This window comes from Hyperoodon ampullatus (genome assembly GCF_949752795.1).
Source record: "Hyperoodon ampullatus genome assembly, chromosome: 7".
Lineage (NCBI taxonomy): Eukaryota > Metazoa > Chordata > Mammalia > Artiodactyla > Ziphiidae > Hyperoodon > Hyperoodon ampullatus.
Genome location: NC_136920.1, coordinates 60,739,657 through 61,028,014, shown reverse-complemented (window position 1 = coordinate 61,028,014; position 288,358 = coordinate 60,739,657). Strand labels below are relative to the sequence as shown.

Here is a 288,358-nt window from a genome sequence, read left to right as displayed (position 1 = left end):
TTACTGGGTGCCTTCTGAGTACTAGGCACCCTGCTTAGCACTAGATATACATTGTTTCTTTTCATCCTCACTACAACAACTCTATGAGGTAGGCGCTATAGCCTGTATATTTCCATTTTACAGAAGAGGCAAGTGAGGCTCAGGGAGGTTAACATTTGCTCAAGGTCACAGGCTAATAGCTGGCAGAGTTGGGATTTGAAACTAATCTAAAGGGTTGCGAGTCTCCGGCACCTCTCTCCTGGGGCACCTAAGGAAGAATCTGGACCAGGAGTGCCTGCGGGGTGAAGAAGGGGGAGCTCACTCTGGAACATCGGGCCCCTGTCAGGGAGCAGAGGGGAAAGGGGTCAGCTACCCCAGCGGGCACAGCAGCAGTTTCTGGACAGACACCAGGATCCCCACAGCCCGGGGCCGGGCCCCGCGGAGGCCAGACCGCGTGGCCGAGCTCCCCCAAGTGGGGCTGCCCGGCAGTCCAGCACACCCAGATATCTCCATACTCACCCAGGCCGTGGCGGCGAGGAGGCCGCGCCGGCGCAGTCCGGGAGCAGGGAGCACCCGGGGGAAGCCCAGGCCGGGCCCGGGGGGCGAGCGGTGGGGGACGGGTCGGAGCGGGAACGGCGGGGGCGGGGGCGGGGCCGGCGCGCTTGGGGCGGAACTTGGGAAGGAAATAGCACCCAGATCCTCTGCTGGCCCCTCCCCGCTTCTGAGGCCCGGGACCCCGGGCTGTCCCCCTTAATCTGGCGTCCCCTCATGCCATGTCGATCCAGCACTGGTCAGCCCCACTCATTCCAGCTGCATGGGGGCAGCCGGAAGAGCACTGGACACCTGGGTCTGACACATTGGATCAGCCACCTTGTCACTTACCTCTCGGCTGCGTTCCATCACCTGTTGAAAGAACATAAAATTAATTCAACAGGACCTCGAATTCTCTCATTTCCTGACCCCAGTCTCTACCCACCTCCCACCCCAATCTAGACGAAATTATCCAGTTTCGCACTTCTGAAACATTAAACCAGTTTGGCCCCAGCCTCGGCGCCCCTTCCCCAAACTTTGCTCCCCAGAGCCCAATCGGGGCATTTCAGCAAAGGGAAGAGCGCATCACAGGGAGCGAGATCCCATGGGGCCCACCCGAGAAACTCTGGGCCACAGCTATTCCCACCTTTGATCAGGAGAGGGCGCCCTGTCCCACCTGTCGAAATGCAGAGAGCGGATCTCCTGCCCCCCAACCCCACCCCAGTCCTGGTCTCTCTTCACCGTGAGAGGGCTGATCCCCAGAAACTAGCCCCCAGCCAGGTTCCTTCCCCACCCTGACTGACCCCTTAAAGGAATCTGAGGGGGGACTCTCTGCTACCTTTGTAAAGATCATCCTACTTCAACGGGGAAAAAGAATGAAGGGACCAGTAATCCCTCCTACAGTTACAATGTGGGATTGTCAGAGCACCTGCAGCAGGTGGAGGACATCTGACCTAGACACCGTTACCATCATATTTTTCCCATTTAAATCCCCACAGTAATAATTAGCACATTTTGAGCACCCCCGGTGTCCCAGGCACTTTTCTACTTTTTTATATTATCCCATTTAATCCTGATAAAAGCCCTATGAGGTAGATACTATTAATATCTCCATTTCACCAATGGAAAACAGAGAAGATGAGTTACCGACTCACACAGCTAGTAAGTGTCAGAAACCAGGATTCGAGTCTGGCACCTGAGGTCATCCCCTTAATCACCATATACTGTTAATTCGGGAAAACAAACGCCCAAATTTGATTAACTTGCCAGAGCCCTTTTGCATGCATCCACTCTTGTTCATTTACTCAGGCTAGGCCCCCTCTGTGACAGGCCCTGGGTTGGGCAATGGTGGGGGACCCAGAGATATCATGCTCACTCCTGGGGGTCCAAGTCTACAGGGAAGGTGTCTTATTCTAAAAAAATAGTTTTCTTGACTTGAATTCTGCCACTCCACCCCACCCCACCCCGGCCTTTAAAGTCCCAGGGCAAATGAACAATTAGTAAAACTGATTGTTACTGAAAGAACCACTCCCATTTAGTTTTGATAACTGGATTTAGGTTTTCTTCCTTGGGGCTTCACGTGATGCTCTTTGTCTAGCTCCAACCCACACATGACTGCTCCTGGCCCCTGTTGCCAGTCTTAACCCCTTGTCTGTTCCTTTGGCTCTAAGTACCATTGCCTGAGGCTGGGTCTCTTCTCCCTGCCCATAGACTACTCCCCAGTGCCTGAAACTTGAGGTGCTCTAACTGGCCTTTAATTCTCTGGTGATTTGGGCACTTCCCCACCATACAGTCCTGAGTCTGTTTCCTCATCTGTAAAATGGTTTTAGGAATATCCACATTATAGTGTTGTTGTGAGAACTAGATGAGGTAATAGAGCAGTGTGCCAGGTTGATGACAACTAGATGTGTCAGCAACAGTCTGAATTTGTCCTGATTGAGCCTTTTCTGAACTGTCTGACCTCAGCTGTCACTGACCCTCTCTGAATCTGTTTCCTCCACTGTCAGTTTGAAAGACTATCACCTACTTGATTTATATGAGGAAAAGTGGAAGAAAAAGATGAGTTCTTACTACGTGCCAGGGACTATATATGCATTCTCTTATTTGATCCTCTTAATAATCTGATGAGGTAGGTTTGATGAAAGCCATTTTACAGATAAAAAAATTGAACAAGCATCTAAGCATCTAGGCTCGACCTTATTCAGGAGGCTCTCAGTGTTTGCTGAACTGGCATTTGTCCATTGTCCAAGTAGCTGCTGCTGCTGCTGCTGTTGAAGCCTTTCAGTGTCTCCTCCCTCCTGGTTGGTTAGCCTGGTGCCTGGACATACCCCAGAGAGGCCTGTGCCTGAAACAGCACCACCATCTTCAAGCTTTAGCCACAATCACTGCTCCACTCCCCTTTCCACATACACATACCAGATATCCCAAGCTGACTGAGCATTTGTTTTCAGGGATGTTCCAGCCCCCAGGAGCACAGGGCGGTGTAGAGGTGGGGAGCAGAAGAGGGGAAGTGAATGTGGGATATAGTTGTCAAGGAAAGCTTCCTGTAGGAGATCTCCTTCACTGCCCTCCTATCTCTCCATCATTCTCCCCATTAGCCACATTGGCTCTTCTTACAACACAGATCTGATCATGTCCCACCCTTGTGGCAAAGTAGTAAATCTTCATGGCTTTTAGCATCAACGGCAAATTCCTTAGTGTGGTGTTCAATGTCTTTCATAATGTGGCCGTCCTCTACTCCAGCAACCACTTGTTTTACATTCTAACTACACTCACCTCTTCCATGGAGCTTTGTTTAACTTCCTCCTTATCTCTCCCTACCCCCCATGATCTGCCCACCTTCCCACTCCTCAGGCAGCCTTGGATGGCCTTCCATCACACCCTTATTAGGGCTCTAACCACAATGAGGCAAAATAATCTGTTGCCTGTTTCCCCGACCTTCCTGGGAGCTCATGTAAGGACAGAACCTCCACCTGTTACGTTTATTTCTGAACCTCTCAGCTTAGCCCAGGCATGAGCATACAGTAAGAGTCCAGAAAATATTTGCTAGATTGATTTAATTGAACTGGATTTTGAAGGATGGGGAGGACTTAGATATATCAAGAAGAGATTTAGGAACTGCAAGAAAGGCCTTTGAAGAATGACCGCTGGGAATAGAGGGTGGAGGCAGAGGGTGCATGGATCGGGGTGGGGGTGGGAGGTAGGTAAAGTGACAGAGACAGAAACAGTGCTAAAAGCATCCAATTTCAGGCCAAACGCTGCCCTGCCTCCTGGGCAGCCTTAGGAAAGTCTTCCTGGGTTGAGGAGGAGTGTTCTTTTTTTCTTGCCAGAGATCTTTTTCATGGCAGAGACATCAAATAGTAATTACATCTTCATTGTTCTATAGAACATTCTTTAGCTTCCCTATCACTTCTTTTTTAATTAATTAATTTATCTATTTTTGGCCGTGTTGGGTCTTCCTTGCTGAGAGCGGGCTTTTTCTAGTTGCAGCGAGCATTGCGGTGTGCGGGCTTCTCATTGCAGTGGCTTCTCTTGTTGTGGAGCACGGGCTCCAGTAGTTGTGGCTCACGGGCTCTAGAGCGCAGGCTTGGTAGTGGTGGCACACGGGCTTAGTCACTCCGTGGCACGTGGGATCTTCCCAGACCAGGGCTCGAACCCACCCGTGTCCCCTGCATTGGCAGGCGGATTCTTAACTACTGCGCCACCAGTAAAGCCCCTCCCCTATCACTTCTAGGACGAAGTCCCAGTTTGCACCCGTGGATACACTGAGCTCTTTCCTGGTCCCACATCTCTGTTCTCCCTGTTCATCTGGCATGGAATGCATCTTTTCCTTGTCTCAGCAAACTCTACCCTTCCTATAAAGGTATAGATTAGCATGACACTTTAGTGAGTTAGGCATGCATGTAGCAATTTCTAGGGCTATCACTAAAATAATAGAAAAAGAATTTAATTTGCAAACTGATGCAGGAAGAAAAATGAAATAATCCAAAAGTATGCAAGAAAAGAGATTTAAATGGCCAATAAGCACGTGAAAAGATGGTCAACATCATTAGTCACCAGGGAAACGTATAAAAAAAACCACAGTGAGATGCCACTTCACACCCCCTAGCATGGCTATAATTTAAAAAGAAAGAAAAAAGAAAATAACAAGTGTTGGCAAAGATGTGGCTGGCAGGAATGTAAAATTGTACAGCCACTTTGGAAAACAGTTTGGCAGTTCCTCAAGAAGCTAAATATAGAGTTACTATATGACCCTGCAAATCCACTCCTAGGTATAAACACAAGAGAATTGAAAACACATGTAAACAAAAAACTTTTACATGAATGTCCATAGCAGTACTATTCATAGTGGAATAATGGAATAATCATTATTCATGATGAAACAACTCAAATGCCATCCAACTCATGACTGTATAAACAAAATATGGTATATTCATAAAATGGAATATTATTCTCCTATAAAAATGGGTGAAACTTTGAAACATTATGCTAAGTGAAAGAAGTCAGACACAAAGGCCATGTATTTTATGATTCCATTTATATGAAATGTCCAGAATAGGCAAATCCATTGAGACAGAAAGTGTACTAGTAAATTGCTAGGAGCTGGGGGGAAGGGGGAGATGGGGAACGATTGCTAATGGGTCTGGGGTTTCTTTTGGGATTATGAAAATGTTCTGGAATTATATAGTGGTGGTAGTTGCACAACCTTGTGAATATACTAAAAACCTCTGAATTGTACACTTCAAATGGGTGAATGTTATATTATGCAAATTATATCTCAATTTAAAAAAAAAAATCCGGCAAAGAGCTGGGCCTCAGTAAATGGCAGTTATTTTTACCAAAAAAACCAAAAATTTTTTTTAAAAGCACAGAAACAGAACATCTGGGGCAAATAGAAAGTCTAAAATGTTAGATAAAATCCTAAATATACCAGTAAATTCGTTAAATGCAATTGACTAAATGCTCTAGTTAAAAGTCAGATATTCACACAAGATTTATATAAATCTAATTATATGTCATTTATAAACATCACCCTTCCTTATCAAGTTATAGGAAAAGAAGAAGGAAATCAACATTTACTGCATGTTTACCATGTGCCAAACAGGGGCCCAGTCCTTTGCAAATTCCATGATCTTATTTGACCTTCACAAGCACCTTATGAAACAGAAATTATTGTGCCCAATTTATAGACAATGAAACTGGTGCACAGAACAATTAAATAATTTGTGCAAGGTCTAAAAAGTAGCAGATCTTGGACTTGAACTTAGATCTGTTTGAATCTAACTCTGCTGCTCTTTCCAATGTACCATATAAGAAATTTAGAATCATCTCTCTGGAAGGAAGTCTCTTGTTCTTTTATAATTCTGCAGTCCTTACAGGTCTCTATCCTCCCTGGGCATCAATCCTTCAGAGCTGCATAGAGTGAGTTCTCAGGGCATGTATGTGTGAGAGAGACTGGAAGCTTCCAGGACAAAAATGGACTTTACTTAGCTCTGTCTCTCTTGGCCAGGGCAGAGTGTTGAGCGGTGGACATCTCTGGGCCCCTAATGCCCAGGACAGAGCTTGGCTCAGCAAGCTTTTGAGAACATACACCAAATTCCTTGGCTTTAGAGGGGAAGAAGGCAGATGATGACAATCAAAAGGGGTGTTATGGGCTTCCCTGGTGGCACAGTGGTTGAGAGTCCGACTGCCGATGCAGGGGACACAGGTTCGTGCCCCAGTCCGGGAAGATCCCACATGCCGCGGAGCGGCTAGGCCCGTGAGCCATGGCCGCTGAGCCTGCGCGTCTGGAGCCTGCGCGTCTGGAGCCTGTGCTCCGCAACGGGAGAGTCCGCAACAGTGAGAGGCCCACATACCGCAAAAAAAAAAAAAAAAAGGGGGTGTTATGAGAATTAGGCAGAGTAAGAGTATGTGGGCCTAGGAAGCCCTGGTCCACAAAGAAGTCCTTCCTGGGGCAGAAGTTCCTGGGAATAATGAGCTTGTAGGCCACATGCCTACCAGAGTACCTAACAAGAGGTCCTTCTACTTAGAAATCACCATGATCACAGGAAATTCCTCCCTGGAGCACTCCTTGTCCAGTGTCTCTCCCTCCAGTCTTCCAATAAATATACACTACTTAAGGGACCCAGCTCCTGCACACCTGCTAGTACTCTGGACTGAATACACTCACTCACACAAGACATAATTCTGAGCTCCTTTTCTGTGTCAGAATCCATGTCTTAGAATATTTAGAATGGGAATTCCTTAATATTTTTAAAGAATACAAATAGTATCTATCATTTATTGAGGGTACCTGTGTACCAGTTACCATATGCCTCAGCTCATTTAATTCTCACAACTCTGTGAGGCAAGTACAATTATTATCCCCATTTTACAGACATGGAAACTGAGGTTCAGAGGGGTTAAGAAATTTGCCCAAAGTTCATACAGTTAATACATGGTTGGGCTCAGATTTAAACCCAGGGTTCTCTGACTCAAAAGTCCCATACTTCTTTTCTATTTAAGAAAATAATTCACTCATTCATGCATCAAACATTTAATGTACACCTATGCTGTGTGGCTGGCCTTAGGGACATCAGAAGAAATAAGCAGAGGAGAGGCTTAAACAGATCTGGGGTTGAGGATTGGAAGGTGAGAAATCAAAGGTTCAGGAGGGCAGTGAGGAAGCTACTGTAACTCTCCAGGGAGACCTAATGACTTTCTGATGCTGAGCATAGGCAAGGGAGGGTGGAGGGAAGGGAGTGATGTTTGGATGGAGTAGCTGGGGAAAGGTGTCTGGAGTCAGATGTTTAGCTTTACTATTTGACCATCCATATATTTATTTTTTTCTTCCTTCAAGCATCTACTGAACATCTACAATGCACTAGGTTTCTTCCATCCATTATCTTATTTTACCTTTACTACCAGATCACTCCACTTTTTTTTTTTAACATCTTTATTGGAGTATAATTGCTTTACAATGGTGTGTTCACTTTTTGACTATCTCTAATCCCTTGCCACCACTGAAAACCCAGAGTGATTTAAGTTTATCCATGTTTTGGGCAGGGCCCATTTCAATTTTGTAGATATGTCCCAGGAGGAGGGGGTGGTAGAGTGGCAATCCTAATAGGTTTTGCTTTCTGAACACAGTCCCTGCTATTTTGTGTGGGACCCACAGTCACTAGATCTAGTTTCTAGAACATGCTCAACCCACCCCCTTGAGATATCAGGCTTCTGCTCTGGGCTAGGCCTTGAGGGAAAGGAACACCAACTTGAAAATGAAGCTCTGGCCTCCAAGAGCCCGGCACCAGAAGATAGGAAAGTAAATAACAGAATACAAAGTAACAAGGCTGTAACAGAGGCCTGCCCAAGTATTACTCCAACTAGCTGTGAGAGATCCCAGAGAAGGGGGAACATTTCAACTAGACTTTAAGAATAAGTAGGGGTTCCTAAAGTGCAGGTGGGAAAGAAGTTCCAAGAATTGTCATTTGTACCAAACTCTAAGCTGAGCCATTCACTTAAGGCACCTCTAATGTTCCTAACGTCCATTCTAGGGATTCAGAGAGGGAAAGGTTGTGTTGGGGCTGGCATGGGTCAGGAGACAAGGAGGCCAGGTTTTGGGGCCTCGGAGCAGCTGCAGGTGAGCTACGCGCAGATAGACCTCCTAGGAGGTCCCTCCAGCTCCGCACGTGGTCTGGCCAGGAAGTAAAGGCAAGACGACGGGGGAGCTTTCCCGTCATAGCCCGCGGACTGGGGAAAAGGAAGGGTAGAATAGTTACCATGCCATCCTGGAGCTTCACTCTGATTGGCCCGAGCATCAGCAACCCGAGTCTCTCCGCTCCAAAGAAGGGGGCGGAGCCTCAGCATAGCGTCATCACTCTTGTTCCACCCCCCGCCCGATGTAGCCACTCACCAGCCTACGTCTAGGGGCTCTTGTGACGTCACGACTATCTCCCAGCCAACCGCGGCGGCGAGGGGCGGTACTTCATGTCCCTCCCACTGCCCCTCCCGCTTCCTCCCCCTAATTCCTTCCGTCCCTCCTCTTCCCCCTCGCCCGTCTCCCAAAGACAGCCCTCACGTTCGGTTTCAAAAGACTCTAGGTCCAATAAATAACAGGGCGGGCCTAGAGTGGCGGCGGTGTCTGCCAATGCGCAGACAGCGAGGGCGGAGCGCCCGCAGCGAGCCTCTGACGCCAGGCGGCGTGTGACGCAGTCTGGCCCTCTGTGCGCTGCGCCCGAAGCGGCGGTCGGTAGCTGAGGTGGTGGCGGCCGCGACGGTTTCGTGGCGGCCGCGACGGTTTCGCGGCGGCCGCGCGCTGCTCTCTGAGCGGCGGGTGGCAGACGGGCCTAGGCCCTCACTCCTGACACTTCCCGTCCCCCACCGCATCGCGGTAAGTCGGTAGCCGGGGTGGTGGCGGCCGGGGACCGGCAGGCTCCTCCTTCTCTCAGGGCGGGCGGGTTCGCGGGGAGTCCCAGGCCCTCTCCGCGCCCCAGTCTCGCGCCGGGGCGCGCACCTTCTGCCCTGAGGCAGGGGGCGGGGCCCGCGACCCTGCGGCCCCAAGGCCCAGCTTTTCGGGCTCTGGGAAGGAGTCGTTATCGGTGGGATCTGGGCCCGGGGTCTCGCGTTGCAGCCTACGTTGTGGGGCGTCCCTCTAGCTGGTTGTACTCATTCATTTGCCCGGCGGTGGTTAGGTGGGCCGGCCCTTTGCGGGGGCAGTGCCTTGAGACCCTGAGTACGGTTTTCCCAGCACTTCTCTGACCATCGTGCGGGATGGGCTTTATTTGCCTTGGCTTCTCCAAGGGGAAATTTGTAGCCCCAGGGGAGGGTGAGTGGGTCGGGAGTTTGTTACCTTTTTAAAACAGTATCTGAGAATTAAGGTCGGTTTAATGGAGTGAAAGCTTATTTTCTGTTCTCCCACGTGTTCCACGTAAAGCTAGACAAGGTGAGGTTTTTGGATTACTATCGCCATAAGGACCTTAGAAATTAAGCCAGTCCCCCTACTCTACATTAAATGCAAGTTTTTTTAGGTGGAGAAACCGAGGCCCAGAGAAGAAACAGGATTAGCCAGTGCTACATGTGACTCAGTGTAGAAATTTTTCTACTACACTGCCCTCCCTGGGTGTTCCAGCTTCCCATTACTGAGGATTCCCTTTGGAAGAGTGGAGGCGTTAAGGTAGGGACATTGGATAGTTAGGAGCAGACCTAGTCTTCAATAGCGTTTCCGATTTAGTTACCACCATCTCTGTTCGTGATAAGGCAGACGCTTCATTAGTTCAACTAGGCCATGAGAACTAAACTTATAAGTTGGTTAAAGAATGTTAGTTATGTTATGTATTGGAAATGAATCGATAAAACTACATGTCATTGGCTAGTTTCCTGTCCCAGGTCTGAAATTTTTATTTGTGGCAGCTGCTGGGGACTCAGAAGAAAGAGTCCAGTTAACGAACTACAGCAATATAGCAGTAGAAAACCAGAAATATGGACAAGACTTAGAAAGGTACACAACAGTCATTTTGTATTTCTTGTACCTCGGAACTCAGAGCTCCTCTCTTACTGAGTTCGAAAATTGTAGTAGAATGAAATGAGAAAATTAAACTATTTTGGGAGAAGAAGCTAACTGGAAGAAAGAAAGAAAAGAGCAGTGATCATCCCCTGTGACAGTCTTATAAATTCAGAAGGAAACACTTGTTGACTGAGTGACAGATGGTGTGTTTGGAACTTGATCGAAGAAGTTAGGAGATTTAAAAAACAAACCAGAAGTTGGACAGGAAGGAGGTACTGGGAAATAATTTGATAAGGTTATTTTTTGACTCTTCATTGAGATTTGATGAAGGCCACTTTGGTCTGTTCACATAAGTCAGATTGTCACTTTCCTCTTGTTTAGATGACAAAGCAAAAACTGAAAAATGTGTGTAAGAGCAGAAGAGAACTGTAGTCTTAATACTAAGAGGTGAACAGGGTATGTATTCTGTGACATGTTTTCTTCTGGGAAGCCTTTCCTGGCGTTTTTTCCCCTGCAAGCTTCCATAACACTTATTTGATACTTCTATTTATAGCACAAATCATTTTGTATTTTAGCTGTGTCTTTTTATTAGACTGGTAAAAAAATTTTTAACTTTGTATTCAGTTTTCTTGGCACAGAGTAGGCCCGCAGTAAGTGTGCTTGCCTGAATGGATAAACAAATATGGAGGAGTTAAGCCTAAAAATAGTCTATAAAGAGGCTGGGTATTTGTGTACTCCTGAAATACGGGGCCCAGATAAGAGGACCCACACCATTCGTATGATACACGGTACTTTGGTACCTGACTTATTCATGTCCACTTGCTCCTGGATAACTAAGAACAAGCACAACTTTTAGGGAACCAAGTTCATAGCTTGGAAAAAATCAGTAATATTACTTTATTGTGATGCAGTACGCGGGCCTCTCACTGTTGTGGCGTCTCCCGCTGCGGAGCACAGGCTCCGGACGCGCAGGCTCAGCGGCCATGGCTCACGGGCCCAGCCGCTCCGCGGCATGTGGAATCTTCCCGGAACGGGGCACGAACCCATGTCCCCTGCATCGGCAGGTGGACTCTCAACCAGTGCGCCACCAGGGAAGCCCTATTGTGATTTTTTATAGTAGCAATTAACCTTAGGAAGAAAGGGGTAGTAGTACTGATATTTAATTTCCAGTAAATAAAGAGCACATCTGTAATTATGCAATTTGTCCAAAGCTTAGGAGATTAAGAAATCTAGAGATTTGCCAGTAGGTATTAGAGACAAAGTATGTAAACAACGTTTCTTAAGAACTTGGTGCATTCTGTGTGTTTGGAATTGAACCTAAGTATTTTGCATTTGTGTATTGTAGTATTTTACCCATAAGGTACTCATAACACCCCCTCCCTAAGTTGTAACAACCAAGAATGTCTCCAAACATTGTCACATGTTACCTGGGAGGCAAAACTGCCCCTGAGTAAGACCACTGCTCTAGAGAAAACGTTGCCAGTATTTCAGTAAAAAAAAAATCTTACCTTTATCATGTCTGGTCTATGCTTGTGGAGTCCGCTAATAAGTTGCATCTGGTTAAAATTGTTCTCGAAAACCCTTAAATTGTCAGAATCTGGTATGGGAAGCTGAAAAGCTAAGAGTCCTAGAGTCACTTTCTTTAGTTTCTCCTTTCATTTCTGTGGTAATCTCCGTTTCTCTGGGATAGGAGAAATCAAAGTCCTGTTTGAAAGGAGATAGGTCGTTGGGTAAATAGAGCAATATTTATTTGTTTTTGTGGAAGAGGGCAAAAAAGAGCTTGTAGTTGAATTGATATAATTAAATGTGATGCTCTGTGATTCCGTTATCTTTCCATTTCACTGATACACGACCTGCCACATGAATCGGAGGTCTTGTCCCATTGTACTGACTGAGAATTTAATGAACACTGAGAATTATTTGCCACATTTTAAGAGTTTGTACTTAATTCAGTGTAATGCGAAACAATTGTAATTTTTTAGTAGAGAAATAAAAATGATTTCTTAAAGCATAGGTCTAATTAGCTAAGTCTGGTACTAAGAGTTAGTTTAAGCTGGGAGGTAGTAGGGTAAATTGGAAAGTGTGAAACTGGAGTCAGACGATTAGAAGGAGGCTCTAGCAATGGTCTAGTAGTTCTCAAAGTTTGAGGTCTTGGGACTCCTTTATGCTTTTAAGAATTATTACACACTCCGAACAGCTAGAAACTGAAACTAATATTTAAAAGATTTATTGATTTAAAAAATACTCTTATGAAAAGTTACTAAAAAATTTAGTGACAACAGTGGCATCGTTTTACATTTTTGCAAATCTTTTTAATGTCTGGCTTAATAGAAGACCACTGAATTTGTGGATCTTTTGCATTCAGATGGTTGGTATGTTGTTTTAGTTGAAGTATGTGAAGAAATCCAGCCTCATACAGATATATAGTATTTGGGAAAAGGAGTGTTTTAATAACCTCTTCAAATAATTGTAGATTTCTCCTTTGACAGTACACTCAAACCTTTTTAAAGGTTTTTTGCAACATGGAATCTGAAACCATATCGTTGAACTTTTGTACAATGTTAACGTTAAAATTCATTGGTCTGTCTTGCACTTTGAATGGGTGTTTGTTTACCTGTGCATGACTTTATGACATTATATATTGGTTATTAGGAATCATTGGTGTACTGAGTTACGCAGCTCTTCCAAATGTTGACAGATTTACAGTTGCTAATATTTCCACCCATTTCATCAGATAAATCTTTTAAGAATTGGGAAGTTGACAAGCTCATAGTGGTGTACACAAGTTTTCAAGATTCCAATTTTCTCTTCAAATCTAAGTAACCATAGTTTGTCATTTATTCTTTGAAATAAAAATGGTGTTCCATTTAAAAAAACAGTTGGTTCAGCTTTCTACTCAAAAGTAATCACCGAAGTGTTTTTCCTTGGGACAGCCATTCTATTTCAATATGTAGAAGTACTTTTGAGTACTTCCCACTTCGTCCCCCAAAATAATCACACAGAGTATTGAAAAGATGTGAACTGAAATGTCGAGCGTTAATACAATCAATAATTTTTACTGCTCCATCAAGGACATTTAAGTGAAAGTGGATTTTTGTGTGTGCTATAATTGGGTGGCAGTGAAGAATCCAGTGACTATACAGTTTGGGGCCATTGTCTTGTTTCATGCTCAGGTTCTAGGTGTGGAGGTCAGCACAGTTTTTTTTTTTTTTTAAAGACAAATAATGTCAGGATTATTATGAAAATAGTTTTGACTTCTTGGGCCCTCGAACAAGGTCTTGGGGACTTCTAGGAGCCTTTGGACCACACTTTGAGAACCACTAATCTAGGGCAGTGATTTTTCACACTGGTTCATACAGCTGTAAGCTTCTTTGAAAGGGTCAGCTGATGGGGTTCTACTGTGCCCCCACCCCTCTTTACTTCAGCCAGGGCAGCTTTTGTGCTTATGTCTGTTTTATGGACTGGGTTCCATAGCTAACTATTTGAAAACCACTGATCAAGGGGAAAATAATCGAATGCCTGAATTAATCTGTTCAGGAAGGGAACAGTTCATCCTCCTTCAGTACGTGTTGGAGTCACTCATCATCACACCTTTGTCTAGACTTCCATGTGCTTCTTTTACACAAAGATTACTAGTATCTGCCCACCGAACCCTTCTTGCTGGAATAAACTTCTTAAGAAATAGGCAAATGGTTTTGTAACTTAAAAAGGTGAGTAGTTGGGAATGAGGCTAGAGATGTGAAATGAGCAGAAGTGAATGAATGATCCAGAGTGACCCAGTATATTGTGTGGGGAGGTAATTGTTTTCATTGTTTGCAGTGGTGCTTTACAGTTGTGTTAAGTGGTCAGTAGATGACACTGAAGTATTGGGAAATAAGTCATATTATGTATGGAGTTCTAGCTAGGCATTGATCAATCAAGGTTTAGAGTGGGGGAAAATTATTACATTTTTCTAATTAAAAATATTGTAAAACTAAACACAAACCTGCTTTTGAGGAACTCTAGTTTGAGGCAACTTTGTCCTCCTAACAGTCCTTTGGTGTAGGCTGTATAATCCCTATTGTTCAGATGTATCAACAGAAATTGAGATCTGAGGTTGAATATCATGACTTAACTACAATTACACAGTAGCAAGTAGCAGCGGTTTTTTACTCCTCTTTTACCTTTTTATTTTGAATTAATTTTAGATTTACAGAGAACTGCAAACATACTAAGTGGCGGAGAGTTTTTAATATAGATTTGTCTCTAAAGCTAATGTATTCTTCACTACTTCAGTTTGTAAAATGAGTGTTATGTTAAGGGGATGAAAAAATGCTACTCAGCACTATGAGGAAGGAGCTGTATTAGACACTGTGGATGATTTCAAGTTAATTTTACACACGAATGGGGGAAATAAAATCAAGATGCTTTTTACCAAGGCAGCAAACAACTCATACACTCAAGTGGCAGGTCTAACAGCAAATATATTGCATAACTAAAAACAGCTGGGAGGCATTAGTTTACGTAATAGGGGTTGGAGAGGGGGAGGGGAAGGGGAAGTATTTTTATACTGATAAGAGTCTGAAGGGTCTAATCTGGGACAGTCATGTGAAGCAGGTGAGGCCTGAGTAGCAATTTTTAGAAAGAAAAGGGAACATAGTATTTAGAGAGAAGAATGAATGTTCTAACAAGGGGAATGGCTTGATCTGGGGATCAATCATAGGAAGGATACTGTAAAACAAGTGGATAGTTTTGCTGGGCTATATTATTAGGTGATTAAGATTAGGCCAGGGCTTCCCTGGTGGCGCAGTGGTTGAGAGTCCGCCTGCCGATGCAGGGGACGTGGGTTCGTGCACCGGTCCGGGAGGATCCCACATGCCACGGAGCAGCTGGGCCTGTGAACCATGGCTGCTGAGCCTGCGTGTCCGGAGCCTGTGCTCCGCAACAGGAGAGGCCACAACAGTGAGAGGCCTGCGTACAGAAAAAAAAAAAAAAAAAAAAAAAAAGTAGGCCAATCTCTTTTACCTGGAATTCTCCCCAACTCCCATCCCTCCTCTCTCATCCAAGGCAAAAATTAGTATTTTTCTATTCAGTTTATCTGTGATTATATTTCCTGTCTTTTTAAGTACTTTTGTGAAGATTAGATGAGAGACTATATGAAAAAGTACTTTGTAAACTGGAAAGTAGTATACTAGTCCATTTGTCTAACAGATATTTAGTGTTTTTGCTCTTTACTGAGTTTGATACAAAGGAACTCAGTGAAGTGGAAAGAAAAAATTACTTCCCATTTGTGTAACTTTCTGTTGTCAGAGAGCAGCAAGCTTGCTTAGTCATTCAGATAGCACTTAAAGTTGGCAGTTGACTGGGTGTTACCATGTTTCAGGGCCTGTCCACCACTTTTCTGGAAGAAAACAGTTTTGTCATTATGCCCAGAGTTCACAAAGCTCACGAAAATTGGACATCAGTTTATTGAGCTTTAGTTGAGACAGTGGGAGAATACTGGGCTACTGTTAACCTGTTATTAAGGCTACCTCTTTCTTATATCTGACAGTCTGAATTATTAATTAGAAGATTGAGCATAGAGAACAGTCAATTTAAGGACATAGTCTCTTTCTGTATAGCACTATTTCATTTTTATTTTTTCTTTCTAAATATGTCTTTTTTTAATTTTAAGGGGAAATTGAATAAATTGAAATGGTTGAAAGACACTGTTCTTTGGGGCTGCATTGGGTCTTTGTTGCTGTGCCTGGGCTTTCTCTAGTTGCAGGGAGCCGGGGCTACTCTTCGTTAAGGTGCACGGGCTTCTCATTGTTGCAGAGCACGGGCTCTAGGCGTGTGGGCTTCAGTAGTTGCTTGTGGTGCACAGGCTCAGTAGTTGTGGTGCACGGGCTTAGTTGCTCCGCGGCATGCGGGATCTTCCCAGACCAGGGCTCGAACCCGTGTCCCCTGCATTGGCAGGTGGATTCTTAACTGCTGCGCCACCAGGGATGTCCCTCTAAATATGTCTTATACCAAAAAAAAATTGCAACGAGTGTAAGTCAGTCCATCCATAGAGGAAGTGGTTAATCTTTGTAGGAAAGTTCTTAGAGGCCATGGTGATACCTTATAAATTGTTAGTCCATAAGAGAGATTACCTTCCTGGTGACTAGAACTCCCATGTTTGCCAGAGAAGTGTCTCTTTCTCCTGATAGTGCTGGATCAATACTGCCAAATTTTGGTCTTATAGGTTCCCTATTTGTAATGAATGTAAAGTCATTTCCCTTTAGTTGTCAGTGTTCTTTCTTAAGGAGGACTGGACTCTAGACTCTAGGAGCATAGCTTCTGGAGTAAATAATAACTTTGTGATCTTGGGCAAGTTATTTCTGTCTCAATTTCCCCATTTGTAAAATAGGGATAAGAATAACTACCTCATTGGATTTTGGGGAGGTTTATAAGAGAATGCATTAAAAAGCACTTAGGACTTCCCTGGTGGCGCAGTGATTAAGAATCCGCCTGCCAGAATAAAGACACAGACATAGAGAATGAACTTGAGGACACTGGGAGGGGGAAGGGTAAGCTGGGATGAAGTGAGAGAGTGGCATGAACATATATACACTACCAACTGTAAAATAGATAGCTAGTGGGAAGCAGCTGCATAGCACAGGGATATCAGCTTGGTGCTTTGTGTCCACCTAGAGGGGTGGGATAGGGAGGGTGGGAGGGAGGGAGACGCAAGAGGGAGGAGATATGGGGATATATGTGTATGTATAGCTGATTTACTTTGTTATACAGCAGAAACTAACACACCATTGTAAAGCAGTTATACTCCAATAAAGATGTTAATTTAAAAAAGAAAAAAAAAGAGGGCTTCCCTGGTGGCACAGTGGTTGAGGATCTGCCTGCCGATGCAGGGGACACGGGTTCGAGCCCTGGTCTGGGAAGATCCCACATGCCGCGGAGCAACTAGGCCCGTGAGCCACAACTACTGAGCCTGCGCGTCTGGAGCCTGTGTTCCGCAACGAGAGGCCGCGACAGTGAGAGGCCCGCGCACCGCGATGAAGAGTGGCCCCCGCTTGCCACAACTAGAGAAAGCCCTCGCACAGAAACGAAGACCCAACACAGCAAAAATTAATTAATTAATTAATTAATTAAAAAAAAAGAATCTGCCTGCAAATGCAGGGCGCAGGGGTTCAATCCTGGTCCGGGAAGATCCCACATGCCGCGGAGCAACTGAGCCCGTGCGCACAACTACTGAGCCTGCACTCTAGAGCCTGCGAGCCCCAAGTACTGAGTCCGCATGCCTAGAACCTGTGCTCTGCAACAAGAGAAGCCACTGCAGTGAGAAGCCTGTGCACCGCAACGAAGAGTGGCCCCTGCTCGCCACAGCTAGAGAAAGCCCGCTCACAGCAACAAAGACCCAACGCAGCCAAAAATAAATGAATAAAATTTTTTTTAAAAAGCACTTAGAACAGCCCTTGGGACACAGTAGGAACTCAAATGTTAGCTAGTATTATTTACTCTAGGAGGGTTTCAGTTTGGGCCAGGTTAATGTATTTGAAAGGATGAAGACTTGAATATGTGCTATTCCTTTAAACTTGAATGAATTTAGAAGTTCCACACATTTCAGTCTCTAGGATTACTTCTTTCTCTTTTTTGAATAGATTTTTTAATGGAAATAGAGAGTTAGTGCAAATATCTGCATCCTCTAGATCTCTTGTTATTGTTAATAGAAGAAGTAAACATTACAGAAAAGTTTGGGTCCTCTGAATCTCTGCCCCATGCCTCATTTCCCTTCCTCTCCCCAGAGGCAACCACCTTCATCTATTTTACTAACTAGTCTCCCTCTTTTACTTTTACTATGTATATATGTATCCATAAATAACAGTGTATTACCTTTTCTATTTTACAGAAAGAATCTGCCAAATATATCTTTTTCAACTTCCTTTTTTTCATTAAACATCTTTTACTTGAAATAATTCTCATAGGGTAACTTTGTTCAAATGTTCTGTTGGTGTCTTACTCTTGATACACCATATTCTGGGTACATACTTAGCAGAATGCTCTGATTCACTCCTTTAACTGGGTAATTTAATGTTAATGACATCACTACATAATAAACTGTTAAGTACATTTATTATATGTTTATCATATGAGGGAAACTGGGCTTGGTGTTGAGATACAAGGCCAGATAGGAGAGGTACACAAATAAACCATTCTTACCTGTGTACCTTTCTTATGCTTTCCCTCTCTTCTCTTTCTAATCCCTTAAGGCCTAGTTCGCATTCTAAATCATCAGGAATTTTTCCTCACAGTTCTCGCCCATTTTCCTACCTAATTTTGACTTCTTATTTCTTGGCACTTACATGCTCTTTGAGTTCTTAATGTGTGGGTTCTTTCTCTGATTATATCAGAAGTTACAAACTCAAAACCTGTTGGGGCCAGGCAGCTGATGGAGATGAATGATATTGGGTGGGTATTGTGGCACATTAGAGAGTATGGCTATGACCAAAAGAGACAGTTCTTACTAAGCTCCAGACTCTTACTGCCATGAATTGATTATAGTCCTAGTCTGCTTAATCATTTTTCTGACATATCCCTATTTTAAATGTTATCAGCTAGATTGACTCTATATATATATACACATACACATAAACATTTCAAAATACATATGTATGTGTATAATATACCGTGTGTGTGTGTGTATGTATGTGTGTATGTATATATAACAGGCCAAAGAAGTGTCTGCTGGTTGTATCCAGCCATTTTGTGATCTCTTCCCTTTAGCAACTTCTGAATTAAATGATAAATACTATCAAGAATCTTTGCTTTCATGGCTTCCTTTTGTTGTGAGAATTAATCTAGCATAATTTTAAGTTAGAAGGTATTTCTAAAGTAACTTGTTCATGGGACTTCCTTGGTGGTCCAGCAGTTAAGACTCCACACTCCCAGTGCAGGGGGCCCCCGGTTTGATCCCTGGTCAAAGAACTAGATCCCGCATGCTGCAACTAAGACCCGGTGCAGCCAAATAAATAAATATTTTTTTTAAAAAATAAAGTAACTTGATCATTTAGACTGTGTTTTAAAGGCACGTTCATGATGATTATCATTAATTTAGAAAATGAGTACATCTGTGTTTCAGACCCATTATTAGGTTTTGGGATAGTAAACAAATGGTACTATTCCTACCTTAGAGGAGTTCATTACGTATTGAGGGGATCATCGGGGGAGGTTGAGAGGTTGAGAGGTTGACTTCCTTGGGAAGCAGACACTGACTTGGAGATAATCCTGCATGAGTTTTATTAGAGAGTGAGCTTGGGATCACCACCTGTGGGAGAGAATGAAGCAGAAATGAGCTGAGGAAGACATTGAATTGTGATAGTATCTTAATGAAGGCCTCAGCCAATCCATGGAGAGTATGAAGCTAGGATCACCCTTCAGAGTTACCCTAAGGTGGAGCAAAGGCGCCTGGCTTTTGGATATGGTCTATCCTCCGGAGATGATCTGACCTTGGGTGAGGCAGCTCTCAGCAGGGGCAGTTCTGAAGAGGGCCGACAGTTGAGGGCGGTCTTTTGGTAGTACTTCTCAGCAGCTGGGACAACAAATCCTTGAGTCCCAAAGGGAGATCTGTGTAGTTGGTGTCCACTCTAGAGTCAAGATAGATATGTGTAAACAAATCATAATGTGCCATGGAAGCCCAAAGGCATGACTAATTGCTAAAGGGAGTTCGAGAAGGCTTATAGAGGAGATGTCATTTGAACTAGGTTTTGAAGAATGAATTGGTACCTTGTTTGGTAAGGGCAGGGGTGGGGCATTTTTCATGAGTCACTGACATGTCGTAGCATATTCAGGAAATTGATTTGTTTGAAGAGCAAAGGGTTTAATGTATTAGCCATTCTTTAATTTCTAACGATCATGATAAAAATAATGAGGCTGTTTCCAAAATCTTGGTTTGCTTCCATGATGATAGTTTTTTAAGAAACACTTAGAATCCCAGTGTGATCAGGCTTGAGGCTAAATCAGGCTCATCCTTGCCAGAACCAAAAAGATAGGCTGAGCTTGAGTGAGAAGCTTTTTTTCCAGGAGTCTAAATTGGATTTGGTCCCTGTATTGTCCTTGTTCTTGGGTCTGGAAAGGTGAATTTCCTTAATATACGGCACATGTTCTTGCTTGTTTCTTAGTATCTTCCATCCAAGGATTGAAGGTGTCCATGGGAAGTCAGAGGTTAAACTGGGGATCTACCACTTATCACTTCTTTGACCTTGGGGAAGCTTGCTGAACACCTGATCCTGTTTCCTCAACTGTAAAATACAGGTGGTGATGCATAATACCATCCTTTTAGGGTTGTTGAGATAATATATAAGGGCTTGTAAACTGTGAAGTGTTTCTCAGGATATTTTATTACTACTTAAAATCCTTTGTGGAATATATGTGTGATACTAGGTTTTTATGTTAGGATAAGACTATTTAAAATCAAATTTTGGTTGTTAGAAGTTGTGGATTTGGTCTGTAGAACCTAGTGCCACTGAAACCCTAATTAACACTAAAATCTTCTATATGAGGACAAATTTCATAGAGAAAAACTATTAACTAGGCTTTTGAATCCTGACATGCCAGCTGTATGGAAGATGTCAGATTTACACGAATAGATTGCTATTTGTGGGGTCGAATAAGAAAACAAATGGCAGATTTAGCATGATAACAATATTACAACTCAGTTTTTACCTTACTGGTGACAGGTCAAAAAATTTAGTCAGCAGATAAAGTGGATTTAGTAGGGGCTGTGACCCAAGACTGCAGTGTGAGAGAGAGTACAATCAAAATGAGTTGGTCCAGACATCTTACCCCTAGCATAACTGTCAATTCTGAATGAACTGTTGAAAAGCAAAACAATAGTACTTCCAAGAATATTTCCCCTGGAAGGGAGAGTCACCAGTTAATATGGTAAAGGTCCAGTCTGTCACTTTGTGACACCTGGTAAATTGGGAAGGCAGGAAACTTCAAGCAGGTCTCATTACTGAAAGAGAAATGATGATTACCTGAAGTATAGCCTCCAGTTCGAAGGGAATGCATTAGAGTCACTTGAGGAGCCTTTCAAAATGCAAATGTCTACATCCCAATCCTGGACATTTTGGTTTCTGACTTCTGGAATTGGACCTAGAGGCTTGTACTTTGAAAAGTTTGCCATATAATTCTGATGTGGCCCTCTTGAACCACTGGTTTCAGTGAGCTTTGTTTAATTGAAGGAGTTATTAAATTCCTGGATGTTAGGATAAAGAACTAAGTGCTGGAATTTTTTTTCTAGGGGAACACAGGGCAGAATGTTGCTTTCTATAAAAAGCATTTCTTATTTCACCTTTTTCCCAACGTTGCACAAAATGTTTTGGATGTTAGAATACCAAAGTGCTAATGGGACACTGGAACATTGTGGGTGAGGCACACCTCAACATGTTATTGATACGTTTAATTCTATTATATGAATGAGGCATATGATTTTACTAGAAGAAAAAAACTACTTCATTATGTATAAATAATAAAAAAGCCATCATGCCTGTTCTAAAATCCAAACAAGCATGATTGACTGTTTTCTGAGTTTTCATATTTAAAGTAGTTTACTCATTATTTTCTTGTCTGCTGGCAGGTAAGTGGTAGCAGATGTCCTAAGTTTAAGGAAAATTTATAGAGGGGGAAAGTGTTTACTTTTTTAGTTAACTATACCTTTACCTTGTTTTCATTCAGATCTAGGTGGGGGAAATCAAACTTCATTTTTGTACTTGTTGGAACTTTGGTCCGATTCATTAAGTGTGACTGGATGTGTAGTTTGGATACTGGAGAGGACTCATTCATATGCAGTGGGGGTTTTGACCAAAGGTTTTCTGTAATATTCCCAGAAGAAGTAGAAGATAGATAAGCAGGGGACCATAGAGAGTAGTGTTAAGAAGTAATCTCAAAAAGAATGTCGGGGCACCAGAATCTCTGGGATTTAGAGATGGGAGGAGGAGATGTGTATAGTTTGAAGAACAATATTACATCATTTTATATACAAACAAATGGGGGAAAAACTTTACAATGGAAACTGTTGAAACTAAAGCCTGACAAAAATTTTAGCTTCTCAGGTGGTTGGGATAAGAGAATATCCTTGTAATTTTTAATGGGTATTCTACATAACTTACTACGTGGGACATACCAAAATCTGGTACAGTAGACCTGAAATCTTTATTAAAGGGAGGCTTAGGTTTTTAAAAAAGGTCGAAAAACATTGTTTTAAAGGGATGGTTGTTGATGGGATATGAAGTTTAACTTCACATTATGATACTAATTCAATTCAGCTCAATTTTACGAAGTCCGTTTTATCATATAGAGTTTTAGGGTATTGAATGAGAGTGAATGTTATGCTATAGTTTGAATAGGCCTAACTAAATTTGTAGAATGATACATTTTTCTGGAAAAAATTCCATTGCATTCTGTGGTCTTTAAAAAGTGATAATCTTTTTCTTCTTTCCAGCTTTCTGAAGATTTTGAAGATGTTTAATAAGTCATTTGGAACACCCTTTGGGGGTGGCACCGGTGGCTTTGGCACAGCTTCAACATTTGGGCAGAGTAAGTTTTAAAAAATAACAAATGAGGGAGAAAAATCTTAAGCTATTGTTAAGAATAAATCCACTCCAGTAGTTTTAGATAGGAATTAATTTATGCTTTGGTCTTTATAATAACTTTGAAAAATGACCAGGATATGATCTTGTTAAAATTTTCTAAAAAAAGAGAAATAAGTTCTGAGTTTTCATGGTTTTCTGATCATCAGTAGAAGGTATTTATTGTTATTAATTGGTTCTTTTGGCAGAGATTTATAATTTTGTTACTAATTTTCAGACCAGGAAATCCTTTTTTAAATATTGAAGTCTAAAATGCAATTATTGGGACTTTCCTGGTGGCCCAGTGGTAAAGAATCCGCCTTACACTGCAGGGGACACGGGTTCAATCCCTGGTCAGGGAACAAAGATCCCACATGCCGCGGGGCAGCTAGGCCCGCGTGCCACGACTACTGAGCTTTCTACGCCTCAACTAGAGAGGCTGTGTGCCACAAGCTACAGAGCCCACATGCTCTGGAACCTGCACGCCACAACTAGAGAGAAGCCCATTTGCGACAGTGAAGAGCCCACGAGCTGCAGCGATGATCCCGCGTGCCGCAACTGAGACCCAACACAGCCAAAAATAAATAAATAAATCTTTTAAAAAATAAAATGCAATTATTGAGGGACATCCCTGGCAGTCCAGTGGTTAAGATGCCCTGCTTCCACCGCAAGGGGCCCGGGTTGGATCCCTGGTCGAGGAACTAAGATCCCTCATGCTGCGTGGCCAAAAAAATAAAATAAAATAAAATGCAGTTACTGAATAACTGCTCTGAGATTTGCTCTGTGAATAAGAAACAACGGTTAAAATGTCAGAGTCCCTAATTCCCACCAGCCCTCGAGACCCATTTCCCCTTCCACTCCACATGGCACTAGTTGCCTATAGCACCCTTATTCACTCACTTTTAAACTTTTTGTTAAAAATTCATACTTAAACACAAAAACACAAGGAATGGCATAATGAACTCTCATGTACTTATTTCCCAGCTTCAGCTATCAGCATTTTCCCGATATTGTTTTTATCCCTCTCTCACTTTTTTTTTTTTTTTTTTTTTTTTTGCGGTACGTGGGCCTCTCACCTTTGTGGCCTCTCCCGTTGCAGAGCACAGGCTCCAGACGCGCAGGCTCAGCGGCCATGGCTCACAGGCCTAGCCGCTCTGCGGCATGTGGGATCTTCCCGGACCGGGTCACGAACCCGTGTCCCCTGCATCGGCAGGCAGACTCTCAACCACTGCGCCACCAGGGAAGCCCTATCCCTCTCTTTTTAAGTGGCGCATCTGAACAGTTTTTTAATGGAAATCCCAGGAACCTTAATTCATGAAGGTTTTTAAAAAGCATAACTACCAAACCTCAATCATTCCTAACAAAAATATTAGAGAAAATTTTTACAAGTGTCTCCTGACCTTTTCTTAAACTATTTTATATATCTAGGTTCTTGATTTTTAACCAAGAGTGCCCACCAGGTGGATTCTTAACCAATGGACCACCAGGGAAGTCCAGAGTCACTTTTTTTAAATTTTTATTTATTTTTGGCTGAGTTGGGTCTTTGTAGCTGCGCGTGGGCTTTCTCTAGTAGCAGTGAGCGGGGGCTACTCTTTGTTGCTGTGTGTGGGCTTCTCAATGCGGTGGCTTCTCTTGTTGCGGAGCACGGGCTCTAGGTGCGCGGGCTTCAGTAGTTGCGGCACACAGGCTCAGTAGTTGTGGCTCATGGGCTCTAGAGCGCAGCCTCCGTAGTTGTGGTGCATGGGCTTAGTTGCTTTGCTACATATGGGATCTTCCCAGTCCGGGGATCGAACCCATGTCTCCTGAATTGGCAGGCGGATTATCAACCATTGCGCCACCAGGGAAGCCCCCAGAGTCACTTAAAAAAATTTTTTTTTAATTGAAATATACTTGATTTACAATGTTGTGTTAGTTTCTGGTGTACAGCAGCATGATTCAGTTATACATACATATATTTTTTCAGATTCTTTTCCATCATAGTTTATTTTATAAGATACTGACTACATTAATAGTTCCCTGTGCTATACAGTAGGACCTTGTTGTTTATCTCAGAGTCACTCTTGGAGGTTTTTTCCCGAAATACATATATCCCATCATAGAACTATGGAATTAGAATTTCTGGGATTGGAAGTTGAACATGTGTATTTTGAAAACTTCCCAGGTCATTCTGATGTGCTCCTCTAATTAAGGACCATTCATCCCAGAGACTGTGGAGTGTACGGTGTCTGGAGAAAATTTTAACAGTTTTTTATTTCTGTTTTTTTTTTTTTTTTTTTTGATTTTTGGCTGTGTTGGGTCTTCGTTGCTGTGCGTGGGCTTTCTCTAGTTGCGGTGAGTGGGGGCTACTCTTTGTTGCGGTGCGCAGGCTTCTCATTGCGGTGGCTTCTCTTGTTGCAGATCACGGGCTCTAGGCACATGGGCTTCCTTAGTTGTGACTCGTGGGCACTAGAGTGCAGGCTCAGTAGTTGTGGCGCACGGATTTAGTTGCTCGGTGGCATGTGGGATCTTCCTGGACCAGGGCTCGAACCCATGTTCCCTGCATTGGCAGGCGGATTCTTAACCACTGTGCCACCAGGAAACCCAAATTTTGATTATTTTTGTCTGTAGTTCATAGTAGCTTGGCACTCTTCTTTTTTTAAACCTGTCAAGATCTTTAACTTATTGAAAAGTTATAAGCTTTTTAACTTTAAGTTTCCTTACTTTACCCAGGAAAATGAATAAAGTGTGGCTTAATATCAGCTCTGTTATAAGTAGTCTGATGGAATTTTGAAAAAATAGTTTTTGGATTAGACCAGTGGTCCTGTTCAAATGCAGAATGTTAAGAAATATTAAAATCCTCTTTTTTTGGGCCACCTGGTTTAGATTTTATTCTGACCCTGGATTTTGCTTTATCAGATACTGGTTTTGGCACTACTAGTGGAGGGGCATTTGGAACATCTGCATTTGGTTCTAGCAACAATACCGGAGGCCTGTTTGGAAATTCACAGACCAAACCAGGTAGGGGCTTTATTTGGAATACAGTTGGTTTATTCATAGCTGGTATAGGGCTTCACTTAGTGACTCCAGTCTGTTTAACCCATTTTTTCCCCTCTCTATCTCTCCAGGAGGCTTATTTGGTACCAATTCATTTAGCCAGCCAGCTACCTCCACAAGCGGTGGCTTTGGGTTTGGCACATCAACAGGAACATCAAACAGCTTGTTTGGAACTGCAAACACAGGGACCAGTCTCTTCTCATCCCAAAACAATGCCTTTGCACAAAATAAACCAACAGGCTTTGGGAGTAAGTAGTAAATCATTGGATTTCTACATCTAACAATTTGATTTGCTTATTGAATGTGTTCTGTCTTCTTCTTTTCCCTGTGTTCACCCACCTCCTTTTCTCACCACATAGCAAAAACATGGGGAGAGGAAAACTTCAAAATGGTATTGAAAAGTTTAATAGGCTGGAAGGGAAGGGGTACATCTCTTCAAGAATGGAAGTCTGAGGGGCACTGGTATTTAAGGAATATGCAGAGGAAGAGGTACCTGATATAGAATGACCAGAGAATAAGATGAAAAGCCAGGTCAGAGTACTGTCATAGGTGTCAAGAAGGGAGAATTTCAAGGAGAAATATGTGTAGTTAACTGTAGTATACTGCAGGGGCACCTTCCTGCCTTTGTTTCGCTTTTGGTTTGAAGAGACTGAAGCAGGAATGGTAAGTACTGGATGTGACATGGTTACTCCTCCATTCCTTAGCCATGGCAGGTGTTTTTAATTGATGGCTTCTTTCTCTTTAAGTCTAAATGTGGCCCAGGGATACTTCACCACACAGTTCTTTGAGGCAGAAACACTGCTAGTTGCACAGGTGTGCCCTGTGAGTTGATGCCATTCCCAGCACTAGTATGGTAGAATAAGTGTTAGCCAGCTATCAGTATTTTACAAAGGGAAAGTTGTTTGAGGCGATGTTGAAATATTTAACCATGACGATATAAGATGCAATCTAAAATAGTAATTCAAAAGAGATATGCCTATTTACTTTATATATTAGGACATGTTTTTAGAAAAGAAATAGTTTGACTGCCAGTGAGAAATCACATTCCTCTTAACTTGGTATTAGGATGTCACTTAATATTAAATATTGGCAAATAACTTTGTATTGCTTACTGCTATTTCTGGTACCATATGTGTAATTTCTTTAGAAGTAGTATCTTATATTTTGAAAAATACATTCCTTAGATAACAGTTAAATTCTCTGTTATGTAATTTTTTTTAACTCAGTTATTTGGGAAAGTAGATTTATTTCTATAAATGACCAACATGCCTACTAATTTTTCTAAATTACTTTTCTGGGTGAAATTTTATATTAACCTATGTGTGGTTACCCTAATGGGACCATTTGTTTGTTTTAAACTTTTTGGTTATATGTGGGTGTTTGTAATAATATATGTAAATAAAATATACTGTGACTCTTGTTCAGGTCTGTTGTGGTAAGGCATTGTCAGAAAGACAAGTTCATTGAGCATCTGGTCCTACCAAGAGAAATAAGATAAAATATTTAATGAAACAGAATACTATTTCTTCTAACTTGTTGTCTAAGTATGCCCAAGGACTTTACAGACACTTAGCTGACTAAAGATTCAGATTTTGTTTCACTTCGAAGTTGTGAGCCTAGAACTTTGTGTGTCTGTATGAAATATCTGTTTGAAGGTACTTGCTAGGGAGATTTGAAAGATAGAAAACCTGAGGATTTGGAAGTAATGCTGCTCTAATGCCACAGGCCAATTCCAAGATAGCTTACAGATTGTTAAATTCCTTACTGTTACCATCCCATTTTTGTTTCTAATTTATAGATTTTGGAACAAGTACCAGCAGCGGGGGACTTTTTGGAACTACAAATACCACCTCTAATCCTTTTGGTAGCACATCTGGCTCCCTCTTTGGGCCAAGTAGTTTTACAGCTGCTCCTACTGGGACTACTATTAAGTTTAACGTAAGTATTGTCTTTCGATCTTTGTGGAATACTTTTGTCTCCTGTATGTTTTTTTGTAGGAGGAATCATAAAATTTCTTCTCTTTCCAGTTATGCATAGCTTAGTCTCACTCTTCCTGAAATATGTGTTAAGAACAATATCTGGGAATAGTTGTATAGTAGACAGGAAGAGTCATGAAACATAAATCTAGATTATAATTTATATTTGAATTATGCTCAGACCAATTAAATTTGTATTTACAAGGTTGATTACAGTAGTAGTTGATTACAGTTCCCTGATGGCTTAGTGGTTAGGATTCCAGGCTTTCACTGTCGTGGCCCGGGTTCAGTCCCTGCTCAGGGAACTGAGATTCCACAAGCCTTGCGGTGCAGCCAGAAAAAAAGAAGTATCAGGTTGAGCTTGTATTTACTGTGTTCATAACTGGCCTCTGAATCGTCGACCATTCTTTACAGAAGTAAAGAAGGAATGATGGGGCAAACTGTAAAAATCATTGAAAATAGGGCCTCCTTAAGGAGCTGTATGGAATAACTCATCAGTTTCTGTGTGCCAATTAGAAATAAAACTTTTGTTGGTGAAATGGCAAAATGAAGCAAATGAGTTTTGTGTTTTCTTCAGCTTTTTTGAGAGAAGTTGGATAGAGGGTTAGAATGAAAGATTTTGTTTATGAAAATACATGGAATACCACTTGATGTAAGATACTACTTGATGTGATTGTTTTGGAGATACTTAGGATAGGCTGGCAGTGCAGTTAGTCTAATGGAAATCTCTGGCAAAAATAGGGATTGGCAAAACTTGTTAAAATTCGTCCAGAAAATGAAGAATTTCTTAGGCAGGGTGGTGAATTCATAATACTGAATTTAGAATCCTGAATTTAAAATAAAGTTAAATATAAATGATAGAGAAAAATACTGTGTGTTGTCTCTTGGAAAGTACAGTAATTGAGAAAACTAAAAATACAAGTAGGAATCTTTAGTTACTAGTGCCTTTTGCCTCATAAGCTTATAGGGGGAAAAACCAGGCTTCCATATTTCGTAAATGCAACAACAGTCACAAAGCAGACACTTCAGAGCAGAGTAGGAATTAGAACTCAGAAATAGAGGTTTAAATGTATATATTGGGTAAATTGGATAAAGCTTCCCTTATGCATATATTATTAAGTGTATTTTAGTAGATAATTGGATAGCTTGGTTATGGGATTAATCCCTGGGTTTTTGATAACTTTCTGAGATTGACTTTTGCAGATAACCTTGATACAGGGAGAGATCAGGAATGCAGTGTATTTAATCAAGCACTCTTAAAACTGTCCCGTTAAGTAAAGAACCTAGGGAACTGGTTATAGAGTTCGGTCGTTGAAGAATTGTGTCTGGGAGAGTAGGGTTATAAAGCTTGAACTTAAACGTTTTCTTTAGACTTTCAGATTTTCCTTTATCTTCCTTTGCAGCCTCCAACTGGTGCAGATACTATGGTTAAAGCTGGAGTTAGCACTAACATCAGTACCAAGCACCAGTGTATTACTGCTATGAAAGAATATGAAAGCAAGTCCCTAGAGGTCAGTAAAATGCATTGCAGAGTATCACCCTAACCTTTTGATTCTATTGGGAAGCAGCTTTTTAAAATGTTTTTGATTATTTTTTAGAATTTATGTAAAAAATTAAGATTAACCCAATTATTTTTTTTATTAATATATTATTTATAGATATTTGTTGTAGGCAAGGATGATATTCAGCTTGTATGTACGGGTATAGTTTTACTAATAGTCTATTCTGATTGGCTGTTGCTCATACTACACTGGGCAGTGTGTGCACATGCATGTGTTTTTAGTAAACTCATGCAAAGTCATAAGTGTGCAACACAATAAGTAAATCATTATCAGCATCCCTGATGTCCCCTTTGGGCCCTGCCCCCAAAGTCACAATCCTCCCCTTCCAAAGGTAACCACTATCCTGACTGCCCATGTTTTGCCCATTTTTGAATTTTACATAGATGGGATCTTATATTACATACTCTTAAATTTGTCTTTCAACATTGTGATGTTTATCCATGTTGTTGTGTGAAGTTATAGGTTGTTCATTATCGTTGCTGGGTGATAGTTCGTTGTACATTTTGACTGTCATCTCTGGTTGTTGCTGTTGCTTCTTTTACATCCCAAACTGTGCTTGCTTCTTTGGAGTATACAGAAACACCCTTACTTGTGAGACAAAACTGTTAAACTTTATCTCTTCTTTTCCTAAGTTTTCTGAATTCCTCAGAATCGTCCATCTTTTAATCAGCTAATCTTTACATTTGGGGTGGGAGTAGACAAGATTATTGTCTAAATGAAAGTATTATTGTCTATAGAAGAAAATTGAAATTAAGATATGGTTGGTCCTTTGGCCTGTAGTTTTATGGTAATTATGGTATGGATTTTAATGTCCATTATACACTGTTGAAAATGTTTTTCTGTAATGATAGTAAGTTAACCATTCCATAGTTTTCTGTTTTTTTAATCATGGTTCCTATGTGAACATAGAAATTGAATACTAAATTCATGTATTTAGCCTCCTAAATAATTTTTTTGGCTGCATATTAATTTGGAATATGTTTTCACTTACTCTAGGAACTTCGTTTAGAGGATTATCAGGCCAGCCGGAAAGGCCCGCAGAACCAGGTGGGAGCAGGTACCACGACTGGCTTGTTTGGGTCTTCTCCAGCCACCTCCAGTGCAACAGGACTCTTCAGTTCTTCCACTACAAATTCAGGCTTTGCCTATGGTCAGAACAAAACAGGCTTTGGAACTAGTAAGCACTTGACATCATATTGGGCCATATTGAGGAGGGACAGACAACTGAAAGTAAAACATAACTGTCATTTTTGTGCTTAAGTGCTCTGGAGAAAAATGATTCAGGGGTGCTAGAGGAATAGGAAATGCCTGGTATGTTTGCAGGGGGTGGGGAGAAATATAGTATTAAGTGCAGATGATTAAGAAGGGCTTCACTGATAGGTGGTGTTTGATCAGTGACCTGTCTGAAGAAGGTGAAGCATAAAGCTGTACAGATTTCTGGGGGAAGAATATTCCAGTTGGAGGAAACTAGAAGTCTAGAAATCCTGAGTTTTTGCCAAAGGGGAGAGGACAAGGGGAAGTACTGGAGGATATAGGGGAATATATTTTGTAGACCTTTGTGGGCCAGTGTCAAGATCTGAATTTTTATTTGAGTCAGGAAGCCATTAGAAGGTTTAGATAAGTCATGTGATTATGAATAAAGGATCATTCTGAAGGCTGCTGTATTAAGAGTAGAGTGTATGGGGGCAAGGGTGGAAACAAATCAGGTAGAAAAGCTGTTGCCCTATCCACATGAGAGATGATGTGGCTTGCAGAGAATGGTGCTATGGTATGGTAAAAGTGTCAGATTCTGGAGCCAGTTTGAATGTAGAACCGATGAGATTTATTGATGGATTGATTTATGTGGGATGTGAAAGAGGGGAGTCTAAGATGATTACTAAATTACTTTATAAAAGTGTTATTTTTGCAAAAGTAATATACATATATGATTTAAAATTCATGAGATACAAAAACGTACATATCCAAAGGTCTTTTCTTTTTTTCCCCCTTAGCCACCAGTTTGCTTCTGTAGAAACAAGCAAAAGTTACATTTTGGGGGGTAACCTTCTATAGAGTTACATACACAAATACACAAATGAATACACGTTTAAGTGGCATTTACATTCTTTTCAGTTTTGGTATTCTGTGATTTAGTTTAGCCATTATTAAGTATTGTTATTGTGTCACACCCTATGCTGGATATATCGCTATAAAGAGAAAGCCCCTGTTCTGAAGAAAAACTTAGTCTAACAAGGTTAAAAATACACACATAGACTTTAAGTGTAGTGTCTTTAAGACTTTAAGTGTCTAAAAATAGACCAAAAGCTGTGGGGTCACAAAGGAAGATTACTTTGCCCAGCCCAGGTTCTTGGGGTCAGAGTATTTTTTATTTTTATTTTTTTGTGGTACGTGGGCCTCTCACTGTTTGCGGCCTCTCCCGTTGTGGAGCACAGGCTCCGGACACGCAGGCCCAGCGGCCATGGCTCACGGGCCTAGCCGCTCTGCGGCATGTGGGATCCTCCCGGAACGGGGCACGAACCTGTGTCCCCTGCATCGGCAGGCGGACTCTCAACCACTGCGCCACCAGGGAAGCCCGGGTCAGTATTTTTGTAGAAAGTAGAGTCTGAACCAAATCTGGAGTTATGTGAAGAAAGGTGGAAAATGAAGTGGTTATCCAGTTTGAGGAATGAATGAATGTAGGGTAATTTAGATATATAATCAGTAACGTAGACTATTGAAGTAACTAGATAATGTGAGGTTTGGCGTTTCCCCCTGCCATTTATTTTTCCTTTTCTTTTCCTGAAAGGTACAACTGGATTTGGAACAAATCCAGGTGGTCTTTTTGGCCAACAGAATCAGCAGGCTACCAGCCTCTTCAGCAAACCATTTGCCCAGGCCATAACCACCCAGACCACTGGCTTTTCCTTTGGTAATACCAACACATTAGGGCAGCCAAGCACCAACACCATGGTAAGGAAACAAGTCTTATTTGTAGAGCTAAGTAATGAGGCTTCTAATCATGTCAAATTAACAAGTTCTGTCTCTACTGCAGTTCTTAAGGGTTGACGGTATGTGTAGTAAAGGGAAGAGAGCAAAATCTTTGAATAGTTAAGACATAGATTCTAGTCCAGACTCTACTCTGTATTTAATGAGAGGCTATTGAACAAGTCACTTATCCTTTCTGGGCATATTTTCTCATCACTAATTGCTGCTTAGTGTGCTAGAATTGGCCGTCCTGAAGCTATACCTTAGGACATTGACTCCAGGCATTCTACAGAATATAGAAGAAAATATTTATAAACTACTGGCTCTATTTCAGAAGGTTCTTTCAGCTCATTCCCTTAAGTGGAGTCAGGCAAAGAAGTTTAGTTCATTAAAATAAATAAGAGAGAACTAAAACTTAGAGCCATGTTGCATAATTGCTACTTCTGTCCAGATAGTAGACGAGAAAGTCCTTATAGTCATTAGCAGTTTATTTCTAGGGACTCTTTTAGGGAAGTATAAAATTAAAGGTTAATTTGAGGTATGATTTATTGATTAGAATCCTTGGGATATACCTGGTTTTAAAATTAGAGATACTTTGCCTGATTTAAAAAAAAAAAGTACAGGTAGACACAAAAATCTTCAAAATACTGGCAAACTGAATTCAACAACATATAAAAAGGATTATACACTGTGACCAAGTGGGATTTATCCTAGGAAGGTTGGTTCAACATATTTTCATATTAATGTAATAAACCATAAAGTAGAATAAAGTACAAAAGCCATATTGTCACCTCAGTAGGTAGAGAAAAGACATTTGACAACCTTTCATAATAAAAACACTCAAAAAGGAATAGAAGGGAACTCAGAATAGCCAAAACAGTCTTGAAAGAAAAGAAAGCTGGGGTGATGAAGACAGTGTAATACTGGCATAAGGCTAGACATATAAAATCAGAGGACTAGAATTGAGAGTCCAGAAACAAGTCCTCATGGTTAATTGATTTTCAACAAGAGTACTAAAACAGTTCACTATGGAGGGAATCTTTCAACAAAGAGTGCTGGGATAATGGTTTTCCACATGCAAAAGCACGAGGTTGGACCTTTTCTTTATACAATTGTGGTAACTATAAAAGTTAGCTTAAAATGGATCAAATGTAAGAGCGAAAACTATAAAACTCATAGAAGAAAAGGAGTTAGGCAATGATCTGTTAGATAGTACACCAAAAGCAAAAGCAGCAAAAGGGAAAAGTAGATTGGGCTTCTTCAAAGTTAAAAACTTTGATGGGTCAAAGGAAATACCATCAAGAAAGCAAAAAGAATACCTGCAAATGGGAGAAAATATTTTCAAGTCATGTATCTCACAAAGGACTTATGTCCAAACAATTAAGAACTCTTATAATTCAATAATAAGACAGCCCATTAAAAAGTGGGCTAAAGACTTGAATAGACATTTTTCTAAAGAAGATAAATGACTAATAAGCACATGAAAAGGTACTCAATATCAGTAGGCATCAGGGAAACTGCATTTCAAAACCACAGTGAGATATCACTTCATATCCACACTAGGAAGGCTATAAACAAAAAGAGAGACAATGATAATGAATGTTTTCAAGAATTTGGAGAAATTGGAACCCTCATGCATTGCTGTTTGGAATATAAAATAGTGCAGCCACTTTGGAAAAATTTGGCGATGCCTCAAAATGCTAAATGTAGAGTTAACATATGACCCAGCAGTTGCACACCTTGGTATTTCCCCCAAGAGAAATGAAAACACAAGAACTTGTATACAACTGATCATAATAACTAAAAGGTGGAAACAACCCAAATGTTCATCAGTGATGAAGGGATAAACAAATGCAGTATATCCATACAGTGGACTATTATTCAGCCGTTAAAATGGAATGAAGTACTGATAAATGCTACAACATGGAGGGACCTTTTAAACATGCTAAGTGAAAGAAGCCATTCACAAAAGACCACGTTTTGTATGATTCCATTCATATGAAATGTTCAGAATGGACAAATCTATGGAAACAGAAAGTAGATTAGTGGTTGGTTGCCTAGGAATGAGGAGTGACTGCTAATGGGTCCAGGGTTTCTTTTTAGAGTGATCAAAATTTTCTGAATTTAGAGTGGGGATGGTTGCATAGCACTGAACATAGAAAAAACCCACTGAATAGTCCACTTTAAATAGGTAAACTTTATGGTATGTGAATTATATCTCAATAAAGCTGTTTAAAACACTACGTTGAATTCTCAATTCAGCTGTAGCCCATTAATGCAATATTTTTCTTTTGTTGACTAATGCATAAAAAAATCTTTAAACATTGGATGATACAAACTTTGCTTATTTGAAATTGTGAGTTTCTCATAACAAATGAAGACTTAACATTACACTACTGCCTTTGTCCAGATTAACTTGATTATTTTCAGCCGATTATTTTCAGTTATTTGATTCAAAGTCCATTCCCCAGCTCAGTATTAATACGTTCTTTTGGCATAACTCTGAAAATGAAGCACCCTGTCATGGCATTTTGTTTTCTGTGTGGCAACCCTGTTATCTCTTAGAGCACAAGAGTTAGTATACTAAGTCTTTATAGCTGTCCAGGACTGTGTTGTTCATCAGGCTTAGATACAGATAACGAATTTCTGGTCCTGCCACTTAGGGGCTGTGACATCTTGGGCAAGTTTTTAACTGCTCTGAGCCTTATTTTCTTTTGGAAAAGGGCCCTGCTTTTCAGGGTTGTTGTGAAGAAAAGAAATGTTCTATGTATTTAGCATAATGTCTGTCACATAAACTTAAAAAAATGGCAACTATTATTAATAATCTAAGACTTTTAAAGACAACTGACTATTGTAGGTTTTCTTGTAATCTAGATTACCTTTTACAGGGTTTATTTGGAGTAACACAAGCCTCACAGCCGGGAGGTCTTTTTGGGACAGCTACAAACACCAGCACTGGGACAGCATTTGGAACAGGAACAGGTCTCTTTGGGCAGACCAGTACTGGATTTGGTGCTGTTGGTTCGGTAGGTTTTTGCAGTTAACTATAACTTGAAGATGTGTATAAATCTGTTAAAGGAATTTCTAAGAAAAATCTGTCTTTTGGGGAATTCCCTGGTGGTCCAGTGGTTAATACCCAGTGCTTTCACTGCCATGGGCCTGGGTTCAATCCCTGGTCAGGGAACTAAGATCCAACAAGCCACGCAACGCAGCCAAAAAAATAAATTAATTAATTAAAAAAAAAAAAAAAAGGAATGCTGAATTTTTAAAAAAATGAAAGAAAAGTCTGTCTTCAAGTATTTTTTTGGGTTATAGTGTATGATTTGATACTGATAGTAACTGAAAGCTATTTGGTAACTTAAAAATAGGCAACTTATAATAGGTTTATTTTCAAAAAGTAAGTTCTTTTTAAAACTTGTTTGTTTCAATACTTGTGTGGAGTTTACTTCTTTTAGTAAAATTTCACTCCCGTTAAATTGTTGAGTTTAAGTTGAGGTGCTTTTGCTCTTAAAATCAGGGGTTTTTTTTTTTTTCTTTTTTAAATAAATAAATATTTTTTTACTTATGGCTGCGTTGGGCTTTCGCCGCTGTGCGTGGTCTTTCTCTAGTTGCGAGGAGAGGGGGCTACTCTTCGTTGTGGTGCACAGGCTTCTCACTGTGGTGACTTCTCTTGTTGCGGAGCACGGGCTCTAGGCATGTGGGCTTCAGTAGTTGTGGCACGCAGGCTTCAGTAGTTGTGGCTCGTGGGCTCTAGAGCTCAGGCTCAGTAGTTGTGGCGCACGGGCTTTGTTGCTTCGTGGCATGTAGGATCTTCCTGGCCCAGGGCTCAAACCCAGGTCCCCTGCACTGGCAGGCAGATTCTTAACCACTGCACCACCAGGGAAGCCCCAAATCAGGTAATTTTAAATTCCTATTTCTAACTTCTATTTTGGGTGATAAATTGGTATCATATTTGTTAATTAAATATTTTTGGTGGTGATCAAGTTGTTAAAATTGTTGGTATTCTGAAGGTCTTCATGCCACTGGAGGCTTAACTGAATTTTTTTCCTTGTTAAGTCATTTAAGTAAAAAATTACTATATAGGAATACACTTGACCTAAAAAACAATAGTAAATACCACTTAGAGAAACTATATGTCTGTATTATGTACCCATTATAACAAGCTTTGAACTTCAGTTTAAAAAAAAAAAGGAAAAGTCACCAAATCATGTGGTTGTTTTCATGGAGATTGAAATCTATTATTTCTTATTTGAGGTGAGAAATTGAGAAAATTAATGCTTCAGAAAGTTATTTTTTAACAACTTTATTGGGATATAATCCATTTGCCATGCAATTCACCCTTTTAAAGTTTAAAATTCAGTGGTTTTTAGCATATTCACAGATAGTGCAGCTATCACCATAGTCAATTTTAGAACATATTTGTCACCCTAAAAAGAAACGTCATCCCCATTAATAGTCACTTCTCATTTCCCCCAAGTCACTTCAGGCCTGCTGTCTATGGATTTACCTATTCTGGACATTTCATATAAATGGAGTCACATCTTTTGTGACTGACTTCTTTTACTGAGCATAATGTTTTGAAGTTTCATCCATGTTGTAGCATGTTTAAACTTTTTACTGTAACTCTTTCTACTGGCACATTAAATACATGATAACGTTTCTGTTACCAGGTAAAAAATATTTGATTGCCTTGTTGTTGTTGTTTTTTCTTTGTCTCACTGAAATATTATGTTTGATGAGGGGTTACCATTAACTTCTCAAGCCAGGAGCATTCTGTCTTGTTAATCTTGCTCAGATTAGTATGTTTTTCTGATACTTATTCATCCTTCTTTATACCTTTTTTATAAAAATTATGACATCTTCTCTCCCTTACCACACACTCAATCCAGTGTACCTAAGGTAACCTCTGTTTCCTGTTTGGAGTGTATCTTTATACTACTTAATATTTTCCTGTGTTGTGTTCTTTTTAGACCCTGTTTGGCAATAACAAGCTTACTACATTTGGAACCAGCACAACCAGTGCTCCTTCGTTTGGTACAACCAGTGGCGGGCTCTTTGGTAACAAACCAACCCTGACTTTAGGAACCAATACAAACACTTCCAATTTTGGTACATATAAAAAGCAGGTTTGACTCTCTTAAAGTTATACTGACTATACCACACATTCTCCTGATTCATATTATTGGGAATATTTTAAAATTCTCAGGTAAGCTGTGGCTTGATATGAGGTTCCAGAGGGAAAGGGAAATCAAGGACTTGGGTTGAGATGCCTGGAAGAGATGTATGTAAATTGCCTTAACTAATTTATATTCTCTTGACTCCCTGCTTTGGATAAAATGGGGCATTCAGCACATGCAGTAGCAGTACTGTGCAGAATGTTGGTTCTCTAATGGAGGTAGATTTTTTTCAAAATAAGGAATCATTTTCTTTGGATTACCTCACCAATAATTGAGAAACAATAAGTAAAACACATTTGCTTTAGATAACACATTCTGTTAGGCCAGGTTTCAAGCAGGGAAGTAGTAAACAGGTGAGATTAGATGATTCTTTTTTTTAACTTTCCGTTGTTGTTTTGTGTTTTGTTGTTTTTTTGAGATTTAATGATTCTCAGTGGAAGTTGAAGCCTCTGATTTGGGGGATTGTTCATTAGTTTTCCTATAGCTGTGTGTATTTTTGAATACATGTTCATTGGAAGAAATTTGGGAAATATATGTAAGATTGAATAACAGAAAAACAAACCTTATACTACTTTTCAGAGATATGCTGGAAAATTTTAAATTCGTTTAATAGAAACATTATTTCTATTATTTTAACTGTCTTTTATAGCTACCTAATTAAGTTTTCAAACAAATTCAACATATTTTGAGATAAACTTTTCATATATATGAAAAGTTCATTTCATTACCAAGGGAAATAGTGGTTGAAATATTCGTTTTAAGGATTTCATGCGCCAGATGCAACATTAGGCTCTGGATATCTAGTGGGAGATGAGTACAAACATATGGTCATTTGCCATAAGTCAGCAGTTACAGTTTTTCAGTGAGGTTTTTTTTAAAATAAATTTATTTATTTAATTTATTTTTGGCTGAGTTGGGTCTTTGTTGCTGCACACGGGCTTTCTCTAACTGTGGCGAGCAGGGGCTACTCTTCCTTGCGGTGCGTGGGCTTCTCATTGTGGTGGCTTCTCTTGTTGTGGAGCATGGGCTCTAGGCCTGCGGGCTTCAGTAGTTGAGGCTCACGGGCTCTAGAGCGCAGGCTCAGTAGTTGTGGCACACGGGCTTAGTTGCTCCGTGGCATGTGGGATCTTCCTGGACCAGGGCTCGAACCCGTGTCCCCTGCATTGGCAGGTGGATTCTTAACTGCTGCGCCACCAGAGAAGCCCTTCAGTGAGTTTTTTAATGATCGTGTACTGGAGAAAGAGGCTACATTAAGCATCCATTGGAAAGTATATGTGTTCATGGAAATATGAACTATGTGAAGGAGAGAGATAGGTCCTTGTCAGGTACCAATTCCTAAATTAATGTTTTGATTTGAGTTTTATAACCCCTTTTGTTGGGTTGTTCATTCACTCCTAGTAATGATTATCATTCTACCTATAATTCTTTTTGGCTGTACTTGATGAAAGAATGGTTTTGAGGCAGTGGACTTGGTTAGCATGAATATCAAATTTTGTGTATTTGTTTCTTATCTATTAAGTAAGATGGGAAAGATACTTAAGGGTTAAATCAGTGTTTTTCAGCCTTTTTTTTTTTTTAATCAGTCACTCCCTCTTTCCCAGAGAGACTTTGTAGACCTTTTTCCTCTTAAAAATTATCTTCTCACCCCATGAGATTTTAATACCACATATATACTGTGTCTGTTTATGTACCGTGGACCTTTGGAAGGCCATAAACAATCTTATATCTCTTTTTTCTGCCCCTTAGGAAGTAATTTTACTCCCTTTGAAAATGCATGTAGGGCTTCCCTGGTGGCGCAGTGGTTGAGAGTCCGCCTGCCAATGCAGGGGTCACAGGTTCGTGCCCCGGTCCAGGAAGATCCCACATGCCGCGGAGCGGCTGGGCCCGTGAGCCTGTGCTCCGCAACGGGAGAGGCCACAACAGTGAGAGGCCTGCGTACCACAAAAAAAAAAAAAAAAGAAAGAAAAAAGGAAATGCATGTTTTTTGATAGCATACTTCACGTTCAGAATTAAATATATTTTCTATCTGACAAGGTGTTTATGTAGGCTATTGATTTGAAAATGAAAACTCTCATCTTTATTTGATAGGTCTCACTACTTATGTGCTGAATTTGAATTGTCTTTTTTTTTTAAATCCTAATGTTGACCTAGTACCTGGCATAGACTAGGTGCTCACTAAAAGTTTATTAATGAATAAGTGGGGCCCTGAGAGGAAAGATTCCCTGTACGAGTAGGGATTGCAGGGTGGCAAGTTTTGTTTTACTCTTGGGTGAGCTTGTCATTCCATTACCACCCCAGAGGGATCCAGATCTAACTAAGACTTTCTTTGATGTTCCTTTTGTCTTGGGAAGCTGTCAACTTTGCTGTTGTGGGCAGAGATGATCTTCTGATTTGGAAATGAGTCATATAACAAATCTGGAAATGGAATAAGGTTACACAAAGATTTGTAGTATCATATCATTGTTGGTTGCACGTTATCCAGTATGGGATTGTTTCGTTATGATGGTGATTAATCCACAGAGTGAAAAGGTTCATCTACAATTGATGTTGCCATATCCTTAAGTCATTCTTTAGAGTCATCAGTTAATTTTCTTAGTAATTATTCCTAACAGGGACTAGTTTAAGGTTAAGTGAATGAATAGAATTGTTTCAGGAGAGAAATTACAAGCAGGATGTCAACACTTGTGAGGAGCAGTTTAAAGAGGTGGAAGATCTTTTGGGTATTGATAAGATGGTACTTGGTAATAAATTATTGGTTCCTCATGCTACATGGTTAAGGGGAGAGTTGAGCTCTTTGTGTACATAGACATCTGATATTTTAAGCGTTTTTTTTTTAAATTGAGATATAATTGACATGTAACATTATATTTCAGATGTATTGGGTGGGCCAAAAAGTTCGTTTTTCGTAAGATGGCTCTAATAGCACTTAGTTGTCTTTAACTTCATTTAAAACAATTTTGTTAGATTGTATGTGACAGCATGCATTTGAAAAAAGACTTATCAAAATTGGTGAATTTTTGTGTAGCAATTTTAATATTGAAGATGGAAGAACACAACATTTTTGGCATATTATGCTTTATTATTTCAAGAAAGGTAAAAACGCAACTGAAACGCACAAAAAAATTTGTGCAGTGTATGGAGAAGGTGCTGTGACTGATCAGTGTGTCAAAAGTGGTTCGTGAAGTTTCATGCTGGAGATTTCTCACTGGACAATGCTCCACGGTTGGGTAGACCAGTTGAAGTTGATAGCAATCAAATTGAAACAATAATTGAGAACAGTAAACATTAAACCACGCGGGAGATAGCTGACATCCTCAAAATACCAAAATCGAGCTCTGAAAATCACTTACACCAGCTTGGTTATGTTCATCGCTTTGATGTTTGAGTTCCACATAAGTTAAATGAAAAAAACCTTCTTGACCATATTTCCACATGCGATTCTCTACTGAAATGTAATGAAAACATTGCGTTTTTAAAACAAATTGTGATGGGCGATGAAAAGTGGATACTGTACAACAATGTGGAACGGAAGAGATCCTGGGGCAAGCGAAATGAACCACCACCAACCACACCAAAGGCCGGTCTTTATCCAGAGAAGGTGATGTTGTACATATGGTGGGATTGGAAGGGAGTCCTCTATTATGAGCTCCTTCCGGAAAACCAAACAGTCAATTCCAATAAGCACTGCTCCCAGTTAGACCATCTGAAAGCCGCACTTGACAAGTGTCCAGAATTAGTCAACAGAAAATGCATCATCTTCCATCACGATAACGCAAGACCACATGTTTCTTTGATGACCAAGCAAAAACTGTTAAAGCTTGGCTGGGAAGTTCTGATTCATCTGCCGTATTCACCAGACATTGTACCTTCAGATTTCCATTTATTTCGGTCTCTACAAAATTCTCTTAATGGAAAAAAAATTCAATTCCCTGGAAGACTGTAAAAGGCACCTGGAACAGTTCTTTGCTCAAAAAGATAAAAAGTTTTGGGAAGATAGAATTATGAAGTTGGCTGAAAAATGTCAGAAGGTAGCAGAACAAAAGGGTGAATATGTTGTTCAGTAAAGTTCTTGGTAAAAATGAAAAATATGTCTTTTTTTTGTACTTAAAAAACTGAAGGGGGGCTTCCCTGGTGGTGCTGTGGTTGAGAGTCCGCCTGCTGATGCAGGGGACACGGGTTCGTGCCCCGGTCCGGGAAGATCCCACATGCCGCAGAGCGGCTGGGCCTGTGAGCCATGGCCGCTGAGCCTGCGCGTCCGGAGCCTGTGCTCTGCAACAGGAGAGGCCACAACAGTGAGAGGCCCACGTACCACAAAAAAAAACTGAAGGCACTTTTTGGCCCACCCAGTACAATGTAATGGTCCAATATTTGATATATTGTGAGATGATTACCACAATAAGTCTAAGTAACATCTGTCATAATATATAGATAGAAAATTTTTTTTCTTGCTTACCCCTATGTTTCCTTCTAGGAGTTTTATGATTTCAGATCTTATATTCAAGTCTTTAATCCATTTTGTTTATGTTGTAAGATAATGGTCCAGTTTTATTCTTTTACATGTGGTTGTCCAGTTTTCCCAAACACCATTTATTGAAGAGACTGTCCATTCTGCATTGTATATTCTTGGCTCCTTTGTCATAAATTATTGACTGTTAATCAATTAATTGTTCTTAATTTTACTTTAAAGTTGTTTTGAAATAACAGAGTTGATAAACTTTTGTCAGTAAGAATCTGTGGAAATGTGTGGTATAAACAGTGTAAGTTGGGACTTACTTCCCTCCTGTGGGTTTGAGGTAGTTCACTAGTATCTTGTTTTCTGCTGTTTATGGGGTTGGAAGATCCTTTTTGGTTAAATTTTAACTCAGAAAGACAACATCTCCAAGTACATTTTCTGGGTTTTTTGTTTTTTGGTTTTATTTTCTTTAAAGGAAATTGATTGTGCTTGAGTGGGCAGTACTCCCTTTTTGTGGCATAGCTGTTAGGAGAATTGAAGAAAAGACTTAATGCATGAATTAAATGTATTGAAAGTAAGTCAGGTTACTTGCTTGGATTTTTAAATGACATTAGAAATATGTTTTCAAACTGTTTAATTCTTTAACTTTTGTTCTTGACATTTTTCATTCAGATATAAATTCAAAGATTGGCATGACAAAGTATAATCTTAGTTGGTGACACTGACATATATTCCAAGACACTTCCTTTATTCTGTTATGTTGAACTTGTTCACCTCCATGATACCTTTTTAAAAGACTTCAGGTGTACCACAAACAGGATTTGCTGGCCAGTGATTGGGGTTTTTTTCCTCTTATCAAAAGAGATTAATGATATGTTCATTATCATTTGTTGATATTTAGCTCCAAAAGGAGTACAGAAACTGCACACATCTGAACAAAAGAGAAATAATAGCAGTAATGTGATGTGTAGGTGTCTTTGTGGGGAGACTTGTGGATTTTAGAGGGGAATCACAGGGTTTTCTCTAAATTTTGGGTCATAGTGAAAAAGGATGGTTTGTTCAACTCTCCATCATCTCCGATAATGAAACAATTCAATTCAAGAAAGGTTATTCATAGATTATCTTCTCTTTTTAATGTCAACTAGCTGAGTCCTCGAATGCTCCTGTGAGCTGATTGAGTCTGACTCCATTAAAGCTCCTCATGTGTGATCAGCCACACATTACTATTCATACAAGGTCCATCTGTTCAAAACAAAAGCTGCTATAAAGATTTTTATAGGTAATCTCTTAGCAAGAACCTTTAGGTTCAGTGAAGTGTCTTTGTTGACTGTCTTATTTTTTAGTGAAAGTTTGGGGGGATTAATTTTTCTTCTACTAATTAAACATGAAACATAGAATGGAGGCTTTGAGTCTTACGAAGGGAATGTTCCCCAAGCTCAAGCACAATCACTTTGCTTTAATATTGGGTATTATCCTATATTGAATTGATATTTCAAGTCTAAAATTAATTGAGTAAATAGGAAGACTGTGAGATCTGTTTATATTTACTTAAACTTAAAAATTAAATTAGCCTACCATTTAGGATTTCTAAATATCAAAAAATGAAGGGATGCAAAACTTAGGGTCAGACTGCTTTGTTTTAAATTCCCTTGTACAGGACATTGAGAGTTGTGTTAATGTACAGTCCACTCATTCTTTTGTCCTTCTAGGGTTTGGCACAAATACCAGTGGGAATAGTATTTTTGGAAGTAAACCAGGACCTGGAACTCTGGGAGCCGGGCTTGGTGCAGGATTTGGAACAGGTAAGGAACTGTACCATAAGATTTAGGAAGTGATACAACTAAATCTAATTGCTGCAACTTAAGACCTCTGTTTGATCATATACATGGAAATAAGAGGCCTAGATTTTCATTTTCACAAATGGATTTAGAAAACATTCCCGTATGCTTTACCAGATTTTAAAACCTGGCACATTTATCTTAGAGGCTGTCTGTTCCTTTTGTACAAAATGTTTGTCCTCTGATTGTTCTGGTCTACCTGGGATTTTCAATACTTAATGTGTTATGTCAGAAGATACACATATTTTGAATTTTGGTCAGTCTTGCCAATTTTTAATTTCCCTTCCAAAAAGAATGCCAGTTTGCTTTTTTGCTCATATTTTATAAAAGTGCTCATTTTTTCATACCCTTTCCATATTGCTGGGCTTCTTCATCTTTGTGTGCCTGACAGTGGAAGTTGGTATGTTCTGATTTACACTTCACTGATTACCAGTGAAGGATACCCTTGTGTATGTTTACTGGACATTTGAATCTTTCAGTTCTCTATTCATAATCATTGTTGATCATTGTCTCTTTATTTTTGAGAACGCTTTATATATTGTGGATATTAACTCTTTTGGGTTGTATGGTAAACTGCTTGAGCCTTTGAGCTTACTCAAATTCTACTGCATATATTTTGCAAGAAATAAAAACTAAAAAGCTGTAGTTTTTTGTACGATGTGATCCTTACACTTAAGCAGAATATAACATCTGACATCATGTTCTCTTCTAATCCCAGAAGGAAAATTAACTTTGGTGTGGTCTTTTTCAAGGTAGTTTGATGCTAGACAGCTTATGAACCATAAACCTAAGCTGGGATAAGATGCTGCTCTAATGTCTGTTACCAGATATTTCCACTCAATCTTTGTTTATCATTTAATTTTATGATATCTTAATGTACAAGTTTTTTTTTTATGTGGTCAGAGTTGTCATTCTCTTCTCTTTGGCTTCTGGGCCTTGCAGATTATGATTAGCAATGCTTTATTCTGTAGTCTAAGATTATAAAGTGGTCTATAACTTTTTTCCTCATGCTGTTTTCTTCTGTTCCACAATAATGTAATACCTCAACCTCTTTATTTATTTGAATATATTCGGTTTTCCTTGAACAGCTGTACCTCACAGACAATGAATCTCATTTTCACTGCTGTTACATAATCCTCATTCATGCTTTGCCCATATAAACTAAAAGCCAAATACAATTAATAAAGAATTTTACACCCCCACCTTAGCAGCAATAGATCATGTAGGGAAACGAGAATTGTGAATCACTGAGTACACACTATTGAAATTCTTTGGTGGTCATGTCTGTTAAAGCAGACTTTTGGCTCTGAGAGGAATGTGTCTGGAGACTATCAGATATAAATACCCACATTAATGAATTCTGCATTTCATGGTATCACAATTAGGATAACATTGTAGCTTTGGACTGTGTTTTTAGGGGGTCATTAGCTAAGAGGGTATTCCTACGTAGCTAGGTTCTTGGTTTGAATGATAGAGATTCAAACTCATACCTCAACAGAAGTACATTTGCATGTAACATAGGCCTTTGGGTACTTCATGAGTAGTAGACTGTAGAAACCTTAAGTGTACAAATACATAAATTTTTTGTACACCTAGATTTAAGTGACCAATCTTAGTGTAAAATGTTTTATATTATCCTTTGGTGTATGATTAAATCATGGGTGCATCAGTTTCTTGTTTCACAGGTATTAACTGTCAGCACTATCAATAGCATGCCATTTTCTTGGTAGTTACTTAGTAACAATACTAAGAAGTTTTAGTTCTTAAAATTTTCCCTGAAGTCATAAGTTTAAGGGTACATCTAGTAAAGTTTGTTACACTAAGATATACACAGAAAAATCTACCCAAAGCTAATAGGTACCATAGATAAAATTAAATTCTAACATTTATTAGAAAATCTCAATGAGGTATAACCATTTTTATTTATTCTTTGAGCATCCTTGGAGTTTTTAGGACCACTGTTACCATGGTGCCACCAGTATATCTTCCTTATGATTCCTACAACTACCTGTAAATATAACACAATTCATAAATTGACATTATTATACATAAGAATGTCCCTCAACTTGTGTAAGTCCTTTCACTCAGTATAAAAAGCCATTTGTGCATAATATAAGACCGATCTGGATAAAATATATGTTTTTATTATTTTGTAGGTTATGAAATATAGTGATTTTTAGACTGTTTCATGATTCTTCTTTCAGGGCTAATGCAAATACACACCCATCCAGAACAGAAATTTTTATCCATTTTATATATTCAGGTTTCATCTAAGCCTTTGTTTAGGGGTAAGGAAGTTTTGTTCTCTGGGGGCAAAAGAAGAATCCTGAAATTTTTACTGTAAACTGTGTCCTTTAAGGGAGTAATATAGGGACTTCCCTGGGGGTGCAGTGGTTAAGAATCCGCCTGCCAACACAGGGGACACGGGTTCGAGCCCTGGTCCAGGAAGATCCCACATGCCACGGAGCAGCTAAGCCCGTGCGCCACAATTATGGAGCCTGCGCTCTAGAGCCCACGAACCACAACTACTGAGCCTACGTGTCACAACTACTGAAGGCTGCGTGCCTAGAGCCTGTGCTCCATGACAAGAGGAGCCACTGCAATGAGAAGCCCATGCACCACAACGAAGAGTAGCCCCCACTTGCCACAACTAGAGAAAGCCCGCGCGCAGCAATGAAGACCCATGCAGCCAAAAATAAATAAACATTTTTTTTAAAAGGGAGTAATATAATTTTAGTTTTTCTTGGAATTTTCACCAGTTTCTAATGGGTTGGAACTTTAAAAGAAGTCTTATTCCCTGTTTCAAACCTGGTTTTTTTAAGGTGAAATAATCCCATTGCTATATTGTTATCTTATTATTATTAGTGAGCGTTGGACGGTTAAGGAATGCTTTGTTCATTTAGGAGTCACCCTCATTAATTTATATTGTATGCATTCTCTGAGTGTAAACTTGCTATCCTTTTTTTTGGGTTGCAATCTCAAGACAGTTTCCATTCGATATTTTTGACCTCCAAGTATTATATGTTTGAAGTGATTTTCCTGGTAAACCATATCTCTGTCAAGAAGCATTGGTATGTTAAAAAGAACTTCAGATCTTCCAAATTGCCATTAACTTTTTCTTTGGGGTGGGGGGAGGGATGGAAAAATGTTTTTAATTTATGCCAATAACTTATCCTAAAAAAACTAAATTCTTCCCACTTTACACTTTAAAAATCATTGCCAACAACACAGTCCATAAGCAAGATTCATTAAGCTTTAAAACATTACAGGTTTCTTCAGCGGCCTTCTCCCTGGTGAAGATAAGTTCTTATTCCATCCACAGATTTAGGCTGAAACTTGAATCTGTTTAGTAACCTCATCACAAGGCATTCAGCTTTTTATAAAAAAAAAAAAAAATTGTCGGAAATAGTTTTCATGAGACGGTATACTTGAAAGTGTTACTTTTTGCTCTTCAAAGAAGATATATTGGATTTGGTTTTCTATAACCTGCATGTTAGTCAAAAAGGTGACGTTTTAATTGGTTCAGTTGAGTATTTTGATTTGCAGATGTTGAAATTTAAGGAGAATTGACAATTTAAAATTCTTTAGAAATCTGTTTTACTATAGAGTAGCAATTAAGAGCCCTGGTTGTATTGTCAGATGCATCGAGGTGTGAACTCTGGTTTCACCACTTACTACGTTTGTGACATTGAGCTAATTATTAAACCCTCCATTTTCTCTTCTGTAAAATAGGGACAATAGTTCCTGCTTCAGGCTTGTGAAGTTTAAATGAGATGATAGTAGTTAACATTTAATGAATGTTAGTATCTACCAGACCTCTTCAGTGCTTAATATGTGTTTATTTTAATCGTAGGATAAATATCTAAGCTATGTATTATTATCTCATGTTATAGTTGAGGAAACTGAAGCACAGAGAGGTTAAGTATTTTGCCTATGATATATATGATGTACTCAACAGTTCTTGGCATATAGTTAGCATTTACTGTATTAGATTTTTTGTTGAAATGAGGTTATTATGAAGTTTCCAAATGTATTACATTTTTAAGTAACTGACCTCTCTGGAGTAACATCCAAAGGATCTTCTGTGGCGCTTTTTCTTTCCTCTTGTCTCCATAGCTCTTGGTGCTGGACAAGCATCTTTATTTGGGAACAACCAACCTAAGATTGGAGGGCCTCTTGGTACAGGAGCCTTTGGGGCCCCTGGATTTAATACTACAACAGCCACTTTGGGCTTCGGAGCCCCCCAGGCCCCAGTAGGTAAGTGTCAGTCACTTTAGAAGCCTTTACTCAGTTTATTTCTTGCTAATACTTAAACTCGCTGACTTGATTTTCCACCCCACCCTATCCCGTCCCTACCAAAGCGGTATATACACACAGGTCATCAAACAATCATGTAGTACAGAAGGGCTTGTAATAGGTCCTGGCCTTCCCTGTTTCCCCACTCCTAGGTTCACTCCCCCAAAGAAACCACTTTTGTTACAGCTTTTAATTCATGTGGCATGTAAGTTTATATCTCTAAATGATGTGCTTATATTGCTGTGTTTTGCTTAAGTCTACATATATCAATATTTAACTTGTTAATGGTAGATGAGAATTTAGCTCAGTTATCACCTCTGTTTTGTATTCACTTCTCCCAATATATCTGTTTACTAAATTCCCTAAGTTTAGGGGTTTTTTTTGTTGTTGTTGTAGCTGGATTTGAGACTTTTTTAAAAAATTATTTATTTGGTTGTGCAAGGTCTTAGTTGCGGCTCGTGGGCTCCTTAGTTGCGGCTTGCCAGCTCCTTAGTTGTGGCATGCAAACTCTTAGTTGCAGCATGCATGTGAGATCTAGTTTCCTGACAAGGGATCGAACCCAGGACCCCTGCATTGGGAGCGCAGAGTCTTATCCACTGCGCCACCAGGGAAGTCCCCCACAAGTTTAGTTTTATCTGTTAAAGTGTTTTTCATACTTCATTCATTTGAATACCCCTTCCTAGTTTTTGTTATATCTGCCTGCCACCTTTGTTATTATTTCTAATTTAAAATTAACTTACTTTGTAACTTAAATATCTATCTTTTTTTTAAAGAAAATTATGTTTTACCAAAAATAAAAAACTGATGTCACCTGGCAGATATAGAGTAACTGAGATGGATGAATGGAAGGAGAGAAGGAAGGAGTGAGTCTCTGTACCATTAAATTCATCTCCTGTACTATCATGATCCATGTTTCACATTTTGAGAAGCCATGCAAATTTCCATGTCCTTACATACTTTGCAAATTTAAGCCATGTCCTTACATACTTTTTCTTACTCTGTCAACTAGGAGATAGTATTTCTTGAGTCCCCTTGGTCAAGTGAGGCTAATAGTGCTCTTCCTTACCCTTCTTTTTCTCTCATTTCTTTGCCCTTTTTATATTTTTGTATTGATAAAGTTGAAAAGTACTCTCTCCTAATAATTACTGTCTTCTTCCTTTGGGGAAAGAAAAATTTAAGTTTCAAATGAGCATAGCATTTTATTATAACTGTGAAAATATTGCTGCTTAATCAAGTAATCTTTTCTCATACAGCATTTTCTTTCGCCTGGAACTTCTAATTATTTTTTTCCCTTGCATTACATTACCTGCCCTTATCACCTTCTTAACACTAGTCCAAATTCTTAAGGGTAGTATTAGAATTCTTTTACCCTGGATACCTCATTCTTTGATCTCTCTGTCCTCCTGCGGCAGTGTGAACTCTGATTACTCCCTAGGTCTTCAGCATTGCTCTAGTATATTCCCTTCAAGTCTACTCAGTGGAGACTGCTATGTCCTGGATATAGGGTTTTCCTCTTTATCTATTTCCTAAATTTTCTGGAATGTGTCTTCAAGTAACATGGATATGAAAGGTAAACTTTGACTACTTACAGTTCTGAAAACATCTTCATTTGTTCCACACACTTTAATGTTATGGAATCTGGTGTGAAAATATTTCACCCTCAGAACTTTTTTTTTTTTTTTGCGGTACACGGGGCTCTCACTGTTGTGGCCTCTCCCGTTGCGGAGCACAGGCTCCGGACGCACAGGCTCAGCGGCCATGGCTCACAGGCCCAGCCGCTCCGCGGCATGTGGGATCTTCCCGGACCGGGGCACGAACCCGTGTCCCATGCATCGGCAGGCTGACTCTCAACCACTGCGCCACCAGGGAAGCCCCACCCTCAGAACTTTGACGATACTTCTTAGATTAACCATTTCTGATAAGAAGTCTAATGCCTTTCTGATTTTTTTTTTTTTTTGCGGTACGCGGGCCTCTCACTGTTGTGGCCTCTCCCGCTGCGGAGCACACGCAGGCTCAGCGGCCATGGCTCACGGGCCCAGCCACTCCACGGCATGTGGGATCTTCCCGGACTGGGGCACGAACCCGTGTTCCCTGCATTGGCAGGCGGACTCTCAACCACTGCGCCACCAGGGAAGCCCGCCTTTCTGATTCTTGAGACTTGTTCCCCCTAGGCCCACAACCATTTAGGATTGTCCCTTTGTTCTGAAATTTCAGTGATTTGCTTAGATCCTTTCTGTCTTTTTTCTTTTTTGGCCACGCCACGAGGCATGCGGCATCTTAGTTCCCTGACCAGGGATTGAACCCTGGGCCCCAGCAGTGAGAGCGCCGAGTCCTAACCACTGGACCACCAGGGAATTCCTAGACCTTTACTGTCTTAACATTTGATTTTTTTCACCCATGTTTCTACTTTCTGGAAGTTTTTTTTAAATTGTCTTCTGAATCATCCTTTTGGATTTTTTTTAATTGTCTTTCTCATTCTCTGGAAGTTCCTTTTTTTAAGCATCCAGTTCTTAGATGCAGTTTTTTTCTTGAAACTCTGAATTTAATTGGCATTAAAAATTTTTTTAGAATTCTTCTGTTCCTTAAATTTTCAGGATTATTTTTGTTTTGATCCTATTCTTTAATACTCAGTGATGCTTTCCAGTCATATTTAAGAATAAAATAATAAAAATCTCACTGGCAACTTGTGTATCTGGGTAGAGCTTTTTCGTCAGTAGATTTCATTTGATAAGTAGTCCAGGAACCAGCTGTTAGCCAAGGGTCTTCTAAATGTTAGAATATCACATTCTTAGCTCTGGGCTGGTACAGGTCCCCTTGTTGCCCTTGTTAACTTGATTTCATCAGAGGAACTCTATCTGATATTTTGACTTATCTGTTGAGCATCAGGGATTAGGAGGATGACAGGGTATAGTAGTAGTTGTGTATATATGCTTTGCCTTGGTTCTTCTCTCCTTCCACAGTCTCAGTTCATCAAATTTAGTCTTCTTGAATCTCTCAGCTTTCTGTGCTTCAGGCAGATAGTCCCCCCTTTTGGCTGTAATCCCCTTTGAGTGTACTCCAAGATATGGTTTACTCTCTCCTGCTTGTCCATTTCTTTCTTCTAGGCATTTGTTATATTTTCTCATCTGTTCATTTACTACCTTCCTATTCTTTGTCATTGTGGGCTGTGTAGATATTTTAATTTGTTTTATCCATAGATTTTAATTAGGTCTTTGGAGCTAGCAGAGGTGAATTAGAACTCTAATTTCTCTGTGAAAATTAGAATCAGTTTTATCATAAAATTATATTCAAATTTTGTTTTCCTTAGTTTTGATTTTAGTAGGAGGTAGCATAAATACCATAACCTGCTATTTACATAGATAGCTTTTGAATGGTTTTTAATAATCCATCTTTTCCCAAAGCCAGTTAAAAGGTCCTGACAAGAATTTGATATTACAGTTATATACAGTAGTGTTTCTGCTCATTTAAATGTAGTTGTATTGATTTAGAATGTACATCTTTGCATCACAGGGTCTTAGTTATAAGGTGCTTTAGAGCTTGTGGGAGTCCATTACTTAAAAGCCTCAGCTATGGTGGCTTCCTTACAGGTTAGTCCAGTCCATTGTTTTGTTCAGGTTGTTTAGAAACCAAAACCTGCCTTTATAGAATTTCCACCCAGTAGTTCTACTTCTACATCCTAAAGCTAAGCAAAATCAGTCTCCTACAATTTCTTTGTGGTAACCTATTGCCTTTCTTTCAGATAAAGTATCAGTTTCTTCTGGTCTCAAAAGACTTGATTTTTATACCTTTTTTCTATCTCTTTAATCATTTGGTCATGATACGGTTTTTCAGTATGTTTTCAAATTATTTTGACCAGAACTGAATATTAACACCAGTAAATGATAGCTTAACTAGCGCTTATGCTTGCTTATTCTCTTATTTTTCCTAACTTATCAGCTCTCTTTTCTGTATTTTATTTGAAATAATTCAGTTAACAGAGAAGATTTCATATTTAAACATACAGAAATAAAGACATTCTCACACACTTTCCTAATTATGTATGTTTGAATTTGTTGAGGGAATTTTTATTTGAGCATACCCAGGAGGGGTGACCTATACTTGTTATATGGTGGGATCAGCTAGTGCTGGTCAGTGTTTTTTTTTAATTAATTAATTTATTTTAAAATATTTATTTGGCTGTGTTGGATCTTAGTTGCAGCTCACGGGATCTTTCGTTGCTGCGCGTGGGCTTCTCTCTAGTTGTGGCGTGCGGGTTTTTCTCTCTCTAGTTGTGGTGTGTGGGCTCCAGGGCACGTGGGCTCTGTGGTTTGCGGCACGCAGGCTCTCTCGTTGAGGCACGCGAGCTCAGTACTTGTGGAGCGCAGGCTTAGTTGCCCTGCGGCATGTGGGATCTTGGTTCCCCAACCAGGGAGTGAACCTGTGTCCCCTGCATTAGAAGGCGGATTCTTTACCACTGGACCACCAGGGAAGTCCCTGATCAGTGTTTTTTTAGTGTATAATTGGCTGTCAGGTAACAAACCGACTAGTGAATATCAGAGTTCATTAAGAATATCCAGGGATTTTTTAGTCTTATTGAATAGTCCACAGAACAACATTATGTTATTGGGTGGCTACTTTTCTGTATTTTTTTCTCACCAGTAGTCTTAAATTGGATTTAGGAACTTTCTGAATACAGATGCTTTACTATATGATCATTAAATTGACATCTCCTCTGGGTTTCACAATCCTGAGCAAATTTGTACCCTCTCCTAAAATATCAACATACAGTGTTTTAGTATTTAGTGAATACATCCAGTTTTAAGAATGCTTAATTTGACTATGGTGGATCTACCCCTTTTCATTAATTTTATTTTAATTGTCTGTTTTGGGTTTGTTGTTGATGCTGCTATTGTCTCTCCACTCCCCCACCCCCCACTCTGCTCCATTGTATTAAATTTTTCAAAATTTTTTGTTTGTGGCACTTCTTTTCCATAGATTATCTTATTATATTTTGGCTTTAGCCTTATTTTAAATGTTTATAAAGGAAAACGTATTTTTATTTCTAAAGTAACTTGTGTGATTTGATTTTTTTTATCAGTATTTTTTGAAATATTTATCTTCTGAAGAGATTTCTTCATCAATCAGGGTATAGTGCAGATTTTTTTGTTGCTGTTTTCTTTTTACCGTGTACAATTGTAGATCATTGTTCCTGTCTGATGACGTTTGTTCTTACACTTTTTTTTTTCTATTTCTTTATTTTTTTGGCTGTGTTGGGTTTTCGTTGCTGTGCACAGGCTTTCTCTGGTTGCAGCGAGCGGGGGCTACTCTTTGCTGTGCGCGGGTTTCTCATTGCGGTGGCTTCTGTTGTTGCGGAGCACAGGCTCTAAGTGCGCAGGCTTCAGTAGTCGCAGCACACAGACTCAGTAGTTGTGGCTTGCGGGCTCTAGAGTGCAGGCTCAGTAGTTGTGGCTCACGGGCTTAGTTGCTCCGCGGCATGTGGGATCTTCCCGGACCAGGGCTCAAACCCGTGTCCCTTGCATTGGCAGGCGGATTCTTAACCACTGCGCCACCAGGGAAGCCCTGTTCTTACACTTTGAAAGAAAATGGGGTGATCTTTTTTTCCTTTCAATTTTTACTTAAATGTAATATGAATATCAAATGCAAATAGTAAATATAAGGATGCCTTAACAGCCATTTTCATTTTCATTTGCTACCCTCTTCCTCTATATTCTCAGTATACTTAATATTTTTTATTCTGGAATTTTTTACTTATTAAATTAAATCAAAGATACTTTGTTATTTCCATATTGTCATTTTTAACAACTACTTAATCCACCATGTTGATGAATCATGATTTTTACAACTGTTAATGTTGGACATAGGTTGTTTCCAAGTCTTGACCATTACAGATAATAATGGTGTTCAGTGAACACTTACAAATATGTCTTTATTTTCTTTCTAGTTTAATTAAGTCCTTGGGTTAGATTTTCATGATTAAAATTATTAGGTTAAAAAATATAAAAACATTACTTGCTCTGTGTACTGTCATATTGTTTGTTTTAGACATATTAAACCAATTTGCAGCATCTCTAGAAGTCAGACTGATCCCTTTTTATATAGCTACGCCATTGATAGATAATGAATTAGATACAAAATTTCTTCAAGGTTGTTTAGGTTTACATTCCTTTGATTATTGGCAATAATGAACACCTAAGTAAAATTTTGTGTGTGTTGTCTCTTATGAAATGCTCCACATATCTTTGACCTTTTAGATTATTTGATTGTTGATTTCCTTCACAGTTTGCTCCTTTGCTCTCAACCAGTAATGCCACTGAGTGAGTCTGAACATTTTGAAGAGAATCTCAAGTTCTCTTGATTTAAGGCACTGGATCCTTGGACTGACATCTTGCTTTTTCTTTTCTTTTTTTAAAAAGCTTTGACAGATCCAAATGCTTCTGCTGCCCAGCAGGCTGTTCTCCAACAGCACATCAATAGTCTGACATACTCACCTTTTGGGGACTCTCCTCTCTTCCGGAATCCCATGTCAGACCCTAAGAAGAAAGAAGAGGTAAGTTTAAGGATGTTTCTATAAAATCTGTTCTCAGAGTAGGAGAAACTTAGGTGTAATTAAACTTCTAAGACACATTATTTATGCTTTTCACTAGGCCAGGGGATAAATTATTTTTATATCTGGAAGGCAGCATGACAGTGAAATAAGTGTTGAACTGGAAGTGAAGGCTGAGACTTTTCAACAGCCCTGATATGAGGCAGATATTATACTCATTTTATAGTTGAGCAAACTAAGGCTCACAGAGGCTGATTTCTCTAACATCATAATGTCTTAAGTGGCAAATCAAATTTTTTTTCTCCTGATTTCTACATAGCTTTGTCTTAATCTCTTAGGTTCTAGAAATGATCTTCTGTTCACTGTGTTGTGGCATTAAAAGTAGTCTTTGGTTGGTTTAATCCTGTTTTACCACTTACAGTCTGTGAGATATTGGGCATCTCCTTTTGCCTCTCTGAATGTGTTTCATCTGTAAAATGGGAATAGCAATTCTGTTCAGTGTTGAGAAATAGAATAAGTTGCTCAGTATACAGAAATAATTATTTAGCCATTTATGTCTGACTAGTTACTGTGTTCAGCACTGAGGATACCTAATAAAAGTAAACAAGAATTTATTCTCTAAGAGCTTGCTATCCAGTGAGGAAGATCAGACCTGTACATGCTTAAATTTACTCAGCTTTAGTATAATATATGCAGTAATAGAGAGATGAGCCTATCAACTGATGAATGGATAAACACAATGTTGTATGTCTATATAATGGAATATCATTCAGCCATAAAAAGGAATGAAGTGATGATACATGCTACAACATGGATGAATCTTGAAAACATGCTAAGTCAAAGAAGCCAAACGCAAAGGCCACATGATTCTATTTATATAAAATGTGTAAAATAGGCAAATCCATAGAGACAGAAAGTACATGCTTGCCAAGAGATAGAGGGGACTTCCCTGGCGGTCCAGTGGCTAAGACTCCGCACTCCCAGTGCTGGGGGGCCCGGGTTTGATCCCTGGTCAGGGAACTAGATCCCACATGCCGCAGCTAAAGATTCCACATGCTTCAACTAAAAAGGTCCCACATGCCACAACTAGGATCTGACACAGCCAAATAAATAAACAATAAAATAAATGAATGTTTAAAAAAGAGAGAGAGAGAGAGAAAGAGAGGAATTGGGAGGCACAGTATTTCTTTTTGGAATGAGGGAAATGTTCTGGAATTTAGTGGTTGTGGTTGTACAGCCTTGTAAATATACTAAAACTTAACTGAATTAAATGCATTAAAATGGTGAATTTTATGTTAGTGAATTTTATCTTAATAAAAATTTAAAAATATCACAGAGGGAAGAGCATAGATTCTTGGGTGAGTTTGATAAAGGTTTTCAGAAGAGGTAAGGTTTAACTTGTTTTGAGAACATATGTAGAAGTTGGTAGATCTAGGTCAAGACATTCCAAGCAAAGGCACAGAATTGTGAAAGATAACAAAAGAGATTTGGGAAGGTATGTTGATACTGAAGTGTAAACAGTCTGCATTGTGAAGAGAAGAATAAACTGTGATAGGTTTTATATTTTAGATATTGTTGTTTCAAGTGGTTATATAATCCCATGTATACTGTTTAGGAAAACAAATGTATAACATCCTGAAGATGCTATGGAGACATAGTAAAGGTGCCATCAAAACCAACCTGAAGACTAATTAATTTAGTTGTATGTCTCCTCCACTAACTTGTAATACCCTCAAAAATCAGGGAGAGTAATTGTATTATTATTATTATTTTAAATTTCTTTCTTTCTTTTTCTTTTCTTTCTTTTCTTTCCTTCCTTCCTTCCGTCCTTCTGTCCTTCCTTCCTTCCTTTCTTTCCTTTCTTTCGTTTCTTTCATTTCTTTCTTCGTTGCTGCACACCAGCTTTCTGTAGTTGCAGCGAGTGGGGGCTACTCTTTGTTGTGTTGCGTGGTCTTCTCATTGCAGTGGCTTCTCTTGTTGCAAAGCATGGTCTCTAGGCACGTGGGCTTCAGTAGTTGTGGCATGTGGGCTCAGTAGTTGTGGCTTGCAGGCTCTAGAGTGCAGGCTCAGTAGTTGTGGCACACGGGCTTAGTTGCTCCGCGGCATGTGGTATCTTCCTGGGCCAGGGCTCGAACCCATGTCCCCTGCATTGGCAGATGGATCCTTAACCGTTATGCCACCAGGGAAGTCCCAATTGTATTATTTTTATTCTTAGTGTTTGACTCATGGTAATTATCAGCGTTTATTAAATGGTGGATAAATGCAAGCTAATATCTATCCATTTTTTCATAGTGATGTAGATTGCATAAAAGTTGAATATTTATGGCTGTGTCTCAGTTTTTCTTGAAGGATAAGATTTTTGGTTTAATTGAAAAATAATTAGGCTTAGAATTATTTTGGTATTATATTTTCTTAAAATTGAATGTAAATATTGTCTTTGTTTTAGAAAGCAAAACAACTGCAGGCTATTCTCTTTTGTAAGATGAAGAGAAATGCACAAGGTATATTCATATGTTAGTACATTTCGATTTACAATATACTTCAGATGCAGATACTTCAGATGCAGTATCTCAATTATATTTTGAAACAAGTCAGACAAACCCATTGAAATGGGGGCTGGGGAGATGAATGAAAATCAATTATAGAGAAATAAAGACAGTTACATTAGCATTCACACTTACATACGAAGTTGGGTGGGAAATCCTTGTGTTCTGGGAGCCAAGACTCCAAGAGAGATCTAGCAGGTGAATGGCAGAGATGAGGTGTGAACTCTGGTCTTCTGATTTTTAAGGCCAGTATCATATTTGAGTTAAACTAGAACTTTCCTTGATTTTTTTGTTTTTCAGAGATTGAAACCAACAAATCCAGCAGCCCAGAAGGCTCTCACGACACCTACGCATTATAAACTGACACCCCGCCCTGCCACCAGAGTCCGACCGAAGGCTTTACAAACAACAGGCACAGCCAAGTCACATCTCTTTGATGGGCTAGATGACGATGAACCATCCTTAGCCAATGGAGCATTCATGCCCAAGTGAGTTTCTGTTAAATTAGATGTAAAATATTAATATAAACTAAGTATAAAACTGTTTACTTAAATGTGCTACAAATGTTATATATACATTTTTTTTCTTAATGTGATAAATATAGAATGTCACGAAGAAGAATAAAAATAACTCGATCACTCCGAGGGATAATCATAGTTAACATAACATGTTTTGGTTAACATCCTTCAAGTTTTGCATATATCATGTTATTTGGTTTTGTTTTTGATAAGCTAGTGCTAGTGCTTACATTATTTTAAGCAGAAGACACTGTTTTCTTACAACTCAAATTGGCCAAACTAGTTAAGAAAAAATATATATACGTATACACACATTTGTTTTCATTCCTATACATATAGATATTAATAAAATAATAAGTAATTACATTGAAAATAAATTCAGAAAAGTATGTTGAAGAGTTGTTGGTAAACATTGAAAATTATACTTAAAGTATGCAAACATGCCTTATTAGAGTGTTAATATATATACATGGGGGAAAAAAACTGAAGAAAAATACATACCAAAGTGTCAACAGTAGTTAACTTCTGGAGATATAATTTCAGGGCATTTCATTTCTCAGTTGTTTATTTTTCTAGATGCATTGCTAAACACACACAGAGGCTTTTTTTAAATACCGAATACTTTTCTAATCAGAAAGGAAAGCTTTTTTTTTTTTTTTTTTTTTTTTAAAGCTTTGGGGGAAAAAGTAGGAATTCATCTCTTACAGTTCTTAGTCTATGAATGTTATAAAGTGTAAAAAATTATCACTCCTTTTTTTCTCTTAAAAGTATGGTGGGCAGCTGCTTCAGAAAAGATGGAAAGTCCGATTTTATACATTTCTTTTTTTTTTTTTTTTTTTTCTTTGCGGTACGCGGGCCTCTGTCTGTTGTGGCCTCTCCCGTTACGGAGCACAGGCTCCAGACGTGCAGGCTCAGCGGCCATGGCTCACGGGCCCAGCCACTCCACGGCATGTGGGATCTTCCCAGACCGGGGCACGAACCCGTGTCCCCTGCATCGGCAGGCAGACTCTCAACCACTGCGCCACCAGGGAAGCCCCCGATTTTATGCATTTCTTTAGAACATCACTGGATTATTTTGAAGGCAGGGACTGCGTATTATTCATGTTTATGTCCCCAGCATTTAGCAAATTGTTCAGCTTAGAGTCACCCTTTTTAGTCCAGTCATCAGATCAACAACTTTCAGGGCAATTTCACCAGGTCTTAGGATCTACAAATATGATATACAAATAGAGAGGATTGGAGTGGGAAAGCACACGTTTTGCTGTTAATATGGTATCCCCTTCCTGGCTTCTACTATGTGGTGTTGCTCTCAACAGTCTTTACTCGATGTATCAGAAGTACACGGGTTACCTGTCACTTTTCCTTGATTTACTTTCCTGGAAATGTGGCTTCCAGGAACCCACCACTTTTTTAGTTTTGTTCCTACCTTACTGGTTGCTCCTTCTGTCTCCCTTGCTGGTTCCTCTTCTTCCTGGCCTCTTAAAATTGGAGTGCCCCTAAGCTCAGTTCTTGATCACATTATCTTTACTCACTCCCAAAGTGATTTAATTTAATTCAAGACTTCTTGATCATCTGTAGTCTAATTCTCAAACTTTTATCTCCAGCCTGGACCTCTCTCACAAACTCCAGACTCTTATATCCAATATCCAGCCCTACTCAGCATCTCCACTTGCATGTCTAATAGACATTTATTTCAAAATTAACATGTCCAGAACTGAACTGATCTTCCACCTTAAAGCTGTTCCACCCAAAGCCTTTCCTGTTGCAGATAATTGCGTTTCTATCACTCTAGTTGCTCAGGCCAAAAATTTTGGAATCGTCATTGACTTTTTTCATACATCCCATATCTAAGCCATCAGCAAATCTTTGTTCTACCTTTAAAAATTATCCAGAATCTGACCAATTCTTACCACCTTCACTGCTACTAATTACCTTGACCCAAGGCACCATCATCTCTTGACTGAATTACTGCAGTATCTGCTAACTGATCTCTTTGCTTTTACCTTTGTTCCTTTGCATTCTGTTCAGAATACAGCTAACAGTGATTCTTTTGAAGTGTAAGTCAGACCATGTCACTGTCTGTCCAAAACTCAATTGTGGTTCGTACTTCACCCAGTAAAAGCTGAATTCCTTACAATGGCACATGAGGCCCTATAAGATCTGATGTTCCATTACCTCTGTAAACACATCTACTACTGTCTTCACTGTCTACTCCACTATAATCTCCTTGCTGCTGTTAGGACAAGAAAGGCATGCTATCGCCTTTGGATCGTTGCTCCAATTGTTCTCTTTGCCTAAAACACTTCTCCCCATAAATCCTAATAGCTAACTGTCTTACTCTTTACGCAAATGTCACATCGGTGAATACTACTCTGGCCACCCTATTTTAAATTTTACCCGTCTTTTCTCTTGTCAGAACTCCCCATGTTCTTTTACTTATTTTTTTCTGCCAGTTATGCCAGCATCATTTGTTAAACAAACTGCACCTTTCCCAAGGGAATTTAAATGTGACCCTTGATGTATTAAGTCAGATTCTCTATTCAAGTTATATGCTTGTTCGTTTGCTTGTTCGTTTATTCTTTTTTTAAGTTTTAAATAACTTATTGAAATATAGTTGATTACAATGTTGTGGGGGGTTTTGTTATTTTGGCTGCGTTGGGTCTTCGTTGCTGTGCGTGGGCTTTCTCTAGTTGCGGCGTGCGGGGGCTACTCTTCGTTGTGGTGCGCGGGCTTCTCATTGCGGTGGCTTCTCTTGTTGTGGAGCACAGGTTGTAGGCACGTGGGCTTCAGTATTGTGGCTCGCGGGCTCAGTAGTTGTGGCTCGCAGGCTCTAGAGCACAGGCTGAGTAGTTGTGGCACACGGGCTTAGTTGCTGTGAACAAGACACATTCCTCTGTCACAAACTATGGGGGAAGAGAGATGTTGACAAAATAATCACAAGTGACAGGAGAAGTAGAGATTGCCACTGTAGGAGAGACAGAATGATGAAGGAAAGCTCTGAGGATGTGTTGTTTAAACTGAAGAGGGATAGGGAGGACTGTCAGGCAGAGAGAGTATTTTGATATGTTTCTGGTTTTAAATACACATATATTTTTTTCAAGTGGATATAAATTTATTTTCCAGTTTTTTTTTTCAATGTTTGTTTCAAACATGACTTGACCAATTGGTGTTCTGTCTTGTATTTATCAAGATAGTCTCTCCCCCCACCACACCATTTATATAAAATACTGGAAAGTGCAAGTTGTTTCCTGGACATGAGGGAGAGAGAGGTCTTGGAGGGATAGAAAGGAGAGATTACAAGGTGTATGAGGAGACTTCTGGATATTTATGGCTATGTTGTTTTTCTTGATTGTGATGATGGTTTCACTGGCGTATACACATGTTGAAGCTTATGGAATTGTACAATTTAATATGTGCTGTTTACTATATGTCAATTCTGAACTAATAAATAAATGTAGCAAGGTTGTGGGAAACAAGTTCAATACAAGTTCAAACAAGTAACTCTTATTCCTATATCGCTATATTCCTATAAGCCAAGTGAGGGCAGTGACGTAAATATGGCGAAATATACATGAATCTGTCACTTGTTTTTACTTATGAAATATTTCATTGTTGAAATAAACCTGGTGTTCAAAGTCACATAGTTTTGCTTTCACAAATTGTACGACACTTTTCTGTTCTTTGGCTTCTTGTGTCTGTCCTTTGTACCTGTCTCACCTTGATATTTCTGATTCCAGTCCTCTTCACATTTGCCTCACGCTGTTTTTATGTTTCATATTTAGTTCCTTGTTTTTTACTTGTACGTTCTTCATGTGAAACATTTGATTAAACCATCTTCTCTCCCCCCCCCCCCACCCCTGTTGCTGTGTTTCCATCCATTGCAGCTAATATTTTCTGTGATCACCAGGTTGTTCGCTCTTTGGCCAGAAGGAACCCTTTCATGTTGGCTCCTAAGCCCTCTCCATAGATCCTGATAGTGTTTGGTAACTTACTTTCTTTTAAACTTTTTTTCCGGGCTTCCCTGGTGGCGCAGTGGTTGAGAGTCCGCCTGCCGATGCAGGGGACACGGGTTCGAGCCCTGGTCTGGGAAGATCCCACATGCCGCGGAGCGGTTAGGCCCGTGAGCCATGGCCGCTGAGTCTGCGCTTCCGGAGCCTGTGCTCCGCAACGGGAAAGGCCACAACAGTGAGAGGCCCACGTACCACAAAAAAAAAACACTTTTTCCCCTAATTTATTTATTTATTTATTTATTTTTGGCTGCGTTGGATCTTCGTTTCTGCGCGAGGGCTTTTTCTCTAGTTGCAGCAAGCGGGGGCCACTCTTCATCGCGGCGCACAGGCCTCTCACTATCGCGGCCTCTCTTGTTGCGGAGCACAGGCTCCAGACGCGTAGGCTCAGTAGTTGTGGCGCATGGGCATAGTTGCTCCGCGGCATGTGGGATCCTCCTGGACCAGGGCTCAAACCTGTGTCCCCTGCATTAGCAGGCAGATTCTCAACCACTGCGCCACCAGGGAAACCCAACTTACTTTCTTTTAGAGTTCACCATGTAAAATTTTGTCCGGGACTTTTTTGCCTGCTGTGTTCCTGATTTAGATTGGCTTGGATGTTCCTGTCTTATAATTTCCTTATCCAGTTTTGGTATAAAAATTAGGCTGACCTCACAAATTGTATCATTCCCTCTATTCTCTGGAAGACTTTGTGTAAGATAGGCCTTTTTCCCCCCCTTCCATTAGATGTTGGATACTGGTGAAGATACGAGTCTGAAGTGTTATTTGTAGTAAGGTGTTTTGTTTTAATTATTGACTTTAAAGTTATAGGACATCCGCTTTTTCATTCTTTTGAGTCACTTTTGACAAGTTATGTTCTTATAATATTAATTTCAGCTCATTAAAATTCCAAACTTACTGGCATAAAGTTGTTTAAAAATATCCTTACTGTCTTCTTCATTTTAGTAGAATCTGTAGGGATGTCTGTGTTTTCACTCCTGACATGTGGGTATTTTTTTTTTTTTTTTTTTTTTTTTTTTTTTTTTTTTTTTTTTCATGTGGGTATTTTGTGCCTTCTCATTTTAGCAATGTGGTCAGGGATCTACCAGTTTTATTGACCACTTCAAAGAACTAACTTCTGGCATTATTGATGCTCTCGAGTCTGATTCCTCTTTCATTAATTTTTAATTTTATTTATCATTTTCACTAATATTTATTTTTAGTCCCTTCTCCCCTCTTTTTTTAAAAAAATTTTTATTTATTTTATTTTTGGCTGCATTGGGTCTTTGTTGCCTGCACGCAGGCTTTTCTCTAGTTGTGGCGAGCGGGGGCTACTCTTGGTTGTGCTGCGCAGGCTTCTCATTGCGGTGGCTTCTCTTGTTGTGGAGCATGGGCTCTAGGTGCGCGGGCTCAGTAGTTGTGGCTCACCGGCTCTAGAACTCAGGCTCAGTAGTTGTGGTGCACAGGCTTAGTTGCTCCGCAAATGTAGGATCTTCATGGACCAGGGCTCCAACCCGTGTCCCCTGCATTGGCAGACGGATTCTTAACCACTGTGCCACCAGGGAGGTCCATTCCCCCCTCTTTATATGGTATTTAATTTTCTGTCCTTTGTCTAAATGGATGCTTAGCTTTTATTTTCAACTTTCCTTCTTTTCAAATATTAATATATGCATTTAGAGATGTAAATTTTCCTTTTAGTTCAGCTCTATTTGTACTCTACAAGTTTTGATATGGAGTACTCTTAATGTTCAAAAAATAACTATATGATAAATGCTTTCTGATTTTCATGGGGATTTTTGAGCCTGGGGTTATTCAAGAATATAAATTCCTAACATGGAGATTTTTAAGTTATCTCTTTGTTACTGATTTCTAGCTTATGTGCAAAAGAAAAAAGTACTTCAGGTGATTTCAGTTTTTTGAAACTTGTGGCTTCCTTTAATAGTCCAACATATGGTTAGTTTTCATAAACATTCCATATGTATTTGAAAAGAATATTTATTCCATAATTGTTGGGTTTGGGGATATTAAATTATACTAAGCTTGCTAATCATTTAGGTCTTCTACATACATAGTGATTTATTTGGTTTGGATATTTCAGTTACCTTATTTCCTTAACCTCCAAATCACAAAAACATATATGAACACATCTGCAGTTTTCCTAAATTTATCTATTTTAATATTTAACAGCTTTTACAAATGTGTGCCTGAATTACTTGTGTTTTTTTTTACTTACTAATTTTTATTGTAGTAAAATATACATAAAAATGGTTAAAATGGTAAAATTTATGTTACATACAATTACAGTTCAGTGGTGTTAAGTATATTTACAATATTGTGTAGCTATCACCACCAGTATCTCCAGAACTTCATCATCCCAAACAGAAACTCTGTACCTGCCATGCGATAATTCCCTATTTTCTTCTTCCCCCAGAAGAAGAAACCTGTTAACCTTTTAACCATTACTTTCTGTCTGTAAAAATTTGCCTATTTTAGATACCTCATATACAGAGAATCATACAGAATTTATTCTCTTTCATTTCTGGATTATTTTACTTGGCATAATATTTTATTTGTTTAAATTACTTTTATTGGAGTACAGTTGCTTTACAATGTTGTGTTAGTTTCTGCTGTACAGCAAAATGAATCAGCCATACATATACACATATCCCCTCCCTTTTGGACTTCCTTCCCATTCATGTCACCACAGTGCATTAAGTAGAGTTCCCTGTGCTATACAGTATGTTCTCATTAGTTGGCATAATATTTTAGAGGTTCATTAAGTTGTAGCATGTATCAGAACTTCATTTCTTTTTTTTTCTTTTTTTTTTTTTTTTTTTTTTTTGCGGTACGCGGGCCTCTCACTGTTGTGGCCTCTCCCGTTGTGGAGCACAGGCTCCAGATGCACAGGCTCAGCGGCCATGGCTCACAGGCCTAGCCGCTCCGCGGCATGTGGGATCTTCCCTGACCGGGGTATGAACCCGTGTCCCCTGCATCGGCAGGCGGATTCTCAACCACTGTGCCACCAGGGAAGCCCAGAACTTCATTTCTTTTTAAGGCTGAATAATATTCCACTGTATGGTTAACCCACATTTTGTTTATCCATTCCATCTATTGATGGACTTTTAGGTTGTTTCCACCTTTTAGCTATGTGAATACTGCTGCTATAAATGTTGGTGTACAAGTATCAGAGTCCCAGTTTCAATTCCTTTGAGTATATATCCAGGACTGGAATTGTTTGCTCATACATTGATTCTATACTTAACCTTTTAAAGAACTGACAAACTGTTCAGGCTACCTGAAAAAGAATTCAGAGTAATGATAGTAAAGATGATCCCAAAACCTTGGAAATGGAATGGAGAAAATACAAGAAATGTTTAACAAGGACCTAGAAGAACTAAAGAGCAAACAAACCATCATGAACAACACAATAAATGAAATTTAAAATTCTCTAGAAGGAATCAATAGCAGAATAAATGAGGCAGAAGAACGGATAAGTGACCTGGAAGATAAAATAGTGGAAATAACTACCTCAGAGCAAAATAAAGAAAAACGAATGAAAAGAATTGAGGACAGTCTCAGAGACCTCCGGGACAACATTAAACACACCAACGTTCGAATTATAGGGGTCCCAGAAGAGGAAGAGAAAAAGAAAGGGACTGAGAAAATATTTGAAGAGATTATAGTTGAAAACTTCCCTAATATGGGAAAGGAAATAGTTAATCAAGTCCAGGAAGCGCAGAGTCCCATACAGGATAAATCCAAGGAGAAACACACCAAGACACATATTCATCAAACTATCAAAAATTAAATACAAAGAAAACATGCTAAAAGCAGCAAGGGAAAAACAACAAATAACATACAAGGGAACTCCCATAAGGTTAACAGCTGATTTCTCAGCAGAAACTCTACAAGCCAGAAGGGAGTGGCGTGATATACTTAAAGTGATGAAAGGGAAAAACCCTACAACCAAGAATACTCTACCCAGCAAGAATCTCATTCAGACTTGACGGAGAAATTAAAACCTTTACAGACAAGTAAAAGCTAAGAGAATTCAGCACCACCAAACCAGCTTTACAACAAATGCTAAAGGAACTTCTCTAGGCAGGAAACACAAGAGAAGGAAAAGACCTACAATAACAAACCCAAAACAATTAAGAGGGGCTTCCCTGGTGGCGCAGTGGTTGAGAGTCCGCCTGCTGATGCAGGGGACACGGGTTCATGCCCCGGTCCGGGAAGATCCCACATGCTGCGGAGCGGCTAGGCCCGTGAGCCATGGCCGCTAAGCCTGTGCATCTGGAGCCTGTGCTCCGCAACGGGAGAGGCCACAACAGTGAGAGGCCCGTGTACCGCAAAAAAAAAAGAAACAGTTAAGAAAATGGTAATAGGAACATACATATCGATAACTACCTTAAGCGTAAATAGATTAAATACTCCAACCAAAAGGCATAGATTGGCTGAATAGATACAAAGACAAGACCTGTATATATGCTGTCTGCAAGAGACCCACTTCAGACCTAGGGACACATGCAGACTGAAAGTGAGAGGTGGAAAAAGATATTCCATGCAAATGGAAATCAAAAGAAAGCTGGAGTAGCAATTCTCATATCAGACAAAATAGTCTTTAAAATAAACACTATTATAAGAGACAAAGGACACTACATAATGATCAAGGGATCGATCCAAGAAGAAGATATAACATTTGTAAATATTTATGCACCCAACATAGAAGCACCTCAGTACATAAGGCAAATGCTTACAGCCATAAAAGGGGAAATCAACGGTAACACAATCATAGTAGGGGACTTTAACACCCCACTTTCACCAATGGACAGATCATCCAAAATGAAAATAAATAAGGAAGCACAAGCTTTAAATGATAAATTAAACAAGATGGACTTAATTGATATTTATAGGTCATTCCATCCAAAAATAACAATATACTTTCTTCTCACGTGCTCATGGAACATTCTCCAGGATAGATCATATTGTGGGTCACAAATCAAGCCTTGGCAAATTTTCAAAAATTCAAATTGTATCAAGTATCTTTTCCAATCACAACGCTAATGAGACTAGGTATCAATTACAGGAAATGATCTGTAAAAAATACAAACACATGGAGGCTAAACAATACAGTACTAAATAACCAAGAGATCACTGAAGAAATCAAAGGGGAAATCAAAAAATACCAAAAGACAATGAAAACACAATGATCCAAAACCTATGGGATGCAGCAAAAGCAGTTCTTAAGACGGAAGTTTATAGCAATACAGTCCTGCCTCAAGAAACAAGAAACATCTCAAACAATCCTGCTTCAAGAAATAAGAAACATCTCAAATAAACAACAGAACCTTATACCTAGAGCAATTAGAGAAAGAAGAACAAAAAACCCCAAAGTTAGCTGAAGGAAAGAAATCATTAAGATCAGATCAGAAATAAATGAAAAAGAAATGAAGGAAATGATAGCAAAGATCAATAAAACTAAAAGCTGGTTCTTTGAGAAGATAAACAAAATTGATAAACCATTAGCCAGACTCATCAAGAAAAAAACGGAGAAGACTCAAATCAATAGAATTAGAAATGAAGAAGGAGAAATAACAACTAACACTGCAGAAATACAAAGCATCATGAGAGATTACTACAAGCAATTATATGCCAATTAAATGGACAACCTGGAAGAAATGGACACATTCTTAGAAAAGCACAACCTTCTGAGCCTGAACCAGGAAGAGAGAGAAAATATAAACAAACCAATGACAAGCACTGAAATTGAGACTGTGATAAAAATCTTCCAGCAAACAAAAACCCAGGACCAGATGGCTTCACAGACAAATTCCAGCAAACATTTAGAGAAGAGCTAACACCCATCCTTCTCAAACTCTTCGAAAATATAGCAGAGGGAGGAACACTCCCAAACTCATTCTGTGAGGCCACCATCACCCTGATACCAAAACCAGACAAAGATGTCACAAAGAAAGAAAACTGCAGGCCAATATCACTGATGAACATAGATGCAAAAATCCTCAACAAAATACTAGCAAACAGAATCCAACAGCACATTAAAAGAATCATAGACCATGATCAAGTGGGGTTTATCCCAGGAATGCAAGGATTCTTCAATATATGCAAGTCAATCAGTGTGATACACCATATTAACAAATTGAAGGAGAAAAACCATATGATCATCTCAATAGATGCAGAGAATGCTTTCGACAAAATTCAACACCCATTTATGATTTAAAAACCTTCAGAAAGTGGGCATAGAGGGAACTTACCTCAACATAATAAAGGCCATATATGACAAACCCACAGCCAGCGTCATCCTCAATGGTGAAAAACTGAAAGCATTTCCACTAAGATCAGGAACAAGACAAGGTTGTCCACTCTCACCACTATTATTTAACATAGTTTTGGAAGTTTTAGCCACAGCAGTCAGAGAAGAAAAAGAAATAAAAGGAATCCAAATCAGAAAAGAAGAAGTAAAGCTGTCACTGTTTGCAGATGACATGATACTATACATAGAGAATCCTAAAGATGCTACCAGAAAACTACTAGAGCTAATCAATGAATTTGGTAAAGTAGCAGGATATAAAATTAATGCACAGAAATCTATTGCATTCTTATACACTAATGATGAAAAATCAGAAAGAGAAGTTAAGGAAACATTCCCATTTACCACTGCAACAAAAAGAATAAAATACCTAGGAATAAACCTACCTAAGGAGACAAAAGACCTGTATGTATGCAGAAAACTAGAAGACACTGATGAAAAAAACTAAAGATGATCCAAACATGTGGAGAGATATACCACGTTCTTGGATTGGAAGAATCAACCTTGTGAAAGTGACTGTGCTACCCAAAGCATCTACAGATTCAATACAATCAATCCTTATCAAACTACCAGTGGCATTTTTCACAGAACTAGAACAAAAAATTTCACAATTTGTATGGAAACACAAAAGACCCCGAAGAGCCAAAGCAATCTTGAAAAAGAAAAATGGAGCTGGAGCGATCAGGCTCCTGGACTTCAGACTATACTACAAAGCTACAGTCATCAAGACAGTATGGTACGGACACAAAAACAGACATATAGATCAATGGAACAGGATAGAAAGCCCAGAGATAAACCCACCCACATATGGTCACCTTATTTTTGATAAAGGCGGCACGAATATACAATGGAGAAAAGACAGTCTCTTCAATAAGTGGTGCTGGGAAAACTGGACAGCTACATGTAAAAGAATGAAATTAGAACACTCCCTAACACCATACACAAAAATAAACTCAAAATGGATTAAAGACCTAAATGTAAGGCCAGACACTATAAACCTCTTAGAGGAAAACATAGGAAGAACACTCTTTGACATAAATCACAGCAAGATCCTTTTTGGCCCACCTCCTAGAGAAATGGAATTAAAAACAAAAACAGATGGGATCTAATGAAATGTAAAAGCTTTTGCACAGCAAAGGAAACCATAAACAAGATGAAAAGACAGCGCTCAGAATGGGAGAAAATATTTGCAAACAAAGCAACTGACAAAGGATTAATCTCTAAAATTTACATGCAGCTCATGCAGCTCAATATCCAAAAAACAAACAACCCAATCCAAAAATGGACAGAAGACCTAAATAGACATTTCTCCAAAGAAGATACACAGATTGGCAACAAACACATGAAAGGATGCTCAACATCACTAATCATTAGAGAAATGCAAATCAAAACTACAATGAGGTATCACCTCCCACCAGTCAGAATGGCCATCATCAAAAAAATCTACAAACAATAAACACTGGAGAGGATGTGGAGAAAAGGGAACCCTCTTACACTGTTGGTGGGAATGTAAATTGATAAAGCCACTATGGAGAACAGTACGGAGGTTCCTTAAAAAACTAAAAATAGAACTACCATATGACCCAGCAATCCCACTACTGGATGTATACCCTGAGAAAACCATAATTCAAAAAGAGTCATGTACCACAATGTTCATTGCAGCTCTGTTTACAGTAGCCAGGACATGGAAGCAACGTACGTGTCCATCGATAGATGAATGGATAAAGAAGATGTGGCACATATATACAATGGAATATTACTCAGCCATAAAAAGAAACGAAATTGAGTTATTTGTAGTGAGGTGGATGGACCTAGAGTCTGTCATACAGAGTGAAGTAAGTCAGAAAGAGAAAAATACCGTACGCTAACACATATATGTGAAATCTAAAAAAAAAAAAAAATTTTGTTCTGGAGAACCTAGGGGCAAGCCAGGAATAAAGACACAGACGTAGAGAATGGACTTGAGGACATGGGGAGGGGGAAGGGTAAGCTGGGTCGAAGTGAGAGAGTGGCATGGGCTACCAAATGTAAAATTGGTAGCTAGTGGGAAGCAGCCTCATAGCACAGGGAGATCAGCTCCATGCTTTGTGACCACCTAGAGGGGTGGGATAAGGAGGGTGGGAGGGAGACGCAAGAGGGAAGAGGTGTGGGGATATATGTATATGTATGGCTGATTCACTTTGTTATAAAGCCGAAACTAACACACCATTGTAGAGCAATTATACTCCACTAAAGATGTTAAAAAATAAAGGAAAAAAGAAAGAAAGAACTGCCAAACTGTTTTCCATAGCCGCTGCACCATTTTACTTTCCCTCCAGCAGTGTACAATGTTTTAGTTTTCTCCGTATCCTTGTCAGCTCTTGTTATTTTCTGGTTTGTCTGTTTGTTTTTAACAGCCATTCTGGTGGGGGTGAAGTGGTACCTCATGCTTGTAATTTGCATTCCCTTTATGATGTTGTGTATCTTATGTTGTTATTGGCCATTTATCTTTGAAGAAAACTGTGGCAGTAACTGGAATTCAAGGATGATGATATTGACCTTCAGAGGTTTTTTTTTTTTTTTTTTATGACAGTGCTTATTGAGATGAGTCATAGCTGAACTTAGGACCATGTGCTTTTTACTTTTAGTTCTTAACTTCAGGGGTAGAGACTTTTCAGGTCCCAACACAAAACAAGTGGCATTTACTAGTGACCCGCCCCTTGGTAGCTCTAGACTCATCTCTGCCTCCCTGGTCCCACAAGACTGTCAAGTTCACCATCAGCCTCTCAGCCTTCCCTTTGGATCCAAGAAGTCTCCAGGAGAAAAGCAACCCAAAATATCGGACACCTCCCTGTACCACTGTCCCCCCAGGTTGCTGGTACAGTCATTTTTTACTATCTTGTTGGCTCTTAATGCCTAGAAAGAGCTCTGAGTTTTCTGGTAATCCTTCCTAGGAGAATTAGTCTATATTACCTAGTCTACCATTAATAGGAGGGCAAGTTTTATTTTTCATGGAAATAATAATTTTTTATTGTCAAGTGCCTGTTTCATTGGCTTACTTAATACTTATTTAATAACATCATTACTATAAGGAGTATAAATAGCATACATAGGTAAGGAACAAACACTAGATGTTTGCTACTATATAACCCAGTTGTTGAGACTAGAATAAATAAGGGAGTGGCCTACCTACTTAGTGGTTGGTTTAGGGTGGCAGTGGGGGCGAGGGGTGGGGAGGCGGGTTGTTTGGTGGGGTTTTTTTTGTTTTGCTTTGTTTTTGGTTTTTTTGTATGTACTGCACACCATGCGGGATCTTAGTTCCCCAACCAGGGATCAAACCCACGACGTGGAAACGTGCATTGCTAACCACTGGACCTCCAGGGAATTCCCAGTTGTTGGTTTTTCTAAAAGAGGGAATGGAGTGCATTAGGTAATCCAGTGACTTTTTTTTTTTTTTTTTTTTTTTTTTTTTTTTTTTTGCGGTACGCGGGCCTCTCACTGCTGTGGCCTCTCCCGCTGCGGAGCACAGGCTCCGGACGCGCAGGCTCAGCGGCCATGGCTCACGGGCCCAGCCGCTCCGCGGCATATGGGATCCTCCCAGACCGGGGCACGAACCCGTATCCCCTGCATCGGCAGGCGGACTCTCAACCACTGCGCCACCAGGGAGGCCCAATCCAGTGACTTTTTAAGTGGAGGTTGATTAAGATCTCTTATATGGTTTTTCTACTTAAAGCTGGTATGCTGTAGAGGTTGTTGCCTTAAATAAACCTATTGTACACAAACTTGAACTTTTTAGGTATTCATGGTCATTTCCATCATTGGATATCAGGGGATTCTACCCCTCTTTCTTGTCTTTTTTTTAAAGAAACCTTTCTCATTTAATCAACAAACATCTATCCTATTTTCCTTCAAGGCAGCGTGCCAAGTTCTATGCAGGAGCAGTCATAAATCCTGACTGCCAAAAAAGAAAAAGTATTTAATGAGAGAAAAGACATGTAGAGTTCAAAAAGGGAAGAGTATTTTCTAGGGGATTTCCTACTTGGTTTTGATGTGCTTAGCTTATTCTTCCAAACACCAGAGTGTAATATATTTGAGACCTTGTGCTCTGGTTATGTATTTATGGGATAAGTTGGTGAATTGAACTTGTTAGGTCAATTTTAGATATATATGAATTGAATAAGAGTGCCCCTTTCCACTCAAGGTTTTAAGATAGTCTTTGATGTAATTATGTGTGCCTGAGTTCTTTCTTTTTTTTCTTTTGGTCTCTGTTTATAGGAAGAGCATTAAGAAGTTGGTTTTGAAAAACCTTAACAATAGCAATCTCTTCTCTCCTGTTAATCGTGATTCAGAAGATCTAGCTTCACCATCTGATTATCCAGAAAATGGAGAGAGGTAAACTGAATTCTCATTTGGGTTACTTCTGGTAGAGGGCCTTGTGCTCATTTAGAAAAGATTCTGAGCTTAGAATTTATTCATTCTATGAAATTTTATGAAGTTAGAAGTATTGGTTTGGCCAAAAAGTTCGTTCGGATTTTTCCATAACATTTTACAGAAAAATCCAAACAAACTTTTTGGCCAACCCAGTATTACAGCATATGAGCATCTAGAAGTTATGTTGTTTTGTTGCTTCTTGAGTACTTTAGACCTTAAAATTATTTTTCTGATTCAGTTCTGCAAAACTATTTTGGTATCCATGTATGTCATTTTGGATGGGGTTGTTAAAGTGATATACAGTCACTGTAACCAAACCAAAAAAATAAAAAAGTATAGAAATATATAAAGGAGGAAGTACAAGTATATACACTAATTCTTAAGAGTTCAGTATATATTCTTACAGTTTAAAAATTTATTTATAAATATATTCTTATATATTGTAGAGTTTATGCATGAAATAATATTCTGTAACCTGCTTATTTCCATTTACTGTAAACACCTTTCCATATCAATATGAATAACCTGCCTCCTCTTTTTAAATGAGTCTGTAACCATTATTGTAAATGTAAGGTAATTCAATCAGTTCTCTATTAGAGGACATTTAGATTATGTTGGTATTCCTATATTCAAAATAATGCTTCAATGAAAAATCCTTGTATATATGTCTTTGCCCTCCTGTTTTTTTTCTCTTTGGATAAAATTTTAGTTTGAGTTTTCATAAATGAATCATTAATACCTTATTGATTATAATATCAAAAATTTTAAATTTTCAGTTTTTTATTTTGAAATTCACCACTGATATTTGACCCCACATAGTAGACACCCCCCTTCCCCCTTTAAACTAAATATTGTGATGCTCAGATTCGTTCATTCATGAAAATAGGTCAGTTAAAGCCGTGGAATCTACAGCCAGATTTCCTGGGTTACAATCCCAACTCTAGCACTTACAGCTTTGTGACCTTGGCAAGTTATTTTTCTGTGTCCGAGTTTTCTGTAAAATACAGAGAATGATAGCCTATTTTACAGGTTTACCGTAAGTATTAAGTGAATTTTTAATACATGGAATTACCTAGAACAGCACCAGATGCTAGTAAAAGCCTAGCAATGTTTGATTGTTACCATTTTACTATTTCTACTCAAGGGACTAAGATAGTATTTATTTTCTCCCTTTTCAGATTCAGTTTTCTGAGCAAACCAGTGGATGAAAACCATCAGCAGGATGGAGATGATGATTCTCTTGTATCACGTTTTTATACTAACCCTATTGCCAAACCCATTCCTCAAACCCCAGAGAGTGCTGGAAATAAACATAACAGCAGCAACAGTGTGGATGATACCATTGTTGCATTAAACATGCGTGCTGCCTTGCGAAATGGGCTGGAAGGAAGCAGTGAAGAGACCTCTTTTCATGAGGAGTCACTGCAGGATGACCGAGAAGAAATAGAAAATAATACTTACCATATGCATCCAGCAGGTCAGATTCAGATTGGCACTTGAGTAATCTCCTACCAGTCATATGAGACTTCTTGTTTGTCACTGATTTTCAACATAATAGAAGTCAGCTATCTGAACTCCTAAATGTTTTTTATTGCATTTTATGGAAGTTAACACTTAAACACTTCTCACTGATGCTTTGGTTGATTTGGAATTCACTTTTTTTTGTACCTTTGGAGTAGTTAAAATTCATTTTATTAATTATCCTGATATAGTTTAAATATCCCAAATTTTGTATCCAGAGAGACTATCCTCATAATTTTTCCTAGCTTTATAAACTCACATATTGTTTATTAGTTTTTTAATTAAAATTATAGCAGTATTATCATATGAGATTTTTGAGATTTGAGTTAGACCATGCCTGACTAGAATAGGCATTCAAATGTTAGTGGTTGCTATGGTTATTATCACCTCAGTTCTGTGCTTTTCTTTTTTGTCCCCAACAGTGAACTGATTAGTTTTTCCACACTAATCCATGAAACAGTATAAACTACAAGATTGAAGTATCTTGATGGGATGCTTAAAGTTTGCCTTTTTTCTCTGTTGACTTAACATCTCTTTTGGGTTTTGACAAATGTCATTACATTCCTTCTTCCCCCCTTTTAACTGAGGTACAATTTACATATAGTGAAGTACACAGATCTTAAGTGTTCATTTCAGTGAATTTTGACATATATATATACTCAATCAAGAGATAGAACATTTCTTTCACCCTGGAAAGTTCTCTTGTGTCCCCATCTCAAGAAGTCAACCACAGTCTCGTTTCTGTCACATAGATTAGTTTTGCCTAGTCTTTTTTTTTTTTTTAATTTATTTTACAGTTTGTCTTGATGTGTCTGTAAACTTGTTCTATATCTAAATTATCTTATTGCCTTCATATATATCTTTGGTCACTTGGTGCCCTAAGGAAACAAATTTATACTTTCACATTAAGAATCCTATGTTATCTATATTTGTGTTTAGACATCTACATGAGTTCATTATAATACTGCATCTTAAATATCCAGTCTAGATTTTTTTTTATTTCTAGTTTTCTCACTGACCTTTTTTGCCGCCTCCCAATTTAAAATTCCATTCTCAAGGACACTTTAACAACCCTCTAAAACTTGCCCATAGAGAAGCAAGTTAAACATGTGAGTGGGCATTGCTGGAGGCTGGAATTTGATCTTATATTGGCCTTAAACTCTTCCTCTCAGAGAGCAAGTTAGCCTGATCTCTTCCTATAAATGGAACAAGGAGTGACTAGAACAAGCATACCCATGCTATATTTTCTTTGATTTCTTCAGAAATCTGCCTAGTTAGCACTTTTTAAAATAACATCAATGTAGTCCTTTAAGTTTCCATTTGTCTGTGGGACTTTCTCATGTAGGATTTTTCATCTTGATTTTAGCTCTCAATTTGAGGATGTAAATTTGAAAGATACAAGAGGTTTATAGAAGGCAATAACATGTAAAACTAAAAGCATTGGTTTTGGAGTTTTAGCTCCACCTCTAATCCAGCAAATTACCACATAAGCCAAAAACCTGGGTTTGGACATCTTCCATGTGTAAAATAAAAGAAAAAAATAAGTCTTTCCCAGAATGTATTCTATGGAATGCCTTTCATAGTGCAAGTATGTTAATAGGTGTCATATGAAAAGGAAGTTCTGTGGTTAAATAAGTCTTGGAAACACTGGGTTAAGTAAGTAGATGTCATTGTTTTGTGAGTTTTCAGAACCTGTACTATACTATCTTATGCATGTTCTCCAAACTTACTTAACCATGAGGTTTTTTTAAAAAAACACTTGGTTTCTCTTAAGAATAGTGTTTCTTAGAAAAGCAGATTGAAAGAAAAAAAAAGAAAACTAGCTTGGAAAGATGCTTTATTCCTATATATTTTCTCTTTTTATAATAATTTACTGATTATTTCAGGTAATTTTTAAAATTATCCATTCTGTAGAAAATTTTTAAAAAGGAAAAAGTGAAATAAATATTACTGAAAATTCCTCTACCTGAGGTCAGTCACAACTGGTATTTTCTGTTTCTTTTGTCATAGGCATCGTTCTCACTAAGGTTGGCTACTATACTATTCCATCCATGGATGACCTAGCTAAAATTACCAATGAAAAAGGAGAGTGCATTGTCTCTGACTTCACTATTGGTCGTAAAGGTGAGTGTGAATTTAAGAGTTAGTAGTGTATAAGCCAGAGATCTTCACTTTATTTTTGTAATTAAGTAAAGGAAGCTCTTGATAGCTAAATTTGTTTTTTACCTACATTTGGACCCACCTTGGCCTGAATAGAGACTTTGATTGACAAGTAACAAAAAAGACTAGAACTTTGTAACAGTCTTTACAAAGACTGTTTGTAAGTATTTAGTAAGTATTTGGCTCATTGCAATTTTCTACAATTAAAATACTGTAAACAGCAAGAAATACTAAGTGAGAAAATTAATAGTTGACAAGAGATGGGTAATATTTAGGTTCAACTTCATATTATTAAGTTATTACAGATAAAATTTTCTTGGGGAAAAATCTCATCTTTCTGTATTGTATTAAAAGAAGGGCTCAAGTATTTTAATTCATACTGCAGGCTAGGTGTTAAGGGTTGTTTATGTAGCAGCCATACAGATATTTGGGGAGAGATTTTAAAAGGCTATTTTGAGGATAATGTTAAGTGCTGTAAAAATGCACATGTTAAATCAGATAAATGTATTTGATGTCACCTTCTAATACATATTATAGATGAAATAACCCATTCAAGGAATTGCTGGGTGATTTAGAATATTGATTAATGTTTAAAGCTGCTTGCTCCTTCTGATTATATAATCACTAGAAGTATGAAATGGGTATTTGCTCTCTATACAGGATGAGTTTTTAACTGTTTGCTCTGATTTATAGGTTATGGTTCAATCTATTTTGAAGGAGATGTGAATTTGACAAATCTAAATTTAGATGACATTGTGCATATCCGAAGGAAAGAAGTGATTGTCTACTTAGATGATAACCAAAAACCACCTGTGGGTGAAGGGCTAAATAGGTATGAATTTATTTACATATTTAAAAAATAATCAGCTAAATCACAATTTTTTCTGTTAACACAAATGTATTCATATTATATACAGTTTTTTTGCAACTTATCCCTTTGACTTACTATAGTGTGTGTGATTATTGTTTCTCTACTTTCATTTAAAAGTATAAGTGATAGGGGCTTCCCTGGTGGCGCAGTGGTTGAGGGTCCGCCTGCCAATGCAGGGGACACGGGTTCGTCCCCCCGTCTGGGAAGATCCCACATGCCGCGGAGTGGCTGGGCCCATGAGCTATGGCCGCTGAGCCTGCGCATCCGGAGCCTGTGCTCCACAACAGGAGAGGCCCACGTACTGCAAAAAAAAAGAAAAAAAAAAAATTTATATATATATAAAGTGATAAAGAAATGCTATAGTATGACTTTTTTGACTTCTTTTCCCTAATATCATCAGGTCCAATTGGTTAGTTTCCAAAAACTTTTGGGAAACACTTTTTTTTGGGGGCCACACTGCGTACCATGTGGCATCTTAGTTCCCCAACCAGGGATCGAACCCTTGCCCTCTTCAGTGGAAGCACAGATTCTTAACCACTGGACTGCCAGGAAGTCCCGGAAAATGCTTTTTAATACTGTTTTTTTCTTGTTTCTGTTGTGACTGTGCTTAACTCTTTCTCTATATTTTAGTGTGAGATACTAGCTTCTAATATGATCCACGTGAAAGGGCCATAATTAAAGTCATTTATGTTCACAACCCACTGATATTGAATCATGAAGAAATAGAAGCTCTGGGACTTCCCTGGTGGTGCAGTGGTTAAGAATCTGCCTGCCAGTGCGGGGGACACGGGTTCAAGCCTGGTCTGGGAAGATCCCACGTGCTGAGCAGCTAAGCCTGTGCACCACAACTACTGAGCCTGCGCTCTAGAGCCCGTGAGCCACAACTACCAAGCCTGAGTGCCACAACTACCGAAGCCCACGTGCCTGGAGCACGTGCTCCACAACAGGAGAAGCCACCTTAATGAGAGGCCCGCGCACCACAACGAGGAGTGGCCCCCACTTGCCACAACTAGAGAAAGTCCGCACGCAGCAATGAAGACCCAACACAGCCAAAAAATAAATAAATTTATAAATAATAATAAAAACAAAGAAATAGAAGCTCTGAACAGCCCTGTAACTAATAAGGAAATTGAATTAGTAATCAATGCACTCTGCCCTGGTGCCCGCTTCACCCAAGCACTGGACCAGATGGCTTCACTGGTGAATTATACCAAACATTTAAAGAAGAATTTACACCATTCTCCTCAAACTCTTCCCAAAAATTGAGGGAACACTTTTTAATTCTTTGAGGCAAGCATTACCCTGACTCCAAAGCTAAACAAAGATGCTACAAGAAAAGAAAACTACAGACCAAAATATCTTTAATAATTATTGATGTAAATATCCTCAACAGAATACTAGCAGACAGAATTCAACACTGCATCGATTGGATTACACACCATGACCAAATGGGATTTATTTCTGGAATGCACAGATGGCTTAACATACAAAAATTGATGAATGTCATGCATAACACTTATAAAGGAAGAAAACCACATGATCATCTTGGTGCAGAAAAAGCCCTAGACAGAATTCAACACCTTTTCATTATAAAGACACTCAGCAAAATAAAGATAGAAGGAAACTACCTCAGCATAAAAAGGCCATATTTGAAAAACCCACAGTGAACATCATACTCAGTAGTGAAAGACTGAGAGCTTTTCTTCTAAGATCAGGAACAAGACAAGGATGCTTGCTTTTGCCACTGCCGGAAGTCCGGGCCAAAGCAATTAAACAAGAAAAAGAAATAAAAGACATTCAAATTGAAAAGAAAGTAACATTATCTCTGTTCACAGATGATGTGATCTTTTTTTTTTAATTTTTACTTATTTTTTTGGCCGTGCCGTGCGGCATGTGGGATCTTAGTTTCTTAACCAGGGATCAAACCCATGCCCCCTGCAGTGGAAGTGTGGAGTCTTAACCTCTGGGATGCCAGGGAAGTCCCAGATAATGTGATCTTATATGTAGAAAGCCTGAAGATTCTACAAAAAACTTTACAGCTAATAAACAAATTTAGTAAGGTAGCAAGGTAAAAAATCAACATGCAAAAAACAGTTGAGTTTCTGTACGCTGACAATAATCTGAAAAGGAAGTTAAGACAGTTTCATTTACAGTAGCATCAAGAAGAATAAAATACTTAGGAATAAACTTAACCAAGGAGGCAAAAGACTTGTACACTGAAAACTACAAAACACTGCTGAGAGAAATTAAAGAAGACATATAAATGAATAGATATTCCATGTTCATGGATAGGAAGACTTAAAATTGTTAAGATATCCATACTACCCAAAGCAGTCTACAGATTTAATGCAATCCCTATCAAAATTCCAACTGCATCTTTTGCAGAAATAGAAAAAATTATCCTAAAACATATGGAATCTCAAGGGTACCATGAATAACCAGACTAATCTTGAAAAATAACAGAGCTGGAGGACTCACACTTCCTGACTTGAAAAACAAAGCTACAGTAACCAAAACAGTGTGTTACTGGCATAAAGACAGACATATAGAGTAATGGAACAGAATAGAGAGCCCACACATATATGGTTAAATGGTGACACGGTTGCCAAGACCATGCAATGGAGAAAGAGCAATCTCTTCATCAAATGGTTTTGGGAACACTGGATATCCACAACAGAAGAATGAAGTTGTACCCTTACCTTATGCCATAAATAAAAATGAACTCAAAATTGATCAAAGACCTAAAACATAAGACTTAAAACTATAAAGCTCTTAGAATATGTTTCACAACATATATGGCAAAGATTTCCTGGGTACAACACTGAATGCATAGGCAACAAATAGTAAAAATAAATAAACTGGACTACACCAAAATTTAAAACTTCTGTACATCAAAGGGCATAATCAACAGAATGAAAAGCCAGCAAATCATATATCTAATAAGGGGTTAATATCCAGAATATGGGGCTTCCCTGGTGGCGCAGTGGTTGAGAATCTGCCTGCCAATGCAGGGGACACGGGTTTGAGCCCTGGTCTGGGAAGATCCCACGTGCCGTGGAGCAACTGGGCCCGTGAGCCACAATTACTGAGCATGCACCTCTGGAGCCTGTGCTCCACAACAAAAGAGGCCGCGATAGTGAGAGGACCGCGCACTGCGATGAAGAGTGGCCCCCGCTTGCCACAAGTAGAGAAAGCCCTCGCACAGAAACGAAGACCCAACACAGCCATAAATAAATAAATTAATTAATTTAAAAAATATATCCAGAATATGAAGAACTTCTATAGCTCAACCATTTTAAAAAAATCTAATTAAAAATGGGCAAAGGACTTGAATACATGATTCTCCAAATACGATAAACAAGTGGCCAAAAAGCATATGAAAAGATGCTCAACATTGATAATAATTAGGGAAATGCAAATCAAAACCACAGTGAGGGGCTTCCCTGGTGGCACAGTAGTTGAGAGTCTGCCTGCCAATGCAGGGGACCCAGGTTCGTGCCCCAATCCAGGAAGATCCCACATGCCGCGGAGTGGCTGGGCCCGTGAGCCATGGCCGCTGAGCCTGCGCGTCCGGAGCCTGTGCTCCGCAACGGGAGAGGCCACAACAGTGAGAGGCCCGCGTACCGCAAAAAAAAAAAAAAAAAAAAACCCACAGTGAGTTATCACACCGCTTAGGAGGTTACTTAAAAGAAAAATAGCATGTTTTTGCAAGAGTGTGGAGAAATTAGAACCTTTGTGTATTGTTGGTGGGAATGTAAAATGTGCTGCAGCTGCTATGGGAAAGAGTATATGGTGGTTCCTCAAAAAATTAAAAATGAACCAGCAATTCTACTTCTGAGTATGTATCCAAAAGAATTGAAAAATAGAGTCTTGAAAAAATATGTACACACCCATATTCATAGCAGCACTGTTCATAATAGCCAAACGAGAGAAAAAACCCAAGTGTCCATGAATAAACAAAATGTATGTACACACAGTGGAATATTATTTAGCCTTAAAAAGGAAGGAAACTTTGACACATGCTACGGAACAGATGAACCTTCAGGACATTATACTAAGTGAAATACGCCAGTTGCTTGCAGAAAGACAAATAATGTATGGGTCAACTTATTTGAGGCATGTAGAGAGTCAGATTCATAGAAACAGACAGTAGAATGGTGATGATAACTTTTGTTATACCTTTTTAACCACAATAAAAATTAGTGTTAAAAAAAGTCATCTGTTATTATGTGGTAATCACTGTACTAAATGCAAGGCATACTGGATGAATAGGACACAGTCCTTGATCTCAAATATTGCTGTTAGAAGGATTACATTACCATTATTATCATCAATTCACACTCATTATTTAATGGTTAATACTGTGATGTTCCTGATACCTCACTCTGCAGGCATTCATTGTTAATGGTAGTTGCTGCTATTATTACTGTTGTTGTTATGTACAATAGCACTTTGAGACCTTCACTAAGACTTAGGTCTTTGCACTGGACTGTTAACACCGGACTTGGTCGAGGATGCATAGCTTAAGTGTTACTAAAATCAGATTGGGGACCCTGGTGGCACAGTGCTTAAGAATCTGCCTGCCGCAGTGGTTAAGAATCCGCCTGCCAATGTAGGGGACACGCGTTCAAGCCCTGGCCCAGGAAGATCCCACATGCTGTGGAGCAACTAAGCCCGTGCGCCACAACTACTGAAGCCCGTGCTCCGCAACAAGAGAAGTCACCGCAACGAGAAGCCTGTGCACCGCAACAAGAAGCCTGCGCACCACAACAAAGAGTAGCCCCCACTCACCGCAACTAGAGGGAGCTCACGCACAGCAACGAAGACCCAACACAGACAATCAATCAATCAATCAATAAGAGAGAATCCGCCTGCCAGTGTGGGTGATACGGGTTCAATCCCTGATCCAGGAACATCCCACATGCCACGGAGCAACTAAGCCCGTGTGCCACAACTACTGAGCCCACGTGCTGCAACTACTGAAGCCCGCGTGCCTAGAGCCCATGCTCTGCAGCAAGAGAAGCCACCGCAGCAAAGAGTAGCCCCAGCTCACCGCAACTAGAGGAAGCCCTAGCACAGCAACGAAGAACCAATGCAGGCTCCTCCCCCCCTCCCCCCCATCCACACAAAAAAAAATCGGATTGGAGGGGCTTCCCTGGTGGCACAACGGTTGAGAATCCGCCTGCCAATGCAGGGGACACAGGTTTGAGCTCTGGTCCAGGAAGATCCCACATGCTGTGGAACAGCTAAGCCCATGCGCCGCAACTACTGAGCCTGCACTCCAAAGCCTGTGAGCCACAAGTATTGAAGCCCGCATGTCTAGAGCCCATGCTCCGCAACAAGAGAAGCCACCACAATGAGAAGCCCATGCACCGCAACGAAGAGGAGCCCCCACTCGCCACAACTAGAGAAAAGCCCACACGCAGCAATGAAGGCCCAATGCAGCCCAAAATAAATAAATAAATAAATTTACTAAAAAAAATCGGATTGGAAATAATTGGTGTACCTTGGTAGTTTGAAGTAAGTGGGGTTTGACACTCTTGAACCAGATATTTAGCTAGTTGATGTGGGGGTAATTCCTTACTCTTAAGCCCATCTACCTTAGGAGCCAAGACTCAAGTTTATGAAACACCTGCAGAATAATTCCACAGTAACACAGGTACCTTTATTTGCTGTGTATATATGTGTTACTTGGCTTTCTGGTTATAAATATGAAATATTTACACTTACTTGATTGTACATTACAGGAAGGCTGAAGTTACATTGGATGGAGTTTGGCCAACAGATAAAACATCTCGTTGTTTAATAAAGAGCCCAGATCGACTTACTGATATCAACTATGAGGGAAGATTGGAAGCAGTTTCAAGGAAACAGGGAGCTCAGTTCAAAGAGTACCGTCCTGAAACTGGTTCTTGGGTATTTAAGGTATAGTCATTTAACCTAGTTCTTATAAACTGTAGTTATAAACTGTGTTAGAAGAGATCCTTTTTTAAATTCTGTTTCTACAAATTAGGAAATAGATATAGAAATACATCATAATTTGCTTCAAATTACACATCTCATTAAACCCCAGAGCAGTAAGGAGCTATTATAAACTTTTTGAGCACATGATTCAAGTTCTACACCCCATCTTATGACCATTTAGATATACTTCTATGGTGTGTTTTTCTAATTTGTGACATCACTGGGGACATCAGGCAGAATTTTTGTCTCTTGGTAGATCACCTCTTCCTAAATAATTTTTATTCTTTTAAAGATTTCTGGGTGTGTAGAGGTTGACTTCCTCCCTTCCTTGATAGTTTAGTCCAGTGGATTCTTTCTCTTCTAGACCAGTTGGATTATTTAGCTTGTTGAAGGCCCTTGTGTAGGTAGGGAACAACTAGGCAGTACATACACACACACGTGTGCGCACACGCAATATATACATATATACCGAAAATAGTAATGACTCTTCTGGATTTGGTTTCCTGTATTAATATAGAAAGTTCGTAATTATATGAGCAACTGGTACACGCACCAAACATCATCTAAATCGTAGAAAAAAACAGTAAAGTGTGATACGTGACATTTCATTGTGCTTTAAATATTTTGATCTCTCTTTTTTTTTTTTTTTTTGAAGCTAATTCTGTAAGATTGCAAGGGCAAGTATAATGGAAGCCCTTCTGAATATAACAGTGTTAAAAGTGATTTTGTTGGATTCTTCTCTTCCTTAGGTCTCTCATTTTTCTAAGTATGGCCTTCAGGATTCCGATGAAGAGGAGGAGGAACGGCCATCCAAAACTAGTACAAAGAAGTTGAAGACTGCCCCTTTACCTCCTGCAGGCCAGGCCACCCCATTCCAGATGGCTCTTAATGGCAAACCAGCACCTCCGCCCCAGGTAGAGACGGGACAATGAATTTGAATGGAGTCCATGATACAGACGTTGAAAGCAAGTCATTCAGCTAGTACAAAGCTGTTTTATGACCCTGGAACTTTGAAGAGTACAAATGTATTGGCAATCATGTTAAGACAATTACAAGGGAGGGCATGAGGTGGTACTGGCATCTGTTGTTTACTTGAGAGATTCAAAGAATTCTCTTGCTGTTTGGATCATTCCTTCTACAGATTGTCATCCTTAAACACCTCCCTCTCTCTTCATTTGGACTTGCTGAATTCTCTGCTCAGTGATCAACTTAAGATAGTATTTTGCTTGTGTGGGTTGATGCAAAGTAAACCCGACTTTTGTTGACTACCTGATGTGCAGTTTAATCTTATTCTTTACCTCCATGTTTTTTTTAAAAGTTCAGGTTAGCTTTCTGCAAGGGTTTTTAACTCCATTTTTCTCAAGTTGTTTGCTTATACTTCAGGTAATCTCTTGATATTTGTATTTTGACAATACATAATCTTTATGAAAATACATAAAGCTTTAGAATACAAATGAATTGTTGGCTTGGGGAGAGTAGGGGCTGCATCATTTATTGCAATTACCTGTACCACACTCTTTTTCAGTATTGTTAAGCCAGTATAAACCTTTTGTCCTTGTAAGGAAAGGTTTGTAATTTAAATATCAGGTAGTTTCTTTGCCAACTCATAAGAGAGTTTTACTTTCATTTGGATGTTGTTTATATTCAATCAGGTTATAGCAGTTTTTTTCTGTGCTGCCATACTCATCTCAAAGAAGACAACTTGATATAAAATGTCTTTGTAAAGCATCCTCTACCTCTCAGCTGCTAAAAGCAGGACCTTTGGAATTTTCCATGCTACAATTCTTATGGCTGCTGAAATGTGCGATTTTTATGATTGATTAAATAATTTCTTGGGAGGCACTTTGGAGACTTTTGTGTATGTATGTTCACGTTTGCGCGTACAGGGTGAGGGTATGATATAAGTGGGAAATGGGAAATATGTTGACTTTTATGTTTATAATTTTAGCCTTTAGAATACTCCTCTATTTAGAATACATCTCTTCTGAACTAAAGAAATGCTGTAAATGGATTTGGTTTTCCAGTTACCCACATTCATTTTGTCTGAATCATATGCTTTGTATAATCTCTCTTTCCAATCTTGCAGTATACTGTATATGTATTTCTTTGGATAAGAGTCAGTTAGCCTTCTTTTCTGCCAATAAAAGTAATATGTAGGCTCCTTAAAGATACAGCTGAAAAAGAAAAGCTTCATCTTGTGGCAGATAGAGCAAATTTATGTAATATTGACCATCAGTGGTTTTTAGGCTCTTTAATTTCCAGAATACACCTAGTAAGAGATAACAATAAAGTCCTGTGATGGCACTACAGTAGGTGAGAGTTCTTTTGAAAAACTGAGCACCAAAAAATTTCAGGAGAAGGTTCTAGGAAAAGGAGAGGTGGTAAGGATCAAGATGGGCGAAGAGAATATAGTGAATAGGTATCTTATCCAGATATCTCCTTTGATTGAGGAAGTGGGTGGTCTTTGACCTTTTGGATCCAGAAGGGAGAAATGGGTAGACTTGTTTAGATATTTAGGCTAATGTGTTAGAACAGTAAGAGGGGTCTTTGGAGAACTCTTCTTTTGTAATGCCCAGTGACCTAAGTGAGGTTAGGGGAAATGCCAGTGGTTGCACAGTTTTTTGAGTTATTAGCATCAGGACCTACATTTTACTTGGCATGAGGAAAATACTTGAGCCATCTGAATAAACTGGAAACAGCAATCTTCTCATCCCAGTGTCAAGATGACTGTCTTCACATTGTCACTTGGCTCCCTGGAGGGGTTGATTTCCGTGATACAGTGTTCCTTCAGTCTGCTATAGCTTTCTTTCCCCTGCTGTACACAATCTCAGGTTCTCTGACTTTAGCCGGTGGGGGGGGGTCCTTAAGGCATTAGGAAGATATATAGTTTTGTTTAATGGTTACATTTATTCTGCTATCTTTTGTATAATATCCTCAGTCTCCTCTTTGCAGTTTGTTCTTAAACCTTGCTTTGCTCCTAAAAAAGCAAGTGAATCTAAGCAACCAGAAAACAGAAAGGTAACTATATTTTTATGTAATCTTCTCCTCTATGCCTTTTTTTTTTGGCTGCGCTGCACGGCTTGTGGGATCACAGTTCCCCGACCAGGGATTGAACCCCGGCCACAGCAGTGCAAGCACCAAATCCTAACCACTAGGCCACCAGGGAACTCCCTCTCTATGCCTTTTAAGTTAGAGAAAATGTTGGCAGAAAACCCTTCCTCACAGGTGAATTAGGGCAGTTGCAGAAACATTTGTTTGGTAGTTAGAACATTTGTTCTAAAATGCTGATCTAAGACCCAGTTTTCAGCCAACTGCATCAGTATCTTGGAGAGCCCATGTATCTGGCATTGGGGCTCAGGCATATTTATATTTTAAATGCTTTCCCCCAGGTGATTGAGATATGTAGCCTCGTTTCGAAACTGTCGAAAGACTTCAGATCTTTAGCAGTGAGGTAGAGAGACATGTAGCTTTTTCCTAAGCTTTATACTGAAATGTAACTTGTGTTCAGTACCATCAAGACACACTAGTTGACTTGCTCAGAAACTTAGCATTGTTTACTCGGTGAGTACATTCAAATAACTTTAAAAGTTTTTTAAAGGAAAAAGTGATTAGAATTTAGAAGAAAATTCCATTTTATCTTGTGTTTACTTGTTTTAAAAAATAAAGTGGCAGGTATCTAAAACTTAGCCAGTGAATCAATATATATTTTAATTTATATTTATGTAATTTATACATATTATATATAAAATAATTCTATAGCCACAAGCCTTTTTCAGATGTTCATGTTATTGAATCCTATGCCTCCTGCAGTAATATCCATGAATGTATGTGTAGAAACATGCACACTTTGATGGGCCCTTGTGACCCTGGCATGGGATTGCTCTTGAACACCGTATTGTTGACAGGGCTGATTTTCCAGCAAAATGAATATAAAACGTTCTTTGCTGTTAGAAAACGAGTTGTTTTGGAGGCAGGCAGTAGTAGTACTTATATACTGGATTAGGCTGTTTGGCTGGGAGAACAATATGAATTATTTAAACGTGGGTTTGACCTTGGATTGGATATTTACCCTTTGTTGAATAAGGGTATCTTGATTTCACTTCATTGCATTACTTTATCTATTGGATTAAGAAGAGATGCTGTATCTTTAGGGTATTGTTTACATGAGGAAGATTCTTTTGAGCTGGAGAGTGGAGGTTTCTAAAAACATTAAAGGTTTCAGTCATGAAACATCACCCTCAATATATCTAAAGAGAGTCATTTTGTAGATCTTGTCTGTTTACTTAGTATTTGATGGGCTTCTTTTTTTTTTACCCCCTTCTTTCCTTACTCAGGTACCTTCTGTGTCACCAATTTTATTTTTATTGTCTACTTTTCTTTGTAGTACTGGCTTTGAGGAAGCACCTGATCTCCCAAGATTTCTCTGAAAATAACATCTGTTGGGGTAGTTTGTTGCAATTACTTAGATATACTTAAATGAAATTCACACATGGTGTTTCTAGGAGTTTACCAGGTCCTCATAGTTTCAAATTCACTTCCCCCGTCCACTTATTAGATGACAGTAGCTTTGAAGTCTATGCATGAGGATGAAGCAAATAAAACCTTGATCCTTAGCTTTCTTAAAGATAGGCTGAGTCCCTTAGGTCTCTAATCTAGTTACTTGATGAAATCCTGCCACTGCCTAAAAGTGTTCTAAGTGAGCATCTCTTGCTGTTACTGTTATTCCTTTGTTGAATAGTATAGTAAATTGAAACCCTCCTCCTCCTCCTTCCTTTCCTCGCACCTATACTCGCTCCTTCTTATCTTTCACAGGTATTAGCTTTTTCTACCGTGTGGCAGGCACTGCATTAGCCAGTAGAAATAACAAAGTGTTTTGGTGAATTTAACAATGTGCTTGGTGTTAGATACAGAAAATAGTAGACTATAATCTCTACTTTCAAGCCTTCACAATGTGGTGGGTCAAATATATATATATGTATGTGTGTATGTGTGTGTGTGTATACACACACACACACACACAAGGAATTACACCATGATACAGTGTATAAAATAGGTATAGACAAGGTGTTATGGGAGCCCAGCAGAAGAGGGTATCCTGACAGGTTGACAGAGGATGGGGAATTTCAGAACTATTCCTAAAAGTGAATTGGTTAAAAGTTAACAGACCAGAGGGCATTGGAGTGTTCCCATGATTCATGTTATTATAATGGGAGGATCACCACCAGGGCTGCTTTTAATTTCTTTTCCAGAATTTTAAAACGTAAAAGTAGTTAGACCTGCCTGTAGCCTCCCCAATAGGTAAAAAATAGTATCATTTTTGTCTTTTAACCATTATCTAGCCTCCAGTTTGTTAGAGCAGTCCTTGGGGATTGTTCACAACTTAAGTGGCAATTCACCACATTTCCAACACCTCAACTTTTCTACAGTTATAGGTGGAAATAGTCATTCTTTTAGTAAGGATATTTGTTAAAGGAATTCAGGGGAGTAATAGATAATATACCATTAAAAATAAAGTTTAAAGTTTAAAAAGTTATGCTAATGGTTGTTTCTTGGTTCAAAGAAATCATGAAACTTTTTTTTTAACCACCTATTGTACAATAGCATCCATTTGAAGTTTAGCATGAAATAGGCCACTCATGAAAGATAAGCCAGAAATTGTGGAAGGTTAGTAATCTGCAGATGAGATTATGGAAGAAAAGTACTTGGAAGAACTTTTAGATTTGAGAATGTTTCATAAATTGGCTTAGCCGCTTGTTAACATTTTAACCAGGTCATATGCAAGTTTAGGACATATTTAATGAATTTGCACTGAGCCGGTTTTACAGTGTGTTTCAGCTTTATGAATGTTTACCTTTTCAAACCATAGACTGTTAATCATGGCTGTATCTTTAAAACTGCTTAATAAATGTAAATCTAACTCTTGACACATTTAAACATAAAGGAATTATTCCCAGATAAAAATTGTTCCTAATAGAACTTTGTTTTTTCTTTTGGGAAATTAGAGTACACGTTCGTCTTCTGATATGATACTGCACAGGTACAGCCCAGCTAACCTTAGGATTCAGTCTCCTGAAAGATAAATTCCAGGCCCAAAATAGTGTTTGTGATAACTAGAAATTTATAGCTAAATGTTTTCTTTAAGAAAATGCAGAGTTACTGGAGACTTTGATATTTGTATCTTTTATTCTCTTTTCCAATGGCTTCTGACTGCAAGGCAATGTGAGGGCAGGGTAACCCTCTGTAAATCAGAAAATTATAGTTGCTAACTAAATCAAGTAAGGCATAATCTTTGTCTCAAGAAGACCATATGTTCAGTATGGATGCTGGCTTAGGTTCCAGGCTCCAGACCATAATATTAAAAAGGGTGATTCCGTGAATCCTCATTTGGATCCCAAGTACTAATAGAGGAATTTTGGGGTAATTTTTAAATCCTCTTTAGCAAATACGCTACCTCACATTATGATGGAATGGGCAGAATCTAATATTGTTGTATCATATTTTGAATAAAGTAAATATGGTCTAGAAGCTCTGTGTCTATTTGGTGTTGTTTAATGCTGCTTCCCTGATCTTTCTGCTGTCTACAGAGCCAGAGCCCAGAGGTGGAGCAGTTAGGGAGGGTTGTGGAACTGGACAGTGACATGATAGATATCACCCAGGAGCCAGTTTTGGATTCCATGTTAGAAGAGAGCGTGCCTGAGGATCAGGAACCTGTGTCTGCCTCAACACACATTGCGTCTTCACTGGGAATTAATCCACATGTCTTACAGGTGAAGTCCTAACCCACCCTTACTACAACAGGAATCCAAACTAATATTTATCTTCCTTTCATAACATCAGGCTTTTTCTTTCATTAATCACTTAAGAGCGTTGAGTGGTTGCTGGAATGAGAAAAACCAGGAATATGGCCCATGTTTAGGCATCATTTTCCCATTCGTGGGAGGAAGGCTATAGTGAGATTCAGAAGACCTGGGTTCTAACCCCAGTTTTGTAACTGTTACTGTGTGTGACTTTAGGCAAGTCATTTAATGTGAGCACTATAAAATATTAATTTCATTTACTTTACAGAGAGGTTTTGAAGCTCTGGAAAGTGCTCCACAGGAGTTTTGTTTGTTCATTTGTTTATTTATTTATTTATTTTTATTGTAGTTACAAGTTTCTTTAAGCTCTGTCTCAACTTCCCCCTGCCTGTGCCTTTTGTCATATTATGAATTTAGCCTTTGACTTATATTTGACTTTGAAATTAATTCATTCAGCAGACATGTGAGCAACTGCTGTATGCCAGCCTCTGGTGAGATTGTATATACAAAGCAGAGGAGTTTTATATAAGTTCTATCCTTCAGGCACATACAGTGGAACAGAGTCAGTCACACAAATATACTAGCTCTGGACACAGCCTGAGACAGAGCTTTTTAAAAAATTGGTCGTTGTAAACTGCATTTTTCTTTTATGGCCTTTGGATTTGGGGGAGCACATTCATTCTATAGGTATTGCCTTTTTAGATCATGAAAGCATCATTGCTTGCTGATGAAGAAGATGTAGATATGGTCCTGGATCAACGCTTCAGTCGCCTTCCTCCTAAAGCAGATACGTCTCAAGAAATCTGTTCTCCCAGGCTCCCCATTTCAACAACTCACTCATCAAAATCCCGTTCATTAGGTACTGTAAAAGATGCTCTTTTGCAAGAAAGCTGTAAAGTCTGGCTTTTCACATATCTTCTTCTAAGCTGAGTTGACTTCTCTAGCAAACAACTCCCTAAAGGCATAGGACATAATGATGCCAAGCAGAAATGTACTCTTATAAATGTACCTGTTAGGTGGCGCCAGTTTTTAAAAAACATGGTCATTGGTGCAGATGCAGAAGTTGTATGGAGGAAAAAAGCATTTGTTTTGTTGTGGGCATGTTTTTATTTGCTTATGAATGTGGGTTAAATAGTAAGCTCAGATTTCCTAATTTTTAATCATACCTTAGAGGAATCAGCAGGTTGTCTTGCTCTGTACTCTTTTTGTGCAGTTCTAACACTATCCTTATTGCTTTCTAGGGGCAAATGTTGCTTCTTCTAATGTGCAAAACTTTTCAGATCTCTACCTTCCCCTAAACCTTCCCAAATTCCCAGGACAGCGGTTACCTGTACCTTTTAAAGCTTTTCTTATCTCTTCTAGTGGGCTTGTAACTATGTGGGATTGGAGGTAGAGTATTGATATCAACAAAGGAGTTCAGCAGGTGTAATTTCAAAACAGTTTGAAAGCCAGAGGAACTACCAGGAAGAGATTTGTTATATTGCCTTAAAAACTAAATGTTTATTTTTCAATTCTTTTGAGTACCCTAGTTAACTTTCCTTTTTAAAAATACTTTAATAAAGCATCGGTTAAACATTTATAGCAAGCTTTTCCGTAATGAACACTACATGAAAATCTCATACTTCAGTAACTAACTCCTTGCTTTAGACAGGAAATATATAAAATTGGAAAACAGGCAAAAATAACAAGAACTATCCTTCTGAAAGTCATATATGCAATCACAAGATGCCTCTGAAAGGCATATATGCAATCACAGATAGGTTTCTGTTTTCTTAAGTCTGACATTGAGCACTGGAGTGGTATGAATTTGACTTTTGATCTTACCAACTTTTTATATTGACTAAGAAAGGTTACATTTGGCATTCTGATAAGGGCATGAGCATTGGTGTCAGACTTAGCTGGGTTTACCTCTCAGTCCTGCCACTTAGTAGCTTTGTGGATTTGGACAAGTCACTTAACTGAGCCCAGTTTTCCCATCTATAAAGTGAGGACTGTAATGTTCTTCATTTAAAGTTATTGAAGGATGAAATGAAACAGTGTATATAAATGGCTTATATAGAGTCTGCTGCAGATAAGTGCTAGACAGTTTTTTTAAATAGTAGTAGTAGTAGTAGTAGTAGTAGTAGTAGTAGTAGTAGTGTTATTAATGTTGTTATTGTTGGTGACATCATCATTAGAATTCCTGCCTTGATTTCCTGTGTGAAAGAGGAATTTCTGTAGAGTCTGATATAAGCTGCTCCTGGTCATCTATATCTGATTTAAGTAGCTTAATAAAACTATAATTTCAGCCTTGATGGTTGTTGTTGTTCATCAACAGACTGTATTTTCTAATAGTCTTTTTCTTTTCCTTATTTGAGTAGGTGGGTTACTACAATCAAAATTTGCAAGTGGAACTTTTCTTTCACCAAGTGCCTCTTTACAAGAGTGTCGCACTCCCAGAACATCATCATTGATGAATATTCCATCCACATCCCCTTGGTCTGTCCCTCCACCCCTGACCTCTGTGTTTACGGTGCCCAGCCCAGCCCCTGAGGTTCAGTTGAAAACAGTGGGTACGCGCAGACAACCAGGCCTAGTCCCTCTTGAAAAGTCTGTCACCTATGGAAAGGGGAAACTCCTGATGGACTTGGCCCTATTTATGGGACGCTCATTTCGGGTTGGTTGGGGCCCCAACTGGACTCTTGCTAACAGTGGAGAACAGCTGAGTGGCCCTCAGGAACTGGAAAATCATCAGATTGCTGATTCTATGGAATATGGATTCCTGCCTAATCCAGTAGCTGTTAAATCGTGAGTCACGTATTCTTATGCTTTTTGAGAAGGGCAACATGGTAGGTGAGAAAAAGCTTTTCATCACCAGGAGACCCATGTTCAGGGCCCTGCTTTGTGATCTTTCTAGATATATTCTTAGCACAATTTTATTTGTATAATTAAAAACTAAAATGATTAATAGCTCCATTTGTACCATCAAGGTATGAAGAGTATAGAATAATTATCTAATGGTTAAACTTTAGTTGGAAAAGTAACAGACTCAAAGCTAATGCTGCAGCATTCCTTGAGTTTTCATCCTTTTTATTGCATTAGTCATTTTTCTATTTTCTCACTTAGATATTGGTAATTTCTTCATAAGTGAGGTATATTCTCATTAAAGCACATTCCCTGTATCTTAGACTTAATAAGGTAAACGTATGAACTGTGGATAATCCATACACAAGTGTTTGGAAATAAGATGACATCTGATAATTATACATGTTATATATCTCTACACAGTTCCCACCATTAATATTTACATATGTATGACTATAGTTCTGTATATACTTTATATACTATATATTACCGTACTGATTTTATATATATATATAAATATATATAGTGTTCTGGTAGTCATTACGTAGTATGCATACAGTTTTTTGTAAAATTTGTAACATTTTTCTATTTACTTTTCATAATTGTAACAAACTGTGCTACCTTTACTACAGATTAAGTGACTATGATCACCTATTATTATTAGTTTTTAAAGTTGATTTTGAAGAAATAAACAACAGCATCTCTTGTACCTCACAATTAGGAATATTGATCCTAAACCCAGGTTATCCATTGATGTCATGATATTTTAGAGGTTGTTAATGTCAGTCTTAAAAATTGGATCAAGGCTGGTCAACTGTATGCTCATCTTAATTGAGAGTCAGTTCTTTAGTATCTGTAAGCTTAGCCTCATGACTTTTGGTACTGATAACTCATAACTTAATGAGTTAAGTATGTTTTGAGAAATGGGTGTCCCACAGTAGCTTTTGACTATCGGATTTCATAGTATCCATATACATGCAGAAGCCATTTCCCGGTCTAATTGTACTGACTCCCATGCTTATTATAATCTGGCCTAAGAAGGCTTGGGATTCTTTTTTTTTTTTTAAGCCTTGGGATTCTGAATGCATGGGTCAGGTAATTTGCTCAATATATATCAAATAAGTTCATTATAGTTTGATATTAAGAAACAAATTTTCTTTAAAATCACAGTGGAATGTTTTGTGTCCTATTTTGTAATTATAAAACGAAACAAAGGTTTCATTGTAGGAAAATTCTACCATCTGTCTTTTCTATCTTACTTGTTATTTTCCCTTGTAGCCTAACTGAGTCTCCATTCAAAGTTCATTTGGAAAAACTCAGTTTGAGGCAAAAGAAGCTGGATGAAGACCTGCAATTATACCAGACATCTCTGGAGCTTAAATTAAAACATAGCACTGTCCATGTGGATGAGCTGTGTCCTCTCATTGTCCCCAATCCGGGAGTTGCTATCATTCATGACTATGCAGATTGGGTTAAGGAAGCATCAGGAGATTTATTGGAACCACAAAGTGAGTATGGACTATACTTGTAATCCTTGGTGCCCCAGGAACAGGAGTAGGAGCATATGTTCATAGGAGGACACAATTTCCTTGTGCCAATGTAGTGGTGGATGCCTGAGCTTGCACTTATCTGTAGTTGAGTTGGTGAGGAAAATCTCAAGCAGGAAGAAATCACATCATTGTTTATCATTACTCTTATGCCCCTGTTCAAAGGAACTGTAGCCAGTCACATCCCGTGGATTTATAAAATTAGATCCCTTACCCCACCCGGAGAACATAGGGGGAGAGAGATCCTACCTATCCTACCCATTCTTCCATGTCCAACTCAAGTCCCACTTGTTCTTCCCAACAACTTTGGTGGTTATAACTTCCCTTCCTGACTTCTCTCACTATTACCTCTCTATAATGATTCTGATCATGTTTTTCTGAACCAGTACTTCCATAAAGGGCTTTTCTAATTTGGGCACTTACTATTTCAAGTAGTAGAAAAATTACATGTTTCACACAACATTTCACATCACTTTTACTGAAAAATGGGGACTATTAGAATGTTCCATATGACACGTTTTGGGAATTGTTTATGTTCATTTATTTGTGTTTGCTCTAGTTGTCTTATCTCTTCAAATATGTGAGTCATCTTCCCAATGCATATTTGTAAGTAGCTTAAGGTGGTAAACAGTGCTTCCTTTTTGTTTTCCTTTGTGAGGGGCAATAGCATTAGTGGTTAAGAGTATAGAGTTGGACTCCGATTACTTGAGTTTGAATCCTGGCTCTGTTACATCTTGCCTGTAACCTTGAGCAAGTCACTTAATGCTCTGTACCTCAGTTTTCTCATCTGTAAAATGAAGGTGGTAACTATTGTATAGTATATTGTGTAGATGAGAGTTGGTTTACTCCTAAGTGCTTTGAACAGTATCATTTAGGCTCACTAAAATGTTAGGCTGTGCCTATAGCAGATAATAATCCCTCACAAGTTTTCAGAGCACTTTATATTTCTTAAAGCATTTTTTGAACAGAATTTGATCAAATTAGAGGATTTTTCTCTATAATTTGAGACTATATGTAGCCATAATTAGGCTAGAGGAACCTGTTTAAAGGATCCTGGAGTTACATTTGTTATGTAAATACCATGGATACATGGAGTGAGCAGGCGGTCATACCACACACCTCTGGAGCTTGTAAGACACAGGTGAGTGAGGTGGAGACAGATTCAGGGAAATCAACTTGAGTTGTTGTTTGGGGTATTTATTAATTTATGTATTTTTATTGCCACAGTGAATGAAGTGATCCCCTCTCTGTAGTTACTGTATGGCTTCATGTCATTGCATTATTTTCCTGTCCCTTCCTTAGTTGTGAAGCACTGGAGCCTAACATGGACATTATGTGAAGCTCTATGGGGCCACCTGAAGGAGCTTGACAGCCAGCTGGATGAGCCCACTGAATACATTCAGATTCTGGAGCGAAGAAGAGCTTTCTCTCGCTGGCTGTCCCATACAGCTGCACCTCAAATTGAGGAGGAAGTCTCCTTAACCCGAAAAGACAACCCTGTGGAGGCTGTCTTCAGCTACCTCACGGGCAAGAGGATCAGTGAGGCCTGCTCCCTGGCCCAGCAGTCAGGTAGGGCATACCATCCTTCTCTGCACCCCTGCCTACTTCCTACTCACTGTCCCTACCCCTTAATCGTGCGTTTGCCCTTGTCTTCTAACCCAAATATTAAGTATAAACTTCCGGGGAAGATTGCCAGTTCCTCCAGAATAGGTAGGGACTCTGTCTTCCAGTTTTCCTTTTATAACCTTAAACTTTAAATTATATTTATCTATCTATCTTATCTATTTATTTTTTGGCTGTGTTGGGTCTTCGTTGCTGCACGTGGGCTTTCTCTAGTTGCTGTGAGCGGGGGCTACTCTTCGTTGCGGTGCACGGGCTTCTTACTGCAGTGGCTTCTCGTCGTGGAGCATGGGCTCTAAGCATGCGGGCTTCAGTAGTTGAGGCTCGCGGGCTCTAGAGCGCAGGCTGAGTGGTTGAGGTGCACGGGCTTAGTTGCTCCGCAGCATGTGGGATCTTCCCAGACCAGGGCTTGAACCCATGTCCCCTGCATTGGCAGGCCGATTCTTAACCACTGTGCCACCAGGGAAGTCCCTAGAATTTTTTTATTGCCTCAAGGCTTTGTACTTAAAATTTTTTATTAAAAGAGATACTGGACTCTAGAGAGTGAAAGTCTCAACCATTTTCTTTATATCATACATTTGTTTTTCCTCTAGGTTTGAGTTTGCCATTTCTCAGTGTCATTATTTAGTACCTGCTAGTTGGGCATGTTTACAGTTATGTCATCTCAGTTTTCACTATAGACCTTTGAATCAAATGATACTTCCCTCCATTTTACAGTTGAGGTACCTTGTGTAGGGTCACAGAGATAATAGTAGATCTGACACTGAACTCTGTGTACTATATAATCTATATGTAATTAGTTTAAGCTACAATACTTTGAAGATTTTTTACCCAAGCCAAAAATGTTAAGTTCTTGATCAGTATTTTAGCACTACTGCAGAGAGCAGTCAGAGGTGTTTCTTGAGGGCCAGAAGAAATAAAATAATGCCCCCAAGTGTTTTCCCAAGTCTATAAATTCTCAGTATCACTGGAGAACTGTTTCTCTTGTAGGTGATCATCGTCTTGCCCTTCTTTTATCCCAGTTGGTTGGCAGCCAGCCGGTCCGGGAGCTGCTTACTATGCAGCTGGTAGATTGGCATCAGCTCCAGGCTGACTGTTTCATCCAGGAGGACAGACTGCGCATCTTTGCCCTCTTGGCTGGAAAACCGGTATTTTCCTCTTTTCTCATAAACTTACATAAACTTTCTCATAGATTCAGGATTGCTTGAGGTTAAGGCAAAGAGCTATCTTTGTAAATTGTACACTAATACATATAACTAAGCAACTTGTATTTAACTTTCAGCAGAAATATTTTCAAATTTAAACGTACAACATGTACATTGTGGGGAAGAAATACTGGTTATATAGAAATTAAAATGTTAAAATTCACCATATCCCATATCATAGTGATAAACAACATAATTCATTGTCTGCCTTTCTAGACATATTTTAAGTCTATTTTGACATATATGTGTGCATATTTACATTTGTTATATAGTCAAATAAAATGAATTATATATAGCAGTTCTGCAACCTTTTTTTTTAATTTACTGAATATGATCGTTTTTCATGTTGTGTGGCCTCTTTTTTTAATAGCCACTTCTCTTCCATTTTATGAATGATGTATCATAATTACTTTAAGCCAGTTTTCTTGCTGCCTACCCATTTTGCTTGCCATCTTAAAGTCAATTTCCAAAAACGAAATCACTGATCAGAATTTATTCACATCTTGAAGTTGGCAGCTGTGGGCAATGAGTGGTTCTCACCTCTTCTCAGCACTTACTGTCTAAGTCCACCCTATCACCTGCCACCAAGGGACTGTGTATATTATATCTGGATCATTAACACTGCTATTTAAATCATTTAGAATCAACTTGAGTAAGTGAGCAACATGCAGGCCTGGCCAGTAACAAGGTAATGTATATTGTAGAGCTGTGATGGTGATTTTGTCTTCTGTAGGTATGGCAGCTCTCAGAGCAGAAGCAAATCAATGTGTGCTCACAGTTGGATTGGAAACGGTCCCTGGCTGTCCATCTTTGGTATTTGCTCCCACCAACAGCCTCCATTTCCAAGGCACTCAGCATGTATGAAGAAGCATTTCAGGTATATGTATCCAGTATAGCCAAGCAAGAGTCCTGGTAGGATTTCTGTTTTTGCCAGAAAAGTACTACAGAGAAAAAACCATCAAATCACATTTCATAATACTTTTTCCTAACTACTTTTTGAAAAGTACCATAGAATTGAAATGGACACAGGAAATCTGATGGGAAACTTCTTCAAGTTTCTGCTTCTATTTTGTTCAGTACGATGAGTTTCCACAATTTATTTTCTTACTGCTGTTTTCCTGCCTCAACATTGGAGGGTTTTTCTTCATTCCTAATGCTGTCTTATTCCTTCAGGAATTCCCTGAGATAGAGCCTGACTTTGTGTTTAGTGTAGCCCCAAATTAGCAGGTCTGAAATTTGCCTCTAAATATCACTATATTTCATATTCCTTGTCCATTTGGAGGTTAAAGGATTATTAATGTTTTTAATGCCATTATTTCGTTCTTTTCTTACCGTTCATTTTTATTGTCTTTGATATCATTTGCCAGAATTATCAATATTTGTCAGGAAAAGGAGAACACTAAAAAAAATTGAGTGTAATAAGAATTGTGGCAAGAAAGGTGGTGGGGTTAGAGCTGTCTGAGGTCTTTGCCAGTCCATTGAAGGCAGGTGGAATATGTCACTGATCAAAGTAAGTTTAAAATCCTTGAAACACTCCTTTAGAGGATGTCACACCATTCTTAATACACATCTGAGTAACTGAGACACAGTAGAATCTAGTGAAACATACTAGCAGCTGATGTATTGTTTTATCAAATTCTTAACTTCAGAATACCTCTGAGGGTGACAGATATGCCTGCTGCCCACTTCCCTCATACCTGGAGGACTCTGGCTTTGTGGTAGAGGAGGAGCAAGACTCACAGAGACCTCTTCAAGATGTCTGCTTTCACCTTCTAAAACTCTATAGTGACAGGTAAATCAGAGCCATATGTTATAGTCACTCGAGGGTTCCATGAGCCCTAAGGAGTCCTTTCCCTTTTATATGTGGTCAGATTGCCGTAAGTCTATATAAATTACCAAAATATAACTTACAGTAATTGAGTGCAAAGAGCATGGGAACTGGAATTAGAAATCTAAAAATTCACATTTTAAATCAACTATACTTAAATGAAATTGTTTTTTAAAAATCTAAAAATTATTTTAATCAACTTTAATGAGATAGAATTTTACACATAATGAAGTGTGTGGTTTGATATGTTTTAATATAATCTAACTACCATCACTATCAAGGTAACATTTACATTACCCTCAAAAAGTTACCTCATGTCCCTTTGCAATCAGTCCACACCACAGACAGCTACTGACTGACTTTTCATTACTATAGATTAGTTTTGCTGTTATAGAATTTTATGTAATTGGGATCATTCTGTATGTTATCTTTTGTGCCTGGCTTCTTTTACCCAACATAGTGATTTTGAGATTTATCCATGTTAATATGTGTATCAGAAATTTATTTATTTATTCATTTGTTAATGGACAGTTTTCTGGTTTTGAGCTATTAAGAATAAAGCTGGGCTTCCCTGGTGGCGCAGTGGTTGAGAGTCCGCCTGCCGATGCAGGGGACACGGGTTCGTGCCCCGGTCCGGGAGGATCCCACATGCTGCGGAGTGGCTGGGCCCGTGAGCCATGGCTGCTGAGCCTGCGCGTCCGGAGCCTGTGCTCCGCAACGGGAGCAGCCACAACAGTGAGAGGCCCGCGTACCGCAAAAAAAAAAAAAAAAAAGAATAAAGCTGCTATGAGCATTTGTATCTAAAACTGTTTGTATCATTTTGCATTCCCACCAAGATCTGTAATTGCTCCATAACCTCTTCAAAACATGGTATTGTCAGCTTTTAAAATTTTACCATTTTAGTGGGCACATAGTGGTGTGTCATTTGTGTGCTTAATAAGAAATTAAATGAGAATTTCATTTCTTTAAATACTTTCTTTTAAACTAATTATATTAATTATAGAATAATACAGTCTTTTATTGTGGTAAAATACAGATAATTAAAATTGTGGGGGGTTTTGGGTTTTTTTGTTTGTTTGTTTTGTTTTTGCCATACGTGGGCCTCTCACTGTTGTGGCCTCTCCCGCTGCGGAGCACAGGCTCTGGACGCGCAGGCTCAGCGGCCATGGCTCACGGGCCCAGCCGCTCCGTGTCATGTGGGATCTTCCCGGACCGGGGCACGAACCCGTGTCCCCTGCATCAGCAGGCAGACTCTCAACCACTGCGCCACCAGGGAAGCCCTAAAATTGTGTTTTAATTTGCATTTCCCTGATGCCTAATGGTGGCAGGCATTTTTTCATGTGCTTATTTACCAGCTATCTATGTATCTTCCTTGTTGAAATCTATTTGAAACCTTTTGCCCCCCTTTTTTTAATAGGGTCGCCTAATAGTTCTTTATTGTGTTGTAATAGTTCTTTATATATTTAGGATGCAAGTCCTTTATTATAAATGTTTTTGCAATTATTTTCTCCCAATACACGGGCACAGAAGTTTTACATTTTTATAAAGTCCAGTTTATTGAAGTTTTTAAACTATAAAATCAGTTTCTTTAATAGATACAGAGCTGTCGAGGTTTTCTATTTATTCTTGAGTCATTTTGTTCATTTGTTTTTCCTAAGGAATTTGTCTGTTTCACCAAAGTCACCAAATTTATTAGCATAAAGTTCTTTATAACATTTCCATATTCTTTTATTTATTTATTCATTCATTCATTTTTGATCGCGTTGGGTCTTCGTTGCTGCACGCGGGCTTTCTCTAGTTGGTGGCGAGCAGGGGCTACTCTTCGTTGTGGTGCGCGGGCTTCTCATTGTGGTGGCTTCTCTTATTGCGGAGCCACGGGTTCTAGGCGCACGGGCTTCAGTAGTTGTGGCACACGGACTTAGTTGCTTCACAGCATGTGGGATCTTCCTGGACCAGGGGTTGAACCCGTGTCCACTGCATTAGCAGGCAGATTCTAACCACTGAGACACCAGACAAGTCCCTCCTTATTCTTTTTTTTTTTTTTTTTTTTGTAAATTATTTATTTATTCATTTTTGGCTGCATTGGGTCTTTGTTGCTGCACACGGGCTTTCTAGTTGCAGCGAGCGGGGGCTACTCTTCGTTGCAGTGCGCGGGCTTCTCATTGCAGTGGCCTCTCTCGTTGCGGAGCACGGGCTCTAGGCACACAGGCTTCAGTAGTTGCGCACGTGGGCTCAGTAGTTGTGGCTCGTGGGCTCCAGAGCGCAGGCTCAGTAGTCATGGCACACAGGCTTAGCTGCTCCACGGCATGTGGGATCCTCCTGGACCAGGGCTCGAACCCGTGTCCCCTGCATTGGCAGGCGGACTCTTAACCACTGCGCCACCAGGGAAGCCCCCTTGTTCTTTTTTAATGTCTGTAGGATGTGTGGCTGTGTCTCTTTCTTCCCTGATATTGGTATTTGTGTCTTCTCTTTTTTTCTCCTGATTAGTCTGTCTCCAGCTTTTTTTTTTTTTTTTTTTTTTGCTGTACACGGACCTCTCACTGTCGTGGCCTCTCCCGTTGTGGAGCACAGGCTCCGGACGCGCAGGCTCAGCGGCCATGGCTCACAGGCCCAGCCGCTCTGCGGCATGTGGGATCTTCCCGGACCGGGGCACGAACCCGTGTCCCCTGCATCGGCAGGTGGACTCTCAACCACTGCGCCACCAGGGAAGCCCTGTCTCCAGCTTTTGGTTTCATTGGTTATCTCTATTAGTCATGTAGCTCAAAATGAATCATAAACCTAATTGTCAAACTTAAAACAGTACCCTCTTAGAAGAAAATCTTTGCAACTGTGGGTTAGGCAAAGATTTCTTAGATACCAAACACATAATCCATAAAAGAAAAATTGATAAATTGGACTTCAACAGAATTTAAAACTACTACTCATTAGACAGACTGTTAAGAGAATGAAAAGATGAGCCACAAATTGGGAGAAGATACTTGCAATTCATATATCTGATAAAGGGCTTTTATCCAGAGCATGTAAAGAACTCTCTGAACTCAATAATTAGAAAACAAACAATCCAATTTAAAAATTGGGAAAAATATTTAAAGGGATGCTTCACCAAAGAAGACGTACATATAAAGCCCATGAAAAGTTTTTATCAGTAGACATCAGGGACATGCAAATTAAAGCCATCATGGGATGCCACTACCCATCTATTAGAATGGCTAAAAATTAAGACACCTGTACCATGTCATCATGGAAGCGGAGCAATTGGAATTCTCAACACTGCTGGGGAGAAATGTAAACTAATACTGGCACTTGGAAAAACAGTTTGGTGGCTTAAAAAGTTAAACATATGGCTACATACATATGATCCAGCCATTCCACTCCTAGGTATTTACCCAAGAGGGATGAAAACATATGTCTATTTATATGTTGATAGCAGCTTTATTTGTAAAGGTCCAAAACGGGAAACAACCCAAATTTCCATCAACAGGTGATCAGATAAGCAAATTGTGGTACATCTATACAATGGAATACTATCTCAGCAGTAAGAAAGAATGAACTGTTGATAAAATGCAACAGCATGGTGAATCAAAATACTTTTACTTATTTTTGAAGTGGTGAGAAAAAAAAATACCCCCAAAAATGTACCTACTGCTTGATTCCAATTTATGTAAAACTCTGGAAAATGCGAACTAATCTATAATGATAGGAAGATCAGTGGTTGCCTGGGAAGGGTAGGTGTAGGGAGGGGCAGGAGAGAGGGATCACAGAGGGACTTAAGGAAACTTTTGGAGGTGATGGGTATGCTTGTTATCTTGACCTTGGTGGTAGTTTCACAGCTGTATATATATGTTTAAACTTATGAAAATTGTACATTCTAAATATGTACAGTTTATTGTATGTCAATTTTTTTAATGTCAAAATAAAGAAAAGAGGAAGAGGAAGAAAAGCGTATATCTCAAAGTGTCAGAAATAGAGAAACCAAAGCCTGAATGAGATAATAAAGCGTTCTTCTCATGTAAGGTAGAATTGCTATGACTAAAACCCTTACATAAACTGTAAGGAACTGCACTGTATAATGGCCGCTATTCTCATAATACTACTTTAAATTAGTTTTTAAATTTAATTACTTATTCACACTAACCATATTTCAAGTGTTTAATAGCCATATGTGGCTAGTGGCTATCATATTGGTCAAGGCAGATTATAGAACATTGCCATCATCACACAGAGTTCAGTTTGACAGCATCTGTCAAGAAAAACTACTCATTACTTGGGGAAATGTTAGGAACTTGTAACATGTCTGGGATCTTAGGTGAAAGGGAAAAGTTTTGGTTGGTAATCAAGGCCCAGATCTTTAAAACTTGTAGGTGTGGGTTCTTAGTTCTTACTGTTCTTAAGGTCTGGGACTTGGAAGCTAAGAACATAACACATAAATTGGTCCAGAATCTTTGAAGTCCCTGGGCTCTCAGCAGAAAAAAAAATGTGAAAGTCTGTAGGGAGACTTTAGAACCTGGATTTCTATGTAAAGAATAATACGTACTGTAGACAAAATCAAAAGTAAGATTGACAAGCCATAGAAGGAAATAACCATCATTAAGACTGGTTAGCTATTGGGACTTCCCTAATGGTACAGTGGTTAAGACTCCACACTCCCGACTCAGGGGGCCCGGGTTCAGTCCCTGGTCAGAGAACTAAGATCCCACCTGCCACTGGGCAACTAAGCCCATGCACCACAACTAGAGAAGCCCGTGCGCCGCAACGAAGACCCAGCGCAGCCAAAATAAATGAATAAATAAAACTGAATTAAAAAAATAAAACAACAACAAAAAAGACTAGTTAGCTGTTCAAACAAACAGGTGAAGTAGCATTCCAGCAACTTCAGATAGTAAAACAACCTGAAAGATACTAAATAACATATATATATTTTTTTTGATATTTATTGGAGTCGAATGGCTTCACAATACTGTGTTAGTTTCTGTTGTACAACAAAGTGAATCAGCCATATGCATACATATGTCCCCATATCCCCTCCCTCTTGCATCTTCCCTCCCTCCCATCCTCCCTATTCCACACCTCTAGGTCATCGCAGAGCACGTCGCAGAGTTGATCTCCCTGTGCTATGCGACTGCTTCCCACTGGCTAACTATTTTACATTCAGTAGTATATATATGTTGATGCTACTCTCACTTCGCCCCAGCTTCCCCCTCCCACCCCATATCCTCAAGTCCATTCTCTATGTCTGTATCTTTATTCTTGCCCTGCAACTAGGTTCATCAGTACCTTTTTTTTTCTTTTTTTTTTTTTAGATTCTATATATATGCGTTAGCATATGGTATTTGTTTTTCTCTTTCTGACTTACTTCACTCTGTATGACAGACTCTAGGTCCATCCACCTCACTACAAATAACTCAGTTTCGTTTCTTTTTATGGCTGAGTAATATTCCATTGTATATATGTGCCACATCTTCTTTATCCATTCATCTGTTGATGGACATTTAGGTTGGTTCCATGTCCTGGCAATTGTAAATAGTGCTGCAGTGAACATTGTGGTACATGTCTCTTTTTGAATTAACGTGTATTTTTTAAATGGTTAAGAAAAGTAATTGATAGTACAGTGAAAGAATGGAAGGGAGAGAGTTGTGAAGACTCCCTGTACCAGGATGGTAAAAATAGACCAAACAAATACCAGCAAACCTGGTAGAAGAGCCACCGAAGAGAAGGTGCCTTGGTTTTTGGTAGATTGGTAATGTGGCTGAACCTAGAGGAGGAAGACTATAAGGCTTATGATGCTTCTGCTCCCAGCTGCCTGCCTTTATAGTTTTGTAAGCTGTAGCTGAGACAGTTGACTCGTCCAGTACAGGTGGTCTGCTGGCTGGGTTTGGTAACTCTCAGCACATTCTCCTTTGCAGACATTACGATCTCAACCAGCTGCTGGAGCCTCGAAGCGTAACAGCAGATCCTTTGGACTACCGTCTAAGCTGGCACTTGTGGGAGGTGCTGCGGGCTCTTAACTACACCCATCTCTCAGAGCAGTGTGAGGGTGTGCTGCAGGCCAGTTATGCTGGCCAGCTGGAAAGTGAGGGGCTCTGGGAGTGGGCCATCTTTGTCCTCCTGCACATTGACAACTCAAGGTGAGTGAGAAGCCATCAAACACACTAGTTGCATCCAGCGCTACAGGGCAATGCCAAAGGAATCAGTCTCTTAGGGTTCAATTCAGCAAGTAAGTGTTTAGAATGAATTTTTGGGTCCAGCCTTGTGGTAAACCTTAAGACAGTTCAACCTGCAGCCCAGACTGTCTCTGTATTCATGTGAACACGTTAGAAAGAAGATCGCCTTTGATTAAGTGCCAAATTATGCTGTTTATCATAAGGCCTCCCAGTAATCTGAGAAGGGAGAAGAGATCTCTGTGAACTGCAGAATCTCTGAGTCTCTCTAGAGATAAGATTCAAAGTACATGTAAAATTGGTATAGGAAATAATTAAGTGGGAAGGAAAGATATGCCCGGGTGGGGAAACCCCGTTAACTAGGCACAAATTCCTTGAATGTGGCATGTTTAGAATTATGCAGAAATAGTGCTGTCTGAGTTGGATCTGTGGAGTCATGGTTGGCAGGGAGGGCCCCTGCTTTTTCTTTACTGGCCCTTCCCTTTCCATCCACCCACCCCTATCCCTCAAGTTTGATAGTGTTGTATTTACCTATCTACCAATACAAGCTTGCTTAGATGAGTAATGTTTTGGTTCTTTGTCCTGAACAAAAACCAGAGAAACACCTCTGCTCCGTGCTTTGAATGAGATGAAGTTGGAGGTTTTTTGTTAATGGTAGCAGAATGGCATAACACTAAGAACAAAAACATTTATATAATACTTTGTTATATAATGCTTTTATATATCTTTATACACTGTTGCAAGTACTTTAAATATATCAACTCATTGAATGCTCATAATGAACCTATGAGACACTCTTACTGTCTGTTTTATAGATGAGCAACCCAAGGGATAGAGAGATTAGGTAACTTTTGTTCAAGGTCACATAGATACTAAATGGCAGAGTGAGGCTTTCAACTCAAGACACCCAGAGTCTGTGCTCTTAATCATTGTACTATACTATCTGTCATGTCGTAGGGCATAGAAAGAAGTTGTTTTGTAGTCAGAGCTTTCTAAATTCTGGCTCCACCATGTACTCACTTTGACCTAAAGTAGAGCTTACTTCACTTTTGACTTTGAGTAAAGACACTCTAGACCTCAGTTTTTTAAAATATTAATCTCTATTCAGAGCTGACTGGAATTAAAAGTATAAAGCATCCAGCACAACCTTGCTTTTAAGGAATTTCTCTTTCCTCTTGCTCCTTACCAGGAAACAAAATGATCCCAGAATTTTCCTCTGAGTTTATTTAAACACACTCATGAAGAATTTCACATGGTAAAAGGCTGGCTGATGGGATGATTGATGATTGGCTGTGGGAAAGCAGATCCTATTTCCTAAAGGGGAGGAAAAAAGGAGGCAGTTGTCATGAGATTAGGAGTCCTTTGAAAAACCTTGGAGTTGAGAAAAGAATCTAAGATGAGGAGAATAGCTTTGATCTGAAATTTAAATGACTGATCCTTTGGCCCAAAGAAGGACTCTATTTAAGTGGCCTTGAGAGCAGAAAGATTGAGTTTAGCCTAAGTCTAGCAGTAAAGAGAAAATGAATTAGGAAGGCTGATGACTTTTAAGGGAAAAAACTACCTGGAAGAGACCTTACGTTTAAAAACTACTTTGTTTTCTTGCATTGACCACGTGAGAGAGAGGGCAGGGAGGAGGTTAGGAATAAACTGCAGAGTGCTCGGTGGATCTAGAATTCCCCTATCCCAGTCCTTCATCTCCTGTTAGAGAAAGGAAACAAAGAAATGAGCCTACTGGGATGAACACACACAGACTACTATATATAAGATCGATAACCAACAAGGACCTACTGTAGAGCACAGGGAACTCTACTCAATATTCTGTGATAACCTATATGAGAAAAAAATCTAAAAAAGAATGAATATATGTACATGTATAGCTGAATCACTTTGCTGTACACCTGAAACTAACACAACATTGTAAACCAACTATCTCCAATAAAATTTTTAAAAAGAAAAGAAATGAGCCGAGTCAGGAGAGAACGTTTTTGGGGTAGTGGGCAACCTTCCCAAGAGTATTCAATTTCAGACTTTTTTGACCATGAAAATATAATGTGCTTCTACTCTGTTTCATTTTTAAAATTAATGCTGGTGTGATAGCTTTTTAAGTGAAGTTTGAGGTGATCCGCTAAGGGTCAGGACCTGCAGTTTAAGAGACTGCCTAACGGACCACCGTGAGCTGTCTGAGGCAGCCTTCTCCATCAGTGAGAATGAGATTTATCCCAACTGACCTTTCCTCCTATAGCATGCGTGAGAAGGCTGTTCGAGAGCTGCTTACGCGGCACTGCCAACTGTTGGAGACCCCTGAATCTTGGGCTAAGGAGCTTTTCCTGACCGAGAAGCTTTGTGTGCCTGCTGAGTGGATTCATGAGGCCAAAGCAGTGCGAGCACACATGGAATCCAACAGGCACTTGGAGGCCCTCTATTTATTTAAAGCGGGGCACTGGAATCGCTGCCACAAACTCGTCATCCAACACTTAGCTTCTGGTGAGTGCTTCAGACTAGGACCTGGAATTACCCCCAATTCTTCCAGTCTCTGAGCCCATGATGAGTCAGGCCAGAAATGATGATCAGAACAGGATATGGCAGACTTGAATCAGATCACACTTTGTAAAAGCTCTCTGTGCAGAAGATGCTTGGTAAGGGTGAGGGGCGGGGTCAACAGCAATATTGTTACATTCCCATTTGCCAGGAATATTCTTGATATTCACTAATCATGTTAAGCTCTTTGTTTATTTGGGGAGTTTTATTCAGCAACACCAGAAACATCTGTTTGGGAAACTGAAGTCAGAAATTCTTCACAGTTTTCTTAAGAGAATTTCAAAATATCTACTGTAATTCTCAAGTCTGACCCAACATAATTTTCCCTTTCTTCCTGTCTTAGACCTTTCTGCCATGTCCTTCCTCTGTGCACTTTTGGTCAATATTTTGTTTCTTCAGATGCCATTATTAACGAGAACTATGACTACCTGAAGGGGTTCTTGGAAGACCTGGCACCCCCAGAGCGCAGCAGCCTAATCCAGGACTGGGAAACATCTGGGCTTGTTTACCTGGACTATATTCGGGTCATTGAAATGCTCCATCATATACAGCAGGTACCTGAGTTCCTTAAACCACAGCCTAGTTTCCCCTTTCTCTGGCCCACAGAGCCATAGCGACCTCCAAAGGCTTGAGCAACGGCTTGAAAAACTCATTGGCAGAGATAGCACTGTCAGTGTAGGAGGGATTTTTTTTTTTTTTGCGGTACGCGGGCCTCTCACTGTTGTGGCCTCTCCCGTTGCGGAGCACAGGCTCCGGACGCACAGGCTCAGCGGCCATGACTCACGGGCCCAGCTGCTCCGCGGCATGTGGGATCCTCCCGGACCGGGGCACAAACCCGTGTCCCCTGCATCGGCAGGCGGACTCTCAACCACTGCGCCACCAGGGAAGCCCAGGAGGGATATTTTGATGAAGCTAATTTGATATAGCTACTATGACAGCTCTATCAAAACTTTAAAATGTGTTTTGGTGCTTATTGCCAAGTAGTGTGTACAGTGGACATTCCTAAGGCTTGTCCATAGTCAGTCTCCTCCCCTTGTTCTCCCCTTTTCCCCTAGTTTTAAATGGGAAGCTTAGGGTTGAGAGATAAAGTAAGGTCAGAGATTTGGTGAGGATGTTTCACATAACATTTGGCATGAAAGTAATTGATTTCTGTTGTTAACAAAGCCACAGTTCCTGTTAATATCTGCATAATTAAATGCTGATTCTTAGTTGGAGTCAGGAGACTTAAATTAAGTGCTGGTTTGGGCTCCACCTCTCACTGTGTGCTCTTAAGAAATCAATACCATGTTTGTGAACCCAGATTTATGTAGATTTTTGGTGCAGTGTTAAAGCTTGCTCGTTACATGGTTCACGAATGGTGATTTCAAGACTTGCCCAATCCTAGGCCTTGTACACTATATTGTTTTCTTGTTGTGTATAATTGCTAAGGTCTTGTCTTATCCTCAGCGACTAGGCTGGATGGTGGTGACATGGCACTGCCGGCCAGCTTCTTGGGTTTTCCCCTCCCTCACCTCACTCTTGTTTCAGTGTGTTGCATAGTCAGTCTATGGGTAGGATTGGAGTGATGGGAGCTCCTCTTGGCCTAATTGGTTTCTCTGCTTCTTTGTAGGTGGATTGCTCAGGTTATGAGCTAGAGCAGTTACATACCAAAGTGACCTCACTGTGCAACCGGATAGAGCAGATCCAGTGTTACAATGCCAAGGATCGCCTGGCTCAGTCAGGTCAGCCTCTCGCCTCCTCCCCCTTAACTGCCTGCTCATTGCCTGTCTTTATGATTATTATACCCACACCTCACCCCCAGTCCTTTGGTGCTTACTCTGTTCTTTTTCTCCAGACATGGCCAAACGTGTAGCCAACCTGCTGCGGGTGGTACTGAGCCTTCAGCATGCCCCTGATGCAACCTCTGACTCAACGCCAGACCCTCAGCGAGTCCCTTTGCGCCTGTTGGCTCCCCACATTGGCCGGCTCCCCATGCCTGAGGACTATGCCTTGGAGGAACTGCGCAGTCTCACACAGTCCTACCTGCGGGAACTGACTGTTGGGAGCCAGTGAGCCCCAGGCTCCGTGAACCACACTCACATGCCGATTCACACTCACTACGCAGAGGTCCCCTACGTTGAGTTGATTGGCACCATTTGCCATTCTCTGGGTTAGCCATGGAATCCACCCTCCCTTCCTGCCGCCCAAGCAGCAACCTCCAATTGTTCACGGTTTTCTTAATACTAAACACAGCATAAGGGCTTTTGGAACCCCCAAAAAAGGATCCAAGTCTCTTTTTTACCATCCTCAAGACTATTCTTTTTTTTTTTTTTTTTTCCTTTCTTTTTTTAAATGGTCAGTAAAGCATTGGTAAAGCACCTTTGGCAGAATTCCCCCACCCCCTAAGAACCAGGGAATGCTTTTCCTCCCTCAGCCATTCTGGATCTTGTGACTCTCGATGCCAAACTGCTACACTACTCCTACTCTGCCCTTTTATACTAGGACTCTTTAGAAGGAGTGGGACAGGTGATGGGACAAATGCGTTGACCTAGGACTGTCCTCCCTTAACAAGTGAACTATCCACAGAAGGAAGGAGAATCTGCCTCTGAAGTAGGTTGTTGATTAACACTGACTTTTGGAGTCAGAAGAGGGTTGGACTGAATTAGGAAGCAGAACAGGGTCCTTCTGACCCATTTAGGGTAGAAGTGAGTGCCTGCCATGGAGGGATGGGGCTTCAAGGCTTGATTGTTCTTCCTGCCTTGAATGTTCTGTGAACACCAAACCTTCCCTGTGCAGGAGCTCTTTGTACCAGATCACACATCTCTGGGAAACTCCCAGAACTTTTCCATCATCTTGATAGGCCTCCTGTCTGGATTTGCCTGAAGAGTTTGGATGAAACATGGCAGGTTGGGTAGCCCTCCCTGTCCCTCCCACTCTAGCCCAGAGCATTTCCCACCCTCCATTTACAGTCCCAGAAGGTGAAACCATCACTGAGGCAGGCAAGGATCTGGGCTTCAGGGGGAGGCAGGGGGCTTTTGCTACACTGCTGCCCACAGCTGTGGGGAGCCCCAGGTAACGGTCTGAGACTGCTGGTGTGAGGGCTGTCACAGACAACATGGCCATGCCTCCCTGGGTCTTTATGCATGAAGATTACAGAAAGGGTTTTATTAAAAAAAAAAAAAATATATATATATATATATATATACATATATATATATATATATAAATGATCTAGATTATTTTCCTCTTTTTCTGAAACTACTTTCTTAAAAAATAAATAAATAAAAATGAAATGTTTATAGTATTCCTGGTATTGGCTTTCCTTTTGTGGTTTTGAGCCTTCTTGTCCCAAGGAGCTTTATGGCCGCCTTGTTTAATTTGCAGTCTAAAGAGAGACTGGCCGTGGGTTAATGAGAGAATAGTTGCAGACTAGATCAAAGGCTAGGTTTATAAGGGTCAATTTGGGGGTGAGGGGGTTGAGGTTATTGATGGATCCTGACTGCTGTACATTTATTTTTATGCACTTGGATTCCTAGTGGGGAATGGGGCAGGGTTTCAAATTGCCCAGTGGTATATACTTAGTATTCAGAGCCTCTCTGCTCTGGGGTTTTTGTTTTTAAACCTTGGCACTTCACCTTTCAGTTTCCATTGTGTAAAAGAGATAATGATCCCTGTTGTTGCTGCTTCACAGAGCTGTGCTTGAGAGGGATCAAATGAGGCTGATGAGTAGGTTGCTTGGTTGGTTGATTGGTTGGTTGGTTGTGTTAAATTGAAGATACGAGCAATTTCCAATGAGGATTAGGCCAAAGATTTCTGGGACATCGATGAGATGAGCAAGCAGAGTGGGTCTTCCCGGTGGCTGGGGCTTCCCTTTAATTTGGGCCCCTGAGGATAAGGTTACTCAGCTGGGAATTTCCCACCATTTCTGACTGACTGTGAACCTGAGCAAGTGAGTCACGGAGCATTTGCTGGACTTAGAGCAAAGAATTTGCTCTGCGTTCCTCACCAGAGGTGTTTTGTGAAAAGTGAGTACTTTAGAAGTGGTTTGCCTTTAGAAATGTTAAGCACTGTGAATATGGGCAGTATTTCCTCTTAGGACAGGTATTTCCTTTTAAAAACAAAAAACAAAAAAACCTCTAAGTCAAATATTTATCACAGAAGCTGTTTGCGTCAAAGAGAATAGACTTCCAGTTAAAGTGAACAATAAAGATGATAAGCAGTCTCTTCGATATTTCAAAATCCCATTGAAACATATTTTTTAAAATTTAAGTTTCTCAAAAATATAAAAATAAGAACCAGTTGTCTCAAATCTCAACAGATCTGTGGAATCCACAACCTCATACAATGTTCAAAGTAAGTATTTCCTCAGCAGAATGCTGGAATAATGCCAAAATCAAAGTTAATAGAGGCCTGGAGATTAAATGTTGGATTAGCAGACCTGCAGGCGTAGCTGCTCTTTTTTAGATGTTTGACTCGTTTTGTTACTTTGTATTTCCAGGAAACTATTTCAGATTTTTTTTATTTGTTGTCTTTCAGAGAACCAGCTCTCAGACTTAACAGTTTTATTGGAGTTCTGTATTGTAATATATTCATTTCTGCTTTAAACATTCATTTCTTATGCTTTCCTAAGGGTTTTTAAAAATCTTTTACTGTAGAAATTTTCACCCATGCAAAAATAAAATGATGTCTCAGTTTTTCAATCTTATTTAATCTTTACCCCCATTCTTATTCCTACCCACGCACCACCATGGTATTTCTTTTTTTTTTTTTTTAATTTATTTTTGACTGCATTGGGTCTTCGTTGCTGTGCGTGGGCTTTCTCTAGTTGCAGCGAGCGGGGGCTACTCTTCATTGCGGTGTGTGGGCTTCTCATTGCGGTGGCTTTTCTTGCTGCAGAGCGTGGGCTCTAGGCACGTGGGCTTCAGTAGTTGTGGCTTGCGGGCTCTAGAGCGCAGGCTCAGTAGTTGTGGCGACCGGGCTTAGTTGCTCTGTGGCATGTGGGATCTTCCCGGACCAGGACTTGAACCTGTGTCCCCTGCATTGGCAGGCAGATTCTTAACCACTGTGCCACCAGGGAAGTCCCTCACCATGGTATTTCTAAGGGAGATCATCATTTCATCAATACCTAAGCATTTCTAAGATAAATTTTTATAAATATAATCACAATACCATTGTCGTACCTAACAAAATAACAATAATTCCAAAATATTAAATAATACTCTCTGCATTTTCGAATTCCCCAGTTGTCTCAAAAGTAAAATCTTACTACGGTTGATTTGTTTAAATTAAATCAGGATCTAAACAGGGTCCACACTTTGCATTTGGCTGATAAGTCTCTTAAATCTCTTTTAATCTATTAACAGTTCTCCTCTCTCCTTTTTTAAATGCCTTTATTTGATGAAGTACCTGGGACATTCGTCCTTTAGCATAGAGGGCCAGGGGCTTCTAGATTTGGCTGTGCTTCTACCTCCCTTACTTGCTATATACCACTGGTTAGATCTAGAGACTTAATTAGATTCAGGGTCCTTCTCATAGGTGGTGCTGTGTTTCATTACTATGGAAGACACTGTCTCGCTGTTCCACTTTTAGTGATGTTAAGATTGTTGATTCAGGTGTTGTCAGCCTGATTCACCCTTTCTAAAGCTTCCATCAACCTTCCACCTAATAATAATCATGACCAAGCTTCACTGTTTCATCATTGCACATTCCTTATCTTTTTATATGTGATGATTCAGTATTTTCAAAATAGAGACTTAAATCAGTTGTTGTTCAGGTACTTTTTTTTTCCAAAATGGCTTTTTAAAAGTAACCCACCAACTTTTTTTTTTAATAAATTTATTTATTTATTTTTGGCTACTTTGTTTCTTTGTTGCTGTGCGCGGCTTTGTCCAGTTGCGGCAAGCGGGGGCCACTCCTCGTTGCCATGCATGGGCTTCTCACTGCGGTGGCCTCTCTCGTTGCGGAGCACGGGCTCTAGGCGCGTGGGCTCTGGAGCACGGGCTCAGTAGTTGTGGCGCACGGGCCTAGTTACCCTGCAGCATGTGGGATCTTCCCAGACCAGGGCTCAAACCCATGTCCCCTGCATTGGCAGGCGGATTCTTAACCACTGTGCCACCAGGGAAGCCCCCCACCAACTTTTAGAATTATTTTTTTCAAATTAACATTTTTACCCTAAAACACACTAAATATCTTATAAGAAATATTTCAACATTTTTTCAGGTAAACATACCAATTTTTCTGTAACTCTTCAGTCTATTCTATGTATGTGTTATTTCCATGTGTTTTGAAGCACTCTTGAATTTAGCCTTTATTTTGGCCTAAAGGTATTCTGCAAAATGTTGCTTTTAAATGTAATTTGAGGGTAAGACAACCTTGTGCCCCCAACAGATTGAATAACTGCTGAAGAAAATGGTACAGAAAGAAAAATGCATCTTTTACCCCAACACCCATCCCTACAACATCTGCCACTCTTTTTTTTAAAAAATAAATTTATTTATTTTATTTTTGGCTGTGTTGGGTCTTTGTTGCTGCACGTGGGCTTTCTTTAGTTATGGTGGTGGGGGGGTGTGGGCTTCTCATTGCAGTGGCTTCTCTTGTTGCGGAGCACGGGCTCTAGGCGCGCGGGCTTCAGTAGTTGTGGTGCATGGGCTCTAGAGCGCAGGCTCAGTAGTTGTGGCACACGGGCTTAGTTGCTCTGCGGCATGTGGGATCTTCCTGGACCAGAGCTCGAACCCATGTCCCTTGCATTGGCAGGTGGGTTCCCAACCACGGCACCACCAGGGAAGCCCTGCCACTCACTCTTAAAGTCTTGTCTTCCTCCTTTGTTTTTGTTTTGTGTTTTTGGTTTTGGTTTGGTTTTTTTGGCCGCGCCGCATGGCTTGCGGGATCTTTAGTTGAGGCATGAGAACTCTTAGTTGCGGCATGCGAAATCTTAGTTGCAGCATGTGGCATCTAGTTCACTGACCAGGGATCAAACCTGGGTCCCCTGCATTGGGAGACAGAGACTTAGCCACTGGACCACCAGGGAAAAGTCCCTACCTACTCATTCTTGATAGTCCTCTTGTTCTTTCATTTTTCAGTCCTCATTTATTTCTTAAATCATATTACATATACTTCTATGTTGTTTTTAAAAGAGGCAGTATAATTGTAGTATAGTGTAGTGTAGGGATGGACTGTTTACCCCAATTATGTTCAAATCCTGGGTCCACTGGAATATGCTATGGAATCTTGGCTAAGTTATTTCCTGTGCCTCAGTTACCTCATTTGTAAATTGTAATCAATAATAGTATTTACTTCTTAGGGTGTTGTGAGAATTATGGATTAATATATGTTAAAGTGCTTAGAGCACTGCCCAAAATATATTAACTACTCAAATTATCATTATCTAATATGTCCAATATCTGTGATCTCTTGCTTGTTTCTATGAGTGTTTTTGTTTCAGCTAACTCATTCATGATGGATTATGATTTTTTTAATATTTATTAATTTATTTGGCTGCACAGGGTCTTAGCTGAGGCACAAGGGATCCTTAGTTGCAGCATGTGGGATCCAGTTCCCCGACCAGCGATCAAACCCGGGCCTCCCGGCCCTGGGATCTCAGAGTCCTAACCACTGGACCATCAGGGAAGTCCCAATATTTTTGATAGCAGCTTTATTGAGATAGAATTCACATACCATACAATTACCCATTTAATGCGTACAATTAGTTTAGCTATATTCACAGAGTTGTGCAGCCATCACCACACAATCAATTTTAGAACACTTTCATCCTCCCAAAAAGAAACCCCATAGCTTTCAGCCATCATTCCCCAACTTTCCCAGACCTACACAACCACTAATCTACTTCCTATCTCTATAGATTTGCCTATTCTGGACATTTCATATAAATGGAATCACACAATATGTGACCTTTTGTAACTGGATTCTTTCCCTTAGCATAATACTTTCAAGGTTCATCCATGTTGTAGCATACATCGGTACTTCATGCCATCTTATGGCCATATAATACTTGATTGTATGGACATACCACCTTCTATTTATATATTTCATCAGAATCTAACACCACGTAGAAAAACTAAGTCAAAATAGATCAAAGACTTAAATATAAGACCTAAAATTATAAAACTCTTAGGGACTCCCCTGGTGGTCCAGTGGTTAAGAACCCACACTCCCAATGCAGTGGTCCTGGTTTCAATCCCTGGTCAGGGAACTAGATTCCACATGCCGCAACTACAGGAGCCTGCATACTGCAACTAAAGGAGCCCACAAACCGCAACTAAAAGATCCTGCATGCAGCAGCAAAGATCCCACGTGCCGCAACTAAGACCCGGCACAGCCAAATAAATAAGTAAATATTTAAATAAATAAAATTATAAAACTCTTAGAACAAAATAGAGGGTAGAATCTTAACAACATTGGATTTGGTAATGATTTCTTGGATGTGACACCAAAGGCACAAGCAACAAAAGAAAAAAATAGACAAAATGAACTACATGAAGAATTTTTAATTTTGTTCATTCTAAAGACACTGAGTAAAAAGGCAACCTAGAGAATGGGAGAAACATTTGCAAATTATCTGATAAGGGATTAATATCCAGAATATATAGAGGACTCCTAGAGCTCAACAACATAAAGAGAAAGAAAAAAAAATTTTTAAATGAACAAAGGACTTGAACGGACATTTCTCCAATGAGGATATACAAATGGCCAATAAGCACATAAAAAGATGCTCAACATCACTAGTCATTAGGGAGATACAAATCAAAACTATGAACCAGATACCACCTCATATCCATTAGGATGGCCATTATCAAAAAAAACAAAGTAACATGTTGGTGAGGATGTGGAGAAATTGGAAGCCTTGTGCATTGTTGGTGGGAATGTATTCAATAAAAAGGTATGTCCGCTGTGGAAAACAGTATGGCAATTCTTCAAAAAATTAAAAACAATTACCATATGATCCAGCAATTCCACTTCTGGATATATATCCAAAAGAACTGAAAGCAGAATCTTGAAAGGATATTTGTACATCCATGTTCATAGCAGCATTATTCACAATAACTGAAATGTGAAAGCAACCCAAGTGTCCATCAAGAGATGAATGGATAAGCAAAATGTGGTATATACATACAATAGAATGTTATTCAGCCTTAAAAAGGAAGGAAATTCTGACATATACTACAACATGGATGAAACTTTAGGACATTATATGAAGTGAAATAAGCCAGGCACAAAAAAACAAATACTGAGATTTCCCTGGTGGTGCAGTGGTTAGGACACTGCACTTCCACTGCAGTGGGCACAGGTTCGATCCCTGGTCAGGGAACTAAGATCCTGCAGGCTGCGTGGCACAGCCAAAAAAAAGACAAATACTGACATGATTTCATAGAGACAGAAAGAAGAATGGTATTTGCCAGGGGCTGGGGCTTATGAATCTAAGTATGTGTTTCTGAAGATATCTTGACTAACTCACTAGGACCATAGTGCAAATACTGTTGATTGCTGTGCATTTGTCAATGTACTAGGTAGTTGCCTTGCATTATCAGGTACTTGCATTGTCTCATTTAATTCTTACCACAACTATTTAGGTGAGGACTGTTAATCCCACTAACCTGTTTGATAAAACTGAAACCCAGAGAGTTTTAGTATCTTACCCAGGTCAGACAGCTCATAGGACAGAGCTGAAAGTAACTCTAAAGGCTGTGTTTTCAGGGAGATCAGCTTGTGCTTTGTGACCACCTAGAGGGGTGGGATAGGGAGGGTGGGAGGGAGATGAAAGAGGGAGGAGATATGGGGATATATGTATATGTATGGCTGATTCACTTTGTTATACAGCAGAAACTAACACACCATTGTAAAGCAATTATACTCCAATAAAGATGTTAAAAAAAAAAAAAGGCTGTTTTCCCAGAAATATAGATCAATGGAACAGGATAGAAAGCCCAGAGAAAATCCCATGCACATATGGTCACCTTATTTTTGATAAAGGAGGCAAGAATATACAATGGAGAAAAGACAGCCTCTTCAATAAGTGGTGCCGGGAAAACTGGACATCTACATGTAAGAGAATGAAATCAGAACACCCCCTAACACCATACACAAAAATAAACTCAAAATGGATTAAAGACCTAAATGTAAGGCCAGACACTATAAAACTCTTAGAGGAAAACATAGGCAGAACACTCTACGACATAAACCACAGCAAGATCCTTTTTGACCCACCTCCTAGAGGAATGGAAATAAAAACAAAAATAAACAAATGGGACCTAATGAAACTTCAAAGCTTTTGCACAGCAAAGGAAACCATAAACAAGACAAAAAGACAACCCTCAGAATGGGAGAAAATATTTGCCATTGAAGCAACTGACAAAGGATTAATCTCCAAAATTTACAAGCAGCTCATGTAGCTCAGTATCAAAAAAAAACAAACAACCCAACCCAAAAATGGGCAGAAGACCTAAATAGACATTTCTCCAAAGAAGAAATACAGATTGCCGAGAAACACATGAAAGAATGCTCAACATCACTAAGAATTAGAGAAATGCAAATCAAAACTACAATGAGGTATCACCTCACACCAGTCAGAATGGCCATCATCAAAAAATCTAAAAACAATAAATGCTGGAGAGGGTGTGGAGAAAAGGGAACCCTCTTGCACTGTTGGTGGGAATGTAAATTGATAGCCACTATGGAGAACAGTATGGAGGTTCCTTAAAAAACTAAAATAGAACTACCATACGACCCAGCAATCCCACTACTGGGCATATACCCTGAGAAAACCATAATTCAAAAAGAGTCATGTACCAAAATGTTCATTGCAGCTCTATTCACAATAGCCCGGAGATGGAAACAAACTAAGTGTCCATCATCGGATGAATGGATAAAGAAGATGTGGCACATATATACAATGGAATATTACTCAGCCATAAAAAGAAGTGAAATTGAGTTATTTGTAGTGAGGTGGATGGACCTAGAGACTGTCATACAGAGTGAAGTACGTCAGAAAAAGAAAAACAAATACCGTATGCTAACACATATATATGGAATCTAAAAAAAAAAAAAATTTCGTTCTGAAGAACCTAGGGGCAGGACAGGAATAAAGACACAGACATAGAGAATGGACATGAGGACACGGGGAGGGGGAAGGGTAAGCTGGGACGAAGTGAGAGAGTGGCATGGACATATATACACTACCAAATGTAAAATCGGTAGCTAGTGGGAAGCAGCCGCATAGCACAGGGAGATCAGCTCTGTGCTTTGTGACCACCTAGAGGGGTGGGATAGGGTGGGTGGGAGGGAGACGCAAGAGGGAGGAGATATGGGGATATATGTATATGTATAGCTGATTCACTTTGTTATAAAGCAGAAACTAACACACCATTGTAAAGCAATTATACTCCAATAAAGATGTTAAACAATAAATAAATAAATAAATAAATAAATAAATAAATAAAGGCTGTGTTTTCCCTGCGGCCCAATACTGTCCGTGATGTTTAAGCATAGCGAGAATACTGAGGCTCAGACTGGGATGGCTGTGGGATGGCGAGGATGCGGGCTGCATCTCCTGCTTTGTGGGGCCACCTGGAGCAGCCTGAGGCACCCCTCTCACCATGAGGGGAGAGCTTGCTTGGCCCAAACACCCCGCCTAGACAGATGTGTTCAGTCCCTAACTGAGGGCACAGCTGACAGATGAAAGGGAGCCCCAAGAATTCAGTAATGATGACAGAGCTGGGAGGACAGTTACCGTCCACTGGCCCTGTCCCCTCACACCTTTAAGCCCCAGTCTCTTGCAGATCCTGACCTGGCATCTCTGTACCCTCCAATCCCCCAAGCTGGGCCTGACCTGAGTATGGGTTCTACCTTACAGAATTTGAATAATTCAGGTCCCAGTGACCTGAGGTGTCAGTTTCAGTTGCGCTGTTCCCATGGACACAGGTGTCCCAACTCTGTAATTAAGCTAATGAAAGGGAAAGGGGGCACGGCCTGCTGTTCTGTGCCTCAGAAGGCTCAGGGCTGATGGAGTCCCTGTCCCTGTCCTGCTGAGAATGCGCCAGGCTCCCCCAGAGTCAGGTGTGGGGAAGGACTTGAGGAAGTCAAGGGGGCTGAAATAGAGGCAGGAGAAAGGAAGAGAGAGTGGAAAGAGGAAGACCAGAGTCAGGGAGGCAGAGACCAAGAAAGAGTTACAGAGGGACGGATAGAAGGAAATCGAGACAGAGAGGCTGAGTGAGAGGTAAAGGGGGTGGGGGGCGAAGAACAGGGCAGAGGCAGAGGCCAGAAGAGGCAAAGACCAGCAGAGAAGGAGAAACAGTAGATGCCAAGGCCCAAGTACTAAAATCCCAGGGCAGGTACAAATAGCAGGGTCAGGGAACTGGAAGGGCTGCAGGACTCCCTGCAGGGTAGTTGGACTCAACAGAGATCCCAGTCTTCCTTCTGACGTGCAGGGACTGTCCACACCATCCTTGCCAGCAGGGCCTGATGCTGCCGTAGGTCAGGCCAGAAGGCTCCTACCCAGAGACCTGCCCTTCCTCTGGCTGCGGCAAGGCCATGGGGCCCGGCAGCCACCGCCTCAGCCTCAGCGTCTCTGTCTCCAGTCTGGGCCTTCTGCTTCTGCTCCCACTCCTGCCAGGTATGAAGCTCAGTAAACCAGCCCTGGCCTCTCTGGGCGTTGCTGCTGTTCCCATCCTCCCCAGACCTCTCTCCACGTGCTCTCTCTTCATTTCTGTGCTGGGAGCAAGCGCTATCTGGGGAGTGTGGAGGAGGGGGAGCTGAAGAGGGCAAGAGGGGGCTTGCCTGACTGGGGCGGGAGCAGTTGATGGGGCAGCTCCCAGGGATAGGGCTGGGAAAGCCAGGGGGACCAGAGCGCTTGAGGTGAGGGTGAGTTTGGGCTTTATCTAGCAGGCCTGGGGAGCCATTGAACAGGTTTAAGCAGCTACTGGTCTAGTTAGCTTCATCTGTTTAAAAGCTTGATCTCTCGGAAGTGTGGCAGGTGGTTAGAGAGGTGAGCCCGAGGTGGGAGAGCAGGGAGGAGGCTGCTGCTGCCGTGGTCCATATGCAGGGAGGATGGGCGCGAGCTGGAGAGGTGATGAAGCATTCAAGAGCATTCAGCAGTATGACTGACAGGATGCGGGCACAGAGTGGTCTGCAGAGAGAAGGGGCAGAAGGGAGAGACAAATTACCAGATTTCCAGCTGAGGTCACCGGGGAGTGCTGTTTGCTGAGACGGGGAACACAGGACAAGGAACAGGTTTCAGAACACGGAGGGAGGAGAGACTTCCCTGGTGGTCTAGCAGTTAAGACTGTGCGCTCCCAATGCAGGGGGCCCGGGTTCGATCCCTGATCAGGGAACTAGATCCCACAGGCCGCAACTAAGAGCCCACGTGCCACAACTAAGAGCCTGCATGCTGCAACTAAAGATTCCACATGCCACAAGTGAAAAGATCCCGCATGCCACAACGAAGGTCCCGTGTGCTGCAACTAAGACCCAGTACAGCCAAATAAATAATAAATTTAAAAAAAAAAAGAACATGGTGGGAGGAAAGAAGTTCATATTTTGGCCCTACACAGTTAAAAGTGCCTACAGGACATTTAGGACATTCAGGTCTGGAACTCAGGAGAAAAATCTGGGCTGAAGAAAAAAGGAGACAAGGGCAAAAGACAGGATTCTGGGGAACAATACCTAAATCAAGGACTGAGAAAAAAAAAAAAAAGGACTGAGGACAATGGGATGTGTCACAAAACCCGGGGAAGAGTGTGTTTTCAGGAAGGAGGGGCCCATAGTGTCAAAAGTTTTGAAGATATCAACTGAAGTGCAGCTAGAGAAGCAGAGACAGGCTGGAGGGACAAGAAGGGGCAGGGCAACAGGGTTCCGGATGCCTGGTTGAGAACTGGGACTCCTGCGTTCTGTTTGGGCCCCTCCAAGCATTTGTTTTTTTGTTTGTTTTGTTTTGGCCACATCACGCGCCATGCAGGATCTTAGTTCTCCAACCAAGAATCGAACCTGTGCCCTCTGCAGTGGAAGCACGGAGTCTTAACCACTGGACTGCCAGGGAATTCCCAGCCCCTCCAGCATTTGTGGTGGGGCAAGCAGAATCCAGGTCCTTGGGAAGGGAATGGTGGGGAAGAAACCCATCAGCCTTGCTTCAGAAGATAGTACCTACTCACACTATGGCCTTCACCTCATCTAGCCTTGGAGGCAGGCCAGGGAGGAACTAAAGCCACAGATAGACAGACAGAGAACAGGGACAGTTAGACAGCTGTGAGACAGTGGAGCAGCTGACAGGGCTTCAGTCTTGTGGAGGGTACAGGTTGTGAGCCGAGGCCCCTGCACTAGGGTCTCGGATGGACACCCTTTCTTACTGGTCCCCCAGAGTGCTTCGGAGCCAAGGGCAGGCTGGCACACAAGCTGTTTCGAGACCTCTTTGCCAACTACACAAGTGCCCTGAGACCTGTGGCAGACACAGACCAGGCTCTGAACGTGACCCTGGAAGTGACGTTGTCCCAGATCATCGACATGGTGCGTTGGTTGTTGTACAGTCATGGAGTGAGCTGGTGACAGTGTCAAGGAATGGGGGAATGGGAGACTGGGATTAATCTCCAATCAATTCTTTCTTGTAAACATTAACATTAGCAACAATAACAGCTACAACTGTTGGATCCTAACTGTTGGGTGCCCACAGGGTGCCCAATACTTTGCACACTTGAATCCACGCCTAGCAGAGATTACCACCCATGTAACTTCCTAGGAAACTCAGGCCCAGAGAAGAAAAGGATCTGCCAAGGTCACATAGCAAGGCTGGGTGGGAACTGAACTGTATGGGCAAGTCAGGTTTGCAGGTGCTGACCAGAGCTCTGTAGGTGAGTGTGAACACACAGGGCAGGGTATGTGCAGATGTCTGTCCACATCTATGCCCACTCTCTGCCCCCAACTAGGATGAGCGGAACCAGGTGCTGACCCTGTACCTGTGGATCCGACAGGAGTGGACAGATGCCTACCTACAATGGGACCCTGACGCCTATGGTGGCCTGGATGCCATCCGCATCCCCAGCAGTCTCGTGTGGCGACCGGACATCATGCTCTATAACAAGTACTTCCTACCTGGGCCCCTCCCCTCTCCTACCCCTCCCTAGAGTTGCCCTTGCCTCTGGGGATGCACTTGTCCCCCATCCTCCACATCGAACCCGGCTCCTATGGTGCCCTGGAAGCTTTCCCCCAGGACCCTTCTAAGCTGCCAGGAAGGTGTTGGCAATTGTGGCTGCACGGTGCAGTAGGGCTTCCTGACCACACACACACACACACACACACACACACACACACACACACAGCGGCTCATGGCAAGGGCCTGCTGGAGGGACCTCACAGCCCCTTGACGGCACCTCCACTTTAGGGTGTCTCAAGCCAACCCAGGCTGAGTGTCTCCTAGGAATCCTCCGTGTGGTCCAGGGCCAATTCTGTATCTCTCGCAGAGGGGGTTCTGGGACACAAGTGCCTCTTTATGGCACTCTCCACCCTTTTCTCAGGGCACCCCGGGCCTGCCTAGGGATTTCCTTCAGGGCTTAGCCCTCTGGAGTAGTCCTTTATGCCGCCTAAGCCAGTTCTGTGCTTCCCAGACAACACATAGCTCCGCATATTTTCCTCAGGGCCCCTCTAGGAGCTCTGCAGGTGACACTCAAGGAAAGTCACCGTGCGCCCCGCGCCAACTTTTGAGCTAGGTCTGTGTCTCGTTCTGGGCCCTTCAGGCGCTGGCCCCGCTAGGCCTCCAAAGGCACAGAGGGCCCTCTCTGCCGCTCCCTTTGCCCTCTGTGCCGCCCCCAGCGGGCCCGAAGCGTACCCCCTCCAAGGGGCAGCCCTGACCTCCCAGGCCACGGCACCTCAGGGAGCCCCACCCCCTGCCCGCAGGGCGGACGCGCAGGCGCCGGCCTCAGCCAGCACCAACGTGGTCCTGCGGCACGACGGCGCCGTGCGCTGGGACGCGCCGGCCATCACGCGCAGCTCGTGCCGCGTGGACGTGTCAGCCTTCCCATTCGACGCGCAGCGCTGCGGCCTGACGTTCGGCTCGTGGACGCACGGCGGGCACCAGCTGGACGTACAGCCGCGCGGCACCGCCGCCAGCCTGGCCGACTTCGTGGAGAACGTGGAGTGGCGCGTGCTGGGCATGCCGGCCCGGCGGCGCGTGCTCACCTACGGCTGCTGCTCCGAGCCCTACCCGGACGTGACCTTCACGCTGCTGCTGCGCCGCCGCGCCGCCGCCTACGTGTGCAACCTGCTGCTGCCCTGCGTGCTCATCTCGCTGCTGGCGCCTCTCGCCTTCCACCTGCCCGCCGACTCGGGCGAGAAGGTGTCGCTCGGCGTCACCGTGCTGCTGGCGCTCACCGTCTTCCAGCTGCTCCTGGCCGAGAGCATGCCGCCGGCCGAGAGCGTGCCGCTCATTGGTGAGCTCTGAGGGCCCGAGGTGGTGGGGGAGGGGGCCGGGAGAGGACGGCCCCAACCCGGGGCTGAAGTGTGCGGGTGTCCGCAGGTGCAGGAGTGGGAGCCGGACCGGCCTGGGTCAGCGGAGGGGCCCCGCTGAGGGTCTTGGGGTCCGGCCTCGTTCTGAGATTGAGGGGGAAGAGGTCGGCCCCTTCCAGGGAGGAGGGGCAGAGGAAGGAGTTGGTCTTTCCTCAAGGACTTGGAGGAAGGTCGACATCCCAAGTGTTATAATCACAGGCAAAACATACTAAGTACTCACTGCGTGTCAGGCAGTCTCCTAAACACTTGACGTTTATTAACTCAAGGAAGCAGCACCACACACCTATGAGGAAGGTTCTGTTATAACTTGCTTCAGATCATTCTGGTTCTATTTAAGAGCGTGACTTTCACGGGACTGTGGATGAGTCTAGCCTCCAGCAGTGGGGGGAACAATTAGGGAGCAGGTAGCTTCTGAGACCCTGACGGGAATGCGGGAGAGGGAGCCCTTGGCCCTTACCTCCTTCCCGCTTCCATCCATTGGGCTTGGAGAGTCCTGCGAGCCTTATGGGGGAATGAGCTCATTCCTCCTCGTGCTCAGGCAGTTGGGGAGCTCAGGCCCTCTGAGTTCTTGTTTGGGGCCTCAGTTCCCTTTCCCTCTCTTGCAGGAAAGTACTACATGGCCACCATGACCATGGTCACCTTCTCCACAGCGCTCACCATCCTTATTATGAACCTGCATTACTGTGGTCCCACTGCCCGCCCAGTGCCAGCCTGGGCTCGGGCCCTCCTGCTGGGACGCCTGGCGCGGGGCCTGTGTGTGCGGGAACGAGGGGAGCGCTGTGGGCAGTCTAGGCCTCCTGAGTCAGCCCCCAGCCCCCAGCCTCCTGACAGAGAAGCTGGCCCACCAGCAGGCCCTTGCCATGAGCCTCGGTGTCTGTGCCATCAGGAAGCCCTGTTGCGCCATGTAGCCACCATCACCAACACCTTCCACAGCCACAGGGCTGCCCAGCGCTGCCATGAGGACTGGAAGCGCCTGGCCCGTGTCATGGACCGTTTCTTCTTGGGCATCTTCTTCTCCATGGCTCTGGTGATGAGCCTTCTCATGCTGGTGCAGGCCCTGTGAGTCCCAGGGGTCTGCTGCAGCCACAGCACCTCCAGACGGGGATGGAATGGCCAGGCCAGGTGGTGGTTGGCCCTCAGGCCACTCAGTCTCTCTCCACTGGGCCTCAGAGCCTGGGACATCCTCTCTTCAGTGCTACTGACCTCACACACCAGAGGGAGTACTCGTTGTCTCTGTACCCTAACCTCTAAGGGAAATCCAGAGCTTTCCGCTCCCCTGATTCCTGCAGAGGAGGGACTCTAAGAAGGGTCAAGATCAAAGGGCAGTCCTGGAGGGACAGAGCTGAACTCCGGTGCTGAGTGTTAGTGCTTTCAGTGAGGAGAGTGCCTGTGGTACAAACAGAACTGCCACATTTCCTGTCTTCTCTTCCTTCCTCTGTGGCTGCTGTTACAGGGACTTGGTCTTGCCTGTCCCTACCTGGGGGCTCAGGGAAGGCAACTGGGAATTCAGGATTCCTGGTCCAGTTTCCAGAGCAGGAGGCCACACAAAGATTTGGCCCCAAAGCCCCGACTGATAATAAAGTGTGTGCCTATCACTTCCTCCATGTCCTCTCTTACCCTTAGGGCCTGTGGTGGTGGAACTTGGGGATCCAGCCTCTTAGGGACCTTAGGACTCATGGATCAGACCAGAAATTACATCTTTGCTGACAAGAAAATGAGATCCAGTCTACCCCGTTCCCACACAGTGACATCCAGAGAGCTTGAAGGTGCCCGAGGTAGGGGCAGTACAGGAACCAGCATTCACAAGGTATTTGTTCTTTCTGACTTCCACACATTTTCTGGCACCACCTCTGTGCCTCGGACACAGTCCCTGCCCTCATAAGCTCACAGTTGGACGTGGGAGACCAGGGCCCTTTGGGAGCACAGAGGCAGGGCCCCTAACCCAGCAGGGTGGAGAGGTCAGAGAAGGCTTCCTGGAGGAGCAAATAGGAGCAGTCCAGGTGTACATGGGAAGCATTTGAGTAATATCAGCAAATACCATGGCCAAGTACTTTTCTCCCCAATCACCCCCCACTCCAAACTGCTTTAATCTTCTATCCCAAGTACTCTTCTCCCCAATCACCCCCCCTCCAAACTACTTTAATCTTCTATCTCCAAGTGAGTGATTACCTGTCCTGCAGTCCCCCCACCTCTATTCACCATCTTACTCCTAGACCCCTGGATGAGGCCCAGTCCCTACATTTTCCTCTTCCCGCTAGCAAGCCTGGCAGCTGCCAGAGAAGATCCCAGAGTTCTCTGCCGATGGAATTACCACAGATCTTGGCCACACTTAAAGCATACATGTGGCTGACATCCTCATGTTGGGCAGAGGTGACGGCAGAGCTGTTCAGTGGCTGATGGATTAGAGGAGTCCTGGACTCTCTGGAAAGGCTTCTCCAACAAGGAACCAGAGCAGCAGTAGAAGGGACCAGACTGCAGAAAGGGGGCCCTGACCCATGGCTGCAGGGAAAACAGAGGCACAGAGATTTAGGGGCAATGTGAGATACACAAAGAAACAAGATGAAAAGAGCTGAGCAGAGTGAGCTGACTGATACACAAAACGCAATGGGAGACAAAGATGAAAGAATTTAGGGAGGAAGGTAGAGATGAGACCAAGGAAAGCCCCAGTTCCCCTTCCAGAGGTCATTAGGTCTATCCCCCAGTCTCCTACTGACACAACTGAGGCACTGCAGGGTGGGATGAAAAGCGGTAGAGATCTGAGTGGGATCTGGTGATGCTGACCTTTGCTCCTCTGCTCAAACTCTGGTGGGAGAGTTGCTGGTGCACTGAGATGGGGAACGGGGAGGGGGGCAGGAATCCTAAACTCTCCCAGTGCTTGAAATTACGTTATCAGACCTCAAAGAGGCCGAGTTGGCGTCTGGAGACCGGGCTGGTCTTGACTCTGCCACTAACTCACTCTCACCTGGAGCAAGTCACTTCTGTCTCTGAGTCTCACTTTACTATATAATGAGGATAATACTCCCTGTCCCACCTCCTTCCAGTTGATAGTTGTCCAGTAAGGATAAAATGAGATGGTGTCTGAGGAGGTGGGGGCCAGCCTGGTACGGTGGTTCCAAGTTCAGCTCCAGGACCAGCTTGTTTGGACCGAACACTTTTCTAGTTCTGTGTGTGGGGCTGGTTGCTTCATCTCTCTGTGCCTGCCTCCTCTCATCTGTGGAACAGGGGTGATGACATTACCTGCATCATTGGATCATGGTGAGGATTCATGGAGCCCTGAGTGGTACTGTGTCATGGAGAAGGGTGGGAACAAAAGGGAGGCTGGGGCTCCTTCCTAGCCGCTCTTCTCAGAGCCCTGAGGGAGGAGGCGGGACCCGAGGGGGAGGGGTGGCTGTCATTTCTTCCCTGAGGATGGCCTGTTCCCGCCTAGAGAAGTGGTGGCTGAGGCAGGACCTGGCACAGCAGGTGTTCAAGGGAAGAGAAGAGTCATAGCCAAAGGGAACCTGGGGACCATCTAGTCCGATATGCTTACTATGCAGATAGGGAAACAGGCCCAGAGAGGGATGTTTGGTCACAGAGAGAGTTAGGGCAGAGCCTGGGCTAGAGCCCAGGTCTCCAGCAGCCAAGACCTGACCTTGACCTTGGGAGGTGGTCTGAGAGAGCTCTGAAGGCAGAAGGAGGAGAAGGCCCAGGAGGACTTTGTGGAGCAGTCCTTCCCTCCGTCGCTTCAGTGCAGCCTGGAGCTCTCTGGGCCCTGGTCAGTGGGCTCCTGGGAAGGCGGGGACGGCCCCAGGCTGGGCGGCCATCTCCCACATACACATTCAGTGGAGAGGGTTAGCAACCCCCCACAGGTGTCTGCTTAAGGGAGTCTACTTTTTTTGATTGAAAGGGAGTGGTTTTTATTTTACGGGGGATATCCATCCAGGAGAGGGGCCCAGACCCAGGATAGCCAGCTCAGCCCCCAACAGAGCCCCACAGATGCCCGCAGCCCTCACCTGAGTTATCCAGATGGCAGGACCCTGACTTGCACTGCTTGTCTGTAGGGAAGAAACAGTAAAGAATCAAAGGCTCAGTAGCTCTCAGGATGGTAAGGGACTCCAGAGCCCTGTGGTCCATCCCTGACTTGCTCTAGGAGAAGCTGGTATGTTTTCTCCTAATTCTGCTTCCTTACAGTGGGACCTCCCTTGCCTGGGTTTGACTTGACCCATGAATAGCAGGGCCAGAAGGCACCAGCCCTTGAAGCCAGGGTCATCTGGACACTCCTCCTGCCCCCCCTGGCTTGTAACTTTGCCTCCATGCCACACCCGCCTCTCCCTCTCCAATGTCTTGTCCCAGCCAAGGAGGGGCTAGTTCATGTTTTTTGTGTCTCCTTCACCTTCCATCAACTCGTGCACACTCGTGATGCTGTCCAAGGTGGTAACTGAAGCCGCACTGGACCTTATCCCACTTGAGATGTGGTCCATGGTTCCAGCCAACAGCCTGCCTCTAACTATTGATATGAAAGGTGGGCCTCACAGGCCCCTGGGCATCCCTCAACTAGGACCAGCAGCCCACAGCCCCTTCAGAGATTAAGGACCTGGGCCCATCTTCATGATTACTCCTCTGGCTGGTCCAGGGAGGATGGACAGGAAAGCATCCGAGATCTGCCAGAGCCCAAGCTGGAATTCAGGGGTATGGCACCTGACTGCTGGCTCACCACCCCACCCCACCCCACCCCCGCTAGCACACATGACAGCACAGGATTTCTGTTCAGTCAAACACACTCCTCTCGGAAAACTGGGGTGGGCCGCTTACTCATTTCTGGCAGCAGCTTCCAGCTGGGAGGAAAGCCTGACACCAAGTCTGTTTGGCCCTCAGATGGCCAAAGACACCTGTGTTGGTCAGGAAACCCTCATCAGCCTCCCCACAGGCAAGTGGCCAGCTCTGGCTTAGACACCTCCAGGGTTGAGAAGCAAGCGTACTACTCAAGAAGGTTATATCTCTCCTTGGATGGAAGGGGCGGAGGGGCCGGGGGACAGGACTTGCTCCTTCTCACTGTTTTGAATATCTCTGTATGTATCCTCTGAAAACGGGCCGGGCAAGGCCACCTTCCACCCAGCTGCTGGCTGGCACGTGCCCTGCTCACCTTTGATGTACTCGCAGTTGTATGTGCTGCGCTGGCCCAGGGCCCGGAGGTAGATGCGGGCGGGGCCCTGGGCCGGTCTGCTGGCATTGATCACCTGGAAGGTCTCGAAGGGAGGGATCAGCACCTCGTCTTCCCCAGGGAAAAAGGAGTAGCCCTTGATAGGGGCCCCAAGGCAGGTCCAGATGCCAAAGAAGGTGTCTTCCCCAAACTGCTGGGCTGCAACATTCTGCAGGGATGCAGAGGCAAAGCCCCCCATCCTGACGGTGGCCCCAGGCCCCTCTGGCCGGAAGCGTAAGCCCTGCACCCCTCGGAACACCTGGCGGCACTGGGGTGGACGCTGGCCCCTGCCCAGCAGCTGCAGGGCCTCGGTCAGCAGGAAGTGCAGTGTCTTGAAGGAGAAGTGGTGGAGGTAGTGGGCCCGGGAGCGGCCAGCCTCGCGCACGGCCGCGTTGAATTCCTTGTGCAGGGGGCTGTTAGCCGTGTAGGCCAGGAGGGCCACCCCGTGCTCTTCTCGGAAGCCTGCAGGCGGGGACAGACGGGTAGGGCTGAGGCCCCACTTGGGCCCCCAGGCCTGGCGCTCCTGCCACTGGCTGCTTGCCTGAGCCCAGACATCGGCGTATACTTTGTTGGCCTGGAACTCCGTGCGGTTGAGATCCGGGAGAGCCACCGCCATGGCTGCGGCACAGCCAGCATACTGGTCGTCAAAGGAGGCCAGGGCCATGTCCAGGGGCATTTCTCGAGAGAAGAGGTCTCGTCGTGTGATGGGGTGGCTCTGGGCCTGAGGCAGGGGGAGCAGCAAGGACTGAGAGGTTAGGCCCTAGGAGAACGGGAGCCCTGTTATCCAGCTTCCCCCTCCACTGAGCTAAGAAGGAGTAAGGGCCACAAACACACCTGGAGGGGAAGGGGATTGGGAACTACTAGCTACAGATCCCCGAGACCAGGCTCTGGGGCTGTCCCCTCAGGCTGAGCGATCTCCAAGCGAAGCATCTGGCAGAGTTCAGAAGCCAGCAGCTGGGGGATGGAGTCAGCAGAGGATGACTGTACCTGAAGTGCTTCCATGAGGCCCATGGACACGAGCAGCAGAGACATCATGGCAGGGGTCTGCATGTTGGAGGCGACCCTGGGCAAGTTACTCTGGTCTTTGGGTCTCAGTTTCCTCGTCTGGAAAATGAGAATCTGCACAGTTTAATAAATTGTGATGAATTGACACCTAGTCTGGGCCCCTTCCGGTGCTTGACACAGAGTCACAACATAGAAATGGAGGCTCAGAAGAGAGAGGGGACCCTTCTTGCCGGAAGGAACATGGGAGACTTCCTGGAGGAGGTGACATGTGAACAGGGTCTTGTGGGACAAATAGGAGAATAAGGCTTCAGTCGGGAGGTAGGAGAGAAAAGATTGGAGTTGAGGGTGAGAAAGGAGTTTGGGACAGCAGGAATGGGAAGAGCAAAGGTATTAGAGGTAGGAACTCAGGATGTAAAGAGTGAAAGACGTTCTGGCTAGTGTGGCAGTTGCAGTGTTGGAAAGCCTGGGGCCAGTCCTGAAGGAGCTTGACTGCCACAGTGAGAGGTCCAGGCTTCCCCTCAGGGGGACATGAGGCTGGAACAGGGCAGATCCAGGAGTGGTCAGCTGGTGGGGCCACAGCAGGACTCCAGGGTCAGGCTTAGAGCAGGACTTGGGGATCCAGAGGGTCCTCCTCTGTCCCTGCAATCCTGCTGCCAACTGAACCCTCACCCTAATCCCTCAGCTGATGCCAGGCAGGGACCCCAGGTGGTGCAGGAAGAGGGGCTGGGTGGGGGAGAGTACAGAGGGTACTGCTTCCCCCAGGGAAGCCTCCTGCATCCTCTGGGTGGGCACGCTGAGGGCCCAAAGTGGCTCCAAGAAGGTGTCCCAGCTTTGGGTCAAGATTGGAACAGACAGTTTCTAAGTTGGTGCTGCTGCTTTTTTTTGTTTATTTTATTACCAAGTAATGCATGCTTATTGTGTATGAATGAATCACAAAGCCCAAGTCCCCCTTTTCTTGCTTTCCCTCCACATCCCCCTTCTCACCGTTACCCATGCCTACTGTTTCCATGGTAATGGTACCCTTCAAGACCTTTTCTGATGCACACACAAGTAATATATTTAAATATACATACACACATAGTTTTCTGTATACAGCCTATTTTGAGGTTTTTTATTGTCACTATTTTCAAAAAGACGAAGCGTGCTTACACATACGTGTTCTACAGCCTTTTCCCAGGTAACAATGTACCATGGACTTCCTTCCATGTCACACATGCATATCTACCTTGTTCATTATGATGGCAGCATGGAATTTCATATATTGTTAATCCATAATTTATTTAACCATTTCCTTATTGAGGGACACTTAGGGTTTTTTTCCTAATTTTTTGTTATTACACATGATATTGCAGTGAACATCCATGTATATAAATCCTTATCCTCTTGTCTGCATATTTTTATAGGAAAGATATCAGGAGGGTGATATTTAAAGGATCTGAATAGTGTTCATTTAGATAGCCACTGCGCCACTGCCAGGTTGCCATCCAAAAGGTCCCACTTCACCCTCCCACCAACAGTGGACAAAAGTGCCCTTTTCTCCATGTCTTTGCCAACACTGGGCATTATTAATCTCTCTTAATTTTCATTTAACTGGTGATACAAATGGTATCTAGTTTTTAATTTATGTCTCTGGTCACTTAACAGGATCAATCATAACTTTAATTTTTTTTTTTTTTTTTTTGGTTGTGACGCGTGGCAGGCGGCATCTCAGTTCCCCAGCCTGGGATCGAACCTGGGCCCTCGGCAGTGAAAGCTGGAGTCCTAACCACTGGATTGCCAGGAAATCCCCATAACTTTAATTTTTAATTTTTTTAAGTTTTAACTTAATAAAAGGTAGTACATTTTCATTATTCAAAATTTATAGTTCACGAAGCATGCAGTGAAACGTCTTTTTCTCACTGATACCCCAACCCCAACCTGCTCTCCCCAGAGCTAACCAATGTTCCCATTTCCTGTATATCCTTCCAGAGATACTCTAGACGCATACCAGCAACTTCTCAGGTATTTCTCTTTTCCTTCTTTTATACAGACCATAATACAGTTAGTGGTTTTTTATCTTTGGAAGTCTGATGAAAGCTGAAACTGCTCCTCAGAAAATGGATATACACGCCTTCACACAGACGTTACACAAATTTCAGGGTGGTTATGCATCTGCCCCAGTCTCACTCAGATTAAGCATCCTTGCTCCCGAATCTCCTCTGGCTTCTGGTGGGGCCCAAGTTTTGATAGTTCAGTGACCCTGAGACGCTGGGATGTTATGTGGCTATAATTTTGTGAGTCTCCAAATCTAAGATCCTCTAATTGCCAGTATACAGTTTAAATTGAGGTGTGAGTTTCTCTGGGCAATGGAGTTAGCAGCCAGCAGAGTTTATCAAATTCAGCATGTCCCAAACTGAACTTATCTTCCCTCCCTCAAAACCTGCTTACTCATTTATTCAGAAAATTCTTGAGCATCTGTAATGTGTCAGGCACTGAGGATAAAATTATGAACAGAAACAACAAAACCCACATCCCTGCTTCTTTAAGCTCTTTTAAGGTGGAGATGGAGTGAGGAATTTCAAGTAGCATGTTACAAGAACCCAAAGAGCCTGATGGAAACACATTTGTACAAGGAGTGGGTTTAAGTGAGGGGCTGACCAGAGGAGATTCGGAGTAGGTAGAATTTAAAATGGCATCACAGGGCTTCCCTGGTGGCACAGTGGTTGAGAGTCCACCTGCCGATACAGGGGACACGGGTTCGTGCCCCGGTCCGGGAAGATCCCACGTGCGGCGGAGCGGCTGGGCCCGTGAGCCATGGCCGCTGAGCCTGCGCGTCCAGAGCCTGTGCTCCGCAACGGGAGAGGCCACAACAGTGAGAGGCCCGCATACCGCAAAAAAAAATAATAAAATAAAATGGCATCACAGTGGGGTGTAAACCTGAGATACCGCTTCCTAATTCCAGGATAGAATGCTAATGGGCAGAGAATGCAGCAGCAAAAAACTACTTGAACCCTTGTGTTCTCTTGGAATCCACCAGAAAAGCCTGAGCTTCTATAATAGATCTCCTCTTTGTGGAGAAACTAGTGCATGGGTTCAAGTGGGGCTTTCCTCACTCTGTACCCCCATGAGAGGAATACATGACCCCAAACTGGTGCTCTAATGCCCTGGCCATTGTGATTGGCTCATGGATGGACACATAACCCAAGCAAGACTACTCAAGAGTCTTTCCTGAGATTTGATAGATGGGTGCTGTGTAAAAGAGAGTGTGCCAGACACTGTTGATTCCCCAACCCGTATCCCCTCAGCTCATCTTCAAGTTCAACACAGGTGCAATGGATAGTCCTCAAGCATCTGACAGCTTCCACCTTTAGTGTTCTGTATATTTCTGTGTCCAAGGCTTTCTCCATCACCCTGGGAGCTTGCTCAGGGCAACCCCAAAGTACAGGAGATTTAATATTCCCAAGGACAGCTGTCACCCAGTGAGGGTAGTCAGATTCTCTATTCCACAGAGGGTCCCCAATGGGACATAGTTGACCACAGTGGTCGCACAATTTTTGCGGGGGAGCTTTTCTCTCTTCTTCAACTCACTTTGCCACTCCTTCACTGGTACTTCCTGGGATCACCTTTCAAATAAGCTGACTACACCCAATCCTTGTCTCGGGGCTGGCTTTTGGGGGAACCCAAACCAAGAGAGAAGGTCTTCTCTTTGGGTCAGAAACCATCAGAACATGGCCCAGAACTGTTCCTTCAGCCTGGACCCAGTGGAGCAGACCTGGGCCCAGCCCACAACAGGGAGGTGCCCAGCTGAGGCAGACTGGCAGCTTGAAGCAGAGCTGCCCATCCAAGCTCACTTTAGCCAATCTACAGTCAACGTGAAGACCCAGGAGTATGAGAATAAATGTTTGCATGCCACTGAGATTTTGTGGCACACAGCAAAATGGTCATGCAGTGAAAACGTGAGGCCAACTATGTCTCTCACTGCCTCTCCACTATCCTGTTTCTGTCCCCGTCTCTGCCCTGCAGAAACACAGCAATAAAAGGTAACAGAGGGCTTCCCTGGTGGCGCAGTGGTTGAGAGTCCGCCTGCCGATGCAGGGGACACGGGTTTGTGCCCCGGTCCGGGAAGATCCCACATGCCGCGGAGCGGCTGGGCCTGTGAGCCATGGCCGCTGAGCCTGCGCATCCGGAGCCTGTGCTCCGCAACGGGAGAAGCCACAACAGTGAGAGGCCCGCGTACCGGAAAAAAAAAAAAAAAAAAGGTACCAGAGGCTTGTGATAGGGCAGGAGAACTGTGAAGTCAGACATTGAATCATGTGGCCAGACTAAGGTATTGGCAGTGAAGGTGGACCCAGCATTACTAGGTAGAATTTACTAGACTTGGTGTCTGATGGGATTTAGGGGATGAGACGGGAAATCAAGGCTCACAGCTCTGGTTCCCATGCTCGAGGTTGGAAATACAGAGGAGAAGCAGAGGAAACTTTAAAAGCTCATCCCAGCACATAGTAGGTGCTCAATAAAAAAAATGTATTGAATAAATGATCAGGTTAGGAGGGGAACTGGTGAGTTCAGTTTGGCACATGTGGACTCTCTAGGGGCAGACGTCCAAGATGGAGCAGAATGGACAATAAAAGACATTTAAGAGTCATAGGTGTATTGAGGTCAGGGAAGAGATAAGGTCCCCAGGGAAAGAGCCAGGGAGGGTTGAGGAAAAAAGAGAGCAGCTTGAAGCCAACGCACAGGCAGAGCAAGACACTTCCTTGGGTTTATAGGGACTCTTCACTTCTGGCCTTTGGGTCCCGTTAGATACCCTGGGATCCTTGTGATTAATTCCTCTTTGGGCTTCATCCAGCTCAGGGTGGTTCCGGTGAACTTGCCAGCAGAAGAGTCTCACATAATCTACCATCCTTATTATTCATCCAGTCACCCAAGATGGTTACTTGGGTGTACAGTCATTCAGCCATTCATCAAACACTAAATTAGTTGCCAACTAGTGCTGGGCACAGTATGGGTCCATCTTCGATGCTCCTTCCCTTTCCCCATCCCCACATGCCCTGCCATGGCTCAGGTCAGCCCCTGCCTTCTCCCTGATCTCCCTACCTCTGCTGTCACCCCTGCTAATCCACACTGCTGCTGCTCCGCGGAGTAGGGAGAACAATGTTTCTAAAGCACAGCTGGTCATGTTCCTTGCCTGCTTGAAAACCCTCTGTGGCAAACCTGACTGGAAGAAATATCTCAAAACGCAGAGATGACAATTATGAGGCAAGGGATGAGAAGACATCCAGAAAGGAAAAAAACAAAACAAAACAAAAAACCAAAGCAAGAGATCAAAAGAAAACTTACCTCCTTACCCTCAGGACAGAGTCCAACCTCCAGGCACTGGCATTTGAAGCGCTCTGTGACCTTGCCCGCCATAACCTCTTCAGCCTCGTGCCCCACCACCCCTGCTTGACTTCTACAGTACAGAGCAAAGTTCCAGGTGAGGCGCTGCTGCTTCCCTCCATGTGCTGGGGATGCCCTTCTCCTGCTACCCACTCTTCAAGGCTTTGCTCAGGAGCCACCTCCTCCAGGAAGCCCTCTGACTCCTCTGGCTTCCTAAATCACCCTGTGCTTTCCCCTGTCACTGTCCTAATCGTACTGTGCTGCCCTTCAATGTCTGCCTCCACCCTGGCCTATGAATTCCCTGAGGGCAGGGACCAGGTATGACCCATTCTGTGTCCCCAGAGCTCAGCCCAAGACCAGGCACAAGTTAACCCTCCTGGAATGTTTGCTGCAAGTCTGAGAGGCTTTCTGGGTGCAGCTAACAATGTAGAGCACCACAGAACAGGTGCATTGGTGACTTAGTAACCAGTTTTGCAGGGAATGGTGTGGAGGCCAAGGCGGTGGGGAGGGCCTGGGGGGCCAGGAAGTGGAGGCACTGGGCAACCCCTTTTCCTATCCCAGCTGCCCTTCTGTCCTTCCTCTCATCCTGCTCAGGGCACTTCTCGTCAGTTTCCCCTCATCCAGACCCATGATGAACATTCCCTACTGGGGATGTGACTCCAAATCCCTCCCCAGAAACCCCCAAATTTCCCAATGGCCTCAAACCTCCCTAGGTATCCCAAACCTCTCCATCAGAGGTGCAATGGTCTGAATATTTGTGTCTCCCCAAAATTCATATGTTGAAACCCTAATGCCTGACGTGATGGTATTAGAAGGGGAGGGGGGCTTCCCTGGTGGTGCAGTGGTTGAGAGTCCGCCTGCTGATGCAGGGGACGTGGGTTCGTGCCCCGGTCCGGGAGGATCCCACGTGCCGCGGAGCGGCTGGGCCTGTGAGTCGTGGCCGCTGGGCCTGCGCATCCGGAGCCTGTGCTCCGCAATGGGAGAGGCCACACCAGTGAGAGGCCCGCGTACCGAAAAAAAAAAAAAAAAAAAAGAAGGGGGGGGCTTTGGGAGATAATTAGTTCATTAGTTCATGAACCCTCATGACTGGGATTGCTGTTCTTATAAAAGAGACCCCACGGACTTCCCTAGCACCTTCTACCATGTGAGAACACAGTGGGAAGGTACTGGCTATGAACCAGGAAAAGGGCCCTCATCCGACCAGGCTGGCATGCTGATCTCAGACTTTCAGCCTCCAGAACTATGAGAAATGTTCTTTTGTTGTTGATAAGTTACCCAGTCTGTGATATTTTGTTATAGCAGTCTGAACAGACTAAGATATAAGGTTCCCTGAAACTCTTCCTAATGATTCCTGTAACCCTACCATTAATACCTCAAATTTCCCCTTTAAAAAAAACGCTTTTCATGCCCAGTGCCCAGGAACAGGTAGTGTGCCCCTTACCTAGACTTTCTCCGGGCTGGGGAAGCTGGTATTGGTCTCCAGCGATGGCCACCAGGGGAGGGGGAGGGCAGATTTCTCTTTTATACCGTCAGTCCTCACCCCTTGTACCTCTCCCACACAGCTGCTCAGAAATGTGACACTCCCCCATCTATTTCTGGACTAGCCTCTGCCCAGTCCGCTCTGGGCCAGAGCACGTCCCATGAAAAGGGAACCCCTGAAGCCAGAGGGAAATCAAGGATCCAGGCTAGAACAACTGCCTCCCCACTGGGTTTGGTCCAGCATTCAGCACCCCTGGCCTCAGGGAGTATCTCCTTATTTTTCCTTTCATGTGAGCATGGAGACTCACCTAAGGTGCAAGGCGAGATTCCCAAAAAGCCTGGGTCCCAACTCTAGCACTCATTGGCCATGTGATCTTGGAGGACTTTCTGCTTCATTCAAGACCCCTGTTCAATGACTAGGTTTGACTCCATCTCTTGGGGTCTTTCTTGGGGTTCCAGGCCTCGGGATGGGAGAAGCAATTCCCCAAAGCTGGAGGGTAGAGAGAAGACAAAGCCATGATACCGGAGGTTCAGGCTGCCAGAAAGCTCTTCCCAGAGCTGCTGATTCCTCAGCTGGCCCCTTCTCCCATTACCTCCTAGTGGGCATCTAAGACTCAGAGCCAGGTTATTTATAGGCAAGCCCAGGGAGGTGAGGGGAAAGGCTAGTGTTGATAAACATGGGGTCACCTGAGTCTGAGAGGTCAGGGAGAGAGGGTCTAGGGAGGGGCGGGGCTGGACCCTGAGGATGTGAGAGAGAGCTCTGCATCTGGGCCAGGCTTGCTGAAGGGAAGGGGCATAAAGAGAAGGGAGTGGGGTGGGGGCCGCTAAGATGCTGGACCACACGTGACCCACGTGTTCGCCATATGCAAATTGTATGCAAATGAACGAGTGCACTAGTGGTGACCTCTCGGCTGGCTGGACCCGCTTGGTCTCTTCGGCCTAGTTGTCTGGAGCCCGGGCCGTGGCGGTCAGGGGCCGCCCGAGGGAGAGACCACGTCTCGTAATTCCCCTCCTCTAGCACTGGTTTTGCTCGGAGGAAAGGGTCCTGGAGAGAGACCTCGCAGTCCTTGGGAAGGAGAGTTAAGTACGGCCCTCAGCCCCGCCCCCCGAACCCCAGTGTTTGTCGTTGGGGAAGAGAGGTGTCGGGTTACCGCCAGTGGGGCTATAATTAGCCGCGGGACTTCATTGATCCGCGGGACTCCGGGACTCCGGAGACAGGGGGCAGCGCGGTGCCCCCGCAGACGTCAGTCCCCGCCGCCCGGAACCTTAAGTGCTCCTTCCCGCTCTCCGCCTCCGCCACCTCCAGGTGGGTCCCCGGCCCCCCGGCCCCTCCCTTCTCCAAGCGGAGCCAAATTACCTCTCTCCCTTTAGCATTCCCGAGCAGAAGGCGCTGAGCACCCGGGCAACTGGGAGGTGGGGGAGCTGAGACTGGGGTTGTGCTGGGGTGGAGGCGGGGGTGGGGGGTGGGGTGGGAGTGGAGGATAAAATCCAAGCCCCGCCCACACACTTAGGGCTGCTCTGGGCACCGCCCGCGTCCCGCCGGGCCAAGTCCTAGACCAGGGACCCCTCACACCGTAGAAGAAACTCTCCAACTTGCTGTCCCCCAGCCCATCGAAGCCAAGACTCCACCGTCGCTGGTCCCACCCTCATCGGGATCTCACTCTCCAAGTCTCCCAGAGGAATGATGTCGGTGGCTCTGTTGATCGCCCTTAGCTGCCTTGGCATCCACACCCTCAGCGGAATCCGCATTTACGCCCCCTGGCAGGTAACTGGGGGGGAACCATTTGCTGCCACAAAGAGAACAGTTGGGGTGGACCCAGGGCCTGACTCCTCAAAGAGCCTTCCCAGGGACGCTTCTCTAGGATGCCATTCCTCTTAATCCTCTTCCTCTCAGGAACCTCCATCCCTATAGGGAGCCCCAACTTCCCATTCCATCTCCCAGAACCCGACCTCCACCCACTGGTCCTGCTGTGATCCTCCTTCCTTCTATGGTCCTCCCTTGGGTTTGCCTGCATCTTTCTCCTGTCACTTCCCATCTCCCACCACAGGCCCAGCCTAACAAACTCCTTTGGGCTACCTGTGTACTGCCCTCCCGCAGCCCCTTCCAGACCAGGGCTTGACCTCCTCCCAATCCCCACCCCCAGGTTTGAGGATGAGGGCTTCTCGAGCAGGAGAGGACTCAGAGCCTCAGAGCTGCCAGTGACTTGCTGTGGTGTCTAGCACCTTTGTGAGGGGGAAAGAGTCTGAGGATGGGGATGGGCTCAGGTAATTGGAGACTGGCCATACGTTTGTATGTCACCTGCATACTGAATCTTAGAGCCAGAACGGTGCTTGGAAGTCTTCCAGCCCCACGTCCCACTGAGTGCAGGAACCTCTCTAATAATAAATGACCCCTCTTAGTTAGTACACAAGTGAGGATCTATATGCTATCCTTACAATAACCCTGTGAGGTTGGAAGTATCCTCAATTTATAGGTGGAGAACCTGAGGTCCAGAAAAGTTAAGAGACTCAGACAAGATCTCATAGCCCGTAGGTGGTGAAGCCAGGATCTGAACCCATGTCTGTCTGGCTCCAGTGCCTGTTATTTAAGCCCTTGAGCTCTTGCCAAACTTCACACCCCAGATATTTGGGCATAGAAATGAGATTCTGTGTTTCTGAACTGATCTGCCACCAGGACCTCTGCCCAGTACCCTGAACTTACACCCTTTCCTGTGTGGCTTCTCTCTTACTTACCTCTATAGGCCCAGAATGTTTCCATCCAGAACCTGAGCCTGGCTCCAAACACCTTCGATGATGCCTATGTGGGTTGCTCGGAGGAGATGGAGGAGAAGGCAGTCCATCTGCTAGCAGAGGAGATGGCTAACCATACCAGGCTGCGGGAGTCCTGGGAGACAGCCCAGAAGGCCTGGGAGCAAAGGTGTCCAGGGCTCAGCCTGCCTCCTGGCTTCAAAACCCAGCACGGAATCGCCGTCATGGTCTACACCAACTCATCCAACCCTTTATACCGGGAGCTGAACCAGGCTGTGCGGACAGGCGGTGACTCCAGGGAGTTCTACATGCAGCACTTCCCCTTCAAGGCCCTGCATTTCTACCTGACACGGGCCCTGCAGCTGCTGCGGGACAGTAGGGACTGCAGCAGGGAACCTGGGCAGCTGGTGTTCCGAGGCGTGGGCGCCATTCGATTTGAACCCAAGGAGCTGGGGGGCTCTGTCCGCTTAGGCCAGTTTACCTCCAGCTCCCTGGATGAGGCAGTGGCCCGCAGATTTGGTAATGCCACCTTCTTCTCTCTAAGGACTTGCTTTGGGGCCCCGATCCAGGCCCTGTCTGTCTTTCCCAAGGAGCGTGAGGTGCTGATCCCCCCGCATGAAGTCTTCTTGGTCACCAGTTTCTCCCGGGATGGAGCCCGGAACCTGGTGACTCTCTCCAGCAATAATCAGACGTGCAGCCACTTTAACTGCGCCTATCTGGGTGGTGAGCTATGCATGAGGGAAGCAGGACTGGCAGGATGTCCCTGGTTTATTTCAGTCCCCAGGGCCTTCAGGAGACCCACGTGATTAATGGGGAAGTTGAGGGCTAGAAGTTAGCTGGAGTTATTTTTCTCTGTGACTCAGGTTTTGCCAGCTCAGAGAAGGCCCTGTAAGTGTTTTCTGGATCTATGAATATTCTCAGATGATTCTATAAAGGTCCTTGAAAGTTTCCTTCTGCTATACAGTCTAAAAGACCAAAAGAACCTGGTTAAGGGGGTCAATAAGCAGAGGAAAGTGACAGGAGTGCTACTTCAGATCTCAGGAGGCCCTGGGCATAATAGCGTAACACATGCGCTGTTCCCAAGTGCTGAGGCAGGGACAGAGTGGGGCCCGGATGGTAGCAGGGATGGAAAGGCAATCTGGGAAGACTTCCTGGAAGAAGAAGGAGGAAGGGAAGTCAGAAGTTTGTATTTAGCACGAGGGAAAGCTGGATTGAGATTGGGAATGGCCGTGCCAGGGCCTGGTGAGAAGGGAAGTTGGGGGTGTGAGGGTCTGTCTGCATGGAGGCCTCACTGTGCTGTCTGTTGCAGCGAAGAAGAGGCCGAGCTGTGAGTCTGTGCCAAGTGAGTCACCCTCCTGCCCCTCCCTCAGCTGCTTTGACTCCCCCTGGCCCTGCTGACCCTTCACCACCTTTTCTTCTCTCTCCAGCAGGAGGACAGGCAAACTCACTCTCCAAGGGGGCCTTCTCTCTGCTCTCCTGGAAGGCCCTGCCTTTGGCCTCGTAGGGGTTCCAGCTCTTAGGAGCTGGGCTCTGAAAATTCAGTGCCTGCCACGTAGGAGTCCTGGGAAATGATGACATCCATATGAAGATGGGAGGCTTTGAAGAGCCTAGAGAAGCCAGAACATGGTTTTGGACCCAGACCTAGCAGCCATCTCCCCGGCCAGGATGTTGGGGGATCTGAGGCCATGGTAGGGTGGAGGGATCCCCGCTACATGGTAGGGGCTCCAGGGGACAAGCAAGGGTAGTGCTGTGACAGCCACTGGATTAAACAGTGTTGCAGTGTGGTGACCTCAAATTTCATGATTGGTTTGTTCCATGAGACTAGACCATCTGCCCTGCTCTGGCCATATGGGACTCAGGGACTGAGGGACTAAAAAGAATGACTTTTTGATCACTTTTAGACATGGTCTCAGTGCAGACCCTTGTCACACACTGTAACCTGCAAACCCAGACGCTTTAATAGACAGAGGTTCCTCACAATAGCCCTGAAGGCAGGAAGGGGGACAGATGGCTTCCTAGGCCATTTGTCAGATGAGGAATGCAGAGCTAAGGAAGGAAGCAACTTGGTGAAGGTCAGAGAGGTAGTGCTGAAACCAGGACCCTTACCTCCTAGTCCAGAACCCTTTCCACCAAACATCTGAAGGAACTCAAAGTAGGATCCTAAGCCCCCAATATCTGGGACCCCAGAGCAAGCCATTTCTCTCTGCCCTGCTCCCACAAGGATTCATTTTGGGCTTGGGGATCTCAAAACATCAAGAGACAGAGATTCTCACACACTCTGGAGGCATGTGACATCCATAACAGAGGCTTTATTGAGGCAAGGAAAGCAGCACGGGCTCCTACTGAGCCCCACCCTCACCCATCTAGGGTGTTCTACTCAGCACCAGAAGACGGGACCCTCCCACTGCATCAGGACCCCTCCTTGGTTCCCAGGTCTTCCTCCTGGGGCACGTCCCCAGCCCCCTCTGATCCTTGCTCCCTGTGCCCTAGCACGTAAGCTGGGGAGGAGGGGCCAGACTCTCCAGATGCTGGAGTCCTGGCCCTGCCTGCCTCCTGAAGCCCAGTTTCTGAAGACACCTGGGTCCCCACAATCCCTGGCACTGTCAGCTCTGGGTTCTCAGGGATGGGAGGGCCAAGGTTCTGGAAGCTGTTGCACACTCGGGTGATGGAGCGACGGAGGATGCTGGCACCGTCTGGTGGCTGGCGCAGCCTTCCCTCCACCGGAGTCTGCTGCACACCGGCTACCTTGCTTTGCAGTCAAGATACTGTCTTGGTCACCTCTGTCAGTCTGTTGCCCAGGTCTTGGGGAGCGGTGGGGCGTGGCAGTAGTGACGGGGAGGTCACTCAGAAGATGAGCCTGTCCTGGATCACTTCTACCCTCAGCACAACCCCAGGGGACATTTATCCCAGGGGTTCTAGACAGGAGAACTGGAGGAAGTGAGGGACTGGCTTATGGCATGTGGGTCAGGTGCGCAGGCCGAGTCAGGCGCAGATGAATCAGCAGGGCTGGGGTGGTGGTGAGTTTAGAAGATATCAAGAAGGAAAGTCTTATGGACCAGAGAAGGGGTCAGGAGTCATAAGGATGGGAAATTTTCTAATGGGTAGAGATTTGTACATCTGCCTCCTCTGCCTTCTTCCCCATCTACACCTGCCCAGCTCATACCCACCCTCAGAGCCCAGTTCTGATTCCACCTCCTTTTTCTCCAGCTTCTGGTACTCTATCCTTCTGCCTTCCCACGAGCCTCTCAAAATGATAGACTCTTTCTCTTCTTTGGGCTCCCACTGCAATTTGTGTCTCTTTTTCTAAGCATTTTCTGCCTAGTGACATGGTTTCTCTTCCTCAGCAGACTGAAAGCTTCCTATGTGTCCCTGCTGGGAACAAAGGGGACATAGCAATGAACCCTGGTTGAATGAGTGAATGAATGAATGATGAATAAGGTGAATGAGTGAATGGGAAAGGGAGTGAATGAGAAAATAAATGAACACAAGAATGAAGGCGGGAATGAAGGATTAAATCAAGTGAGTGAAATAAATGTCTAAACAGGTACAAGGGTAATTGACTGCAAGGGCCCACACGATCTGGGCAGGTTTTGGCTTCCAAGGGTGGGTCAGAGGGGGGCCACATAGAGAACTGCAGGCTGGTTGGAGGGGTGTGAGTCTGGGTGTTCCAGCTGAGCAAGGGACAGGAATGGGGAAGGCCTGGAGGGGAGCAACTAACCTTTCCGACAGGTCTCCTCAAACTCCGGGCGCGCAGTCTCTATGTAGCGCTGTACCAGAGCCTTGACGACATGAAGCCAGTAGGATCCACGCTCTTCCTCCCCAGGCCCTGCCCCCACCCCAGGATTGGCCTGGGATGGGAAGACAGGAGGGCGAGAGAGAGTCTTCACCCCCAGCTTTTCTCTAGTCACTGCATCCTCCCCCAGGCAATAAAGATGGAGGCAAAGTCTGTGCAGACTTTTCTATCCCTGAAGGCCACACATCTAGACCCTCATGCAGACCTGGGAGGTAGTCTGGATGGAGGCCAGAAGGGGTGGAATGGCTGAGTGCAAGAGAACCAGGGTGGGAGGTGGGTGAGGGTTAGGAGGAGAAGCAGAGTGTGGGTGGAGAGAAATGCTGAGCAAGGCAGAGTTGAGCTCTCTCCTGCCACCAACCCAACCTTGGTTTTCTTGACTTGAGTTAGTGCAGGTTAACCCTGTCCTTCAAATTCCGCAGAAGGGAGACTAGGGGATGTGGGGAGGCATCTCCTTGGACCAGCTCATGCATATGAGATGGAAATCATCATGCAAATTAGAATGATTAGTTCTGGGTCCAGTTTGAGGCCCCAGGACAGTACCAGGAGGGCAAGTCGGGCATCTGGGGCAGATAAAGGAGAGAGAGAGCAGAGGTGAAGTAGGCAAAGTGCTGGACTCAGAAGACAGGCTCAAATCCCAGTTCGGTCACTTCGCCGCTGTGTGCCTTGAGCAAGCTACTCAACTTCTTCAGGCTGAAGGTCTCCAGATTTGAAGTGGAGATGGTGATAACACCTACTTCCCAGGCTGGTACTTTCCTGGCATGGAGTAGAGGGTCTCTAAATGCTTAGGAAATAATTATTTTTATTTATCTGTATTTATTTAGCTCTGGAAATATTTTATGGTTAGCCTATTTACTTTTTTTTTTTTCCTCTATTTTTTGGCCTCACCGCGTGGCCTGCGGGATCTTACTTCCCTGGCCAGGGATCAAACCCACGTCCTCTGCAGTGGAAGTGCAGAGTCTTAACCACTGGACCACCAGGGAAGTCCCTAGCCTATTTACTTTTATAATGTAAAAAAGCAAAGCCTTTTCTTAAATATTTTAAAAGGAGAGACAGGATTGACAGAGATGATACAGCAGAAGCATGAGAGAATGATGGGTCCTTTCAGCTGCAGAGTATATAAAGCATGTTTCTTGTATAAAATAAGGACTAAGAGCTTTGGAAAAGCCATTTCCTAAGGTGCAGGGTAGGTGGGAGGAGACAACTCATGGGGTCACCAAGGAGCAGGCTAGTGAGGTGGGGGGCAGCTGGAGGAGGGGTGGGACCTCGTTGGGGGTTCAGCAGAGGGTGGGGGAGACCCCAAGCTGGCTGGTATAGTGGGATCCATCAGGACTCAGTGACTCCCAACACAGGTCCAGAGAACTGAATACAACTTCAGGTGAAGATGCTGAGTTGCACCCTAGAGGGGAAGCAGCCCTGACATGGGGTCTGCAAATATGCATCACCTGGAAACCTGGACAGGGCTGGGAAGTGGTCAGGGGGAAAGGGTGATAGTCCCAGAATGTGGAGTTTGAGATCCATTAGGGTGTAAGAGGTACCATGCAGGATAGCCTGGAGCCAGGATGGTGGGAACTGGGAACCTTTGGCATTTAGTTTCTTGTAAATGTCATGTTTTCTCCATGCTTTTGCACATGCTGTTTCCTGTGCCTAGAACTCCCTTCTCCACCGTACCTGCCCATCAACCTCCTGTTTATCCTTCAGGATTCTACTCTGCCCTCAAGGTCTCTGGGAAGCTCCCTGACTCCTGAGGCTGGGTCTGGGGCCTCTCCTCCCCACTCCAATAGCCCCCTGTGCTTCTTTCTATCATAGGTTTGTCATCATGCACAATTACAGTCCATTTCCTTCTGATGCTCTAGACTGTCAGCACCTCAAACGACCACCGTCCTGCATATCTTTATTTCCAGAATTGGCGTGTTTTGGTAAGTGTTTGTTAAACAAACTGTTGACCAATCAGATAAGGGAAGGCCTTCCTCACCTGGGGATCCAGGGGCCTCAGAGCTTCAGAGTTGGCCTGTGGCCTCGCAGAGCTGACCTGGAGGCCCTGTCTTAGAGAGACCCTCAGGTAACATGTTTTAAGGGGAACAGATAGGACCCCCTACAGACCTGGCAGTAATGCTATCTGAATTAGCAGGGGGTCCCATGCCAAGCCAGACTGAGTTAGCGAGCAGATAATGAGAGGTAAGTTAGTGCCTTGGAGGCCTGCCCTCCTCTTTCAGGCCTCAGCCACCTTCTAATTTCCAGTTTGTGGGGCATTCTCCACTTGGCTTCTTAACACGTTACTTTGAAAAACGTTCAATGATATCTTGACCCAGTTTAGGGCAAAAAGTTTTGCCTAAAGCTTATGGGGTATTGGCGTCTTGGGAGGAGGGTGGCATGAACTTCTGTTCGAGCTGGGTGGCACAGGATTGGAAATTTAGGAAATGGCCAAAGCCAGGAAGAGGGAAATGCAAGCCATACGAGAGAGCAGGAATTGGGAGTAGGCTTTCTGGGAAACATACCAGGAAAGACAGACAAGCCAGGGGTGTTCAGACAAATGGATGGTATAGGCAATACAGTTGAAGACCCGGTGTGAGGAAGACCCACAGCAGGCAGAGGAGATACTCACAAAGGTGGGGACTGGGGGAGAGTCTGGCTTCTTGGTTTTGCAGCAGGAGCAGCAACAGCAAATGAAGTGGAAAATTCTCCTGAGAAATTGAGATGGAGGGAAGGGGTTAGTTGGAGGACTGGGTCTAGGCTAATGGGGCAGGAGCTGGGATAGGGGTGCTGAGTGCTGGGGGGTTGGGAGTGAGAGCTCTGAGGTTATCACCTGAGAAGGCAGAAGGTAGCCTTGGGGGAGGGCAGGATGTTGAAGGGCACAGGCAGCGTCAGACCCTCTCGGAAGTAGGACAGGTAGAGCTTGGAGCAAGCAAACTTCCACTCCACATCAGCAGTGTCCTGGGGGCCAGGAGGCAGGGGCTTTGCAAGGACCACTTTGGTGCCTAGCCCTCCTGCCCACTCAGTCTGCCCCATTTCCCCCCAGCCCCCATGTCTCTTCTTCTCCAACCTCTTTCTTCTCCCCATTCTTATCTGCACCTCCACCTATCACCCACATTTCCCCTGCCTGTACCCCGCTTCCCCTCTTCCTCCCCACCATCTTTCATGCTTCTGCCATCCAGTTCCATCCAGCCTATTCTCCAGCCACAAAACCTAACCCATCCATCTCCTTCCTCTCCCTTCTCACATTCCCACCTACTTTTCCACAACACATCCTTCCTCCCCACCATAAGGTGGAAAGAGCACTAGACTTGTATCTGGAGAAAATAATAACATCATTAAGACCCTCAATGTACAGATGAGGAAAATGAGGCCTAGAGAGGAAAACTTGTCCCCAGTCACAAAACAAGGCAGTAGTGGAGGCAGAGCCGGAACCCAAATGTCTCCACTCCTTGCATCCTATTCCTCTCCATTCCTTTCTCTCTTCCTCCCTCTGGCCTGAGCCACCCTCAGTTCACGCATCTCAGTCCTCTGGAAGGAGGTGGTGATCATGGCAATGAGCGTGCTGAGCAGCACAATGACCATGATGATGGTAAAGATACCGTAGAGTGCCCGGCCCACAAATTCCGGCACCAGAAACTGCGGCATGTCAACCACACTGTGCTCCACCATGCCAAACATGGTCCAGAACAGAAACTGGAAGGTCTCGTTGAAACTGACATGGGGGGCTGAAGAGTAGGATGTGAGCGGTGGGAGATGAGCCAGAGCGCCACCCAGACCCACTCCTCCTCACCTTCAGGACCCAGGCAAAGGCGCTGTGCTTCCACGAAGCCCGTTGGACCACCTGTCATTTCTGATCTCCCGCCAGAATTTACTGAGCTTATAGCAGTGCCAGGAACAGGTGCTAAGGATACAGCCGTGAACAATACAAGCACAGTCCGTGTCTTCAAGGACGTTATGTTCTGGGTGGGGATCGGGGGTGAGATGGACACTAACTCTACAAACATTCCTAAATTGTGGCAAGTGCTATGAAGCAGCAGCACAGGATGTTATGGCCTAGTCTGGGAGCTGGGGAAAACTTCCTTGAAAAACATTCAAGCTGAGCTCTGAAGGTTGAGGGAATCAACCAGGGGGGAAGGGAAGGAGATGTGAAGTGTGCCCAAAGTAGGGGAGTCTGGGGCGCATTTGAGGAACTGAGAGATGGCCAGCATAGCTCGTCTCAGAGGGCAAAGGAGAGAGAAGCTTGTGAGAGGGAAGCAGGGACCAAGCAGGTCATGCAGGGCCCTGTAGGATAAAAACAAAGATCCTCACTATGGCCTAGGAGCCTTAGGAAGCTATGAAGAATTCTAAGCAGAAGGTGACCCCTGAATTACTTTTGATAAGATCACACTGGCTGCTGTGAGGAGAGTGGAAGAGAAGCAGATGAGAGAGTGGGGGCACGGAGACCAGTCAAGAAGCTGTTGCCGTGGTCTGGGTGAGAGAGGATGGTGGTTGGACCACAGAAGCAGCCACCCATGCTGCTCCAGTTCAAGCCTAGATGACTGCAACAGTCTCCACAGCGGGTCTCTGGCCCCAGTCCCTCTCTCGTCCTTCCATCCTCCACACTGCACTGAAGGTGTTCTTTCTAAATGCTGATCTGATGTGCTGCACTTCTTGTCAAACTTTAAATGCTCCTAACTACTCTCAGTCCAAATGCCCACCATGCAACGTACCTGAGGTTTTTAGCAAAAATACTTTTGACTTAATTAGCTGTCTCCCATAAATGAGCAGGAGGGCTCAGCCTACCTGTGCTACTGTGGAATGACACCAGGACCCATGAAGCAGGCTGGAAGGACTAGTTCCTGTCCCTGGCACTAAGATTCATGATTTAAACTGTGTCAGCAGACTTCCTCAACATCTTGAAGCCAGGATGTGAACAAGGATCCTTGGTAAGAGGATTGGTCTGAATAAAGCCTCCATTTACTTTGGAACCATGAGAAAGACTTGACCAACATCCACAGGCCCAACCATGGGTCCTTCAGGTTCAACAATAAAACCATCATGTAGTTGCACTCAGGAAGAATTCATGATTGAACGATTGCTTGGGAGGCCATCCGGAGCTCCCTGGTCTGCTGGGCAAGCCAGGCTTCTCAGCAGGACCTTCATGAGCTCTGAGACCTGGCCCCTCTACCCTCTCCAGCCTCCCCTCTCAAAATCCCCTCCATGTACCAACCATGGAGGAAGTCTTGCTCTTCTCCAAGCATACCTCCCTGCCTTAGTATGTGCCCCCTTCTGCCCAGAATGCCCTGTACCTTCTCTGAAGTTCACAGCCTTTGTAGGTGGAGTCCAGATTTCCCTTCTCTATGAAGTCTTCCCTGATCATCAAGGCAGAGGAAGGGGCTTTCCCTTCTGGTTATCCTCAGCATAAGCTCTCCTTCCTCACAGCACTCATCTTCTCAAACTGAGCTTATTTGTGCATGTGGCTATCTTCTCCAGGAGACTGGGTCTGGTTCACTTCCGTCTGTGCTTCCGGTGCCAGGGACAGGACCTACTACAAAGAAGGTGTCATAAATGGGTGTGAACTCAAACAGCAATGAATGAATGACTAAGAAAGCGAATGAATTTAAAAACTGAGTGAATGAATGAACAATGAATGAGTGAGTGAATGAACAAGAAGTTAGTTATTGGCCATATTTAGGGAGAATTGAGTATCAAAAAGAATAATGGGGCTTCCCTGGTGGGGCAGTGGTTAAGAATCTGCCTGCCAATGCAGGGGACAGGGGTTCGAACCCTGGCCTGGGAAGATCCCACATACTGCGGAGCAACTAAGCTCATGCGCCACAACTACTGAGCCTGTGCTCTAGAGCCCGTGAGCCACAACTACTGAGCCCACGAGCCACAACTAATGAGCCCGCATGCCACAACTACTGAAGCCCGCACACCTAGAGCCTGTGCTCTGCAACAAGAAAAGCCACCACAATGAGAGGTCGACCGCACACTGCAACGAAGAGTAGCCCCCAGACACCGCAACTGGGGAAAGTCCGCGCACAGCAACGAAGACCCAACACAGCCAAATGTAAAAACAAATAAATTAATTAATTTAAAAAAAGAATAATGACTGTAATGGATTATTATATTTTTAAAAAATCTTTGAATCCATAGTGATATTCAAAAAGAGTGGAGAAGGAAGCACTTCTTTATGGAAGAATGCCAGCAAAGAAATGTACAGGGAATGACAGCAATAGAAAACCAGCATCTTTTTTTTTTTTTTTTTTTTGCGGTACTCGGGCCTCTCACTGTTGTGGCCTCTCCCATTGCGGAGCACAGCCTCCAGACGCGCAGGCTCAGCGGCCATGGCTCAAGGGCCTAGCCACTCTGCGAAATGTGGGATCTTCCCAGATCGGGGCACGAACCCGTGTCCCCTGCATCGGCAGGCGGACTCTCAACCACTGCGCCACCAGGGAAGCCTGAAAATCAGCGTCTTGAAGCCACTGTTATAATAACTGACGCAGGTAAAAATTATCTGTAGAGGGACTTCCCTGGTGGCGCAGTGGTTAAGAGTCCATCTGCCAGTGCAGGGCACATGGGTCCAATTCCTGGTCCAGGAAGATCCCACATGCTGCAGAGCAACTAAGCCTGTGCACCACAACTACAGAGCCTGTGAGCCACAACTACTGAAGCCCACGCGCCTAGAGCCTGAGCCCTGCAACAAGAGAAGCCACCACAATGAGAAGCCTGCACGCCACAATGAAGACCCAACGCAGGCAAAAATTAATTAATTAATTAAACAAAAATCATCTGTGGATGATAAATCCACTCAGAGCAAAGTTGCAAGAAAGTGGTCTAGTCACACAGTCTCAACATCTCTCTTCATTACCACAAGGGTATCTCCTTTTCAATGGAGAGGTCTGCTAGACCAATGGGCCTCACCAGTGGGCTAAACTGACATTGTGAGCCTCCCGATGAGATATGATGGAAAGTACACATCATCAGTTAGGTTGCGTTCTTGCCAAAATTGCTTAAGTTGAATCTGATCATGAGGAAGAGGTGATTACTAAGCTCTAAGTTCACGGTCCCAGAATCCCACCTGCCCATCCTGCCTCTGCCCCTGGGTACTTGCCCAGCCGCTCTGTCTCCTGATAAGGCACGTAGACGTTGTTGAGGCAGCAGAGGAAGGCGGTCAGGATAATCGTGAGAATGAACATGAATCTGGCAGGGGGTGGGATGGGGGAGGGTCAGAGTAGGTCTCTTCCCTGGGAGAAGTCAGGCTCTGGGTAGAGAGATGGGGGTGATGGCTCCCAGTCTCAGCCTCTACTTGACAAGGATTCAGTGTGGTTATTATTAAGAAGAGAGAAATTAGGGGGTGGGAAATGAGCAGGGATTTAAAGGGTGCTGAAGCAGAAGCTCTCCCTCCAGAATAAAGGATTCTGGGTTGAAACAGTCAAAGCTGGGGATGGGCCAGGCTCCCAGGGAGGGACCGAGATGCTGAGGTGTGGTACAGGGATGAGGGAGAGTCACAGAGTCTTACTGGACAGTAACCTCCAGGGCTCTACTGAGCATTTGGCTGGCCAGCTCAGCAGCTGGACTGGGGGTCCCTTCCTGGACTGGGGGTCTGCCACAGATAAAAGGCCCCACACATGTACCTGCAACCCAAACCACGTGTAGTGAAATCTCCCAGACACTGTGGCTGCGGCCTCGGAAGGTACTCAGCTGCGTCTCCATGACCAGGGACTCTCCCAGCAGGAAGATGCGGAACCACAGATAGGAGGCCGAGTGCAGCAGGAACTTCAGCACCAGACTCCTCATCAGGCGGCCCAGCTTGGGGGAAGGAAGGAGAGCAGGGGTCTCAGAGTCCTGTTCAAATCTCTCCCCACCCTGGATAACTTCTGGGATGCTCAGCCCCCACGTGTCTCCTCCTCTCATTCACTCACTCATTCAGACATTAATGAAGAATGTACTGTATATTAGGCCTTCCCCTTTCATATCTATTTTTTCCTTCACAACCGTATGAGGTGGGTATTGTTATTCCCATTTTTTAGCTAAGGAACTGAGGATCACAGAGATAAAGTAACTTTCCCTTGGGGGGGTCCCACAGGCTCTTCAATCACAACCATGTTAAAAATAAATTCATCACTTTTGATCCCAAACTTGTTCCTTCTCCTCTTCCTCCTGTTTCCCCATCTTAGAAAACGTCCCGGCCACCCAGACCAGGAAGCTTAAAGGCATCTCTGCATCCTCTCTCTCATACACTCTGACCGTGTCCCTAACTCCCGCCCCTCCCCCAATCCATCCTTTACACCACTAGGAGAGAGAGCTTTCTAAAACACAAAACTAATAGGATCTCTCACCTCATTCCAGTCTTCCAGTGGCTCCCATCATTGCATAAGGCTCTGTGGGACCCGGGCCCCTGCTTACTTCCCACCACTCGCCATTTGCACTTATGCTTTAGCTACACAGAATTCCTGTCAGTCTCTAATAGTTTGCATTCTCCCTCCCTGGGCCGTTGATGCACATGCTGTTCCTGCTTCCTGGAGCACTGCTCACCCTATTCCTCACTTGATATACAGGTACCTGGCTTGCTCTTTATTATATCCCCAGCACCAGGCACGATGCCTGGTTCATAGTAGGGTCTCAAGGAAATATTTGTTGGGTGAAGGAGTAGAAATATCTGGGTCCACAAGGGCTCCCAAAGAATTTGTAGGTTGGGGCAGAGTCTCTTTAGGAGATTATTGGGCTGTATATACGACTCAGGCTTTGGAGGCAGAGAGACCTCAGTTTCAATCCTGACTCTGCTATTTACTGTGGACAAAAGAGCATTCTGTTCCTTGTGTCTCCAATGTAAAATTCAGGTGCAATGCCTACCTTCCAGGACCACCTCAAATTACCTGATGGGAACATACCCTAAGTGCCTGGCCCAGGGCCTGGCATAAAACAAGTGCTCAATAAATGACAGTTATCATTACTTCTATTCTTAGTACCCGGGACTTGGGCCCCAGCCAGCGGCCAAGGCAGAGGAAGGGCGTGGTGAGGAAGATGAGGAAGGCGACCAAAGATCTTCCAGAGAGTGGGGCTCCCACGCCAGCCAGCCAGGTTCCCATGCCAGATGGAGGACAGGACCTGCTGGCAGATGGGGGGCGTGCTACAAACTAAACAGAGATGGGAGTGAGGGGAGGGGGTGGCCACCAGCCAGGGAGGAGGAAGGGGAGCCAGTTGGGTGCACTGACTTCCCTGCCATAGAGACTGAACCATGTTTTTTTTCTTCCCAGGCCAGCCAGCTCAGAAGAGAGGCAACCCACTTGCCGTGTGACCTAGGGCAGACCCCGCCCCTCTTTGGGACTTGGTTTCCTAGTCTATGAAGAGGTTGAATTCAAAGATTTTCCTGGACTCTCCAGATCCTGCATTCTTGAATCTAAGTCAGGCAGTGGTGGGTGCAACTGGGTACCCAGTCCCAGAACTCGCAGGATTCCTTGTCTTCTTAGAGATGTGAGGCACCAGACTACATGGTCTTGAGGAGGGAGGAGCAGGGAAAGTGGGCTCTGGTGTCTTGGGGAGCCATTGTGAAGGAAGGTTTTTGGTTACGCTCCTGGCGGGCTAGGATATCTAGGGTAGGGGAGAGGGAGGAGTGAGGGGTGGGGGAGGCTAGAAGGAGAGCATGTCTTAGGCTTAGGGGGCAGGAGTCTAATGCAGTGGGGAACCATGGAATCACTTGACCCTTAAGCCCTGAGAGATGCAGTCTAATCTTGCTGAATAGAGTGAGATACTGAAGTCTAACAACAGAAAAAGACCACACCAAACCTACTCAGCAGGCCAGAGGCTGAGCTGAGGGTAAGACCCAGAAGTCTGTTCTGAAGGTGGGGTCTGGGTGGGTAACGGGACTTCCAAGGGCTGGGGAGAGGTTAGGGACTTAGACTGAAGGTAAGAAGGGCAGGTGGGAGACCCACAGGATCAAGGGCCTAGATAGAAGGGCGCTCAGAATGAAGATCTAAGACGGGTCCTGAGGGCAGGGAAAGGACTTGCTTAGGGTTGGAGCGGGGACTACGTAGAGGTGGCAGGGCAAGGGGTCAGGGCAGGGCCGGGGAGGAGGGGGTGGGTAGGGCCCAGCTGACCTACTTCTGGTTGTAGGTGATGGCCAGTCGCAGCCTCGCCAGGTTGGGGATGCTTTCCTCAAAGGCCTGGTCCAGACCCTCGGCCTCGGGCTCAGTCTTGCTGTCCTCGCCCAAGTCATCGAGCACTGCAGTGACCTCGCTCTGGTTCCGGCACATGCCCAGCAGTTCAAAGCCGTAGTCCTGGCTAGCGACTCCAGAGCAATGTACTCGGGCGGTAGGGAGGAAGTCCATGTGTGCCTGCCACCCTGGGGCCCCAGCCCCATTAGGTCAGCCCCCACCCTCCCAAAAGTGGGTCTGGGCCACTCTGTCCTGCCCTCGGCCATCACTTCCCCACAGCTGGTGTCACCCTGAGTCCTCTATTCCTTTCTTCCCTTCCACCCCACCTGTCCTCTTGGCTATAACGAGGCACTTCTTGGGTCAACTTCGCTTCTCTGTTGCTGCATCTACCTCACTGCTGAGGCATTTCAACTCAGACCCGTCCGTCACCTTTGTCCACCCCTTGTACTTCCTCTTCCCTATTCCTGTCCCACTTCTGCTCCTATTCTTCATGCCTTCTTGGGTTAATTGAATTACTTTTGTTGAGCACCTACCTTATATGAGAGCCCGTGCTGGCAGTTTTAGGAGCTGCAGACACGAGTGGGCAGTTCTTGTTTCCACTTTACCCATCCTAGCCTCAGTTTTACTTGGGGCCCTAATGCCAGAGAGAATCCAGGCTAGGATTTTAGGAGGCTAGGTCTGAGGCCCAGCATGGTCCCTCAGGTGGTGTCACACGGGGTAAGGTATTTCCCCTATCCAAGCCTCAGCCCCCTTGCCTGGAAAGTGGGGATGATCATTCCTGCTGCCTCCTTCTGTGGGCTGCTACGAGGATGAGGGATGGTCCTTTGGAAAGGGCTGCTCTTCCCTGCTACCTGTGAAGTGGAGGCTCTTCATTCCCTGATCCTTCTACGACTCTGGAGAAGCACCATGCTCTTCCCTGAGCTCTTCTGGCACAGGTCACATCCTGCCCTAGGACTCTGTTAATATCCTTGTTTGTTTCCCCACCTAATGGTAATCTTGACCATGGGGACCAAGTCTGCCTGGCACAGAGGGGATGTCAGTGGATGAGTGATGGATGGAACTGGACTGGTGAATTCAAAGCCCCTGACCAGTCCCTGCCTCCAGGCCTCCCTGGCTCCCCTTCACGCATTCTGTCTGCACAGGGTTCCTGCACTCATCCCATGTCTACTTTTACTAGCCGAGAGTCTTTGCTTGGACTGAATCCCTACCTCAAATATCCTCCCTACTCCTCTTCACTTGTGTTAAACCACCTGGTTGTGTAGCCAAGATTAATCCCACTTCTTCCAAGGAGTCTGCCCTGCACACAACATGTGTAGCTTCCTGACCTCTTTTCTGCTCCTTAGAAGCCCTCTGGTACCATCCACAGAGACCCTGAATGAAGCTGAGCATCCTGGGAGTCTTGTCCGCCTCTCTCTGCCTTCTCTCTCCCTGCTGTGATCACAAGCATGAGGCCCCAACACACAGTGCTCTAGGTGGGACCACACAGTAGGTATTCAGAAAGGACAGGTTCTACTGAATGTCATCTCTAAGTCTGTCCAGCTGCCTTCCTATCTATGCTCTCTCTCCTCCCTCAGACAAACCCAGGAGACACCTAGGATAGGGTCTGTTCCACCCCCATGAGACTAGGTACCCCTAGACTGACAGCTGTCTGCAATTAGAATGAGATCCCCCTCAGGGTGTAATTCTGCAGCTCCCCATCAGAAGGGAGGTTTCCTGAGAACATCTTTCTGTTGTTTCCCTCTTCCCAGAACACCCACCACAGGCCCGACCACACCCCGGTGGAGGACAGATACGGGACACCAAGGGCAGGGGAAGGGAGCAGAAACCAACCGTGGGCAAGGCGCCTGAGCTCGCAGCTGAGCTGGAAGGCAGCCAGCATGGCATCCTCGCTGGCCAGTGAGAGGTGGGCGCAGCTGGCAATGCCACTGCAGGTGTTGATGCGGGACAGGGAGAACTGGAGCAGATCGTAGCAGCATGTGTTGCTGCACTCAAGGCAGGCACAGGAGACGGGGTGGGGCCAGGCAATGCTGTGGCCCTGGTCCATGAGCAGCTGGGCGATCTCATACAGGTCCTTCTGGCAGGCCAGGGTGAGGGAGGTGACACCAGGGGCAAAGCAGGGGCCATCGACTGATGAGTCAAAGAAGGCCAGTGAGAAAGACCTGGTGTCCACCTTGCGGCCCTTCTCCTGTTCCAGCCAGGCCAGCAGGCGACGCACCACTGCTGGCTGGTTTGTGTCCACAGCCACCAGCAGGGCCTCGTGGATCTGCCGGAAGTCGAACTTGACACTGGCCAACAGCACATCAGTGATGGCCTCATGGCCCAGGCAGATGGCCAGATTGAGGGCCTCCCTCCAGGAGTGGTCCTCAGCCTCCTCCACATTTTGCAGGGGCCCGCCTGGCCCACCGTCTGTGGCCTCAACCCGCAACTCCAGCAGCTGCTACACCAGGTCAAATGGCACCCAGCAGCAGAGGTGGGAACTTCAGCTTTCTGTTCACGATCTCGGTCCACTTAGGCTGAGGCTGGATGAAGGAGAGGGTGGGACCCCGAGTCTCCAACCTCCTTTGCTTTGGGGCCTCCCTCACCCTTCCACCTTCAAGCCCTTAACTCTCTATACCCAGGCAACATTATAGTCTTCCTATCCCAAACACACAATAACACAAATTTCCATTTTTGTTTTAGGTAACACTTATGTAGTGCTTAAGTACAGGTAGTTTTCAAAACCCTTCATAAGTAAGTAACTCATTCAATTCTTAAATATCCCTGTAAGGTAGGAGCTATCATTCCCTCTTTAACAGGAGAAGAACCTGACATACAGACATGCCAAACCACTTAACGAGGTGGGCAGCCAGGCAGTCTGGCTGAGGAGGTGGTATTGCTAGTTACTTTTCCATGCTACTTCTCAACTCAAATAGAAATTATTACTAGTAGCTTTGGGATTTCTGGAGTCTCTACTTGTTCAAAAGCCCCCAAATGTGGGATATGAGAATGTAGGTAAGTAAATACTTTCCCTCTTTTAAGGAAAATAACAATGCTACCACTTTTATCTGTTTTACTCTGAAATTAAATTCTACATTAGGGGCTTCCCTGGTGGTGCAGTGGTTTAGAGTCTGCCTTCCGATGCAGGGACACAGGTTCGTGCCCCAGTCTGGGAAGATCCCACATGCCGTGGAGCAGCTGGGCCCGTGAGCCATGGCCGCTGAGCCTACGCGTCCGGAGCCTGTGCTCCGCAACGGGAGAGGCCACAACAGTGAGAGGCCTGCGTACCGCAAAAAAATAAAAAATAAAAAAAAATAAAAGCAGAGCTCTGGTTAAAGCACAGGTTGGGAGGCCTGGAGACATACCTGTGACCCCTCCCTTCAACTTCTGGAAATGAATCCCCAAGAGTATAGTTTGAAAACCACAATATTAGAAGATAGCTAATGTCCTCTAGCATTTTGTAAGGCCAAGTCCATAAGAAAGCCATTTAGGCTGACCATGTAGGTAAGGAGGATAACAATAATTTTTATTTTACTTCACTTAGGAGTTGACATAATAGTTCCTAAAGACTCTCTAAGGGTCTTTCTGAGATGTGTGGGGATGTTTTTGACAGTCATAAAGACTAGGAAGCATTGTTGTCATTAGGGTCTGGAGGCCACGGATGCTAAATATCCCACCATGCATATGATATTGCTATAAAATGCAGACTTCTACCCAAAATGTCAACGGCACCCCTTGAGAAAGACTAGGGTAACAGAAGAGGAAGTGTGGGGAGAAAGGGGAAATGGATAGAGAGATGACAGTGGAGGAAAGGGTGGGATCAGCCCCAAAACTACACTCTAGGCTTGGGGACCCTGAAGCTGTCAATCTTGGATATTTCATTTAGTTAATATTTGGAGGAGGGGTGTCTAGTAGGTACCAGGCACTGTACTAAGTTACGTAGTGGTGAATAAGACATATACAATCTTTTTCATGAAGATGACTTCATGAAACTGCTTGGTGTTCTCCAAGGATTAAGTGCTTTCTGACCTCCCTGCCCTTGTATATGCTGTTGTTCTTGTGTTTTTTGGCAATAGCTTATTTACTCTGTGTGTCTCCCCACTAAGTAGTGAGTTCTTTGAGGATATGGATTTTTGTCATGCTCATCATCTCCCACACCTCGGAGACATGCTGGAACACAGTAGGCATAAATAAATAGTCATTGAAAAGAGTCATTGAAAAGAGTAGTTTAGGGGCTTCCCTGGTGGCTCAGTGGTTAAGAATCCGCCTGCCAATGCAGGGGACACGGGTTCGAGCCCTGGTCCGGGAAGATCCCACATGCCGCGGAGCAACTAAGCCTGTGTGCCACAACTACTGAGCCTGTGCTCTAGAGCCCGCGAGCCACAACTACCAAGCCCATGTGCCACAATTACTGAAGCCTGCGTGCCTAGAGCCCGTGTTCCGCAACAAGAGAAGCCACCGCAGTGAGAAGCCTGCGCACAGCAACGAAGAGTAGCCCCCGCTCGCTGCAACTAGAGAAAGCCCACGCAGCAACGAAGACCCAATGCAGCCAAAAATAAATAAAATAAATTTAAAAAAAGAAAAAAAGGAAAAAGTAGTTTATTAAGTCAACATAATTCTAATCAGAATTCCAGCAGAAGTTGCTGGCAATCACCACAAAGTCATCAACCAATAAAGGGCCACAAATTGCTAAGACAATTCTAAAAAGATGGATCAAAGAGGTGGAGAACAACTCTGAAAAGAATTACAAAGTCACAGTATTTCAACATATGGTCTATAGAAACAAGCAAATAGATTCCAGAAACAGACTCATATAAATGGGAATTTACAACCTGTTAAGTTGATTGTAAGATAGAGCACGATTTTGCCAGAAAAAATGAAGCAATAAATGGTGTTCAGAAAACTAGTTCACACCTAGAGGGATGGGATAGGGAGGGTGGGAGGGAGGCTGAAGAGGGAGGGGATATGGGGATATATGCATACATATATCTGATTCACTTTGTTATACAGCAGAAACTAATACAACATTGTAAAGCAATTATACACCAATAAAGATGTAAAAAAAAAAAAAAGAAATAAAGAAAACCGGTTCACAATGTGAAGAAAAGTAAAAGCAGATCCCTACCTCATGACATATTTTTAAAATTTTACTCAAATGGATCAAAGACGGAAATATGAAAAATAAGGTAACACAAACAAGGTTAAAATACAAACGACTGACTGAAAGATATTTGGAACACATATAAACTTGGATAGTATTCAGAAGTACTTTTATTTTATTTTATTTTTGTAAAGAGGATTCGGGGACTTCCCTGGTGGCACAGTGGTTAAGAATATGCCTTCCAATGCAGGGGACACGGGTTCCATCCCTGGTCAGGGAACTAGATCCCACACGCATGCTGCAGCTAAGAGTTCGCATGCCACAACTAAGGAGCCCGTGAGCTGCAAACAAGGAGCCTGCCTGCTGCAACTAAGACCCGGAGCAACCTAAGAAAATAAAAAAAAATTTACATTAAAAAAAATTAAAATAAAGAGGATTCAATAAAATAATTTATGTAAATACAAAGGACAGTGCCTGACACTTAGTAAGCTCTAATAAATATCTGTGACTAACCTTACCTTATAGATAATATTATTAGGAATGCTTTGATAATATGGAATTAGCTGAGTTGAACTGGGGAAAGGAGTTGTGAGAATGTTCCCTGAAGCTCAAAAGTTGACAGTCCTGGTTAGGAGGCAGGGGGTTGGAAATGAGTTAGGAAGCTGTAAGTCGGGGTGCAGCATAGTGAATAAGGTGTACAGGACGAGGGTAAAGGTAGGAGCTGGGGACGCAGAGTGTGGGCATAGTAAAGAGTACGGAGCTGTGTGAAGTGGATCCTGAGGCGTGAGAGCCTAAGAAGCAGTTGGGAGCCGTGCAAGTCCCGCAAGGCTCTTCAGCTCTCAGCTTCGGGAGCCTAAGCCGCTACTTCCACGGCTCCTCGGAATGCACTGTTCTGTCCACTTCCTTGATGGTCACCCTTCCTGCCTTTCGTCCATTCCCCTCCCCATCGACAACCCCAACGACCCTCACCCGGGATAATGGGCCTCGAAGAGCCACCGCTGCCTCAGATCCCGGGCCACAAACCCATTCTCCTGCCAATTCTGCTCTCTGACCTCCGCCTTCTGACCCGAAGCGCCTCTCTTCCGCCTCCCGAAGTCCGTGAATTCGTTCTGGGGCCTCAAGAAGCCGTTGTTTCCGGAAAATGACTCCCACCGAGGTAAGAAGGCGTATGCTATTGCCAGGAAAATACATTCGGTGGTTTATGTATATTTCACTCGTTACAAATCTCCTCTAGAGATAGCGGAATTTAAACTTCCGGGTCAGCTTCCATGCATTCTAGGAAATGTAGTCCTTAGTCTCCACGCTTCACTCCTGTTGCCCAGAGTGAGGGAGCGTCGCGAAAGTAGACGGTTTAGGGACCCTTCTCTTTCGCTCTCCAAAGGGGGAAATCGGCGAAATATTTGCACTGAAAATAATACAAGGCCGATTTCTCATTTTCCAAGAACGCTCCCCCGCGGAAGGTTAGAAATGTACGGGATCCGTCCCTCCTTGACCTTTAAGTGGGTAGCAGGTAGATGGTCTCTTAGTTCGCTTCAGGTCTCCGCCTGTCTTGGTGTCCCGCCCCCTCTGCCGGAGCCCGCACCACCGATTGGCTAGGAGCACTTGAGCGGCGGAAGCAGCTGGCTCGCGCGGGGCCTGCGGGGAGGGGGAGAGTTGTGAAGATGGCGGCGGTGGTGGAGGTGGAGGTTGGAGCAGGTGCTGCCGGGGAACGGGAGTTGGATGAGGTAAGAAGAGTTGAGAGTCGAGGAGAGGAGAGACCCAACCTGAAACTGAAGGGAGGGGAGGGGAGGTATCGGAAGTGGGGGTCCTAGGAGAGATGGAATCCTGAGAAGGAAGGAGCCAACGGGGGACGGGTGCGGGGAGGGGGAAATCTGAGGTACCCTGGACTCCAGGACTCAGGGACTCGGAGGCGGTCGTGGGGCAGAAGACTTGCAGTAACCTCAAGGGTGGAGATGGAGGACAGGGAGAGAAGCCAGAGGGGTTGGGGTGTTAAGATTTGGGATTATTAGGTGGGGGTCCTGGGAGGATTAGAGGGCCGCCAGGTAGCTTGAGTTGGAGGGGTGTGGGCTCCTGCAAGGGAAAGCCGGGTTTTACTGAGGGAAGAGACTCTGTCTAGGTTTACAGGGGGGCTGGGGACGCGGACCGCGGAAGAGTGCTTATCTACTAGTATTAGAGCTTCGGGTTATGTTTACGTAAGAGCTCTTTACATTCTAGAACTTTGTACATAATGTGGACTCAGTAAAGTTTTGGTCATCGAATGATAGAACGAATGGATGAATGGACAACTGTATATCGGAATTCATTCACTCACTTAACAAACATCAAGTATCCCCTTTGTGCCGAGTCCTGGGCTAAGTGCTAGAGACCTTCCCATTGAAGAGCCCACAGAATGGTGATGGGAGACGCATAAGAAGACTAGTTATTGCATCGGAGGTATAATGGTGGCACTGAGAAGAGGGGACCAATTCAGTTTGGGCTAGGGAAGGCTTCCCAGAAGAGATGAGTCTTAACGGATAAGTGATTCTCCCTCCCTCCCTCTCCCTCTCTCCCTCTCCCTCTCTCTCTCTCTCTCTCTCTCCCTCCCCCTCCCTCTCTCCCTCTCTCCCCCTCTCCCCCTCCCCCTCCCTCTCTCCCTCTCTCCCTCTCTCCCTCTCTCCCTCTCTCCCCCTCTCCCCCTCTCCCCCCTCCCTCCCACAACCTCTCCCTCCCCCTCCCCTCTCCTCCCACCCGCCTCCCTCCTTCCCTCCTTCTAGACTTAGAAGTTCTTTGAGAGTGAGCTCTTGAGGGTATATGTCCCCTTTACCTACATAACAGGCATTTAACAACTGGTGTATTCAATTACCAGTGGTCCTTGAAGGAAATCACTAGGAGGAAGGAGACATTGAGTTTGAAGGAATGAAGGGACAGCGCTGAGAAGCAGAGAGAGAAGGTGAGAAAGGAAAGGGAAAAGATTCTGAGGCCAAAGGTACATTCATGGCTAGGGGTGCTTGTGGTTTTGCCCATGACAGCATATGGACAGCAGGGAGAAAATGGAGAAAGTGGATTGATTGTTGGGGATGGAACCAGTGGGATCTCTGAGGGATCAGAATCTTAGAGGCACTGGCTGTGTGTTGGGGGTGAGGATTGGGGATGAGGCCCAGAGAAAGGGAGTAGAAGTGGACTTGAGAAGCAAAGACTGTTGTTTGGTGGTGGGATGACTTGGAGATTTTGGTTTACCTGTTTGGGAACATTAAGGTGGAGGGGAGGAGACTGAGAAGCTGGCAGGTGGTCAGAGCAGGGAGAGATTTTTAAAGAAGCATTTTAGACCCATATCTTTCAGTCACTAAAGACTAGGAATGTTTGGATACCACTCGGTGGGTGAGGTGTGGTAGTCGTGGAAATGACTTCCAAGACCCCTTTCGGCTTTAAGTTTCTGTGATTATGGTTGGCTGTAGTTCAATGAGATATATTTGAAAGTGCCTTGAAAAAGTAAGTACTGTAGTTAAGTTATTATACATGGTTTGTTAGTCATGGGCTCTCCTTTGAGGGGGGCCAGATTTCAGTTACATATATCAGGGTTCATTGAGATAAAGAGCAAAAGTTTTGGCAAAGGAGAAAAGAACTTAAAGTTTTGATGTTAGACATTTTTGATTTTTCCTTCTTAGCTTTTCTTCCCTTATTGTTTTAAGAACTTAAGAGCTTCTAGTATCATAATTATACTTCCAGAGAGTCATGTCTAGAGGTCAACTTTATATGTAACCACTAGCATTTATCCCAGAAACTTCTGTTCCTTGTTTCATTTACTGAGAAATAATATAACCTTTTGTCTGAAAATTCTGTGTGGATAGTTCTATCCTTTTCCTTGTGTGTTTAAAAAAGTAACTCTGAGAAGCAGAAACAGACATCCCTTCAAGCTCAAAAAAAAGGAGCGGTGGGCAGGGGTATGGTCTGGCAGACCTTAGTTTTGTGAGTTTCTTTCGATACTTCTATCTCCCCAGCTGTTTCTTAGTAGCCTTAACTAGCGAAAGAGAAGGTGAAATCCATCCTTTAATTTGTAATTATGGGGGTCTACTGTGTTTTATGCACTGGGAATCCAAAGATGAGTAAGACAGGATCTTGACCAATTTATAGTGTAGAGAAGAGACATGCAATACTAGATAATTGCTGTAACGGAAGTGTGTAACAGATTCAGTGGGGCACAAGAGACAAGCACTCAAGTCTGCTGGGGGATTCAGTGAAATCTTTATGATGGAGATGGGTTTGAGCTGAAAAATTAAAGGTTAGGTTTATAAAGAAGCATATGGCATCAGAGTTGCTCTCCTGTATTACCTTCTGCTTGGTAGAGAGACTATTGTGGAGCTCAGATTATAAAAGAGTAATGGATAACCTAGCTAAGATGCAGTAGGTTCTCCTTGCCACTTCTTTGGAAAGATTGCATGCTCTGATTTGTTCTTTAGGATATCGGGCCTGTGTTTTCCTATATCAGATGCCGTTAGCATGATAAGTAGTCTGGAATAGCAGCCATCAGTTTATTTATGTTCCTTTTCTTTTGTCCGTTTCATTATTACTTTCTATAGTATTTAGTTAAGGTAATTAAGGCTTTGCTCACTGCTTCTCCTGTTTTTGAGAGGTGAATAGAAAAGAGGGCTTAGGAAAAGAGCTACCAATAGAAAAGGCTGCTGTTTATTGAGCCCTTACCATAAACCAGCCCCTGTTTAAAGCCTACATTATCTCATTACTAACAGCAGCCCTGTGAACTAGTTGGTGTTCACCGCATTTTATAAATGAGACTGAGGCAAGAGAGGTTAAGTAGCATTCCTAGGATTCCACAGTTTGTGAGGGGAGGTGCAGATTCCATCCCAGGTCTGCCTGTGCTATACTGAACTAAGTTTTACACTGCCATGCTATACTGAATGCCTCGGTTCCATTGCTCACGCCAGACTCATCTTACCGAAGTAAACTACCCTTTTCTTAATATACAAAAGTCCCATCTCCAAAATGTGAAGCAGCATTTCATTCCTGAGAGATTCAAAGTGGGGGTTATCTAAAGGAATATTGGTTTTTCTATACAGGTCCTTTAATTTACCTATAACTTGATTCTGCTGAACCCCTGGTCACGGGGAGTGATGAGCCCAGTGGCAATTAGGAGATGAGAGATGGGTCTAGCCAGCTCAGGCTACGGCTAGGTATTAAACGCTATGATGACTGGCTAAGTTCTTCAACTTGCTAAACCACAGGGTGCTTGAGAATGTCAGGGAGGATAAAGCATGGGTACCAACTTGGAGGCCCAGAAGCAGATATATTCCTGGAGCCAGTGAGTTCCTTCTTGAAGGGGGAGCTGGCTAACCATGAGAAGAATTGGAGGCATCATCTTGGCACAGAGAGCTGGTTTGGGACCTAAGGTGAAAAAGCACTTCTACATCCAATCAGGGCCAGCCTGCCTGCCTGGCTAGTGCCTATGAATTCCGGATGTGTCTACTCCCAGTAGTTGTTCATCTGCCAAAATGATGTGATATCATGCAGATTAGTGAGTAGTTTCCAGCTCAAGTTCAAAGCAGGTATCTCACCCTACAGCTAACTTGAGTTTTTATTGCCTTTAGTGCGTAATTTGCCTCTTCTGGGCCTTGTTTTATTCTTGTTAAAAGAGGAGATTGGACTAGATTGGTGGTTTTTAAACCTTTAGTCATGAAACCCTTTATTCAAAAAAAAAATCTCACTTTGAAGCCTTGTGGTCCTTGAAGGGACTCAGAACCCCTTGAGTATCTCAAGCCACACTTTGAAAATCAGGGATCTTTCTCTTACTGCCAACTGATTGGGTGACCCTACTTTATGTTCCTTCAGCCCCCCTGTACTTCCTCTAACCCAGTTCTACCAAGCATTATTTTAACTGTCTGTCTTCCCCACTAGACTCTTAGCTACATGAGAGCGGAGTCCAAGTCTATCTTGCTCATTGTTGCAGTCCCTTCACTCAGTATGGTGCCTGGCATAAAGGTGATTATTTTTTTTGAGTAGTGGTAATAAGCTCCTCTCCTTAGTAGTATGTGCTTTTTTATTGAATGTTTACAGCATCCCTATGAGATTTGAACTATTGGACTAAGTCATGACTAAAGCTTTAACATACTGTGTACCATGTTTCTGATTACCGCCAGGTCTTTGTTCATGCTGTCCTGTCTGCCTAGAGTACCTTTCCTTTCCCCCGTGTCTTTCCAAATCCCACCTGTACTTTAAGGTTCTAGCCCAAGGCTCTCTTGCTTTGTAAAACTATTCTGATTTACAATGATATCTTCTTTCCTTGTGTTTCATAGTTTTCTCTGTGTTCATTTATCAATTCATCAAACTTTTTGGAAGCACCTTCTGTGTGCCAGGTACTGTGCTATGCTTGATCATACCAAGATGGATAATGTGTGATAACTGCCTTCAAGGAGTTCACAGACTAGCCTGGGTGGAGAGAGAGTGATAAATAAGTACAAAAATGTGTCACAGGTGCTGTGTCAGTGGAATATGTGTAGTGGGTACATCAAGGAGGAAGTAGCAGTCTATGTTATATCTTCTCTTCTCAGGGAGGCTGTAGATGTTCCCATCCCTTGCTTCTTCAAAGTAGTAATCTTGGACTGTTTTGTTTTGTTTTTTGTTTTTCCTCCTGTGGGTCTCTCCCTGTAGACATTTGATAAATGTTCCTTGTTTCCAGGGATTTTTTTCTCTAGGAATTCTTGGTTAAAGCCAAGATCTTATTGAAGGATTGACGCATGTGTGACTGAAGTTTAATCTTGGACATCTGACCATATATCTTTGGATTTTTTTTTTAAAGACGTGTAAAATGAGTAGTAGCATAATGTAGTGGGGAAAAAAACTAGAGTAGTAAACAATAGACATAAATTCTAGACTAGAAATAGCAGATTTTGTTTTATCGCAGAGACAGCCAAATGATAACAGATGCTTAGAAGGTTGTGTTGAGAAGGATTCTGAGGCCAGGGCTCAGCAGGAGAGTGCTAAAGGTGAAATGATATAGAGTACTTACTCTGTGCCAGGTCCTGGTGCCAAGTATTTTGTATGCATTATCTAATTTCATACCACAACCTTACAAGGTAGGTATTATTATGGTTATGTCCATTCTGCGGATATGGAAACTGAGGCATAGAGAGTTTAAGTAACTTGCCCACTGTCACACAGCTAGGTAAGTGACAGAGGTAGGGTTCAAATCCAAGATGACTCCTACATCTGTGCTTTTAACCACTCTGGGTGAGTACTATATGCTTCCCATACTGTCTTATGTTATGTTAGACATTTCTACTATATAAGTGTAGGACTTCATTTACAGAGGTGATTTGACTGGGGTAACGCTATTTGTCAGTCTCTCCCACGAGACTGAGTTCTCCTTGAAAGCCCTATCCATCCTTATATCCCTGGTGCCTGGCATATTCAATAAATGTTTGAATATGCCAACTCATGAAAGATTCCTTACCTTAATTCTTCATCTGTGAAATGATAGGTTTGGACTGGATGACCTTCTAGAGATTTCCCACAGCTTTGAAAGTCTTGGATCCCAGGATTTTACTGTGCCTTGTGTTTCCTACAATTTCTATTGGGTACTCGGTAGATACTAGGGAATGACCAAATGAAGATATAATTATTATTAATAATCTGTGCAAATAATCTTGGGATGAGAGAAGAAAAAAATGGTGATAGGGAAGTTATACACAAAAAGGCCTACATGTAACCTCCAATTCTGTAACCTTTGTCTTTTTGTGCAGTCAGAGTCTCATACTCTGGCAGACACCCTATTTGCAGACAGTCTTTCCTTCCCATTTGGTTTCCCATTATAAACCTCCCATCCCCAGCTTTTTTTTTTGGCTGTGCCACACAACATATGGGATCTTAGTTCCCTGGACCAGGGATCGAACCCACGTCCCCTGCATTGGAAGCGTGGAGTCTTAACTACCAGACTGCCAGAGGAGTCCCTCACTCTTACTTTTTGCAGTCATTTGTTTGGTTAACCCGTTCCAGAAGGAATTTAAGGTGTCCTCCTGTCAATAAAGGAGGGTAGGAGAGAGGAAGAAGAAATGAAGAGGAATGTTCTAACTTCTTGAGTGCAGGGACTATCTTTTTCATCTCTCCACATTCCTCAGTTCTTGGCGCATAGCAGACATTTGTTGAATAAATGAGAATGTTTGTAGATATGGATTCTACTCAGGTTTAAGGAAGTGTTGACTAAATTGCAAAGGTTAACTGATGCACTCTGTTCCGGCAATAACACAGTAGTGCCTGACAGTACTATTTGCTTATAAACTGCTTATGAAGCATTTTCGTTTTTAATTAGTGCCATATTCCTCCTTACCAGTGAGTCATAGGCACAGTATCTGAGGACCTGCTTTCCGCCCCAACAGCACTCTGTATAGACATCTATCAACACTTACCATGTTGTTTTGTCTCCCCCGTCGCGCAGTGAACTCTTTGAGGGGACAGAACCATACCATTTTTCATCTCTGTGTTCCCAGCACCTAATCTCTCTCAGTGGCTAGCACAGAGTAGATATTCAGATGCTTATTGAACTTGAGTCCTTTTTTTAAAAAATAAATTTATTTTATTTATTTATTTTTTGGCTGCGTTGGGTCTTCGTTGCTGCACGTGGGCTTTCTCTAGTTGTGACAAGCAGGGGCTGCTCTTCGTTGCCTTGCGTGGGCTTCTCATTGCAGTGGCTTCTCTTGTTGCAGAGCACGAGCTCTAGGTGTGCGGGCTTCAGTAGTTGTGGCACTCAGGCTCCGTAGTTGTGGCTTGCGGGCTCTAGAGCACAGGCTGAGTAGTTGTGGCACACGGGCTTAGTTGCTGCATGGCATGTGGGATCTTCCCGGACCAGGGATCGAACCTGTGTCCCCTGCCTTGGCAGGCGGATTCTTAACCACTGTGCCACCAGGGAAACCCTGAACTTGAATCTTAAATCTAGTCCATCCACCCATGTTGAACACTCCCAGCAAGTGATCACCTCGTCTGTGTTTAAATCCCTCTAATGATAGGGAGCTTATCATTCTGTGGTCAGCCTGTTCCCTCTTTGAATTCCCCTGTTGCAATATTCTTCATACTGGGCTAGAATTCTTATTTCTGTAGCTTCATCTTTTTAGTCCTCCTTTTCCAGATCCTGCTTCTTTGCATCTTTGACCCATGGAGGCACATGCACTGACAGAGAATGCCTCTCAGGAGTTTAGTCTCAGTCCACCTGAGGCTATTTGTCCTAAAAGCTTACTCCGTGAAAGCCAACCCAAGATAATCCATCCAGCATCATTCCTCTTCTCTGTTTTATTTTTGTGTTTTCCCTTCTTGAAGTCATTTGTTATCTCTCTGCTCCTCAGAGGAAAATCTGTAGGTAAACATAAACTCATTAGTTCCCTCTAAAGTGCAGCTTTCCCAGGAGGATGCTGAGTTATGACCATGGGGCTTTTGGCCCTGAGCAACTAGGGAGAACCAGTGGGGTAAGGGGAAGCTGGAAGCAGAGAGCGTAGCCCTGCCAAGGTTTGTGTTCCCTCTGCCCTCCTTCCCCCTTCCCAGTAGGATATTCTCAATAACTGAATGTGTCTGTTACTAAGGAGGTCTCCAGTGGCATTTTATTCCCCATTGCCCATAGGATTGAACCTAACCTCTTCTTGAGCCTGTCATTTAGCGCCTTGCAGAAGCAGACTTTTCTCCTTCTATTCTAATGATAACAAATAATAGCTAACTTTTTTAGTGCATACTGGTATAATGCCAGGCATTATACCAAGCATTTTACATACATTAACTCTTTTAATTATATTTTAATACTATTATTGTCTTCACCTTCCGGATAAGTGAAAACTGAGGCACTGCCAAGTAATTTATTCAAGGTTGGATAGCTTGTAAATAGACTTGGGATTTGAACCTGGTGATGTGACTCCATGATCTCTGTTGCTGGTGTACTCTATAACATGGATTTACTATTTTCAAAATTCACCATATATTTATTGAGCATTTAATTTTGCCAGATACTTTATTTGGTCTTAGGAATTCATAAATGGTTAAAGAGACTATCTGTGCTCCAAAAGAGTTTATGGTCTAGTGGGGAGAGGGACCCATCAAGTGATAATGCCGATGTAGTATGATGAGTAGAGCTATATACAGGTATCACAGGTGCATGGGAGGAGTGTGAAAGTGTATTTGGGAGAGTTAGGGGAGACTTCAGAGATGATATGTCATTGGGCTGATCCTTAAAAGAGGGGGAAAGTTTATCATATGGCTAGGAGGCCAGTTTACGCCAAGCTAAAAGCACATATATGAAGGAGTGGAAGCATGATATCTTTAAGCATACTATTAAACATACTATTCTCCACTAATAAAACATTTAGTGATACCTGCTTGCTTTGTGCAAGCTACCGTGTTAGGTACTTAGGTTGAGAGGAAAGACGCTAATTCATGTTTCATACCTTCAAGGAGCTTACACAGTTTAGTTAGAAAAATAGTACATGTAGTCCTGTTGGAAAGGCTATAATTATAAAATAAGTTCTAAATACCTTATCAGTTGAAAAAAAAGTGCTGTTTGGGAAGTAAATCTCATTGGAGGGGTTAGGGAAGACTTCATGGAGAAGGAGCCACCGGATGGTTTAAATTTCACTGTAGAGAGCATCAGGAATAAAGACCCCAAGTAAATGTGAGAAAGAAGGATGCGTTTGGGGAATCAGCAAGTAAGAGAGGACTAAGTACTAAATCTAGAAACATGGGTTGGAGCCAATATGAGGTTGACTTTATTTTATTTTAAATATTTATTTATTTATTTATTTATTTATTTATTTATTTATTTAGGCTGCGTTGGGTCTTAGTTGTGGCACGCGGGCTCTTTTGTTGTGGCACGCGGGATCTTTTGTTGCAGTGCGTGGGCTCTTCACTTAATTGTGGTGCACGCGCGGGATTCTCTCTAGTCGTGGTGCGTGGGCTCCAGAGCATGTGGGTTCTGTAGTTGCGGCACGTGGGCTCTCGAGTTATGCTGCACCCTGCAGCATGTGGGATCTTAGTTCCCTGTCCAGGGATGGAACTGGCGTCCCCTGCATTACAAGACGGATTCTTAACCACTGGACCACCAGGGAAGTCCCGAGGTTGACTTTAAACACCAGGTTGAGGAGTTAAGATATATCCATTCATTCCTTCAGTCAGCAATTATTGAGTGCTTGAATATGCCAGATATGGTGCTGGGGACACAAACATGGAGACATGGCTCCTGCTTTCAGGGGGCTAATAGTCACATAGGGAAAGATGGACATGGAAACAAATGATGGTAGTATATTATAAGTATGTGTTATGTACTGTGGTGACAAAGGAGGGAGTGATTAACTCTGCTTGGGGGAATCATTAAAGACTTAACAGAAAAGATGCTTGAGATGGTTCTTGAGGAGTAAGTGTGAGTTCAGTAGGTAGTCAAAAGTCTGTGAGGTATGGAAGAGTGGTCCAGCAAAATGAAAAGATATGCAAAGGTTTGGAGGCATTAAACAGCCTGGAATATTCTGGGAACTGTAAGAATGCCTGCATTACTGGAGTATAGGTTAAATGTAGAGGGATAGCAGTGAGTGATAAGGTTGGTGAGGCCTTTCTAACAACATAATAAGAAGCTTGGGCTTATAACATGTTCAGATCTATGTCTCAGAATGATCAAGTCTGGTAGAAGTGTGGAAGTTATTTTTGGAGGGCTCAGCTTGGGGAAAGGAGAAGAAATTAGTTGGGAGTACTGCAGTTGTGTAAGAGATGGTGGGGATCTGAGCAGGAGCAAAGGCAGTGAGGGTGGAGAAAAGTGAGTGGCTATAAAAATATTAAATAGCAGTGCTTCCACTTTTTTTTCCCCTTTCCATTCCACTCCCTAATTCATTCACTCACACATTCATCAAGCATTTATTAAGTATGTAATCTGTATTGTTTATTCATTCTTTCCTTCTTCAAATACTTGCGACTTCAGGATGTCAGGAATATTCCTAGGTCCAGTAATTCAGCAGTGAACAGGACAACCAAGGTCCTTGCTCTTGTGAAGTTTACTTTTAATGGGGGAAACGCAAGTAATGAATAAGTAACAAGCAGGATAACTCCAAATGGTGATAGGTGCTCTGAGAAAAGTAGGGTGATAGGATAGAGAACGACTAGAGGAGAGGTGCTACTTTCAATATGGTGGTTTATGGAATGCCTCTGAGGAGGTGATATTTGAACTAAGACCTGAATGAAGAAGACTTAGCAATTTGAAGATTTGGAAGCATACATGTGTCAAGTGGAGGGAGAAGCAAGTATAAATTGGTGGGAACGAGTTAGGCATGTCTTGGGACCAAAAAAGAAGGCCAATGGGACTGAATTATAGTGAGCAAGAGAAAAATAGTACCATGTGAAGTCAAGGAGTTTATCAGAGTCAGATCTGTAAGGCCTTGTAGATACTGCTAAATTTGTTGAATTTTATTGAGAGTACAATGAAGATTTTGGATGGTGTTAAAAATAGGAGTGAGGTGAGCTAATTTGCATTTTTCAAAAAGATCTTTCTGGCTGCTTTGAGGAGAACGGATTCTAGGAAGGCTTTCGAGGAGGGCAATTAAGAGACTTGCAGTAGTCTGGGTGAGAAATGATAGTTTTGGAGTTTGGGGGCGGGACGGGTAGGGTGGCAGAGATGGAGAAAAGTGGATGAAATTAGAATATGTTTTGAAGTAGAGCCTACAAGACTTGCTGGTGGATTGGATATGGGATGTAAGGGAAAGAAATAATCAAGCTTGACTTTTGGGTTTTATGAATTTGTTTTGCTTTGACTTTAGTAGTTGGCAACACCATGCCTGATGTTATTGTGTACTGAAACAGGACGGACTGGGAGAAATTTTTGTTGGGCGGTGGGGAGGAAATGCAGAAAAATTTTGGCCATGTTAAGTTTGAGATGGCTATGTAAACATCTAAGTGGTGGTGTTAATTAGGCAGTTGGAAATATGAGCTTAGACTCAGGGGAGAGGTCCGGACATTGGTCTGGGTCTCTGAAGATCTGGCTTTTTAATACCAGCTCTACCACACAGTTGTTACGTGAGACAAGTCAGTACTACACTCTGAGTTGCAATGTTGTCAGCTTAAAGTAATAATAAAGTTATTTGTTATGCCAGCCTTATGTATATGGTGGGAAAATCCTTTTCATTCATTTATCCATTCATCAAGTATACCCTGAGCATTTACAAAGGCACTGCCTTAGCTGTGAAGGATAATGAAGACATAGGCCCTACTCTCAGGCTGCTCATAGTCCAGTGGAAGAGTTAGTGAAATAAGCAGATGTAATAACTGCTGTAATACAGAGAAGCACAGAGCTCTCTGGGAGCACAGAAAATGGTGGGAAAGGGATCAGGAGAGGCTCCCCAGAGAAGTGGCACTTTAGCTGATGTGGAAAATGACTAGAAATTAACCAGCCAAGGAGAGAGGCGGAGGGCCCTCTAAGCAGGAGGAGCAACATGTGCAAGGTGGGAGGTGAGAGGGCGAGAACAGCACTGACAGGTCACTGTATAAGGTATAGTATTATTGGAGCATCCAAGTAGAAGGTGGGGCGTAATGAGGAAGTAGGAAGACTGGAAAGGGAGGGAGGTGTGAGATGATGTAAGGCCTTATATGCTATGCTAAGGAGTTTGGATTTTATGTGTAGTGGGTGATTAACAGTGGAAGAACTTTAAGCACTTAGGTGAGTGACATGGATCAGATTTGCATTCTAGAAAGATCACTCAGGGGACAGAAATGGAGAAGGGATTAAAGAGGCAGGGAATGGTGGCTCAGTGGTTAAGAATCCGCCTGCTAATGCAGGGGACACGGGTTTGAGCCCTGGTCTGGGAAGATCCCACATGCCGCAGAGCAACTAAGCCCATGCACCCCAAGTACTGAGCCTGCACTCTAGAGCCCGTGAGCCACAACTGATGAACCCGTGTGCTGCAACTACTGAAGCCCATGCTCCTAGAGCCCGTGCTCTGCAACAAGAGAAGCCACCGCAATGAGAAGCCTGTGCGCTGCAACAAAGAGTAGCCCCCACTCACTGCAACTAGAGAAAGCCTGTGCTCAACAACAAAGATCCAATGCAGCCAATAAATAAATAAATAAGTAAGTAAGTAAGATGTAAAGATGATAGCCAGAAAAAATAATAATAATAAAGAGGCAGGGAAAGACATACCTTAACCCAGGCAAGTAGGGCTTCCAGACTTTCTAATTCCAAAGTGCATGTGCTTTCCAGTGTATTATACATAGTGCAGGGGAGCATATGTTAAGTGCCAGGCAGACTGGAGTAAGATCATGGCCTTGTGTGGTCACAGGAGAGGTTACTCTCAATGCTGTCATGGAGGGCACTGTGTGGCCTACTGAGGAGTTCTTCCTTTCTCTTATAGGCAGCATTGGCAAACCAGAAGATTTTGAATTTGAGTGACACAGTGACTAGCAGGAATGGCATGAAGTTGAAGGGCCTAGATTATGTTTGTAGCTTGAATAATATTATGGAAAGGAAGAGATGTTAGAGACATTTCCTGCCTCACTGACCTAAGCCTTCTGGTGCAACGAGCCATGTTCTTCAGTTTTTCCTTCTCCCCAAAGCTTCCTTCAGTCCTATTTGTATTCTGTGTTAAGTTTGGAAAGTATTTACTGTTGGCTATTAATGATCACGCAGGATTTCATGTTAGTGCTTAAGAGGAAGAGTCACTTTCTAATTTAGAAACCACAAAGGATGGAGCACCTTTGCCAGCTGTACATCTCTGATGTGGTCCATATACCAGCCTGTCTCTTTAGATCAAGTTTGAGCTCCTTAAGGAGAAGAAAGGGCACTTCAGGCAAAGCCAGCATGTCAGTTAGTGCTGTCATGTGCTTGATATCTCCCACTGGCTAAGGGAATGGAGGGAGGGGGCCAGTTTTCTAAGTAATAGAGCATTTTGATGACTACTTCTGAGTGTGGGCCACTGCAAGAATGGCTTATATAGAAGTTGCTTCTTATTCTCAGAGAGCAGCAGCTGTCTCAGGGGTAACTGGTAGTAGCCAATATAAACAGGTAAGTTCTGTTGCTTTCAGATGGCTTTCCAAGTTCCTCTGGATTCTTTTGCAACATCATCCCCACTGTCTGTTCAAGTGAGAGTTACTCAGTCTCTGTGTATTTCCAAGGTGTGTGCTTTGTGTCTAGTGCTAGGTGTGAAGTGTGAGGGAGATGCTAAATGAGTAAGGCATTATTCTTTTTAAAAAAAATAAATTTATTTATTTATTTTTGGCTGTGTTGGGTCTTTGTTGCTGTGCGTGGGCTTTCTCTAGTTGTGGAGAGCCGGGGCTACTCTTCGTTGTGGTGCATGTGCTTCTCAGTGCAGTGGCTTCTCTTGTTGCGGTGGCTTCTCTTGTTGCACTGGCCTCTCGTTGTGGAGCATGGGCTCTAGGCACGCGGGCTTCAATAGTTGTGGCTCGTGGGCTCAGTAGTTGTGGCTTACAGGCTCTAGAGCACAGGCTCAGTAGTTGTGGCACATGGGCTTAGTTGCTCCATGGCATGTGGGATCTTCCTGGACCAAGGCTTGAACCTGTGCGCCCTGCACTGGCAGGCGGATTCTTAACCACTGCACCACCAGGGAAGTACCTAGGGCATTATTCTTTTTTTTTTCTTTTTTTTTTTTTTACATCTTTATTGGAGTATAATTGCTCCACAGTGGTGTGTTAGCTTCTACTTTACAACAAAGTGAATCAGTTATACATATACATATGTTCCCATATGTCTTCCCTCTTGCGTCTCCCTCCCTCCCACCCTCCCTATCCCACCCCTCTAGGTGGTCACAAACCACCTAGCTGATCTCCCTGTGCTATGCGGCTGCTTCCCACTAGGTATCTGTTTTACGTTTGGTAGTGTATATATGTTCGTGCCACTCTCTCGCTTTGTCACAGCTTACCCTTCCCCCTCCCCATATCCTCAAGTCCATTCTCTAGTAGGTCTGTGTCTTTATTCCTGTCTTACCCCTAGGTTCTTCGTGACATCTTTTTTCCTTAAATTCCATATATATGTGTTAGCATACGGTATTTGTCTTTCTCTTTCTGACTTACTTCACTCTGTATGACAGACTCTAGGTCCATCCACCTCATTACAAATAGCTCAATTTCGTTTCTTTTTATGGCTGAGTAATATTCCATTGTATATATGTGCCACATCTTCTTTATCCATTCATCTGTCAGTGGACACTTAGGTTGTTTCCATCTGGGGCTATTGTAAATAGAGCTGCAATGAACATTTTGGTACCTGACTCTGAATTATGGTTTTCTCAGGGTGTATGCCCAGTAGTGGGATTGCTGGGTCATATGGTAGTTCTATTTGTAGTTTTTTAAGGAACCTCCATACTTTTCTCCATAGTGGCTGTACCAATTCACATTCCCACCAGCAGTGCAAGAGGGTTCCCTTTTCTCCACACCCTCTCCAGCATTTATTGTTTTTAGATTTTTCGATGATGGCCATTCTGACTGGTGTGAGATGATATCTCATTGTAGTTTTGATTTGCATTTCTCTAATGATTAATGATGTTGAGCATCCTTTCATGTGTTTGTTGGCAATCTGTATATCTTCTTTGGAGAAATGTCTATTTAGGTCTTCTGCCCATTTTTGGATTGGGTTGTTTGTTTTTTTGTTATTGAGCTGCATGAGCTGCTTATAAATTTTGCAGATTAATCCTTTGTCAGTTGCTTCATTTGCAAATATTTTCTCCCATTCTGAGGGTTGTCTTTTTGTCTTGTTTATGGTTTCCTTTGCTGTGCAAAAGCTTTGAAGTTTCATTAGGTCCCATTTGTTTATTTTTGTTTTTATTTCCATTTCTCTAGGAGGTGGGTCAAAAAGGATCTTGCTGTGATTTATGTCATAGAGTGTTCTGCCTATGTTTTCCTCTAAGAGTTTGATAGTTTCTGGCCTTACATTTAGGTCTTTAATCCATTTTGAACTTTTTTTGTGTATGGTGTTAGGGAGTGTTCTGATTTCATTCTTTTTTTTTTTTTTTTTAAGATGTTGGGGGTAGGAGTTTATTAATTAATTTATTTATATTTGCTGTGTTGGGTCTTCGTTTCTGTGCGAGGGCTTTCTCTAATTGTGGCAAGCGGGGGCCACTCTTCATCGCGGTGCACGGGCCTCTCACTATCGCGGCCTCTCGCTGCGGAGCACAAGCTTCAGACGCGCAGGCTCAGTAGTTGTGGCTCACGGGCCCAGTTGCTCCGCGCCATGTGGGATCCTCCCAGACCAGGGCTCGAACCCGTATCCCCTGCATTAGCAGGTAGACTCTCAACCACTGCGCCACCAGGGAAGCCCCTGATTTCATTCTTTTACATGTAGGTGTCCAGTTTTCCCAGCACCACTTATTGAAGAGGCTCTCCTTTCTCCACTGTACATTCCTGCCTCCTTTATCAAAGATAAGGTGACCATATGCGCATGGGTTTATCTCTGGGTTTTCTATCCTGTTCCATTGATCTATATTTCTGTTTTTGTGCCAGTACCATACTGTCTTGATTACTGTAGCTTTGTAGTATAGTCTGAAGTCAGGGAGCCTGATTCCTCCAGCTCCATTTTTCGTTCTCAAGATTGCTTTGGCTCTTCAGGGTCTTTTGTGTTTCCATACAAATTGTGAAATTTTTTGTTCTAGTTCTGTGAAAAATGCCATTGGTAGTTTGATAGGGATTGCATTGAATCTGTAGATTGCTTTGGGTAGTAGAGTCATTTTCACAATGTTGATTCTTCCAATCTAAGAACATGGTATATCTCTCCATCTATTTGTATCATCTTTTTAATTTCTTTCATCAGTGTCTTACAATTTTCTGCATACAGGTCTTTTGTCTCCTTAGGTAGGTTTATTCCTAGATATTTTATTCTTTTTGTTGCAATGGTAAATGGGAGTGTTTTCTTGATTTCATTTTCAGATTTTTCATCATTAGTGTATAGGAATGCCAGAGATTTCTGTGCATTAATTTTGTATCCTGCTTCTTTACCAAATTCATTGATTAGCTCTAGTAGTTTTCTGGTAGCATCTTTAGGATTCTCTATGTATAGTATCATGTCATCTGCAAACAGTGACAGCTTTACTTCTTCTTTTCCAATTTGGATTTCTTTTATTTCCTTTTCTTCTCTGATTGCTGTGGCTAAAACTTCCAAAACTATGTTGAATAAGAGTGGTGAGAGTGCGCAACCTTGTCTTGTTCCTGATCTTAGTGGAAATGGTTTCAGTTTTTCACCATTGAGGATGATGGTGGCTGTGGGTTTGTCATATATGGCCTTTATTATGTTGAGGAAAGTTCCCTCTATGCCTACTTTCTGCAGGGTTTTTATCATAAATCGGTGTTGAATTTTGTCGAAAGCTTTCTCTGCATCTATTGAGATGATCATATGGTTTTTCTCCTTCAATTTGTTAATACGATGTATCGTGTTGATTTGCGTATTTTGAAGAATCCTTGCATTCCTGGGATAAACTCCACTTGATCATGGTGTATGATCCTTTTAATGTGCTGTTGGATTCTGTTTGCTAGTATTTTGTTGAGGATTTTTGCATCTATGTTCATCAGTGATATTGGCCTGTAGTTTTCTTTCTTTGTGACGTCCTTGTCTGGTTTTGATATCAAGGTGATGGTGGCCTCGTAGAATGAGTTTGGGAGTGTTCCTCCCTCTGCTATATTTTGGAAGAGTTTGAGAAGGATAGGTGTTAGCTCTTCTCTAAATGTTTGATATAATTCGCCTGTGAAGCCATCTGGTCCTGGGCTTTTGTTTGTTGGAAGATTTTTAATCACAGTTTCAATTTTAGTGCTTGTGATTGGTCTGTTCATATTTTCTATTTCTTCCTGATTCAGTCTTGGCAGGTTGTGCATTTCTAAGAATTTGTCCATTTCTTCCAGGTTGTCCATTTTATTGACGTAGAGTTGCTTGTAGTAATCTCTCATGATCTTTTGTATTTCTGCAGTGTCAGTTGTTACTTCTCCTTTTTCATTTCTAATTCTATTGATTTGAGTCTTCTCCCTTTTTTTCTTGATGAGTCTGGCTAATGGTTTATCAATTTTGTTTATCTTCTCAAAGAACCAGCTTTTAGTTTTATTGATCTTTGCTCTCCTTTCCTTCATTTCTTTTTCATATATTTCTGATCTGATTTTTATGATTTCTTTCCTTCTGCTGACTTTGGGGTTTTTTTTGTTCTTCTTTCTCTAATTGCTTTAGGTGCAAGGTTAGGTTGTTTATTCGAGATGTTTCCTGTTTCTTAAGGTAGGATTGTATTGCTATAAACTTCCCTCTTAGAACTGCTTTTGCTGCATCCCATAGGTTTTGGGTCGTCGTGTCTCCATTGCATTTGTTTCTATGTGTTTTTTTATTTCCTCTTTGATTTGTTCAGTGATCACTTTGTTATTAAGTAGTGTATTGTTTAGCCTCCATGTGTTTGTATTTTTTACGGTCTTTTCCTGTAATTGATATCTAGTCTCATCGCGTTGTGGTCGGAAGAGATACTTGATACAATTTCAATTTTCTTAAATTTACCAAGGCTTGATTTGTGACCCAAGATATGATCTATCTGGAGAATGTTCCATGAGCACTTGAGAAAAATGTGTATTCTGTTGTTTTTGGATGGAATGTCCTATAAATATCAATTAAGTCCATCTTGTTTAATGTATCATTTAAAACTTGTGTTTCCTTATTTATTTTCATTTTGGATGATCTGTCCATTGGTGAAAGTGGGGTGTTAAAGTTCCCAGCTATGAATGTGTTACTGTAGATTTCCCCTTTTATGGCTGTTAGTGTTTGCCTAAGACATTATTCTTGTCTTCAAAGCAGTTAAAGTTATGTAACATCCATTTAACATTTATTGAACACATACAGTGTGCCAGATTACATGCTAGTTCTTTGAAATGGAAAAATTAGTAAGAATCAGATGATCCTCAGACCACTTAGGATTGCTAAATAGGAAAAAATATTTGCAAACCGTATATCTGATGAAGGACTTGTGTTTGGGATATGTAATGAACTCTTACAGCTCAACAAGAAAAAGATAATTAATCCAATAAAAAATGAACAAAAGATCTGAATAGACCAAACGATCTGAATAGACCTATCTCCAAAGAAAATATATAAATGGCCAATAAGCACATGAAAAGATGTTGAACATCATTAGCCATCTGAGAAATGCAAATCAAAACTACAGTGAGATACCACTTCATACCCACTATGATGCTATTATCAAAAAGACATAATAACAAGTGTTGTGGATGTGGAAAAATTGGAATCCTCATACACTGCTAGTGGAAATGTAAAATGATGCAGCTGCTGTGGAAAACACTTTGGCAATTCCTCAAAAGGTTAAGCGTAGAGTTACCATATGACCCAGTAATTCTACTCCAGATATATACTTGAGAAAGAAAAACGTATGTCCCCATAAAAGCTTATACACGAATGTTCATAGCAATATTATAATAGCCCAAAAGTAGAAACAACTCAAATGTGTATCAGCTGGTAAATGGATAAATGAAATGTATATCCATACAGTGGAAGATTACTTGTCAAGAAAATTGAGTGAAGTACTGATACATGCTGTAATATGGATGATCTTTGAAGAACATTATGCTACATGAAAGAAGCCAGTCAAGGGACTTCCCTGGTGTTGCAATGGTTAAGAATCCGCCTGCCAGTGCAGGGGACACAGGTTCGATCCCTGGTCCAGGAAGATCCCACATGCCACAGAGCAACTAAGTCCATGTGCCACAACTACTGAGCCTGCACTCTAGAGCCTGTGAACCACAACTGCTGAGCCCGCGTGCCACAACTACTGAAGCCCACACGCCTCGAGCCCATGCTCCACAACAAGAGAAGCCACAACAATGAGAAGCCCGCGCATCGCAACTAAGAGTAGCCCCTGCTCACCACAACTAGAGAAAGCCTGCGTGGAACAACGAAGACCCAACACAGCCAATCAATCAATCAATCAATAAACAAACAAATAAAAATAAATTTATTTTTTTTAAAAAAAGAAGCCAGTCAAAAAAGACATCATATTATATGACTTCATTTACATTAAAGGTCCAGAATAGACAGATCTATAGAGATATAAAGTAGATTAGTGGTTGCTTAGGTCTAGGGATAGGAATAGGGAGTTGGCCAGTGGGCTTGAGCTTTCTTTTTAGTGTGATGGAAATGATTTAAAATAAGATGGCTGTACAACTCTATAAATATATAAACAGTAATTGAACTGTCCACCTGATATGGATGCTATACCTCAACAAAGCCTTAAAAATAAGAAAGGATCCTTGGCCTCAAGATGATTAGAGTCTAGTGAGGGAAACAGAAACAAGTATAAAAAGTAATAAATGTGACCTTAGAGGTTTGTGCAAATTGTAAATTTCTGCAGGAGAACAGAGGAGGAAAGGAATTACTCCACCTGAGGAGATCTACTAGACTCTTAAGCTCCTTGAGAGTGAGAGCTGTTATTTATTGTATCCCCTGTCTAGAGCTTAACATATGATCAGTTAACAGTTGTTGAATGGGTGTGTGAATGAATAAAGTTGGAGAATGTGTCACAAAGGAGGTGATATTTGAGCTACCTCTTAAAGAAGGAATAGAAATGAACTAGACAGTGAAGGTGAGGAAAGAATTCTAAGGAGAGAAGACAGCAGCAGCCAAAGCACTGAGGGAAAAAAGGGAAGAGCACCTTAGAGTGGTAGGTGGTTTAGTGTGGCTGGAGTAAAAGCCATTTATTGGAGGTGGTGAGATAAGTAGCTGGTTACATACCACATTATGAAACACCTTGTGTGTCATACAAAGGAGTTTGGACTTTAATCCAAAGGCAGTAGAAAGTTATCAAAGTTTGTCAAAGTAGGGGGCTGATGCAGTCAGATGTGTGTCTAATAAAGATTACTGTGGCTGCTCTTGTTACGAATCTGTACTGGCAAGATTTGCGTCAGGGAGATCACTCGGAAGTCACTGCAGGTCTAGGAGAGAGCACGAGATAAAGTCTGAACCAAGAAGGTGTGGCAATGAAAAATTGGAGGGAGATTTCATAGGTGGGTAGATGTGATCAGCACATGGATAGTCCAGATTTAGGGCTTTAGGAGTTTCATAGAAAGCTGTAGAAAGTTCTGTTCTGGAAGGGCTCTGTAAGAGGTGACATCTGGGTTGGATCTTTAAGGATGGGTAGAAAAGTATAGAGTGTATTAGAGGCTGGAGTGCATATAGGAAAGAGGAAGAGAGGAGGGCCAGGTGGGGAGGAAGCCAGTCTGAGAAATATGAATTTTATGGGGTAGGAATTGAAGAACCAAAGAAGTGTACATTAGGTGCCCCCAAATTTGATAATTGTTGAATGGGAGAGAGGTCGTTAAACTATTCCTTCCACTTTTGTATAAATTTTAAAAGTTTCTTTAAAAAAGCTTTCCAATTCAGCTGGCCTGGAGGATGTGCTTTTCTGGTGATGGTAGGAGGGGTAGGAGTGGAGGGCAGACAGCAGCCACAGCAGTTATTTTCAGCCAGCATCTACTCTGACTCCACTGCCTACAGTGTGCTGTCCATGTCAGGCTTTTCAGTTAGGCTAAGCATAACCAATGTCTGCGTGATCCCCAGCTGACTTATGAGGTCTGAAAAGTGAGGTAGTTCCACTTTAATTTATTGGCCTGGAATTCTTGCCAGGGCTAAGGAGTTGGAGAAGAATGTGAGTGAGAGAGGAATAGGGAGCTACAAATAGGGGTAGCCTGTGAAACTTTGGACTTCACTTGTAATCCTAATCACTCAGCACACCATAGTATCTGTCCCCACGAGATACAGGCAGCCAGCCTGGTGGTTTTGCTGTACCAGGTTCAGGAACTAACTAATCTCTCCTTTCTCTGGGCTTACACAGCGTTTTGTTTATACGTCAGTGGTTATCCTTATCATATTATGTTTAATCTGTCTCACCCCTACCCCCTGGACTGTGGCTACCTCAAGGGCAAAGGTTGGGCTTATTCATCTCTAATGTTTTGTGAAAGAGTGAAGTCTCTAGCTGCATGATTGATCATTCTGTAACTTGACAGGAGCAGCTGAGACCTTCTTCATTAGATGGTAAGTTTTATAAGGGAAGAGACTTTGTTTTATGCTTGTCTTGTGATTGAATGAACAGATATTTATGGGCTGTCCAAGATGCCAGGCACATGCTTCCTATGACTTTGGTGTTTGTAGGTCATGACATGTCTGTTTCTTTGTTTGCGTTTGATCATGAATGTATCTAAACCTTCCTTGAACACAGAATACACATTATTGGCAAATGATTGCCCAATAACTCTATAGTGCTCATAGGAGTAGAGTGAGGTTAGCTTTTCTGTGTGGATTTAGGCAGTGTGAGATTTAACCTCATGCTGCTTGATCAGGCCCAGTAGAGAACAGAATCTCAGAAGCAGCAGAGCTATGTGATTTGGCAGCTGGGGAGAGAATTCTTGGTGCATAGCTGTGGGGAGACAGCAGGACTCAGGGCTGACTTATCCAATAGGCACAGTACCCAGGGGCCCATAAAAATGTCTTAACTTCTTTTAATCAGAAGAAAAAATGAATATAATTCATCTTGGATTATATTATATCAATGCAGTCATAAAATATATTTTAAAATATTTTTCTAATAGGGAAAGGGTTCCACAAAGGCAAAAGTACCTAGGGCCCATGAAAGTCATAATGTGGCACTAGCAGGACCTTGTGACTAGTCATTGGCTTGGCCATTTGTGGCCCTAAGCCCTGACTCTGATTTCTCCCATAAGGTCTGTGATCCTCTCTCCATCACTCCCATCCCTATGCCCCATAACGGTGATCTTCAGTGAGTCGTTTTTCTCCTTTATATCTCATTTGTGCCTTCTGTAAAATGGAAACAATTGTGCTCCCTCTGCTGAGTAAATTCATGCTTTTAAAACAACCTAATTATTTCATTTTAAAATCTGTCTTCTCAAGGGCAGGAAAAAAAGTCTGGTTCATCTTTGTATCTCCATGCCTAGCCCAGAACCTACACATTTAGAACAGAAGTACCTTAAATGAGAGTTGAGTAAATGAATAAATGTGTCAAACCTCACAGATAGCTTCAGAGGCTTTCTTTAGGCTTTTTCTTTCTCTATGGTATGATTTACATATGTTCTTTATGGTATTGGATATATGGTATTATATATCTCCAGCTACCTTTTTAGTCTTTCTCAGGTTCTGTCAGCAAAATTTATAGAGCTATGTGGACACTTAAGAAAATGATGTGGAAAACAAGAGTGTTGCACCATCTTAGAGAGTTAAGAGCCAATGTGAACAATCAGGTACACATGGGGAATGAATAGTCTTTTCAACAAATGATGCTGAAACAACTAGATAGCCACATGCTAATAGGACTCCTGCCTCACACCATATACAAACATTGACTCAAAACAGACCAATGACCTAAATGTAATAACTGAAACTATAAAACTCTTAGAAGAAAACGGTTATAAATCACTACCAAATTAGGTAACGATTTCTTAGATATGACACCAAAAACACAAGCTATAAAAGAAAAAGTAAATTGGGTGTCATCACGATGAAAAACTTTTGTATTGCAAAGGATACCACCAAGAAAGTAAAAAGACAACCCACAGAATGGGAGAAAATACTTGCAAGTCATATATCAGATAAGGGATTTTGTACTCAGAATATATAAAAACTTTTACAACTCAACAATAAAAATATAAATAACTTAATTTTAAAAATGGGCAAAAGAGTTCCAATAGGCATGTAAGAAGCTTGGAAATCACCATTCTGTCCTAAGAACAAGTAAAAAGTTGAACAAACTGAAAAATCAACAATTCTTAGATTTTTAAGAGAAGTAAGGTCATAGGGCAAAAGCAAATTGCTGCCCCCCAAATTGGAGAGACGAACAGGTGAATACAGAGAATCACAACTTACAGAAGCAGAAACCTCTGTGGGAACCAGTGCTGGAGAAGGGAAACCTGGATTGTAATTGATGAATTGCTGGAGGCTCAGTGTGGACAACTCAGAGTTAAAAAACTCCAGGGCGACTCAGTCATTGAGGGCCCCCCACAATGACTTCTCGTATATCTATCAGGTTCTTACACTGAGTATTGAGAAAAACCCTTTTGTGCTTTGGGCAGGGGTGGGGGAAAGGAGCCATTTAAAAATACTACAGAGCATTCTGTTCTTCTTAAGGTCTGCCATCAGGGGAAACTTTAACCAGAGCCTAACCTGTTGGGGTTTTATCAGAGCCTAACTGACCCAGGGGAAAGGAAATACCCATCTCTAGTCAGCTCTAGCCTTTCATCTTGGAGAACGGAAATACCCAATTCCAGTCCACTCACACCATCATGTCCCACCTAAGAGGGGTGGGTGAGGCACTGAGAAGCACTTGTGAAGTTCACATTCCAGAGGCACAGACTCACTAAAGGACTGAAACCCAATCCTAGGACTATAGAATGCTTCCCCTCCCTCAGCATACCACCACATTACTAAAGGTCTATTTATAGCAGTTCCTTTTACCTGGTACATCATGCCCAGCTATCAAGAAAAAATTACAAGGTATACTAAAAAGCAAAAAACACACTTTGAAGAGACATACCAGGTATCAGAATTAGACCCATCTATGGCAGCGATCTTGGAATTATTAGACAGGGAATTTAAAATAAGTATGATTACCGTGCTAAGGCTCGAATGGATAAAGTAGATGACATGCAAGAATAACTGGGCATTGTAAGCAGAGAGATGGAAATTCTAAGAAAGAACCAAAAAGAAATGTTTAGAGATCAAAAACACTATAACAGAAATGAAGAATGCCTTTAATGGGCTTATCAGGAGACTAGACATGGCTGAGGAAAGAACCTCTGAGCTTGAGGATATTTGAGTAGAAACCTATAAAAGTAAAAAGAAAAAAGACTAGAAAAAACAAAATAACCAAGAGCTGTGGGACAACTACAAAAGTAATGTATGCTGCTGTGATCTGAATGTTTGTGTTCCCCCCAAATTCATATGTTAAACTCCTAATCCTCAAGGTGATGGTATTAGGAGGTGGGGCCTTTGGGAGGTGATTAGGTCATGAGGGCAGAGCCCTCATAATTGGGATTACTGCACTTATAAAAGAGGCCCCACAGTTTCCTAGCCCCTTGCACCATGTGAGGACATAGCAAAAAGTCAGCTATGAACCAGGAAGCCCTCACCAGACACAGAATCTGCTTGTGCTGTGATCCTGGACTTCCCACACTCCAGAAATGTGAGAAGTAAATGTTTGTTGTTTATAAGCCACCCGGTCAATGGTATTTTATTATAGCAGCCTGAACAGAGTAAGACAGATGCATCATGAGAATACCAGAAGGAGAAGAAGGAGAGAAACAGAATATTTGAAACAATAATGACTGAGAATTTTCCCAGATTAATGTCAGACACCAAACCACTGATCCAGGAAGTTCGGAAAACACCAAGCAGGATAAATGCCAGAACCCCCCAGTAAATCTAGGCATATCATTTTTCAAATGATAGAAAATCAAAGACAAAAAATCCTGAAAGAAGCCAGAGGAGACAACACCTTTAACCTACAGAGGAGCAAAGATGAGAATTACATCCAGTTTATCCTCAGAAACCATGCAAGCAAGAAGACAGTAGAATGAAATGTTTACAGTGTTGAAAAAAACAAAAACCCCACCAGCCTAGAATTCGGTATCCCATGAAATTAGCCTTCAAAAGAGGAGAAATAAAGACAGACAAAAATAGAGCAAATTTATTGCCAGTAGGCCTGCCTTGCAAGAAATGTTAAAAGAAGTTCTTTAGAGAGAGGAAAATAATGGAAGTCAGAGCCTCAGATCTACATAAAGAAAGGAAGAGCATTGGAGAGGGAATAAGTGAAGGTAGAATAAAAACATTTATTTTACTAATTCTTTTTTTAATGAGTGATTGTAAGTTTTATTGTATCTTAAATGTCATTTTCCATATGTTCATAGCTAATATATAGAAATACAATTTTTGTGTGTATGTTTACATTGTATTCTGCCACCTCGTTGAACTCTCTTATAAGTTCTAGCCTTTTTTTTGGTAGATTCTTTGGGATATTCTATGTAGGCCATGATGTCATCTGCAAATAAGGGGCAGTTTTATTTCTTTCTAATCTGTACCTTTTATTGCCTTATTTTTCTGGCTAGAAACTTCAGTATTATGTTGAATAGTAGTGGTGAGGGTGGACATCCTGATATTTCGGATCTTAGGGGGAAAGCATTCAGTCTTTCACCATTAAATATAATGTAAGCTATAGGATATTTGTAGATGGTCTTTTATTTTATATATTGTGGTTTTTTGTTTGTTTGTTTGGTTTTTTTTTCTGCACCACACAGCTTATAGGATTTTAGTTTCTCGACCAGGGATCGAACCTGGGCCCTTGGCAGTGAGAGCATGGAGTCCTAACCACTGGACCACCAGGGAATTCCCTGTTTTACATATTGTTGATTGATCTAACAGAATAGTTTTTTCAGAGTAATAATACCAACACTACATTTGACTATGTATGTTTGTGTGTATGTATTTATGGATAAGTGAAATGAATGACAACAATGAAACAAGGGATGAGAGGGAGGAATTAGGATTATTTTGTTGTTATAAGGTACTCAAACTATCTGTAAGGTGGTATAGTATTATTTGAAAGTGGGTTTTATTATTTGTAACTGGATACTACAAACTAGAGCAACCACTGAAAGAAGTAAAAATAAAAGTATAGGGAATTTCCTGGCAGTCCAGTGTGCTTTCACTGCCGAGGGCCTGGGTTCAATCCCTGGTCGGGGAACTAAGATCCCACAAGCTGCACAGTGAGGCCAAAAAATATTAATAATAATAATTTTTTTTAAAAAGTATAACTGATAAGCTAAGAAAGGAAAGAGAATATAATCATATAATATTCTCAGTTAAAACTATAAAAGGCAGACAAAGATTGGAAGACAAAAATAGAAACAAAGAATAAGAGCAACAAATAGAAAACAGTAATAAATATAGTAGATGCTAATCCAACTATATGAATAATCACTTTGAACGTTAATGGTCTAAATGCATCAGTTAAAAAACAGAGATTGTCAGAGTGGATAAAAAATACAAGACCCAACTCTATATCTAAAAGAACCCCATTTAAATAAAAGGACACATATAGATTAAAAGTAAAGGAATGGGGAAAGATATATCAGGCTGACAATCAAAAGAAAGCAGGAGTAGCTATATTAATTTCAGATAGAGCAGACTTCAGAGCACAGAAAGTTATCAGGGATCAAGGGGAGCATTACAGGGCTTCCCTGGTGGCGCAGTGGTTAAGAATGTGCCTGCCAGTGCAGAGGACACGGGTTCAAGCCCTGGTCCAGGAAGATCCCACATGCCACGGAGTAACCAAGCCCATGTGCCACAGCTACTGAAGTCCGCGTGCCTAGAGCCTGTGCTCCACAACAAGAGAAGCCACCGCAATGAGAAGCCTGCACATCACAATGAAGAGTAGCCCCCACTCACCGCAACTAGAGAAAGCCTGCACACAGCAACGAAGACCCAATGCAGCCAAAAATAAATAAATAATTAATTAATTTTAAAAAAGAGGGGCATTACATAATGATAAAGAAGTCAGTTCTCCAAGAAGACATAACAGTGTCTTAATGTGTGTGTACCTAACAATAGGGTGTGAAAATACATAGGGCAAAAAATGATAGTATTGCAAGGAGAAATAGATGAATCCACTGTTACAGTTGGAGAATTCAACACTCCTGTGTCACAAAAGGGCAGATCTAGCAAGCAGAAAATTCATGAAGGCAGGGAACTCAATGACACCATCAATTAACTGAATATAATGGATATTTATAGACTACTTCATCCAGCAACAGCAGAATGACAATCTTCTCAAGTTCTCATGGAGCATTCACCAGGATAGACCACATTGTGGGCCATAAAATATACCTTAGGGCTTCCCTGGTGGTGCAGTGGTTGAGAGTCCGCCTGCCGATGCAGGGGGCACAGGTTCGTGCCCTGATCTGGGAAGATCCCACATGCTGCGGAGTGGCTGGGCCTGTGAGCCATGGCCACTGAGCCTGTGAATCCGGAGCCTGTGCTCCGCAACGGGAGAGGCCATGACAGTGAGGGGCCTGTGTACCAAAAAAAAAAAAAAAAAAAAAAAAGCCTTAAATTTAAAAGAATAAAAATCGTTTATTTTCTGCTCTCAGTGCACAATGGAATTAAATCAGAAATCAGTAACAGGAAGATAGCTGGAAAATCCACAAATACTTGGGAGGTTAAATAACATGCTGCTTAAATAACACATGGATCAAAAAAGAAATCTCAAGAGAAATTTAAATATGTTTGAACTAAATGAATATGAAAGCAAAACATATCAAAATTTGTGGATACAGCAAAAGTAGAGCTTAGAGGGAAATGTATAGCACTGAATGCACATATTAGAAAAAAAGGAAAGATCTAAAATCAGTCATCCAAACTTCCACCTTTGGAAACTAGAAAAAGAGCAAATTAAATCCAAGATAAGCAGAAGAAAAGAAATAATAAAAATTAGAGCAGAAATCAATGAAATTGAAAACAGGAAATCTAGAAAAAATCAACAAAATCAAAAGTTGGTTCTTTGAAAAGATTAAGAAAGTTGATAAACCTGTAGCCAGGCTAACTAAGAAAAAAAAGAGAGAGGATACAAATTCCTAACATCAGAAATGAAAGAGGGGACATCACTACAGAGCCAATGGACACTAAAGGGATAATAAAGGAATACTATGAGCAACTCTGTGACCACAAATTTGATAACCTAGATGAAATGGACCAATTCCTTCAAAGACGCAATCGGTCAAAACTTACACAAGAAGACAGACAATCAGAATTGGCCTATATCTATTAAAGAAATTCATTGAATAATTAATAACCTTCCAAAGCAGAAATTACCAGGCCCAGATGGGGTTCACTGGTGAATTCTACCAAACATTTAAGGAAGAAATTATACCAATTCTCTACAGTCTCTTTCAGAAGACAGAAGCAGAGTGAATACTTCCTAACTCATTCTATGAGGTCAGCATTACCCTAATACCAAAACCAGACAAAGATATTATAAGACAACTATAGACCAATGTCTCTCATGAACATAGATGTAAAAATCATTAACAAAACATTAACAAATTGAAATCAGCAGTGTATAAAAAGGATCATACACCATGACCAGGTGGAATTTATCCTAGGTATGCAAACCTGGTTCGATATTTGAAAAATTAATTAATGTAATCTATCACATCAACAGGTTAAAGAAGAAAAATTACATGAACATATCTATATATGCAGAAAAATCATTTGACAAAATCCAACACCCATTCAAGATAAAAATTTCTCATTAAACTAGGAATATAGGGGAACTTCCTCAACTTGATAAAGCATATCTACCCAAAACTTACAGCTAACATACTTACCTGGTGAGAAGCACGAAGTTTTCCACTAAGATGAGGAACAAGGCAAGGTTGTTCCCTCTGACCACTGCTTTTCAACATCATACTGGAAGTCCTAGCTAACACAATAAGGCAAGAAAAGGAAATAAAATGAATATAGATTTGAAAGGAAGAAATAAAACCATTTTGTTCACAGATGAAATGGTCATCTATAGAAAGGATCAACCAAAAACCTCCTAGTACTAATAAGCTATTATAGCAGGGTTGCAGGATACGCAGTTAATATACAAAAGTCAACTGCTTTCCTGTATACCAAGAATGAACAAATGGAATTTGCAGTTAAAAGTACAATACCAGGGACTTCCCTGGTGGTCCGGTCGTTAGAGTTCACCTTCCAATGCAGCGGGTATGGGTTTGATCCCTGGTCGGGGAGCTGAGGTCCTCCGTGACTCGCAGCCAAAAACCCAAAACATAAAACAGAAGCAGTATTGCAACAAATTCAGTAACGACTTTAAAAATGGTCCACGTCAAAAAAAATCTTTTAAGAAACCCCACAATACCATTTACTTTAGCACCAATAAAAATAACATATGTAGATATAAACATAGCAAAATATGTACAAGATCTATATGAGGAAAACTGTAAAACTGATGAAAGATATCAAAGAAGAACTAAATGGAGAGATACTCCATGTCCGTGTAAAGGAAGACTCAATGTTGTCAAGATGTCAGTTCTTCCCAACTTGATCTGTAGATTCATTGCAATCCCAATCAAAATCCCAGCAAGGTATTTTATAGATATCAATAAACTGATTCTAAAGTTTATATGGGGAAGCAAAATACCTAGAATAGCTAATACAGTATTGAAGGAGAAGAATAAAATTGGAGGACTACTTACCCAACTTCAAAACTTACTGTAAAGTTATAGTAATCAAGACACTGGTACTGGTGAAAGAATAGACAAATAGATCAGTGGAACAGAATGCAGAGCTCAGAGATAGACCTACGTAAATTTATCAATTGATCTTTGACAAAGGGGTAAAGGCAATACAATGGAGCAAAGAGATTCTGTCAACAAATGGTGCTAGAGCAATCAGACATCCACAAATAAAAAAAAAAAAAAAGTTTCTAGACACAGGCTTTATACCCCTCACAAAAGGTAACTTAAAATGGACCACAAACCTCAATGAGATCACAAAGCAAAACTGTAAAACTCTTAGAAGATAACATAGGAGAAAATCTAGGTGACCTTGGGTTTGGCAATGACTTTTTAGATACAACATCAAAGGCATGATCCCTGAAAGAAAGAATTGATAAGCTAGACTTTAATTAAAATTAAAAATTTAGGCTCTGCAAAAGAAACTGTCAGGAGAATGAAAGCACAAGCCACAAACTGGAAGAATGTATTTGCAAAAGACCTATCAGATAAAGGATTGTTATCCAAAATATACAAAGAACTCTTTAAACTCAGTAATAAGAAAACAACCTGATTAAAAGTGGGCTAGAGGGACTTGCCTGGTGGCGCAATGGTTAAGAATCCATGTGCCAATGCAGGGGACATGGGTTCGATCCCTGGTCTGGGAAGATCTCACATGCCGTGGAGGAACTAAGCCCATGCACCACAGCTACTGAGCCTGTCCTCTAGAGCCCAAGAGCCACAACTACTGAAGCCTGCACACCTAGAGCCCATGGTCCACAACAAGAGAAGCCACTGCAGTTGGAAGCCCACACACTGCAACGAAGAGTAGCCCCTGCTCACCACAACTAGAGAAAGCCCGCATGCAGCAACGAAGACCCAACCCAGCCATACATAAATATATATATATATATGGGAAAAAAGTGGGCTAGAGACCTTAACATATTGTCCACCAAAGAAGATATATAGATGGCATATAAGTATATGGAAAGATGCCCCACATCATACATAGTCAGGGAAATTCAAATTAAAATGAGATACCACTACACACCTATTAGAATGATCAAAATCTGAGACACTGACAATACCAAATGCTACCAAGGATGTGGAGCAACAAGAACTCTCATTCATTGCTGGTGGAATGCAAAATAATACAACCACTTTGGAAGATAGTTTGGTGGTTTCTTGCAAAACTAAACATACTGTTACCAAATCCAGCAATTGTGCTCCTTAATATTTCCCCAGAGGAGCTCTTATGTCCACACAGAAACCTGCACACAGATGTTTATAGCAGCTTTATTCATAATTGCCAAAATTTGGAAGCCACCAAGATGCCTTTCAGTAGGTGAATGGATAAATAAACTGTGGTACATCCAGAGAATGGAATATTATTCAGTACTAAAAAGAAGTGAGCTATCAAGCCATAAAAAGAGATGGAGGAATATTAAATGCATATTACTAAGTGAAAGAAGCCAATATGAAAAGGCTACATACTATATGATTTCAACTATATGACGTTCTGGAAGAGGCAATACTGTGGAGACAGTAAAAAGATCAGTGGTTGCTATGGATTGGGGGGATGGAGAGATGAATAAGCAGGGCACAGAGAATTCTTAAGTCAGTGAAACTACTCTGTATGATACTCTAATGATGGATATGTGTCCATGAGGACATTATATGTTTGTCCAAATCCATAGATTGTACATCAATAGTGAACTCTCAGGTAAACTATGGACTTTGGGTGATGGTATGTCAATGTAGGTTCTTCAGTTAGAACAAAGGTACTGCTCTGATGGGGATGTCGGTAATGAGGGAGGCTATGCATATTTGGGAGCAAGGTGCATATGGGAAATCTGTGCTTTCCACTCAATTTTATTGTGAATCTAAAACTGCTGTAAAAAAAAAAAAAAGTCTTTTTTAAAAGTGGACAAAGGATCTGAATAAACTTTTCTCCAAAGAAGATATGTGAATGGCTAATAAGCATATGAAAAGGTGTTCAACATCATTATACATCAGGGAAATTCAAAATCATATTGATCTGCCATTTCACACCCATTGGGATGCTTTTTACCAAAAAGACAATAAGTGTTGTTGAAGATGTGGAGAAATTGGAACTCTCATACACTGCTGGTGGGAATGTAAAATGGCGCAGCTGCTGTGGAAAACAGTTTGGCAGTTCCTCAAAAGGTTAAGCATAGAGTTACATATGACCAGACAGTTCCACTACTAGATACATACTCAAGAGAAATGAAAGCATGTCTACACGAAAACTTGTAAATGAATGTTTGTAACAGCATTATTTGTAATAGCTCAAAACTATAAACAACCCAAACGTCCATCAACTGACGGATGGACAAAGAAAATGTTGTATATCCATACAATACGATATTATTTGGTAATAGAAAGGAATGAACTACAATACCTGCTGCAACACTGAAAACATGCTAAGTGAAAGAAGCCATTCACAAAAGACCACATATTGTATGATCTCGTTTATATGAAATGTCAAGAATAGGCAAATCTGTAGATAGAGATAAAAAGTAAATCATTGGTTCCTTGGGCTGCAGGGAGATTGGAGAGTGATGGCTGACTGATATGTGGTTTCTTTTTGGGGTGGTAAAAATGTTCTAAATTTAAATAGTGGTGATGGTGGCACAACTCTGAATATACTAAAAGCACTGAATAGTACATTTTAAATGGGTGAATTTTACGGTATGTGAATTAGATCTCAGTAAAGCTGTTGTTAAAAACAATTCAGGTGTATAGAGGTATATGACTGTAGGACAAATTGTGGATGTGAGTGCTGGAATGCAATAGCAATTTTTTTTTAATGATAACCCTTTTATTTTATTTTTTTAACTTTTTATTTTATATTGGAGTATAGTTGATTACCAGTGTTGTATTTCAGGTGTACAGCAAAGTGATTGTAATAGCAATGCTTTTATGTGCATATGAATTACCTAGGTATCTTATTAAATGCAGATTCTGATTCAGGAGGTCTGGGATGGATTCTGAAGCATCTGTTTCTTAAGCTCTCAGGGTGCTGATGCTTCTGGGCTGTGGATCATGCTCATCAGGCAATAAAGGATTTTTTTTTTTTCCAGTGAATGGGGTCCGTCTAAAGAGCCTTTCTGGATCCAGGAGGATTTGTCTAGCATTTTGCATGAAGGCAGAATGTGGTTTGGTGGAAGAGAGGGGCTGAAGGGACAAAGTAACCAGCCAGTGTAAAGACTCAGAGACCACCGAGTATCAGTATTTGTGGGGGATAGGAGGCCTGTTTGTGGTATTACACTGGTGGACCATGAGTCTTTCGCACCTGAGAAAATATCAGTCAACCGCAGATCATTTTCCATTTTTGTAAAGTTTTCTCTTGCCCTCTGCCTGACATTTTTGGTCTAACTTCTTTCAAATCTGGACCTAGGTAGATTGACATGACTAGAGACCTTGCAACATCCTAGGAGGGGAGTGATTGGTTGGCAAAAAGACATTCTGTGTATGGGTCTTAGGAGTGGGAAATGGGCCCATCAATCAGTAATCTTGCCCTGAGAGCCTACCTAATTAGCTACCTGAGCTCTGGACAGGTCACGTTTAGACTGACTGACTTCTTGGCCCCAGATGAATAAACTCATTAATGAGGGAGCAAATAAAGATGTATTTCCAGATGGTACAGGTTAATTATAGGTATAGCTTATAGCTGTCCTTGTTTTTCCACCTGAGCTAGAAGACTGATTTGGATGTAATTTTTAAAATCTTTTCGTTCAGCATGCAAATATTAAAACCAAATCATGTCTTTACTCAGCATTACTCCACTCTGGTGCTCGTACTACTCCACGAAGTGCTAAATGGTCCTCTAAGCACCAGGTCTAGTCTCAGCCTTAGTGCTTGCCCTTCTGAGCTGTTCCCTGAGCTCTGAAAGCATTACTGCCCTGTGCTTCACCAACATTCAGTTCCTTGGCCTCTCTGAGTACTTTTTAAAGTACACTCACTCTCCTAGGAAGAAAGGCAATGAAATCACTTGGTCACTTGGAATACACTTACCCTCACAGCCCCACAATGAAGTCAGAAGACTTATTCTCTATTTTCCAGCGGGAGAAACAAAGGCACAGACAGTAGCATGCTTGACCACTGTCTCATGGAGAGGCGTCCCCATGCCTGGTCCGGTTCTCTGAATCTTCCTTGTTTTCTCTTCAACGGACTTACTTTGCTTCTTTGAACATGTAGTTGTGTTGTGTTGTTTTGTTTTGATGTGTAGTTTTTTAAACATGATTTTCTGGGTGCCTCCAGAAAATGAATACTTCTTTCTCAGATGCTTATTAGGTATTTTTCAAGTGTTTGTTTACACTCCCATTTAAGCATCTCCAGGTGGGGTGCTGGTTTGTCAGCATACTTACTTATTACCCTGTTGGAGGGAATTCTGTTCAATTTCACAAGTACTCAGTGAGTGCTTAATATACACTCAGCTCTGCTATTCTCCTTGAAAGACGAAAAAGCAGTGTATTCTGCTCGGCTGTGTGGGATCTTCTAAGATGGGAGCAAGATAGACATAAGCAGGAGTTGGACTAGGGTGAAGCAAACAAGGCACTGGGCACAAACTTGAAGGAGGCACTCACTCTCAAGGTCATGCAAGTGCAGTGTCAGTACCTGAAAATGTGTGCCTTCTTAAATTTTGAGCTCTAGGTCCCTTGCTTGCACCACCCTGGTCCTGGCCCTGGATTTAAGAAGCAGTTAGGTCACTTGGAAAGCATGTCTAAGATAACATAAGATTGTGGTCCTTAATTGTCTGCTCAGGTACCACCCAGCTGGGCCTTTCCATTTCCTGCATCTACTTGTCTCCTCTTGGAGGGGACCTCTGTCCTTCTGGGGAGATGAAGGACTGAGTCAGGTCACAGGAATAAATTCTGTGAGGCAGTGTGAAGTAGGACAAGGAGGGTGGTTGACTTCATTACCCTGATTGGCTGGGGGAAGCCTTAGGATATTGTTTCTTCCCTCCCCTCCCCTGCCCTCTGTCTTCCCCTCTCCTTCCCTCTCCTCTCTTTTCCCTCTTCTCCCCTCCCCTCTTTTCCTCCTCTACCCTCCTCTTTTCCTTCCCTCCCTCCCTCCCTCCTTCTCTCTCTCCCTCCCTTCCTCCCTTCCTTCCTTCCTTCCCTCCCTCCCTCCCTCCCCTTCCATTCCCTTCCTTTCCTTCCTTCCTCAGCTGGGACATGTAGAAACCAGAAAGCCCTCTCTAAGCAATGGTGGACATTGCCAGTACACACACATAAAGGATGCATGGTAAATATGTACTGGTTTTACTCAGTAGTAGTATGGAGTTCTGCCCATTTTACTTCAAACATCCTACTTAAGGTACTTTTCTGAAGTTATCAGAGGAACAGTGGGAAACTGGGCCTTGAACTTCATAAGTACTAAAGGAATATTTGTTGATTGATTCCTTTGGTGATTATGAGGGCCTTTCTTCTGTATATCAAGGAGCATTTTCAGCTCAGTTCAGTATAAGAATGTATCGAGTGACTTATGTACTGAGGCTTTGGTATGCTTCTGTATGGCTGCAAGGAAGTAGAAGACTTGAGCTGTGATCTCAAAGAACTTAGTAGTATTCTAGAGCAGTGGTTTTGCAGCTGGGACAATTTTTGTCCCCCAAGGGACATTTGATAATGCCTGTAGACTTTTTTGGTTTTATCTGTGGAGATGCTGCTGGCATCTAGTGGGTAGAGGCTAGGGATGCTGCTAAACATCCTACAGTGTACAGATTCCACCACCCCCCCCGCCGCTGCCACCCAAAAAAAAAACAACCTAGAGAATCAACCAGCCCAGAATCTCACTAGTGCCAAGGTTTAAGAAATCCTGCTCTAAAAGGATAAGACTAACAAATAGAACTGGAACTTTGAGGTTGGAAGGCCACACTGCTACTTTTTTTTTTTAACATCTTTATTGGAGTATAATTGCTTTACAACGGTGTGTTAGTTTCTGCTTTATAACAAAGTGAATCAGCTATACATATACATATATCTCCATATCTTCGCCCTCTGGCATCTCCCTCCCATCCTCCCTATCCCACCCCTCTAGGTGGTCACAAAGCACTGAGCTGATCTTCCTGTGCTAGGCGGCTGCTTCCCACTAGCTATCTGTTTTACATTAGGTAGTGTATATATGTCCATGCCACTCTCTCTCTTCTTCCCAGCTTACCCTTCCCCCTCCCCGTGTCCTCAAGTCCATTCTCTACGTCTGCATCTTTATTCCTGTCCTGCCATAGGTTCTTCAGAACCATTTTTGTTTGTTTGTTTGTTTTTAGATTCCATGTATATTACACTGCTACTTAATAGCAGAGCAAGGACTTGGACCAGGGTGAAGCAAACAAGGCGCTGGGCGCAAACTTAAGCTTAGTTCACCCTAGTCTAATGGGGCCGTTTAGAGTCAAATGGTATTATGTGACAGAATATTTTATCTAGCTTCATGTCCCACAAATCCTAATTCATACTTTTAGCTCTAGCAGTGTGTGATCATTGTATGTTGGGCAGGGACAGTTCTAAGACAGTAATGGATTTTTATGGTGGTGTCTTTCTACAGGTTGATATGTCAGAGCTCTCTCCAGAGGAGCAATGGAGGTAAGTGTGACAGTGTGGGCCCCTCATGGTGGGAACTATAGATTAATCCTACTAATAGAGTTGTATATCTACCCTTTTTGCTTCCTTTTCTGTGGCAGGCAGTGACCTATGACCAGTAGGACAGGTCATTTGAGATCTTTCCCAGTACTTGGGTCACTCCTGGGTAGCTCCCTCAGTCCTTGGGAATAAATAGATTATTGCACCAAACCATCCATCTGGGTTTTGAATACTAGTTCTGCCATTTCCTAGCAATGTGATCTTGGGCAAGTTACTTAACTTCACACTACCTTAGTTTTCCCAATTTGTAAAATGAGGATCATAACAGTTGTTGTGAAGATTAACATGTGTGAAATTCTTAGAACAGTGCCTGGCATGTGGTAAACTTTCAGTAAGTGTTACCTGCTTTAAGGATGATTATCATCATTAACATCATCATTATCCATGAAACAGGGCAGAGAGCTCTGTTTGAGAAAATGGGAGGTGTGTCTTCTGATCTCAACTCTGCTACTAACTTGCTTTGTAACCAGAGTGAGTCAACAAATATTTTATTGTCATTATTTCTCATTGGTAGAGGAGTTTCAAAAGTGCTTGCCCCACAAACTTTATAAGGTAACTGACCAGTGAGCTGAAATCAACCAAGTAAAGGTTTAATAGTGAGAAAAAAACACCTCGTTTAGATGAAAACTGTTGATTATAAAAAATGTAGAATGGCAAAGTTATCAACTCATATGACAGGCCCAGCAAGATTTTAGGTGACTTTAAGCTTAATATGCACCAGTTGTGTACCTGAGCTACCAAAATATTTTACAGTTTGAGAAGATGTTCATTGAAAATATACCATCTGCCTTAAGGGAAGTGACAGTGCTACTGTGTTCAGCTTTGCTGAGTCCACATTGATTTTGTTGTAAACACTGCATATGAAGAAGATCTTTAGCTAGATATGTCTAGAAGAAGTCAATCAGGATTAATGGTCTTCACATTATGTTATATGCATCGTGTATAAAGATCTAGAACTGTTAACCTAAAAGGGCCCAGGAAAATGATGGTAGAAACAGGATTGGTTTTGTTTTTTTAAATAATATTATGATAAATATTTGAAGGGGCAGCGTTGGGAAAGAGAGTGGATATGTTCCAGAGTGTTGGATTAGGTCCAAAGGATTGAAGCTGTAGTAAGATAATTTTGTCTCATTATCAGAAACATTGTTAATAATCGTGGTATATTGTGAGGCACAGAGCTTCCTGCTTCTTAAAGCTTTGGAATTTTATTCCTTCATAAGCACATATGAGTTCCTACAATGTGTCAGACACTGCTGGTTCTAGAATAGATTATTTTAAGAGGCATGTATTCTCAGCCAGTGGAGGTATTCAAACAAAGGATTGCAAAAATAATTTTTGCATTGAGTGGTAACTTGAGCTAGGTGACTTCTGGTTTTTTCTCAGTCCTTTCTTTGATTTCTTGTTGTATACATCCATTCATTTATATACTGTTTGAGAACAAGAAACTTATCTCTTATTATCTTTATAACTCCCCACAAGCCTTTGGATTTTAAAATATCCTTTGCCCTTTTAGTTTAGCTTATCCTCACAACAACCCTATGAGGGAGGCAGAAAAGATAAGGACTCCTTTTGATGGATGAAGAAATTGTGATGTAGAGATGTAAATTTTCTTGGCTAAGGCCACACAGGTTGTGTCTGAACCTAAGTTTCTGACTCCTACCCCTATTATATTTTGTCAGATTCTGTCACCTAGGATAAAGTTTTTTTTTTTTTTTTTTTTTTGTGGTACGCGGGCCTCTCACTGCTGCGGCCTCTCCCGTTGCGGAGCACAGGCTCCGGACGCGCAAGGCTCAGTGGCCATGGCTCACGGACCCAGCCACTCCGCGGCACGTGGGATCCTCCCAGACCGGGACACGAACCCGTGTCCCCTGCATCGGCAGGCGGACTCTCAACCACTGCGCCACCAGGGAAGCCCTAGGATAAAGTTTTATGTAAGATGAACCCTTAGGCGCTGTGACTGCCAGGCTGACTGACATTTGGCTGCCCACCAAGTTTCCCCCCTCCTAACATTTTATTATGAAAAATCTCAAATATACAGAAAAGTTGAAAGAATTGTACAGTGAACACCCTTGTACCCACCACCTAGATTCTACAACTAACTTTTTGCTATATTTTATGATTTGTCTATCCATAATGCATCCCACTGGGTTCTTCTTGCTTAGTCTCTCATTGCCCTTGGGAATTCCATGAAGATACCATTTATGTTGTCCTTTCCCTTTCTCCCTAATACCCCTGGGTATGGAGAACTTGCACAAAAGCTCCTGACTACAGGTTACATTTGTATTTAGCTTCCTAATTCCTTCTTTATTCCTCTCCCTTGGCTGAAGGAGTGACTTTTCTTTCCTGTTCTCAGAGGAAGCTTTTTGCCTATACTGGCCAAGGGAATCACTTGCTGCCAATCCTCGGGACCAGAGAATGCCAGCATTTAAACTCTTAGATTAAATAAGAGTTTCCAGTTGTACTCTCCTTGAGCCCTTGAAGAGTCTGTTTACCTGTGGATACTGATAATGAAGTCACTGTTGGAATAATGTAAAATTGAAGCACTACTGAAGTTCAGATTTTTCAGGCTTTAGTCTTTAGGATCTCTGGCCCTGGCAGAGAGGGTAGGACAAATAAAGCAAGACTTTAACCCTGAAGTTAGCACATATTTGCAATATTACTCCTTTATTGGTATCATAAATATCATTGAATAAGAGTATGAGCCTTTATGGCTGTGACCTCTCTGGGTTACTTTCTTCTTCCAGTGACAGGTTGAAATAGGACTGAAATGGAAAGGTATCAGCTGTTTTTAACATTGGGGGCGGGCAGCAGACCACCCACCTTTAACCCCAATACTTAACCTTGGTGACTAGGGCCCATAGAACCCCTGTTCTATCCCAAAATGCCTGTCCTCTAGGGCATGTGTGTTTCTAGCCCCTATTTCGTACAGTACCAGAGTGTGTTCTACGCTATGGACCAGTGAGATATCCTTGGAAAGCACTGCTCCTTTACCGCCACACCATCCCTGACCTAGCTCACCCCATCTGTTTGGCTTTCAGGGTCGAGCACGCACGCATGCATGCCAAGCACCGCGGCCATGAAGCCATGCATGCTGAAATGGTCCTCATCCTCATCGCTACCTTGGTGGTGGCCCAGCTGCTCCTGGTACAGTGGAAACAGAGGCACCCCCGCTCCTACAATGTAAGCCACTTTGCTCATTTTTTTGTTTGCCAGTCATCAAGAGATCCTTCTTAAGTATTCTAGGGTCCAGCCTAACCCAGGCCACATGTAGGCAAGGAATAGATAATAATATTAAGCTGTATGTGTGAATGGTGAATAGTGTATGTTGGGTGTGTGTTTAAGGGACAGGTGATTCAGATTGTGAAAACTGGGAAAGAACCTGAATGTACTTTCATGGCCAGAAAAGGTAGATCCTCCCTTTTAACATTTTGGGATAGATTCATGAAGGAGCTGTTCATTAGGAACTATTCAGATAGAGGGAGAGATGATCACTTGATTGGGAAGACCAAGACTCCAATGAATCTTTAGATTAATATTTTGAAAATGCAGTAATAAAGAGGAGGCAATGTAGTAGGTGGTAAGAAGGCAGGGTCAGAGTTAGAGAGACCTAAGAAGGCAGTTATAGAGGAAATAAGGAACAAAAACGTATAAAATGTACAGAAAACATATAGCTAAATGGCAGAAGTAAATCCTTCCTTATTAGTAATTACTTTAAATGTAAATGGATTAAATTCTCCTATTAAAAAGCAGAGATTGTTAGATTGATTTAAAAAAACACATTATCCATGTTTATACTGTCTATAAGATACTCACTTTAGATATAGAGAAATGAGACAAAAGTAAAAGGATGTGGCTTCGCTGGTGGCGCAGTGGTTAAGAATCTGCCTGCCAATGCAGGGGACATGGGTTTGATCCCTGGTCTGGGAAGATCCCACTAACCCCATGCGCCCCAACTACTGAGCCTGCGCTCTAGAGCCTGCGAGCCAACTACTGAGCCCGCGAGCCACAACTACTGAAGCCCGCACGCCTAGAGCCTATGCTCCGCAACAAGAGAAGCCACCACAACGAAGAGTAGCCCCTGCTCGCTGCAAATAGAGAAAGCCCGCAAACAGCAACAAAGACCCAATACAGCCAAAGATAAATAAATAAATAAATATTTTTTAAAAAAAAGTAAAAGGATGGAAAAAGATATTTCATGCAAATGATAACCAAGAAAGAGCTGGTGGCTCTTAAATGTCAGACAAAATAGCCTTTAAATCAAAAAAGGTTACATGAGATAAAGAAGGACATTATATATTGATAAAAGGTTCATTACAGCCAGAAGATATAACAGTTATAAACATATATGTACCTAACAAAGGAACCCCCAAATACGTGAAGCAAAAATTGACAAAATTGAAGGAAGAAACAGATAGTTCTACAATAATAGTTGGAGAGTTCAGTACCCCACTTTCAATAATGGATAGAATAACCAGGTAGATCAACAGGTAAAAGAGGACTTGAACAACATTATAAACCAATTAGACGTAACAGACATATACAGCATACTCCACCCAACAACAGCAGAATACATGTTCTTCTCAAGTGCACATGGCCCATTCTCCAGGATAGACTATATGTTGGACCACAAAATAAGCTTCAGTAAATTAAAAAACATTGAAATCATAGATGCAGCTACTCTGGATTAGGACATGGCAGGTAGTATACTGGATTCTTTTACAACTATTATCTTAGAAGTATTTAACCTTTTCAAGTATATAACCCTTTTTTAACATAAAAAACTTGGCAAACATCCATGTGATAATAGTTGTACTTTGAAAGAATACATAAACACATATAGTAGTAACAATAGCTAATATTTATTGAATTTTTACTATGCCAGTCACTGTTCTAAGCACTTTACATATATAACTCATTTAATCCTCACAGTAACCCAATAAATACTGTTTTCTCCAATTACAGATGAGGAACTGAGGCAGAAAGGCTAAGTAACTTGCTCCACTGGTAAAACCATTATTTGAACCAAGACAATTTTACTCCAGGGCTTTTAGTCTTAATCCCGAAATGATTCTTTTTCTCTAGTATGTGCTTTTTCAGACGTCTTGTGATAGGGCCAAAGATGCCCAGAGGTCTGTAGCCCACAGGATGGGAACTGCTACACTATCTCATTTAACCCTCCTAATAGCCCATGATATAAGTACTATGAACAAACTGAGGCCCAGAGAGTTCAGGCATGAAGGGGATACTAATAGAGCCAGGATTTGAACCCAAGTCTTCTGTTTCATATTTCATAATTTCTACTATACCATATGGTGCTTCTGGAAAGGATTTTCTATCAAGGGAACCAAGGGATAATATGGAGCATAGGCAGAAGAGAGACTAATCTTTGCCCTTGAGCTGGCACTTGTTCCAGACATTACTGGCCTATAGCCACCTCATGTGTTGTCATGCACCGCAAGTAGAGACATCTGTACCATCAGGTCATAGTGCATGGAATGACCACATGGCACCACGGCTTTTTGAACTAGGCACCATCCAGCAGGCTGAGCCATCTGGGGTGGGGCTTCATATCTGGACCCTGCTTGTGCTTCACCCTGCCATCTGAGATAAGTCACTTGTTTTTTCAGTGTGTGCTTATAGTACCTGCTCTATAAAATGGGGATTTATCAGGATGGTTTAATTGAGCCTGGGAAATACAAAAAATCATAAACCAAATGTAGAGAGCCCCCTTGGAATTTCTATGCTTGAATTTAGAAATAATTATATGTTGTTGGCTAATCTGCAGAGATTTCTGAAAACCTCTGAAGAAGTGAGGATGCATAATGTACTGCAGTGGTTTTCAGTATGTACTTTTTAAAAAGGCTGTGGAGTCCTTTCTTCAAACAGTATCTTAAGGAAAAACCCAGTGTAGAAAATAAGAGGATGCTCTTCTTGGGCTGGTAACCCTGACCCCTCCGCTTTCTCAGGAACATCTATAGGACACATCAGAGTGTTAGAAAACCACTGATGTGTCATTCATTCATTAATCTTTTTTTTTTTTTTTTTTTGTGGTACACGGGCCTCTCACTGTTGTGGCTTCTCCCGTTGTGGAGCACAGGCTCCGGACACGCAGGCTCAGCGGCCATGGCTCACGGGCCTAGCCGCTCCACGGCATGTGGGCTCTTCCCGGACTGGGGCATGAACCCATGTTCCCTGCATCGGCAGGCGGACTCTCAACCACTGCGCCACCAGGGAAGCCCCATTCATTAATCTTTAATAGGAATGTGATTGTGACTTAATGAGGCCAGTTGTTGTAAGGAATACGCACAGTCTTCTCATTACTTTATTGCCACACCCTGTAAACATTATGCTGAACTACATTGGTGAGAGGACATGCTAACATTATAGCATATCTTACACTGAGAAACTTAAACTCATATCTTTAGAAAATTGGAAGAAGAAATCTGTAGTGTCCTGCTTTATGCTGCTCTTATACAATAATGATCTATATTGCTTTTGTTAAAACTTTTATTAACTTGGGTACAATGAATGTTTTTACTGCTTTGATTAAAGTACTAACTTTGGAGGAAGAAAAATTGCCTAAGATGCCTGTACATAATGGCATCTCCTGTCCTTTTTCAAGCTTATCAGAAGTTGGAGCTGTTTGCCTTGCAACAGTAAACACAGTGGAATTAGACCATCTGGCTTGATTAGTCAGCTCTCATGCTTCCTGGCTATATGACTTTATACCTCTCTGAGCCTCAGTTCTTCTTATCTCTAAATTGGGGTGATAATATCTATCTCCTGGGTTGTGAAGATTATATAAAATTGCATGGCAAAGTGTTTTGTAAACTCTAAAGCTAGCGTTAGTGACCTTGTTCCTCCTACTCCTAAGAGAAAAGTCTCAAGACATAAAAATATCTTCAGGTACTATTTTATGTGGAAGTGGAATAGATTTTATTTTTATTGAGGACAATTTCACATAACAAAATTCACAGTTTTAACTGTTTTAAAGTGTATAATTCACTGGCTTTTAGCACATCCACGTTGTTGTGCAACCATGGCCACTATTTAGTTCTAGAATGTTTTTGTTATGCCAAAGGAAACCCCATACCTATTAAGCAATCACTTCCCATTTCCCCCTCCCAGCACACCCTGGCAACCACTAATCTGCTTTCTATGTATTTGCCTATTCTTTATATTCATATAAATAGAATCATATAATATGTGGCCTTTTGTGCTTTGCTTCTTTCACTTAGCATAATGTTTCCAAAGTTCTTTCATATTGTAGTATCTACCAGTATTTCATTCCTTTTATGGTTGTGTAATATTCCATTGTGTGGATATGCTACATTTTGTTTATCCATTCATTAGTTGATGGACACTTGAGTTGTTTCCACCTTTGGGCTATTTTGTTTTGTTTTGTTTTTTATTTATTAATTAATTTTATTTATTTTTGGCTGCATTGGGTCTTTGTTGCTGCGTGCGGCTTTCTCTAGTTGCGGTGAGCGGGGCCTACTCTTTGTTGCAGTGTACAGGCTTCTCAGTGCAGTGGCTTCTCTTGTTGCAGAGCACGGGCTCCAGGGCACGCGGGCTTCAGTAGTTGTGGCACATGGGCTCAGTAGTTGTGGCTTGCGGGCCCTAGAGCGCAGGCTCAGTAGTTGTGGCGCACAGGCTTAGTTGCTCCGTGGCATGTGGGATCTTCCCGGTCCAGGGATAGAACCCGTGTCCCCTGCATTGGCAGGTGGATTCTTAACCACTGTGCCACCAGGGAAGCCTTGGGCTATTTTGAATAGTGTTGCTATGAACATTCATTGTAAGTTTTTATTTGAACACCTATTTTCAGTTCTTGGGTATGTCCTGGAGTGGATTTGCTGAGTCATATGTAACTCTGTGATTAACTTTTTGAGGAGCTGCCAAATGGTTTTCTATAGCAGCTGCAGGATTTTACATTCTAACTCACAATATGTTGGGTTCCAATTTCTCCACATTCTCGCCAACACTTGTTATTTTTCTTTTTCTTTTCCTTCCTTCCTTCCTTTTTTTTTTGTATTATAGCCACCCTAGTGAGCATAAAGTGGGATTTCATTGTGGTTTGATTTGTATTTCCCTAATGGTGTTGAGCATCTTTTGATGTTTTGGGTTTTTTTTTGTTGGTGGTGGTTTGTTGTTGTTGTTATTTTTGGCCACACTGCAGCATGTGGGATCTTAGCTCCCTGACAGGGATTGAACCCATACCCCCTGCAATGGAAGCATGGAGTCTTACCACTGGACCGTCAGGAAGTCCTCTTTTGATGTTTTTATTGGCTATTTGTATATCTTTTTTGGAGAAATGTCTATTCAAGTTCTTTACCCATTTTTTAATTGGATTTTTGTCTCTTTTTTTTTTTTTTGGATGTTCTGTGCAGCTTTCGGGATCTTAGTTCCCTGACTAGAGATTGAACCTGGGCCACGACAGTGGAAGTGCCAAATCCTAACCACTGGATTGCCAGGGAACTCCCAGATTTTTGACTTTTTGTTGTTGAATTGTAGAAGTTCTTTATATAGTCTGGATACTACACCATCATTAGATAATGATTTACGAATATTTTCTCCCATTCTGTGGGTTGCCTTTTCACTTTCTTGATAGTATCCTTTCATGCATAAACATTTTTAAGTTTGATGAATCCAATTTTTTTGGAATATATTTAACATATAACGTTGTGTAAATTTAAGATGTGTAACGTTAATTTGCTACATTTATATATTATCGCATGATTGCCATTGTAGTGATATTTAGTACCTCTATCACATTACATAATTATTCTTTCTTTTTAGTGTGGTTGGAATAACTAAGTTCTAGTCTGTTAGCAAGTTTGATCATTAAAGTTCAATATCATTGTCCATATTCATTATTCTGTGCATTAGATCTCTATGGCTTATTTACTACTATGGCTTATTTACTACTAGTTGCAAGTTTGTACCGTTAAACCTATTTTTTTCTTTTGTTGCTTCTGCTTTTAATGTCATATCTAAGAATCCATTGACAACTCCAAGATTATTAAGATTTACCCCTGTGTTTCTTTGAAGCATTTTATACTTTAAGCTCTTAGGATTTAGGTCTTTGATCCATTTGGAGTTAATTTTTTGTAAGTGGTATGAGATAAGGATCTAACTTTATTTTTTTGCGTGTGGATATCCAGTTGTCCTAACACCATTTATTGAAGAGACTTCTTCCTCCATTTAATGGTCTTATTAGCACTCTTGTCAAAAATCAATTGACCATAGATGTATGCACTTATTTTTGTACTTTCAGTTATATTCCATTGAACTATAGATCTATACTAATGCCAGTATCACACTTTTGATTACCATAGCAATGTAGTAAGTTCTGAAATTAGGAAGCATGAATCCTCCATACTTGTTCCTTTTCAAGATTGCTTTGACTATTCTAGATCCCTTGCAATTCCATATTAATTTTAAGATCAGTTTTTCCATTTCTGCAAAAAAAGGCAGTTGTGATTTTGATAAGGATTGCTTTGAATCTGTAGATCATTTGAGGGAGTATTACCATGTTAGCAATATCAATCTTCGCATTCCATGAACTTTCATGAGCATTAATTATCTTTTCATTTATTCAGTCTTCTTTAATTTCTTTCATTAATATTTTGTAGTTTCCAATGTACAAGCCATACCTCCTTGGTCAAATTTATTCCCCAGTATTTTATTCTTTTTGATGTTATTGTGAATGGAATTATTTTCTTAATTTCCTTTTTGGATTGTTCATTGTTAATATATAGAGATAAAACTGATTTTTGTGTATTGATTTTGTGTTTTGCAACTTTGCTGAATTTGTTTATTAACCAATAGTTTTTTGTGTAGATTCTTTAGGATTTTCTTTATATAAATTATGTCCTCTGTTTTGCTTCTTTTTTTCAGATTGGATGCCTTTTATTTCCTTTTCTTGCATAATTGTTCTGGCTAAAACTTCCAGTACAATGTTAAATAATAGTAGTGAGATGAGCATCCTTGTCTTTTTCCTGATCTTAGGGGAGAAGCTTTCAGTCTTTAATCTTTAAGTATGTTACCTGTGGATATTTCATAAATGCCCTTTATCATGTTGAGGAAATTCCCTTCTATTCCTAGTTTGTGTGTTTATCATTGAATGGGTGTTGAATTTCTCAAATGCTTTTTCTACATCAATTGAGGTGATCATGTGGTGCATCCCTGGGATAAATCTTATGTGGTCGCAGTGTGTAATCCTTTTAATATGCTGCTAGATTCGTTTGCTAGTATTTTGTTGAGGATTTTTGCCTCTGCATTCATAACAGAGGTTGGTTTGTACTTTTCTTGTCATGTATTTATCTTGCTTTGGTATCAGGATAATGGGGCCTCATAGATGAGTTAGGAAGTGTTACCTTCCTTTCTGTTTTTTGAGGAATGGAATTTTGGTGTAGTATAAAAAGCCTTGAAGTGGGAGTCACTTGATCTAAGATCTATTTCTAGCATCACTGCTAATTAGCAATGGACCTTGGGCAAATTACTTATTCCCTCTTAGCCTCGCCTCATTCTCACATTTCATCTTTAAAGTGAGGGTTTAAGACTAGATGATTGCTAATGTCTCTTCAAACTTTAAAATAGTTTTTCATTACTCTTATTCTGTTTAACTCCAAAGGCCCAAATTAAAGCTAAGGAATGAGAGTTTTAAGAATGCAGATTTTGGCTAAGTATTATAAAAAAATTTTCAACAGTGAGGGCTGTTCCACAGTGGAATTAACTGTTTTAGAAGGGAATGCTCTTCCCATTACAACTATTTTATCAGGGGCTAGACAACCCTGTCAGGGATGTTGTGGAGCAGATTTTTGTGAGTTTTACGGAATGGTTGGCTGGACTTCTTCTAAGTACTCCCTCTAAGCTCTAAAATCTGTATCATCGAATTACCAAGAGAGGCGAAGGCCTGTCTCATTCTTAGAGGACAAAGCTGACCTGTCGAGAGACAGGATGAGGTTTCGTTCTTTTTTTTCTTTTTTTTTTTTTTTTTGCGGTACGCGGGCCTCTTACTGTTGTGACCTCTCCCGTTGTGGAGCACAGGCTCTGGATGCGCAGGTTCAGTGGCCATGGCTCACGGGCCCAGCCGCCCCGCGGCATGTGGGATCTTCCCGGACCGGGGCACGAACTAACGTCCCCTGCATCGGCAGGTGGACTCTCAACCACTGCGCCACCAGGGAAGCCCATCGTTCTGTTTTTGCTCTCATTACAAATGTTATACATGTTTGTTATAAAAAATTCAGAAGTGCCCAGAGAGAATCACTGTTAAACATTTGTTACACTTGCAGATTTTTTCTATGCATATGCTAATATTTATAAATTTTTAGAGATTTATGACATCCATTAGGCTCTGCAACATTTTCCACCTAATATAGGCATACCTCAGAGATATCATGGGTTTGGTTCCAGACCATTGCAATAAAGTGAATATGCAATAAAGTAAGTCACACAAAATTTTTGGTTTCTCAGGGCATATAAAAGTTATATTTACACTGTACTGTAGTCTGTTAAGTATGCAATAGTGTTATGTCTAAAAAAAGCAATGTACATACCTTAATTTAAAAATACTTTATTGCTGAAAAATGCTATCATCTGAGCCTTCATTGAGTCAATCTTTTTCTTGGTAAAGGGTCTTGCCTAGATGCTGATGGCTGAAGACTGATCAGGCTGGTGGTTGCTGAAGTTTGGAATAGCTGTGGCAATTTCTTAAAATAAGACAACAGCGAAGTTTGCTGTATCAGTCGTCCTTTTACAAATGATTTCTCTGTAGCACCCAGTGCTGTTTGATAGCATTTTGCCCACAGTAGAACTTCTTTCAAAATTGGAGTCAATCCTCTCAAACCCTGCCTTAGCAACTTAAGTTTATGTATTATTCTAAATCCTTTGTTGCCATTTCAACAGTCTTCACAGCATCTTTAACAGGAGTAGATTCCATCTCAGGAAACTACTTTCTTTGCTCATGTGTAAGAAGCAGCTCTTAAGCTGTTAAAGTTTTATCATGAGATTGCAGCAATTCAGTCACATATTCAGACTCTACTTCTAATTCTAGTTCTCTTGCTATTTCTACCACTTCTGCAGTTACTTCCTCCACGAGTCTTTAACCCCTCAGATTCATCCACAAGGGTTGGAATACATTTCTTTCAAATTCCTGTTCATGTTGCTATTCTGACTTCTTTCCAGTGAATTGTAGATGTTCTTAATAGCATCTAGTATGGTGAATCCTTTCCAGAAGGTTTTCAGTTTTCTTTGCCCAGATCCAAACAAGGAATCAATATCTATGGCAGCTGTAGTTTTACAAAATGTATTTCTTAAATAACAGGACTTGAAAGTTGAAGTTACTCCTTGATGCATGGGCTGCAGAATGGATGTTGTGTTAGCTGGCATGAAAACAACATTAATCTCATCGTACATTTCCATCAGAGCTCTTGGTTGATCAGGTGCATTGTCAGTGAGCAGTAATATTTTGAAAGAACTCTTTTTTTTTTTTTTTCTGAGCAGTAGGACTCAATAGTGGGCTTAAAATATTCAGTAAACCATGTTGTAAACTGATGGGCTGTCATCGAGGCTTTGTTGTTCCACTTATTGGGCACAGGCAGAGTAGATTTAACATTTTTAAGGGCCCTAGGATTTTGGGAATGGTAAATGAGCATTGGCTTCAACTTAAAGTCACCAGGTGCATTATCCCCTAAAGAGAGAGTTAGTTTGTCCTTTGAAGCTTTGAAGCCAGACACTGACTTCTCCTGTCTGTGAAAGTCATAGATGTCATCTGCTTGAAAATTTGTTGTTTAGTGTAGCTACTTTGATTCATCATCTTAGATAGATCTTCTGGGTAACTTGCTGCAGCTTATTCATCTGCATTTGTTGCTTCACCTTGCAATTTTATGTTGTGGAGATGGCTTCTTTCCTTAAACCTTATGAACCAACTTCTGCTAGCTTTAAACTTTTCTTCTGCAGCTTCCTCACCTCTCTCAGCCTTCAGAGAATTGCTCTGGATTAGGTTTTGGCTTAAGGGAAAGTTGTGGCTGGTTTGATCTTTTATCTAACCACTGAAACTTTCTTCATATCAGCAGTTAGGCTGTTTTGCTTTCTTACCATTCATGTGTTCACTGGAGTAGCACTTTTAATTTCCTTCAAGAACTTTTCCTTTGCATTCACAACATGGGTTAACTGGCACAAGAGGCCTAGCTTTCGGCCTGTCTGAGCTTTCAGCATGCCTACTCACTGAGCTTAATCAATTCTAGCTTTTGATTTAAAATGAGAGATGTGTGACTCTTCCTTTCACTTGAACACTTAGAGGTCATTGTAGGGTTATTAATTGGTCTAATTTCAATATTGTGTGTCACAGGGAATAGGGAAGCCCAGGGAAAGGGAGAGAGATGGGGAATAGCTGGTCAGTGGAGCAGTCAGAACATACACAGCATTTGTTAAGTTTGTTGTCTTATATCGCCTAGTTTGTGGTTCCCCAAAACAATTACAATAGTGACATCAAAGATCACTGATCACCGATCACCATAACAAATATAATAATAATGAAAAAGTTTGAAATATTGTGAGAATTACCAAAATGTGACACAGAGACATGAACTGTTGGAAAAATGGCACTGATAGACGTGTTCAACTCAGGGTTGCCACAAGCCTTCAGTTTGTAAAAAACTGCAGAATCTGCAAAGTGCAATAAAGCAAAATATAATAAAACAAGGTATGCCTGTACTGGCTCTCAGATATACAAGCCGTATTAGTTTGTATGTCTATCCGTATTAGTATGTGTGCCATCCTTTAAAACTACTAAACCATAGTATTCTTCTAAATTGTTTTTTTTTAATTTAACTTATGTTTGTTAATAGACATGTTAATTAACAGTTTATCTCAGTTGCAACAATGGTTCAGTAAACTTTTTACATATATAATTTGCATAGCTGGGCCGGCGTTTCTGGAGAATGAATTCCTAGAAATGGAATTGCCTGGTCAAGTGGAATTGCCATTTAATCATTAATAGATCTTGTCAGATTGCCCTTCAAAAAAGGTTATAGCAGTTTATAATCCCACCAAGAGAAGTTAAACAGTGCTATTACCCAGTGTTAAAGAGAGTATAGAGAATCCTCAGTATTTTTAATCTTTGTCAATCTAATAGGGTGAAAATACCTAATTTAAAAGTCAAGTAGGGCTTCCCTGGTGTAGCAGTGGTTGGGAGTCCGCCTACCAATGCAGGGGACACGGGTTCGAGCCCTGGTCCAGGAGGATCTCACATACAGCAGAGCAGCTGGGCCTGTGTGCCATAGCTGCTGAGCCTGCGCTCTAGAGCCCACGAGCCACAACTGCTGAGGCCTGTGTGCCTGGAGCCCGTGCTCCACATCGGGAGAGGCCATCGCAGTGAGAGGCCCAGGCACCGCAACAAAGAGTAGCCCCCCTCACTGCAACTAGAGAAAGCCCACGCGCAGTGGCAAAGACTCAACGCAGCCAAACCAAAAATAATAAATAAATTAAATAAATAAATTATTAAAAAAAATAAAAGTAAGTAGTTCTGGCACTTCCCTGGCAGTCCAGTGGTTAGGACCCACACTTCCACTGCAAGGGGCACGGGTTTGATCTCTGGTTGGGGAACTAAGGTCCCACAAGCTGCAGCGTGGCCAAAACAAACAAACAAAACAAAAAAAAAAGTCAAGAAGTTCTGTAAGGTTTAAAAAGCAAAACACATCAGTCCTCTGCCTGTCTCTATCCATCCCTGATTATTATTTCAGTGGCAACCACTTTAAACTTTTTTTAGTTGTTTTCTGATCCTGACCTCTATGTTTTTAAATAACATGATTACACATACACTCACACACACACATATATATATACACACACACATATATATATATAATTTTCCTTTTGACTTTCTACCATGGAAGGTGGTAATTATCTTATACTGCTACACTATACCCATCACATACACACTTTTCCTCCCAGTTTTTAGTTAAATAAATATTCCCTATTTACATTATTGTGACATATAAATGTTATTCACAGTTGAACCACTTGGTGTATTTGGTCATATTTTCTTTCCTTGCTTAGGATTCTTTTGGAATGTTTCTTATTGATTTATAACAGCTCTTTGTATATTATGAATAAACCTTTTGTCATACATGTTGCAGATATCTTTCCTCAGATTGCTATCTGATTTTTTTTTTTTTTTTGGTATGTGGGCCTCTCACTGTTGTGGCCTCTCCCATTGCGGAGCACAGGCTCTGGACGCACAGGCCCAGCAGCCATGGCTCACGGGCCCAGCCGCTCCACGGCATGTGGGATCTTCCCAGACCGGGGCACGAACCCGTTTCCCCTGCATCAGCAGGCGGACTCTCAACCACTGCGCCACCAGGGAAGCCCTGCTATCTGATTTTATTTGTAGAATTGGTACAGAATTTTTTGTACACTAGATTTATGAACCACCCTGTGGGCTGAGGATTCCGTTATTTGCTGTTCTGTTTGGATGGCCCATTTGGTATTCCTTGTTTTCCATCCTGGTGCGTCTGAAGTTCTTCTCCCTGCCTAAACAGATTTTAGGTACTTGCTGTAACTGCAAGTTTATAGTTCTTGAGGGACCCCCTCACCTTGAAATTCAAATCTACTCTAGGCTGAAGATGGGCTTCAGGGAGGAGAAGCAGAGCAGAAATATAGTTGGGCCATCACTAAAGTATGAACTTCACTATTGCATAAACATAATGAATAACACCAGCTACCGTTTATTGAGTACTTCATAATGTGCCAAGTATTTTGCTCTGAGGTGGGTAATTTTATTTTCGTCATTGTATGGATCAAGAAACTAAAGCTCAAAGAGATTACTGAGCCTCAGTCAACCAATGATTAGCAGAGTCAGGATTCACGTCCAGTCCCTCTGACTCCTATGCTCTTCTTCACTCTTCCCTCATGTCTGTTTGTTTGTTTGTTCAATTAGCAAATATTCTTTGATCCTTTTTAGCCCTGTGCTAGGGCAGTAGTCAGTTAATATTGTTTCATGGAGAAATCACTTTGAAAAAGAGTTTATAAAGTTGGATACTCATATTCCCTATGATCCAGGAGTTTAATTCCTAGATATATGCCAAGAGAAAAGTTTGCACATGCATCCCAGGAGGGAGGACGTACCAGAATTTTCCTATTAGCACTATCTGTAATAGCAAAAACTTGAAAATGACCCAATACCCATATATAGGTGAGTGGATAGGTTAGTTGTGATAAAATAATACATATATAAATATATGGAATAACACAAAAATAATTAACTATAGTTACAAATCATGGTAAGGATGAATCTTAGCAATATAATACTGAGTGAAAAAAGTCCCAGAAGAGTACTTATAACTTTATACCTTTTATAGAAAGCTAAAAACAATGAAAACTAAAGAATGTTTTAGAAATATGTATGTGAGTGATAAGATCATATTTTAAAAAGCAAGGGAATGATAAAATCAAGATTCAGGATAAGGCTGATGTTGGATGGAGAACTGGAGGATAGGATAGAGAAGAAGAGGATGTAGCTAAATATAAGTAAGTTTAGGTGTTCCAGTTCTTATGTTGGATGGAGGGTTCAGTATTTGTTATATTATTAAAAAATAATTAACTTGAAAAGGAAAGAAATCCTGTCACTACTTCACATAAATGAACCTTTGGGACATTATGCTAAGTGAAATAAGCCAGTCATAAAAAGGCAAATACTTCCACTTATATGAGGTACCTAGAGTAGTCAGATTCATACAGAGAGAACGTAGAATGGTGGTTGCCAAGGGCTGGGGGTGGGTGAGATTGGGAAGTTGTTGTTTAATGGGTACAGAGTTTCAGATTTGGCAAGATGAAAAAGTTCTGGAGATCTGTTGCACAGCAGTGTGAATGTACTTACCGCTATTGAACTCTACACTTTGAAAAATGGTTAAGATGGTAAATTTTATGTGTTTTTTTTTTAACCACAATTAAATTTGCTTTGGCCATGTTGCACAGCTTGTGGGATCTTAGTTCCCCAACCAGGGATTGAACCCAGGCCACGGCAGTGAAAGCGCTGAGTCCTAACCACTGGACCACCAGGGAACTCCCAAAAATAATTTTTAAAAATTAAAACAAAAGTGGTCTATGCATAGACTAACGATGAGAATATTCATTAACCAGAGATTCTGATTAATTTTTTTTCTCTACTAGAAGTTCAAAAATAAAGGCAAGAAAGAAAGCAGTTCCCAAGACAGGGATTTACCTTACCAGATATTAAGACATACTATAAAGAATAGACAAATAGACCAATGGAAGAGAGTGAAGATCTCAAAGATAAATCCTTGTATAATGGGAACTCAATATACACTAAAGATGTAATCACCAATCAGTGAAGAAAATAATCATTGTTAAGTAGATTGTGTTGAGAAAACTGGCTCGCCATATGGAGAAAAATTAAAACTAAATTCCTATATAACACTGCATACAAAAAGGAACTAAAGAGAGATTAAAGATCTAATAATGAAAGGCAAAATTATGAAGTTAATGAAAAATGTACAGGCTAATAAGATAAAGATTTGATAAATTTGATTATATTAAGATTAAGGATTTTTGTTGGATAAAGGATACTATAGGCAAAGTTAGCTGATAACAGAATGAGAGATTAATAATGATTAAAACTGACAATAGACTAGTATCTAGACTATATGAAGTAACTCCTACAAATCAACAAAGGGAAGACAGCAGCTCCAATAGAAAAATGGGCAAAGAATATGAAGGGGCAGTTTACAGGAGAGGAAATCCAAAAGTCCATCAAGCCTGAGAAGAGATGCTCAATGTCATTAGTAGTTAGAGAAATGAACATTAAAACAGCAATGAATTAGCAATTTATTCGATTGGCTAGAAACTAGAAAGCCAGATATTTCCAAGTATTGGCATGAATCAGAGGCTGTAGGAACCCCCATGCATTCTTTGTGGCTGTGAAGCCTGTTGCAGGCATTGTGGAGAGCAGCATGGCACTATTCAATCAGATGGAATATATACATGTCTTGTGACATATCTTAACAGGATATATGAGAGGGTCTTCATTTAAATGTTAAGTCTGGCAGTTAATTGAAGAGTTGTGGGCCATCTAGATATCTATCTCTGAGTAAATAGGCAAAATGTGGTGGATGCATATCATGACACTGTGTACCCATAACAACTTGTGGACCTTAAAAGCATAGTACGGAGTGGAAAAAGTAACAAACTGAAAGATACACAACACAGTGCCAATTAATAAATCAAAAAAATATATATTAAGCACATTAGAATGTCTGTGGAGTGAGGAATGGGAATAAAAAAGAACCAAAACAAAACAACTCCCACAAGAATGTTGTGTAAAGGAGAGGCACTGGGTTTGTTGTTGAGTAGTAGAAATATGAGCTGTTTGAGATTAGCTGTCAGAGCTTTCCAAAAAATGCTTCTTATGGCATGCCAAGAAATGGTGGAATTAATTGATAAGGCTCTGTTTCTCTCAAACTGAATGAGATTTTCTGTTCTTCACTAGTGCTGGTTGGTGACCCAGCCTTGCATTGGGCACCCATGACTGCTAAGTAGAAAAACACTAGCTCTGTTCTCCTAGACCAGGTTTCTCAGTAGGGAGACTATTAACATATTGGCCAAATGATTCTTTATTTTTTCGGGAGGCTATCTTGTACATTGTAGGATGTTTAGCAGTAGCAGCAGCCCTGGCCTCTACCCACCAGATGGCTGGTAACACGCCTCCCCCAACTGTAACAACCAAAAATGTCCCCAGACATTGCCAGATGTCCCCTGGGGAGAAAATTCACTCCCAGTGAGAAACACTGTCCTAGACTCTAGGACCTAGAGCAGCATGGATGTTGCCAGCCATGAGATTGATTATGAGCAAGTATGCCAACCTACTGGTTTCACTGTGAAAAGTATCAAACTTCTCTCTGTAACTTAGGAGTTCAAAGAAAAGAAACTTCACTTTAAAAGAAGAGAAACTTAGTCTAAATTAACTGCTGTTGGGAACAAGTGATCTTACAGTTTTCTGTATTTAAATTTCAGGTACTGTTCTTTTCAGCAACAATAGTAATAATACCTTAAACTGCTTAGAGTTTTGAACTTGTTGATTTAAAAAAAAATACTTTTCTCATCTGTTCTCTCTTCGGAACCTCACAACAAATAGCTTTATAAGATAGGATAAAGATTTGTCTCCATTTTTCAGATTAGTAAACCAAAGTGCAGAATCCTGAAGTGATTTATCAGGAGCACATGACCTTTAAATTTATGCTGGAGAGCCAGATGTAAAATCTGGTTCTTGGTTAAGTGCTCTTTTCCATAGAGTACTCAACCATTTTTTGAGGTTTCCAAAAGCTTCAGGAAATTGTTGTCAGTTCTGCCATGGTCATTTCTGTTTTTAACTCCCCTGATTTTTCCTTTAATAATTTTTGCCCAAGTCCTTTTCTTGGATTTCAGGTAGTTTCACAACCACCTCCCTTTGCTCTACATTGTCTTGCCTCCTCAGGGTTTCCCCCCAACTTAGTGACTGATGCTGGGAGGCAGAACCTGGGAGACAGAAGATCTGGATTGGCAGCCTAGCCCAGGCCACACTTGCTGTTTGGCTTCTCTGTAGCTCAGTTTTCATCATCTATTCAGAGAATCTAATCTTACTTGCTCCTTAGCTCCCTCAGGGATGTTAGGGGAAGGAGTAAGTTTATGCCTGGAAAAGTATCCTATTTTTAAAGATCTCCAAGTAGAAGCTTTCATCATGTCTGTCTGTTACCAAATATAGTATCTTTTCAGGCTCCTATCCCCTGAACTGCTGTTTCCTCCTGGAATGGATGAGTGGCAAAATCTCCTACCTGGAAATCTTTAAAGTTCTATAGATTTTTCTCAGACCAAGACATTAAGAGGGTTACTAGAATGTGGCTAGAGAATGCTAAGATGGTAAAGGATTGCAATCCACTTCTTATGAGAAAGAAAAACTTTTCTCCTCAGAATATAATAAAAACTCCTAAGTGTGATCAGCCTCCTCTGAGCCTTGCCTACCTCTTTAGGCTCATCTCTCACACCTCCCTCGGGTACTAGTTGTACTCTCTCAGGTATACCATGTCCCTGCATCATGATACCTTTCTCCACCTGCACCTATTGGACCATCAGGACGGAGATGGTAGGTTGCTTTCTTCAGGAAGCCTTCCTTGATTCCTCCACGTTGAGTGAAGCACCTCTACTCTACTTTCTTGGCCACCAGGGCCTACTCCATTATAGCACTTATCATTCTGGATTATAGTTACTTGTTTCTCCTCAGTAGCCTTCTCCTTCTTGAGGCGGTTTTGTATTTTATCTTTGAATTCCCCAGTCCTTAGCCTGGTGTCCAGTAAATGTTTATTAAATGACTGCTTGAGTGACTCTTTTGCCTGGAGAGGAGAAGACCTGGAAAAAAAAGACATAAAATTAGGAGAGTAAGCATAAAAAATAGGGAGTAAATTTACTCTGTGCTTCTCTGAAGGACAAGAGTTTGACCCAGAGGCAGAAGGGGGAGGCAAAGGCAGAGTTTTTTCAGGTCAGCATCAGGAAAGAACTATCTAGCACATTTGTTATCATTGGAATGCCTGCTTCATGTGGTAAGGTTGACCACTTGCCAGGGGTGTGGTAGGAGGTAATTGCCAACCAAGTTTCTGCCCTGTAGAATATTTCAGCAATATGTGGGGTCTTACCAGGTCACAGAAACTGTGGTATTATATCTGCTTGCTGGGCCTCTGGATGATCTTCAGATAATAGCCATGCCTTCCTGTAGTTTTGTCCAGGCGTAATACGCCAGTGCCTTCAGCTCTTCCTAATGTGATTTGGTTTCCAGACCCTTTGTAATCCTGGCTGCTCCGTTGTGGTCATGCTTATTCATCACTGTTCTTTCTACATTGTGGTCCTAAGACCTGATCTCAGGGCCCAAGTTTGCTTTGACAGAGCAGAGAATGGTAGAGCTGCTGCCTCCTTCATCTGGGTTTATTCTTAGTTAAACAGCGTAGTGTTGCCTTGGCTTTTTTGGTAATGGCCCTGTTGGCGTATATTCCCTGGCAATTTGTGGTCAGGTGAAACCCCTAGATCTGTTTCACATGAGCTGCTGTTAAGCCAGTCCTTCCCCAACCTATACTTGGGTAGTTGGTGAGGTTTCATTGTAAGGTTTTGGTTCTTCATTTCAGCTTATCAGGTCACAGCATGTTAGAGCTAGAAGAACTCTAGGAATGAGCTTTATTCATTTTGGATCTTGTTTCTGTTTCCCATGTTCACTGCCTTGCTTCTCTCTCCTTCCCAAGCTTTGTACTACTCACAGTGTGGTAAGCAGATCCTTTGTATTTTCATCCAAATCATTAATGAAAATATTGACCAGAGCTGTAGAGCATATCCCAGACACCTTCTTCCAATTGATCTCTGTACATTTATCAGCATTTTTTTCACGCTGATTCAAGCTGTGAGTCTCTGACTTTGTTCAGCTACCTGGGCTTGTCATTTTCATTTCACCCTCAGTATTCCTCTTCAGTCAAGCAAGGCGGGTGGCCCTGCCCCCATAACGCAGGAAGATACAGAAGTGATGAGAATGCTGGAAGTCGGAGGTGCCAAGCATCAGTGCACTAACAGGGGAGCTGGTGCCCAGAGAAGGATGTGATCTGAGAGCTCTTTTTTGACTTTTTGTGAATTACAGTTTCTGAGATGAAAGAAATCTAAAACAAAGACAGCCCATTTAAATTGGGCTAGCTCTTACTGTTAGCATCTAACATCATCATTTCAACTGTGTAGCCTTGTGGCGAGAGAAGTGGGATGTTGTTATTCTTATCTTCCAGATCAGAGAAGCTGGGATTGTTCCTCAGCAAATGTTTGCTGAATGAATCAGTGAGTGAGTTTCAGGCTAGTCTTCACTTCAGCTTCATATTTTCAGATTCAGGGAGAGAAGGATGAATGACTTTCACACACACACACACACACACACACACACACACACACACACGTGCGCGCACACGTGCACATGCACGCGCACACGCCATAATGAAGCCTCCTTCAGAACCAGAGCTCTGCCATTTCCAGTCAGTCTCCCCTTGACAGCTCCTGACCACACTGCTACATCTCTCCTCTGAACTCCCATTTCAGTGCCTGGTGCTTTGCATGGCTGCCCAATTCATGCATTTATGTCTCATCACCCCAAATTCTGGAAGAGAAGTTAGGGCCACGGCTTCCCGTTATTTTGTGCCTTTCACACAGCATCAAGTACAGGCACTTGGTTGAGCAAACTATCGAACCAAATGTGTCGCCACCAGGTGGCACCAGAGTTCCTGCTATTGTTCTGAGAATCTTGAGTAACTTTCAGTCATTTGTTGCCAAGCTAGCTATTAAAAATGCCTTCCTTGAGGAAGCTTCAATTTATTTATTAAGCAGAATGCCAATAAATACTACAGTAGACACAAGTAAATTAACCAGGCAAAATTGTAACTTACCATTTTCCCCATGGTAGACTATTGTGTTCACCCAGCCCCTCTGCCTGCTGCTTGTCAGGCACTGAGCTCTCACCCCAGCAGCTGCTTTCAAGGCCTTGAAGAGAATCTGACTTTCAAGCCTCCCTGGCACAGAGTGTCTCGATACCTGAAAATGGCTTCAAATCCTTGGTTTGGGTTTTTGGATCATTTATTTTTCCTGGAAAGGACAAATTAAACATTATAAAGAAATTGCTATAACCCCACCACCTTTAATATGTTGATTATTTTGGTTATCTCATTGCAATCTTTGCTCCCTTATATATGTGGCTTTATTAATTTTTGATCATGTGAAGCCATAATAAGAGCTCTCATTTACTTAATGCTTACTATGCAACTATGCTTGTTGTTTTATATACATTGCTGCTATTGAAATATAAGAACTATTATATTGAATCCTTACATTATATTTATTATATTACTTATATTGAATGCTTGCCTTGTTGGGTACTGTTCTAAAAGTTTTCCATGTATTAACTCCCATGACCTATACAGCCTGATGAGAGTAGGTACTGTTTACCTCATTTACAGTTCAGAAAACAGGCTGTCAGAGTTAAGTGACTTGCCGAAGGTAACAGGGTAAATAGCCATATTGGGATTCATATCTAGAACTGTTTAATTCTAAAATCACTGTTCATTTCACTATATTATTGCATTCTGCTTTGTTCATTTGCTCTTTAATGATTTCTATTTGTACTTCTTTAGAAAGGGTGTAAGGATTCATAGAATCGTTAAAATATGGGTTTGATCTATGTTATTCTCCTGCTGCTAGACTGTTAGCTCCTTGAGGACAGGGACTAGAGGTCATGTTTATTTATTTCTGCATTCCTCTTCTCATGAAATGCAAAGTAAGTACTTATATGAATGAGTGAAGGCTGCCTTCACTCTCCCAGGGAGTCTGAGATACAAGGCTGCCTAACAGAACCTTAGCGTGCTAGAGCTTGAAGGAGTCTGAAAATCAAGTCAAACCCTTCCTTTAAGGAGGAAGGCCCTCTTTAGGGTGACCTACTGAGTTGGAGGCAGAACAGAACTAGAATCCAGGTTTGCTGGGCTTCTACTGGGCCATCTGGTTTCAAAGAGCCTAATCCTGTCCCTAAATCTCCTTCTTTCCTTCCCTTTCCTACCCACCCCCCTCCTCTCTTATCTTTCATGATGTGTAAGTTGAGTAGCTTTACACCCTTAAAGTTTCAAGCCTGAACGTTACAAAATGAGGCAAGATTTCCCATTCATTTTACACCGATGCCCAGACTTACTCCTAATTATGTCTTTGTTCAACCCAGAATAGAATCCAGGTCCTCTGCCTCTCACCACACCCAAAATACGCAGAGCTGCAGCTCACATAGGGAAAATTATCTTGACTGGATTCCCCCCCAAGAACATGCTATTGGTGATTGATGGGGAGTGGGAAAGAGGCTTATTAGGGCAGGCTGGTGGTTTTTATGTAACAGCCAAGTTTTTGGAAAACCTCAAAGGAGATAGGAATTCCTGTTCTTTCTCAGAGCGGACACATGTGACCAGGCCATGTGATTTAATTCTTCTCTAGTTTCTGGGCCTACTGTTTTGTAAACACTCCCATGAGCCTGTTAAACAAACAATGTGAAGGCTAAAGACCCTGTAGCCCTTCTTTCCATACCCACCTTCATCTACCCCGCTTTTAGTGTCATGATTCTGGTTGCCTTATCCCCTAGTTTAAATAATCTGCAGTTGTTTGTTGTGATGTCTTTTCCTGGTCTCCAAGTATCTCCTAGAATGTCACCTGGAACATTATTTGGGTAGCCGTTTGTTCGTACATCCTGGTGCTTTTCACACTTTTTTTTGTAAGGCCGGAATATTTTAGAATGTTTCATTCAGAGTCAACTGCAGGTTCCTGTACAGTGGAATTGGTACTGAGGCTACATTGTTCGCTGACCAGTGGGCACACAGTGCTGGAAGCTCTAAAGCAAAGTGGCCGCTCACCATTCTCTTCCACTGTCTTTTTTTTTTAATATGTAAAATAACATTAAAAAACTAACGCTTTTTCTTGCCACAGAGCAGTCTATGAGAAAGTAGTAGCTACAGACAGCTTAACACTAAAAAGGTGCTTTAAGCTGCACTATCCAGTGTTGTAACCACCAGTCCCATGTGGCAGCTGAACAATGTGACTGGTCTCTTTTGAGATATACTGTAAATATAAAATAAACATCAGATTTTAAAGCCGTAGTACAAAAAAAATGTAAAATATTTCATAGATAGTTTTATATTGACTACATGTTGAAACGGTAATATTTTAGATATATTGGGTTAAATAAAATATATTATTAAAATTAAGATCATCTGTTTCTTTTTACTTTTTTTTTTTTTAGCATAGCTACTAGAAAACTTATTATTTTTTTTATATGGCTTTACCAGTTTATATTCCCACCAACAGTGTAGTAGGGTTCCTTTTCTCCACACCCTCTCCATCATTTATTTCTTTTTTAACTTTATTTATTTTTATACAGCAGGTTCTTAGTAGTTATCTATTTTATACATATTAGTGTATATATGTCAATCTCCCAATTCATCCCACCACGACCTCCCGCCTCCTCCCTGCTTTCCCCCCTAGAAAACTTAAACTTACATATGAGACTCACATTATATTTGGACTGGGCAGCGCTAGTCTAGAAATCCCCAAGAGTAAATAGTTTCTCAAAAGTTTTCTCTTCTGTGGAACTTTAGGAAACTAGCTAATATTTTCCTCTCTATAGCCACCCCCCCCCTTTTTAAAAAAAAATCCTTTCATTTCATTTAATGATACCAAGAAGAAAGCCTCTATTAAGTGCTAATTATCTGTTTTTACACCTGCTACTCACCTGAGAAGAGTGACATCTAGTAAAAATTGGGTGGTTGTGGGAGGGAGTTAGGAGACATTGGGGAGCAGAAGACTCGTGATTGGTCCAAACTTCTGACTTAGAATTGTTTAATACATTTGGAACTCTGTAGCTAACAAGTCTGAGGTAAAGACATGAAGGAGGGAAAGTAAAATAGATACTCTTTAAAACAAATGTGCTTCCCTCTTAGGGTTCTAGTCTTGCTTTCCCCTCATTTATCTAAATTCACTGAGGATCTGTCATGGGCCAGTTTCCTAGCACAGAGGAATCAGATGAGTGTGGCCTTGTCACTGCTCTCAAGGAGGTTACAGTAAGCTAGAGAACGAATTCGAATCCAGTCTCATACTCTAGGTAAGCACTGTAAAGATGGTAGAAAAGAAAATGCGTTTGGAGCAATAGGAAGTCATGATTTATTCTGCCTAGAAGGGAGACTGAAGGCTTTGTGTGTCTTGGATGTGATACTCACAGGCCGAAAGGCAGGTGGGAAGGATGTTTTGCCCTGAGGGGAACAACCTGACTACAGGCATGGGGAATGGTAGAAGGTGGTCCTTAAAATAGTAGTTTGGGGCTCCATTGTGGGGGATTTGACTGCCTGTCTAAGGATGTTGGGTCTAAGGATGTTGAATCTTATCCTGTAGACTGGGGACCCTTAGAGGGTTCTAAGCAGGGGATGACATACTTCAAGACTGTGTGCTCCTGGGAAGGATAGATCGGAGGGGAGACACCAAATGCAAGGAGACTTAACAAAGAGGTCATAGTCAGCCAGGTAAGAGGTAGCAAGGGCTCAAATGTAAAGGAAAGAATATGTACAATAAACAGTCGGGTGGGGGGTAAAAGGTTGGTGTCAAGCACAGTCCCAGATTTCTAACTTGGGTCACTAGGAGGTGCCTTTATCCAAAATTGGAAATGTAGGAGAGGATCAGGCTAAAATGGAACACACAAGATGCGCTCTGGATTTGCAGATAGAGCTGCAGAGGGAGCTGGCTAGAGCTGAAGTGCTTGTGTTTGTGTTTCAGATGGTGACCCTCTTTCAGATGTGGGTTGTTCCCCTCTATTTCACAGTGAAGCTGCATTGGTGGAGGTTTCTAGTGATCTGGATCTTGTTCTCTGCCGTCACAGCCTTTGTCACCTTCCGAGCCACCCGAAAACCACTAGTACAGACAACCCCAAGGTGAGAATTTAGGTAGTGGGTAGTGGGAAGGAGCCAGGCTTCCTGAACTAACGGGTTGGGATGCATGGGAGGCAGGTGGGTTAGACTGAAAAAATCGCAGTTTTTGTCTGCCAAGATTACTTGGCACAAAGCCCCACCAAAACGAGCTGATTGGGAGACCTCCTGCCCTATTCACAGAATAAAAACCTCCAAGTCTTTCCCTATAGCTTACCTTACAGTTTACATCAAGGTCTGTTTATATTAAAAGCTAACAAAATAGCTAAGCAAATCCTGGTCATTGTGGTCTCATTATAACTGTCATTTTCTTCTGTAACCTCTTCTCTGATCTCTAAATTAGATTTTCTGTCACATTTGAGTGTGTGTCTCCCCCATTAAACTAACTATGAGATCAGGAACCACATCCATTTTGTTTGTCACTGTATATCCAGGCCCTACCACGGGGTCTGGCACATAGTAGCCTATTCTCTGAATTTTTGTTGAATGAATGAATCTCAGCAAATTCACAATTTTCCAGCAAAGAATACTTCCTTCTTTGGTCACAAAGCAGCCCCTGCCTGTATACATTTTTTCTTTTTTAATTAATTAATTAATTTATTTATTTATTTTTGGCTACATTGTGTCTTCGCTGCTGCGTGCGGGCTTTCTCTAGTTGCGGCGAGTGGGGGCTACTCTTCGTTGCGGTGCGCGGACTTCTCATTGCGGTGACTTCTCTTGTTGCGGAGTACGGGCTCTAGGCACGCAGGCTTCAGTAGTTGTGGCTCATGGGCTCTAGAGTGCAAGCTCAGTAGTTGTGGCGCACGGGCTTAGTTGCTCAGCGGCATGTGGGATCTTCCCAGACCAGGGCTGAAACGCATGTCCCCTACATTGGCAGGCAGATGCTTAACCACTGCGCCACCAGGGAAGTCCCCTGTATAATTCTTTGTATTTCTAAATGCATTTCTCGGGGCTTCCCTGGTGGCGCAGTGGTTGAGAGTCCGCCTGCTGATGCAGAGGACACGGGTTCGTGCCCTGGTCCGGGAGGATCCCACATGCCGCGGAGCGGCTAGGCCCGCGAGCCATGGCTGCTGAGCCTGCGCGTCTAGAGCCTGTGCTCCGCAGCAGGAGAGGCCACAACAGTGAGAGGCCCACGTACCGCAAAAAAAAAAATGCATTTTTCATTTGATCCTCCCAACCAGCTTGTGAGATCATTTAATATCTATACTTGACAGAAAAAAAAAAGAGCTTTTCTCATTTATTCATTCATTCATTCAACAAGCACCTGCTATGTGTCAGGCCCTGTGCTGAGCACTGGGGATACAGAGCTGGAAAAGACATGGTCCCTGTCCTCAAGGAGTACTTGGTTTAATGGAGGAAATGGACAAGAAAGCAGCTGTTTTAGTGCAGTTGGTAAGTACTGTGAGACACGTGTGTACAGGTTCAGGAGAGCCTAAGAGAAGAACCGGCCAGCCTCAAGACTTGTGACTATCTGATCCAAAGTTTTCCAAGTTGCAACTTGCTCTTTTTCCCATGCCTCCTATGTTCCACTTTACTACAAGCCTTTCTTTGGCCTTCTGAGTTTCATTCTACAAAGTAAAATTTATCTGCAAGGTGAAGTCAGTGATCCAGAAGCCCTTCTCTGGCTGTGGTAGTTTACATTAAAAGCCAGTATAGAATATACAGACTCTGGAGCCAGATGGATATGGATTGGAAACCCCAGCCCTGCCAGTTGTTAATTATATGACCCCTATGACTGCACGTTTCTCAGCCTTGAATTCTTTATCCCTAAAAATGTGATAATAATTGCTACCTCTGATAATACTTGCTACCTCATATAGGGTAATATGAAGAAAAAGTGTAATAAAGCATGTTAAGAGTCATTGAGTAACATTTTCAACATCTAGCTAAAATGACTGAAAATGTGTCTATAACATGGGAGGTTTTTGATAACAGTAACAACTAGCATTCGATAGTGCTTTACAATTTCAAAGTACTTTCATAAACACCCACATTTATTCATGCAGCATTTATTGAGCATATATTATATACACCAGGAAATTATGTATACTATGTACAATCCAGTGAGAAAGGTAGCAGGGGGTTCCTGTTTTAGAAATAAGTAAACTTGTTTCAGGTTGATATGACTTATCTGGGGTTACCCAGCTACTAAACCTCACTTAATCCAGGTTCCACCTAAAATGCCACATCCTTTCCACTGTGTCTCAGTCCCATCTGATCAGTACAAACCCTGGATAATGGAGCTGTCTGTGGTCTTTGAGGGCAGACACTGCAAGGTGTTTGGGTCCCTCCGCCAGCCTGAGAAGCCATCGCCCCTTGTTTAGCCACAGCAGGGAGGCCCAGGCAGGGACCTTGAGCATTCTCCCTGAGGCCCAGCAGGGTTGGCAGTAACCTACTCAGCTCTCAGGAGCCAGGCAGATTGCTGAGTTACTCCTTAGCTCTCCTCACAGGTAGAACAGTGGCTCCTGATATTGGGGACCTACCTCCATAGCATTTAAAAGGCTCTGGTACATTCTGGGAACCATCTTTCCTCTCTGATCCTAGGTGCAGTCAATCAACCAGATTCCACGCTGCTTTTCACTGGATCCTAGGGAGCATGGCTCCTCCTTCAGGAGCATCGCACAGCCCCATTCTACCGCACCCCACCCCCATCACGCGCACACATCCAATTTAAGGGTATTCGTTGAGTGCCTCCTTCCTTATCCCTTCTCCTCCAGGGGAAAAAAAAAATTCAGAAGCAAACTCATTAGATATAATTCATTTTGTTATTAGCCTATGCGTAGGAGTGAAGCAGTTTTCACATTAACCATGCCCAGTTACAAAGCCTGTAGCTAATTCTACCTCTTATTCATCCTCCCTTGAATCCTCTTTGCTGATAAGAATACCTGTTTCCTTCTGAGCATAGCTGTAGTTACTAATTTTCACTTCCTCATCCAACTAACCTGAATTTGAGATGACATACTTGTCTGAGGTCAGCTGTGTACTTTCTTTGTTTGAGGTTGAAACTTCTCTTTTCTTCACTTGGTCTGAGACCAGGAAAATACAAAGAACTATTATTTATTTTACTTTTTAAATTTATTTACATTTTTTAAAGTATTTAAATTTTAATCAGGTTCTTTTGTTTCAGTCCTTTGTAAGAAGCAGCTCTTGCTTATTTCCTCTCTAGGCACTGTTTCTTCACATAGTTTTTGAGATTAGAAACTAGAGACTTCAGTTCGTTCAGCAAATGAAGTTAGCCTTTTTAGAACTGGTCTGATAAAATATACATGGGGGCAAGTGGGGTTAATAGGTGGCAAAATCACATCAGAGCTCTGTTTCATATCTCTAGATGAAAATAAGAGTAACAAACTGTTCCGCAGGGGACGACAGTTCACTAGCCCTGGTGAGATGTCCCTTCAGATGATGGGGCAATGTTCACTCAGCACAGTGGGTGGTAACCACTTGTGAGGACTGCTGGATTCCCCTAAACCAATGGTCTCAAAATGCACTGCCTAGAACAGTAGTCCCACGAGGGCGAATAAGTTTGGGAAATGGGGTCTTCACCTCTTGGAGAGTTGAAGTGCATATTAGAATATTAAAAGCTCTAAGAAATCTTTTAGTAAAAAAAACCTGTGCTTTGTATTTGGAGGTGTTTCTGCAATTGGAGTGACCAGCCTTGCTCAATAAAAGTCCTAAGCAAAGAGCCTGATGTCCCCATTGATGTGAAGTAAGGGATTCTTGTGGTCCAGAGGCTCTTAGGCCAGTATTTCTGTATAAGCTTTACTAATTTTTTCTCCTTTCTCCAGGTTGGTTTATAAGTGGTTCCTGCTGATCTATAAAATCAGCTATGCCACTGGCATCATTGGCTACATGGCTGTCATGTTTACCCTCTTTGGTCTTAACTTGTTATTCAAGTGAGTACCCTTTGCTTTTGTTTTTGCTAGTGTTTGGGGAGGAGGGACTGGTGAGATGTACCTTTGTTCCTGGGACAGGTCCTGAGTATGAACAAGGGGAACATGGCACCTAGGATAGGAGACTTGGCTTTGGAGGATGGGAGGATGGGTGGGCCTTCCATGATTTGTGCTGGCAAAGAGAAAGGAATGTCTGGATAATACAGAGTTAGAGTCTCAAATCATTGGTTGTACTTTCCAAGAATTTATATTTTAGTGGAAAAGTATAATAACAAAAGTAAGCATAATAATGATTATAGCCAGTTACTCATAACTCCATCACCCCAACAGAACCATTTTCCTTTTCCATGTGTGTATTGTTTACTGTAACATCCACTCTACCTGAGTGATCTTATGTTCAAGGAGAGTAGGAGTTGGCAAACTACATCCTGTGGGCCAAGTTGGCCTACCTTCTGTAGGCCAAAATATTTTACTGGAACACTCATATTCATTTGTTTACACATTGTCTGTGGCTGTTTTTGCAGTAAAACAGCAGAGTTGGATAATTGTGGCAGAGACTATATGGGCCACAAAACCTAAAATACTTACAATCTGGACCTTTACAGAAAAAGTTTGCCGACCCTGGACTAGACAGTTGAACTCATGGGACACAGCTGGCCACACCTGGCAACAGATCCACCTAGAAAGATACAAGACAGGAAATAGCAGGGCAGCATCTGCAGGAGTTCTCACAGTAGTCCCAGGGCTGAGATATGAGGGAGTGAGACCACACAGATGAGTGTGGGAGCCAGCCAGGCCCAGAAGCCCCACTTCTCCAAGGAACACATCAGGTTTAAAACTCTCCCGGTCTAGATGCAGTGTTCTAATCACAGGTCAGGTTTAACATATAAGTATTGCTACTTTGTGACACAGCTGACATTCCACCTTTAAGAGATTTCTCAGGAAACAGAGTTAACCTGTGGACTTTTAAGTCCTGCTCCATTTTTGGTCATGTAGGTTGTTTTTTCAGTGCAGCGCTGTCACAGATAACATTGCTGAGTTGCTTCCTAAGGGTACATGACCAGGAGTGGAATTCTGGCTGTTGCTTCATATTGTCATAAGCTTTCCAAAAGGTCTGTATCAGCATACAGGTTTCCTCCACCCCCAGTTAAGTCAGAAGCCAAGTAATCCTGGACTCTGGGACTGGAGGGTACAGTGAGTAAGCAGGGCAGAAAAGGGTAGAAATGTGGTTTCCACAGCTGTAGGCTGTGGATTGTGAGGAATCTTAAGCCTGGGATATTGCACTGAAGCTAGAGATATAGGATTCAAATTTCAATTCATGACCACTGGCCTCTTCCCCAGGTATACTGTAGGCAGGAATCTCTGAAACTGAAAGGAATAAGTCCTACTTTATATATTGAGAGGACACCCATGGAATTCTTTCTTCCAGGGGTAGTACAGGCTGAAAGAATAAACAGGCTCCACAGATATTTACAGGAATTTATTAGTGTAGAGTCAACACATCTCATCAAAGAAAACCAAAGTACTTCCAGATATCTTCCTAACCTGTATGTTTAAAAAAAGTAAAAACCAAGATTCTCCATTATGTTTTAAAGGTATTTATTCTAGAATTACAGTTTCTTTTTTACTTTGATAAACTGTATAAGGAGGAAAACATAATTGAGAATCTTGACCATTTCTATGCTACTAATCAGGTTAATTGCTGTAAGATCATGATGTCTAGTTAGTAGGTTAAATATTATAAGATTGGTGGGCAAATTCAACTTTCTAAGCTAAATGTAATTTACAACTTTAAGTGAACACGTACAGTTCTTGGTACAAATGTTTTAACAAAGGTAGTTTTCTATAATAAACATTTAAAGACTCAAGTGTGCAAACTGTTGGTCCCTGGAATTACTGAAACAAACTTCCTAATATTATAGGCTTATTGTCCTTAGTAAGGAGACTTGGACCAAAATTTAACTTTGATGACATGATACAGAATATGTATAGATGCAAGTTAAATTTTTATGGTAACTGGTATGTGTATATTTACTAACTTTATCTTTCTTTTCTAAAGCTGTGGTTGGCAAACTTTTTTGTAAAGGGCCAAATAATAAATATTTTAGGCTTTGTGGGACAAAAGGCAAACTCTAGGATGGTATATAGATACTTATATAATGAGAGAAAACTCCTCCCTTGCTCCACCCTGTTTGCCTGGGTGGCCTGTCTCAGATGGTGGACATACTTTGTGCCCTCTTGCCATCATATGAAACATTCTCAGAAGGAGGGGCCTGATGGGGGTGGGTGATCCCTGGGATCATTTTCACTGTCTGCTCCAGAGACACCCAGATCCTGCTGTGCCCTTCCCTCCTTTTGGAGGGCTCAACTATTTGTTTTTATTTTTACTTATTTAATTTTTATTATTATTATTATTTTTGTGGTACGCGGGCCTCTCACTGTTGTGGCCTCTCCCGTTGCGGAGCACAGGCTCCGGACGCGCAGGCTCAGCGGCCATGGCTCACGGGCCCAGCCGCTCCATGGCATGTGGGATCCTCCCGGGCCGGGGCACGAACCCGTGTCCCCTGCATTGGCAGGCAGACTCAACCACTGCACCACCAGGGAAGCCCAGGCTCAACTATTTCAACTTGGGCAACTGGCTGGAGGTGAGGCAATTCAGTAGTGAGTTGCTAACTTCCGGACTGAAAATTCCACTGCTTAGTGTGTAGCAGTTGCCAGTAGTGGAGTCCCCAACATATAGGTGCCAACTAGGGAGCTGCAGGCATGGTCATCAGTCAGAGGAGGCAGGCATTGGAAACAGAGTGGGGAAGTGAGCAGAAAGGGATACGCTGGCTTGGTCTTCACAGCTCCCAGTCCTAGGCTGTTCAGGTGGTACCCCTAGGTCATATACAGATAGGCAACAGGCTGGATTTGGTTTTAGTTTGCCAACACTTGCTCCAGCTATTAAAGCTTCCAGCTTTAGATGCTGCCATATGTGTCCCAGAGTAGTAATCCAAAGCAGTTGCATCTCAGGGCAGGCCTTACAGGCCATGCTGCTTCCCTTACAGGATCAAACCAGAAGATGCCATGGACTTTGGCATTTCTCTCCTCTTCTATGGTCTCTACTATGGTGTTCTTGAGCGGGACTTTGCAGAAATGTGTGCAGACTACATGGCGTCTACCATAGGGGTGAGTTCACTTGGGCTTTTTAATACTGCCTCCTGCCACCTCCAGAGAGTTCAGGATAGCATCACTTGTTTGATGGAAGAGATAAGCCATACAAAATCCTTCAGGATGTGAGTGGTATGTATGGAGATTCCTTCCTTAAAATTTGGAAAACCAATCTCAGACGTACCCTGGAATTTTTAACTCTAAGCTATTATAGGAATCACTTTAACCCACAGGAAGTTAACAGTCACTCAACAGATACTTATTTAATGCCTCTGTCTAGTGACAGAGATGGGTATTAAAGTAATAAAAACATAAATTATATATGATACTTTATGATATTATATTATTAAAATTATAACTGTAATAAATATTATGAAGGGGAGGTTCATGATACTATGAACAAATATAGTCGTGGCATTTGACCTAGTCTTGGGGCTCAAAGATGGCTTCCCTGAAGATGTAACTATTGAGCTGACCTGAACAATGAGTAGAGTTAACCAGATGAAGTGAAAAGTGAAATGTATACCAGGTAGAGGAAATAGCATGTGTAAGAGGCCTGTAGTGGGAGAAAGGGTGAGCATTTTAAGGAACTAGGCTCATGTGGTTGTAGGGCTGAATTATAGTGGAAGTGTCTGGAGGAATAATAAAAGGCTAGGCTAGAAAAAGCCGTAGAGGCCAAATGAAAGATTGTGATTTTTATACTAAAAATACTAGGGGGCTAAGATAGAAAATAACATCATCATATTTGCAGTTTGAAAAGATCATTCTGGCTGCTTGGGTAGAGAACAGATTGGAGAGGGGTCCACAGATCAGGGTGACCCACTTAGTCTTTAAGAGACAATTGCAGTAGTCTGGGCAAGATGGAGGTAGCTTGGATTAGGGTAGAGATGGTGAAAAGTGAGAGAAACGGACTATTGGAGAGGTATTCTGGAGGTAAGGTTGACAGGACTTGGATATAGATTGGTTCTGGAGACTGAAGGAAAAAACATGAAGGAAAGAAAGGTAGGTATCAAAGCTGACATTTCTAACTCAAGCAACTCCTTGGATCCTTCGCTGAGATAGGAAATGCTGCAAGAGGACCAAGTGGAGACCATGCAGAGATTCTTCAAGCTTAAAATATAGGTAAAGTAACAGCCAGTGTAAGAAACCCAACTCAATATCCTTATTTCTTTTTTTTTCAAAATGTCTGTTGTTTTGCTGTTCGTAAAAGTAATACATTCTTTTTGTAATTGCGTGAACAACACAGAAGTGCTTCCCATCTGAGTATCATCCTATTAGACCCAGCCATAAGAAGGAATATCTCCAAGTTTAATAGACATTTCTCCAGTTCTGTGCTGAAATAAGTGTGGTTCTGTCTGATGAGTGGGGACTGAGAGGCATTCAGAAGTTCTTGCTACTTCTGAGGTAGCAAGAGGTTTGGCAGGTTGGAGAGAAACCCTAGGAGAATATCAGGGAAGCAGGTTCTCTTGGAGCATCCAGATACCAGTCCTAGCTTTTAGGCAGCAGATATCAGTGGAGACCAGTTGAGAAGTACAAGAAAGCTTGGCACTGACTTCACATGAGGCACCTCAGGAACTCTTGCTGAGTCTGAGGCAGTTTTGCAGGTGGGGGCCTATTGGCTGTGCAAATTTGTATGTCACTGCTACTGTGATCTCATTCGTGCCACAGGCTGGTAGGCTTAGGGCAATTCACATTAAGCAGAAGACTCAGCTATTATCTTGGGTAACATTAATCAAGTACAGTTTTAGGTCTAGGGCTTTGTTTCTCAGTATCCTGGAACTATTTTTATTTTTCCTGTACTGGACCAAATTGAAAACAGTGTATTGGGTCACTTTATAGACAGCCTATTAATTCTTTTCTGAACAGCTGTCTTATGTTTTAGCAACATTTCACTGTCTCATTTATTTGTGTAGACTTCAGCTCTTCCTTTAACCAGTTCACTCCCAGAAGAGATTTCCAGACCCTAGATTGTCTAATTAGTAACTTCACTTTCAACAGCAGAGATTGTCTAATTACTAACTTTGCTTTCAACAGCAGAGATTGTCTAATTACTAACTTCGCTTTCAACAGCAGAGATTGTCTAATTACTAACTTCACTTTCAACAGCAGCTGTTCACTGCAACTGCTTCTGTGGCATAGCCAGCTTTTCAGAGAATCCTGTCCTTTACCCTCTAGTGATTTCTTTATCTCTCGTTCTATTTTTACAGGACCAATTCTCTGATTTTCCCAGGTTGTTGCCAACTTTATCCCAAGGTTATTATCAGCTGCCAATTTAAGCATAGCCTTTATTCCCTCAGGCGGGGGTCCCTAATAACCAATCTACAGAATCCCTTTTCTGAGCTCAGAATTGATCTACAAGTTAGCTTCTCCTCTGGGAGATAGGATTATTAAATTGGCCTCCCTAAGATGCAGTTTGAGCTGGGCCACTTTCCGTGCTCTTGGGAAGAATTATTGGGTGCTGCAGTGATTATAAGTGATAATCCCTCATAAAATAATTCCCTCATAATGATAAATGCCAGCTTCACCAAGAGACCTGGTGGGAGAATTTCTCGTTAGGGTGGAGAGTGCCTCAAACACTAGCTCCTGACCCCTCATACTCTCCTTCCTTTTATGGGATCTCACTAGTTACCCCCACCACTCCACGATAACAGTCTGTCCCAGGGATAAACCCACATACCTCCCTGCACCTCTTAGCACAGAATCAAACAGTCACGTCGGACTTTATTAAAGGGTTGAGGATGAATAACAGGAACACAAACTGTGAGTATTTGAATGAGGTTGATCTGAGTTATCAGGCTTCCTGCTTTCCAGGGTTTTCAGACCCTGCCTCATCTAACTCTCAGCCTACCTCTGTATACTGGGTGCCGTCTTAGCACCCACCACCTAGAATCCACATCTGGACAACTACAATCCTCCAGATACCTAGACCTAAAGCCTGTGTTCCTGACAAAACTGATGCTGCCGCTCCCCTATACCACGGGGTATCGTACATGCGGATCTACCTCTTCCCTAGGTAATTGACATTGAGAATGGCTTTCCTTTTCAGAGGAGCCACTCTATCCAACTGTCTCTTTCAGAGGAGTCATTCTGAAAACTATCCAACAGAATGTGACCTTGCTGATCCTGACTATAGACAAGCAGTTTGCTGTTTCCCCAGGTTCCCGTCTTGGGGGTTCATAGGAAGACTAGGATGGCTTGTGATAGTACTGGGTGAGTCACCAGGAGTTAACGCATTTGTTGTTTTCCAATACTCTTAGCAAATATTGCTGAGACTTAGTGACAGGCCTTCTGCTAGGGCTCAGGATGCCAAGAGATTAGACCAGGCAGGAATATGGGAGAAGAGACTCCAACATGGGATAAAGGGATAGATTGCACTACCTTGGAGAGCTTTCCAACCCTGAGATATCCAAGACTCTGTTATTTCTGCCCATGTCTTTGGTCAAGTGGGCCTTGGTCTGCTTAGGAACACCTGGGCCCCTGAGCCACAACAACTGAATTTAAAGAATATTGCTGGCCTTGAAGCCAAAATCTGATCAGTGCTTTGGGGAGGGCAATTTGAGGAAGCCAGGAGACTCCAGCTTTCCATGCATTCATTGGCCAACTCATTCATTTATTTATTCAAGCAACAGTTATTTATCAACCATCTACAATGTACAGAGTATGACTGAGTGCAACCCTTACTAGCACCACTGCCCACTTCCAGTAGCAGCCCTAGTTGTTTTTTTTTTAATTGTGGTAAAATACACATAACATGCCATCTTAACCATTTTAAAGTGTACAGTTCAGTAGCATTAATACATTTACATTGTTCTTCAACTGTCACAATGATCCATCCATAGAACTCTTCATTTTGCAAAACTGAAGCTTTATACCCATTAAACAATAATTCCCCAATCCCCACTCTCCCCAGCCCCTGGCAACAATCATTCTACTTTCTGTCTCTATGAATTTGACCACTCTAGATGCCTCATATAAGTGGACTCATATGCAGTATTTGTCTTTTGTGACTGGCTTATTTCACTTAGTGTAATGTCTTCAGGGTTTACCTATGTGTCGTGTCAGAATTTCCTTCCTTTTTAAGGCTAAGTAATATTCCATTGTGTGTATATACCACATTTTCAGTCCTGGTTATTTTTCGTAGTCTTTTGTATGTTCTGTGATCACAGCTTCTATCCCAGAGAGTCAAAGTTGATTTTGGAGCTATTACCAGGTCAGGAACTAGGTCTGATTCATCTCTTGGTCTACCTCTGGGAGTAGTTTGACCTAAAAAGATCTGTAATTAATTAATTTCGCAATTCCTAGAAATAAAACCATGATGTTTTATAATTGTATTAACAAGCATTCTCAATTCCTTTTACACTATTCTGCACTACTCTTTTTAGAGTAGAATGGCTCTTTGTTTTGCCTCACTTGGAGAAATTTGTAACTGTTTTGTTGAGTCAGGTCGATTCAAGGGAATCATGGATGGTGTCTGTGTTCTCCAGCTGGTCACTGTGAGGTCATAAGCTTGTGACAGCCAGTCGGTCTGGTTTCTATTCACACCCAAAAATCATGTTGGGGTGGGGTGGGATGGAGGTGGGGGAGTGGGGGGTTGTGAAATAAGCTTCTTTCTGGGGCTTCCTCCTCTGCGAGAGTGATTGGGCAGGCAGGGTAGTAACACATTGTTTGTTCTGCATTGGGCCAGGTGTCCTGCCTCACATTTTCTATCTCCTGAGCAAATTGCTGTGCCCCAGATTTACTGCTTCCTGGATCCTCAGCAGCCCCATATAATGTGAGGACAGGACTATCTGCTCATTCATCTGACTTGAAGTAGTAGAAAGAGCCAGGAGGTTAGAATCAGACAGACCCAGTTTCAAATTCTCCTCCACTTTTAATTATCTGTATACTCTTGAGCAAGTTGCTTTACCTCTCTGATCTTGTTTTCTTAGCTGTAATAATATTGCCAGCCTTATAGGATTGTGGTAAGGAACAAATGGGTTAATGTCAAGCACTTTGCAGAGTAGCCTGGCCCATAGGAAACACTCACATCATGATCATGATCATGATGATGATGACAGCAATGATGATAGCTACCATTTATTAAGTACCTACTGTACAGTCCTGCTGTGCTGTACGACCACTTATTTTATGTCTGTAATCACCTGGAGCACAGGCTCCTTGTAGAATTTGTCTTTGTATCTTCATCATACTCAACACACAGAGCAAGACATAAGACAGATCATCAACCATGAGTAATTGCCAGTTCTCTCTTAACGCCATCTATTGTCTGAAGCCATCTTAGACCACTCTGTGATATGGAATCTCCTCCACTATAATCCTGGAAATGGGTATTTTATTCAGTTTTTCAACAGGTATTTCTGAAATCATCTACTTGAACTGACTGGGAGCCAGCTCAGCCTTGCCACCAGCCCTCTCTGGCCTCAAGTGAGGCTTTCCTCCTTGGGCATTAGTCTCCTTACTAGTCGAGGGGGTGGCCCAGAAGAGCCCACTAGGCTTTCATGGCACACATTTCCTGTGATGGTCAGTGGTGTGGATTAGAACTCATACATCCTGAGCACCTACTACATGCAAGCTCCTGTGCTGGGGTTTTGTGTGTTTTCTCAGTGTGTCTTCCTAATACTGTGTGAGGCCGGGGGTAGTGTTCCTGTCCTGCAAAGGAGAAATCTGACTGTTCATCTGAAGAGCTTACTCTCCCACTTTGAGTAAAACCTGTTTCAAGACTCCTCTACTCTCAAACCTCTCACACCCCTGCCTTCTGTCCCTTCATCCTCTGCAGGTGACCTCACCTCCTGTTTACCTGAGCAACTAGAAACCAAACAGGAATCCCCACAATTCCCGACACCGTGTCTACAGATCTGCTCCTGTTTGCACCCATCTTCTCCTTCCCTCCAGTAACAGTGGAATAAGTGTCCTTTCTCCCATCAGAGGCCAGCCCTACCTGTGCTCTGGATTCCACACCTCCTGCCTGCTCAGGGACCCGATATGCTGTTGACTTCCTTTCTCACCCATGACTTCACCTTCTCCCTCTACTGGGCTCTCCCCATTAACCTTCTAAGTGTTCTTTTTCAAAAATATCCTTTTTTTGACCCACCTTCACTTCTAGCTACTGAGCCATTTCCTGTCACGCACAGCTAAACTTGTAGGAAGTTCCTGTTTCCTTTTTTATCACCTTTCACTTACCCTTGGCCCATTCTAACTGGCCTCGGCTCATGCCCTTCGTCTGAAGTGACTCTTACTCAGGTCACCGGTGACTCTGTGTCACTCATTCTGGTGGATTGATTCTGATCTCAGCAGTCATCAGCACAGTTGACTCAACACTGCTTCCTTCTTAAAAAGGTTTTCCCCCCTTGGATTTTGTGACATTACACTGTCCTGGTTTTCTTTCTGTCTCTCTGGTATTTTCTGTCTCCTCTGCTAACTTTCCATCCCCTTAAATGTTATTGTTCCTCTGAGCTCAAGGCTAAACCATCTTCTCTGCTCTTCGCCTAGGTATTTCCCTTTTCTTCTTCCACGGCTTCCAGATCTCTAATCCAAAACTCTCTTCTGAACTCCAGACCTTTACTATTCAGCTGTCTCTGGTATCAACAGTCTGTCCACTTCTCTCAATTTTTACTTTCATCAACTTAGCCCAAGACATCACCTTAGCACAGGCCCCCATACAGCACTTAAAGAATTGTAACTGTCTCTTAGCTGGTCTCTCTGAATCCATTTTGGCCTCATCTCCAATCCATTTTTCACACAGAAGACAGAGTGCTCTTTTTTTTTTTTTTTTTTTTGCGGTACGCGGGCCTCTCACTGTTGTGGCCTCTCCCGTTGCGGAGCACAGGCTCCGGACGCACAGGCTCAGCGGCCATGGTTCACGGGCCCAGCCGCTCCGTGACATGTGGGATCTTCCCGGACCGGGGCACGAACCCGTGTCCCCTGCATGGGCAGGCGGACCCCCAACCACTGCGCCACCAGGGAGGCCCAATACTTATTTTTTTAATGTCAGTCTCCCCTAGCTGTAGGTTTTATGAGGACAGAGGCCAGGTCTGTGTTTTTCCAGCATTCTAGCCCAAGGACCCAGTCCAGTGGCTGGTACTTAGTAGGTGCCCAATATATTCTGATGGAAGGAAAGAAGAGTTTGGGTGGCTTGCTCAAGGTCATCAAGATAGTAAGTGACAGAGGATGGAAATGTGGTGTGTCTAATCCTGACAAATTATGTGGCCCCTTGAGCCCTTTCCACACTGAGGCATCAGGCTCTTGAGGTTAAACTGAAATCTGCCTCCCTGTACTTTACCCTACTCAGCCTCAGTGCCTCCTGATACAGTCTCTGTGTGTTCTGCAAACCGCAGGGTTGCTGGGCCCTTCCTGACTTGACAGGCTTACCTGATAACTTTGTTGAAACTTTGTGGGATTTGACCCTGCTGGCATGTTGCCACATTAGCTTGTGGGGAGAACTCCAGAAGCTAGGGGCCTAATAGACATTTTCCTGGGCGTCCCTCCTACTCTCATTACCTCATCCAAGTTATCTTGCATCCTGTATCCCTTGCCCCAGTGTCTTGGGGCAGAACTCAGGGATGATTTGAGGTAAAGCTTTTCCTCAGAGCTCTCACCCATCTCCTGAGTTGAGGCATTCCCACTTATTCCACTGCCAACGCTGTGGGCCAGAGTGAGTGGCCATGTGCCTGTGCTGCATGATTGTGCAGGGACTCAGTGCCAGAGCTGGACCCAGACTTCTTGGCCTCTTTTCTCTCTGTTCAGTTGATGTGCCCAGAAATTCTAAGCCAGGCATATTTCAAAGCCATAAGCCTCTTGAGCGCTGGAGAAGTGTTTCTCAGAGGTCCCCTCAACACTAACATTCAGATTCCAGCTTTGGAGAGTTGCAGTTAGTGGGCTCCCACAGGTTTGGCTCTGCCCTAACTCTTGCTTATCCTTTTGCACTCTCGATAAACATATCAGAACCTTTTGAATTACTGGCCCTCAGTGAGCTAAGTAGCTGATCTTTCTGCAGCATTCAGCAGATGTTAATGGACATCTTGGGTGGAACTTGGGTTAGGAGTCGGAGGGGCTGGGTTCTCGTCACAGCTAGTTTCTTTCCTTTCTGGGCTTTGGTTTCCCCAGGGACGGGGCTGCTCTGGTGTTCTGTGATAGTAACGAGCTCACCTTGAGCCATTTCAGACAGTTTTGTAAGACAGTGAGGTGGGGGTGAAGGCAGGAAGCTCTCTATTCATGGATTCTTGGGGTGGTGTGGCTCTACCTTCTACGCTTGAGGACTCTCGGGAGTCAAGAGAGGCCATTTCTTATAAGGGAAGCTTGGAGTCAGAGATGTCCCCATGTTGAGCAGAGGTTCTGGCAGGTGTAGCTGTGTCTGATCTGGCTGTCACCATCCTCCCTACTCCCTATCCCAGTACCTGTATGCCCACCCCTCCTCCACTGCTATCCCTCACCCAGCTTCAGGGCTGTGGCTTTTTCAGAAGACCATTGCTTGGAAATAAAAAACAGAGCAAACTCAGGTTAAGAAAATACAAAAAGGCTAAGTATAATCTATTTCCCTTAGAGGTACAGATAAAATTGTAAATAATAAATGCAGAATCCTTTCTAAAAATTCATTTTACAGTTTTGCAAGATGTGGAAGTTCTGGAGATTAGCTGCACAGCAATGTGAATATACTTATTAACATTACCAAACTATATATTTTAAAATAGTTAAGATGGTAAATTCTGTGTTATGTGTGTTTTACCATAATTTTTAGGACAGTGCAAAGAAAAAAAAACAATAGGTCTTAGACTATATCAACAAATAAAATTCAAATCTTTTCTCCTTGGGGTGAAGGGGAAATGCTCTGTAGCTATTTAACAATAAACCACAAGGAAAGTATGCAAAATTTGGCATTTCTTTTTGGAGCATGGAATTGGTTATCCATTGTGATTAACCATGGTAATACATCATCTTTCAAAGTATGGGCATACCTCGTTTTATTGTGCTTTCCTTTATTGCACTTCGCAGATAATTGTGTTTGTTTTGTTTTGTTTACAAATTGAGGGTTTGTGTCAGCCCTGCATCAAGCAAGTCTATCAGCACCATTTTCCAACAGCATTTGCTCACTTTGTGTCTCTGTGTCACATTTTGGTGATTCTTACAATATTTCGAACTTTTTCATTATTATTATATTTGTTATGGTGACCTGTGATCTTTGATGTTATTATTGTAATTGGTTTTTTAGACATAATGCTGTTGCACACTTAATAGACTACAGTAAGTATAAACATAACGTTTAAATACACTGGGAAACCAAAAAATCTACGTGACTTGCTTTATTGTGGTGTTCTGGAACCGAGCCCTCAATATCTCTGAGGTTTGCCTGTAATATATGTTCATTAAGGAAAATTTGAGTACAGAAAAATAGGCAAAAGAAAAAAAATCACCTATAATCCTACTACCAAGACATCACTGGTGTGAATATTCTCATACATTTCCTTCTGATCTTTTGATAGATTTGGATTGTCTTTACATATATATGTACCAATAATACTGTGCCTCCAATTTTGTACCCTGCTTTTGACACTCAGTGTTATATCTCAAGCTTCAGTTGACCCACCACCTCTCTGGTCCCTTGAGTATAATTTATTGAGGCATTCTTCTATTGTTGGTCATTTATGGTTATTTCCATTTCTTTGTTTTTGTTTTTGTTTTTTTTACTATTTTTTAAATAAAATATATGTAATGTAAAATTCACCATTTTAGCCATCCTTAAGTGTACTGTCTACCTCCAAAATTTTTCATCACTCCAAACAGAGACTGTGCCCATTAAGCAGTAACTCCCCATTTCTTCCTCCCACCGCTGGTTACCTCTAATCTGTTTTCTGTCTATGAATTTGCCTATTGTAGATATTTTATATAAATGGAATCATATACAATGTTTATCCTTTTGTGTCTGACTTATTTTACTTAGTGTAATATTTCCAAGGTGCCTGCACATTGTAGCATGTATCAGAACTTCATTACTCTTATGACTGAGTAACATTTCATTGGAGGGATAGACCCCATTTTGTTTATCCGTGCTTCTGTTTCCAGACACTTGGGTTGTTTACACCTTTTGGCTATTTGTGAATAATGCTGCTGTGAACATTGGTATACAAGTGTGTGGTTAGTCTCTGTTTTTATTCTTTAGGAGCATGTACCTAAGAATGGAATTGCTGTGTCATATGGTAATTCCACATTTAACTTTATGAGGGATTGCCAAACTCTTTGCTTCTTTAATTATAAATAACACTTAAATGAGTATCTGTATGCATTAAGCTTTTTTGATATTTTTACTCCTTTAAATTCCTTAAGGTGAAATTAATGGGTTAAATGGTGCGACAGTTTGAGACATCATGCCAAATGCTGTCCAAAAGGGTTGAACCTCTTTTGCTGCTGCCACAAGTGTCTGAGAATGCCCTTGTCACCAAACCAGCGTTGCACCAGATGTTTCACTGTTTTGAATCTTGGAGAACAGATGTTGCCCATCTCTGATGGAACCATAATCTGGCTGCACAGTGGCTTCACTGATGTAGCTCCCAGTCACCAGCCCTGAGCCCTTCTTTTTCCCATTCTCCTTGTCCCTGATGCCGACCCTCCCAGTCTTGAGGTCCTATCAGATCTGACTTCCTTTCACCCATCTGCCCAGCAAAGATGAGGGCAATGTGGTGTATGAGATATTCTCTAGCTCTGGGGACTCCCCCTACCATGTCGCCTCCTCTACAGAAGACCTAAGGCCTCTGTGGCACCTTCCTACTTTGGCTGATTCTCACGTCTTTTCTGTCTTTTCCTCCTGCTCTTCTCTCCCAGTTCTACAGTGAGTCGGGCATGCCCACCAAACACCTCTCGGACAGTGTGTGTGCCGTGTGTGGGCAGCAGATCTTTGTGGATGTCAGTGAAGAGGGCATCATCGAGAACACGTATAGGCTGTCTTGCAATCATGTGTATCCTGCCTGGAGCTCCTGGGCCACGTCTCTCTTGCCACGTGCACACTCCAGTCAGGAAGGGAAGGGGGTGGTCATGACCCTGGGCATGCTGTCCAGACCTTTGAGGGTAGGGGAGTCACAAGAAGCAGACATTTGGGTGATGTCCTCTGCTAGGGAAGCCGACCCCCAGGAGTAGAAACGGCTGCCTCCTTTGCTCCTTCTCACAGACGGGAGCCACTCTTACATGTAGCCTGGCTGGATCAGAAAGGAGCCGGCAGCTGCACTAGCTGCCCCGAGACTGGGTCAGTCACAGGGGAGGAACATCCTCTAACTGGCTCCCTCAGTTTCAGAATCAAATCCGCCTGAGTAGCACTTGTGACATTTACCACGTCCTTACTCAGCTCCCATTCTGTGCCATGTGTTATCTCCGTTTTGCCCCATAACAGCCCTGTAAGGCAGAGTTCATTATCCTCACTTCACATATGACGAAGCAGGGTCAGAGAGAAGGGACTTGCCCAAGATTATACAACTGATAAGAGGTGAAACCAGGATTTGAACCTTCCTCCAGAGCTAGGGCCTGGGCACCTTGAAGACCGGCATGGGGTTGGAGTGCCATCCTGGCCGCCCACCATTTCCCTTGACCAGTGGTGCTCAGATTCCACGAGTTCTGCATCCGCGGCTGGTGCATTGTGGGAAAGAAGCAGACGTGTCCCTACTGCAAAGAGAAGGTAGACCTCAAGAGGATGTTCAGCAACCCGTATCCTTTGTTTGGGTTCTTTTTGGGAGTGGGCAGTGGTAAGACAGTATTGGCCTGCATCCGGGTGGGTCTTGGGGCCCTCCCTCCTGCCCCCAGCCTGGCTGCTGCCCACCAGTCCATGAGGCTTGTGGTCTCGGGAGGTGGGTGGGATGTGGGGCAGGACCAGTAGCTCAGCTTCTCCTCTTGGTTCAGAATTCCTCAAGGGTAAATCGGTGGTGATAGCAGCTACCATTTACTGCTCGCTTACTATGTGCCTGGCACTGTGCTAAGTGCTTTACTCGTATTAGCTCACTTGATTCTCTAGAGCTTTATGACCTGGGTAATATTATCCTCGTTTTACCAGTGAAACAGTTTAAAGATCGAATAATTTGTTCAAGGTGGTATAACTAATGGGTTGTGCCTTACCTGTAACAGGGCTGGAGACCAGCTCTGTGCCTGTGCAGGGCCTGCAAGGTACAGGGATGGTGGGGGCCCCTGTCCCCATCCACCTGAACACAGGACCTGTGCTCCTCTGAGCTGCCCCTCCCTACCTGACCAGCCCTCCCCACTTTGTCTTCAGCCTCCGCTTCCTCCCTGCAGCCTGTCCGTCGGAAAGTGCCCAGCCACTTCTTCGGCCACCACCCCCCAACCCCGCATTTCCTCTGGGATCCAGGGACTTCTCCCAGCTGCCGTTCCTCTCTGCGCCAGGGTTCCCTGTCCCCTGGACACTAGCTGGGCTGTGCGGGGCCACTGTGTTCCCCTTTAAGGTTCCTTGCTTGGTTCTTCCAGGGTCTAGTTCAGGAACAGTTTAGTAACTCCATGGTCAAGCTGAGGGTTGGGGCTTCCCTTAACTCTCAGGACTGGGCCCGGCTGTGCTTTCTGATGCCTTCAGAGGGATTCCCCATAGTCTCATGAGGTTCAACCTGTGCTTTCCCTGGAGCTGCTTTCCCAGGCTCCCTCTCCATGTCTTGCCCGGCAGTTAGCTGTAAAGTGAAAGGAAGGGACTTATCTCCAGGGGCCGCTTGGCCTCAGTAGGGCCTGGTGCTCGGTGCCCTTGGGTGGGGATTCCTTAGAGCCTTTGCCTGGGGATATCCCCTATGACCAGCCTCTTGCTCTGCCCCCTGATTCCTCTGTCCCAAGACTCAATCCCTTCCTTGACCTAGCAAACCTCCCATTTTGGACATTGCAAGAACCTTTGGGTTACCTTATCCCACTCCCCGCCTCCCTGATGCCATCATCACCCATAATCTACAGCAGTCTCGGGCACACTGGCGGTCCAATCTTAGAAGGTTATGCGGAGCCCTGTCTGCATGTTGGTCCTGGAGAGCCTAGTTTCACCCCTCCACCCTCTGCTGCATCTGTCCTATCTTCTGCACTGGTTCCCTCTGCCCTGCTGCCCCCATTCTCTGGGTTTAGCCCTGCATTCCAACATGAGGGGCTGGGTGGGGCTTTCTAGAAAGCAGCTTCCTTTCTCTGTAGGCCCATTTCTGTGGATCATCTGGAAGGTGTAGGCAGACCCTCTCACCCATCCCCTAGACCAACCTTAGCAACTCGAACACGTAACCTCTTTTCTTTGACGCAGTGACAGCTGGGAGAGGCCTCATGTCATGTACGGGCAACTGCTGGACTGGCTTCGATACTTGGTAGCCTGGCAGCCTGTCATCATTGGCCTGGTGCAAGGCATCAACTATATCCTGGGCCTGGAATAGTCAGGAAGAAGAGCATCCACCCACCATGGACCTCAGGGCACTCTCCTCCCTGCCCTCCAAGACCTCCTGGGTGGGAAAGACTCAAAGGGGCACTCGGGCCACTCAGGACCCCTCCGGCTGTGTCCGGGCTGGGGAGGGATATGATGGAGAGCCAGCAGGTGGGGCTGTCAGCAGTGGGGGGCTTTTTAAAAGAAAACTATTTTGATGAATATATTTAAAACCCTTTTTTATTGTGGAGCATAGGAATTGCCCCAATTCCTCCAGGCCTCAGCCTCCCTGCTTGAGCAGGCAGGAGCAGAGCCACAACATTTTTGGTGTAAAGGAGCCGCGTCTCTCCTCTGGCTGGGAGCCCCAGCCCGCCTCCCCTTCCTTCCGTATGTGGGGCTTGAGCCTGGTACACTCAGTGTGGAAGAGCCAGGGAGCTCCGGCAGTGCCACTGATGAGCACTGAGGGGTGAGGTGTCCTCTGTCCCCCCTGGCTAAGGCCACAGGTGGGCGTTGTCTGACTCCGTCTTCCCCATTGGGGGCCGTAGGCTGGTGGAGAGAAGTGGAACCTTGTCATAACTTTTGCAGCAAGGGAAGCTCTAGGACCTCGGAATTCACCGGGGATTTGTGTGGGGGTGACCAGAGCTGTAGCAGCTTGGGGAACCTGCCACTAAGTGGGGCTGTACTCAGCCAAGAACAGAGACCATCTATACATAGTTGGGCCACAGGGGTTACTGCTGGCAGTGGTGATTGAGGGCCACTTGTGCAAGCTGATCCTCTGCCCAGAAGTGGTGACACATGCTGAAGGCCACTGCCACATCACTTCCTTCCCTGAAAGCCGGAGTGAGTGAGTGTGTGTGTGTGTGCGTGCGTGCGTGCGTGCGTGCGTGTGTGTGTGCGTGCGTGCGCGCGCACGTGGTAAAAGAACTATGACAGATGTGAGACTTCTTGCTGTGGTCAGACATTGTTCCCTTGAAGCTGCCAGGGGATTCCCAGCCCAAGGAATATCCTCATGTCAGCCTTGTCATCCATGAGCCCTGCCTGGGCCTGGCAACACAAGTGGTGAGGTGGGTGGGAAGAGGGTCAGGCCCAGGTAAGTATGGGTTCTGAAAAGGGGTTCCAGGTAGGCCCCAGCTCTGGTCCTAGGAGTTTTGAAGGAAGTGGGAGGGCAAACGTGGGCCTTCCGTGCTGGGCTCCTAGGGAATATGGCCCTTCAAGTGCAGTAAGAACCAAGCAGAATCTTGTCATCCATTCTGAATAAAGCTCCGTGAGCTGGGTTGGAAAGCTGAACATCCATCTTGCTTTTCTTCTTCCCACCTCTTTCCCTGCAGTCCCCGTGGGTGCCTGGCCCTTGCTGCCTCTTGCTCTTCCCAATTGAGAGCCGGGGCCTGGGGGTGGTTGGCCCTGCCCAACATCCCTGAGCAAGGTGGAATGTCGGGCTTTCGTCCTGTAGCAGAAGGTGCCCTGCACCATCGCTGGGTGACTGTCCTCACCACCTGAGGTCAGTGCCCTGCCACCACCTCCCCTCTCGCGGGTCACTCTCAGCTTTGGCTTCTCTTACCCGGCTGTGGCTTCCGAGGTCCCCATGCCAGTGGGCTCATCCTCAGAGAGTGGGATGGTGACAGGGAGCATCCTTTCACTTTTGTCCCCCCTACCCCTGCATCAGGCTCATGTGAGAACTGAGGCCAGGCTGTCCAAGGCTGTCTCTTCATACTTCAACAGCCCTGAGTCCCATGACCTCCCAGCAGCCCGACTCTGGCCTTGGTTACACTCACAGGTAGAGTCCTGCCTCCTCTCCCTCGCATCCCCACCCCCTTCCCCAAAGGACTGTGTCTCTGAAGTCCTGGGCAGCTTTGCCTCCTGACCTAACTGCTGGAGACACTGGTGTTCCTAGGGAGGAGTTTCTCTGCATCTAACAGCACAGAAGCTCCTGGGGCAGGCGGTGGGGGAGGAACTGAGGAGATGAAAATGTCAGCTAGAGCCCTGGAGAAGAGGAGTTGACTTGTAGTCTCCACGTCTAATCGGGAATGAGTCCAGTTTTTATACAGACACGTGCACACACGTATGACACACACACAAGACCCTTGGGACTGCAGCAGTGTTCTGACATGTCTTCCAAACCTAATTCCACCTCCTGGCCTCCCTGGCTCTGTCCCCAGCATCCCATCCTCCTGATCCCAGACACTTAGGTCTGGTCCTTCACAGTTGCTCGAGCCAGTGCTGGGTATGCGCCCTCTTACCCTGGGAAGCACCCTCTCCTTCCCTTAGGTCCAGCGCTCCAGTTTGTGTTCCAGGTGCTCGGCTTGTCTGAGAGGTTCCTGCCCACAAGGCCTGGAGGTGCTCTCAGTGTAGCTCCCATGGTGTGGCTCACGTGGGGCCAGACACAGCTGAGCTGAGCTGTGGAGCTCCAAAAAGGGGGGGTTCCGGAAAGGAGGGTTTTTCAGGGCTTCCTGCGAGCCAGGTAGGGGGAATCTAGACTTCCTGGTGAACTTAGATCTGTAGCTCTGGCCAAGGGGCTGGGAGGACAGAAGTGAGAAGGATTCATGGGAGTGATGGGTGGTTGTTGGGTTGCTGGTTGGAGGGAGGTGGGGAGCCTGAGAAAGGCCAGGATGTGGATGGGCTGGGGTGACATGGAGTCTGAAATGGTCAGAGTGATCCAGCTTGGGGTCTCCAGTGACTAGGAGAGTTGTCCCTTTGAATATGGTGTGGCTATGAAGGAAGAAGCAGGAGGCCGGTTCATGTAGAAGAGCAAAGGTGGACACCAAAGTCCTGACCGTTGGCTGGGATGGAAGAATTCATGTGTGAGAGACTCTTTGTTGGTTCATGCCCTATGTGCCCCTGGGAGGGTGGGCCTGAGGAAGGTTAAAGACCCCAGGCTGATACCATCTGGAGAGCGGGGGGCCTGGGAGTTAGCAAGAAGGTTCCTGGCCACTGTGAACTCCGGCTCAGGAAGAGGCGCAGTGTGCAGGAACCGTAAGGTCTGGGCTCAGACTGCTGTCACGTATGTGTGCCTTCTCTTGGTAGCCAGAGCCTGCTCTAGATTCCCTGGTTAAATAAAAGTGAAAGTGCAGTGCTTTCCCAGAAGGATTTCACTATATATCCTGCCCTTCCCAGAACCAGCTCTGGCAGTGGAGAGAACTTTACCTCCCTTTGTGACTAGGTAAGTCCCTGGTCCTCTTTGGGCCTCAGTTTCCATGCCTGTAATGAAGGGGTTAGATTGGACTAGTAACCAGTATAATGTTGACGGTAATAAGAGCTAGGGTGGGGATCCCCTGGCTTTGTTTCTAGCGGCTGGAAGAGCTCTAGCCTATGCCCGATGCCAGTCCTCCAGGAGTTGTCAGTTGGGACAGGTGGACAGGACAGAGTAAATAGCAGTGCCTGGCAGCCCACTGAAAAATCAGAGGTAGGGAGGGGCTGTGGAGTCCACAGGAAGAAGGCCACACGTGTTTGGGATCTAAGCAAGCCACTCAGAAGACGTGGGAGAAGCAGTTTTTCACCATCTCCTCCCCCGCCTCCCCCAGAGAGGAGGAAGTTGTCACAGATATATAGATCCAGGCGCGCCAGCTCCTGACACACGCATCACGACCATGAGACAGAACTGGATTCCAGGTGGGACCTGGGGCTGTGCACGTGCGGGTGGAGGGGTGGGGTGCAGCCTGAGACCAGAGTGGAGCCATGTGGCTGGCCCTGAGCCTCACCCCCAGGTGGGCTCCCCTCAACTGCTGTGCTGTTGCTTTCGGTCTCTGCCCGGATGCTGTGGCTCTGGCTCCATTCCAAGGTCTCCCTGTGCTCCATTCAAAAAGGGCCAAGAGGTGGGGCTTGAGGGGTTCTTCTGCCTCTCCCGTTCCCTGGGCAGAGCCCAAGAATCTCTGCCAGACTTACATCATGGCAGCAACTCCCTCTCTAGCCAAGATCCGAGCTAGGATGCCGGGCAATCCCCAGAGGTCAGACAGCTGCTGACCTCTGTGACTGTCCTTTCTTCAGACCCCAGCCCTCTTTGGGCCCTGCTCCTCTGTGCCCACATCGTCTCCCACTTGGCCAGAGCCACACCTGTGCCTCAGGCCACTACAGCTGCCACTGCCTCAGCTGGGATCGCAAAGGACACCTGCCCCTCCCAGCCCCCAGCGCTCCCGACAGCTAAGCAGTGCCCAGCATTGGAGGTGACCTGGCCGGAAGTGGAAGTCTCACTGAGTAAGGAGCCATTCTGATGGGAGCCCAGGAGGGCACGGAGGCACCAAGGGTGGGGTTGGCTTCTGAGCACCTGTCCCCCAACCTTCTGTCATGTAGCCCACCACCAACCAGATTAGCTTGGCTGAGCACTGACTTCCTCTCCCCACCAGCATCGCCAGTGTGGCACAGGGCTCAGCTCACAGCTCCCAAGATTGCTCCCTGTCAAAGGGGACGGAGAGGATTCAGACAGAAGGAACAGTCAGCAGACTCCCAGAGCCTTGACTGCAGTGGCTGCAAGCCCAGCCCCTCCTCCCAGAGCCCACTTGCCCTCTGGCCTCCTCAGAGGAGTGGTGGCCTACTGGTGCTGTCTCCTCAGCCAGGGCTCCTAGAGTCACTGGAGCTGGGTGCTAGAAAGGGTAATTCTGAAGAAGAAAGCTCAGGAGTCAAGGACCTAGACCAAGGACCCGTCCCCAAATTCCTCTTACTCAGCCGGGGTCCCCTGGTAGATGACCTCACTTCCCCTTAACAGACTCTCCACTCCAGGTTCCTGAGTCATGGCAGCTGGGAAGCTGGGCAGGGTGGGCAGGCCACAGCGTGGCAGAGGGGAGAGTCTGCTGTACAGACAGGTTAACGGCCACACGTGTCCCTAGATGGAACGCTGACCTTGTCCTGTACCGCCTGCAGCCGCTTCTCCCACTTCAGCATCCTTTACTGGCTGGGCAACAGCTCCTTCATCGAGCACCTCCCGGGCCGGCTGCGGGAGGGCAGCACCAGGTGAGGGGTGCGGCGATGAGGCCGGTGGGAGGGAGGCCTCCTCCTACGGTCCTCTCATGGCCTTTCCTTCTCTTCTGCTCCAGGCGGGAGCACAGGGGCATGAGGACCCAGCTTTGGAGGGCCTTGGTGCTGGAGGAGCTGAGCCCCGCCCTGCGAGACACCAACTTCTCCTGCGTTTTCTCGGATCCTGGGCAGACTGCCCAGCGCCACCTCGTCCTGGCCCAGCTCTGGGTGAGGAACCCGAGGGAGGGACTCCCAGGGACGGGAGGAGCTCTGCTCTGGCGTGGGGAGGAAAGGCTGGGCTCTGTCTACAGCAGCCTCCAGCTAATGCCCCCCAATTCCCCGAGCCTGAGGCAGAAACTAAAAGGAACAGGATTCAAGCAGGGGAGGCAAGGCCTGGAGGAAAGTGACAGGGATGTCCCTCCCACCTTGGCCCTGATCCTTGTTTGCTTCACTCCCCCAGGCTGGGCTGAAGACAAGCGTGCCCTCCGACACAAGAAGCCCCGTCCTCCAGCAAGTCCCCTCAGCCTCACCATCCTGATAATGAACCCCAAGCTCCAAAGCCTGGTTGAAATGCCACCTCTTCATTGAGGTCTACACGCTCTCAGCCCAGGCCACATTCTGCATCGACTCAATGTAGTTGTTTCCTTTAATGGACTGTCCCGGGGAAGGTATGCGGGGAGAGGCTGCTTCTGACCCATAGCTGTATCTCTGTCACCCCAGCAAGACCTACGATGGGTGCTCATAAATGATCTTCAGTGGTGGCGTACTGATGTCTGCCCAGTCATTTATCCTTTAGGCCATCATTCTACTCACAGAACGTGGCCTGTCTGAGGAGGGAGTGTGGGAAGAGGAGAGAGGATGCCACTCAGAAGCTAAAGACAAAACCAGATTCCGGGGACACAGGCCATCAGAAGAGGCCGGCCCATAATGCTCCTCAGGAGCAGAGGCCAGAAATGGAGTGTGGGAAGATCCTGTGGCCTGAGAAAGGCCAGGAGGAGGGATTTGAAAGAAGGTATGTGGGTCTGGAGTCTCCACAGGGACAAAGGTACGCTGCTCTAAAAAGCCCAAGTTTCCCTGCTTTTCCCACACAGATCAAGGCATCTCAGCATTCAAGGGAGAAAAATAGACTTTATTTACAAGTAATAACATTTAGAAAAAAATCCATCCCTGGCCCTTAAAAACCTTCCCATCACTCCAAATCCCACCCCAGTGAAATCTGGGGAAGGAAGGGGATGAGCTGCCACTGAAGGCTGCCCCCCCGCCCCGTCCCCCACCGAGGCACAGGGCCCATTTCTCCTGGAAAAGAGCATCCTTTGGGCAACTGTGCCCTTGGGTGGATGGGAGCACGTGGGGGTGGGGCACTCCCACTAGGTCAGTGCCCAGTCCTGGACTTCAAAAGCAAGGGCCCTTGCTCAGCCCAGCCACCGGGAGCAGCAGGGACCAGGGCCTGCTCCTCCAATGGTCGGTCCCTTCTAGATCCAGAGGCTGAGAGGAGGACTGACTGGGCCCAAGGACCCAGCCACTCAAAGCCAGCCCCAAATCTGGTTGTGATGGTGCTGGAGAAGTGACTGCTCTAAGAAAATGTCAGGAGGCGAGGCAGGGAGAGGACCCAGACTATCCAGGCTCCGGGCCAACTCTTGAGGACACACCTGTTCACCTGGTGAAGGTCCGGGTACCAGGCCGGGGTGTGGGCAGGCGTCACTGTCTATAGGGGTTTGGCCACTGTTGGCCTGGGAGCTGAGAGAAGGCACTGAAAGGGACAGAACGAGAAGGACCAGGCGAGGGCAGCATCAAGGACACAGGTGGGGCCACTCACTGGTACCGGCTCTTTAGTGCTTTGCCTGGAAGAGAGAGAGAGACAAGTCACTCAGTGGAGGAGACTCGGCGCCAGGCTGCACCAGCGGGCTGGGGAAACCCCCCTGCCCCCCCACACCCAGACTAGGGTCCCCTCCTTGGTGTGGCCCTGGACCCATCTACCTTCAGGTTACCAGTGGCTGGCTGTGCCTGAGCAGCTCTGGGTGCTCTCGGGAGAGATGGAGGCGTGTCCTCTCCTCGGTAAGGAGCAGCTAACCAGGCCGGGAGCACCTGATCTCAGCCCCCGCCCTCCAGCGGCCTAGCTCAGCCCTGCCTGGAAGCCGCCCCTGGGGTGTTTGGCGGGGAGTGCCCACGCTCCTACCAGGTTCCTAAGAGCTGAACCCTCTCCCTTCCCTGTCAGTGCCTCCACCTTGCCCTTGGCCCGAGGGGTGGCAGTGGCAGCGGCGATGGCGGCGGCAGTGGCGGCACTGGCTGTGGTGGTGGCGATGCGAGGAGAGCGGCGGGTCCCACTGCGGGGGTTGGGGGAGGCCTTGGATGGGGCTTTCTTCGAGGCTGCCCTCCGCAGAAGGCTATTCCCGAGCTTCTTGGGTGTGTTGAGGATGCTGAAGGCCATCGACTGGCGGCGGTCAGCCTGTAGGGAGGGGCTGTCAAACTGGGGGCGCCACTGGCCTCCCAGACCAACCTGCTGCTCCAGGGCTCTGCCAGCAAGGCCCCTCCAGGGTCTCCCTTCAGCCCCTGACTAACCTGTTTAACAACAGCTGGAGCTGCTTTCTTCTGGGCCTCGGTAGTGCTCTGTCTGCGCCCTTCATGTCGGTCCCGGGGAGTCATGGGGCGTGGGAAACAGGTGGTGGCCTTCTTAGACTATGGGGAAGAGGACAGTTAAGCTGACAGCTCAAGAGGACAAGTGGACCGTGTCCAACCAGCACCCATCCCCCTTCTGAGCCGGGAACCTCCCCGCTAATCAACTTTGCGAACATGGTGGCTGCTGGAAAAGACATGGGAGCCGACGTCACCCACCTCGGGGGTGCCAGGACCCTGGTGGGGCTCTAAGGAGACCCGTTTGCGCTGCTGCCGGGTGGTGATGCCAGCGCCCTCAGCTATCTGGGCTGGCTGCATGCTGGCTCGGCGCAGGGTCTCCCGGGGGTCACCAGTTTTTATCTCCTCATCTGTGATGGTAGGCAGGCTCAGGGAAGGCTGCGTGGGGTAGAAAAAGTGGTCGGTGGAGCCAAGCTGTTTGGAGGTGGAGCAGGACCGCCCCAGAACTCTCTTCACTGGCCTCGCAGGTGGAGCAGCTAGAGCCTTCCTATCGCAAAAATCTCCCCGCCTACACCCTGCACGATGGCCGCAAAGAGCAGTCCCAAGAGACCTCTCCAAGCTCCTGCCCACCCACAGGACTTTTACCCCTGAGCTCCCTCCCTGCCAGCTATTTGACTGGAAGCAGGTCACCCTCCTCGGCAGGCCAGGGCACTGCGGTGGGATGACAAGGAAGAGGTGAGCCAACGGGCAGGTCCATGGCAGGGGACCCCAGAGCTCACCCTGGACTCCAGGGGGTAGCAGGTCTTTAAGTGCGGGGGGCACACTCGATTGCGCTGCTGCAACTCTGCAATGCGGTTCCAGTCATCCAGCTGCTCAGGCTCATCCTGGCAAGTGCCCATGTAGAAGCTGTTCCTGCCTGTGGAGGGCAAGGAAATTGGAGCAAGTGGGGCTGGAAGGCCAGGAGGAGAGGGTGGAGGTAGCATCCCGCCAGCCTTTGCTGCCACCACTCCCAACCACCTAGCCCTTGAACTTCAAGCCTAGCACCCCAGAGTCCTGCTCTGCTCAGTGCTGCAGATACAGCCTCGGGGCTCAAAGACCATCTCTACCCTGGAGACTGGCTCACTGCTTCCTCCCTGGGGTCATATGCAGAGGCTGTGACACCGAGAGAAACTAATGGAGGGCCAGGAATCGACACCCAGAGTGGTCCCTGAAGAGCCGCCAAAAAGAATCTGAGCATAGCTCCCAGGCCAGTCTGGCCTCTCTGGCAGCCCCTTCCCACCTGAGAAGGGGCCTGGAGGACTCCTGACAGCAGCTGGGCAGCACTCTTGTGCTGGGAATCCCAGGCCCGTCGTGTGTTTCTGGTTTATAGCCTGGCTGAGAATGACATCAGTGTTATTGCCCAGCACAGCCCCTTGATGAACAACAGGCAAGGCCCTCAGACTGCAGGGAGGAGAGGCAGGTGAGGTGCTGGGCGGCAGCCAGGAAGCCAGCCTTGGGTTTTTAAAAGCTTGTCCCTTCCCTGTGCCAGGATCTGCTTCCAGTCTAATCTTTGGGTGTGTTAAGTCCCCACAGTCCCCTCACCTGGAGGGGCCCCGCTGGACACCCCAGCCTGGGAGCGGCGAGCGGAGCTGCGAGTGGTGGGCCGGTAGCCGGGCAGGCTTAGCAGAGCCGAGTTGCCGTCGTCGGGAGAGCCCAGGCGGGCTAGAGACTGGGTGGAGGAGGCAGCTCTCGGGCCGGCCTGGGAAGCAGGGGCAGACTGCGTGCTATAGAAGGAGGAGTTGGCGCTGTCTGGCTCCTCCACATCTAGCTTCTGGAAGAGAGGATGCACCTGTTGTAGTAGGGATGGGGGCCCTGACACCCCATCAAGAAGCCGCCTGTTCCCCTTCCCAAAGCGCCTCAGACCCCACGGCTGCACATATCCATGCTGCTTTGCATGGGGTCCTTAGCTGCACTTCTGCAAGAAATGGGCCTTGTTGCCAGAATCCCACACAAGGTGCTGAGGCTGTCAAGACTCTTTTCTGTCCGTTTTTCCATTGAGTCTATTAACAATGCTTTGCGGGAGGGAAGGCAGAGTGCATCAGACCATTTTAGAAGTGAGGTGCAAAGGAATGAAGTGACTGGCCCAAAGGGCACAAAGCAAGGAAGCGGCAGAGCTGGGGCTGGAACCCACGTCTCCTGAGCTTGTCGGGCTCATCCCACAGTGTCCTTCCGCCCAAGCGTGCCAGGGCCCTGACCATCTTTCAGAACTTCTCCAGCTTCTCCCCACCAGAGGTGCTCCCTTCCTCTCCTCCCCAACCTCCTAGTGCTGTGGAAACAGGGACCAGAGCCCCCAGCCAGGCAGGCAGCCCACTGGGCAACCACAACGCATCTCGGCTACCCAAGGGTGTACCCAGGGGTGTGCAGGGAGGCACGGGCTGGACTGCAACTTCTCCACATTGTCTCCCTTGAGCTGCACAGGGTCACTGCTGTACACGGAGAGGACGGCAGCCTTAGAGCAGTGGACAGGCAGCCAAGTCCAGTCCTGCCCCTTTCTACAAGGGGCCTAAGCAAGTCACCGCCCTTAAGCTTTCCCATCTGTGGGTATGGACTGGTCAGCCCTGCCGGCTTCTTGAGGCTGTTTTGAGGACCCGATGGAAAATGCCCTTGAGAGGAAGCAAGCATTGCTGCCCTGCAGCCCCACTTGCAGCAGCCTGACCTTGGTCATGGTGATGTTGATGATTTGCGTGGTGCGCCGACGAGAGGAGCGGGTGTTCCGGCCTGAGTCCAGGAAGACATCCCCCAGGGAGTCCAGGCTGCTCTCCAGAGGGGGCTGACCCCGAGCAGGGATGGGGGTGAAGTAGAGACTCTCCAGGGATTCTACCTTGGGGGGCAGACGCTGGGAGATGGGCGAGGCTGGCTCTCCAGGGATGCTGGTGCCCTCTGGCTGGGTACGAGGCAACTTGCTGTGGGGAAAACATCTGTTGAGGTGCCATTCCTGGGGCTACAAGGCATTTTGTCCATCCCTTTGCTCCAAAGCGACCAAGTCCTACATTTATTATTACAAGAAGACCAGGTCAAGCACCCCACCCTCTCTGATTTCTCAGAGGTTATCAAGGAGAGTCCTTGACCTTGGCCTTCCAGCCGTTCTCCATCCCTGGTGAGCCTATACACTCCATGGCTCTCTGAACTCAATACTGGCAATTCCCAAACCCTGCTCCCCAGACCCATATGTCCACAGCCCCAGACCTCCCCCATGGATTCCACAACAAACATGTCCCAAACCAAGTCCATTGTCTGTTCCTCCTCCTGTATCTCCTATTTCAGCAAGTAAGAGCTGGGAGGGGCAGCCTCCACCCAAGCCCCCAGCCACGAACACAGGCACAGTCCTACCTCTTCCCTCTCCGGCCAAACCCAATCGGTGAGTCTCCTGAGAGCTCTCCTAACCACACCGTACTCCACTCTCATGCCCCTCCCTGCCTGCCTCGTCCCCTCTGGCCTAGACTTACAACAGCCTCTGAGAGACACAGAGTGGAGACAAGCAAGGACTCGAGCCAGGCTGCCCAGGTTCAAGCCTAGCCCTGCCACTGTGGCACCTTGGGCAAGTGACTGCCCCTCTGCCCCAATTTCATCTGTGAAAGGAGATAATCATAGACTCTTCCTCAGAGTTGTTAAGGGATAAATGAATTAATACTTTTCAGGTGTTTATAACAGTGTCTGACACACATAAGTGTTTAACATTTCTAAAAACACATTTATTGTTTTTATTAAAGTCTCAGTTTTGCCCTATCAGGACAGGCTTTCTACGATGCAAACCTGACCATGTGCTCCTCAACACATGTGCTCACCCCCCACTCAGTGGGGAGTCCAGCCGCTCCTCCGGGACTTGGGCCCGAGCCCTTGCAACTTCATGTTCCAGCCCATCCAGGCTCTTTCTCGGCCTCTGCTCTCACCACTCTCCGTCCATCAGACACACCCCTACGGCTTCTTTCAAGACTCAGAGCAGGAGTGACAGCCTCCATGAAGCCTTTTCTGACCACTCATTTTTATTTACTCCCACTGTGCTATATACAAACATCTGGCCTAATACCTCTAATACTTTCTTTATTCTTCTCTAAGAATAAGCTTCCAGAGGGCAAAGGGTTCACGTCTTACTTATCTCACAGCCCCAGTGCCCAGGATACAGCCTGATAAACAGTGGGCGCTCAATGGACAACAGACGGAGGGAGGAAGGGTGCCTCCTGACCTCGTGATAGTGAGTGGGGTCCCCTCCTCGCAGCTCAGATCCAGGCTGTCAATGCTCAAGTCCAGCTGAGGCTTAGCCTGGGGCTCTCGGCTCTTTAAGGCGTCAGTCGCCACCTGGAACTTGCCCAGGTCCCGAAGCTGCTGGTCAGCATGGGCAACCTGGGAAGGAGAGGGCCGAGGGAGAGTGAAGGGAGGCCTAAGCAGGGGTGGCTGAGGTGAGGAGGGCATGGGGCCCAGTATGACAGAGGGGAGGGCGTCAGTGCAGCCAGAGCCCTACCTGTGCCTCCAGGCTGCGCACCTGGGCGGTGAGGTGACGGCAGGTCTGCTCGGCCTCCCTGGTCTTCAGCCCAGCCTGCTGCAGCTCCCGGCCCAGCCGATCCGCTTCAGCCCGCAGCTCCTTGTTCTCTGTCTGCAGCTGCTCCAGGCCCCGCAGCTGCTCCTGCAGCTCTTGGTTCTGCTGCTTCTTGGCATCATAATGAGTCTTGGCCTTCTCCATCTGGGTGGGTGGAAGGGCAGGTGGGTTGGTGGGGCTGGAGTGGGCTGGGGCGGGAGGGCAGGTGGGCAGGACCAGGCTCCTCACCTGCAGCTTGTAGTGCTCAGCCGCCTGCTCCTTCTGGCTCAGCTGGGCCTGCAGCTCATTCAGCTGGGCCTGGAGGCGCTGGGCCTCTTGCTGGCTCTCACCTCCCTGGGCCTGGAAAGCACGAGAAGGGCTGATCAGGGCTGCTGGTCTGTTTGCTCCACCCTAATCCACAGCCTCCTGGGCTCCATGGATGTTTTCAGACTCCTGCCTATCCTCTCAGGACACACAAAAAGACCTTTTAACCCCTCCCAACTCCAGCCTACCAAAACACCACACACCCCTCGAAGTGCACCTTCTATAGGAGCTTTTCCTGTCCAGCTGATGCCATTTCTGGAAGAGTTCTGGCAGCCTGCCTTTGCTTCTTTGAGACCAGGCACAAACCATCTCACTCTCTCTCCATGAGTACAGTCTCCCCGAGGAGGAAGGGCACTGATCCCCAGGCAACACCAGGGTGCAGAGCATGGAGCTAGGCACACAGCATGTGTGCTGAGGACACGCGAATTCATTTCTCCTCAAAACCACTCTAGGAACTAACTATCTCCACTTCAGAGGTGAAGAAACTAAGCTCAGAGCTTGAAAGCAAATTGACCAGGGTCACAGTAACTAAACAGCAGAGTAAGACTTGAACCTTGGTCCACCTGATTCCAAAGCCTGTGTGGGCTCATTTATGATGCCAGCACTGCCTCCTGTCCAGACCATAGACTCCCGGGGAGCAGGGCCTGTGGCGCATTCTCTGTCCGCCTACACCACCTGCAAATACTACTTCTGTAGCAGGCACTGGACAGGGCCATCCAGCCTTACCTCTCCACATCTCCCAGCACCAGGAAGGCCCCTAAGAAGGGTGTAATAAGCATCTGTTTATCACGTAATTGTGACATGGTGTGGAGTACATGGCAGGGAGCTGGGGAAACAAAGCTCTGAGCTCCCACCAACTCCTGTGACCCTCCCAGGGCCACTGGTGCCAAATTCCTTTGCCCCTAACTAAAAGCTGTGACGCCTAGAGCTGCAAAAAAGCAAATATTAAACCAAAGAAGGTGACATCGCTGAAAGCATTAAGAATATTAAATTGCATTGTAATATTAAACGTTACTGATGCTCCTCCCCGAGATTTAGCAGTGCAACCCAATTAAACTTTCTGCAGTGATGGAAATGTTCTGATTTGCCCTGTCCGGTACGGCAGCCACTAGCCACACATGGCTACTGAGCAGTGGAACTGCGGCTAGCGCAACTGAGAAACTGAATTTTTAATTTAATTTCAATTTAAATAACCACACATGGCTAATGGCTACTGTAGCAGACAGTGAAGGTCTGGGGGTTGGGAGCCACTCTGGTCTTCCCTCGAGAGCTCCCAGAGGCACAGGCAGGGCTCCTGAGGCTGCCAGGCCCCAGGGTGCCCCAACCCAGGGGCTTAGCACCTTCCCCCACCCCGCTCAACCTGAGGCCAGCAGAGGGCAGGCCCATCCCCCAGCTGTCCCACCTTCAGCTTCTGCTGCTGCACCTTGCTGGCTTGGTCATGGTCAGCTAGCTTCTTACTCAGTTCTTCCACCTGGGGCAGGAAGGGAAAAGGAGAAGACAAGACTCAGGAGGCCTTCCCCTGGATGTCCAGACAAATTACAGGGTTTTCCCCAGACCAGTCCCCAGTGTTCCTGGAAGAAGAAACTCGGGTCCTCTCTCTGGCCTCTAATTAGGGAACGGCCTGCTGCCCAGGCTGGTCAGCAGGACGTGAGTGACGTGACCCAACTCAAGTGCTGCCAGAGCCACCTGCCTGTGCTCGCCTCCAACCCCCGCCTGCAGAGACAGAGACAGCAGAGCCGACTCGGGAGCTGACACCCCACCAAGCCCTACTGCCGCGGCCGCTCCCAGCCCCAACCTCCCCGGGCAGGACAGGACGAGGGGACCCAGTCTACCACTCCAGCAGACGTACTCAATGAATACCCATCCCCCCTCCTCCCAGAAACGGCCAGAGCAAAAGCCAGCTGCTCGGACCTCTTCCCAATATCCACAAGCTGTTAGGGTTGGCGCTGGCGGTGTGGCTGCTGTGATTAGCACTGGGGGTCAGGCTGCTGGAAGAGGAGAGCAGGGGCAGCACACGTACTCCAAGCCCACCCCACTCCCACAGAGAGGAAGAGCGAAGGGAGGGAGGGGACGAGAGGGAGCGTAACAGCCACAAACACTCCTGGCTCCCCCAGGCATTCCAGGAGCTCAAGCGTGATCAGCAAAGGCGAGAGGCAAGGGCTCCATTGCTAACTGTTTGCTATTCAGTTTGACCTCCCCCATCATCTCAGGCTCCTCGGAGGAGGTGATGGGAGGAGAGAAGGGCCAACTCCTCAGCAGGCCCGAGGTGACAGGGTAGGAGGGGTGGTGGAAAGGGTGCTCCCACTAAATACCAGTTCGATAGCTTTGACGTCTAGGGCAGCAGAGATCCTTGTGAGGGCGCGGCAGCCACACCTCACCTCCTCTGACTTGTGGGAGCCCCTCCTCTCAACCTTGGCCTTCCTGCTCCCAGACGTCTCTATTCCATGCTCGGGGTTAAAACCCCAGAGGGTGATGGGCAGGCATCCTGAGCTCACAACCCCCCTAATCTGTGGGGACCTCCTGCACATCATCTTTCTGGTTTCTGTGGGAAAGAAGGGGCCTGTGTTAAACAAGGCCCACGGGCATCCTGTGAGTCCCCACAGTTGAGTACCCAAACTCGGAGCAGGACTTGGAGGTTTGGGAATCCCAAGAGCAGTCTGTCGCTGGATCTGCTATGCGAAAGATGAAGCCTACCCTACCCCTCATCCCTGACAAGCGATGAAAGCACAGAAAAGTGGAGAGGCCGACCTGGGATGGGTGGGATGAGGCCTGAGAGAGGGCCTTGCACACCGCACTCCGGGGCGGCCTGGGCCTGGGTTCCATGGCTTGACCCTGCCCCCTTCACAAACAGTTCACAACAGGCGCCAGCGGAGGCAAGCTGCAGCCACCGTCATGCACCGAGACCAGTCACCGCTTAAGCAGCCAGCATTTAGCGAGGACCTCAGGCATTACCTGCTTAGTTTGCTCTCTCTGAAATAACTCTAGCTGCTCCACCTGTGCGTGGGGAGGGGCAACGGAGACAGCATGAGATGGGGCCAAAGAGGCACTGGCCCTGGTGCCAGGCTGACCTCACCGAGGCTCTAATCATCCCCCCCATGGAACTAGACGTCTAAACATTTTTGTAAATGCTAGCTCGGCTCATTCTAGTCGCCAGTGGCTCTCGGGGACTCCACTGCAAGCGCGCCTCCTCACGACACTGTGCCTCAATGGGCTGATGGCCTTTGCAGCCTGACTCTCCAGGGACAGAGGCTTCGGAGAAGAGGCTATTGGTATTTTCTGTAGGCCAACGAGGGGGCAACAGACTTGAACTCTACCAGTCACCTCTCTTCCTCTGCCACCCAGTGAGTGTGGGGAGACAAGACACTCTAATCATGTGGGAGCCGGAGGCCCAGGAATGCAGAGGGACAGTGTCCCCCTCCCGCAGGTCTGCTCTCTGGGGGCATGCTTGAGCTGGGTGCCTCACCTGGGCAGTGAGTTTCTGCCTCTCCTCCTGGAAACGCTGCCTCTCCTCCAGGACCTTGACCTTGGCACCCTCGTACTTGGCAGTCATCACTTCCAGCTCCCGGGCAGTACTCTGTGCCTCCCGCTGCATCTCGGCCAGACGGGTCTCAGCCTCAGCACGCACAGCTGCCAGCTCTTGGCCGTACTTCTCCCGGGCCTGGTCCAGCTCCACTTCCAGAAACTGCCGGCCGAGGTTGGCCCGCTCTCCCAGCCCCCGGTTCTCCTCCGCCAGCAGGCCATGAGCCTTCTTCAGCATGCTCAGCTGCTCTGCGTAGCTGGCCTTCTCTGCCCGCAGCTGCTGGGCTGCTCGCTCCTGCTCTGCCACCTTCTGCCGCAGGGGCACCAGCTCCCCGAGCTCGCGCTGGGCCCGCAGCAGCTCGGCCCGCAGCCCACCGGCTGCCTGCTTGCTCTGCTCCAGCTCCTCTCGATGGCGCTTCTCAGTGGCTGCCTGCTCAGCCTGCAGCTGCTGGCACAGGTGCTTAGCGGGCAGCAGCTCGCTCACCAGGGCCTGCGTGCTGGTGTGCTCAAGCTGCAGGGCAGAGAGGGCCTGCTCCTTCTGGAAGAACTTCTCCTGCCAAGCCTTCAACTCTTGGCCCAGCTCTTCCGCTCGCTCTGCCTGCGAGGCCAGCTCCTGCCTCAGGCTCTCAGAAGCCACCCGCTGCTTCTCCGCCTCCTCCCGGAGGGTCTGGACCTCCTCCCGCAGAGCGGAACTGCGTTCCGCGGCCCTGGCGCTGCTGCTGGCCGTCTCTGCCTGGAGCAGACGCAGCCTCTCTTCCAGCTTCTGACTCTTCTCTGACTCGGCAATAACCAGCCGCTTCAACTCCTTGCTCTCGCCTTCCTTCTCCAGCACCTGGCGATTCAGGATGGACACCTCCTCCTCCAAGCTGCTGATGAGGCTGTTTTTCCTCTCAGCCTCCTGCTGACTCCGGGCCACCTGTGCCTTCCACCCATCCTCAGCCTTGCTGTGCTCTTGGGCCTTGGCGCGGAGGGTGGCCAGCTCCCTTTGGGCTGAGGCTAAGGTGTCCTGACCGCTCCCCAGCTCCTGGGCCTTCTGCTCTAACTGGCCCCGCAAAGTCTCCAGAGCACCGGCCTGCTCCGCGTGGGAGGCGCGCTGAGCCTCGAAGCTGCGCTCCAGGCTGGAGGACTTCTCCTGATACTCGCGGACCTGCTGCTCCAGCCTGCTCACCTCTGCCCGCAGAGCCTCCAGCTCCGGGCCTGTCTGCTCCGTCTTTCCAGCAGCCTCAGACTGGGCTCCCGACCCGGAAGCGTCTTCTCGGCCGGCCGCCCCTAGAGACTGTGGGCACTCCTCCTCTTTCCTGGCCAGCTGTTCCTTCAGTCGCTCCACGGTCTGCTGAAGCTCCTTCAGCTCTGCCCCCTGGGCTGCCTCCTGCCCACGAAGCTTGGCCAGCTCCTGATCCTTCCCCTCCTTTTCCATCAGGGCGCGGGCCAGTGCCTCCTGCAAGGCGGCAAACTCCACACGCTGCTCGTTGAGGGCATTCTGCAGCCGCATCTCAAGCTCGGCCTTGGCAGCCTTCTCCAGGGCAAGGTCGGCTTGGGCCCGGCCCCGCTCCTGGGTCAGCCGCGCCACCTCCCTCTCCTGCTGCCCACGCTCCTCCTGCTGCTGCCCCTGGCTCTCCATCAGCGCAGCCCGCAGCCTCTCCAGCTCACTGCCCATTTGCTCTGCCTCACGCTCCATGGCCTGCAGTGCAGCCTGCGTGCTGCAGAACGGGCGTCCCTGGTGCTCTTTCAGCCACTCCGACTCTCTGTCTCCTGCCCTGGGCGGCTCCTTGAGTAGCTCCTGGGAGGCCGTTTCATGCTGCTCACCCGCCTTGCGCACCAAGGCCTCCAGGCGGGCCACCTCCTTGCTGGTGGCAGCCATCTTCTCCTGCAGAGCAGACAGGTCGTCTGCGAGCTTCTGGGCCCTGACCTCCTTCTCCTGGACCTGCTGCAGGGCCCTGGCCAGGCTGGCGTGGAGCTGAGCAAGCTCACTCTGCTGCCGGCCGATCTGGAGCTCGCTGTGGGCCTCTATCCCTGCCACCTTCTCCTTTGCCTCCTGCAGCTCCTGGCGGGCCTTCTCGCATTCCTCCTTCAGGGCCATCAGCTGTTCCTGGAATATGGCGCCGTACTGCGCCTCCTCCTGCTGGCTGTCCTCGTACCGCTCACGCCAGGTGGCCACCTCCTTGGCAAGCTGCTCACACTCACTCTCGGCCTCGCGCTGGGAGGCTATGGCCTCAGCCAGCTCCTGCCGCAGGGCTTCCGTCTTGGCCTGATGGGCCTCCCCGAGCTGCTGTAGTCGGGCCTCCAGCCCCTTGCGCCCGGCCTTCTCTTCTTCCAGCTCCTCCTGTTCCTGCTTGTGCTGCTCCACCAGGCTCCGGGCCTCTGCCTCCAGCCTGGAGATGCATCGCTGCCGCTCTTCCAGGATGTCTGCAGCCCTGTGCTTCTCCTCTTCCAGGCTGTCCTTGGTGACCTTCAAGGACTCCTCAAGGGCCCGAACCTGCTCCTGGAGCTGGGCCTTCTCCTGGGCCACTGTTTCTCTCTCGGTTGCTTTTTGCTGCTCAGACCTCAGCTGGGCCTTCAGCTCTGCCACCTGGGCCTGCGCCTCACACCGCTCCTGATGGGCTGCCTCAACATGGGCATGGAGCTCCTCCACCTTCTGGCTCAGCTCTGCCTTCTCCCGCCGGGCCTGTGTCACCGAGGTCTGGGCACTGTCCCGGGCTTCACTAGCAGCCTGAAGCTGCTGTTGCAGGACCTCCAGCTTGGCGGCCTTCTCCTTCTCCAATGCCTCCAGCTGCTGGAGGGCCACATCCCTCTCCCGTAAAGAGGCCTCCCGCTCCTCAGCCGCGGTGGCCAGTTGCTGGGCGTGGTCCCGCCGGGTGGCCTTCTGCTCCTTGGCGGCCTCTTCCAACTGCTGCTCCTTCTGCTTCAGGCTGCTGCTCAGCTGCTCCACCTGCTGGCGGAGGCTCTGGGAGGCCTGTTCCTGCCGCTGGAGGGTCTGCGCGAGCTGCGCCTGCTCTGTTTGGGCCTGCTGCTTTAGGCCAGCCAGTTCTTGATCCCGCTGCTGGACGGTGGCATTGAGGGTGGCGAGCTCAGAGGTCATCGTGGCCACCTGGGCAGACAGCCGGGCCCCCTGAGCCTGAGAGGCCTGCTCCAGCTCTTCCTTGGCCTGGCCAAGGTTGGACAGGGAGCCCTGCAGCTCGGCAATCAGGCTGGCCAACTGCTGCTTTTCTTCTTCAAAGTGGCTCCGCTCGGCAAGCAGCTTGGCTTCCCGCTGGCCCAGCTCAGTCTCCAGCACCTCCACTCTGGCTTGGAGCTGGGTGTTGTCTGCAGCTAGAGTGGCTGCCTCTTGCTTGAGAGTTTCCAGCTGGTGAGATAAAGAGACAAATGGGGCTCAGCACGACTCCGCAGTCTCCCTGGCCCCTCTGGGGATTGAGGACCGCCAGGAGCCTGAACATGGCGAACATGGGTCTGCTGCAATCCCAGCACACAGGTCTCACCCCTGCCCCTGAGATCCTACCTGCAAGACGTCACCCAGCACCTCGCCCTTCTCCTGGGGTGGGTTCTCCCGGAGCTGGGCCAAATGTTCTTCCAGCTGTGAAAGTTTTCCCTGAAGGATTTCATTCTTCTCTTCAAGGCATTTCTGGGAGTAAACAAGAGCCCCATGTTAACAGAAGTGGAACAGGCACCAGATTACCATACGAACCCTTTTGAACATCAACAAAACATAAGACCCGATTACCTCATTACCAAGATCTCCTTTTGCCCTGACCTAGGGGAACTTGCAGAAACCAAGGACCTGGGACCATGAGCGGCCTGACTTTCTAGCCCTAGTACCAGGGCTCAATTAAGTCAAGTGACCTGCTCATTTCTTCTCCAAGGCTGCTGAGTTTACTCCAGATTTCCTCACTGTATGCCTTTCCTCAGTCATGTCTTGGCTCTCAGATAATCCAAAAACCCACCAGCTTAAAAATATCCCAACAGTCTGAGCATCAACAGCAGCAGCATCCCCTGGTCCCCTGCCCGACTTTACGCCACTGTTCACTAAGTACCTACAATGGGCCAGGCACTGTGCTGGGTACCTCTCTGAATTTCTAACCTACCCAAAAGATCTGGGAGGTAGCTACTACCATCCCTTTTTTGTTTTTTTTTTTTAAAGGGTAAGAATCTGAAGCTCAGAAATTAAGTGCCTTGCCCCCGGGCTACAAGGTTATTAATAAGTGGCAGAGCTGGATTCTTAGCAGCAATAATAATAACAGCAACTAATTCACTGAGAGCTCACTTTGCACCAGACAATGTGTGTTCAGTGCTCTATATGCATTATCTTACAACGGATGATGAGGCAGCTACCCATTCTTTTTCCCATTTTAGGAAAAGGAGGCCTAGAAAGAAGTCAAGTAACTTGTCCAAGAGCCACACCTTGTAAACAGCAGAGACAGGATTCATAGGTGTACTGGCCTGAAGCCCATTACAGCACACTATTAAGCCTTGACAAGTAGTCAGCATAATTCCCAAAGGCCCCAAAGAATAGAGCGGTAAACGGAATTCAGCTTTGAGTGTGTGGTCAAGACTGTGACCCTGACTTCCCGAAGCAGAGGGTTACCTTATCTTGCAGGGCTGTGCCGAGCTCCTTCTCCAGATGGGTCTGCTTCTCCACCCACTCCCGAGTGGCCTTGCTGTGCTCTTCTGTCAGTTCATTGAGGGCCCCCTGTAGTTGCTGCAGGTGACTGGCAAACTCCCGCAGCTAAGACAGACAAGAGGGAACGCCCATCACCCCGGGTCAAAACTGCCAACACCACTGCTATCTGCCCCCTGAGCTCCAGGGCCTGGATGGCTCCCATTAGCCTTCCAACCTTCCTCAAACCAATCGCAACTATTCACGTCTCTGACTCAGGACTACAAATCAAAACTTAGGGCCACCAGCTGGTCCCTGGCAGGAGCCAATTACGGAATGAGGACATTCTCCTCAACCCTCTTTGGGGGAATTTTCCAGACCAATTCAAGCTAAGGGGCTTCCAGGTGGGGGCCAGAAACCTCAACACTCACCTTAAAGGAAAGGTCCCCATTCTCTTCAGAAAGCTGGTTAATTTTGCGATCCATCTGGCTCTTCTCTGTCTTCAGGTCCTGGCACTGCCTCAGAGTTTCGTGGAGCCGTATGGTGAGGCTGCAAGCGAGGGGAGCAGTGAGGAAAGAGCATGTCTCCCCTGCCCCGGGTGTGGGAAGGACGGTAGGGAGCACTGTACCTCTCATTCTTGCCACGGAGCTCCTCAAGCTCCCTGGGCTCCAGCGGACTGGCCGCCTGCTTCTCGTGCAGCAGAGCCAGGCGGTCGATGCGCTGCTGCATCATGGCTATCTGCGCGTCTGCCCCAGAGGAGGGGAGAAAAGAGGAGAGTTAGCACAGGACTAAGGGGAGGAGGGGGAGGGAGGAGGGGGAGGAAGGAGGGGGAGGGAGGAGGGGGCGTCCAGTCCCAGGGAAAGGAAGGAGGGTGGCAAGGACAGAACCAGCTTCCAGGAGGTCAGCCTGACAGGCCCAGGGCTGAGCTCTAAGGTCCCAGGCCAGCAGAGGGGCCAACACGGAAGACAGAGGGGCCACGCCTCAGGCAAGCCCAGCGCTTCCCCGGATGAAAATCCCAAATGCTGCCCGTTAACACACATCTGCCAGCGGCCAGCCACCTACCCTTCTCTGTGAGGAGCTTGCGGTTCTCGGCCAACTCCAGCTCAAGCTCGTCTCGATTATTTCTCTCATCTGCAAGCTGCTTCTTCAGCCGCCTCATCTGGAATTGTGGGGTCTGCAGAATGTCACCCATGGGGGAGGCTGGAGAACCTGGGAGGAAGCTGAGGAAGGAGATGGTCCAGATGCCATGGTCAGAAACTGACATGAGGGCTGAAGCTACTGACCACAGGCAGGGCTGGGTGAGCCGGGCCCTATGGCTGTGAGCACCGGCTGCGGGGCCCAAACACCTGGGTTCTGTCTGCAGTGCTACCTCGTGCCTTACGACATGACCCTGAGAAAGCTTTTCTTCTCCTTCCTCCAAGGCTTAATTTTCTCTATGCCCTCCCCCGCCCCCATCGGTGCAAAAGGAGTGCATTCCCTTTGCCTCTACAGAGCTGCACTAGGAGAACGGACTTTAGCACAGTCTCCAGGGAAGCAAGAAATTCTATAAACAGAGAACAGCCTTTGAGAGGCCTTCTGCCGAGGACAGATCCCAACCAATTCCCCCATTAGTACTGGGGCAGGGGAGGGCATCCCAGATCTACAAGATACTCCAAGCACTCTTGATGACGTAAGGGGCTGGTCAACAGCTTAGCCTCTAGGATGCAGGGATCTGAAGACTGGATGTTGAGGCCCCATCCCGGGAGAAGAGGCCCAGCACATACTTGTTCCCACTGGAAGAGGCGACTTTCTGTAGCTCTAGGAAGCGAACCTCCCTCTTGGCCTGGTGGCTGGGTGGGGAGAGCTCTTCAGAGATGGTGCTGGAACAGGGGGAAGGGACAGGAGCTAGAGGGGAAGGAGTAAACAAGCCAAAGAGAGGTTAGTAAGAGGGTGGACAGATTTGCATCTTTACACAATTTGAGAACTCGCCTTAGTGGGAATGAATCCAGACACTTATAGGTAAGCTGCAGAGGGAGGCGCCTGGGCAGAACCTGAAGCCTGGTGTCTGGGTTATCCAGAGGTCAGTGCCCTAGGCCAAATCAAGCAAGGGGCTTCCGTTTCCACAGATCACCAGCACTCAAAGAGCGCAGTGAAGTGACTGTGTCCCCCGTGCTCAGAGACTGGACCAAGTGCTCACGCTTTTCCCTCAAGCCATCCCTGAGCAGATCTCCTCTCAGCCCCAATGACCTCTCGAGTCAGAGCCACCAGCCTCCTTGCCGAAGCCCTCCATTCTGAAATCGTGCACTGCCAGCATGACTTCTTTCTCAAAACCTCCTCTTCCCTTGGTTCCCACGGTGACCGTCGCATGGCCCTCCTACTTCTAACACCGGGTCTCCGTCTCCCTCACCTGCTCCTCCCTCCCTCTCCCACCTGCCCTCCAAGCCCCAGAGCTCTGATGGGGCCCATGTGCTCTGCCCACGGTGCCCAAGGCTTCAACGGCCATCCATACACAGACTTGCAAGCCCACAGCCTGGCCCAGAGCCCTCTCCTGCATTCTAGACTCACATCTGCAACATCTCCACCTGAAGGGCTCACGAGGAACCTGAACACAAGGAACATCAAATTCAGTGGCTGGATGAACGTGCCTAGACCCACACCTTACACCCTGTTGTCGTTAGATGGCTCTTCCAAACAGGCAGCACTCTCACTCTTTCTGAGGTACTTCCAGCAAGACACTCGGTAGATTCGATATCTCCCCGTTCTAGCACTTATTCCTTATCATACATTCTGGTTTATGTATCTGCCTTCCCACCTAGAACACGGGCATTATGTAGGAAAAACAATTTTCTAAGACTGTGTACTCCCAGCTTATAAGCCTAGAGTAATGACTGTTTAAACTATGAAACACAACACAAGACGTGTGTGTGTGTGAGGGGGGGCGGGTAGTCACGGAGGACCCGCAGCGGACATGCTCCCTCATAACTGTTCTGCTCAGCTGCTGCCAGGCACAAGAAGGAGCTCTGTGGGAACTGGGATGATGGCAACATGGCCCAGAAACCAACTTACCCCCTTACACACGTCTCCTAAGCACCAACTCTGTGACTTGTGTTGGGGCAAATCCCCACTGCACTTCCTGACAACTCAGCATCCTAGCAGTCCCCAGCTCAGAAAAGACAGGATCCTTGGGAGTGATCCCAACTTACCTTTCTGTAAGAAGTTCTCTAAGTCCTCATTCAGGTTTAGCCCATCCTCATGGTCCAGCACAAATTTGAGAATGACAGCTAACTCAGCCTGGACCACAGACAGAGAAAGAGCATCATTTAGGTGTTCAGGAGGCCCGAAGGGATGGAGGGCACCATCCTGGCCGTGCCAGCCCTAGGAGCCTGCTGGAGCCCATTCTTCCTCTCAGACCTGAAGACCCATGGTCCAGCCAAGAACACTCCACCAGAGACATGTTCACCCTACTTGTCCCCAGCCCCTCTTCTCCCCTAAAGATGCACCCAGGGTGAGACAGAGGTCCAAACTGACTTTGCTCCTGACCATGAGATGAGAACAGGCAAAGTAATGCAGTCAGAAAGCTTTTATACATAACCCCGTTGGCCTCTTCCAGCTGACCTCACTGTTGTTCTTTGTCTGAGTGAGAACACCTCCAGGGCTCATCCAAAGCTTAGCCACCAGCAGGTATAATCTTGCCTTCTCTGTCTGAATTCCAAAGCTACAGAGTTGATCTGATTATCCTGGTCATCTCTGTAGTTCCTTATTCCTTTAGAATTTGTTTCTACCAGGTCTATGATCAGCTTGGAGCAGAGAAAAGGTTAAAGAAAGGAAGGAGGGCTTCCCTGGTGGCGCAGTGGTTGAGAGTCTGCCTGCCGATGCAGGGGACGCGGGTTTGTGCCCCAGTCCGGGAGGATCCCACATGCCACGGAGCGGCTTGGCCCGTGAACCATGGCCGCTGAGCCTGTGCTCCGCAACGGGAGAGGCCACGGCAGTGAGAGGCCCGCGTACCGCACCCCACCCCACCCCCCCAAAAAAAAAAGAAAGGAAGGAGCCACCCATGCCTCCCACTACAACCCCCAACCCCAGAGACGAGCCACGAGCTAAGTGAGTACGAAATGGGATGACTCAACATTTCTATCACCACATGAAAGGCCACAGCTCTCTGGACACTGCCCCACCAGTCACCTACATTACCCACTGTGGCATCCCAGCTGCTTCTGCTCTGGAAAATAAAGGACAGCTGCTCATATAGGAAGCAAGGAAAACATCAGGACCCATATGGCAGGTAGCTCCTGGAAACCAGGTCAATTCCCTCTCTAATGAAGCAGATGCACCAACTCCTCTTCACTTAGGGACCATGCAGAGGAGGGGAGAGGACATAACCGCTCTGAGCTAGACTGTCATGACGGACAAAGACATTCTCACTAATCCTTCCTACTAGAGGAAAGGAGGAAGAAATGGAGTGACAGTTTGTGTAAAACACACACACACACATATGGGAACACATATACGAAGAAAGAATAATTTCTACGTACCAAACAGTTCAGGTACGGGTACAGTTAAATTTATGTACATGAAAAGGACGTGGAAGTATATCCTTTAAAAGTTAGCAGTTATTGCTGAGAATGAGATTACTGGCAACTGTTATTTCCTTCTTTGTGCTTTTCTATATCTTCCAGACTTTCTATAATGAATGGCTATAACTACTATAACATAATTTTTTAAAAAAACAACATATGTTGTTTAAAGAAAAACAACTGGAATGAGGTAAAACACAGGCAAGACCTGCTGGGTGGGGTGGAGGCACAAGGGCTTACCTGAATCTTGTATTCAAATTGTTCCCAGTCCCTGGGACTTCTGGAGCTCATGGAGGAGTGGTATAAGAGCAGCATGGTCATCTAGAAGCCAAACAGGAGGGAATCACTGAGCAGGGCTCTCTTCTCGGTTCCCAACCCCTGCCCCACTCTGGGGACTCTGAGCTTCTGAGACCCTTCCAAAGCTCCTAGAATTCAGCAGCCCCAGGCCGCTGCCCTTAACTGCATCAGGAATCACTTGATTGAGGACTCAGTGCTCACTGTGCAAAAAGCCAGGTGCCAGAATTCCTGCATAACTAAATTCCTGGACTCATGGAACCCTGGGTATGAAGCTTAAGGCATCCTCTATAGGCCAGCACCCAGAAACAGAAGAGGGAATGAAGCGGACTGAGCTAAAAAGAAAAGTGTGACGACAGCTGGGTGAGGCCTGATTCCTACCAGGTCTCCACTGAGGCCACAGTAATGATCTAGTCAAGCTCTCTGTCATAAAGGTGAGCTCCTAAAATCCTTGGCTGAATCAGCCTCTGCCTCACTAGGTAGCTGCCTGGACCTACCGCCAATCTCCACGAGGCCCAGAAATAAAGCCCCACCACTTCTTCTGGGTTAAGAGAAGGCTCCTCTGAAGGCCCCTCTGGTGCCACCCTCCCCCCAGACCAGTCTGGTATTCCACGGGTACCTTGGCAAGTTCCAGCTCTGATCCCTCCATCACCTTCTGCACTGACACCAGGCATTCTGGAGAAGAGGGATGTTTTCGGTTTTCTGTAACGACAACAATGTAGAAAACAAGGTGAATTTCCTGGGGACCATCCCTGAGATCGTCAGAACACATCACAGTCAGAGGAGCAGAAAGGCTGGTGGGACCAGGAGACGCAGGGCTCCTTACTCCTAGGTCCCCTCTCGCCCAACATACACGTTTCCACCTGAAGTTAGTTCTATCCTGGATTTGGTCCAAGGACTACAGGGATAGTTCAACAAGAAAGCAGGCTGGAATTCACAGCAGCTCTGGGGCCTGACATTGCACTCACCTACCCACGCACCAACTCCCACTCAGCACCACAGAGGAGGAGCCCAGAGATTCCAGGTCACTCAAGAGCCTCATTCCAACTGCGGCTGCAGAGGAAGCCCTGAGTCAGACCAGGGCTGGGACACCTGGTTCTTATGCTGCCAGAGGGGCATGGCTCAATTACTAACACCCTGATTTATCTAAATCCATTATCACCTTTCTTATAATTCTCTTGAGGTGGGGATGGTAGATAGCTCCCGTGTCAAAGATGAGGACTCTGTCCGCAGCTATATGAGGGAGGGGAATTCACAAGTGCTGTGCTAGAAGCTTTGCATGTGTTATTTTTTTTTAATATTAATTCACTCATTCATTTATTTATTTGGCTGCACCGGGTCTTAGTTGCGGCATGCGGGATCTAGTTCCCTGACCAGGGATCGAACCCAGGCCCCCTGCATTGGGAGCACGGAGTCCTAACCACTGGACCACCAGGGAAGTCCCGCATGTGTTCTTATTTACTCTATCCATCAACCTTAAGAGCAATTACTATGATCTTCATTTTAAAGACAGGGAACCCATGTCCAGAAAGGTCACACAAGCAGTAGGGTAGGAGGCCCAAGACTTCAACCTTAACCTGCCTGTGCCCCTATACCTATCACCTAAGCAATTAATTCAATGTTATCAGGGTAAAATGTTTTTCTTGCAAGGGGAAGAGGGTAACATGGATCTTTCTGTCTCCTTGCAGTGGGAGGAATGGGAGCCCAAGGTGATGAGTCCCCAAAACCGACCCTCTGGCTCTACCTGGATCCTGAAATGGGCTCTGGGACTGCAGGGACACTCCTCCCCAACTGGTGCAGGCATCACCAGGCCCAGGGAAGCCACCCCAGTCGTACTCATCTTGGTGGTACAGAGTGGGCAGCCTCGAGCCTTTGCTCCCCCAGATACCTGGGACCTGGTTCTTCCAGGTCCAGATCCCCAAGTCCCAGGAGCTGAGGAAGCAGCTCCTTCCCAGCTAGATAAGAAAGGTGCTTACTCTGCAGAAAACTGCACACAAATTCCAGTCTCTCTGGCACCGGCTGCTGCAGGATTTGCTGCCCTTCGTCAGTGCCGTGGCTAGAAAAAGAGCAAGTATTAGAACCAGAGTACTTAGCCATCCTTCCCTCCTTGCTACTGCATTACATACCACCTTCCCAACCCTTCAGGCTGGATCTGTGCTGGATCTGGGGGAGAACCAGACCAGACATTGGAGGCGGGGGAGAAGATACCGAGACACCATTTAGCCAGAAGGAACTGTGTCGTGGGTGAGAAGTGGGGCCTTGAGGCATGAGGTCCTCCTGGAAAAGACGGCATTTGTGAATATCAAAAAGCTCTGTGGGAAGGGGGTTGAGAGGCGATGGAGGCAGCACAGATGACTGGAAAGCTAGGACTGATAGCCTGCAACGGCTCAAGTGTAAAACGTCAGGATGCCTGCGAATGTGGCTAGAGTACGAGTCAGAGAGGACTATGGAAAGGGAAAAACAGATCTAAAAACTGGAAGAACAGGAGGGAACAAGGCTCTGAAGTGACAGGGCAAAGTTCAACACACACTGAAGGCTGAGGTGGCCTCCAAGAGGCCAGGCCAAGGGACAATCACTCTCGATCTGTGGCCTTTGTGGTGCTTGTGTTTGTTTAAGTGGAAAGGCAAGCAAAGTGTGGAGAGCAATGAGGGCAGGGAGGCAGCAGGGGGAGCTCTCACACTGCCCTGGCCCCTTGACCCGGCCCCTCAGGCTAAGTGCAGTTTCATTTTCGGAAGGGACTACCCTTACTTCAAGTTAGAAAGCTGACTTTTCTATCTAGGCTACGGCTGAAGATACTGATTGAAAAGCCTCCTGTTCTTCAGAACCTGAATCTCTAGGTTTCAATCAACTTTCTGGAGGGCAGGGCAGACTCTAGAATCCTCCAGTGCCAGACATCCTGCAAAGCACAAGAAGCATCCTAGGCAAGACCACGAGAGTAGCTCCCTGCAGCTCCCACTGGATTACAAAGGCTTCTTCCAAGTGAACCCCCCACAGGAAGCACTTTGGGTAGCTGGTCTGTGATTAGGGACACCTACAAAGTCTTTTAGAGATACTCATCTCCTCACAGACTCCTGAAAGAGCCATCTTCCCTACCCATCCACAATCTGGACTGTTGTGACTCTCTTTGCCCTCAGCACAGAGTAGTAATTTACCTAAGTGTATTCCATTGGATAAAAATAAACAGGGTTCTTGGGCTAAATGTTTGAGAAATACTGGGTTAAACCAAACTGAACATTTTCTAAAGAAGGTATAAACACGCATTATTTCCTAAACCTATCTGACCACAAACCTCTTCTTTCCCCCACTGAGCCCCTGGGATAAGTACAGGTGCATGGAACATGCTTTGAAAAACACTAGTCCTGGGGAAATCCAGCCCATCCTTTAAGACTGCACTCAAGTCTCATCTCTGGCAGGAAGCCAAGCAGAACCACTGCTAGTCATGTCTCCCCTCTGCTTCTCAGGAATTCCTACAGGACTCACGGATACAGGTGCATCATTTATAACTGACCGCTCTTTGTGAGCTGAAAGCTAGGAATACAGCAGGTGCTGAGTACATATGGGCGGACTGACAGATGAGGAATACTTTTTACTGGGAAGAGCAGAGGTCAACGTCAGTAAGACAAATGTCAGGGCTTTAAGTTTTCTGGAAAAATGCCTCCACTAAACTTTGCTATGCAAGCCTCATAGATATCAAAGAAATGGGACAGCCTTTTTGCTTCAGGCTATTCACGCCCAGGAAAACAGAAAGGGAAACTTATCAGAGGGCTGGAGCCCAAAGAATTCTCCCAGAGAGAAGGCCAAGTGGCCAAGGAACAAGCTTTTGTTCGATTCCCACAGCTATCTGCCACCAACCCTGCCATCCTTCACTGCCTTTCCTGAGAACTAGGTGTCTGATTTCAGTTAGCAACAGTAGGAGCATCACAAATGAATCAGCCAGAACACGTTCACCAAGAACGTGTTTTCCCAAAGGAAGTTGGTCTGAATCGTCCTGGATTTGAGATGGAAATCAGGGTTAACCTGGGATTTCAACAGCCCCTCCATCCAACAAACACACACAGTCTCTCTCTCTCCCCCCACCCCTCCCCCCACACGGCTCTTCTAGTCTAAAGCTCAGGCAGCACCTTAGAAAACAACTTGGAAAATGGGCATCTTGAATTTTTGACCCTCCTTATGAAAATTTCCCACAGGGTCATAAACCTACAATGGCTAAACCAAGGACATCCATCCTCACCCCTGGACACATCTACTGCTCTTGTCATCAGGCCAAGGAAATTTATCTCCTCAAAAGCAAAAGCTCCTTGTCTGAAGTCCAAAAAAAGCATGCTGCACCCTACTGCGTGTTACAACAAGGCATATCATACCTGGCTGCCTCTCCTTTAGTGATGTTAAATTGTAGGTTAGGTATTGCCAGCCTAACAGTTTTACTGGCCATTGATGTTAGTTGCCTAGATCTACTACTTTCATTAGGGTTTGCAAAATGATGATTTTCATTAGGAGTGGCAAAATGATCATTTATAGGTAGTGCACAACTCCATCTATATAGTATCCTTGAAAAAAATCTTAAGCTAATTAAGTTTAGATCTAATTACCAGTTTATAGGCAACAAGGGGAAGAATAAGTTAAGTAGTACCATAAAGACACAATTAACAAAAGTCAGAATTTAGGAAATTCTACAGGATCAAAAAAAAAGGAGTGGAGTATGGAGGTAGAAATGAGTAGGAAACAAGACTGGGAGGGCCCCTGATGAAAGCGCTGAATACCAAGCTGCAGATTTTAGATTTCAACCTCCTGGCAAGGAAGCGCCGCTGAGGCCCATCAGCTGTGGAGCATCACAATGAAAGCCCTGAGATCGCATGTACAGGAACACCCTGCAATAAGGACAGTTTAGAGAAGAACGAAGTCTCGAGGCCCTGGTATCCAGAATGAGGCAGAGGAAGGGATGTGAGAAATCTTCTAAAGGACACACTGAGAGGATGGTGACCGATTAGCAATCAGTGCCCAGGTGAAGGAGGAATTCAAGATGATGTTGAAATGGCCTGTCTGGGTAACTGGGAAAGGAAATGGGAGTGTCCAGGAATTCCCTGGTGGTCCAGTGGTTAGGACTCGGCACTTTCACTGCCAGGGCCCAGATTCTATCCTTGGTCAGGGAACTAAGAACCCGCAAGCTACGCGGTGCAGCAGGAAAAAAAAGAAAGGAAATGGTAGTGTCTGTATCAAAATAAGAATACAGTGACTTCTTTCACTAAGGTAGGTGGGCTGGTTAGAGCCACAGGGACTTTTAAGAAATCATATTGGACACCCCATTATCAATATAAATCTCAAAAGATTAAAAAAAAAACCACTCTAGCAAACCCATCTGTCATGGGGGCACTCAGCCCCACAAGACTTTGCTGATAGAGAGTATCAACTACATTTTCATTCACTCATTTTCACCAACAAACATTAATTAAAACCTAATCACTGCACTGTCCTAAGCTAGGTATGGAGGACCGGAAGATGAATTAGACCCAGATCCCTGCCTTTGACGAGCTCAGTTCTACCTTCTTTCCCTGTCAATGAGCTGCTGCCTATGAACCTGCTTCACAGAGATGCTGAATCCCTGACACCGTTCCTACCTGCTGTGTGTGGAACACAAACACCCTCAACACTTCAGCTCTTGGTCTGAGGGACCCCCCCGTCTATTGTGCTTCCCTTTAAACAGGAAGGGTTGGTCCTCTCCACTGTTCCCCCAATTCCTTATATCATGCCTGGCCTCTACTTTTGCCCACAGCACAAAGAAGTAAGAAGTTCGTCAGTTTTGCCCTTCATAATTGCTAAAAGTTGAGGATACAGGAAAAAGGGTGAACCACATGTGCTTTAAAAAGATAAATGTAGGTTACAGCTTGACCCATCTTTGCTGGGTTCCAGAAAGGTAAGGTATGAGGAGGAGGCCCCACTCCACTCATTTCCCAGATAACTGTGAAGTTCAAAGGAAATGTGCTAAAGACACAGATATGAAATTTAAAGGCCTAAACTAAAATCCTGACTACATGACAACAAGCAGCTTATCTAATGCTAATTGACCTCACAAAGCAAGTTAATGAGGCAGGTGAAAATCCCGGGAATGCTATAATGGGTTAGAGAGGGGCATGTCTGTGCTGTGCTAACAAGTTAGAGATTTTTAGGCACTGCTTACTTCCCTCAAGTTTAAAAGCTTCCCCTTTCTTCTTCCTGGGCCTACAGGTTGCAAAGAGGGCTTGTGAGATAAGGATGAGTCACGAAAAGAGGGCTGTAGAAGACTCCCATTGAGACAGAGGACGAAGCCTCGGAGCAGGCTCCCGGGACACTGTGAGAACACGGAGAATTGGAGGCTCTTCTGTGAAAGAGTGAGGAAGCCTTAAGATGGGACAAGAGTGAAACCGCTCTCATAAAGACACACAGTGACTGGAGAACGAGGTCAATGTATTCTTGCCTCTGGGGCCCACACTGGCTTAAGACATCCCAGTCCTGCGGTGCTTTCTGGTCACAGCTGTCAACGAGGAAAGGAAACAAATGCAGTCCCCACCCCAGCATGCAGCTTCACTTGAGAGGCTGGAGAGGGATGCGGCACAAACTCACATGCTGTCAATGATCCTGAGGAAGACGCTGCAGTCCTGGAGCTGCAGCACGGCCTCCACGGGGTCAGCCACGTGCAGACTGTTCACCTGCGAGGCAAAGGGAAGAGCCTGGTGAAACCGTCATAAGTGCAAGAAGCCCCGGGGGGGGCGGGGGGGGCGGTCCACTCCCTTCCCCAGGTGTTGACAATTCTGTTTGTTCCAACTGTCTATAGTTGTAACTAAAGGAATGAGAGAACAGGTGATTCTAGGACTTTCAACTTCCAACTCATCCACTAACAGCCACCTGAATGCCGCCATCAGAGTCCTTCCTTTGGCTTCAACTAAATAAGAGCTTAAATTCTCCCAGAATGTTCCAGCACTTGGGGTGTACTTTAAATATAATTAGGCATAAAATGGTTCTACAAGAATACTGATAGTTTCTAGAAGAAAACTGTACCACCACTGCCTCTGGAGAGAGGAACCTGATGGTTGGGAGTTGAGGTAGGAAAAAGGCTTTTTATACTATAGCCCTTTGTTATCTCTTGAATGGTTACATTATAAACCTTCATAGCTCAAATTTTTACATTACAGCCCTTTGTATATCTTGAATTTTATAGCTCTTGAAATTTGAATTTTGCGTCTACTCAAAATTTACATTATATACTACATATATTTTATATACTCCCACACAGATATAAAATCTTGTGATTGATGCATTTTAAAATTCTTTCCAGACATGAAACTTCAGCTGAGGCAGGGAGAAATGATGAGGGAACAAGATAATAAGAAGGAGGGCGGAAGGGAAAGAAAAGCTAGGAACCCCAAAGAAAAACTTGTCAATTCTGATCCAATGGCCTCTCCCTTTCCTTGCCTTCAGGCAGACATTCATCTAAATCAGTCTTTCCCACTAGAAAGTTCACCAGCAGTCACATGCAAATGAAGCAAGTACACAGGTTTATTCAACAAGCATATATGGTTGATTTCTACAGAAAAACCTCATAAATTCCACAGGTACCAAGTTCAGAAGCCCGGGCTGAAGTTCACCTTTGTAGTACTTTATTAAGAAGGAAAGGTCTGCTAAGTCAATCAATCACACATGCAAGACTGAGGGAGAAGGGAGACTTATCCTGCTTTACAAGTTATTTTAAAAAACTTCAGCATAGTGGTTATGCACAAATGAGTAGATTCTATTTATAAATGTGCTCTTTATTTTTTTAATTTAAGTATAGCTGATTTACAATAACCTGATAGTTTCATAGTGATTCAGTATTTTTGCAGATTATTCTCCATTATAGGTTATTACAAGATAATGGGTAGAATTCCCTGTGCTATACCGTATACCCTTGTTGCTTATCTATTTATATGTAGTAGTTTTGTATCTGTTAATCCCTTACCCCCTAATGTGTCCCTCCCACTTAAATGTGCTCTTCAACAGGCACTGGGCTGGGGGCTCCCAGACAAGGATTTTTGAGTCCAGCTCCTCCACTAACTTGCCAGGAACCTTTGTTATCAACTTTGTTGATTTCTGTGACTGTTTACTCACTTGTCAAACTTATCTACCTTAAAAGACCAGTGTGTGTTCAAATGGGATTGTGAATGCAAGAACACATTACGAAATAAAAGTACTAAATGCAAAGCACTACTATAGTTATGAAGTAGATCCAGCAACACTTCTACTTCTTAGCAGTTAAATTAGCTGACTGCACTGGAGGATCAAGAGGATTAAAAAAAAATCAGTGATTCAGCTACAGAAATGATAGTACTTATTTCCATTAAATAATTTTATATTAGAAAAACTTCTAAATAAATCTAAATTAAAATAGGTTGAGGGACTTGCCTGGTGGCGCAGTGGTTAAGAATCCGCCTGCCAATGCAGGGGACATGGGTTCGAGCCCTGGTCCGGGAAGATCCCACATGCTGTGGAGCAACTAAGCCTGGGAGCCAGAACTACTGGGCCTGCACTCTAGACCTCGCAAGCCACAACTACTAAGCCCGCGTGCCACAACTACTGAAGCCCATGAACCTAGAGCCCATGCTCCGCAACAAGAGAAGCCACCGCAATGAGAAGCACGCGCACCGCAAAGAAGAGTAGCCCCTGCTCGCCGCAACCAGAGAAAGCCTGCACGCAGCAACAAAGACCCAATGCAGCCAAAAATAAATAAATTTACTAAAAAATTTTTTTAAAAATAGGTTGAAAGTAAAAAAAAATTTTAAGTGCAGAATATAAAATACGACCTTCTCACTGGACTCTTAAAAATAATAACTTATACCACCTTTGGGGGGTGCTTAATCTAATTAGAAAAGACCAGTGTGAATTTTCTAGGAAGACTGAATATTCCAGGCCAAGGTCCCTTTCTACCTGCTGAAAATGAAGAGACTGCACGACTTAAGCATCCAAAAACCATCTTCTTTTAATATCTGCAATCTAGGTAAAACATTCAAGGGCTGTGAATGCAGGTTCGCTAACAAGATTGAAAAAAATCGTACCAGTTAGCTGATTTAAAGTCACTTAAGGAATCTGGATTCATCTCATACCAATTAAGTAATAATCCAGCAATAGTTTCTTTCATGGATATAAAAATGTATTTTCTTCCTGGGCATTATTTTGCTCTCAAATGATAAATCATTTAAAAGTTGAAGAAGTGAAGAAGCTCCTTTATCTCTCGTCAGGGTATAAAACGTGAGTGAGGACCAAGCTCACTGAAGAACTGCTGTAAGGCTTTCCGGGTCATTTAAGGTGGCTGAATCTTTTTTTTTTTTAAATAAATTTATTTATTTGTTTTTGGCTGTGTTGGGTCTTCGTTGCTGCACGCAGGCTTTCTCTAGTTGCGGTGCGTGGACCATTCATTGCAGTGGCTTCTCTTGTTGCGGAGCATGGGCTCTAGGGCAGGAGCGCTCAATAGCTGCAGCTCGTGGGCTCTAGAGTGCAGGCTCAGGAGTTGTGGCGCATGGGCTTAGTTTCTCCGCGGCACGTGGGATCTTCCCGGACCAGGGCTCAAACCCGTGTCCCCTGCATTGGCAGGCGGATTCTTAACCACTTCGCCACCAGGGAAGTCCCAAAGGTTGTTGAATCTTAAAGTTCCCTATATTCCCTATATAACAATATACTCATTATAATTGCTGGGTACAGAATAATTTCAAGCCATACTTTAAGTTAAATAAAATATAAATTTATTTTTACATTAGAAAATAAATTACTGAAAATTTGGAAAACAGAAAAACTCCACTCACTAGTATTTTAATACATGCACTTTCAGCATTTTGATATATTTCTTTCTAGTCTTTTTTCCTAAGTCATTTTTTTAAAAAATCACAGTTGTAATTGTCACACGCATGTGTTCTATGCCACTTTTCTGGCTACCAAGCATTATTCCATGTTGCTACAGTGTCATAAAATCCACTTTAGCTGCCTAACTTTTGTTTAAACTGAAAGATTATATCTAACTGTATTTTAATATATTAATGCATGTTCATTGTGATTTTTGAGAAAAGTATACAAGTATCTGATGTTAAATCAAACTAGTCTTGTGTCTGTTTTTCTCTGTAAAGGTAGTAGTCACCATAAAAACAAGCCTAGGACCAAAATAAGTAAACTGATAAACTTAAAACAACGTGGCTAAAGGATCCCCTAATATTCAGTCAATCTACTGAACTAGACACAGAGACACAACCCAACCAGCCTTCTGGGGAAGAGGAGAAAGAGATAATGTTTCTAATACAGACATAAAACACTGAAATGTAAATATAAAATATAAATATAAAACAACCATTTTAAACTGTACAACTAAAGTTTGCATCTATTTCAGAAACTGAAGACTAAGGATGCACATTTTGTATGCTAAATACATACTTCCTGACTACAGATTTGACAGTAATTAAAGACCCTGTTTTATTAAACCCCCACCCTCCTTGGAAGTTAAAAATTCATTTCCTTTAAGGATTCTATAATTCTTTCTTGAACTCGGCTCTTTAATTGGCCCTGATTGGTCAATAGTCAGGGCGACTACTGAAATACCCTTTACCAAATAGCATGCCCAGGCAATATTTTATTTATTTATTGGCTGCTCTGTGCAGCATGCGGAATCTTAGCTCCCCAACCAGGGATCAAACCCGTGCTGCCGGCAGTGGAAGTGCAGAATCTTAACCACTGCAATGCCAGGGAAGTCGCCCAGGCAATATTTTAATATTTAAGTGCTTTTTACAGACATTATCTTATTATCCTCACAATAATGATTATTATTTTATTTTTAGAATATATTAAAAAAAATTTTTTCTTTCCATTTTAAAAATGAGGTGCTGAGAGACTAAGTAACTTGTCTTGGGTCACACAAGCTAGAGCAATGATTCTAAGCTGGGCTGTCTGACTCTAAGGCCCATGCGTGTCGTCGTTACACTCCGTGGCCTCTTCTGTTTCTCTGTAGTTCCCAATGCTCAGCATTATTTTTTCATTTGCCATTGTCTTGGGCAGAAGTATATGAAAAGACCTAGCAGAAGAATTTTGGTGAAGTAATCAAGAAGGCACCAAAAGGACAATGGAAGCTCACAGAAACATGGTAAGGAGAGCCAGGAGAACCTTGCCCTGAGATTAAAGGCCTTTCAAGACCAAAGTCCCTACACACCACTGAAATTCAGTGTCAACGCTTTTTCAGAAACATGCACAAGGAAATGCACAAAAAATGGGTTTCCATGCTGCTCTGCAGCCACCCTTCCCATGACCAAAAAGGAATAATATACCTCAGAGAAGCCTTTTCTAAGCTACACAAGTTGTGGATCACATGTCAGCAGCAACATCACTGAAAATAATAAAAGTTAAAAACTAAGGGGAAAGGCAAAGGAAAACTGTATTTCCTTTGTCTGGAGAGGAGAAGACTCTACATAGCCCTGACTCCTAGAAAACTCCTCTCTCACCTCTCCCAAGCCTCCTGGAAAAGTCTGGCATACAAAGGAGAGGAAGACCACTCACCCAAGAGAGGAGTGCAGCTGCCCGGGTGGCATGGAGCGTCATCTTGCTGAAACCAGACAGTCACCCCGATGCACCTGGAACCCAAGAGAGGCAGTACAGTTAATTTTATCAGATATCCACGATGAAGGAAGAGGGGGGAAATGGTTTCACTTACCGGCTCTGAACACTTAAATAAGTCACTCTTCACTTGGCACTTAATCTACCAAGGGACCATGGGAGTTTTTAGAAAGCTCAGAGTACACATCAAAATTACTATAAAACTTACTGTGTCACAGCTGACAATAAAGAACCCTGCATTTAATTCAATGTCCACAAGCTCTACACACCATCTCTCTGTCCCTTAGAAAATACAACATTCAAAGCTGGACTTCAACCCTACTCTTTGCGATGTGGTGCCCTTAAAACATGGAACAAACATGGTTTTTCAGACACACCTAGGTGTGAATGTTGATTCCATGTGACCATGGTCTTGTGACCTTGGACAAGTAGCGTAACTCCTTTTAGTCTCAGTTTCCTCATCTGCAAAATGGGACCTGCAAAAACCTCTCTGGGTTACTGTGATGCTTCAAGATAAAGCAGATAAAGCAAACAGCACAGTGCCTGGCACACAGTACGTATTCAATAAATGATCACTGTTCTTAAGCAAAAAGGTTGATTTCTGGCTCTTTCTGCAGGTACCCAAAGTCTACCTAATAAACAATAACCAAGTCCTTGGGGGAAACCACTTCAAATTCTGGATTTTTATATCCCCCACAAAAATGTCAAAGACGTATTTCAAATGGGAGACTGGATGAAGCCAAATCCAATTCTGGGGGAGATCCCATGGGACATTTAATGAACAATTAGGGACTGGTCCTGGTATTCTTACCCCAATTTTCCTTCCCAGTGGGAATCAGCCGTCTGCCTGCTAACCTGCTCAAGAGACAACGGACATGGTGACTAAATATTCCCCAACACCTCTTAGCAGGCCCCCATAATTCCCACAAATCTTCCTGGGAGTAATCAGCCCCACCACCTGCCTCCTACTGCCACAGGTGTGCTAAGCTTGTCACTACTCCAGTAGGAGGAGGAAGAAGAGTGGTAAGAGCCACATCACCTATAACTCTCCCCACACATCAGCATCTCCAAGGTGTGGGTTCTGTGGAACCAACATTTGCTAAGTACTTTCTGAATACAAAGCGCTGGGGATAAGAAAGACACCATTCTTGTCCGTAAGGTGCTCACTGTCTAATAGGGGAAAGAGATACATAAATCTGATAATCCACTACCCACCATCTCTTGAGGCCTTCCTATGCAAGTGTACTCTGCTTTATCAACCAACCAAAAAGGTTATTTTCTTAGTCCTTACATATGTTCATCCTGTGCTGGAAGCTTCGTGGGACATGGGAGACAATGACATGGTCCCTGCTTTGAGGGGCTTACAGCATGGTGAGGAGTAAAGTTAAACATACAAGAAGCAGACTTCCTGGGGCTTCCCTGGTTGGCGCAGTGCTTAAGAATCTGCCTGCCAATGCAGGAGGCACGGGTTCAAGCCCTGGTCCAGGAAGATCCCACATGCCGCAGAACAACTAAGACCGTGCACCACAACTACTGAGCCTGCGCTCTAGAGCCCATGAGCCACAACTACTGTGCCCATGTGCCACAATTACTGAAGCCTGCGTGCCTAGAGCCCATGCTCCCAACAAGAGAAGCCACCACAATGAGAAGCCTGCACACCACAACGAAGAGTAGCCCCCGCTCGCCACAACCAGAGAAAACCCTGCGTGCAGCAACGAAGACCCAACGCAGCCAAACATAAAATAAAATACATTTATTTTTTTAAAAAAAGAAGTGGACTTCCCTGGTGGCGCAGTGGTTAAGAATCCGCCTGCCAATGCAGGGGACACAGGTTCGAGCACTGGTCTAGGAAGATCCCACGTGCCACTGAGCAACTAAGCCTGTGCACCACAACTATTGAGCCTGCACTCTACAGCCCGCGAGCCACAACTACTGAAGCCCGCGCATGCGCCTCGAGCCCGTGCTCCGCAACAAGGGAAGCCACTGCAATGAGAAGCCCACGCACCGCAACGAAGAGTAGCCCCCACTCACCGCAGCTACAGAAAGCCCGCGGGCAGCAACGAAGACCCAACGCAGCCAAAAATAAATTAATTTTAAAAAACATATGAGAAGCATGAAATAATAGAAGAAAATAATTAAATGCTAAATATAACTAAATACTAATTATAATTAATTGCTTCCTGACCCTGCAAAACCCAACGTGATTCCACCTGTCATACAAACATCACAGTCTTGGAAATGAGCCAATTCACCTAGGCTTTGGCAAAAGCAAGTGAAGTGATTAAGGGAGTTCTCAGGACGGCAGAGAAGCTAAAGGGCCTATGTTTTCCTCAGTTTTGGATGATTTTCATCCAGCATGGCCTATCTGTGGGCACTGACTGCCTTGCTCCCTAGGTAGGATGAAGGCAGGTAAGTCTCAACTACTGCACTGCAAAAAGGCTTTTCTGGTGTTTGGCCAACCTAAAGTTAGAAGGACCATGCTTGGCCCTTGGAGTGAAGGCAGAAATGTCCAAATGCTCTACTGGGGCTTCCTTAGTGGGCAGGGGTGGGGGGTGGGGGGGAGGTCTGAGCAACTCAGGAACAAGGGAAATGAGGCCCAGATCACCTCCCTGTCATCCCCACTGCTGCCTCTAGACTTGCTATCCTTTTGGTGAGTTCCAAAACTGCAGTCAAATTTTATATGCAACCGGAGGTAGATCTTGCCCCCTCTGAGAGATTCCACAGCTGTGTTGCTAAAAATGACCCGACCAACCTCTTCCCTTTATCTCAGAGGCAAAACATACAACCCTTACGTCCTCCCAGGGGAGCCTGTCTAAAACTGGTGTCAAGGCCAAATGCCTTCTTCTGTGCTCCCCAGGCACAGGAACAGGCAGAATCCAATACTCAACATGAGGCAAGACCTTATCAGCTCAAATCCCATAAAGGGGCACTTTCTCAGAGACAGGACACTTTCAGGGCTTTTAGGGCAGCCCGGCCCTTCACTCTTCTCCAGGTAATGAATGACTGAAGCCAGCGGCACAGCCAGTCCTCGGCACTGGGACTACAACTTTAAGCAGGCCTTGGCTTGGAACCTCGGGCCCCCAGCCAGAGCACCATCCTCCACACCCTCCCCCTGAAATCTGAGGCAGGCCCCACCCAGAAGACTGGGTGATGGTGACTGAAAAACAGATCCCCGCAATTGTAGCCTGGAACCATTTCACAGAAGGGTCTGCTAAGATTCACCCCCAACTCAGACAGGCAACTCCTCACCCCCACCACCCCCGATCAACAAACAAAATCTCAAAATGCAGGCCTTCTGTGGACACCTTCAGAGTTCCGACCTACCTCTTTCTTTGAAAAGAAGTGCCCCAGAAGAGAAGGCACCCTCTCTTTTCTCTGGGCTCAAGAAGGAACCAAGACACAGAAGCAGCTGCCTTATAAACTAAAGGCCTTGCAACCTCTTTACATTTTCAAAACTGACATAATGTAACTCCCTCACATCAGGATCAATTCCCACATTTACAGTAACCCCTCTATGTTTCCAGAGAAGATATATCAGGACAAGGAACTTGACACTTAAGAGATATGCTGGCACCTGGCCTGTACCCTCTCTGGGTCTTAAAGAGTTAAAACCTAGTCCTGGTTTCGTACCAGGGCTGAAGCTAATGCAAACCACCTGCTCAGATGCAAGGACCAGGACTGGAGGGTCAGGTTGCTGAGCTCTGGGGTCTGTTCTGGAAAAGCTTCAGTTTTAAGCGTTCACCAAGTGATAGGCCAAAGACCAGAGGTCTGAGTTGTGGCAGCACTGCTCTCCTTACCCACCCCCCTCAACTTGGGTGCCAGCTCCTTTTGAGACCACCTCTTAGCCACTTACCTCCTAAACACCAGCCCTACCCCAAGATAACACCAAAGTAATCTTTGGTCTCAGAGAGCTATAGAACTATACTGATCACTCAGCCCATGGGCCCTTACCACGCCTGGACCCTCATTCTTTCAGATGCTAGCTCCCATTCCCAGAATTTCAGGACCCAAAGCCCACACAAACTCTCACCTCAAAGGTTCCTGCCCTAAGACCCACCCCCTCTCTACCGTGGGTTCCAAAGGCCCACAGGCTCACAACTCGTAAGGGAAATGGCTTTCCCAACTCTGTGCCCACGCTGAATAGCAAGATTTACCACTACTTACCCAAACAGCCAGCCTGCCTGCCTGCCTGTAGCCATAAGCATTCCAAGCTCTATACGCCTTTCTAAAAGGGATACCACCACCATCTGAGAGACCGCCCCATCCAAAGAGTGAACACCCTAACTTTGAGGGCGGTCTCCTCTGACAGGTGAGGAGGCACAGTCAAGCAAGCACTCAGACCTCATCTGGTAGGTTACCCCAGAGCAGCCCAACGAAAGTCACGCCATGTCATCACTGGCTAACTTGTCATAAAGAACAGGACAGGAAAATATCTTGCTGGTGCATCCCCTGGCTCCGAGGAGGTAACAGGCCCAAGGACCAGCAGCTTCAAGAGAAGCCAAGGAAGGAAAAACACAATCCTTTTCAACCCCTGGGGAGTTCTGAGCAGGATGTCTTGTGCAAGTCCAAAGAGGTTTTCTGCACCCCTGAGGTCAGGGCAAACCAGCTTGCTGGATGTATTTCCTGAGCCCTCTGAGGGGCTCACTGTGGACTCAGGCCTCCCCCTCTTCACACAGACCATCCCCTCTGTGTAGCCTAGAATTTGGCCCAAAGTCCTGGTGAGGAACACGAGAAGAACTGCAAGGGAAACCAAGGTTTCCCCGGTTTCTTCCAAGTGGCTTACTGTTATCGCCCTTCCCCCCATGCTCTGGAGGGTCCAGATCAGAAGGCCGTGGGCACAAGGGCTGCAATCATGAACCAGATCTGGGGCCTAGAGCCACAGACTACACACGCACACCCGAGTTCACTCCAGCAGTTCATCAGCACCTGCCCCACTGCTATATTCACACCCCCTGGTCCCTACCAGCTGACGAAATGAACCTTTTCCACTCCCCACCACCGCGTACACACCCAGGCCTCACTTGGGAATGGAGACGCTCCCCCGAGCTGTCTACAGCTCAACGTGCAGGCGCACACGCTTTCCCCCTCTGAACAAAAACACGCTGACATCTACGCGAGGGGGGAAGAAAGCAACCCTTTGCTCTGAAAGGCGCCAACTCCCGGATGTTGGCAAGCTCTGCTCCCAGCGCCTGTTTCAGAGTGTTTACTAGCTCTCCCGCTCCTCTCCCTCCCCTTCAAGGATGGTGCAGGAAAGGGAGGTGAAGAGGGGAGTCCACCGCACCCCCTCCTCCATGTTTGAACAAAAACCCAGAGAAACAGTGAGGCAGAGAAAGTCTCAGCGCGGGAGTGGGGGTGGGGGTGGGGGTGGGGGGTGGCCTTACCAGACTCCCAAAGCCACACGTATCTACAGGTTCTAATCCGCCATTAGCACTTAAATCTTGAAAGGAGAGGAGGAAGGGGGGGTCTAGTGGAAAGTAACCCCACACACAAAAGAAAAGTTGTTGGTTTTCTTCTCAGCCTGGCAGGAGCGATCTTCCTGGCTGACAGCCAGAAGTGCGTCACAACCAGGAGTCCGCTTTCTTTAAAGGCGCAGCAAGCTTCCGCGATCTGGGAGCGCTGGCGAAGCAGGGAACTCTCAGCGGGGGAGGGGGGAGGGGTGGTAGTCGGGGGCAAGGAGGAGGGGGCCCTGGAGCACTGGAGAGGTGGGGCTGCTAAGGCTTCGCCCGCAAACAAGAGACTAGGGCGCATGGGGGGGTGGGGTACGGGTGGGGGAGGAGCCGGCAGACAAAAGTACTGAACTGAAACAGTGGCGAGAGCCAAAGCAAATTGTGGCGTAAACACACAAAACACACCTCACAGCGGCCTGCCTGACAAACCTGATATCCCCCGGACACTCCCCCTTTGCGCTCTTAAGACAGCAGTGACAGCCTGTCCATCTCTGGCCAGCAGCGGAAGGGTAGGCCACGGACTGCCCTGATGATTAGATCAGCCCTGCCTGGCGGCGAGCAGGGCAGGGAGGAAGACCCGGGAACAGAGGCTTTGGAGAGCGAGCAAGACGCAAGCCCATTTAAACGGGGGCAGCTTCCTGCCGGCTCCAGGGAGCGCTGCGTCTCTAAGCACACAGGCCGCTCGCACACAAAGCGCCGGCCTCCTTAAGCGGGCGCCGCCTGCCCTGGGACATGGCCGCCCCCGAGCCCGTTCCCCGAGGGAATCTCTCCAGCCCGTACCTTCTGCGTGGCTTGGCCAGGCTGCTGCGCTGCGCCCGCTCCTCCCCCTCGGCCACCCAAACAAGGAGCCCCGGCAGACTGCGGCCCTGGAGCGCAGGCCTGCGCTGTCGTGACTGCGTGCTATTGTCGACTGCGGAATGGCCGCCAAAATCCCAGCTGTGCTGCCAGAACCTAATCCCCTGTTCCGCTGAGCATTTGTGGGGAGGGGCTGAGGGGCCAAGGCACGGGACCTACTAGTACGGCAGGCGCTGGCTGGAGCCCCTTAACACACACAGGCACTGGGACCCAGCGCCGGCATGGCCGAAAAGAAAAGATGTCTGACTCTTAGAAAACAAAACCACCGCGTTTACACCCATTAAACAGTGACCCTCACCAAGACCGCGAGAGAAACCCACCAGTCATCAGGAAGCCCCTCATCTTCCACCTACACCACAAACATTTATTAAGCATCTACTGGGCAAAAGGTACTGCTGGAGGACATTTTAGAGAGCATACAAAGGTGAATTAAACGCAGCATCTATGCTAAGGTGAATTATAATTCTAAGAAATGTGACTTGAAATTGTATTTCAAGACAGCATGTGCTAACTCTCACAAAAAGATACAAAAATTCTAACCAGTTGAAAATAGGGAAGGACTAAAAACTAAATGATATTTTAATCTGGATCTTAAAACACATAGGTAGGGCTTCCCTGGTGGTGCAGTGGTTGAGAGTCCGCCTGCCAATGCAGGGAACACAGGTTCATGCCCCGGTCCGGGAGGATCCGACATGCCGCGGAGCGGCTGGGCCCGTGAGCCATGGCCGCTGAGCCTGCGCGTCTGGAGCCTGTGCTCCGCAGGGGGAAAGGCCACGGCAGTGAGAGGCCCGCGTACCACAAAAAAACACATAGGTAGAACTTGCCCAGATGGAAATGGAGAGAGAAGTAAGGAAGAAGGGAAAGCAGAGAGAAGGTGTGAAGTTAGTGGAGGAACAGACTTGAAGGGGGAATTGGGGTAAGAGTTGGAGAATCTTAAACTTCAAGAAATCGAATTAAAATCTGGACGTTCATTTTGTTGTTTGTTTTTAGCATAGAGATGTGGTGTGATGAGAAGTGTGCTATGAGAAATTATTCTGGTATATAAATGAATGAGACTAGCAGCAGGGAGGTGGGTCAGAAGGCTGCCACAACAGGCAGGAGACAGGTGATGAGGACATGGGGGGTAAGGTAAGAGAAAGTGCAAAGAAGGGGAATGAGAGACATGGTGGAGACAGGATGAAGAGAAGGGAATGACCGGAAGCAGAGGAAGGAATTATAAAAAAGAAAGTGTGAGGGATGGCGGGGAGGACAGAGAGGCCATATATAGAATTAAAATAAGTGTAAAAATGCTAGGGATCATGTTAGAACAAGAGAGAAAACAAGGTGCAATAGATAGCAGCTAATGCTTACTGAGTACATACTATGTGCCAAGCACTGTTCTGCTGGCCTAATGTGTGTTAACTCATAAATCTAAAAGGCTCCCTTTGTAAAGTAGATACTATTATCACTTATCTTTACAGTGAAGAAACTGAGCCACAGAGATAAAATCATTTGCCCAAGATCATGCAGCTCATGAATGGCAGGACTCTGATACCACTTGCTGCTCTGTCACCCTGGCAAGTAACCTCTGAGTCTCAGTATTCCTATTTGTAAAACAAGGATAAAGATACTTATTTTATAAGATTGTGATGAGGATTAAATAACATCTATAAGATGCCCAACACACTGGCTAGCACGTAAGTACCACAGGGTGGTACTTAACAAAGGTTAATTCCTACTTAGGCATTTTGGCCCCTTGTCACCAAGGTGTCCAAGCATCAGTTGGCTCACCATTTGTCAGGGAAGCTAGTGGGGTGCTCCTCCC

General features: G+C 44.0%; 8 protein-coding genes across 15 annotated transcripts; 5 read left to right on the top strand and 3 right to left on the bottom strand.

Annotated features, from left to right (window-relative positions):
- Positions 1-22,470: 22,470 nt before the first annotated feature.
- Positions 22,471-109,455, top strand: NUP98 (nucleoporin 98 and 96 precursor; the record flags this gene model as incomplete). Of its 7 annotated transcripts, none has more annotated exons than XM_079707446.1 (32): positions 22,471-22,546; positions 25,474-25,575; positions 25,683-25,859; positions 27,410-27,549; positions 28,991-29,098; positions 30,146-30,299; positions 31,935-32,098; positions 35,002-35,139; positions 37,084-37,147; positions 43,453-43,545; positions 47,698-47,838; positions 54,291-54,424; positions 57,268-57,455; positions 72,054-72,170; positions 73,388-73,686; positions 75,741-75,854; positions 76,584-76,722; positions 82,509-82,686; positions 83,475-83,639; positions 89,310-89,492; positions 90,225-90,381; positions 91,880-92,309; positions 93,645-93,874; positions 95,216-95,482; positions 96,524-96,681; positions 97,472-97,615; positions 98,388-98,530; positions 104,470-104,691; positions 106,967-107,208; positions 107,662-107,816; positions 108,872-108,983; positions 109,097-109,455. In XM_079707446.1, the coding sequence occupies 32 exons, from the start codon at positions 22,471-22,473 to the stop codon at positions 109,312-109,314; spliced, it is 5,352 nt and encodes a 1,783-aa protein (XP_079563572.1). The 7 variants fall into 7 exon arrangements, with proteins under 7 accessions (XP_079563572.1, XP_079563571.1, XP_079563570.1 ...); XM_079707445.1 differs by having other exon boundaries at positions 30,146-30,326; XM_079707444.1 differs by having other exon boundaries at positions 30,146-30,326; positions 37,084-37,171.
- A 10,329-nt stretch (positions 109,456-119,784) lies between these two features.
- CHRNA10 (cholinergic receptor nicotinic alpha 10 subunit) lies at positions 119,785-124,807 on the top strand (the record flags this gene model as incomplete). Its single annotated transcript, XM_079708365.1, has 5 exons — positions 119,785-119,866; positions 121,607-121,752; positions 122,169-122,323; positions 123,136-123,668; positions 124,350-124,807. 5 exons carry the CDS (start codon positions 119,785-119,787, stop codon positions 124,805-124,807), a joined length of 1,374 nt encoding a protein of 457 aa, XP_079564491.1.
- A 1,338-nt stretch (positions 124,808-126,145) lies between these two features.
- Positions 126,146-129,973, bottom strand: ART1 (ADP-ribosyltransferase 1; the record flags this gene model as incomplete). The annotated part of the gene is made up of 4 exons (XM_079708147.1): positions 126,146-126,243; positions 127,737-127,778; positions 128,867-129,644; positions 129,911-129,973. 4 exons carry the CDS (start codon positions 129,971-129,973, stop codon positions 126,146-126,148), a joined length of 981 nt encoding a protein of 326 aa, XP_079564273.1.
- An 8,476-nt stretch (positions 129,974-138,449) lies between these two features.
- ART5 (ADP-ribosyltransferase 5) lies at positions 138,450-141,017 on the top strand (the record flags this gene model as incomplete). Its single annotated transcript, XM_079708557.1, has 4 exons — positions 138,450-138,530; positions 139,513-140,236; positions 140,823-140,855; positions 140,944-141,017. The coding sequence occupies 4 exons, from the start codon at positions 138,450-138,452 to the stop codon at positions 141,015-141,017; spliced, it is 912 nt and encodes a 303-aa protein (XP_079564683.1).
- Positions 141,018-141,922: 905 nt separating this feature from the next.
- On the bottom strand, positions 141,923-159,686 carry LOC307055582 (short transient receptor potential channel 2-like; the record flags this gene model as incomplete). The annotated part of the gene is given in 16 exon segments (XM_079707800.1): positions 141,923-142,270; positions 142,274-142,314; positions 143,232-143,361; positions 145,909-145,987; positions 146,110-146,237; positions 146,799-146,991; positions 150,372-150,464; positions 150,784-151,073; positions 152,234-152,302; positions 152,304-152,394; positions 153,366-153,546; positions 153,549-153,598; positions 155,245-155,855; positions 155,859-155,868; positions 155,870-155,937; positions 159,465-159,686. Coding segments are annotated over 16 exon segments (2,604 nt in total).
- A 455-nt stretch (positions 159,687-160,141) lies between these two features.
- RNF121 (ring finger protein 121) lies at positions 160,142-243,531 on the top strand (the record flags this gene model as incomplete). Of its 2 annotated transcripts, none has more annotated exons than XM_079709495.1 (9): positions 160,142-160,219; positions 196,311-196,348; positions 199,444-199,585; positions 222,761-222,915; positions 226,695-226,802; positions 229,847-229,967; positions 240,762-240,895; positions 241,533-241,634; positions 243,202-243,531. In XM_079709495.1, the coding sequence occupies 9 exons, from the start codon at positions 160,157-160,159 to the stop codon at positions 243,320-243,322; spliced, it is 984 nt and encodes a 327-aa protein (XP_079565621.1). In that variant the 3' UTR covers positions 243,323-243,531. The 2 variants fall into 2 exon arrangements, with proteins under 2 accessions (XP_079565621.1, XP_079565620.1); XM_079709494.1 differs by lacking the exon at positions 160,142-160,219 and adding an exon at positions 164,394-164,465.
- Positions 243,532-246,444: 2,913 nt separating this feature from the next.
- On the top strand, positions 246,445-248,997 carry IL18BP (interleukin 18 binding protein). The gene is made up of 6 exons (XM_079709496.1): positions 246,445-246,466; positions 246,828-246,915; positions 247,291-247,497; positions 248,127-248,250; positions 248,334-248,481; positions 248,714-248,997. The coding sequence occupies exons 2-6, from the start codon at positions 246,894-246,896 to the stop codon at positions 248,789-248,791; spliced, it is 579 nt and encodes a 192-aa protein (XP_079565622.1). The 5' UTR covers positions 246,445-246,466; positions 246,828-246,893; the 3' UTR covers positions 248,792-248,997.
- A 364-nt stretch (positions 248,998-249,361) lies between these two features.
- On the bottom strand, positions 249,362-280,237 carry NUMA1 (nuclear mitotic apparatus protein 1; the record flags this gene model as incomplete). Its single annotated transcript, XM_079708574.1, has 25 exons — positions 249,362-250,094; positions 250,478-250,699; positions 250,813-250,929; positions 251,086-251,262; positions 251,604-251,740; positions 252,406-252,634; positions 253,520-253,766; positions 255,047-255,204; positions 255,323-255,541; positions 255,626-255,736; positions 257,103-257,171; positions 258,653-258,694; positions 259,164-262,562; positions 262,716-262,838; positions 263,799-263,939; positions 264,242-264,359; positions 264,439-264,556; positions 264,873-265,030; positions 265,574-265,694; positions 266,993-267,080; positions 268,604-268,684; positions 269,277-269,359; positions 270,634-270,713; positions 275,255-275,340; positions 280,196-280,237. 25 exons carry the CDS (start codon positions 280,235-280,237, stop codon positions 250,083-250,085), a joined length of 6,378 nt encoding a protein of 2,125 aa, XP_079564700.1. The 3' UTR covers positions 249,362-250,082.
- Positions 280,238-288,358: the final 8,121 nt, after the last annotated feature.

What these genes read in the sequence shown, in the direction of transcription:
- IL18BP (XM_079709496.1), top strand. Translation starts at nt 246,894, where the DNA reads ATGAGACAGAACTGGATTCCAG. An exon ending in GAGACAGAACTGGATTCCAG is followed by an intron (nt 246,916 to 247,290) that starts GTGGGACCTGGG and finishes TCCTTTCTTCAG; the next exon opens with ACCCCAGCCCTCTTTGGGCC. An exon ending in TCGTCCTGGCCCAGCTCTGG is followed by an intron (nt 248,482 to 248,713) that starts GTGAGGAACCCG and finishes TCACTCCCCCAG; the next exon opens with GCTGGGCTGAAGACAAGCGT.